The sequence below is a fragment of the Pantherophis guttatus genome, chromosome 1 (genome assembly GCF_059756535.1).
Source record: "Pantherophis guttatus breed Tessera chromosome 1, ASM5975653v1, whole genome shotgun sequence".
NCBI lineage: Eukaryota > Metazoa > Chordata > Lepidosauria > Squamata > Colubridae > Pantherophis > Pantherophis guttatus.
Window position 1 is genome coordinate 198,010,381 of NC_142063.1, and position 288,358 is coordinate 198,298,738.

General features: G+C 39.2%; 3 protein-coding genes, 4 long non-coding RNA genes and 2 pseudogenes across 13 annotated transcripts; 4 read left to right on the plus strand and 5 right to left on the minus strand.

Moving 5' to 3' along the window:
• Window positions 1-20,109: 20,109 nt before the first annotated feature.
• LOC117674510 (small ribosomal subunit protein eS1 pseudogene) lies at window positions 20,110-20,794 on the minus strand (annotated as a pseudogene).
• A 48,062-nt stretch (window positions 20,795-68,856) lies between these two features.
• On the plus strand, window positions 68,857-100,971 carry LOC132711134 (uncharacterized). The gene is made up of 3 exons (XR_009621968.2): window positions 68,857-68,932; window positions 75,915-76,160; window positions 100,777-100,971. It is a non-coding gene; the product is annotated as an uncharacterized LOC132711134 (long non-coding RNA).
• On the minus strand, window positions 78,061-133,726 carry LOC117674398 (uncharacterized). Of its 2 annotated transcripts, XR_004593841.2 has the most exons (7): window positions 133,596-133,726; window positions 132,081-132,147; window positions 130,018-130,116; window positions 87,900-87,976; window positions 85,269-85,355; window positions 78,885-78,947; window positions 78,061-78,428 (listed from the first exon to the last, which is right to left on the minus strand). It is a non-coding gene; the product is annotated as an uncharacterized LOC117674398 (long non-coding RNA). The 2 variants fall into 2 exon arrangements; XR_004593839.2 differs by lacking the exon at window positions 85,269-85,355.
• On the minus strand, window positions 88,767-90,702 carry LOC148116721 (uncharacterized; annotated as a pseudogene).
• A 613-nt stretch (window positions 133,727-134,339) lies between the features above and the next one.
• LOC117674396 (uncharacterized) lies at window positions 134,340-154,926 on the plus strand. The gene is made up of 3 exons (XR_004593837.3): window positions 134,340-134,461; window positions 151,138-151,294; window positions 154,851-154,926. It is a non-coding gene; the product is annotated as an uncharacterized LOC117674396 (long non-coding RNA).
• Window positions 140,289-171,382, minus strand: BTBD3 (BTB domain containing 3). 4 transcript variants are annotated; one of them, XM_087882294.1, is made up of 6 exons: window positions 171,229-171,382; window positions 159,665-159,918; window positions 154,691-156,621; window positions 154,118-154,208; window positions 153,258-153,376; window positions 140,289-147,202 (listed from the first exon to the last, which is right to left on the minus strand). In XM_087882294.1, exons 3-6 carry the CDS (start codon window positions 155,065-155,067, stop codon window positions 146,170-146,172), a joined length of 1,620 nt encoding a protein of 539 aa, XP_087738420.1. In that variant the 5' UTR covers window positions 155,068-156,621; window positions 159,665-159,918; window positions 171,229-171,382; the 3' UTR covers window positions 140,289-146,169. The 4 variants fall into 4 exon arrangements, with proteins under 4 accessions (XP_087738420.1, XP_087738422.1, XP_034288273.1 ...); XM_087882296.1 differs by having other exon boundaries at window positions 154,691-155,009; window positions 171,229-171,366; XM_034432382.3 differs by lacking the exon at window positions 159,665-159,918 and having other exon boundaries at window positions 154,691-155,009; window positions 171,229-171,356.
• On the plus strand, window positions 171,063-171,836 carry LOC148116722 (uncharacterized). Its single transcript, XR_015731262.1, has 2 exons — window positions 171,063-171,169; window positions 171,676-171,836. It is a non-coding gene; the product is annotated as an uncharacterized LOC148116722 (long non-coding RNA).
• Window positions 171,837-223,180: 51,344 nt separating this feature from the next.
• On the minus strand, window positions 223,181-231,728 carry THAP5 (THAP domain containing 5). Of its 2 annotated transcripts, none has more exons than XM_034432380.2 (3): window positions 231,365-231,728; window positions 226,679-226,868; window positions 223,181-224,205 (listed from the first exon to the last, which is right to left on the minus strand). In XM_034432380.2, the coding sequence occupies exons 1-3, from the start codon at window positions 231,445-231,447 to the stop codon at window positions 223,198-223,200; spliced, it is 1,281 nt and encodes a 426-aa protein (XP_034288271.2). In that variant the 5' UTR covers window positions 231,448-231,728; the 3' UTR covers window positions 223,181-223,197. The 2 variants fall into 2 exon arrangements, with proteins under 2 accessions (XP_034288271.2, XP_060545321.2); XM_060689338.2 differs by lacking the exon at window positions 231,365-231,728 and adding an exon at window positions 230,939-231,028.
• Window positions 231,570-240,778, plus strand: DNAJB9 (DnaJ heat shock protein family (Hsp40) member B9). Of its 2 annotated transcripts, none has more exons than XM_034432379.3 (3): window positions 231,570-231,844; window positions 236,999-237,225; window positions 238,363-240,778. In XM_034432379.3, exons 2-3 carry the CDS (start codon window positions 237,009-237,011, stop codon window positions 238,791-238,793), a joined length of 648 nt encoding a protein of 215 aa, XP_034288270.2. In that variant the 5' UTR covers window positions 231,570-231,844; window positions 236,999-237,008; the 3' UTR covers window positions 238,794-240,778. The 2 variants fall into 2 exon arrangements, with proteins under 2 accessions (XP_034288270.2, XP_060545320.2); XM_060689337.2 differs by lacking the exon at window positions 231,570-231,844 and adding an exon at window positions 236,343-236,362.
• Window positions 240,779-288,358: the final 47,580 nt, after the last annotated feature.

Sequence of the window (288,358 nt, forward strand, 5' to 3'; positions counted from 1 at the left end):
CCACATTTATTTATCTCTGGCTTAGGTCCCTCTGTATGTTTTTCTAGAATATTAAAACATAGCTTCAATGGTACAATATTATCTTATATAGCAATGGCACTTAGACTTACATACGATTCACAGTGTGTTACAGCCATCTCTAAGTGGTTTACCAAGTCAGCATATTTTCCCCAAGAATCTGGGTCCACATTTTACTGACCTTGGAAGGATGGAAAGCTGAGTCAACCTTGAGCCACTGTTCTGCCCCAGCTATGGACCCCAAAGAACGCAGCACACACAAAATCTATACAAAGCTTACTTTACTCAAATAACTCAGTCTTTTTCAACGAAAGGCTGTTAATAAACTTTCAAACAGCCTACAAGAATTCTAAGATAAGGTAATCACAGTCTTACTAGGATTGGCAGAAAGTCCAGAAGCAATTTTGCAGAAAATCCAGACGCAAAGGAGAGTGAACTAAAGTTGTTCCCTACAGCTTGCTGCAATCGGCGTTCCTCCTTAAATAGGCTAAGGGAGTGACCAATTAGCTCCAAGCCTTACTCTCAAGGAGACCTCTTCCTGAGGAGCCACTCCTGCCTTTTGGCAGCTCTGCGCGCCCATGCATTGAGAAGAGGCATCTCCTCTTCATCCTCTTCACTTAAAGGAGCTTTTGGCGGTTCTGAAGGCCCTGGCTGAATCCCTGCCTCTGGCACCACATCTTCTCCAGCCTCCTCACTGTCCGACTCGAATGCCAGCTGCACAGGCTGCTGGCACAGCACCACACCAGCCTCCTTGTTGTGTCAGAATCAGCTACAATCTTCACAGGCCACTGACGGGCCACAACAGCCGCTCAGAATCAAACTCCTGGAGTGAGCAGTGAGTTAGTCCTGCAGTACTGCATTCTAACCACTGCACTACCATGTCTCTTAGATAGTGCTACTTTTGTCACATACATGACCAAAACTGAAACTAAAATAAATATGCCATCTGTAACTGAAAGTGCCCATGTTCTTGGTTGTACTATTTGTGTTACTTATTTATTGATTGATTTAGAACATTTATTTGATGCCCATATCATATCCATCTCTGGGTAGCTTACAGCATACTTTTTGCAAACGTATCACTTAGATATTTTAAGAATTGGTGAGGATTTTCAATTATAAATAATTATTTGCATTGAACAGAAACAGAATCATTTCCATGGGCTAATTGATTTTTTTTTCTATCGCAAGGAACTTTCTTTGAAGGTCCCATTGCAAGTGACTGACAACTCCTGTTTGATAGCCTAAGAAACAATTTTACCTTTAAGTTTTTATCATCAGTGTCTGTTTAAGGGGCAGGCAGCAGAAAATGTTAGTTCTTGAGTAACTAAAAGTTTAGGGGGAAAAACAATACATTTGATAGGTTATTGAGTACCATTCTTTTTAAAAAAAGTATTTCCTGAGGAACTAGAAGCCTTAGAGGTCAATGAAGGTCCAGAATTTTAGTGTATAAACCATTTGTTTAAAAAACCCTGATGACTTAAATTAATTACATTTTTACCTCCATGTGCATCATCCCTTAAAGAACCCATAAAACCTAGTAATTGCAAGTGAGGAATTATAAAATGGTAATGTATGACATGTGGGGGAATGGCAAGGCCACCTCTTAGAGGGAGGATGGCGAGATAGCGGCAAGATGTCATAATGCCTTATCTGCAGAAGGGAAAAGGAAAATTCCAGGAGCCAGAAGATAGGACAAGGAGGAAGTCCTACCCTACAGCTTGCCATACAGCTCCAGAGGAAGCCATTTCTTCTAAAGATGCAGCTCATAGTGCTAATGTCTCTGGAAGCCAGATCAGCATAGGCCAGGGGTGTCAAACGGCTCAGCTGGGATTGTCAGAGGCTTCTAAAAGCATTTTTTTCTGCAACCTTTTAAGGTTGTAGAAAAAATGCTTTTAAAAGTTAAAAAAAAGTTGGCCACATTACCCCCCCCCACAAAGCCACACCCACAAAATAAGCCACGCCCACAGAACCGGTAGTAAAAAAATTTAGAACTCACTCCTGCGATACATCATGTGATGCCACTGTGCTAACACGAGTTTGACACCCCTGGAATAACCCACTGATAGGTCCTAATAGACAATGGGCTTCCATAGTTAAGGTAGAGACTTCATTTGGGGTCTTTTATTATTTAATCCCTACGTTTTCTGATCTAGAAATACATCCCAATATTGCTGGCAATTGCAGGATCTATATGACTATACAGCAGTGGTGAAATGTAAAATTTGTTACTACCGGTTCTGTGGGCGTGGCTTGATGGGGGGGTGTAATATGACTGGGTGGGCATGGCCAACTTTTTTTTTTTTTTTTACTTTTAAAACCATTTTTTCTACAACCTCATCGGCCGAAGCGGTTGTAAAAAAAAAATGCTTTTAAAAGCCTCCGAAGATCCCAGCTGAGTTGCCTGATCGTCAGAGGCTTTTTTTTTTTTTTTTTACTTTTAAAAGCATTTTTTCGGCCGAAGAGATTGTAGAAAAAATGCTTTTAAAAAGTAAAAAAAAGCCTCTGATGATTGCACAGCTCAGCTGGGCATGGGGGGGATTTTTGGGATTTTTGCTACTGGTTCTCTGAACCACCCGCCACCATCACTACCGGATCGAGTGATCCGGTCTGAACCGGGAGTATTTCACCCCTGCTATACAGGTAATCCTTGATTTATGACCACAATGGAGCCCAAAATTTCTGTGGCTAACCACAACAGCTGTTAAGTGAATTTTGCCCCATTTTATGACCTTTCCTGCTACAGTTGTTAAGTGAATCACTGCAGTTGTTAAGTTAGTAACATTGTTGTTAAGGGAACCTGGCTTCCCTATTGAATTTGCTTGTCAGAAGATTGCAAAAGCTGATGATCATATGATCCCGGGACCCTGTAACCATCATTAAATACATGCCTGTTGCTAAGTCTCTAAATTTTGATGATGTGACCATGGGGATGCTGCAAAGGTCATAAGTATGAAACAGTCCTAAGCATTTTTTTTTTGGTGCCTTTGCCATTTTGAATGGTCATTAAACAAATGATTGTAAGTCAAGGACCACTTATAGTTATGCTAGATGATGGAGCAGCATAAATAGCAAGAGTAAAGGAAAGGGCAATAATGACTCTTGACTGAGCAGGTCTGGGTTTTCAGATGGAAATTGGAGTCTTCGGAGAAAGGCGGCATACAAGTTGAATAAATAAATAAATAAATAAATAAACTTGCAGTGTTTAATTGATTAAGTGATTAATTGAATGCAAGCCCCCATTTCAAAATTAGTGAATCAGTCAGTCAAATGCTTCTAGCTGGAGAAGAGTTGATCACAGAACAGCATAGCTTTCCTTTTTACACACTTTAAATAAGTTTACTTTATATCATTTCATCTTTCCTCTTCAAATGGGAATTGGATACATTTCCTTATTGGATAAATTTCTCATAAACTTCTGCACAAATTACAGTGGAAACAACCACAGTTAGATCATTTGAGTATTGTCAGTATATTATAATTTAGATGATATAATATCACACCGTTTGAAGTACTATTGCTAGAATTAGTGAATCTGATGGGTAGCAGAGTGTCAAATCTTGCATAGTTTACCAGAAGGAAGTCTTCTTTATGTGCAAAAATGTTGGCTTATTACTGATTCATTTCCTCAAGACATTTCACACTAAAATTGTCATGTCCCTTTTAGTTTAAACTATAATTTATCTATTCTACTAGCTGCCAGAGTCCATGACTGGCACTCAAGTAATCAGAGTGCTATTAAACTCATCTAGCTACAGTAGATAGAGGGGAAAAAATATAGAACCATCATTTTTGTTCTATTATCGACGTGCCTTTTTAATGCATTCTTATTAAAGCAGGTAATATGCCCAATGAATATTTAAATATATTGATTATCTTAAATTACAAACCACATGGGCAGAAAATTTCAGGAAGTATCAGTTACCTTCGTGGATTCATGGACCATGGATAGCTTGCAGTGAAATGCTGAATTCCATTTAACTTTGGATAGATAAAATAGTTACCAAGGTTATATCACTTTATCATGTATTGCATTTGTAAATTAAAACAAGATGAGAGCCCAAATTATTCAGTAGATCATTACCGGTTCTTAGTTTGCTCCTTGTAATGATTACAGTTTTGAGTATCTACAACCTAGCCACACAATAAAAAGAATGGATAATTATCTCAGAACATCAGTTTATGCATATCGCTTTCTCCATTACTGTAGTAAACTGGGCATCTGGCAGAAGATGTTCTCAGAGATAAAATGAGCATGGGTAGAATAAATAAGTCAGTCCTATCAGAAGTTGTCCACTCTGATGGCTGGTGTTAGGAAGTACCAGAAAGGTATTACAAAACAAAACTGGGTTGTATTTGATCCATCCTTTAGTCTAGGGATCTCCAAACTTGGCAACTTTAAGACTTGTGGATTTCAGCTCCCAGAATTCTCCATGCAGGAGCATGGCTGGCTGAGGAATTCTGGGAGCTGAAGTGCACAAGTCTTAAAATTGCCAAATTTGGAGACCCCTGCTGTAGTCAATAAACTGACTTGTTCCTTTGAGATGCAGTGAAGAATATTGTGCCAGGAGCAATTCTGAAAATGCTAATACTTCACTGCTTTTAATATAAAAAATATTCACCAGCAGCTGAGCTTTAATAAGTGGAGTATAAGGGACACCCTTTTGTCTTTTACTTCATTATGTTAAAATATCTTGGGATAAGAACAAATGGATGGAGGAAGAATCCTTGAATTCAAAGTTAAATATGTGATGTTTCAACAACATCCTTACGCACGGTCACTCAGGCACTCGTCACTTCCTGCCTGGACTACTGTAATGCTCTCTACATGGGGCTCCCCTTGAGGAGCAGCCGGAGGCTCCAACTGGTGCAGAATGCGGCCACGCGGGGGATTATGGGAGCGATGGGGCACTCCCATGTGACACCCCTCCTGCGCGAGCTGCATTGGCTTTTAGTGGTCTTCCGGGTACGCTTCAAGGTGTTGGTTACCACCTTTAAAGCGCTCCATGGCTTAGGGCCTGGGTATTTACGGGACCGCTTTCTGCCACCGATAGCCTCCCACTGGCCAGTACACTCCCACAGAGAGGGACTCCTCAGGGTGCCATTGGCCAGACAATGTCATCTGGCGACCCCCCGGGGGAGGGCCTTCTCTGTGGCAGCACCTGCCCTCTGGAACAACCTGCCCCCGGAGATATGTAGGATACCAGATCTCGGTGCTTTTCGCCGTGCCCTTAAAACTTTTTTATTTCATCAAGCTGGGCTGGCGTAATCCCCCCTTAGATATTTTTAGATATTTTTAACTGTAAATTGATTTTAGTTGGGGTGTTTTAAATTTATTGGGCCAAAATTTGTTTAATTCTTTTAAAAATTTTAAATTTTGTATGTGATGTTTTTATTCTTGGCTGTTCACCGCCCTGAGTCCAGGAGGAGAAGGGCGGTATAAAAATGTAATAAAATAAATAAATAAACAAAACCAGATATAGATATCCTGAGAAATGGCTTGTATAGAATTGATGGACTCTCAAAATACACAATGAGTTGTGGGTGTTAGATAAATAGTATTTTCTGCCTAATACTATGATGTTTTGAGAAAGAGACTTGGCAGCATACGACGGCGTATTTCTTACCTTTAATATGAGTGACACAGGTTGTGTGGAGAAGACCAATTGAATGTAAACCATTGGGCACTGTGAGAAGCCTGCACTGATGATATACATTCAATAACTTTAAATAAGAGTTTTATATCGCAAGAAGAAGATTGTTATTGGGTATACAGAAGAGAAAGCACAGGCACAGCATTTGATATGGCTAGATAGGGAGAGTCATTACATCATCCAGTTAAAACTGTAACTAGCAGCCAATTGATTTAGTCCAACCAATTTGCAGAATGTGAAATTAGACAAAATTATCTAAAATGTGCAGCTTGCATGGCTGTAAGTTTTAGGAACAGAAAAAGCTGACAATATGCAAAGAAAGGAAAGAATAAGTTGATAAAAGTTTGAGGAAATCTTAGGATAAAATCAGTAGAAGAGAATATATGTACCAGTATCTCATCATTGAAGTCTTTGGTGCTCTCTAAGCTTGATTGTTTTTTGCAGATATTTCATTATCAAAGTAGATAATATTTTCAGTGCATGAAGTTAGGACAAATAAACAGATCACTAAAAAGTAAACATTGCTTCGATATGTAGTCATTTTAGTTTAAGGTATGCTCTCCCCCACCCCAATTGACAGATGAAAGGCAAAAGATCATATGGGGCAGCCCTTATGCAAGTGTGAAAAAATGAAAAAAAAATGTTTTAAAAAAGGTTTTTTTTTTTAAAAAAAAATTGAGAATAATATTTCAGATGCTGAAGTCTCACTATAGTTCAGTGAGATCAAGCCAAACAAAACAAAATATTTTTTTTAAAAAAAATATATATATATTCAGTATTCAGAAATACTCCCAGGATTCAGAAAAGAAATATTTTAAAACCTATTTGTTTGCTAAAAAAGAGGCCAAGCAATGCATTCTGGAACTGTTTCAAATTATACCATGAGTGGGCAGAAATAGAATATAACAGGCAAGGTATTTAAAATAGGAGGGTAGCTATAAAAATGTGGACTGTGGGAATTTAAACAAGGAAAAAACCCTGAAGCAACTATAAAAATAGAAAAAAAATATTGACAGCAATGCAAGCATTCCAAAAAGTTTATATAATATATTTACTCAGAGATAATAATTGAAAGCTCTAGTAAATCAGAATTACAACAACAATAATAAACTCCTATATCACTAAGGGGGTGTGCAGGAGGGCATATATCGGTAGATGTAATTACCTTCAGACATAGAGCATTTTATATAACTGTATCAAAGATTGTGAGTGCTGAGCTTTAGGCCTGTTCAGTTGGCTGTCCATGGGCAACTTCGAGACTATCTGCTCTCCAGAAAAGACCAGAGCAGGGGTGTTAAACTCAAGGCCCAGGGGCTGGATCTGGCCCGCAGGACCACCCTGGAAACAGCAACAGACTAGCCTGCAGTGCCTCTGCCAGTGAAAACAGAGCTTGGGAGGGCTGCACGTGGCCCTCCCAAGCTCCGTTTTCACTGGCAGGGCGTTGCAGGAGGCCATCACAGTCAAAAACGGAGCTCAAGAGCTCATTTTCTCTGGCAGAGCACTTAGGCTGCCACAGGTGCCCCCAACACAAGTGACATTGAGCTGGCCATGCCCACCTTGGCCACGCCCACTCTGCCCCCCCGAGGTCAAACACAACCCTGATGCAACCCTCAATAAAATCGAGTTTCTTGCTGTCCTTGAGTATTCTTAGTATTTAAATTGGATATGATGGACTGTCCTTCGAAGAAATGGAAGCAGGAGGTTGCAACCAGAGGACTTTATTGTGAAGGAAGTCACATAGCTATTATAATATTTACATCTTTCTCTCCAGAAACCGAAACCACATAAGAAAAGAAATGATACAGAAAACTACTCAATTCAAGGGATAGGTCTGCATGTTGACAGCAAAAGAGATTGAGATATATGTATGGTGAAAACCATAAACGAGGGAAGGTGGAAACTGTGGGCAAGGAAAAAATTCAAATAAATTTGATATTACATTTACCAGCATGCATGTATTATCTTTTAAGATCTATAAATAACTTCACAGGTTTGATGCACTATAAAATGGTGCAAACCACCGTTAGGGGAAAGTTTCATTGGCAAAATTAAAAGAGAGCAAGAGAGGAGAGAGGAGGAGATGAAAGATGTTTATATGCACAACCCTGTCACACATCTTGCTGATTTAGAGCAGGCATTTTGCTTAAAGCAAATAGACTTGAATTATGGGACATTTTTGCCAGAGAAAGGAGCTGAAGGTTGGTTGCTGAATGTGGAAATGGAAATAGAAATACTGGAAATACATGATGGAAGGAAAACAGGCATGAGAATAAAGGGAAGGGTTAGGGAATGTCTCAACATTAAGTGGGGAATAAGAAAGTCACCTTTGATCGTTGAATGTATTGGGTTGCGGGAAATGTCTTCCCATCCGATGTACTTTTGCCTGTGATAGTGCTATAGTGCTTGTTGTGAACCGGCATAATTTGCAGCTAGTATTTGATTGATTATATGATGAATGAGGGACATGGCACTGAGAATGAATGTATCGAAGATCATGATACTGTAGCTATGTTTGACAGGAAAAAATGGAGAGAATCATTCCAGGTTATATATCAGTAATGGAACACTAATGCAAGGGAATACATTTCCATTCACTGGCAGAAACTTTATTCTAGGTGGGGAAATGGATAGAGAAATTTTTAAATCTACCAATGCTGGTAAAATGATCATCAATAGCTTATGATCTGTTGCACAGAATTAACATCAAAAAATAGCAAGCGCCTACTGACTTTATCATAAGAAAGGAGGGTTCAGTGCAATGGGGTTAGGAAACTTAAGTCTGTGTGGTCAAACTTGAAGAGAGAAGGTCAAGAATAAATAACTGAACAGCACATATCTATGGAGATTCTCAGTCATCCAGGTCATGGTTGTCCCAAAAGATACTTTTTCAAGTGGCAACTGGACTTTCTGTTTTTTCTTTGAATACATTTCTCTTCTCATCCAGGAAGCTTCTTCAGAGCTGAAAAAGCTTCTTGGATGAGAAGCGAAATGTCTTCAAAAAAACCCCAGAAAGTCCAGTTGCCTCTTGAAAAAGCATCTTTTGGAGCTGAACAGCAGATTTATAAATGGACTAGAATTCTTCAGAAATTAAAAAGACAGCAGTGATAATATTTATAGATATGGGGAAAGCTTTGGCACTTCTGAATTGACTTTTTATTAGAGGAATTAAACAAAATGAATGTTTTTGGACAAGGATTCGGATCCTTGGTGTAGAGATACATGAACCCAAACAGCAAATATGATAGTGAACAGGACATTCTCTGCAAACTTTTCAGTTAACAAAGGCACAAAGCAAAATTGTCCACTCTCCCTTTACATTTTGTAGTTGCTCTGGAAATTTTAGCTAACAAAGTTATAAAAGATAGATAGATAATTGGGATTAAAATTCAAGAAGAGGAATGCAAGATGAAATGTTACGTAGATGATGAAGAATTAACAATTATCAAATCACAAAAATCCATATGAAAGTTGATGAAAGTAATCAAATTGTTTTCCTGGATACAAAATCAATGGAAAGAAAATAAAGATAACAATGAGGCAAATAATTTCTAAGTAAGAAATGTTGTGGGGAAAAAAAGAAATTGGCTGTAAGATAATAAAAGATTCATGAAATATTCAGGACCTTACATGAAAAGTTGCATTAAAGACATATTTCAAACAAATTATTGAAAAAAATAAAATCAATCTTTGAAAGATGGGAAAGCTTAAAATTTTATTGGCTATGATTTGTGACAATAGAATTGAATGGATTGCCCAAAATAAATTTCTTTCAAATGGCACTAATTCAAATCTCAGGTAAAGAATTGCAGGATTGGCAAAGAACAATTAATAGATTTATATGAAATGGAGAAAAACCAAGAGTAAGATTTAAAACTTTACAAATCTTAAATGAGAATTGTGGACTAGTTTTTCCAGCTTTTCCCAATGATTATATTGTGTTGTGTTGTGTTGTGTTGTGTTGTGTTGTAGTGTAGTGTAGTGTAGTGTAGTGTAGTGTAGTGTAGTGTAGTGTATGTACTGTACTATACTATACTATACTATACTATACTATACTATACTATACTATACTATACTATACTATACTATACTATACTATACTTATATATTATCTAGAGCAGTGGTTCTCAACCTTCCTAAAGCCGCGACCCTTTAATACAGTTCCTCATGTTGTGGTGACCCCCAACCAGGGGTGGGTTCTAATTTTTTTTACTACCGGTTCTGTGGGTGTGGCTTATTTTGTGGGCGTGGCTAGCTGGTCATGTGACCAGGTGGCCATGGCTATGTGTATAGGGACTACTCAGAGGGCTGAAAAAAGTCATTTCTGACAGGTCCTCGCACTTTTGATTGGTCCTCACACTTATGACCATCCTCACATTTATGCCTGTGCAGCATTCTTAACAACCATGTCACTCATTTCACAACTGCTTCTTTTCACCATGGTGATAAGATAGGGCAAAAAACATAAAATGTGAGGATAGTCGTAAATTCGAGATCTGGTCAAAAGTGCGAGGACCAGTCAAAAATAACTTTTTCAGCCCTCTGAGTAGTCCCTGTGCACAAAAGGACTACCCAGAGGGCTGAAAAAAGTGATTTCTGACAGGTCCTTGCACTTTTGACCGGTCTTCGCACTTATGACTGGTCATCATTTATGTCCATTGTAGCATTCTTAACAACCATGTCACTCATTTCACAACTGCTTCTCTTCACCATGGTGACAAGATAGGGCAAAAACGTAAAATGTGAGGACAGTCGTAAGTTCGAGGACTGGTCAAAAGTGCGAGGACCAGTCAGAAATAACTTTTTTAGCCCTCTGAGTAGTCCATATGCATAAAAGGATACAGCAATAGAGAGGGATGAAGGAAGGGAAGGGAAATTAGAGTAGGAGTGAGGGTAAGAGAGGGAGGAAGAGAGGAGGAGAAGGAGAAAGGAAGAGGAAGTAGGGAGGAGAAGAAGAGGGGGAGGAAGAGAAAGTAAGAAGGAAAGAAAAGATAGAGGTGGTAGGTTTGGGGAAAAAGATTGCTGTACAATAAAAAAGATGAAAGGGAAGAAAGCCAACCCCAAACAAATATAAAGATATTAAGATAAAGAATGAATTGTTAAACTTTAAAGAATAAAAGAGAACAAATATGAATAAATAACAATAATTAGAAACACACATACAAACATACAATGTATTTTCTTTTGTAGGAAGTTATCACCCACCCCTTTCCTGGAAGAGTGAAATATTTTAGGAAATATGAAAAAGGCAGAATATTATATTTCCCTGGGATAAGCATGTTTTGAAGCAGCTCCCATCTTCCTGCCCCCACCCTTTGTCAATGGGCCATTAAGGCCTGGGCCAGTCTATTCTACATAACAAAGATCTACCTCCTTCAGGCAGAGCCATAGTAGGAATTGCCAAAGATCCAATAAAGATAGGATTAGCCCTCTACACACAATAGCATCAGAAACTCACTACATGTGACCTGAGAAGCACATGTGACCATCAGCCAGCAAGGCTAGCTAAGATCCCCACCCCCTGGGAGTCTGACAACCAATCAGGATACTCTTTCGGGGGCCTAAGAAATGCAGAGCCAGAGAGAGCATAAAAACCCGAGGATTTACTGTATCTGCCCTTTTCTGTTCAGGAACTCAAGCCATGTGATCCTGTCCACCATTAAACCATCTTTCCAAGCAGTCTCCATGTTTCCAGTGTCTTTTTCCGCACTTGAAGCAGAACCTAGAAGGAGATTTCTTCCAACACTTTGAACAGAGTATTTGGCCGGTTCACAAATTTAAACAGTGTTTAGTCATTTCAATTAAATTTACAATTTCTATATTTCCTTTTTGCCATATTTATTCCTCATCTATTTTTGTAAAAAAACAATATTACCCTTCATCCTCATCTCTAATCTTAATCAAATTCAATTTTTCCCTTCTATTCTATATTATACCCCTTCCCATTGTCATCTATTTTTATATCCATCCTCACATTGGTTAATTATGTAATATTACAGTTGTTTAATATAAATTCAACATTTTAATATAAATCAATTAGTTATATAACTACCTTTTTTGTATATTAATATGAACATGAATATTCCAATTATTTCCATGCAATCCAATTTCTTACAAATCAATTAATTATATTTACCAATAATAATAAACCAAATAATTTCCCCCATATATTCCTCCAAACCACAACTTAACCATTTCTGCTTTCAACACAATATACAATTAACAGTATCTCAATTATTACAATTCCCTAGTTAAATAGAGCTTTTTTTCTTTTGTGTTTTAAAATCTTGAACACTCCTCTTTTGCCCTAAATTTCCCATTGTTTGCACCTACCTTTTTTGGTGAGGAAAAAGAAAAGAAATCTGCCTGCCTAATTTTCCAATGTTGCAGCAACAACAAAACCAACAGTCTGCTTTACTTTCAGTTTTGTTTTTCAGCATAGCTAGGGGAAAAAAAATCTCCAGCAAGCAGCAGAGCCCTGAGCAAAACAGCTGAGAGCAAATCAGCTGAGAGTCGGGAGCCGATTTAATCAAGGACTAATTAGCCTATGCTGAAGCTCCGCAGGCCAATAAAATTATAAAAAAACACTGAACCATTTGTTAAATTGCTGGCTCGTCCGCCCCTCGCCCACCACCATTTATTCGCAATAAATAGTGGTGCGGAGGGGCGGGGTGAGCCAGCAATTTAACAAAGCCCCGCGGCAAGAATTTAAACAGTTTTTTTTCCTCTAGCCATCAGCTGGGACTCCGGAGGCAGCAATAGATTGGGAGTGGGCGGGGTAAGCGAACGGCCAGCGATCCAACAGAGCAGAGAGTGAGGGTGAATGAAGGCGTGGGGTGGTGGTGAGAGAGGGCTTTGGTGACCCCTGTGAAATGGCCGTTCGACCCCCAAAGGGTTCGCGACCCCCAGGTTGAGAACCACTGATCTAGAGAAATATGTCTGTCAAAATGAATAACATTTCCTAACAGAAGAGTTTCAACAATAGAGGAAGCAGAAGTAGCCAATGGTCTTAAAAGATATTTATGGTATAAGAAAGCAAAAGAAGATGCAAATCTGAAGGGATATAAGAGAAAACTTGTTAAAAATTGGAATTCTCTTAAAGCACAGATGAATCCAATGATTTCATCACTAGCATAACCATCAAATGCTTTTTCTTGAATTGATTATATATACCAACATCTGGACTCAAAAAATATACTACTCTACAGAGAGAAGAATTGTTTAATGAAGTAATGAATCTACCACAATAAATGTGTGTGGAAATAACTGAAAAAAATAAAAACTGATCTTAAACAAGAAGAAAAAACCCTGAGAAAGATGACAGGACTTGAAGTACTTGATCATGTACTAGGACATATTTACAAATTGGAATGCCATGGAGAAAGAACAAAAAAAATATGGTACAATAAAATAGTTGCAAAATTTCACAAAGCAATATTTAACAATGGGAAGATTTACAAAAAAAAAAAAAAAACCTTTACACCAAGTTACAATTCGAAATAAACCTGGTACAAAATGTTTTATAAATGGTATGTAACTTCAATGATAGCCAAGATGGAAAAATTATAGAATAATGCATGTTGGAAAAGTCATAACAAAGAAAAAACATTTTATCAGATATGATTATTATGCAAAAAGATTCAAATGTGGTGAAAGGAAATACACCAAGTCATTCTGAAAATAAAGTTCAAATTAAAGGGATGAGCACTTCACTTAATTATGATTGCAGAGACTATAAATGAAAAGCACAATGCTTTATTAAGATGCATAGTGACAGAGGTAACAATCAATTTAGCATAATATTGGACAAGAGAGACCTTACTGTCATTATAGAACTGGGAGATTAAAATTGGTGAATGCCAATTTTATTGGTAGTGGAAAAATTGACTAATTACAACAGGTGTATAACCAAATTCAAATAGGAATGGCTTCCTTATACAAGACATATCACACAGCAAGGCAAGTTAAGGCACCGGAGCATGGCACGAAAGCAACACAACCAGAAAACAGATCTAACTCCCCTTTATTGCTCCAACTGTGCCCCAAATGTTCCCACATTCACTACAAGTCCTGGAGCAAAGCTCTCACGCACACCTTCAGATGCCTCTGGCTGCAAGTAGTCCAGTAAACCAGATTAATCAAATAGCAACCAGGGCCAGCAATCCAATAAACCAGGTTAGCCCAAACATTAACCAGGGCCAGCAGTCCAATAAATCAGGTTAGCTAAACAGTAACCAGAGCAAGAAGTTCAGTGAAGCAGGCAAACTGGGAAGCCCCACAAGACAGAATACAGCAATCTCCAGGCTTTGGCAAGTGCATAAGAGGCTCCACAGATTCAATTCTTGTTCCCAACTAATCAATGGTGGGTTGCTACTGGTTCTCCCTGGTTTGGGCAAACCAGTAGTAGCAGCGGCAGGAGGCTCTGCCCACCCACCCAGACGTCATCAAATACTCTCTGAACATGCGCAGAAGCTTCTGCGAGCGAACCGGTAGCAAAGGTAAGTGAAACTCACTACTGCAACAAATGCCCCTCCCACCGGCACCTCCTTACATCTCAGTCCCAGGTGTGCCTTGTGAAAGGGGGTGGGGCACTCTCGTCCCTCATAGCCGGCTCAATCTGCGTTGATCTCACCATCTCTCTTCCCTCCTTGCTCTTGGATCAGGAGGGGGTAGTCCTTGCTCTTCTCCTGAGCTTTCCCTGTCTGCGGGCCTTACTAATACAGAAAAGCCTTGCTTGGACTGACTCTGCCCTTCCCCAGTTTCCTCCAAGGCCAACGGAACCAACCTCACAGATTCAGACTCCGACAGGGGCATGACAGGCACGTAGAACATGGTCTTTGAAGAAAAACAGATACCGTTTTTTTTAAAAAAAATCAAAATGATCCAAACAGGAATGACCAATAATATCCAAAAGTGAAAATATTCTTCTAAAATTTTCTTCTATCGAAAAATTTTGTCCTATTATGAGGACATTGACTCTAATAATTGATTGTGGGCAGGGATGATATGCTCCCGGTTCGGACCAGATCCCCTGATCCAGTAGCGATGGCGGCGGATGGTTCGGAGAACCGATAGCAAAAATCTCTGCCCCCCCCCTCCATGCCCAGCTGAGCTCACGATCATCAGAGGCTTTTTTTTTTTTTTTACTTTTAAAAGCATTTTTTTCTACAACCTCTTCGGCCGAACAAAAGCTTTTAAAAGTTAAAAAAAAAAAAAGCCTCTGATGATCATGCGGCTCATCTGGGATCGTCAGAGGCTTTTAAAAGCATTTTTTTCTGCAACCTCTTAAGGTTGTAGAAAAAATGCTTTTAAAAGTAAAAAAAAAGTTAGCCACGCCCCCCAGTCACATTACCCCACCACCACCAAGCCACGCCCACAGAACCGGTAGTAAGAAATTTTACATTTCACCCCCGATTGTGGGGCACTTATTTTACTATATTCCAATGTTATGCTTCCTCTGTCCTCTTCCACAGCCTGACCTTATCACAGTTCCTTGCTTTGTTATATTGTATACAGGGTAGTCCTCGACTTACAACATTTCACTTAGTGACTGTTCACAGATATAACGGCATTGAAAAAAGTGACTTATGGCTATTTTTCACAGTTACGACCTTTGCAGCATCCCCAGGGTCATGTGATCCAAATTCAGAGACTTGGCAACTGGTTCATATTTATGACCGTTGCTGTATCCCAAGGTCATGTGTTCCTCTTTTGTGACCTTCTGACCATCAATGGGGAAGCCAATTTCACTTAATCACCGGGTTACTAACCTATCAACCGCAGTGATTCACTTAACAACTGTGAAAGGTCATAAAGTGGAGCAAAACCCACTTAACAACAGAAATTTTTATCTCAATTGCGGTCGTAAGTCAAGGACTACCTGTATTGTCCAGACGCTCAAACTTGGGGCAGTTTATAATCCTGTAAATAAATAAATAAATGACCAAACCGTCATATTTGCTTGCCTTTCCTTATTCCTAGATAATTATCATGAACAAGGTGGTCAGGGAAAGGTAACAGTCTCATTTATTTCTAATATTCTGTATACCAGAACATGTTTTTCTGAACAGAAATTAAATGAGGACTAAAATGTATATCTGTTCTAGGGAAAAAACTGTTTTCTAGCAGGAATCTTGGGTACATATGGGGTGATTTTAGTGAGAAAAGACGCTTTTAGTAGTGGGATGAGTTCAGTGGTGAAATCCATTTTTTTTTACTACCGGTTCTGTGGGCGTGGCTTGGTGGGTGTGGTGTGGCTTGGTGGGCGTGGCAGGGGAAGGATACTGCAAAATCCCCATTCCTTTCCTACTCCTGGGGGAAGGATATTGCAAAATCTCCATTCCCACCCCTCTCTGGGGCCAGCCAGAGGTGGTATTTGCCAGTTCTCCGAACTACTCAAAATTTCCGCTACCGGTTCTCCAGAATTGCCAGAATCTGCTGGATTTCACCCCTGGATGAGGTCCACTCCCGTAGTAAGTTACTGGGAAAGTATGTAACAGAGGAAAGGGGATGGCAGATGCAGCCCCTAGAAAAAGGGGGAACAGCCTGCTTAGACCAAGACGTTAGCCGTGCTAACAATGGTTTTATATCCAGCATTGGCATTTTTGTAACATATTTTTCTAGCCTGCTGCTATTTTGTCGGTGCTTCAGTGCTTCTTTTGAGAAATCAATGATAGCACTATTAAATGCTATTATTTTTCTTTGCTTATTCTAGGACAATGAATGGTTAGGGATAAAGCATTATTGCATCCACTCAAAGTTATTCTGTGGTTGTATTACTTTTGATTATTTTTGGAATCAAACGGGATTGTTAAGAGATGCTGCTGCACTGATATCCGATAACCCACATTGAGTGCCGTCATTATAGGAAAAGGCTATATATACAAACATGACTTGATGGAAAAATTAATAATAATCGGTAATGGAAAATAGGAAAGAGAAAATAACCCAAATTGGGGGTGGGGAATCGATTCTACCACATACAACATTGTATAAATAATACCCCTGATTTGAAATCAGGAAGACTTCAAAAGCAGGTTGCTGGATCACACCCAGCAAAGATACATGAGAGTTTGGGACTGTTTGATCATCTTGGCTCTGCAAAGCTTCAAAGGAAGGCTTCAATATGATGAAGCTTCCATCAAATCTCCCCACTGCAGCAAAGTTATGAATCAAAGGAGAGACCTTCTTTGAAGGAGCAAATCCAATCAGTGGCACTTCACAGATTCAGCAGCATTTCTACTGCTTCTGGGGTTGTTATGGAAAATCTACCCTGTTGTAACTTTAGTTCCTTTTCAGGAAAATGCTGGTGGGGCGGAGAGGAGGAGGAAGTTGAGGGGTGGGATGGTCTGTATGAGATTGACACGGGAAGGCAGTTTATCAGTTTAATGCCTCATTAAACTCTCTATTAAAGTCTTTGCGGATGGCAAGGCTAACAATACCTTGGGTGTCATTCGCTTTTCCAGCTGTCAGTTCTTTAGTGTTCCAATCTCAAGCTTTTCACTCTCTCTCCTTCTCCCTCTCCCTTCTCCCCTCCTCTCTCTTGCTAATGCAATGTTATCCCTACAACTTGGATCTCAGCTTGGCAGATCTCATCACATGGGCTCAAGGCTGCTCTTGCAAATTTTGTTTGATTGAAGTAGGTTGAAGAGTAAATGGGTGAAAAGATAACCCCTTATAGGATAGACCAAACTTTTACTGCTTTAAAAATGGGGTAAGGTGGCAGTGCTACGAATGCTATTTTCTCTGTGCCAACTCTTTCTTGGAGGCACCGTATCTCATTATGCTTCGTGCTCTTGGTGTGTCTACTAAATAATTAACATAGCATATTTCATTGACTGTTAAGGTTGGATTTTACCTATCCTTGCCTCTGTTTTAAATTTTTATATTCAGTTTTTATGTTTTTAACATTGTATTTGTACACCTCCCAGAGTTCCTTTTTGAGGGTGATGGGTGGTTTCTAAATTTGATCAATAAATAAATACTGTAACTAAAAAACAAATATTGCCAGCAAGCTACAATCTTGTCAGAATGGATGTTAGGAATATGACTATTACCTAACTTGTTGGGTTGGCAATATATAAACCATCAATGTATGTTTGTAGTGTATTGTATTGTATTGTATAGCTTTAAGACTGCTGTATTGTATCAAACTGTGTCCTGATTGGTTAGCTCTGTTGCCAATGTCCTTAAGAGGGAGCTAGAAACATGGCTTGCTCTTTTTGTTGTTCTTGCTCTCTGGTATCTCTATCTGGTACTGTTTGTAAGTCCAGAAGAACTGATTACTGTGAATGACTAATATGACTGGTATGAAGACTTTGTTATTGGATTATCCCTGGACTGTTGTTTTGGCTATTTCCTGATTTATATGTGTATGACCTGGACTGTTTATTGGACTATGCTTTATTTTCTCCTGAAAGTAAACTATAACACAACTCAGTGTGTCTGTGTGGTGACTGTGCTTATTCATAACTACTCTCAACCGGTTTTATGTGTACACCCTTGCTACAGAAGGGTTACTCTGCAAACTACTTAATAATGGAGTCATTCCAGTGATGACCAGGTCCTTTCTAAAAGAGACCTACTTTCCAACTTTCTATGTCAGAGCTCCTGAGAGTTCCCCCCAAAACAGTAGGAAACCCACATTATTCCATGAAGAAAGATCATCTTAAGGTTGGATCCTAGAAAGACAAGACCTCAGTTTTTTAAGACAGGTTTTGCAAGTTTGTATTGGAATAGGACACTTCCTATACTGTACCCAAGTACTTTATAGGCCAGATGTGTCTAATTCTAGCAACTTTAAGATCTGTGAACTTTAACTCCCAAATTCCTCAGCCAGCCAATTATGGAAGTCCACAAGTCTTAAAATTGCCAAGGTTGAACATCTCTTCTATGGATTTTTTTGTGAAACATTTTTTTCCTCATAACCACTTTCTCAGACATAAAGGACATAAAGGAGTGGGAATAAAAATATTGTTAAAAACTTGCTAAATTGAATATTTTCTGCAGATTCTATTATCCTCCCTCTTTTCATCCATTCTATTTAACCTGAAGGAACATTAATGTTTATATATTATAGAATATGAACATTTTCCCCCACCATCATATCTCAAACTTCAAAATGTCTTGAATCAACTTGCTCTGGAAAATTTGAACCATCAATGTGATCTGAACATGTTTTTTTCAGTCCTGAATCTCTAGTTTGAATCAATGATGATTGATTTGTATAGGCCTATTTGAATATATATTCAATTGAATATATACTAAGAAATCCTTGGGAAGAGTCAAAGTATTAGAAGTGGGGTGGGTTCCCCCCCCCTCCTTGAAAGCTATTTTAAAACACAATAAAATGAAACTCCTTCCTCCAAAGACTTCCCTGGTGAAGCCAGTAAGTAAAAAGAGGAAAGGAGATGTTTGGTGAGATAAAAATGCTTTAGGGATGAAACAGAAAGAAAGAGAAAATGGCATCATTTCCAAAGACTTGAAGTTGGCTTAGGAAACAACTTGTGATTTTCTGATTGGAAGAGGCGCAGAACATCTGATTAAGTTCAGGCAAGTTGAGAAGAAGTTGCCTTGTGCTTTATAACTTAATGTTTCTTTTTGGAATTCAAGAAAGCTTTCAAGGTTAGGCAATCTGCCATCCAGGCTTTAACCAAACCCTTGTTCTCATGATGTGCTTACCTTTGCACAGGCTAAGCCAAGAGCATGCACCCTCTATTGTAAAGTACTACATTTGCTGGGTGTGTGTGTGTGTGTGTGTGTGTGTGTTAAAAAGTGGGTTAAGATAGGAGAGGGAAATGAATGAGACTAGGACCAAATCTAGATACAATTCATTTTTAATTTAATTTAATTAAAATAATAAATACATGTATTTAATTATTACATTAATAATTATATCCCCATCTATTAAACTATTTTTCCCTTTTGTTATAGTCAATAAAATTCAAAATTTGCCGAGATGGCCATGGATTAATGAACACTTTTTTTAAAAAAAAAAATGTGCCACTTTCACAGTAATGTTTAAATTAGAGCCACTCATGCAGATGATTCATTCTAGTCATGAGAATAACCTCAGCTTGATTTCAGCGAGGACAGCAATAAACAACACAAATTGGGGGGAGGGATTGCTGCCTCTTCAAAAAAGACACTAAGGGGTCAAAAGAAGCTTGATAGACCTGAACGTTGGATCCTTGCCAACAAAATGCAGTTTAATGGTGAGGACTGTAAGGTTCTACACTTAAGTACTAAAGAACAAATGCACAGAAATAAGGTACATGCTAACAGCTTCAGCAAAAGTGCTTGTGAGAAGGATCTGGGTGTCCTGTTAAATGACCGATTAAGCATAAGTCAGCAATGTGCTGCAGCTGTCAGAACAGCCAATGCAATACTGCAATAGAAGTACATTGTTGAGGTCATATAGTTCCATTCTATGATGGACAGGTCAGAACACACTGAAATCATATGTCCAGTTTTTGTTTCCACAGTACTGAGAGGAACTGGAAAGAGTGCAGAGAACAGCAGTAAAAGCACTGAGGGGGATTGGAGATTCAATCTCAGTTTCATCACCAGATGGTTTTCCAGCACCACCACCTTCACAGTGCAGTTCCATCAATTTGCCCAATTCAAACTTGGGCTTCTTGAGCATTTTAACTTTGCGAACATAGACATCATGAAGAAGGGTAGATTGATTGACATGCCTTTTCTATGTCTTTACCAATGCTGTCTGGAATCAGTTTATTGACAACTTCTTTCAAGTCATTTGTTTGTACTTCATGTGTCATGATTTCCACCATTTTTTTGTGGATTTGGCGGACCTGTTGGTGCTGAGCATAGGAAGTCTTACGAATCTGGTTGGTTCTTTTCTTGATGAAACCAACACAGAAAAGGCGTAGAAGATACCCATCTGTTGTTTTGACATCGATGTGGGCTTCAATCATAGTCTGCCATTTCTTAACCATTGAACAACTTTTATCCCTTGTGAGATCCATGCCATGAAAGTTTGTCAGGCAGTTTTTCCCCTGGACATCCTCTGTAATCAGCTTGAATTTACGGAAGGCAACTTCATCATTCTGTAGGTCAGCAAGGCTTACTTCAAATACATGGCCTTTCAGTCCATCAGAGATAATTTGTCAGATGTAAATGCCTTATTCCCTAATGTGTAAATAATGTATATATGGGATATCAGGGGTTAACTTATTCTTTGACTCTTAATGTATTCATAATTCACCACTCCCACTCTTGGCTCCACCCTTTGTATATATAAGGAGCCACCTTCACCATTTTCTTTGCTTCTATCTGTGAATATTCAGTGAATATAGAATGCCTGTTATAATTAAAGAGAAATATATTTAAACTTCTAACTCTTATTATCATTATTGAGTCTGATCCTGAAAATATTGCAACAAGCTGGTAGCAGAGGATGGTTAATTGACTCAATAAATACCTAAAAATGTCTAAGAAAGATAGGCCCAACACCAGGGCCTACAGCAAAGAAATAGAAACTGAACAAGAAATAATCAACGAATCCACAAACGCGATTTCGAGAGAATCCGAAGAATACACCACTGAAGAAGAAGAATTAATAAATGAAAATGATGACCAGGAGGAAATCGAAATAGAAAATAACGAACTCAGGTCAGAGATATTGAAGTTACTAAAAAGCCAGAAGAATGATGAAAGCCTCATCGCGAACCTCCAAGAAATGCTGAAGAACAGCGGAGCAGCGAGAGAGAAAAACATCGCTAAAGAGAAACCCAAAGACCAAAAAACTGTGAGTGATATGACTACAGAGAAAGTCGTTATGAAAAAGAAAAAATGTGATCCCGCGCGAAATTTTGAATGGCAGCCATCTTGGTTTCAACAAGCCTCCAAAGTGAACGAAGCAGAGCCAATCAAAATGCTCAGTTCAAAATTTCTGGCGCGAAAGACGTTATCAGACAACGAAAGTGAAAAGGAGGATTCAAACTCTTCGGAAGAGCCAGAATCAGAAAGTGAAGACGACTTAACAAAATCTCAAGTAAAGTCAGCAATGAAGACGCTTTTTGCTGCATTTGGGCCAAAATTAAAAATTTCCAAAGCGCCAACGAAGAAGCAAGCGAACAAGCCGATACTTCAAGACCTGCACGCTCCCATCCTGATTTCGAGAACGACGACGCCCGAGCCCAGAGAGCCATGTCGATTCCGCCCTACACCGCAGACCGAAGCAAGTGCCAACGCACCCAAAAGAAAGAGAAGAGCAGTCGCCGCCATCAGAACTCCTAAGACCGAGCCAGAGACCGACTCGTCTGAAGAGGAGCGGAGCGAGCGAGCTACAATGGAGAGAACCTTCCACAACGACGCCAAAGAAGAAATGAACAACGCGCATGTGCGAAACTACGTAGACGGTCCGGAAAGACTTGAACTGGCCAGAGAACCGCGCAGACTCGTTGCGAGCATCCCCATGCCGTTTTGCAATTTCCTACACTTGCGAGACCACGGACTACCTCAGGTTGTAAGTAATGGACAAAATAATGTGGGAAACTTACCCAATGACTTTCCAAAACTTAGAGTTGATGGCATTAATTTGCAAGAATGGTATCAACAGCTTCAGGTTGTCTTTATGAAAGAAAATTTACTATTTTTTATCACTAGTCCCCCAAGAAGACCTTGGACTTTAAAAATAGATTGTTTACACCATAGAGCATTTTTCTTAATAATATCTAGCGTGTCTCCTGCAATGTATCATAGCATCAAACCAAATCTAACTGTTTCTGAAATAATTCAATGCATGTTTAATTTGTTTCACAGCGATAGTGTAGCTACCACCACAAGAATGTCTAAGGACTTCTTTTCTTCCAGAGTAAAACCAGGGGTTTCCATAAGTGAGCATTTAATATCTTTAAACAAAATAAGAGCTGAGCTGCATTTGAGGGGGGAAGTGATTTCAGATCAAACAATGAAAAGTGTTATTATCAATTCACTTGATTCATCATGGGATAGTTTTATGTCACACTTAGACACCATCAATCTAGGATATTTATCCATAGAAAGTCTATCTAACAAATTGATAGCAGAAGACAATTCAAGAAAAAATCGTTCTAGCAATCACACAGAACACAAATCTTTTAGGAAGGTAGCTTTCCAAGAAAAATATAATGAAACTTTTAAATGCCACAATTGTGGGTCCAGGGAACACAATAGAAGAGATTGTCCCAAAATTTCAAAGGAAAGACATAGGTCAGAATATAGGAATAAATACAATTATAGACAATCTTCCACAGATAGACATAAATATAGAAGCCCACCAAATTACAGAGAAAGTAGAGGGGGCAGAGAAAATTCAAAAGAGAGAAAATCTGGTTCACTGAATGGACTAAATAAACAAGACAGCACTAAAACGCAACAAAATGAGAACAATAATTGGCTTATTGATTCTGGGGCAACTAATCACACCACTAATAACAAAAATATATTATCTTCATTTACAGAAGATAAGTTTGTAATAAAGGTAGCTAATCAAGAAAAGGTTCAAGTATTAGGCAGAGGGAATGTGACCTTGCCTGGTCTAGGAAAAATAGAGGGGGTATTGTTAATACCAGAAATACCCCATAACATACTAAGTGCCATAAAACTAAGCAGAGATTCTGACATCAATATAGTTTTCTCAAAAGGAAAAGCAACTTTAGAGAAGAATAAAACAAATGTAGGCACTGTGATGATTAAAGGAGGCCTACCCTATCTGATAACAAAAGAAAGATGGTTACATAACATTGATTCAAATATAGAAGATTGTATTGAGGCAGATGATGAAAATATTAGTAACAGTGACAATGATGAATGTAAAATATCTCATGATCACGCAGATACACACAATGAGAAGAAACCAAAAATAGGTAAACCAATTCATGATGAGTGTGCTCACATCTTACATAGGAAGTTAGGACATGCAAGTTTTCCTGTAGTACAAAAAATGACTGAACACGCAGAAGGTGTCAAAATAAAAAATTGTGAAAATTATTTGGAATGCTCAGTATGTAAATCTACTAAACTAAAAACTAGTCCCAGGCCAAAAAAATCCACCAGATCAACTAACAAAATTTTTGACTTAGTACACATGGACTTAGTTGGCCCATTAACTCCATCAATCACTTATAGAAAACGTTACTTCCTAACAATAGTAGACGATTACAGTCGCTATGGTTTTGTTTACACATTAAAACACAAGGATGAAACCTTTCAAAAATTTAAGGAATTTTACAAACGCATAGAAACACAACATAATATCAGAATAAAACAAATTATGACAGATAGGGGATGTGAATTCATGTCTAAAGAATTCTCCCAATGGTTAAAGGATAGAGGAATGCTACATTACACGTCTAGTCCATTTTCTGCGTTCCAGAACGGGATTGCAGAGAGAAAGAATTCCACATTACAAACCATGATTAGGTGCACATTAGAGGATGCTGGTTTAGGCAAACAATTTTGGTCAGAAGCCTTACATTATTCAAATTACACTCAAAATAGAACCTGGTCCAGTATTGTGAATAAGACACCATATGAGGTGATGTATAATAGGAAACCAAAATTAGCACACATGCACATATTTGGGGTCACTGCAGACGTACACATACCTAAACAGTTGAGAAGAAAGGGAGAAAACGTATCCAGAAGACTAAGATTTATGGGATATGAAACTGGCACCAAAGGGTACAGATTCATTGATAATAATAACAAATTTATAGTTTCCAGAACAGCTGTGTTCCATGAACAGGCCAACTGGTCTAAATTACATCTTAATGAAATATTTCCAAATAAATGCAAAGATACAAAATCTCGTGAGGAAGGGACAATAGAAAATCAAAATATCAACAAAAATAAAAACAAAACCAAAACATGGACAAATAGTCAACACAAAATAAAGACAGACACATTAACAAAAAAGGAAGCAAGATATTTGCATGACAACCATAGCAAACCTGAAAGAGCTATTAGGAACAACAGAAATCAAATACCAAATAAATACAGAGATTACATAATGCATATGGATGGTGAACAAATAACACCTAATACATATGAGGAAGTATTAAAACTCCCTCGTGAAGAAAAGGAAAAATGGGAACTAGCTATGAAAAAAGAGATGGAAAGTTTGCAAGGATTAAATGTATTCACACCTGCGATTGCACCTAAAGATAAAACAATTATTGGTACCAGGTGGATTTATAAAATTAAGAACCTAGAAGGAGGCAATACTCTATACAAAGCTAGATTGGTTGCACAAGGTTATGCACAAAAATATCCAGAGGACTATACTGACACGTACTCCCCCACAGTAAGAACAGAGAGTGTTAAAACAGCTCTAGTAGTAGCATCTGCACTCAATCTTGATGTATTTCAATATGACATACAGACTGCGTACCTACACGCAAAACTAGATAAGGAAATATATGTAAGAGCACCTCACAGTCAATACACTAATAAAAATGAAATTTGGCTATTGAACAAGAGTTTATACGGATTAAAGCAATCTGGCAAAAGATGGTACGATTGCTTGGTAAAAGTACTTAAGACCATGGATTTCAACGCTACCACTGCTGATAACTGTTTCTTTGTCAAAAAGAGTGATGATTATATTGAATTTGTATTGATTTATGTAGATGATATTTTATATATAGGAAAACACAAAGAGAGAAGAGAAATCTTTGTAAACAAGCTAAATGAACATTTCTCGTTGAAATCTCTAGGTAAAGTAAACAAATACCTTGGTGTACAAATTAACAAAACTAGAAGGGGATTCAAACTTACTCAGAAAGATAAGATTATTGAACTTCTAAACAAATGCAATTTAAGCAATGCCAAACCCTGTGACACTCCTATGCAAACTGATTTCCTTAGAAATACTGATGAATCTTCCCCTGAATTCAAGGATAATACATTTTATAGATCAGTCATAGGTTCACTTCTTTATATATCTAATTGGACTAGGCCAGATATTGCATTACCACTCAATTTATTATCAAGGCACGTTAGCAAACCAACAATGTATCACTGGGAAGCTGTCAAAAGAATTTTAAGATATCTGAAAAGTACATTAGACTTTTGCCTAGTATTAGAACCTAGTGATAATAAAGAACCAAAGCTTACATGTTACGCAGATGCGGATTGGGCTGGAGATATATCATGCAGAAAAAGTACTTCTGGTTATATTTTTCTATTAAATGACTGTCCAGTTTACTGGTACACTGGTAAACAAGAACTGGTAGCCACTTCAACCACAGAAGCGGAATATGTTTGTTTATCCAAAGCTGCAAATAACCTTGTATGGTTTAATGATTTAATTTCAGATGTTTGGAAAAAACCTGCTTTGCCTTTTGTTATGCATGAAGACAATAAAGCAGCCATTGAAATATCTAGATCCGATGCCATTGGACAAAGATCCAGGCATATAGATATAAAATTTAAGCATGTAAGACAATTGTCTCAAGATGGATTTATCAAAGCAGTGCATTGTGACACCTCTGAACAATTAGCTGACATATTGACGAAGCCTTTACCTTCTAAACAGCACAAATATTTAACTTCTAAATTGTATGTCTTATATTGTCCTGAATCTGAATGTAATTGGTGTTGTATAGCGAACCGGCATTTAGAGGGGGATTTGTCAGATGTAAATGCCTTATTCCCTAATGTGTAAATAATGTATATATGGGATATCAGGGGTTAACTTATTCTTTGACTCTTAATGTATTCATAATTCACCACTCCCACTCTTGGCTCCACCCTTTGTATATATAAGGAGCCACCTTCACCATTTTCTTTGCTTCTATCTGTGAATATTCAGTGAATATAGAATGCCTGTTATAATTAAAGAGAAATATATTTAAACTTCTAACTCTTATTATTATTATTGAGTCTGATCCTGAAAATATTGCAACATAATTTTTGTTTCCTGAGTCCTGGTAACTAACGTCTTTCCAATGTTTCAAATATTGAACATTGCTGGAGCCTTGAATTCATACCAATCTTTCTTTGAGAAGGGGTCCACCACTTTCTTCTTGGCACCTTTCTTGCCTCCTTTGGTGAGGCCTTTGTTCTTCCCTACCGCCATAGCACATTTAAAAGAACTTGGTAAGTTTAGCTTTAAAAAGATTAAAGGGAGATGTGATAGCTATCTTCCAATACCTGAAGGATTGTCAAATGAAAAGAATCAATTCTCTTTCATTAATTAATTCTATGTAATACTTGAAGGTAGGGCAAGAACGGGTTGAAGAGAATATATGTAGCTCAGGATTAAAATGTGAAATTAAAATCCTTAGAACAATGTGAGCTTGGTTGTTTTCATGCAGAGTTTTACCCAGTGGTGAAATCCATTTTTTTTTCCTTCTGGTTCTGTGGGTATGGCTTGGTGGGCATGTCAGGGGAAGGAAACTGCAAAATCTCCATTCCCACCCCACTCCAGGGGAAGGATACTGCAAAATCCCCATTCCCTTCCCACTCCTGGGGGAAGGATATTGCAAAATCTCCATTCCCATCCCACACTGGGGCCAGCCAAAGGTGGTATTTGTTGGTTCTCTGAATTACTCAAAATTTCCGCTACTGGTTCTCCGAACTGCTCAAAATTTCTGCTACCAGTTCTCCAGAACCTGCCAGAACCTGCTGGATTTCACCCCTGGTTTTACCCAGCTAGTGCACTGAAGATGTTAGCACTGAAGGTGTTAACTACCCTGGTAATGAAACATCTGCATGAAAACAACCAAGCTCAACCAAGGACTCCACAAGAACAAATGGATGGAAACTTTACAGAGACAGATCCAGATTCATAAAAAGGAGCAATTTTCTTACAGTGAGAATTACTAAACAGTGGAACAGCTAGCCTTCTGGAATCATGGGTATATCATCATTGGAAGTTTTCAAACGAAGAGCGAACAGCCATTTTTCTGAGGTGGTCTGAGGACTCATATCCTGGGCAAGAAGTTGAACCAAAAGACCTTCTATCCCTGTGATTTATTGAAACTCTCTGCTGGCTCTTTCATAAATGTTGTGACCAGTGGTGGGATTCAAGTAATTTAACAACTGGTTCTCTGCCCTAATGATTTCTTCCAGCAGTATGCCAAACTGCTTAGAAAGTTAACAACCGGTTCTCCCGAAGTGGTGCGAACTGGCTGAATCCCACCACTGGTTGTGACCCTTTGTCATATTCAACACAACAACTGGGTAACAACTTTTAGAAGTATTTCAGGGCAGACCAAGGTTCCAGAGGGCCACATGAGGCCTGTGGCTGTGATTTAGACATCTTTAGGTGAATGCATGTGAGAGGAGATAAACCACGTTAAAAACAAGAGAATGAAATAATAGCAGCTTTTGAGTAAAATATTTATGTTAAAGAGAACCTCAGAGCTTCAAAGAGGACAGCATATGTAGCATGCAATAATGGATGAATACAGCATAAGGTAATTACTCCATCAGTCTTAAGTCCATATGGGATACTTTTGCAAAACAACAACAACAACAACCAGCTAGCAGATCAGAAGCAGTAACTGTCTGTGTTTTCCCATTCAGATTAATATATTCAGCTCAGCCTTGGCTCATCAGCAGTGTATTTCTTTGTCTCTCTTTCCATTATTTATGAGCAAGTATAAAGCTTAGCAAAGCACTTTATTGCTTCTTTGTCATACCCCACAGCTCAGCTTCCCAGCAGAACGGCAGCTCAAAGGAATTTCAGGAAGACGTAGACGTTGAGTTGGCTTCAAGAACGACAACAATAGTAATAATCAACTAGCTCGTCAGCTTCAAACAAATCCAGGTGGAAAACTAAGATTCCATTCTTAATTCACACTCTTATTCGTAGGCCTGTGCTGTCAGCCATAATAACATGTCACAACGCAACACCCCTCTCTCCCCTCTATTTGTATTTGCACTCCAATGTTAGATGCAAGAATGTAAGTCACAGAGTTTGCCTTGTGAGGCCATAAACTAAGCCTCTTCACTTTCTCCTGGAAAACAACTGTTCTTTGCTGCACGACTTTATTCTGCCATCATGCCAGTACATAAGTGAATGAATTAGACTAATGATTTTCTCTCACAATGAATGCTGGGCTAAAGCCTCCATAGAAAAAGATGAATAGAATGCAAAGGATTAGCATGAGTGTTCTTTTGAAGTAAGTCATAGAATCAGAGTTGATATAACTCTATGTCCTAATGAGTAGTATTGCACTCCCCTAAGCCAAATACAAACAAGTCTAATTAAAGGTTATTACATTTCATTTATTCAATTTATGGACATAGACTAAAATACAGAAGGAAAAAAGAAAAAAATGTTTTGTTTTCTTTAAAAGCTGATTAAAAGGAAAGGATTATTATTATTTTTTATTCCGAGGCAGAATAGTTTTCTTACTGCATGGGTGTCAAACTCACGAAGTCACGTTGCCGTCACGTGATGTTTCATGATGTTTTTCCCATTCGCGGAGCTGGGCTGGGCGTGGCCTGAGCATGATGCATCCAGCCCGCAGACCACCAGTTTGACATCCCTGTACTCAGGGCCGGATTTAGATGAAAAGAGGCCCTAGGCTATTCCACTTATGAGGCCCTTTCACCTATAGTGAAAGTGTAATTTTAATTTTGCTAACAATTTGAATGTAGGCCCCTCTTGATCTTGAGGCCCTAGGCTGAAGCCTAGTTAGCCTATAGGAAAATCCGGCCCTGCCTGTACTTACTGGATCAGAATTTGGCTTCTGATCTTAAACGCAGCAAAGCAGAATTTGCTTGAGATATACCGATCAGTCAGTACTATGGAATGTAGAAAAAAAAGTCCCAGGTATATCCCAGGAATTCCACTAAAAAGAGGTACAATATACCTGCCCCTAATATCTCTATAGAAGAGATTTATTCGTCTAATAAAACATGGCTTAGAGATTTCACTGCATTTTATGCAAGGAACATAATCAGTCATCGTAAAGGACTTCTTAGAATGTCCTTTCCACTGGAGCAATAGGTAAAACATCACAATGGGACACCTTCTAAATGTAGGCGGTGTTACATAGTTCAGGTAACATGGCAGAGCCGCTTAAGATGTTTAGATAAGGAGAGGGACTAGTTTGTCATTCTCTGTCCAATATATGTGATATTATCATTTTGGCTGTCCGATTACAAATTAGCACATGAAGGTCTCCCCAAAATAATCCTAATGAATGGATTTCCTTTTCCATTATTACTCTTCGTTGTATGATTGGAATTATTGCTTAGCACACGTGGAATTAGTCCGACTCGACAAAATATATATTTTAGACCAAAAACAGAAAAACAAACAAATACATCTAATTAAGCATTAGTATAATGTATTTACCAGGCCTTTGGTTTAGAGCAGGGGTCAGCAACCTGCGGCTCTGGAGCCATATGGAGCTCTTTCACCCCTTTGCTGCAGCTCCCTGTCACTCAAAATATGCATCACAACCGCCAATGTGCGACACCTGCTGGCACATGATTTATTAAGCTTTTCAACCCCCAGTAGGCCAACCATGGATAAATCCAAGAAAAGAAAAGTTTCAGAAGAAAACAGAATGCTTAATTCAACTACATATGCTAGTTTTGTGGCCACTCAAGAAATAGTCAGGCATGGGAAGGGTTTTGTGGCTCCCGGTGTTTTCTTTTCTGTGGGAAACGGGTCCAAATGGCTCTTTGAGTGTTTAAGGTTGCCGACACCCCTGGTTTAGAGCCATCACATTTGGGTATCTGCATAAGCACTAAATAGGAACAAAGGGAAAAAGACTTCTAACTTTTTGTTGATATCTCATTTTTCCCCACTCTGGACATAGTAGCTACTCCATCACAGTGTCCTGTGCTGGCTAATACAAAACTGAAAACCGGGCAAATGCAAATTTTGAAAGGCTTCATTGGCACGTAAAATTCTGAGCATAGTCAGAAATTGGGTAATTAGCCAAAGAACACTTAAGAGTTAGAAAGCTCAAAATGTCAGTAACCTGCTTTATACCCTGAGTCATCATAATTTGCTAGCAGGAAGAAGGAAGAGCCACTTGAGTCAGTGCCAAGGGAATTTGGTCTGGATGCCAATCCTAAATTCCAAAAAAACAGCAAGGAAAAAAAGCAACAGGAATGCAAGTCAGAAGTTGAAGATTAAGGATATTATTTGTTTTGAGTGTTCTGTGTTTTCTGTTTCAAAATATTGGAAACAGTAGGATTTGCCCTGTCCAATATAGAAGGTTACAACTTTAGACCTATCTGAAGGGAAGCCTGATAGTGTTGTGAATGAAGTGCAAACTACTACTAATTTATAAACCATGCTGACATTTCCTTAAACTTTGCATCTATACCCCTTATGAACTGAATTCACCTTCACACCTTATTTTTCACCGATTACCTGTCCTTCATGCACAGATCGGCATTGGGTAAAAAATCCCTCCTGTGGCATAAGAATCTTCAACTCTCATTAGAATGCTGTTAAAGTTTAATTATAAACATTTACTTGTGGAAATACACTGTATCCTGGGTGATATGCCCAACAAATTAAAAAAAAAAGCTGCTATAATGGCTTGTGGAGGTTAAAGAAATCCACAGGGATTGGGCTTTGGAGAATTGGTGAAAAGCTGGCAGGCTGGCCTGGCTGGCTTTGTCTGTTGGTTATAACCCTTCTATTTCTTTTGGGATGAGTGTTCAGAGCTATTATCCTGGTAGAAAAGAAATGAAAAGGAAAAAAAAATCATAGTTATATGTCCAGGGTGGCTCAAATGTTCCAATCCCCACCTTTCTGGAAATGACAGCTACACAGCAGTAATAAATTTATCTTGATATATTTGAGGTCAATAAAAGAAATTTCTCAAGTGATTGCCATGGCTACTCAGACTAGTAGAAGATAAATTCACCCCTTCGTGCCAATTCTTATTATTCGTTCCCAAATATTTCCCCCCCCCAAGCTGTTCTAAAAAGATACATAATAGGGCCATTTGCTGTACTTTTCCATCTTCATTAACAGATTAGTTCTCGCTGTGAGTAATAGAGAGCATCCTTTCCCTTTTCTGTTTGCTTTGTATTAAACCTCCTGGTAATTTTCGATTTGGGAGGTTAAAAATAAATATTAGGTGGATGTTTGTAAGCATTCTCTCTCTCTCTCTCCTCTTTCTCTTCTATATTATAAAACAGCACAAGCATCTAATATGGATAGTTAGAGACATTAATTTTATATCACCTCAACTTAAGCTAAATGATAAACACTTGAGGTACAGCAGCTTTGTCTTATGTATGTGGCTGTGGTTCTGTTTACCAGTCCATGGGAAGAATTCCTATTGAAAATTGTAGAAAAAAGCTTCTCAGTAGACAGAGAGAGATGACGCAAGATGGGAGACTGCTTAATTGGATTGTAACAATCTGTCGGAAAAACTAAAAACAACACCCTTGCCATATTTTCCTGACTGTATTGAATTGTAGAATTTTCCTCACATTAATATTCATTTGCAGAGATAGATAGCACATAGCAAACTATAGCCTGTGTGCAGTTCACTCACACAGTGATTTAAGTTAAATTGGGGTAGGAATGCAAAGGTCTACTTACTTGTTGTTCTGATTGTTACAAGTGATCTAAGCTCATCACATAAGGCATTCTGAATCTTCAAATAAATCCATGAATATCTACACAATAATTAAGAGGGCAGAGATATCAAGGCACAGACTTAGCAAATGCTTCCCCCCTCACCCCTCCCCATTTTAGTTCCTTTCATGTGTAAGTGAATTACCTCCCTAGGGCTTAACTGTCTAGCTATTTTATAGTTCAGTAGTATTGCTTCTCCAATATCTAATGCCGAGAAACCTGGATCATCAGGAATGGGATGACTAGGACAGAAGGATTATTTTTTATTATAAACCACCTGTTCCTTCAGAAAATGATGAATCCAAGGCTTGTATTAAAGCCTTCTACTTACAAAGCATGTGGGGGCATCACTGATCTGTGGTCTCTTGTTTTGCCCATGGGGAAATTTCTAGCTTCATTTCAAATTTCACTTTAAGTGAAGTCTGATATCAGCCTGGTATTGAGTAGAGTAACCTCATATCATTGTATTCATTGTAGCGGAACCTTCCTCAAAATCCTTAGTTGTGGAATACAAGACTGAAATTTAACTTTACAGAATAGTTCTATGACAGCTCTTGAATATTTCAGTTTTCAGGAAGACAGAGATTGGTTCTTAATCTGTTGATCACCTTTATGTCAGCTTTGGAAGCCATATTAGGCCAGAAGCTTCCATGCTGTCACCTCCTCATGTGTGGGAAAGTAGGAGGTGGGATTTAGTAGAGGGGTCATCTTTAGACATAATAGCATTCTTCCTGTCAGTCAAGGTCAGGCCGATCCATCATCTGGAGAAGGAGTGGTTGGAGTGATGTCTCGAGATGGGACAGATGGTGATTGGAGCATGTAATCGACTGAGGAGTGAGGGGATGGTTTTGGGGGTTTTGATTTCCTGAGGGAAAACCCGGACCTCTCAGATTCGGGTTTTCCCAGATGTGCCAGTTTACCTATTCTAGTAAATAGATCTTTGAAAATACTTGCTTCAGAGTCTTTACTTGGAGCTGGGGGGTTTTCTGAAACGCTGACACTTTATCAATCTATTTTCATCAATTGGGTTGGGGTGTTTGAGAGGAGGAGGGCATTAGTCTGAGTAGCGAAGCGGACAATGGCCTCCCAGACGTCTATATCTTTTCACACCTACTCATACACACACACACACACACAAAGACACACACATATATGCACATCACTATCATCACTCATCCTAGCCTGCTTCTAGCACTACTTTTTTCTCAACCTTAATGTTTTTAATTAACACTAGGGAATTCTCAACAGCATGTTATCGTGTTCATTATAGGTGTTAATTGCAGTCTTGGACAAAGAGGAGGAATAAACCTAGGTAAACATAAAAAAGGAACATAACTCTGCAGGGTGTACAAGGGAACAATTAGCTGAACTGTTGTTTTAGCACATTTTGCATTACAGTTTGTCATTTTTTTTCTTTCTCAGGTATATCTGAGTGTGTGTGTGTTTGTTTGTGCATGTGTGTGTATTTGTAAAAGAAAACTAATTTCTTCTGCATTTGTATTATGAAGAGTTATAGAACTGGCTATCCTGCCTGTTTATTCTGAAATCAAATAGAAATAGCCCCCCTCCCTTTTTATTATTATTATTCAAACACAAAATTGACATGCCTCTTTATTCAGTGAGGGAAACTTCTGATTTTCCCGAACTGACATCTTCATGAGGAACAAATATTCTGTATCATAGAGATATAGAGAGGTGTCCCAGTTAGATCCCCTGCTAACTGGGGAGAGAAATGTTTGACCTCTTTTCAAACTAAAGCAAAAAGGGCACCAAACTTCATGTCATCGGCAACCATTAAAACCATAATCAATATTTGCTTACCTTCTGATACTAATGGAATTTCTTTCCCTTTTCAGGGTAAAACGGGCTGCCTTACAAAGAAATGGGGCATTCCTATAATTGGAGGAGTTCAACTTGGTATAAGTTGAATAGTTTAAAGTGGATTTTCTCAGGGGTGAAATTTACTTACCTTCGTTACTGGTTCGCTACCGCACACGCACAATACCTCTGCATGTGCAGGACCTTTTGCACATACGCAGAGGGTCAAAATTGGGACATGATATCTGGGCAGGTGGGCGGAGCCTCCTGCCACAGGTGCTACTGGTTCACCTGGTCTGGATAGAACCGGCTCAATTTTACCACTGGATTTTCTACTGATAATCTTTCACCAGTGGAAAGACCTGAAATGGAGTCTTCAGCAGGAGGTGGTGTGGTGCTCAAATTGGATACAGACCAGTGGTGGGTTGCCCCTGGTTCGCATCGGTTCTATAGAACCGGTAGTAAAACCAGTAGGAGGCTCCGCCCACCGACCCTGAGGTCATCAAAATGCTTCTGCGCATGCGCAGAAGAGCATGCACGCAAGCAAAGCAAGCATGCACGTGGCCCCATTGCGAACCGGTAGTAAAGGTAAGTAGAACCCACCCCTGATACAGACCTGCTAGATCTGATACATACCCTTCCCTTTCTTTTATTGGTGGTATAGAACATTTATCATTGTGATCCTCAGAAGAGAATATTTTCTCTTAAAACAGCTCTAGGGCTGATGGATTGGGTAGATCTACTTTTTTTCAGGACACAATTGGTATGTCTTAATGAGCCAGGATCAAACCCACATTTCATTTCAATGTTATTCAGTTGAAAGCAAATTAATTAAGTGTAGTTAATATGATTGCTCCTTATGTATTAAAGAATTCTACCCTCGAATAAAGTTAAAAATAATGCAAGATATACGTGAAAGAGGAGGTCTTAAAATGCCTAATTTAAGATTATACTATGAATGAGCTGTCCTATCAATAATCAGTGACTGGACTAATTCAACAGAAGAAAGAATATTGAATATTGAAGGATATGATTTGTTATATGGTTGGCATGCTTATTTATTATATGATAAGAAGATGGATAAGACCTTTAAGAGCCATATATTAAGGAATGCCTTGTTACGAGTTTGGAAAAAGTATCAATATAAGTTAAATTATAAGATACCTATATGGGCAATACCCAGACATGTGATAGAGAATATAAGTGTAGAACAAAAGCAAGAGGTGATTACCTATAAAGAGCTTCTTAAAATGGAAGGGGGTATATTGAGTTAAAGTCCTTAAATGCATTAAAAGAAGAAAGGATAATTCAAACTTGGTTTCAGTATGGACAGCTGCAAGCTAGATGGAAAGAAGATCAGAGAATTGGTATCATGCAGAACGAGGAAAAATTGGTAAAACAAATTAGAGATCAAAGCCAAATGCATATAAAAAGATTATATAATATATTGATAGAAATAGATTCAGAAACGGAATTAGTTAAGGATTGTATGATAAAATAGGCACAAAATATTCAGGAACCAATAATGATGGAAACTTGGGAAAAAATATGGGTTAGAAATGTGAAATTTACGCAAGCGCAAAATTTAAGAGAAAATTTTTATAAAATGTTTTATAGATGGCATTTAGATCCTTAAAAGTTAGCCTGTATGTATCTGAATTTGCAAGCTAAGTGTTGGAGATGCGATTGTGATGATGCCACCGATTATCATATATGGTGGACTTGTAAAAAAGTTAAAGCATTTTGGATTAAAATATGGTGGATTATCCAAAATATTCTTAAAAAGAAGATAAGGTTTACTCCACAGTTGTTGTTGTTGTTGTTGTTGTTTTAAATTTGATTTATATGCCGCCCTTCTCCGAAGACTCAGGGCGGCTTACAATGCGCTAAGCAATAGCCTTCATCCTTTTGTATATTTATACAAAGTCAGCTTATTGCCCCCACAACTGGGTCCTCAATTTACCTACTTTAGAAAGGATTGAAGGCTGAGTCAACCTTGAGCCTGGCGAGATTCGAACCTGTAGTAATTGTTTTTGTTGGGTATAATCACAGATTGTACGGTTATAGAGACTAAATTGATTTTAAATTTAATAACTGCAGCTAGACTCTTGGTGGCGCAATATTGGAAGAAGGAAGATCTGCCTACTATTGAAGAATGGACATTAAAAGTAGCGAATTTAGCAGAAATGGCAAAAATTTCAGCATATTTGAAAGATTATTCACAAGAAAGCTATATATCGGAATAGAGAAGATGGATTGATTATATTCAAAACAAATATTGGACTAAAAAGTATCAAATAGCTTATGAATGAATAGAAAAATTAAGAGTATTCATATTTAGTTGAGTAAAAGGGGAGTTAAAGTGTGAAGCGGGGGATAGGAGTCCATAGATAGTTAGCTTAGTTTAGTATATGATTGTTAATTGTTATACCCTGTATTTTGTTCCGAGAAGTTCGGGGTGGGGGCTGGGAGGGGGGGAGGGGGAAATATTTGTAAAATTTTTTGTAAAACTCTTTAATAAAAAAAAAAGAATTCTAACCTTAACAGCTACTTGCAATATTAAACATAATAATTTGATACCAACATTTTAGGAGCTTCTGGGGAAATATCCAAGGTTTTGAGGATTGTAACCAGTCCTAGATTGTATCTTTTTGCAGCAGAAAAAAAATCACAGCTCTTTCTTATGTTCTCCCTAAATAAATGAATTAGGAAGAGTAGTTAATCTAATCTCACACTTTTGGTTTCCTTTCCTGGATCAGCAGTCCCTTGCAGAGATAAAGTATGCATAGATGTATGTACGCATGGATCCATTCATTTATTTATGCAGATATCCATTTGTCTAAAAATGGAATGAATTCAAAGGATGAGGGCATATTTTGACATAAAAGATGAGATACCAGCCTTCTCCAAACTGCTGCCTTCCATAGGTACAGGCCATTCTGGCTGGGGGATGATGGGAGTTGTAATCCAAGGGAATATCTGGAGATATGGGCTGAATTTCAGAGTAGAACAGAAAAGATGGAGTGTTCTGTTTTCTGGTAATAGCTTCTGGCCTCTTGTTTAAAGCTTTGTTCTTCCTTGAAAACAGTATTTTCAGAGTTGAATACAGTTACAGCTGTGCTCATATATGCCACTCTGCCATAATTTCCTATTTAAATCTATATTCCTTTCCGGCACAGGTGTCTCTTGCTACTGTAAAATATGTTTTCAATAATTAGGCCGCGTGGGCACACACACACTCACAAAATAAATGGCCTCAATAAGGATTCATAAACATGGAAAAGAAAGATAGGGAAAGAATGATATACCTTTGAATGTTTGTTTCTGGCCTGTCACTAACAGTGAAGATAGATATACATTTCAAATGCAATCAAGTAATGTCTGACACACATTTTCTGTGCTATAGAAAATGTTTGAAAATGCAGCAAAGCTTTGTCCAGGTGGTAGGAAACTGCCTTACGTCAATCGTGTCCATAAAGGATGTGTCAAATGTTCTAGGTTGGTGTTATCTGGCTATGGAACATTCCATTTCTTTCTAGAACAGGGTAGTCTGATGAACCAATCTAGGGCCTGGTTCAGGGCAGTTCTAGAAGTGAACTGTCCTAAACCAAAAACAGCTTGTGATATTGTGAATATATTCTTGCCTTTTGTCTATCTTTCTCTCCTTTTATCTATTTCTATTTTTCTAACTGGGCCATTAATACCCACTGCAGTCACACGACTCGTTGATGGTTTGCAGTAGTTATAAGAACTTATAAGAACTATAAGAACAAAGACATCTAAAGGAACATCTAGAGTAGAATCCAAACTATATTATTCAAAAATCATAAAACCATGTGCCTCATAAAATCAATCAATCAAACTGGATATAGCTTGATTCACCATAGGTCCACAGGCACAATATGACAAGAGCTTCTGGAAGGCTATGACAGTGGAAACAATCTAACATCTACAGGGAGGGTGTTTCATATTATCTTCTTTGACAGGAAAAGGTTTCCAGTCCTATATTGAGATATCAGAGGTTGAACTCTTGATTTCTTTTCCTGGCAAATAGTTTTTTTTTTTTTATAGCACTTTGGACAGCCTGTTGAAATCATGATGACAACTAAGTTCAGTTGCATCCACTCTGCTTCATGGGAATGCCATAAAAGCACACAGCTGCAACCAATTTTAGTTGCCAAGTCATCGTACGTATTATACAGTGAAAATTAAGGACTGCCAAGAATCAGTGAAAAAGAATGACATACTGTATGTATTGCAGGAACATGAAGAGAAAAATGCATGGCTGTCCTTATAAAGGCTCTATATGGTGTAACTGGCTTATCTGTATGGATGGCCATTTATTCTCTGAGGCATTCCTTAACTTGGAACCCTGGGTTTCAGAGGACATATGTGGATGTGAAGTTGTCTTTTCTTGGGTCAAAATACTAATCCATCAAGCTCAATGTTGTCTGGTAGGAAATTTCTCGGTTTCTGGAAGGTTTTCTTAGCTTCCCTCGAAATGCTGTCATTTGAATTTGGAATTTCGGTCTAGAAATCATATGCACTGAACAGCAAAGAAAAGTGCAGAGCCTGCAAACAAATATGTAAGTTGAGTTGGATCAAATTTTCCTTGCTTATTCTGAAGTTAAGCATATTTAGGGCTGCACCTAGTGGTATCAAGCACATATTAGAATGCAGAGAGTTATTACTTCTCAGAACTGAGAAATAAAACCTCCCTGTTTTATTTACTACAAAATCCCCATTTTATTTCCTGGGTCTGGTCTCAGTTCAAAACACTGCTATAAATTTTATTGTGGCACTGATGCAAACATACACAAAACAGCTCCTTGCAACATGTCTTGATTTGCATAATCAAACATGGCAGCTTTCCATCCATGCCTTTGAAATTGTGGATAGAGGATGATCATTAATTATTTTTAGATTTCTGTGGGCCAGCAAAAGGAAGAATCAAGTTTTTAATTAGCGCTTTAAAAAAAGGAGAAGAAGAAGAAAAAAATGGAATAAACAGGATAACTACCAGGAGATAAAGTTTCTGCTATCCACCTATCCCCACTTCATAAATATTTCTGTTGGGACCACATTTAAAAAAAGGTTTCATCCAAACAGGATAATAATATCAAACATAGTTGTGATTGCAATGCTATGGCTGTTTAGGCAATATGAATGCATTAACACTCAGAGATGAAAGAAAATTAATTACTTGCCCCACTTGTAGGAAGCAAGGGAACAAATTATGTAGCACTTTGTGCATGCTTTTTAAATTTGCTGGTGATCTCTGAACAGTAGGAAATAAAGGTTATTGGATTTTATATTTTGTAAGAAATAACTTTTAATAGGTTGCTCCATTAACTGGCATTTGGAGAGAAAGCTTCATCTCACAGTTTTCCCCAAATATCAAAAGTTAGAAGCTATGAAAGTCATCCAGTTTTTCAATATGAATTAATTATTCACGGGGGTGGGGTGGAGATGGCCAAGAAATATAATCAATCCATTCAGGTATATTATTTATTTTTTATGCAATGAACTATAAATGATTGAGTGCTGACAGTCATATATAAACTTGCAGCCAGTTCTATTTCCTTAGTTCCAGGCAATGGATTTCTGAAAGAAAAATGGTGATAAATGTTTGCAGTTTGCTTGCTTCTATGTAAATCTGTTTTCTTCTGCTAAGCTAGGATAGTGCATATATGATTTTTATTTTATTTTGCTGTGATAGTTTGTTGCTAACCGAAATACAGCATTTTTAACTCTTGTCCAGAGATAGGCAATCTGTTAGGTCATCCAAAAGTTTTGGATTTCAACTCCCATTACTTCCAGTTGGCATGAGGATGATAAAGAGTAATGACCTATTCTCCAAAATGTCTAAGAGAACCAGTTGGTTATCCTTGAATTAAAAAGATAGGAATAATATATGTAACCCATCAGTATCTTTAAATGGTTTTTAGGGATACATTCCCATTTACTGGGAAAGAAGCTCAATGGCGGTGGTGGGTTGCTCCTGATTCGCCCAGGTTCAGGCGAACCGGTAGTGACGGTGGCAGGAGGCTCCACCCACCCACCCAGAAGTCATAAAAAACACTCTGAGCATGCGCAGAAGTGCCACGCGCGCTACCGATAGCAAACCAATAGCGCCGGGATTTGAAACCAGCTACTCCTCAATGGGATTTTTAAGAGTAGAAATATATACTATTGCCTTTCAAAGGAATTATGTTCACCTGCCTTACGCTATCATATCTCAGAAATGAATGCATGGTTTATTCAAAACGCTGCATATGATGCAGAAAACAAAAATGTATTTATTAATTGTTAGTTCTTTACCTCGTTTACCACATTTTCTTTCACAATGGAACCCAAAATGATGTATAATATTTGAAATTGAGGTATTGTTCCCCAATGAAGAAGTCTTCTCCTACACCCAACCACCCCCTCCCCCAAACAAGTCCAAATGATGAATGAAGTAATGGCCTATCAGTTTGCTAAATATGTTTTCATTGCCATTTTATTGGACAATTTTATTTGTTGCCTCGTTCTTGTAGCAGTGAGGCAAAATTAGGCCACATCATAATTGTTTTATGGTTCATCAGAAATCCTTTTTTAAGGATAGATGGTTGGATCTGCTGAGTTTACTTTGCTCCCCACTTTCAATTTCATTTGGATCTTTCATTTATCTGTCTTTGCAGAAGATAGGGCTCACATATGTAGTGTTGGACTCATTCTTTTAATGTATGCAATTGCATTGCATTGTTTCGTAATGTGCACATTTTTGCAAGCAATTTTTGAAATCTGTTTTATTGCACTTAAACGAAAACATTTTTTGTACAAATTTTCCTCTTAAAAAGGCTAATTTGTGTACACAATTTGACTGGAAAACTTATTTCAAAATACGGGAAAATAAAGAGTTTAAAATTCAGAGCATTCCAATTTATGCATCAGTCCAGGATTTTTGACGTTATGGTATAATACATTCAAGTAAATTTCTCCCTCCCCCCTGACCTTCACCTGCAGTTGTCGGTTTTGGTTTTTAGACCCTAATCTTTTAAGCTTCACATAATGGATTTTTTCGCATTCTTAAGTATCTGTGTGACAATATTTTGAGCAAAGCAAACCAAGGCCTGCAAAGATCTTAACCATTAATACAACAGATGGTGGGATTTTTGATTTGATATTATGTTGCTTGTTTGTTTGTTTATTTGCCTCATCACTCATCCTCTTGCCAACATTTTCAAGGCACGAATGTGTTTGGGATTTCTGCCTCATGCCAGGGTTTTTCACTTGTCTGCTGCCAAAAGACATAAATGCAACATGATTGGGTTTTGAATCAATAATGCTTGATCCGACACCCAATTCTACCAGCACTGGGTTGACCTTGATTGCTTAGGGCCATTTGCATAACTTGAGATAATGATCATTCTATTTTAAATAAATCTATTTTGCTCTTTTTTCCCCATTCATCTTGAACAGTAGGAAGAAAAGAAAATATTGTGACTGGGTCCCAATTGCGGGCAAAAAAAAAATGTTGCTCCTTGTATTTCATCCTTTCTTCAGGAACTGTGGGACAAATAGAAATTCTCAGGATACTACTTTGGGCAGTGGAGGCCCCAAGACGTGAAATGTGAAGAAATATCCCTAGGCATTGCTCCCCCCCCCCCGTTTCTGTGTGAAAATATATTTCTAAACTACAGAAGTATCCCATCACTTATTTTAGTTTCAAACTGAATGTTTTGCTAAAACATATATTGCTGTGGCAAAAAAAAAAGGGGGGGGGAACCATGAATGGTTTGCTATGGCTCATCATTTTTAGTGAGGAAAGCTTGTATAAGCCCATTTATATTTGGGATGCAGTGTAGGAAAGAAATACATTAGAGCCAACTTGCATTTAATTAAAATGTATACGCGGTGAATTGAGCAGGGAAGAAGTGGCTCTTATGGCTGTGTACAAAAAAGTATGTTTTTGAGTATACTTTTCTATACAATAGCAAACATTTAAATTACTTGAAAAATCTGCATGTTACACAAAAGCATACAAAAATATCTTTTGAATGAAAGCTAATATATGTATCCGGGGTGAAATCCAGCAGGTTCTGACAGGTTCTGGAGAACCGGTATCGGAAATTTTGAATAGTTCGGAGAACCGATAGTGGAAATTTTGAGTAGTTTGGAGAACTGGCAAATACCACTTCTGGCTGGCCCCAGAATGGGATGGGAATGGAAATTTTGCAGTATCCTTCCCCCAGGAGTGGGGTGGGAATGGAGATTTTGCAGTATCCTTCCCCTGGAGTGGGGTGGGAATAGGGATTTTGCAGTATCCTTCCCCTGCCATGCCCACCAAGCCATGCCCACAGAACCGGTAGTAAAAAAATTTGGATTTCAACACTGTATGTGTCCCAGGATAATGTTGCAAGATCCAATCAGTCAGTCACAAGGACCAGAGTTTAAGTCTTTGAAGCTTTCGGATTCATGCTGGAGCCCATCCTCAGGAAACCTCTTTCTCTCCAGACACACATTCTGGAAAGAGAGCGAAAAAATCCCTGCGGAAGGGCTCCAGAATGTGACTGAAAGCTTGGAACTAAAATTCTGGTCCTGGTGACCAATTCAGATTGGATCCTCCAAAAATCCTTTTATTGCACTGGTATGTTTTCTGATTTTTTTTTTCAGTGATTCATTGAGAAATGAAATAGAGTAACATAATACATAATATGTTAACCCACTCCAAAGGGCGGCCCTTTGAAGCCCCGCGGCAAGAGTTTAAACAGTTTTTTTCCCTCTAGCCATCATCTGGGACTCAGGAGGCAGCAATAGATTGGGGGTGGGGCCAAATAAAAGGTAAGAATAATGTGGGGGGGCACGGGGCACAGGGGGCGCAGAGAGGGCGCGGGGGGCACAGGGGGGGTGGGGGGCAGAACCGGTTCAGTGATGTCATATCATCACCGCTACCGGCTCGGGACAACCGGGCTGAACCGGGAGGAACCCACCACTGCACCAAGCCATGCCCACCAAACCACACCACACCCACCAAGCCATGCCCACAGAACCGATAGTAAAAAAAAATTGGATTTCACCACTGGCTCAATACCAATGATCCATCTTGATTATGTAAAAGTTCTGGCGAAACCTGTTTTGAAATGGAATAAGGATGATGATTGCATAAATTCAATGCCTCCATCCAAATTGTGGTCAACTTCAAGGAATGCTACATAAAATTTCTCTTACATCTTTACACAGTTTCACTGTTGGTAAAAAAAAAAAAAAACGTGTTGTTTCATGCAAGCCATTGAACAGTCTATTTCTGGTTGAGAGGTAGACAAATATAGATACATATACATTTATTTCATGTTGGCAAGGAATGTAGTGGAGCATGCACATACCAATTGCTAAGAATCAGAATTGCGATCTCCTGGCTAGCTAAGCTAAACTTGAGAACAAATGTGCAAGTTTCTATAGCTTGAAAGCACTGCATTTTTAAACTGGTTTGTCATAGGGGAAAAAAATATTCCCGATTTGTGATTCCAGCTTGACTATTTTGGAAAGCAGAATCATATTTCAATTCCATTCCATTCAAGTTAAACCTTCTTTTCAGTTAGCATAATGGATAGACCGTGGGTGGGACTTTTCTACTACAGTGCCAAGATTCCTTTTATCAAAGGATGGGACAACTCGGATAGGGTCTGCATTTTTGTTTTGTGCCACATAAAAAACTCAGTATTGAAACGTAGTGTTTCAATATTTTCAGGATCAGACTCAATAAAGATAATAGGAGTTAGAGCTTTAAATATATTTCTTTTTAATTATGATAGGCATTCTATATTCACTGAATATTCAAAGTAGAAGCAGTTAGAATGGTGAGGGTGGCTCCTTATATATACAAGGGGTGGAGCTAGGAATGGGAGTGGTAAGTTATGAATACATTAAAGTCCAAAGAATAAGTTAACCTCTGATGTTCCATATATACATTATTTACACATTGGAGAATAAGGCATTTACATCTGACAAATCCCCCTCTAAATGCCGGTTCGTTACACAACACCAATTACATTCTGATTCAGGACAATATAATACATATAATTTAGAAGTTAAATATTTGTGTTGTTTAGAAGGTAAGGGTTTTGTTAATATGTCAGCTAATTGTTCAGAAGTATCGCAATGTATTGCTTTAATGAATCCGTCTTGAGACAGTTGTCTCACATGCTTAAACTTTATATCAATATGCCTGGACCTTTGTCCAATTGCATCGGATCTGGATATTTCAATGGCCGCTTTATTGTCTTCATGCATAATAAATGGTAAAGTGGGTTTCTTCCAAACATCAGTGATCAGATCATTGAACCATACAAGGTTATTTGCAGCCTTGGACAAACAAACATATTCCGCTTCTGTGGTAGAAGTGGCTACTAGTTCCTGTTTACCAGTATACCAGTAAACTGGACAATCATTCAATAGAAAAACATAACCAGAAGTACTCTTTCTGCATGATGTATCACCAGCCCAATCTGCATCAGCATAACAAGTAATTTTTGGTTCTCTGTCATTATTGGGTTCCAACATTAAACAAAAATCTAATGTACCCTTCAGATATCTTAGAATTCTTTTGACAGCTTCCCAATGATACAAGGTTGGTTTACTAACATATCTTGACAATAGATTGAGAGGTAATGCAATATCTGGCCTAGTCCAATTAGATATATAAAGGAGTGAACCTATAACTGATCTGTAAAATGTGTTGTCTTTAAACTCAGGGGAAGATTCATCAGTGTTTCTAAGAAAATCAGTTTGCATAGGGGTGTCACAGGTTTTGGCATTATTTAAGTTACATTTGTTTAGGAGTTCGATGATTTTATCTTTCTGTGTAAGTTTGAATCCCCTTTTTGTTTTGTTAATTTGCACACCAAGGTATTTATTCACTTTACCCAGAGATTTCAGTGAGAAGTGTTCATTTAACTTATTTACAAAGATTTCCCTGCTCTCTTTATGCTTTCCAATGTACAAAATATCGTCCACGTAAATTAATACAAATTCAATATGATCATTACTTTTTTTTACAAAGAAACAGTTATCAGCAGTGGTGGCGTTGAAATCCATGGTCTTAAGTACTTTTACCAAGCAATCGTACCATCTTTTGCCGGATTGCTTTAATCCGTACAGACTCTTATTTAATAACCAAATTTCGTTCTTATTAGTGTATTGACTGTGTGGTGCTCTTACATATATTTCCTTATCTAATTTTGCATGTAAGTATGCGGTCTGTATGTCATATTGGAATACGTCCAGATTGAGTGCAGATGCTATTACAAGGGCTGTTTTGACACTCTCTGTTCTCACTGTGGGTGAATATGTGTCAGTATAGTCTTCTGGGTATTTTTGTGCATAGCCTTGTGCAACTAGTCTAGCCTTATATAAGGTATTGCCTCCTTCTAAGTTCTTAATTTTATAAATCCACCTGGTACCTATAATTGTTTTATCCTTAGGTGCGATCGCAGGTGTGAATACATTTAATCCTTGTAAACTTTCCATCTCCTTTTCCATAGCTAGTTCCCATTTCTCTCTTTCCTCATGTGGAAGTTTCAATACTTCTTCATATGTATTAGGTGTTATTTGTTCTCCATTCATATGCATTATGTAATCTTTGTATTTATTTGGTATTTGGTTTCTATTGTTTCTAATAGTTCTTTCAGGCTTGCTATAATTATCATGCAAATATCTAGCTTCCTTTTTTGTTAATGTGTCTGTCTTTATTTTATGCTGACTATTAGTCCAAGTTTTGGTTTTGTTCTTACTTTTGTTAATATTTTGATTTTCTGTTGTTTCTTCCTCGCAAGATATCGTATCTTTACATTTATTAGGAAATATTTCATTAAGGTGCAATTTTGACCAATTGGCCTGTTCATGGAACACAGCTGTTCTGGATACTATAAATTTGTTATTACTATCAATAAATCTGTACCCTTTGGTTCCAGTTTCGTATCCCATGAATCTTAATCTCCTGGATACGTTTTCTCCCTTTCTCCTCAATTGTTTAGGTATGTGTACGTCTGCAGTGACTCCAAATATGTGCATGTGTGATAATTTGGGTTTTCTATTGTACATCACCTCATATGGTGTCTTATTCACAATACTGGACCAGGTTCTATTTTGAGTGTAATTTGAATAATGTAATGCCTCTGACCAAAATTGTTTGCCTAAACCAGCATCCTCTAATGTGCATCTAATCATGGTTTGTAGTGTGGAATTTTTCCTCTCTGCAACTCCATTTTGAAATGCAGAAAAAGGATTGGACGTGAAGTGTAACATTCCTCTATCCTTTAACCATTGGGAGAATTCTTTGGACATGAACTCACATCCCCTATCTGTCATAATTTGCTTTATTCTGATATTATGTTGTGTTTCTATACGTTTGTAGAATTCTTTAAATTTCTGAAATGTTTCATCCTTGTGCTTTAATGTGTAAACAAAACCATAGCGGCTGTAGTCATCCACTATTGTTAGGAAGTAACGTTTTCTATAGGTAATTGAGGGACTTAATGGACCAACTAAGTCCATATGTACCAAATCAAAAATATTGTTAGTTGATCTGTTAGATTTTTTTGGTCTGGGACTGGTTTTTAGTTTGGTGGATTTACATACTGAGCATTCCAAATAATTTTCACAATTTTTTATTTTGACACCTTCTGCGTGTTCAGTCATTTTTTGTACTACAGGAAAGCTTGCATGTCCTAACTTCCTGTGTAAGATGTGAGCACACTCATCATGAATTGGTTTACCTATTTTTGGTTTCTTTTCTTTGTATGTATTTTTGTGATCATGAGTTATTCTGCACTCATCATTGTCACTGTTACTGACATTTTCATCATCTGCTTCAATACAATCTTCCACATTCGAATCAATGTTATGTAAACATCTTTCTTTAGTTATCAGATAGGGTAGACCTCCTTTTATCATTACAGTACCTACATTTGTTTTGTTCTTTTCTATAGTTGCTTTCCCCTTTGAGAAAACTATATTGATATCAGATTCTCTGCTTAATTTTATGGCACTTAGTATGTTGTGAGGTATTTCTGGGATTAATAATACCCCCTCTATTTTCCCTAGACCAGGCAAGGTCACATTTCCTTTGCCTAGCACTTGAACCTTTTCTTGATTAGCTACCTTTATCACAAACTTATCTTCTATAAATGAAGATAATATACTTTTGTTGTTGGTGGTGTGATTTGTTGCACCAGAGTCAATAAGCCAATTGTTATTCTCATCCTGCTGTGTTCTGGTGCTGTCTTGTTTATTTAGCCCATTCAGTGACCCAGATTTCCTCTCTTTTGAATTTTCTCTACCCCCTCTACCTTCTTTGTAATTTGGTGGGCTTCTATATTTGTGTCTATCTGTGGAAGATTGTCTGTAATTATATTTGCTCCTATATTCTGGCCTATGCCTCTCTCTTGAGACTTTGGGGCAATCTCTTCTACTATGTTCCCTGGATCCACAATTGTAGCATCTAAAGGCCTCATTATGTTTATCTTGAAAGACTACTTTCCTAAAAGGTTTGTGGTCTGTTTGGTTACTGGATCGATTTTTTCTTGAATTGTCTTCTGCTATCAATTTGTTAGATAGACTTTCTATGGATAAATATCCCAAATTAATGGTATCTAAGTGTGACATAAAGCTATCCCATGATGGATCAAGTGAATTGATAATAACACTTTTCATTGTTTGATCTGAAATCACTTCCCCCCTCAATTGTAGCTCAGCTCTTATTTTGTTTAGATTTATCAAATGCTCACTTATAGAAACCCCCGGTTTTACTCTAGAGGAAAAGAAATCCTTAGACATTCTTGTGGTTGTAGCTACGCTATCGCTGTGAAATAGATTAAACATGCATTGAATTATTTCTGATACAGTTAGGTTTGGTTTGATGCTATGATACATTGCAGGAGACACGCTAGATATTATTATGAAAAATGCTCTATGATGTAAACAATCTATTTTTAAAGTCCAAGGTCTTCTTGGAGGGCTAGTTATAAAGAATAGTAAATTTTCTTTCATGAAAATAACCTGAAGCTGTTGATACCACTCTTGTAAATTAATGCCATCAATTCTAAGTTTTGGGAAGTCACTGGGTAAGTTACCTACATTATTCTGTCCATTACTTACAACCTGGGGCAGTCCGTGATCTCTCAAGTGCAGGAAATTACAGAACGGCATTGGGATGCTCGCAATGAGTCTGCGCGGTTCTCTGGCCAGTTCAAGTCCTTCTGGGTCGTCTACGTAGTTTCGCACATGCGCGTTGCTCATTTCTTCTATGGTGGCGTCGTGGAAGGTTCTCTCCCTTTCAGCTCTCTCGATCCGCTCCTCCTCAGATGAGTCGGTCTCTGGCTCGGTTTTTGGGGTTCTGGTGGTGGCGACGGTTCTTTTCTTCCTTTTGTGTGCGTTGGCATTCGATCTTGTCTGTGGTGTAGGGCGAAATCGGCATGGCTCTCTGGGCTCGGGCGTCGTCGCTTTCGAAGTCAGGATGGGAGCGTGCAGGTCTTGAGTCGCCGGTTTGATTTCTTGCTTCTTCGTGGATGTCTTGGTAATTTTCAGTCTTGGCCCAAAAGCAGCAAAAAGCGTTTTCATTGCTGATTTTACTTGAGATTTTGTTAAATCGTCTTCACTTTCTGATTTTGGATCATCTGAAGAGTTTGAGACTTCTTTCTCACTTTCTTCGTCTGATAGTGTTTTTCGCGCTAGAAATTTTGAACTGAGCGTTTTGATTGGCTCTGCTCCATTCTCTTTTGAAGTTCGTTGAAACCAAGATGGCTGCCATTCAAAATTTTGCGCGGGATCACATCTTTTCTTTTTAACAACTATTTTCTCAGTAGTCATCTCACTTACGGTTTTTTGATCTTTGAGTTTTTCTTTAATGACGTTTTTCTCTCTCGCTGCTCCGCTGTTCTTCAGCATCTCCTGGAGGTCCGCGATGAGACTTTCATCATTCTTTTGGCTTTTTAGTATCTTTAATATCTCTGACCTGAGTTCGTTATTTTCTATTTCGATTTCTTCTTGGTCATTATTTTCACTCATTAGTTCTTCTTCTTCAGTGGTGTATTCTTCGGATTCTCTCGAAATCGCATTGGTGGATTCGTTGATCATCTCTTGATCAGTTTCTATTTCTTTGCTGTAGGCCCTGGTGTTGGGCCTATCTTTCTTGGACATTTTTAATTACTTATTGAGTCAATTAACCATCCTCTGCTACCAGCTTGTTTCAATATTTTCAGGATCAGACTCAATAAAGATAATAGGAGTTAGAGCTTTAAATATATTTCTTTTTAATTATGATAGGCATTCTATATTCACTGAATATTCAAAGTAGAAGCAGTTAGAATGGTGAGGGTGGCTCCTTATATATACAAGGGGTGGAGCTAGGAATGGGAGTGGTAAGTTATGAATACATTAAAGTCCAAAGAATAAGTTAACCTCTGATGTTCCATATATACATTATTTACACATTGGAGAATAAGGCATTTACATCTGACACGTAGCTTTAAATGTTGAAGATCTCAGACACATGTTTCAAAGCGTGTTCAATGAAAATGGATCGTATGTGAGCCAAAGTATAAAAACATCTAAATTCCCTCTGTTTAGAACCTTACAGAACCAGTTCAAACAGCAATAACCTCCGCTATTCCTGAGATACCAATGAATTCTAATGGGAAAGAATAAAAAATTACTGATAAAAGAACGCAATACAAGCTTATACTATGCTGCATTTTTTCTACAGTGCATACATTTAAAGGAAGGTCAAGAAGAAATAATATATTAAAATACAGTTTCCTTTCCCATTCTTTCTGCTAGTTCTCCCAACTATAATGATTTTCCCCCTCCTTTTTTTTTTTTTTTTGTTTGATCCTTGGACTGAAGCTGCTTTAACTGTTGTGAAAGATCTACTTTCTGGCTCCCATGCTGATTCAAGGGAGGATTTTATAGAAGAACATTATGCTCAACTCTACTGTTTCAGGATCACTCACTCCTCCACCTTCCTCACTTTTCAAATCCCCATGGGGCTAGACTATCCCAAGATAAAAAGACTGCAGCTGTGTCGGAGAAAGTGAGTCATGCATCAGCAATTTATGGACAATTTCCCATTAATAAGAGATAATGGAGTGTACTTTAGTAGACTTGTGTTGGAAGGCTTGCTCCATTTGCAAAGCCATAAATAAAGCTGACAACAGAAACAGCGCCATATTCACGGACTTAAGTGATTCCCTCACAAGGACCATTTCTATAGAAAAGTATTTTCCACTGGGCAATAGATTAGCAAATCTAAACGTATGTGGTCTTTGAAGCCAAGTCCAATAATTGAATATGTCCAGGATCTAAACCCAAATAGAGTTTAAGCCAGGGGTCCTCAAACTTTTTAAACAGAGGGCCAATTCATGGTCTCTCAGACTATTCAGGGGCCGGACCAGCTGGGTGGGCATGGCTAGGTGGTCATGTGACTGGGTGGGTGTGGCCAATTTAGCAGTCCAAACAATACACACAAATTAAACTTAAAGTAGGCGGGGTGATGTGGGGGGCAGTCTCTACAGTGCATATATTTAAAGGAAGATTAAGAAGAAATAATATATTAAAATACAGTTTCCTTTCCCATTCTTTCTGCTAGTTGTCCCATCTATAATGATTTTCCCCCTCCTTTTTTTTGTTTGATCCTCGGACTGAAGCTGCTTTAACTGTGTGAAAGATCCTGCATAGGTCAGATTAATGGCTTCAGCGGGCCGTATCCGGCCTGCGGGCCATAGTTTGAGGACCCCTGGTTTGAGCTTTTAAGTACAGCTTGTTGCCTATACTTACTGTACCTAGCTAGAAGGCTACTGAAACTAATGAACTGGCTTTCATGTAAACTTGGTTCAAGCGACTACATCCAAGATTTGCATCTGCTGGAAAAGAGTTCACTAATTAAAATAAATAATGCATCCAAGCTTTTCCCAAGGAGAATTATAGAGGGCATAATAAGGAAGAAACAGGATAGAAAATTAATGAAAGTAAAATGTGGCGAAAGTTCAGAGATAATCCCCTTAAATGGCTTAAAATAACTACCATTTCTGTGTTAATTGCTCATTCTCCTCCCTCTTTCTGTAGGTGGTTCAGCTCACAGAAGGTAAGCATAGGCTGTGGGGGAAAACAATAAGGGAATAGACTGGGAGGGATACCAGTGCATTTCAAGGTGAATGTCAACCTGCAAAATGACTTCAGCTGGAGCCGTACTTCTTTCTGCTTCATTTCTTGGTTGCCATTGAAGGGGGAGGGGGAGAGTATGGGGGGAGGGATTCAGGAATGTGGTGCCTCAGCCTGCTAGCTGTAACATCTACCAGCTGGCGTGAGAACCAAAGTCATGTCAACAGACACCTGTTGAAGTTGAGTGGGAACCTACATCTAAACCAGGGATGGGTTCTACTTACCTTTACTACCTGTTCGCAACAGGAGCACATGCGTGTGCTCACTTTGCTCGCGCGTGCATGCACAGATCACCCATGATGACATCGTGGCGGGTGGGTGGAGCCTCCCACTGGTTTTACTACCGGTTCTATAGAATCAGACCGAACCAGGAGCAACCCACCACTGATCTGAACTAATTGGCCCATGTGACCTGAGAGACAAAGGGGGGCTGTCTTATTCTTTTAACTATCCCTAAGGATGAGAATAATTTAGAGTTAGCTTCGCCTTTCTAAGTGCCAATATGATGTACTCAATAAAAGATCTCTTGAACCTGAACGAAGTGTCAGAATTCTGACATTCCATGAGTTCATTACTCGGAACGATGACAGCGAAATGGAGAAAGTGTATCTTGCAAGATGTTATAGCTCCATCCTATTGGCCAAGGCAGGTGAGGAAAGAGACCATTCTGAAGTCTACATGTCTCATTTAAAGTGTCAGGGGAATATCTGAGCTGCATTTGGACAACACATCCGGTAAATGCCTTTCTACTAGGAAGTTCCTACTTTCACATGTAGCAGTGTAAAAGGTATTCTCATTAAAGAACCATGCAATAACCAGACACCCATAAATCAGGGGTGAAATGCTCCCGGTTCGGACCGGATCGGGCAATCCGATAGCGATTGTGGCAGGTGGTTCGGAGAACCGGTAGCAATGGCGACACGAGGCTCCATCCACCTACCCGAGTGTCATTACTTCCCGTTTTTAACCAGGAAGTAATGTGTTTTTTACCCTCTGCACATGCGCAGAAGGTTTTGCGCATGCGCAGAGGGTGTGCGCACATGTGACTTCCTGGTAAGGAAAGTAAGTAGATTTCACCCCTGCCATAAATACCATTATTTCCATTCAGGTGAGAGTGTGCATCAGGTAGAGGAAGCATAAAAACCCACCTGTAGTAAAAACCCACCTGTTTCATCTGTGCACCCCATTCAGGAGAGAAACCATTCTATCATCATCCTGTGCTTATCACTAGGAATGTTCATTCCATCGGTTAATTGCTGCCTCAGTCACAAAAAGAGCACACAGCTGGGTTACTGCTGGATGGCTATGATGAGTCGCTTGTCCTTGAAGGGGTATCAGGATTTAATTGACTATATGCTTTTAGCAAAAGCAATAAAGATGCATAATCAATGGAAAGTTGGAGCTTATTAATAGGATTTCGGAAGATGCTGAAGATAAAACTCTAAAGCCTCATTAACCAGTATCCTTTTGCGGGAGAAGGACACACATATTTGTGCTCCTGGGAAATGAAATATTAGCTTGCAAAACAGGGTGGGGTGGGGTGAAGGGAAAAACACATATCTCAAAGTATTAGGCTTCAGATGAGAATAAATAAATCTCAGCATGCTGGCATAATTGTCTGACTACGTTAACTTAATGCCACTCTGACATTTGTTAGACTATAAGTAACTTGCATGCCATTTACAGCAGCTACTCAATACAGACATCAAGTTTTCTATAGTAGATTCTCGTTTCCATTGCATAGGTATTGTGTAAATTCCAATCTTTGAAGTTATGTTGAATTATGTCATTTCCCAAAGCAAAAGGAATGATTTGACAAAAAAGTCAAATGTAGATATACATATCTTGTTATATAAGGTCCCCTAGCAGAGTTTTGAAAACTCTGAAAAAAGTTCTCTCTGTCTCTTTCTCTCACCCCAGAATTTACACTCTGCACAATCTGCAATCAAGAATAGGAAAAAGAAGGTTAGAAAAGAACAAATTGTTTAGAGATTAGGTACAACACATTGAACAACAAGCTACTCATTGGTATTTTCATTTAGTATGTTGTCTGAACCAAATTATGTATCTTAGTAACCTTTGTGAAACCAGAAAACATTCCCTCCCTAATTATATTTACCAAGAAGTAATGTGTCATATCAAAATAGATTGACTTAGAGAAAATAAAAATGTGGGAGAACGTAAGTATTAATAAATTACCTACAATAATAAAAAAATGATCTTTTAATATGGTCACAATGTCTGAAAATAATTTTTCTACCAATTGAGGAGCACACGGGTATCTCCAAGAGTGGGAAACCAGTGACCTTCTAAATATTGCCAAACAACAACTTTCAACTATAACACAACCAACGTGTCAATGAAATTACCGTATTTTTCAGAATATAAGACACACCTGACTATAAGACGCACCTAGGTTTTAGAGGAGGAAAACAAGGGGAAAAAAATTCTGAACCAAATGGTGTAGTAATATAGTATTTAATAAAATATAGCAGAATAATTTTTACAACCATGTAAAGTCAACAGTAGTATTAAGAACTATCATCGCTGTCATTAACAAATGAGGAAAGACTTTAAGGTTCAAGCACTCTTTTAATTTTCTGGAAACTCCAAGAACTCATCATCGCTAGTGTGAGAACTGAGGAAGCTCAGTTGTTCACAATCACTGATATCACTTTCTTCACTACCTTCATAAATGATACCATCTTCAGTTCCATCTAAGGCATTGCTAAGGCCACATTTTTTGAATGACCGTGTAACAATTTCGTCCTTCACTGAATGCCATGATGTTTTCACCCATTCACAAACTTGAGTGCTAGTGGACCTCCTCATTCGTCCAGTAGGTGTCAGATCATCATTACCAGCAGCCATCCATTTGTTCCACTCCTCTCGCATGTAGACTTTGAATGGTTTGTTGATGGAAACATCAAGAGGTTGCAACTGGCTGGTAAAACCCGCAGGAATTACAGCTAGATGAGTCTTCACTTCTTTGAATCTTTTCTTTGTGGTTTCACTAAGATGTGCTCTAAACTGGTCGAACATTAATAAAGCAGTTTTTTTCAGAAGCCTTCCAGGACGTTTGGACCACACTTTTTCAATCCATACTCTCATTCCATTTTCGTCCATCCATCTTTCTCATGGACATGAACAACAATTCCTTTTGGAATCACTTCTTTTGGGAAGGTTTTCCTTTTGAATATTAACATCGGTGGCAATTTGATGCCATCTCCACAGCAGGACAACACAACCGTGTAATGTGTTTTCTCATGTCCTGAAGTTTTCACGGTTATGCTTTTGGCACCTTTCACATCAACAGTCTTATAAGATGGCACATCAAAGGTTAGCGGGACTTCATCCATATTCCCGATCTGGCCAATTTCAAAATTATTTTATAATCTGAAGGGGAAAATGTAAATATATGAACACCGGATTACTTTATATTGTGTACTTAATAGGTGCAGTTTATCACAAGTCTTGAAGCTTTATATAAGAAAATGGTATCAAATACTACAATCATCAAACATTTTGATTCAAGGTCTGTCTTGGTGAGGAGGAGGAGAATGTTAACTGCAGAATATAAAATTCTACTGACCACCAAATAAAACCCTGAACTGAAATGTTTCACAATAGTGGATGTTATAATTAATCCCATTTTCTTACATAAAGCTTCAAAGCTGGGGAACTATAATTCAGGAATAGTTGAACACTACAATTTCCCCATGTCCTTATTATTCAAACAGCAGATTATTGAAATAGAGTAGGGCTAAATAAGAAAGGGTTAAAAATAACTATCCTTTTGAATGTCCAACCATGTTAAAAAAAGTTCTACAATAAAAGTTATTTTGCAAATAATTAACCTAGCCTATATAGCATGGAGAATATTATGGTTCAGTTTTCTGTTCACAGCTTGACATTACACAGTGTCTCCTCCATCTTACTAACATTCTGTCAAACAAGTTTGAGTAACTCAGAGTCAGTTTTTTTGACTAGTTCAGCTTTCAAGAAGGATTCCTGATTTCTGGATCCCAGCATATATTTAAACTTGCCATATTCAGGCTAAGTTTTACTTAGTCTTCACACTTGATAAGCTTCTAGAAATGACGCAAAGCTTCATACTAAGTTTCATATTCCTAAAATGCCTTCTTTCTTATGATTTTTTTTTTCACCTTCTCTGATTGTTTTCTACAATACCTAGGAATCAAATTATTTGCTCCAGTAAGTGGAAAGAGTTATATTTCTTTTTTGAATCTGTTGTTTGTACAACCATGGGACAATAATATTGTCTGTCTCTCAGCCACATGAGCTCTTCGAGTGCTCACTAAGGACAGGATGATATTTAGTGGCTTGTTTGGAGGCAAACCCCCCGCCTCTCCAAAATAAGCAGATTGAAGATACACTTGAAAGCTACAAAATGTCTGAACAAAAATACTGAGCATAGGCTGTTTTGCAGACCAGAAAATTGCAGTCAAGCATAGACACTTCAGTACTGCAAGATACATTTGGGAGGAAAGAAGGAGGAGTAGAGAATAATTCTATATATTTCTGCATGTGGGTTTATTTCCTGGATTAGCGTGCTTTTATTATCTAATAAGCCTTGCTTTAATGTTTGCATTTTCTTCTCTTTGCATTTGTAAATATTGTTGCCTCCTACTAGGGCACCAAAATGCCTTCTCTCTTTAATCATAAGTCGTGTCATTCATTTCTTTTTTCTTCCTGAAAACCGTATTGCTCATAACATAAAAAAAGAAGGCATTTTAGGAATAAGAAACTTAATATGAAGCCTTGGGTCATTTCTAGAAGCTTAACAAGTATGGAAAAGACTAGGTGAAATTTAGCCCGAATATGGTGAGTTTAAATATATAATATTCTGGGACCCAGAAATTAGGAATCCTCCTTGAAAGCTGAGCTAATCAAGAAACCAACTCTGAGCTAATGCAAACTTCCATTAAATATCCAAAGAACTGTTCAACCAAATGCCATGGTAAAAATCAAAACTCATGCAACATAGGGCTATTATTATTTATTTGGCACACATACACATACACACACACACACACACACACACACACACACACACACACACACCTCATAATGAATTTTGCAGCATTTTGAAATAACTTCTAACCTCTTCTAATGGCTGGGTAATTGAAACAGAACACTGAGTTAACGGCTCAGCTGCAGTTCAGCACAAATGGCAGAGTTATAAGGCTCGGATTCTTGATGCTGCAGTACCAGATCTTTGTCTATTTTTGTATTTGCAGGAACATTTACCTTCACCCCCCCCACCCCAATTCTGATTTCTCAAGTCAATGATGATCAGTGAACTCCATTATAATCCTAGTCAGCTCCTGATCAAGATCATAATCCCTATAAAAACATCTGGGCTTGATTTGATTTGCTTATATGCAGTGGTGGGATTCAGCCAGTTTGGGACAGTTCAGGGAAACCGGTTGTTAAATTGCTAGCTGGCCTCTCCTCTCCCTGCCCCTCCCCTTCCAGGAGTCCTCACGAGCCCCGTTTTGGCTCCCGGGTAAGTGCAGGGAGGCCTACTAGGCTCAAAACAGGGCTTAGGGGGATGCAGCACAGCCCCCCATGCCCTGTCTTTGCTCCCAGGAGGCTGCAGGGAGGCCTACTAGGCCTAAAACGGGGTGCAGGGTGTGTGGTCCCCCCCACATTTTTGTTCCTGGGGGGATGCAGGAAGCCGAGTGCTGCCTGTCACACCCCCTGGCCACACCCACCCAGCCAGTCATTAGGGCAGAGAACTGGCTGTTAAATTATTTGAATCCCACCACTGCTTATATGGCAGAAGCAGTGAATATTCAAGTCTTGAATCCTGTTTCTCTAAAACGCCTGGGTTCAGACAAGTGGTTCCTCTCTCCTTGTTTCTCAACCACAGAAGCTATGTCCTTCAAAGTGGACTCATGACATCACTGCTTGCTTTCAGCACAGGGGTGTCTGCAAGGAAGGAGGAAAAAAATATCAGGATGACAGTCCTGACTGTATGTTCAAAGCCCCATCCCATTTATGTGTGCCCACACAAATGAGAAGGGGCTTTGATCATATAGCTATTACTGCCATATTGATTTTTTTTTTATCTTCCCCTGTGAATGCCTCCTGTTTTAGAGGGAATTTACATAAGGGAAGAATGTTGAATTGATAGACCAACAATTATTATTTTTTAAATTTTCTTTTGAATAAAAAACAGATATGCAAAAGTTGTGTTGAAAACAGAAAAAGAAGAGGAAGCCAGGTATTTTTCCTCTTTTTACATGGAGGAGAATAAGAGCACTGTTGGTATCCAAGCAACTATTACAGTTCACAAGACAAGACCCTGATTCAGTGATAATTTTTGCTTTCTCTTAATGGTCAACTGGAAGAAAATGATGACTGCAAACTTCTTTAGAGGAGTGAAACAGTATTCCTGACTCTTGCAGCCATACCACTTCTTTAACTTCTGGGGTGTGCTCTAGAAACCTCCTGGACAACTGCTATTGTTGACTTCTTCAAAGCTGGGAGAAATGCTTGCTTTCTTCTCCATCTGCTCTAGTGAAACAATAACTAAGCAGCAAAGACTCCAGATGAGATCTTCAGTCTTTCAGGCTCTACTTTGGATGCAAACTAGAATAGAATAGGTTGACAAACTTTTCTAGTGAAATTATTCTTGGCTACCTGGCTAAAATAATGGAGGGAATCTACACTTTCAACCCAATGAAACCCAATAATAGAAGAAGTGTTGTTTCTAAATCCATAAAAGCATCTTAGCCTCAGCAAAGTCTTTGCTGCTTATGTTGCATAGTTATTAAGCACTTAGTTTCTTGTTTGTTGGATTTTTGATGGATGTGTGGGAATTGGAATGAGTGTAATATCTGCACCTTAAATCAGTGTATTTTATTTTCTATTATTATTTTGGAATACACAGCATATAATAGGATATAAAATGTGCTTTTGGTATGCATTTTCTTCATTCAAAAGTAATAAATACAATGGGTTATTGCACTATAAAATGGCCTCCCAATGGTTTACACAGAATGTCATTGTTGTATCATCTGTTATTCTGTAGGAAAGTTTAAAAAAATGTCTTCATTTAAACACTGTTTAGAAATTCTGGACTGTACTGATTTTAAGTGTTCATAACCTTGATATACCAATATTGGTACTGGTTATTATTTCTAATAGCTCATCAGTGATTGTAGAATTAGATGGTTCAATGGCTAAAGACTTGCTTAAGGGAGAACACAATCTGAAATGTAGTGAGGTTTAATGATCCTCCATAATAATATCCATATCGTACAATTTAGTAGGCTGAGATTAATCAGAAATTTCTCTGTAGCTATTGTCACTTGATATGTTCTTCTTGCCTTCCTGAAGCCTCTATATTCAATCTCTCCATACTATAAAATAGACTTAAGCAATACTTTTACTGTCCAGCTTGCAGCTAATTTAAACTTCCACTTAGAAAGCTCCTTTCTTATAGGGATATTTCATTTTTTGCAAAATATTCAATTGCACAGTGTATTATTTTTTTCCATTAATTTTATATAGAATTACTTCCATGTACAAAGTTTGCGTATGAGTGTGTGGGATCAAGAGTAAGAAGTTATTATTTCTGAACATCTTGTCCTCTAAATTTGCCAAGTACAGAATATTTCTGAACATCTATCGAGCTCCCTATGAACAAGTGATTAAATATTACAGATTATATTTGGAATAAGCTTGAAGTTGCCCAACACAGGCAATGGGTCGAATGATGGCTTCCTTGAATTTGGTAGCAAATGTGCCTGTACTAAGTTTGGAAAAGTTTTTTTAAAAAAAAAAACTTTAAAAAAAGCTGAAAAACTGAAGAAGAGCACTGTAGATTAAGGCACAGTGTACCAGCCTATAAGTAAACTCATTAACTCCTTTTGCAGATATATATTCCAGTGTTTTTGATTTGATCTTCTTTATTTGTGTAATATTTATATTCATTCATTTTCCTATTTGCTTTTAAGGGTCTATTATCTGATCAAAGACCAGGTAAGCCTGAAAAATCATTGGGCTGAATACTTTTCCAATGTACTCAATAGGCCATCCACAAAGGGGCTTTCTTTTTTTTCAAGAGACAACTGGATTTTCTTGTTTTTCTTAGAAAAAAATTTGCTTCTCATCCAACAAGCTTCTTCAAGTAAAACAACTTCAAAGAAAAACAAGAAAGTCCAGTTGCCCCTTGAAAAAAAGCATCTTTGGGATAATCATATCCTGGATGCTAAGAATCTCCATAGACATTTAGACCACCCACAGCTGATCATGATAACTAAGAGCAGATGCCTCAGCTGCCAATGTTGGATAGCCTAGACCTCCCTCCCTCCACTGATGAAATCAAAAAATCAATCTCACAGATGAACTCAAATAAAGCAACAGGGCATGATGGCATTCCTGCTGAGGTCTTCAAAGCACTAGACTCAAGTCCCTTGCAGGCATTCCAAGATTTCTTGGAAGACATTTGGTCCACCAAGGAGATGCCTGATGAGTTCCATGAGGTCCTCACAGTAGCTCTCTACAAAAATAAGAAAAGCATACCAGACTGCAGAAATTACAGAAGTATCTCACTACTGTCCATCACAGGGAAGATCTTTGCCCGTGTTCTCCTGAGTACACTTGTCACTGTTTCCAAAAAGGACCTACAAGAAGCCTGTTGTTTGGTCTGGCTGAAAAAAAATGGATGTTGTTAAAAAACAAGATAATTTTACAGTTAGAAATTCATGACCTAAAGTTTGGATGGCATAGGTATTTATAGCATGATAAAATTAAAGTTAATGTGGTTTTCAAATATCATCCAATTAGATATGCCATATAGAGAATATGGAATAGATATAAACCCAGGATATGTCCAAAAACACCTTTATGGATCTCAGTGCAAGAAACATTACAGAAGAGAAATGATAGATAAAGATAAATGATTGATATATTGGAACCAATTGGAAAATTATCAAGAACATCAAATCAAATCAAGAGAATAATTAAAGTAGAATGATATTGTTGTCAATGGTTCTCCAGTTTACAGTTAACTGAAAGATTTAACATGGATAAAAAGATATGACATGGAGCAAAGTAAGTCAGAATTTGAAATACAATTCTGCAAATGGAATTCTAGCTGTACTGACAGAGGTATAGTGTTAAGAGCAAGAAAAGTCATGATAAATTGGTTGTATTCTACTGAGAATTTTCATTCAGTTGTGGACACTGCATTGGAGAAAGAATTAATACTGGAGCATCAAAAGTGCCAAGGAGTGGTGTGGGTGGAAAAAATGGTGACATTTTTGTGAAGAGGCAGGTCAACTTATTTTCCAAAGCACCAGAAGGCAAGACAAGAAACAATGGATGGAAACTAATCAAGGAGAGAAGCAACCTGGAATTAAGGAGAAATTTCCTAACAGTAAGGACAATTAACCAGTGGAACAGCTTGCCCTCAGAAATTGTGAGAGCTCCATTACTGGAGGTTTTTAAGAAGAGACTAGACAGCCACTGTCTGAAATGATATAGGGTCTCCTGCTTGAGCAGAGGGTTGGACTAAAAGATCTCCAAGGTCCCTTTCCAGCTGTATTCTGATTGGTTAGAGGTGGTCAGTATGTTTTGCCTGGTGTTGTGGCCCACCAGCGGCCTGCGCGGATCGTGGCTGATGCCGACGATGAGGAGGCTGGTGTGGGGTTGCGCCAGCAGCCTGCGCAGCTGGCACTCGTGTTGGACAGCGAGGAGGCTGAAGAGGATGTGGTGCCAGAGGCAGAGACTCAGCCTGGGTCTTCAGAACCTCCAGAGGCTCCTTCAAGTGGAGAGAGCGAAGTGGAGGAGCCTCTCCTCAATGCTCGAGCACGCAGGGCTGCCAAAAGGCAGGAGTGGCTACTCAGGAGGAGAAGGTCTCCTCGAAAGTAAGGTTTGAGGATAATTGGCCATTTCCTTAGCCTATTTAAGTCGCACGCAGTTAGTAATTTCTTGCTGGAAACAACTTGTAATTATCATCAGAGCATTTTTGGAAAAGTCTTATCGTATTTTCTTTTCTGGGCTTTGCCGGACTTTGGTTTATTCTTGCTACTTAATAAATTTGATAAGGACCGTTGGTGTGTATCAATATCCTCAGAAATCCAGAGCTGGGGCAGAACACCTGGAGAAGAAAAGCCTGCAGGGAGACATAATAGCTATCAAAGTATCTAAAGGACTACCATATGGAAGATGGAACAGAAATGTTCAGAGTTGTTCCAAAAATTGAACAAGAAACAATGGCCTTAAATTACCTGGTTGGACATCAGGAAAAAAATGCCAGCATTAACAAATGTTCAACAATGAGGCAAACTGCTTCAGGAAGGAGCGCACTCCCTTGCTGAAAATATTTTGACAGAAGCTAGTTAGCCATCTTTCAGAGAGGCAGTTTTAGTGCATTCCTTTGCTGGATTAGATGATCTTCAAGATTTCTTTTCGGCCTTATATTCTATTATTTCATAACTCTACAATCCCTCTACTTAATAGGATATGATATTTCTCCAGATGTCAGTGGTAGGAAGATGGAGAGTTCTGTATCTCATCTAAAGCCATTGAAATATTTCTGCTTTGGTCAGGTAGCAAATGAAGTCAGAGCCTTGGTGTCTCATTGAGAGACCTTCCTCTGTAATATAAAGCTCTAGATTAATCCACTCAAACAGGACTCCCTTGTAAACAGTGATATGTGTGTTTTTCCATTTCCTGATAACTAAAAGCTGACAAGTCTGTGTTGCATTTTATTTAAAATAAATAATGGTTTCTGAATTTCTAAAATTGGACCTGATTTAGTCTAAGGCTAGGCAATCTAATACCCACCAGTTGCTTTGGACCTCAAAGTGGCCAATGATAGGAGGCTGTGATCTAAAGCAGTGATTCTCAACCTTTTCTTCACCACAGTCACCCTTTAAATATCTTTTTTAGCCACAAAACCATGCCAGAAGACTGAACCCAAGAATTAAATCATAACATTTCTTCAAGCCTTTTTAGACCCCCTGTGATGACATTGTGTCCACCCAAGGAATCCGTGGACCACAGGTTGAGAACCATTGATCTAAAATATATCCAGTGGATGTTTCCTAACATTAATTTAGATTTGAGAATTAAAGGGAAGCCTTACTTGTTTCTCAGGCTGCTGGCACACCAGGTTTAAGGAATCACAGGCTATTAAATATATGACAATAATCTTACAATTTAGTATATTGAGGTCAAGAGTTGTTACAAGTCATGCAGATGATGACAGCTCAGCCTCTGGAATACACAACAGAAGCAGTGGTGGGTTCCTCCCGGTTCAGCCCGGTTCCGCCGAACCGGTAGTGGTGACGATATGATGTCATCGAACTGGTTCTGCCCCCTCATCCCCACGCCCCCTTTTATTTGGCCCCACCTCCAATCTATTGCTGCCTCCTGAGTCCCGGCTGATCGGCTAGAAGAAAAAAAATTGTTTAAACTCTTGCCGCGGGGCTTCAAAGGGCCACCCTACAGCTGATCAGTGTTAAAAGGCAGTGTGGTGGTAGACCGGTGCCTCCAAAAACAAATGAGTAGACCAGTGCCTGCAAAAATAAATGGGAAGACCAGTGCCTCCAAAAACAAATGAGTAGACCGGTGTCTGCAAAAACAAATGGGTAGACCGGTGCCTCCAAAAACAAATGAGTAGACCAGTACAGCTCTGCAAACAGTTAAAAGCCTGGTAGATCAGTACCTCTGCTAAATCCTTAAGAATTTTCATATGACCATCAAGCCATGCCCACAAAATAAGCCACGCCCACAGAACCGGTAGTAAAAAAAATTTAGAACCCACCCCTGAACAGAAGTCATGATAAGTTGTTGGCAAGTTGGTGGTGTTGTCTTTGGTAAGAAAGTGATTATACTGGTCTACAAATTTTGGGAAATTATCGACCTCCGAGATAAAATGTGTTAATTTTATATATTTTGATTAGATGAATTATAAAACAGGTGATAAAGATGCCAGTTGGCTAAAGTTTTCAAGAAATTTCACAATAAAGATTTATACACAGGCAAGTATATTTACCTACAAGGGAAGGAGGTGTCTAATGATCATGAGGCCTCGTAACCTCTCGACAAAGTACGGTAGAATGATGAGAATGGTACCACATGGAAGTGTATAAATTTATCTTCACTTTGAGAACAGCAAGGCAGATGACTATGAAAAACACATGGAAAATTTGCTTAGATGCAAATTTGCTTAAAGCGCTTGGTGCAAGCATGTTACTGAAAATTCACTTCTTACACTTGCATTTAGACTATTTCCCTTTGAACAGTGGGGCAATGAGTGATGAGCATGGGCAGTGATTCCACCAGGATATCGCAGACATGGAGAAAAGATACCAAGGGAAATGGAGTCCGTCCATGCTTGCCAATTACTGCTGGAATCTCCCCAGGGATGATCCTACTGCAGTTCACAAGAGAAAAGCCAAAAAGGGCAGTTTAGATACTGAATAAAGATGGAATCTTGTTGTTTAATCTGATGTTAGAGCTTGTCCGTTTTTCATGCAAAAAGCATGAAAATGTTACATGAAAAACCAATAAATGAATGGAAAGTTATTGGTATCAATACGTTGTTATTGGTATCAATAAAAAGTTAAATTTATAATGATTGGTGTACCACCATTCTCATTGCTACCGTGTTTCCCTGAAAATAAGACCTCCCTGGATAATATCCAATCGGGCTTTTGAGTGCATGCGCTAAAATAAGCCCTCCACAAAAATAAGCCCTCCACAAAAATATTTAAATGCATGCGCAGCCAGTCCCCGCCATTTCCTCTCGTTAGGGTTAGGGAGACAGAGCTGGAAATCAAGTAGGATGGCAAGAGGAGCCCCGTCTTGCTCCATGCACCCCAAAATAATAAGACCTCCCCGAAAATAAGGCCAAGCGCTTATTTCAGGGTTCAAAAAAATATAAGACAGGGTCTTATTTTCTGGGAAACACAGTATATCACATTTTGCAGAAACATTACTCAGCATAACTGCACATCCCCCTCATAATTTTTGAATTATTTTGATGCAATTTTGACCTGAAGCTGTATCTTGGAAACTGGAGCCAATTAATACTCAGGACTTAATTTTCCTTTATTAGTGACCCAATTTTGGTAAAATTAAGTTACGTTCATTTACGAGGCTTTCTCCTTGTAAACCAGTGTTACATGTTATGAAATTATGCAGTTTGGCAAAATTGCTCTCAGCTACTTTTTGGAATATCACCAATTCCCACCTGCCTTGTAAAACAGCAATACACCGTGTAACTATAACTACATGGTAGTGGCAGAAATGCTTTTCAGACATACAGGAATCCCCAAGGCAAAAGAGCTGTGCGGAAGCCTTACTGATTTTCAACTAAAATTCTTTCCAACCACACAGATCGTTCAGAGGGTTAAATGGATGTTCAGAGGAGGATTGCAAAGTTGTCATTTCAGGCTGCTGTGCTTCTGTATACGAATAACTGATGCTCTGAAATAGCTTATGTCCTAATTGTCAAGAGAGATGTGAATTTTTAGCAGAAAAATGCTTATATTCTTACATAATGACTTTCTCCACTAAAATGGAAGCAAACTCTCAATAGACAAAAACATTCTATTCAGTGTATTCAAATAATAGTGAAGAGGCCATTGTAAAATATGATTTTTTTTTTCTCCAGCAGATATAAGTACTGGAATTTTCCTCATATTTTACATCTTACCTTTGTTTTTAAATAATATAACTTCCTGATGGATCTGGGGATTTCCTTTCAATATAGCTGGTAATCCTATTGTCCCTTCCTTCCTTCCTTCCTTCCTTCCTTCCTTCCTTCCTTCCTTCCTTCCTTCCTTCCCATATAACAAGTTAATTTTCTAATTCACTCTCTTCTTTAATATGACTACGTCTCTCTTAGTAGTGGGATTCAAATTCTGGCGCTACCATTTTGCTATCAGTAGCACATGGCGCTTCTGCACATGCATAGAGTGTTTTTGATGATGTCTGGGTGGGTGGGCACCTGAACCAGGGCAAACCAGAAGCAACCCACCACTGATCTCTCTGTCTTTATAATGTTTCCAACCAATGAAAAATTTCAAAAGTTGCAGTGCTTTCCTAGACAACCTGATGATATACAGTTCTCCTATAACACATGTTCTGCCCCAGCTCCGCATTCCCAAGGATTGTGATACACACCAATGGTCCTTATCAAAGTTATAATGTACCAAGAATAAACAAAGTCCGGCAAAGGTTGGCAACCAGCCCAGAAAACAAGATACGATAAAACACTCATTCTCCAAAATGCTCTGTAATAATTACATGTTGTTTTCAGCAAGAAATTACTAACTGCCTGTGACTTAAATAGGCTAAGGGAGTGGCCAATTATCCTCAAACCTTACTCTCAAGGAGACCTCCTCCTCCTGAGTAGCCACTCCTGCCTTTTGGTAGCCCTACGTGCTCGAGCATTGAGGAGAGGCTCCTCCACTTCGCTCTCTCCACTTGAAGGAGCCTCTGGAGGTTCTGAAGGCCCTGGCTGAGTCTCTGCCTCTGGCACCACATCCTCTTCAGCCTCCTCGCTGTCTGACGCAAGTGCTGGCTGCACCGGCTGCTGGCGCGACCCCACACCAACTCCTCGTCGTCGGGATCAGCCACGATCCACGCAGGCTGCTGGCAGGCCACAACAACACAAGACATACAGATAAAAACACAGAGTGAGAGAGAGAGGGAGGGAGGGAGAGGGAGAGGGGAACATAAGATGATGATTGGCAGCAAAACTATCCAACAGTCTTCTGTTTTCATTTTGATCTTCTAAGTTAGTGGTCTCCAACCTTTCTGGCTTTGTGGACTGGAATGGGGGAGAGGGGATAGTTCCTTGTGAGTGGCAAACACAAATGGATTGGCTTGTGCACGCTTGCCCACCTGCCCGCTGCATAAGTGGAGCTGTGCATGCAAACGTGTTCACCTGCCACTTCCACAGGCCAGTTCCAAATGCAGCCCTGTAGTGGGCCATGGCCCAGGGGTTGGGGACCCCTGTTCTAAGTGAACACAGAACTACAGAACCTGCCACAGAAAACAAATCTAGCTCTCAACATCTTTTCCGATTCCAGAATTCACTTACTGTATTATCTGTGATAGACACAACATACTTGACTCCCTGACCTGAGTAGTGTTGAGAGAAGGACATCCTCATTTCCCATGAAATACTGTTAGAAACTTTCAGAAGATCCCAAATTCAAGCTCTTTTATTTTTGTTCAATTGGTTGGGAAATAATTAACTGAAGCTAATTTGGAAAGACAATGAGTTCATCTCCATATCCTAGTTGCTATAATGCAAATATGTGACTCTTAACTATTTTGTCCCAAGACATGTCCTCACCATGAAGCCTCCATTCCAGGGGTGAAATCCAGCAGGTTCTGGAGAACCGGTAGCGGAAATTTTGAGTAGTTCAGAGAACCGGCAAATGCCACCTCTAGCTGACCCCATTTGGCTGATGTGCTTTGCAGCTCCACCATTACTATGGTTTCCAAAGGAACCAGACATCTCACTTGCCCAGCTTGTTTCTTCTCTTGTTTTGTTGCTCAACTTCTACGATAACAACTTCATGGAATGAGAAAAAGTTTTGCATCACTGACAGATGGAAAAAGCCTATAGAGAAAGACACTGGTGGGACACCTCTTCCTCATCATGCACAAGCATTTACTTTCATCCCAACAATTCTCTTCTTTTGGAAACCGAAATCATTTTATTAAAGGGCTTTTATTTTAGACCTCGCAAGGAAATGGAATTATTCCAGTAACAGAACCTCCCAGTTTGGATTTGGGGTTTGGAAATGGTCAGCAGAACTCTGAATAATGGGGCTGTCAGAACTCTGAATAATGGAACTGTCATTAAATCCAACTCAGATTTAAAAGGAAGAACTTGCTAGTCTGAAAGAAATCCATGGTGCTTTATGAAAGGGTAGTATCACTACCTACCTTGTTCAGTGATGGGTTGCCCCCGGTTCGGACCAGTTCGCAAGAACCAGTGGTAAAACCGGTGGGAGGCTCTGCCCATCTACCTTGATGTCATCATCAGCAATATGCGCATGCACAGAAGCAAGGCGAGCGAGTGAAGCAAGTGCGCACACACATCCCGTTGCGAACCGGTAGTAAAGGTAAGTAGAACCCAGTCCTGACCTTGTTGCTATGCTAGGGTGATGATACAGTGTTTCTTCTACCAGCCTGCTTTTCCCCATCCCAAGCACAGGATGAATAGAAATATTCTCTCTCTCTCTCTTTCTCCCTCTCTCTCTCTCTCCCTCCCCCCCTCTCCTCCCTCCCTCCCTTCCTCCCTCCCTCCTTCTCTCTCTCTCTCTCTCCTTTTAGATGCTTAAGTGGGTGTAGAAACATTTTTTTTTTTGCATTAGGAAGAAAAGCTTTGAATAAATCTTGACTTGATTAGGTTTGCATCCAAAGATAATTTTGGATATCTTACTGTTATTGTGGCATAGCTATAAGATAAACGAATGGCCCAATAATTATCCTATTTAATCTGAATAAATTGTATTTTTCTGTCCGAAGGGTTACAAGTCATTATATCATGGAGCATATAGTTACACTCAAAAGTTGAATGCATTTATAAAAATGTGCACAATTTATTCCACTATATGCTGTCTGTTTCTATACTCATTGTAATTGCTTGCATGTTTCAGGCAAGAGGTATTGATGGAACATGGGCGGAAATCTGAAATATAAATAAATGTGTATATCGCATACTGCAAATTATTTAAAAAAGTTATACAGATAACTTCATAGTTTGGAGATAGGGAATAGAAATCTAATCTTTAGTACTACTATAACATTCCCAAACCAAGCGGAATGGAGGAGCTGCTTGTTAAATAACTAGGTTACAAAATAAGTAGCTGCTTGTTAAAATAACTAAGTTACAAAATAAGTAGCTACTTGTTAAAATAACTAGGTTACAAATAAAAGTAGCCATAGATAACATTCATAATATCACCTCCAACATTAGTTTTGTTGGTCATCTATAGTTTATTTTTTTTAGCATGAACATCTGCCCAAACATGTACAGGATCACTTTAAAGAGATAGAAATGTAACACACAGCTATGAAACAACCAAAAATAATCAATGTCACAGGATTTTATTTGATCCACAGTTAGAGCTTCCCAAGGTATTTTCATGCAGCCTCAGAGCATTAATAAACAGTGGCAGTATTCCTCATCCATTGATAGCCACCATATTGCTTTCAGCAGCAAGCAAAATTAAACTTTAAGCATTACTCTCATGTGGATGGACTATAAAGTGAATTTAAATTAAAGTACTACATTACCTAGAAAGTAATGTAGTACTGGATGAGACTTTGCTACCTATTAAAGTGTGTTCTACATTTACAACACTTTCTGACACACAGTCTGTTATTTGGTGTGGGTGGGTGGGTGGAGGAGAGAAGATTTTCGAAACCTTATATACAAGTTTGGATTATAGGAGAATGGACTTGTAGTTGCTCTTTAATATTGGTCCAAAAATTTGGAATGTTGGGTAGAGGGAAGTCTCAGCTACTGGTGCTAGGAGACAGTTGCTAGGGAAACCGTGCAGTTAGAGAAGGCAAATTGGGGAAGGAAAAGGAGGGGAGGGAAGAGGAGGAAGAGAAAACAGTTTGGAAAGGATAGCAGGTGGCCTTTCTAGAATAGGAGGTGAGAATTCATTTGAACTAAAAAGACTCAGCCATTTGTAGGACTGAACAGACATGGGAAGTAGGAAGGATTGGAAGACGAGCTATATTAAGAACTGCAAACACCAGGCATTGGCTGGTGTTGGCAAGCTACTACTATTCCTTTAATATTTACTCCTGTCAAGATCTGTTGGTCCTTGGTCTATTGAGAGCTAGTGCCTTAATATGACAATAGAAGTTCAATATAGTTTCTCATGACGATCAAGGTAACTTACAAAAGTAGGGTCTAAACAGGAAATCCTTCACGTTTCAGCAAGTTATGTATAAATAGTCTGTCCAGCTCCATAAAGTTTTCTCTTTGGCCTGCTTTGGTACTTTGTCTTCCATAATATTGGAAGAAATATAGCCTGTTTGCTATTGTTATATCTTTACCCTTATGACTTATCCTTACCCTTATAACTTAGAGCAGGGGTGGATTCTACTTAACCTTTACTATCAGTTTGCAATGGGGCCGCACGTGCATGTGCAGAAGCATTTTGATGACGTCAGGGTGGGTGGGCAGAGCCTCCCGCTGGTTTTACTATCGGTTCTATAGAACCAGTGCAAACCGGGGGCAACCCACCACTGACTTAGAGGAATCTGACTCTAACTCACGTGCTCCTTTAATATTTTTTCTATAGCAATGCATTTCCTACCTTCATAGCTCCACTTATCATCAGAGGTTCTACCTATTTGGAGGATAATTTTATTTGTTTTAGACTACAAGACTGGAACCTGAATATAATCAGAAGTCTTCCAAAATATTTTACAGTTGCCATAGCTATATATAGGGAAATAGCATCTTCATTCTAGAATTTATAACTGTGTCTAAAAAGTTATAATTTGATGTTGTTAATGTCATTTTGTCCCATGCGAATGGTTACTTACTCCCAAAAGGATGTATATCTTGCTTAGAAGTGTGTGTGTGTGTGTGTTTATTTGTGTGTATGAGTTTATGAGAAGTGTATGAGAAGTCAGCTGGTGCCTTTGGACCAATCATTCTCTCTCAGTCCTAAACCAGTGGTGGGTTTCAAAAATTTTTACTACCGGTTCTGTGGGTGTGGCTTGGTGGGCGTGGCATGGCTTGGTGGGAATGGCTTGGTGGGCATGGCAGGGGAAGGATACTGTAAAATCTCCATTCCCTTCCCACTCCAGGGGAAGGATACTGTAAAATCTCCATTCTTTCCCCACTCCTGAGGGAAGGATATTGCAAAATCTCCATTCCTACCCACTCTGGGGCCAACCAAAACCAGTTCTCCAAACTATTCAAAATTTCCACTACCGGTTCTCCAGAACTGGTCAGAACCTGCTGAAACCCACCTCTGTCCTAAACCCAGCAACCTATATAGGACAAGCTTGGTAGATTATGGTTCATAACTTTAATGAAGAAGTCTCCATCCTGTATATACTGTATATACTGTATATACAATACATACATACTGTGGAGGTTTAATTACACATATGATGTTGGATGTGACTTAAGCATGATTAAAATTGTAACAGTACACACAAACACAGATATATACACATCACTGCAAGTTAAGAAGAGCCTGTAGTACAGTGGACTAAAACACTGTTATTAACATCTGCTGCTTGCAATTACTGCAAGTTCAAATCTCACCAGGCTCAAGGTTGACTCAGCCTTCCATCCTTTCAAAGGTAAGTGAAATGAGGACCCAGATTGTGGGGGCAATAAGCTGACTTTGTATAAATATACAAAAGTATGAAGGCTATTGCTTAACGCATTGTAAGCCCCTCTGAGTCTCCGGAGAAGGGCGACATATAAATTAAAGCCAAAAAAAAAAAAAAAAAGTACTCCTGCAAACAAAGAGGGAAATATTCTTGATGAAAAATGGCAGAAAACATGTGCTTATCTTAGAGTTTCAGTGAATAGAAACCTAATTGGTTGCTTTCCATTTTTATATCAGGAGTAGGCAGCTTCACAATACAGATGCCTTAAATCTATAAAGATCTTAAAACATGATATTTGCAACCCTTTCACATACCAACAAAATCTCTTCTTCTAGTTATAACATCCTTAGCCAGGCACTTGACACAGTCAAAGGATCAATAGCCTCTGGGCTGAAAAGGTTTTCCCCCTCCTCCTGTTTCAGTTATCTGACAGCTTCAGATAAATCAATATCTTTTTCAAATCTTTATTTAAACTTATGCCTGACATGTACTATGTATTTACGGTACTTTACTACAATAAATTATATATTGTATTGTATAATGTAATATCCCACTAGAAAGCATCTGGAGATTTTTTTTAACAGGAATGGTTATCTAAATGCTTTAAATAAATAAAGCATGACAATGAGACAAAAGGCTGGTATTCTGAAGCCAAACCCTCCCAAGTTTTTTTCCTCCTTCTTTAGAAAATCTGATACAAATAAGAAAGGGCAAAACATCAGGACATTCTTGAACCTTTCAGGATGAAATGTCCCCAAACAGTAGCCTTTGTTATAGAAGGGGTGGGGGGGGTCTCAGATGTAATTCCCCCACTCTCCGGCCATTTTGTATTAAGGTGTCATATCCACAAGTTTTGCTCTGCTTGTGAGGTTGTTGTATCAGATGCCATCTGTTGCAATAAATGGCAAATGAAATAAGCCATGATTATCCAAAGGATCTTGCAGCTGGTTGTTCTAATTTGAGGGCAGAAAGTCAAGATAGGAGAGTTATGATTCCTAACAGATTTCTGGCTACAAAATCATGTCCATATAGTTAATTGTTGTTGTTCGACTTAATATGATGCCGTGGACATTTATGTTTATAGTAATTTCACTGAAGGGCCTGGAAATGCTGCTTTTTTTTCATATGGTAATTTCTACAGCACAAAAAAAAGGACTGATGGGATTTACAACTCTCCTCGCTTGGAAAAAATACAAGGCTGAATGTTCATTCAATCAAGAACAATCTTTGGCAACATGATATTCATTGGTACCTCTTAGCAGGTCTTTTGGTGAGCAGTGCCCCCCCCCCCATTTCAATTTAAGGATAAAATTTTAATGGACGGGATTAAGTTTTAAAAAATGAGAAGCCACGTATTTCGTTCTCTTTATTGATAAGAATGTTTTTAGGCTCCACATAGGGCTCAGAAAATGAAATGGTGGTTGTTTGAAGGTAATGGTTGTCCAGTTAAGCTGGCATTTGGGAAAGTTAGAATAATTTCATCCATTTTTCTTCTAATAAAGGGGTGTTTCATGACTAATCTTTCTCAGCAGGACAGTTACTTTCTAAATAAGCAACACTATGGCATCTATTAAGTTTCCCTCAATATGAGTTTAAAAGACCAGGTGCACCTACTGGACTAAAAGGGTGCTTTTACCTGAGCTACATTCTATCTAGAATCTAGGGCAAAACTTAATATTTCCTTTTTCAGTGGATATAGAGTGAACCAGATCAAATTCTAGCAAAGACTAATTTCTGGCTCATTCCTATCCTTCCCCATAAATAATCTGCAGTGGGATTTCGTGGGGTCCTTACTTAATATTTAAATAATGAGATTCAGTCTGTCTCTTAAACATATTGTGATTATAAAACAGGGTGAATTTAGAGTGTTTCAGTAACCCCTCCTTGGATTAAGAATATGTGACTTTTGAAGGGCACTCTCCTGAATGTACTTTCAGATTGAAAAACAAATACCGTGTTATCTTATTCTTCCTCTTATCTCTCTGATGTTATCTTTTAGGCCTGATTTAACAGACAGTTGAAAAGTGCCAGCTGTATCACTGAGCTTTGGTTATGTGCATTATTAGTAATTCCTATTTTGGTAACCTTGTTTATGTTATATATTCTGAACATGCTGGGCTTCTTTAAATATTTGAATTATCAAATGCCAGAGAACAGACAGTCCAAGAGAAGGCTCAGTAAGGTTTTGTTGGGATGTTTACCTAATTGTTCTAAGTAGCTTGACAGAATTGAAATAAGTATTTAAATATCACTGCTTCCCCAGACCTTCTGCATTAAGCATAGTATAGTATGTCCTCCATATTGTCTCTGAAGTAAGAGAAAAGAACAAGCATTGCTGTCTGCTGAATATTAGTCTGTTTTATGATTCCTGGTGACTACATGGACTAGTCACTGCAGTTTTCTTGGCAAAATTTTGGAACTGCTTTGCCATTGCCTGCTTCCTAGAGCTGAGAGAGAACAACCGGTCCAAGGTCACCCATCTAGCTTTCTGCCTAAAGTGGGACTTGAACTTACAGCCTCCCAGTTTCTAGGCTAGTGCCTTAGCCAGCACACTGAAGTGGCTCTGTGATTATATATTAAAGGTAATACAGGTAATCCTCAACTTACAACAGTTCATTTAGTGACTGTTCAAAGTTACAATGGCATTGAAAAAGGAACTTATGGCCATTTTTCACAGTTACAACTTTTGTAGCATCCCCATCAGAGGTGGGTTTCAGCAGGTTCTGACCAGTACTGGAGAATCGGTAGTGGAAATTTTGAATAGTTCGGAGAACCGATAGTAAAAATGCCTCACCCCCATCTATTCTCTGCCTCCCAAGTCCCAGCTGATCGGGAGGAAATGGAAATTTTGCAGTAACCTTCCCCTGCCACTCCCACAAAGCCACGCCCACCAAGCCACACCACACCCACCAAGCCACACCCACAGAACCAGTAGTAAAATATTTTGAAACCCACCACTGATCCCCATGATCATGTGATGAACATTCAGATGCTTGGCAACTGGTTCATATTTTTCACCACTGCTATGTCCCAAGATCACATGATCACCTTTTGCAACCTTCTGACAAGTAAAGTCAATGGGGAAGCCAGATTCACTTAACAACTGTCTTATCAGCTGCAGTGATTCACTTAACAACTGAGGCAAGGAAAGTAGTAAAATGGGGCAAAAGTCACTTAACAAATGGTTCACTTAGCAAAGAGAAATGCTGGGCTCAGTTGTGGTCGTATGTTGTATTTAATTTGGGTTCAGACAAGAGTCAGTTTGTGGCTTTCATTGTCCGGGGGGGGGGAGCAGGGGAGAATTTAAACCTGGATCTGCTCTGCTCGAACTCTGCATTGCCTCTTACATAAGCAAAGGCAATCCTGGTGCTCTTACAAGCTTTCCATATTAATGTGGTGAACTATTCATGTTTTAAACCAAAATGTCAATTTGGATTGCCTCCCAACATTAGACCGCCTGAAACTGGGGCTATTGAAAAGAATTCAGTACTTCATTATTGCTCTATGCTGAGTACACTTGGCAATAAACACACTTCCTCCGAAGCATCTGCTTCTAGCTACTATTGGGGACAGGATAATAATAAGCCTAGCAGAGAAAGCAATTTTCGATGGACTAGAGCACTGCGTAGAATGAGTTAGCACTGATAAGAGCACTCTGTTCCACTGAAAGGAGGTACTGAAACCAGCCCTTTAAAGATATCGCAAGGCTCTCTTAAGGGTGATATTTAATACTGCAATCCTATATATACCTAGTAGGATGTAAATCCCAGAATTTAATGGGAAGCCTGTTCAGGATAGGTTACCCTGAAGAACTGCTACTGTTATTTTTAATCTCTACTAGGAAATGGACTGCGGCATTCTAGCTTCTGCTACTTACACTCTAGTGGTTAGATTAAGAGCAAGCTGATTTAATACACTTGGGAACAATCCAGTGTCAGGTCAATAGCTATGCGCTGTCAGACAAAGACGCTAAAAGTGCTGAAGCAATTGCTCAGCAGTCATCCAACAATCCACTTCTGCGAGGAGAAAAAAAATATTCAGAGATGTAAATTGATATGAAAGTTGGGTCAAGTCATAGGCAGGATGGAACTGGGAAGAAATGCAACGTTCTAAATAAGAAGAGGCAGAATGACCACAAAGCCAGTTCCTAGTAGGAGAGAGATGGTTTTCCACCTCCTGGCAGAAGATACAGACTCCCTGACAGGTAACACTGTCCAATAGGAAGTCAAGACTGAGAGAAGTAGCAAAGAAACTGAGAGCCATATAACTGTGTTACTGGAGCAGGCATGTAAGTCAGTAGATTCTGGAAGATATAGATATGCAAACAAGGTAGGAACAGAGGAATAATGATAGCAGTGAACCATAAGAGGACAGGTCTGTTGCAGTGACATAGGATGCACCAATGGTGGGTTGTCTATTGTTCTATAGAACTGGTAGTAAAACCGGCGGGAGGCTCCACCCACTGACCCTGACATTATTAGAAGCGATCTGTGCATGTGATCCCATTGCGAACCGGTAGTAAAGGTAAGTAGAACCTACCCCTGGGAGGCATCTATGGGATTTCTGTAAAAAGTCCCAGTTCCTTCCAAGTATCTTAAATGCCACACTAGCCTCAAAAATCCTGAGGAATGTGGTTCTGCAGAATCTCCAGTTTCTTGGTTGAGACATAAAAACATCATGGAAAACACATTATGGAAATCAGATATTCAGGCTTTGTCATTCTTTTAGTGATTGAGAGTGAAATCTGTAGGAAGAGTTCAGAGGTTTTGTTTGTGTCATTTTGTTTTTACTCTTTGGGGGAAATGAATATACTTTTCTGAGTCTGTTCTGAATTGAGCCAAGAAATCTTTTGACACAAGGGAGGCAGGTATTTCTGAATGAAGAGAAGCCATTTTGTATCCTTATGTAGGAAATATAAGCCTGCTATATCCAAGAGACTTTTTATGTAGCTCAGTCAGAGGTGGGTTTCAGCAGGTTCTGACCAGTTCTGGAGAACTGGTAGTGGAAATTTTGAGTAGTTCGGAGAACCGGTAGTAAAAATTCTGACTGGCCCCGCCCCCATCTATTCTCTGCCTCCCAAATCCCAGCTGATTGGGAGGAAATGGGGATTTTGCAGTAACCTTCCCTGCAGTGGGGTGGGAATGGAGATTTTATAGTATCCTTCTCCTGCCACGCCCACCAAGCCATTCCAGATCCAAGCCACACCCACAGAACCGGTAGTAAAAAAATTTGAAACCCACCACTGAGCTCAGTATTTTCAACTCTGATTCTAGGATCTCAGGACCAGGCTGAGCCTTTCACTTGGAGATGCTGTTGACTGAACCTGACACCTCTGAATACACAACAGAAACTGTTCCATTAAATTGTGGCCTCGCAAGCCCTGCTCATAGTCGGGACAAGCAAAAAAGCACTTATGATCTAAAGGAGAATCAAGTATCGGTTGCTATCCTACTAAAATAATTCACCTAAGAGGAATCTAGCCAAGGTTATATACAAAACTGATCAAGTTATATATGAAGGTAAGAGTTATTCTCTATGGGAATAGAGAACCAGAATTGCTGGCAGAGCTGAAAATAAGATGCAGGTTTAAATACTGCTGTGCACGTGTGGGTGGGTGTAGGTGTTCCTAGAAACCCAGGTGCTACTAATTGCCTGAATTAATTAGTACTAATTGCCTGATAGTGTGAGGAATCTCTTCATCCTGCAACACAACTGTCTTGGATGCTCACATCACCTTGCTTTCTGTACTATCATTCTTCTGTGTTTGCTAAGACCTAGAAAAGAAAGATGGGAAGAGCCTCCCCCCCCAATTCTTTTTCATCTGTTTTCATTCTGGGGTTTGTTTGTGGGGTTTTTTTTTGTTTTTTGTTTTTGTTTTTTTTTTGACAAAATTGCTTGGTCCAGCCTCATTTCTGTTTACAAGTTGCATAGTGAAGCTCTATAGTAAATTATGGCTAGAAGCTTAACCCTAAAGTCATCTCTCAAAGGTTTCCAGAAAAAGAATCTTTATTGCAGATGAGAATGAAGCTTTAAACACAACAATTGATTGCTTACTGCAATGCCAAGAGATCAGAGACATTATATTGTATGTGCTTCACTAGTAGTCCTACATTTATAGCCTTGCTCGGAAACTACAGGTCATTATCCTTTAACTGGGCTAAGTGCCAAAACGGAGATGTCCATCTGAATGTCAAGGAGATTTAGTAACCATGGAATTTTCCAAGACTAGAATTAAGTTTAATAACAAAGAAAGAGGTGCTGAGCCTGTAAGACACAGGCCTTGTTTCAAAAGTGATAGAAGATCTGGGACCTTGTCATAAATGCAGTTTTGTGGCAAAAGGTTTCAATAGTAATATTAGAATGGAACAGAATAGATTTTTTTTATTGGCCAAGTGTGATTGGACACACAAGGAATTTGTCTTGGTGCATAAGCTCTCAGTGTACATAAAAAGAAAAGATTCATTTGTCAAGAATCATAAGGTACAACATTTAATGATAGTCGTAGGGTACAAATAAGCAATCGGGAAACAATGTCAATATAAATCATAAGGATACAAGCAACAAAATTACAGTCATACAGTCATAAGTGGAAGGAGATGGGTGGTGGGAATGATGAGAAGATTAATAGGAGTGCAGACAGTAAATAGTTTGACAGTGTTGTGGGAATTATTTGTTTAGCAGAGTGATGGCATTCAAGGAAAAAAACTCTTCTTGTGTCTAGTTGTTCTGGTGTGCAGTGCTCTATAGCGTCGTTTTGAGGGTAGGAGTGGAAACAGTTTATGTCCAGGATGCGAGGGGTCTGTAAATATTTTCACAGCCCTCTTTTAAATTAAAACGATTGAGTGATGGATTAACTGATTATGTGACTCTAAGCACCCCCATAGATTTTCCCCATGACGATCTCTTAAAATAACAGTGACATATTACATTATACTGTTTATACAGTGCAAGATAAAATACCTTAAACATATCCTTCCATTTTAAAATAATATTAAATTGGAAGGAATGATCAAAGGCAGTCAAGGGACACAAAAATCACATTTAAAACTAACAGTAAAAAGTAATGGGAAAAAAAGGTTGTTGAGAGAAGTTTCCATTAAATCATTCATAATGCAGATCAAATTCTGAAAAAAAAATAAAAATCCAAGAGTTTTCTAGCTTTCACTCCCTAAGTAGGTCTCCAAATTATCATTATATAATTACCATTACATAGTAAATCCCAAAAGGATAGGAGCAGCCTAGAAAAGTAAAAGGAACAGGGTTGCTGAATGAATTAGGCTGCTAATGCGCCAGGGAGCTTTCTCTGGGAAGAAAATAGGGTTCCTCTGTTACTTTCCTTCCTCGCCCTGGAGTATTTTTGCCCAAACCAATTTATCTGGAAAGTTGGGGAGGAGAAGGATGGAGATCGATACAATGAAATACTAGACACAGTAGATACAATTTTATTTCCTCACTTTGTTGCAAAAATTAATCCACATGATTCAGTAAACCTGTTCTGACCATCAGCCATTCTACAGAATATCAATCACAATTTTTTTTCTTGATTCTTCTCTTCAGGTTCCTTTACCAGTCACTGTCAGGGACTAAAGTTGCGATTTCTATCCTTCCCAGCGTTATTCTTTTAAGAATGCATTTCATTCACTTTCGATTCAACACAAAAAAATGTCTTAGAATTGTGGTATATTTTGAGTGTTGGCACACTTTCATCCTGGTATATAATAAGCTCTCAGCTGCGAAACCACCTGTTGTTATTTATCAAATCTCTCTGCTGTCTCTCAAATGCAATTCTATAAAAAACATCACAGCATTTATCAATACTATTGCATGTTAAATATTATTGCATGCCAATTGTAGATATGGTCATAAATGATGCACTGATGGCTTCTCATATTTTTTCAAGTTATTTTCTGACCAGTATTATAGACTGAAGGATGACTGTGTTGTACTTAAGGATATCTTTATAATTCATAACCATATAAAGTGAAGTCTAACATCGCCTTGTGGGGATATTCCATAATGCAGAAGGTTCTCTGGAAGACTTACAAAAATTCTTGGCAGACATCAAGACCGACAGTGAAGATTAACATTTAAAAATTACTTTGACATTGCATGGAATACCAGGCATCAGTACATCTAGCAATGAATATCACTGGTTAGTAACTATCAAATAAAATGAAATAGAAACTTTTTAATAGCAAATATTAAACATTAAATATGGTTAGGTACCAAATTGAACCACATACGGATTTTAATATTAAAACTGTCAAGCCTGCAGATGATTCCTACAGAATCCGGAACGCCAACATCTGCAAGAGATAATTTTTTAAAAAAATTAAAAATCCACAGCTCAAACTAGGTGATTCCAGCTTCCGAATTATCTTCAAGGGACAAACAGACATTTTTAGAAGATTAATTACCAAAGCATGAAACTTTGTGAAGGTTCATCAGTTACAATCTGAAACTCAAAATGAAATATTCCCATATTTCCAAAGTGCAAGGCTTTGTTAGATGTACCGTACTTTGCTACAATGATAAAGACTGGGGAAATGTGCAGGGGAAATATGTTGTACATTATATCCAATTACTCCAACACATGTAACAAAGCACTCTGACTGCAGGATGCTGGTGAACTGAATTAGGGGATTTATCATTTCACTATTTTTTTCACGTTCAGATCATTCTTTGTTGAACCTTCTTTATTCTGCAGTGATAGGAGACTTTATTAAATTGGTCCACACACCATAATGGACTTATGCCAGGGGAGAAATCCAACAGGTTCTGACAGGTTCTGGAGAACCGGTAGCAGAAATTTTGAGTAGTTCGGAGAACCAGCAAATACCACCTCTGGCTGGCCCCAGAGTGGGGTGGGAATGGAGATTTTGCAACATCCTTCCCCTGGAGTGGGGTGGGAATGGAGATTTTACAGTATCCTTCCCCTGCCACACCCACCAAGCCATGCCCACCAAGCTACACCACACCCACCAAGCCACGCCCACAGAAGCAGTAGTAAAAAAAGTTGGATATCACCACTGACTTATGCTAATGGAGGGCTGTGGAGAATTCTCTCTTTTTTTATTATTATTGAAAAGTTTTACAAAAAAGAAAAAAAAATTCAAATATTTTCCCTTCCCCCAAAGGGCTGTGGAGAATTCACTTGTTGGTACGATTATTGCTCCTATCAAAGCCCTGGCCACTGTTTGGAATACAATATCTTGCTTATATGCCCTCTCGCATAGTTGTAGTTATATTCTAGAACAGAGGTGTCAGATGTGCATCATCATCATGTGACGTATCAGGACTTTTCCACCCTTCGCTAAACTGGGCGTGGGCATGGCCAGCGAGTGAGGCATCTAGCTTGTGGGCCGTGCGTTTGACAGCCCTGCTCTAGAACCATGAAGTGGGATGATACTTCAAGTGGAGAACACTAATTCCAAGTCTGATCGAATCCAGATAGGAGTTTATTCTTGAGCCTCTTTTGTGATTCTGAGGATGGCAAAGAAATCTCCTTCCTGTCTCCTTGGCACCTTGTTCAGCAGGGTTATTCTAATGGGGAGACAGTCAAGAGAAAGAAATGGGTATACCCGTGCAGAGACTTTTGACTCATTTGGAAGTCATTTTGATATTAATCATTTTGACAGTCATGAGTTAGAGTCTGTGGTTAATATAATACTGATAATGGAACTGCCATCAACCACCTTCTCTGCATGGATGACATCAAGGTGTATGCAATGAATGAGCAAGATTTCAACTCGCTGATCCACCTGACAAAGATTTACAGTGAGGACATCAGGATGTCACTGTTGGACTAAAGAAATGTATGTAGATGGTAGTCAAGAGAGGCAAAGCAGTAAAGACTGATGGGATGTGTTGAGTCCTCGCGGCCACGTCATCAAGTCAGCGGGGTTGTTGCTAGTCCACGCGGATTGGCTAAGACGCGAGCAAGGAACTAGCGGGAGATTCCTGCTCGCGTATTGGTTAATCCCGTTCCTCAGGTTCCTTTTTAAGCAGCTGTCAGTTCGCCTTCAGCTGAGATTGTTGTTGTTGAATTCTCGTTTGCTCAATAAAGTTGGTGTTACTGCAGCCGAGCCTCTGATCATTATTACCCTTCCGAGAATTCAATACTGGCGACGAGGATGGGATCTTTCTGAGGCGCCAGCCACCAACTTCGTTCTCACCATTACCGTCACGTACAATGGCCACCGCACTGCCAACTTTTGCTTCCTTTGATCCACTGACTGAGACGTGGGATGACTATTTGGACAGATTCGAATGTTTTCTTCAGGCTAATGATCTCTCTGACTTGCCCAGCGCCAGGAAGCGAGGATATTTCCTCAGTTCGTGCGGACGAGATGTTTTCGGCACTGCGAGAGCCCTCACGGCTCCACAGCCTGTGTTTTCTGTGCCGTGGGAGGTTCTACTGGCTAAATTAAAAAATCACTACTCCCCAGCTCCTTCCCGAATCGCTAGACGGCACGCGTTCCATCTACGGGCTCAAAAAGAAGGAGAATCCATGAACGACTACATGGCCTCCCTGCGCACAGCAGCGCGTCATTGTGAATTCCCTGACTTGGATGACGCCCTGCTTGATCAACTCGTGTGTGGAATCAGGGATCTGAAACTTCAAAGGCGATTACTGGCCCGCTCTGAACTGTCTTTGTCGGTGGCCATGGACGAGGCGAGGGCGTCTGAGATGTCTGACAGATCATCTGCTGAAATTCAACGGGCCCTACCGGTGGCGGGCTCCTCGACCAAGCCTCAGACCATACATCATGAGGAGACCGAACCGGCTAGTTCATCAGATGATGACGAGGAGGTCAGCCGCCTCAAGGCAACAAAAAAGAAAAAGTGGCCACCGCCGGCAAGAAAGCCTCCAACCGGTTGTTTGGGCTGTGGTGGCGATCACAGCAGGGCCGACTGTCGTTTCAAAACTGCTGTCTGCCGCCGTTGCGGCAAAAGGGGCCACCTTTCCCGCGTCTGCCGGGCGGCTCACCCGGCTGCTGAGGGAGTTGGCGAACCAGGCACAAAGCGCAGAAAAACACCCGGCCGCAGGGAGGACTGTTTTGCTAATGACTCCCAACCGCTGCTCATTAACCATGCTTCCGTGACCGCTCCAGCGGGTAAAATCTACCTCACGGTCTCGGTGGAGGGCATTCCATGCAAGATGGAGCTTGATACGGGGTCTTCTAAGACTCTGATGGCCTGGGATACGCTGAAGAGGTTGTTGCCAAAAATCAAGAAGCAGCAGTTACAGCCTTGTTCTATCAAGCTCAAAGATTACCAGGGAAAGCCCATTCCGACTGTGGGATGCGGGACTTTCCTCATTTCCTATGGCAATTTTTCTGGCCGTCTGCCTATGATCGTGGTTCGTGACAATCTACCCAGTCTACTTGGCCTCGATTGGTTTGCCGCTTTACACCTCGGCGTGTCAGGCATCCACACTACTAGCTCCGATGCCTCCTCCTTGCTGTTTCACGAATTTGCTGATGTTTTTGACAGCAGCCTCGGTAAATATACCGGTCACCCCGTTTCATTCAATTTGGATCCCCAGGTGACGCCCATCAGGCTGAAACCTAGAAGGGTGCCGTTAGCACTTAGACCCAAAGTGGATAGGGAGTTAGATAAGCTTATACAGCAGGGGGTGCTCGAGCCAGTGGACCATTCCAAGTGGGAAACGCCAATTGTCATCCCCTTAAAAAAAGATGGATCTATAAGAATTTGCGCTGATTTTAAGTGCACAATTAACCGGGCGTTGCAAGCAAATCCATATCCGGTGCCCGTGGTGCAGCATCTCCTCCACTCTTTAGGCCGGGGACGCATATTTGCAAAGCTGGACTTAGCGCAAGCTTACCAGCAACTCCCGGTGGATGAAGCAACTGCATTAGCCCAAACAATAGTTACCCACCGTGGAGCGTTTAAATGTAATAGATTACAGTTCGGAGTCAGTGTCGCCCCTGGAATTTTTCAGAGCCTCATGGAGCGATTGCTCCATGGCCTCCCTGGCGTAGTACCTTATTTTGATGACATCCTGGTCGCAGCCACGGACCAGGATGATCTCATTGCCAAAATAAGGGCTGTGCTCACACGTTTCAGACTGGCAGGGTTGAAACTTAAAAAAGATAAATGCAGGGTGGGCGTTCCCCAAGTAGAGTTTCTGGGGTTTTTGATTGACGCCCAGGGTATCCACCCCACGCCTGCCAAAGTGGAGGCCATCAAACACGCCCCCACGCCATCTTCTAAAGCCGAACTACAGGCTTTTCTGGGGCTTCTGAATTTCTATGCTATATTCTTACCACACAAGGCGTCGTTGGCAGAGCCCCTTCATCGGCTTTTAGATGAAAAAATGCCATGGCGTTGGGACCGTAAGGCAGCTGCTGCATTCCGAGCTGTCAAAGACGCCCTCACTTCTGACGCTGTTCTCGTCCAGTATGATGAGAACCTGCCTCTCTCTCTGACATGCGATGCTTCTCCGTACGGGGTGGGAGCTGTTTTGAGCCATGTTTTACCAAACGGCACGGAGGCTCCCATCGCGTATTATTCTAGAACACTGTCAGCAACGGAAAGAAATTATAGTCAGATCGATAGAGAGGCATTGGCGGCCGTAGCAGGAGTCAAACGATTCCATGACTACGTATATGGCCGAGCCTTCTATCTCATCACTGACCATAAACCGTTGCTAGGGTTACTGGCAGGGGACCGTCAAACACCCCACATTCTCTCACCGCGCATGTCCCGATGGGCGGAATTTTTGGCGGCTTACTCATATCAGATTTTGTACAAACCCGGCAAGGCCATCGCTCATGCGGATGCCCTAAGCCGTTGCCCACTACCAGAAGCCGTCCAAGATCCTGCTGTGGCGGCCTCTGTATTCTTAATTGACGATCTAAATTTGCCGATTACCGCTGCCGACATAAAAAACCTTTCGGCATCCGACCCCGTTATCTCCAGGGTCCTAGATTGGGTCCGCCGGGGGTGGCCGCGCAAGCCGCAGGCCGACTGTTTCCTGCCTTACCATCATAGACAGCTTGAGTTGTCTGCCCACAGGGGATGTTTACTATGGGGCAACAGAGTGGTCGTTCCCCCCAGCCTTAGAACCCAAGTCCTGGAGTGCCTTCATGAGGCCCATCCAGGCATCGTCCGTATGAAGGCTCTCGGCCGTAGCTATGTGTGGTGGCCGTTAATAGATAGAGAGATAGAGGATTGGGTAGCGAAGTGTCAGCATTGCCAGTTAACAAGACCGGTCGCACCTGCGGCTCCTGTAAGGGATTGGGAAAAACCTAAAACTCCGTGGGCCCGGGTCCATGTAGACCTCGCTGGCCCCTTCTTTGGTCAGACCTTTATCATAGCGGTAGATGCATTTTCCAAATGGGTCGAACTTGCCCTCTTGTCCTCCTCCAACACGGAGGCCGTAGTCAGGGTACTAGAGGGTTGGTTCGCCACTCATGGACTCCCCGATGTCCTGGTGACCGATAACGGACCACAGTTTACATCGGCATCCTTCCAGTGGTTCCTAGCCCGATTGGGCATCCGTCACGCTCAAACTGCCCCGTTTAATCCGGCCGCTAATGGATTGGCGGAAAGGGCCGTCCGATCCGCTAAAGAGGCGCTTCGCCGCTTTGGCCCATCAAATTGGCAGCATAACATCAACCGGTATCTTTTAGCTCAACATACCACCCCTTGCGCTGTCACTAAACACAGCCCTGCCGAACTACTCATGGGACGGCGCCTCCGGATCACTCTTGATAGGCTGCATCCTGACTACATAGCTGACCCTCACTACGAATCCAGTGCGCACGCCAGGGCTTTCCTGGTCGGGGATCCGGTCTATGCCCAGAGTTTTGGGTCAGACGTAAAATGGGTTCCCGGGCATGTCACTCATCTAACAGGACCCTATTCCTATAGGATCCTACTCAACGATGGACGCACGTGGAGGCGGCATATAAATCAGCTCCGGTACAGGGCCGCCCGTCCGTTGGACCAGACCCCACCAGTTGTTGACGGCGCACCACCCACTGACGGGCCCGCACCACGGCTTGATGCACCAAGTCTTGTTCCAACCGAATCGTTCTCTTCGGCTGACTTACCTGAGGTTCCTGGCAGGGATTTACCCTTGAAACCATCATCGGCGAACACAGCGCAACCGCCGGCGATTCCGCTTCCAGTTGAAGTGACTCCGCCTTCCGCAGGTCCATCTCCACCCCAGACTCCTTCTGCATCTCCACCCCAGACTCCTTCTGTTCCGCTATTACGCAGGTCTGGGCGGAGCCGACGCCGACCAGCGTATTTGAATGACTACGCATGCGCCATCCGGATGGAGAGGGGTGTTGAGTCCTCGCGGCCACGTCATCAAGTCAGCGGGGTTGTTGCTAGTCCACGCGGATTGGCTAAGACGCGAGCAAGGAACTAGCGGGAGATTCCTGCTCGCGTATTGGTTAATCCCGTTCCTCAGGTTCCTTTTTAAGCAGCTGTCAGTTCGCCTTCAGCTGAGATTGTTGTTGTTGAATTCTCGTTTGCTCAATAAAGTTGGTGTTACTGCAGCCGAGCCTCTGATCATTATTACCCTTCCGAGAATTCAATAGGATGGAACTACCGAGGGTCACATAGTGGACATACAGACCAGTTACAAGTACCTTGGTATTCCACAGTCACATCGGAACCATGAGGAGGAGGCAAAGAAAACAGCAACATCCAAGTACCACCAAAGGATTTGACAGGTCCTGAAGAGCCAAGTCAATAGATCAAGATCCATGTCATCAACATGTTTGCTCTGCCAGTCATCAGATGCCCTGCTGAACTAGTGAGTTGGCCAAAGACGGACATGAAATCTGCCAATGTGAAGACCCTGAATAAGTCCTCACAATGTATGGAGGTTTCCACCCCAAGCCCTGAGACTGTACACCAGCTGGAAAGAGGGCTGTTGGGGTCATCCAAGTACTCCTGGATGCTCTGGGTTTCATCCAGTAGCTTTGATGTGGATGAAATCCAGAGCATCCAGGAGTACTTCAGTAATATGGCATCCAAAGATGAGCTGCTGAGAGAATACCTGAGGCAGCAGCAGAAGTGGGAGAAAGATCAAGCAGAAGAAGTGCCATGACAAGACATTGAGAAATTCTACCAGTGGTTGGAAAGGGCTTACTGACTAAAATGTCAGCAATGAGGCACTGGTTGTAGCAGCACAAGAGCAAGCACTAAGCACCAGATTCATAAAAGCAGGGGTCTACCATACTAGACAGAACCTGAAGTGCATACCATGCAGAGAAGCCTCAGAGATAGTCCAATACACAGTGGTAGAATAAGAGTGAAAATGAGTTTTTTATTTCATTTTATACATATATCCTGAAGATATATGCTGAATTAATTGTGTGTTTGATCCCTGCTCTTCATGGTTAATTACTTATAGGAATGAGATATCTGCTCAGAAAGTTACAAAGTCCTCCTTTAAAAAGGGGTGAAATCAGCCTTTTTAAGAAGGACATAATTGACCCATTCCTGAAAAAATCCTAACCAATATTTGGAAGGTGAAACAACACTGTAAATCAATTATTAACATTCCCCTTATTAAACAAGGCAAATGATCATGTGGTTTTCTTTCCTTGGTCAATTTCAATTCATTTTATAGGTATGCCTTTGGAAACATCTTATGGGATGAGCTATTGCAGGAGATGGATGGGTGATGGGACTATCTTCTCTTCTCTTCTCTTCTCTTCTCTTCTCTTCTCTTCTCTTCTCTTCTCTTCTCTTCTCTTCTCCTCCCCTCCTCCACTCCCCTCCCTTCCCCTCCCCTCCCCTCCTCTTCTCTTCTCCTCCCCCCTCCCCTCCCCTCCCTTCCTCTCCTCCCTTCCCCTCCCCTGCCTTCCCCTCCCCTCCCCTCCCCTCCTCCCCTCCCCTCCCCTCCCCTCTCCTCTCCTCTCCTCTCCTCTCCTCTCCTCTTCTCCTGAAACTCTCAGGGACTTTCATATTCCAGATGGATCAGTGCACATTTCTTAAGTCTGTTTGTCTTGAAATACTGGGGTATATAACTTTAGCAGCTTGTCTTTTACACAGCTGATCCCAGAGGGTGGCACTGGCATTTTTTTTCTTTTCCGCTCCATCATAGTTGTGCTGTGGAGTTCTTCAGGGCTCTATGTATTTCATTAAGCACATGAAATCACTGGGGGATAGTATCAGGTGAGATGGGGCTGAGATGCCACAAAATGCAGATGACAGCCGGCTTTATCTGCCTTTTGATATAAGATTGAAATTCTGTGGATAGAAAGAGCTGTGCATACCTATGCTGACTGGAAAGAATGATAAGTTATCAAAGAAATAAATAAAATGAAAACAGATTTCTAAGCTTCTCTGTTACCGCTCTCCTGGCTGCATCTGGAGCTCACAAACAGCATACGCAAGAAGTGAAAGCTTTATTCCCTGATATTAGCCTTTTCCCCTTAGTGCTTCTAGGTGGAATGTAGAACACTTAGGCGTGTTTGAAATTCTGACTTTAATTATAGTGCAATCTTGCTGTGATGGGGAAAAGAACTAGACAGTGATGCCCTGATCTTTCTCCTCTTTTTGAAGGCTGCCTACCTAAGTTTGGAATGTAATGTCACTGCTGACAATACCTCTGCATTTCTAAGTTCCTTTTTTTTCTGATAGCTTCAAAATACCAACAAAAGAAACTTGCCTGTCATGAAATGTGAATGTTCTGCAAGATGCAGAAGACACAGGCGTAATAGAAGAAGGCACGCCAGATTTATTTCTGCCGTGTCACTTCTGTGGATTCCGTTCAGGCAATTTCTTGTAGGTTGCTTTGTCCTTCTTTCCTACTCTTCATTATATTGTTTCTCTTCTGTATACTTTCTCCCCCACCCCCTCCTCCCTCGAGTCTCTTCTTGCACTTTGCTAAAATGAAATCTTCTTTGTCATTCTTATGGCACTCTCTGTCCCCAATGTGTTTGCTGAAATTTTCACTGAAATTGCAGCTGAGGATGAAAAAAAAACACCCTTCCACCCCTCTTTTAGATGGAGACTATATGTGCATGTACAATACGTATGTACAAACATTTGGGAGACAAATCTGTAATATCCTGATTATTCTTTTCCTGTTCCCATCTTCCTTCATTCACCTGTGGAAAAGTTAGGGAGGCACTGTCTCCCTCTCAATGAAGATGCAAAAAAACCCAACAAATTGTCTTCTGTTACTCTGCAGAGCATCCTTTGGATAAAGATTGAAAGATAGATGTATGAGGGAAATTAACTTCAAAACTAAAAGACCAACTGACCCGATTCCATATTCTTATGATTCAAGACTTCCATTCATCTATAAATGTTGCTTGACTTGGAAATCATTTCGCACACCCTGTAGAAACATAATGGGGAATATGAATAGTTTGGAATGACTAAAAAAAAAACTTCATTAGAGAGCATCTCATTCAAACATAAACTTTCAGTCTCTTTCACCCTCTTTGTAATTTTTACAAAGGACTCCAGAGAAGCTGAGTTTTGGATTAACAGTACAGTATTTGAGTTATGGACTAACCTGGGAGAAGGAGTGTCCATTAAGCCCGAATCGCTGTTAAATCTGAATAGGATTTTATATGTGTATCAAATACTCAATTAAAACATATAAAATGCAGATGCATATAAACCTATTCACCATTTTACAAAGGTATAATGGTGAATAGGATTGCATGCATCTGCATTTTATATATTTTACACAAGTATTTTATTCACATATAAATGGTGAATAGGATAAAACTCGGACCACACATTTTCTGAATAGTTTTTATCCCAGAGCTATAATTGCACTCAACAATGAATTAAAGGGCCACCATCAGTGAGATGTTGGACAGCATTACTTGGTGTGTTGTGTGGATGTTTGGGTGGTTTAGGTGTGGGGAATTTGTGGTGGGTGGGAGTGTGTTTCAGGATTGTTATGTGTGTTGGACCTGGTCTTTGGGTGTTAAGTGAATTTCGTTGTATGGGTATACTGTGTATACACGTACAATGAAAATAAAGTTGTTGTTGTTGTTGTTGTTGTTGTTGTTGTTGTTGTTGTTATTTACACAAAAATGACAGTATACATAGCAAACGAGATAACCATGCCGGGTTTCGTATCACAAATCACTAGTTGAACACTTCCCAAGGGTTTAGGACTGTGTGATGTATCGGTGGATTATGTGAGCAGATCCCAGTAAGGTGGCCTTCTGCAGCTGACCAATGGTGATCTTGTCAGCGGCAATTGTTTTTAAGTGTTTGCCTAAGTCTTTAGGCACAGCACCCAGTGTGCTGAGTACCACTGGGACCACCTGCACTGGTTTATGTCAGTCTCTGCAGTTCTATTCTCAAGTCCTGATATCTGGTGACTTTTTCAAGTTGTTTCTTGTCGATTCTGCTGTCACCAGGTATGGCAATGTCGATGATCCACACTTTTTTCTTCTCCACAATTGTGATATCTGGGATATTGTGTTCTAAAACTTTGTTGGTCTGTAATCGGAAGTCCCACAGCAGTTTTGCATGCTCATTTTTTATCACTTTTTCAGGCTTATGATCCCACCAGTTCTTTGCTATAGGCAGATGGTAGTTGTGATACAAGTTCCAGTGGGCCATCTGAGCAACTGTGTTGTGACGTTGTTTGTAATCAGTCTGAGCTATTGTCTTGCAACAACTCAGTATGTGGTCAATGGTTTCATCCGCTTCTTTGTAGAGTCTGCATTTGGGGTCATCAGCAGATTCTTCTATTCTGGCTTTGATTACATTTGTTCTGATGGCTTGCTCTTGGGCTGCAAGAATCAGGCCTTCTGTCTCTTTCTTCAGTGTTCCGTTGGTCAGCCATAACCAGGTCTTTTCCTTATCTACTTTTCCTTGGATCTTTTCAAGGAACTGTCCATGCAGTGCTTTATTACACCAGCTGTCAGCCTGAGTTTGCATCACTGTTTTCCTATATTGATTCTTGGTTTGCTGCACTTTGAGCAGCTTCCTCTTGTTGACCTTCATCAAAGCTGGTTCAACACTGTCTTTCACATAATCTGCCAGAGCATGCTTCTCTTCTTTGACTGTCTGCTTCACTTGCAGAAGTCCTCTGCCGCCTGCTTTTCTGGGCAAATATAGCCTGTCAACATCACTACATGGGTGCAACGCATAGTGTATAGTCATCACTTTTCTTGTTTTCCTATCCAGGCTGTTCAGCTCTGCCTGTGTCCAGTTCACTATCCCAGCAGTATATCTGATTACGGGTATCGCTCAAGTATTTATAGCCTTGATGGTGTTACCACCATTCAGTTTGCTTTTTAGAAGTTTCCTGATCCTTTGTGTGTATTCTTTGCTGACCACATTTTTCACTTGCCCGTGCTTGATGTTGTCCAGCTGCAGTATGCCCAGGAATTTGTAGGCTTCAGGTTGCTGGCATTTGATGGTTTGTCCATTGGGCATTTCAATTCCATCACTGTCTATGATCTTCCCTTTCTTCAGTGCCACTGTGGCGCATTTGTTCAGGCCGAACTCCATGCTGATGTCAGTGCTGAAAATTTGAACTGTATTGGTCAGTGACTGGATCTCAATTTCCGATTTTCCATATAGTTTCAGGTCATCCATGTACAGCAGGTGAGAGATTTTCTGTGAGTTTTTAGCAGTTTGATAACCCAGGTTAGTTTTCTGTAAAATTGTTGACAGGGGGGTCATGGCGAGGATGAACAACATAGGTGACAAAGAATCACGCTGGAAAATTCCTCTTTTGATGTTGACCAGTCCGTAGCTTTTACTTCCAATAAACAGTTCTGTTTTCCAGGACTTCATCACATTTGCAATGAAAGTACCAATGCACTTGCATATTCCGATGACGTCCAGGCACTTGATGATCCAGCTGTGCGGTAGTGAATCAAATGCTTTCTTGTAATCAATCCAAGTTGTATGCAGATTTGTTTTTTGGCTTTTGCAGTTCTCTAGAATCAGTTTGTCAATCAGGAGCTGATCCTTTGTGCCTCTGCTTCCTCGTTTGTTTCCTTTCTGCTCTACTGGCAAGATCTTATTCACTTCTAGGTAGTCCTGGATCCTGTCAACTATAATGCCGGTTAGCAGCTTGAACATGGTTGGCAGACACGTTATTGGCCTGTAGTTTGCAGGTGTTGTCCCTTTTGCTGGATCCTTCTGTATCAAATAGGTTTTTCCAGCTGTTAACCATTCACTGATGTTTCCTGTCTGCAACATCTCATTGAATTGTTCGGCCATTTTTCCATGCAGGCTGGTCAGATATTTGAGCCAAAAGCCATGCAGTTGATCATTGCCAGGCGATGTCCAGTTCTTGACTTTTTTCACTCTGTTGCTTATCATTTCAGTAGTTATTTTCAGTTGGTCCATTTTGTTCTTGGAGAATTTTGTCTCAAAATCTCTGATCCACCCAGCATTTTTGTTGTAACATTTCTCAGTCTCCCACAGGTCTTTCCAAAACTGAGTAGTGGCCGTTTTCTCAGGTTTTTCAATTTTCGTATCCCCTGTTTGATTCAGACTCTGATAGAACCGTCTTTGGTCTGATTGGAACAATTGATTTTGTTTGTACTGGATGACTCTGGCTTCGTATCTTTCAATTTTTCTTGCTGTCTCTGTTATCTGCTGCTTCACAATTTCCAATGCTTCAACAATTTTTCTTGTGCTGAGTCCGTATTTTTTTATCAGATGTTTCCTGATCTTGCAGTTCTTCAGCTTTTTCTCCTGCAAATTCTTCAAGTTGCTTGCATCTTCTCGCAGACTCTTGATTTTCAGTTCCAACCTAATTTTCCACTGCGGTTTTCCAGTCAATTTTCTAGGGGGCTGTGGCTGTTGAATCCCCAGTTCTTCTGTTACTATGACTGCTGTACTGTAGGCAAGCTGATTTGTTTGTTCAATTGATGTTATCTGGACTACTGCAAGTGCATAGTTCACATCTATCATCAATGGCACCAAATGTTTTCTAGGCACAGTCTTCAATGTTGGAAGCCTTCTTCTTTCCGCATTTGTTGCAGCATGTGCCAAGATTTTAGCTTTCAGTTCTTGCTGCCTCGCATTGAGTACTCCTGGTGTGTCAATGATGACTTCAAACCCTTGCTTATCCTGATCTTGCAAAATATCCGCATTTTCTTCAAATTCAGACTGTTCAGTTGCTCCAGATGTTGTTGGAGTATTTTCTGCTGCCAATTCAGCAGACTGCTGTGTTCCCGATTCACAATTTTTCCGTTGTGGTTGTTGTTGTTGTTGTTGTGGTTGTTGTTGTTGTTGTTGTTATTGTTATTATTATTATTATTATTATTATTATTATTATTATTATTATTATTATTATTATTTATAGAAGCATGTGATATTCAGACAGATTTTTATCCTTTGCTCCAGAGACCATTAAATAATCTTTCATTAAATCAAAAGTAAATAGCAGTGGACCTCTAAAATTATGTAATGTAACATGTTCCAGTTTTTCTTCTTGGAAATCTGGTGACCTTGCATTATCATAATGTTATCAAAGCATAATGTTACATCCCTACTTCACTGGCCTGGGAGTTAAGTGAAGCTATTATTCTGACAGGTTCTATTTATCTTTCCCATTGAACACCAAAAACTGGGTGGTTCCAAAAGCTAATGCACAGAACATAGTCAACTAAAATGCAAAGATCCATGAGGTCAATTTCCAGTAGATGATTTGAACCTATAGAATAGCATTGGACTACCTATGTCTGACGAATCCCAAATAAAGTGAAGCCAATCATGCAGCATCTGCCTTCTGTGGGTTTATGTAAGTCCACTTAATAAGTCATGGGGACATGCTAGGGGCAAGAATGAGTCTGAAATGATATTTTACCTGAAAGCATCTGGATTTCCTAAACAACAGTCCCAGTGCTTTTGAGCCCACGCAAGAAGTTTGTTACTAAAATAGGTTTGAGACAAATTCACAGATATACCATGTCATAATAACTTGCTTGTCCATCTCTGACATTTCTCCATCTTTTCCTGTGCCTTAAAATCTCAAACTTAATTTGATAGTTGATGGAAGCCCTTGGAAGAATTCATTCTTATGATGACTTATTAGTTCTTACTGTCACTGATTATTACATTGCTTATTTCTTCTTCTTGCTGCCAAATATGGCTGGTTTCTCAGAAATGCCACCAATTTGCCTCAGGTCATGGGATGTTTCGCTAATGACTATGCCCAGCAGCTATTTCTGAAACTGAGTGTGACATGCTTTTGAAATTCCAGATGTGCTCATAGGGCTTTTGGACACTGCTTGCCCAGCAGTTCAGTGTTCAAAACGTTTGGAACTGGGATCACCAAACAGATTCTGTTTACTCTATTTTCTGTTGATTCCATATACATTTATTCAATGGCCCTGGAAGATATAAATTCCATGGATTAATTTTTAAAGTTGTGTTTTAATCTCCTTTGAAAAATGTATGGATGCATTATTTAGTAGGCTGCAACAAGCAGCTGTGCCAGGTGCAAGCATCATAGATTACAACAGAACTACTCTTCTGTGTACACTTTCAAGAACTTTTCCCAAATAAGTATTTCTTTACAACTTGGAGCCAACATTAGTGTAAGCAGCATTTCAATGTAATTAAATTCAAGAGATGATTGTTGCATTGCTTGCTTTTTGCAGGTTTGCCTTTTAAGTACGGTTTATAACAGGGGATCTACTCTTGACTAAAGAGAGATTTATGTCTATTGAGATTTAATAGGAGAATGCTGCTTTTTGGACCAAGAGTTACATTTCGCTGGCGTGCTGGAGACTAGGTTCCAAAATATATCCAGGAACAGGAACAAAACGTGAATGGAACCAATACAAAAAAACCCTAAATTGGATTTAATGAAAAGCAGAGCTGTTAGTGGACCTAACAAACCTTGGCTGATCTCAAAAAAAGCAAACAGGGTTGATCCTGTTAATACAGTACTTGGCTAGGAACCACTAGATATTCCAGGGTATCCTAGGCTAGACAAGGAATACAATAATAAAATAGAATGATAGGGCTGGAAGAGAGTTTAGTAAGGTAAAGGTTCCCCTCGTACATATGAGCTAGTCATTCCTGACTCTAGGGGCTCATCTCCGTTTCAAAGCTGAAGAGCTAGCGCTGTCCGAAGACGTCTCCGTGGTCATGTGGCCAGCATGACTAAACTCCAAAGGCGCACAGAACACTGTTACCTTCCCATCAAAGGTGGTCCCAATTTTTCTACTTGCATTTTTTATGTGCTTTCGAACTGCTAGGTTGGCAGAAGCTGGGACAAGTAATGGGAGTGTCACTGCGTTATTTTATTTACCAGCTGAGCTCATTATTTCTGGACTGTCAGACTCTCCGTAGCTTTGCCAACTTCTTATCAGTAAGCTACGTGTTTCCGCATCCACCCACATTCCTTCACACACTCTTTTCTTTGTTCTCTTTCCAGCAAGGTCCGGCTGACATAGCCGGCAAGAATTATTTTCAAAAATGTAGCAATTAACTTTTCTTAGTTAGTGAGGTGTTTTATTTTCTTTATAACAAATAAATGAGTTTTATTAGAAACCTTTCTCGCGTTTCTTTTCGGAATATTGCAAACAAGGATAAGCCTCGATTCATCTCCTCCTCTAAACCAGGGTAATTAGTCCCAGAGCCAAACATGGGATTAATAAATGCCCTGACATCTGGCAGCTCGGATGGTTTGATTTATGGTTTTTTTCCTTGTTTTGTTATTTCTGATAAGAGCGCATAGGCAATTAGTTTTTAGCTACTGAGGTACGCTAATTATATTGCTGAGATGCCGAAACAGAAGTAAAACAAATACAAAATGTATTTTGCTGAGAAGGTGGCAGAAAGGAGGTTTCCAGATTTCCAGCCCCTTACTACAGCCACACGCCTGGAACAAGAAAAAGCCGTGGGAACAGAAATGGAGACAGATAAGACAGAAGCTGTTTTTGAAGATGATGATTTACGACTGAGGTCAGTAACATTTTCTTCTGATCTTCCAAGCTCTGAAAAAGTCTTCCCAGAACCTTCTGAATTTGTAACGCTCAATGCAAGGCCAAAGCACACTGCTGAGCAAAATTCCTCCCACACAGAGAGAGAAACAATTCATTATTCTCCTCGAAGCTCTAAGCTCACTCAGCGTGAGATGGCTATGAAAGCTTTTCGTGACCGTATAAAACTCTATGAACAGCAGCTATCCCAGGCAAAAATGGCTATATCTATGCTTGAGCAAGATATGGGAGATAACTTAAATTTTTCAAAAAGCGCCATATTGTCTTCTTGCTCAGAGCCAAAGACACTCCCCCTGGTGGATTCTGTGTCAGGCCACTTAAGGCAAAGAGCACTGCATACGTCACATGAAAGTCTCCCTGATCAAGTTACACATGTCTTACATAACCACTCCTACTCTAAAGCATACAATGCCCCGTATGCAAAGCTGCCCGAAGCTAAAGGTGCAGCACCATCTGCTGGCAAAAGTAATTTACTACAGGAAGCTGAAATGCCACAAGTGTTTCCACAGGCCCAAACTCAAACACCCCCTGGCGGTGTTGGTATCTTTTTAGATGGAACACAGCAAAGGCAAATGACTACATCTCCAGCAGGTCATGCCAATATTGCAGCTCAAGCACAAATGGCAACTGGATTACAGCAGATTCCAGTGCATCAGCCACAGCAGCTACAAATGCCTGCATATGTGCCCCAGCCACAAGTGCAAATAGGGCCACCTCCTGGCCCACCTCCAATGGCATAACCAAGACCATTTTTAGGTCCACAACAGGCACAGCAAATACCATAGGCATTTCTGCCAGCACAGCCAGCGTACCAAGTGCAGGCTCCTCACCAGGCATTTTCTGTCTCTCCACTAACTGGTGAGTCAAAACTAAAAATGTCAGGACACAATTACAAAGCCTGGGTCAGTGAGATTACACTATTGCTTCTTAGAGAAGGCAGTCACTGTATGGTATTTAACCCACCTGCTCAACCATGGGACTTTGCAATAAGAGATTTAGAGATAAGGGCTCGCACAACATTATTGATGTCCATGGATACTGAACTGCAGGTCACTTTTCCACCAAATACAACAGCCCGACAAATTTGGGCTGAATTGGAAAATTGCTACAGGCCTATCTCAATTGAATCTTCATGTTTACTCATGTCTGAACTCCACGGTTCGAGATTGAAACCCGGTGAACAAATTGGAGGACATTTGACCAAACTGAAAGGTCTGAGAACAGAATTGAGAGAAAGAGGCCATAACATTGAAGATATTCAAATGATCAGCATCATTATTAACTCTTTGAATTATGAATGGAAAGATGCTGTTACAAAGATTAACCAAGTCCCTATTGCTCAACGCACAGTGGACAATGTCTGTAGACTTTTAATTGAAGAAGAGGCATTCATGCTGGCCACACCACACTTGAGAGGACCACCCGCATCAAGAGCTCCAGCTAGGCGCCCCTTCCGAGGAAGGACCTACGCTCCAAGGATGCCAAGATGCTACACCTGCAATCGTGTGGGACATGCCACCCGGGATTGTCCCCAACGAGTTCCAGCTCCTGTCACATACCAGCCCAGAGGAACAGATTCCAGAGGCAGAGGCAGAGGTGGAAGACAAGGTCGTAGTGGTTTCCGGCGTGATCCACAAACTCCACTCGCCACATTGGCTTTAACCAATGATCCACAACCTCAACCAGAGTACGACAGACGACTCCTGTGGACTTTGGACAGTGGTGCAGCATTGCATGTTACCTACAGAAAGGAACTTTTCACAGAGATGCACGAGCCAGAACCAGAACTACGTGAACTTTATTCTTTTTCCAATCATCCTTGTCAGGTCAAAGGAAAAGGAACTGTTTATGTTGAAGAGCTCGATGCATTCATTCCTGATGTTTATTACATACCAACAGCAACCAGTAATTTGCTTAGTCAGAGTCACTTGTCTAGAACATTAAAATTTCAGGTTCACCACCTTGAAAAAGCAAGTTACATAGTTAAAGATGGAGATATTGTTGCTGAAACCATATTAATTGGTGGTGTTTATTACTTAAAGCCAAAGCCTAAACCACAAACACAGGCAAGTATGCAAACTCCCAAAAGGGAAGGCACAGGCCCAGAGAGAGATGCTCCAGTGAGAGATCCTGTTGCTATTCCAAAGGCTCCTAAAGCCAACAAAAATAGAATTGGTAAACAGGTTGCTCAGAGCAAGCCTGAGGTTCCGCATAAAAATGTTAATGTTGAGAATTCACTAACTGGTAAACCTTTGCATTCCAGGTGTATCCACAAATGGCATAGAAGATTGGGGCATGCCAGTTTCCGTGTTCTTAGGAAGATGCCGGAGTTCGCAAAAGGTTTGAATCTAAAGGGGTGTAAGGTGTTTTTGGATTGTGCTGTATGCAAGAAGGCCAAATCCAAAGCAGCAGCCATTCCCAAACACGCTACACGCCTGTCAACACGCATTTTTGATTTGGTTCACATTGACATAGTTGGTCCATTCCCACCATCATTTGGTGGTAGAAAATATTTTCTAACAATTGTTGATAATTACTCTAGATATGGATATGTATATCCTATGAAAGAAAAATCAGAGACTTTTCAGATCTTTAAAGACTTTGCAACCCTTGTTTCTACCCAACACCAAGTTCGCATCGCCAGAATCCAGAGTGATCGTGGTGCCGAATTCATGTCTCAGCGTTTCCAGGACTGGATGCGTAAGAATGGAATTATTCATCAGACGTCGGCGCCTTACACACCGGCTCATAATGGAGTCGTAGAACGAAGACAAGGGGTACTGCAAACCATGATGCGTTGTCTCCTAGAAGACGCCAACCTTGGTAAGATATACTGGGGTGAAGCTATCAAGTACGCAAATTACATTGTCAACCGTACTTGGAGCAGTGTAACAAATCAGACTCCTTTCTTCATGTTGTATGGCTACAAGCCCGATCTTAAAAACATTCATATTTTTGGTTCATATGCTATGGTGAACATTCCCTTAGCTCAAAGAAGAAAAGGAGGTCCAGCAGCAAAGAGACTGAGATTTATGGGTATTGATGATAACTCAAAGTGGAGCAAATTTATTGACTCTAAACATGTAATTGTGATTTCCCAATCTGCTAATTTTGAAGAAGATATTGACTGGTCCAGGATTCATTCCAATGATCCTGGAGTTTATTTTCCCAGAGATGATACTGCTGATACCACGCAGATTGATGATCAAGATTCCACTGATTCTTCTCAACCCAATGTTCCGTCTTCGCAAGCCGCGGATGCTGACGCTAGCGACGAAAGTGAGGACGAGGACGAAGCAGAAGAAGACTGGACAGTTGTTCCGAGACGTTCCAAGAGGGCCACAAAAGGAATTCCTCCGCAACGATATTCTTGGCAACTGACAAAAGCACCCTTGCCTTTGATTTGCAATGTTACACTTCCACCTGATAATTTCACACAAATCAAGCAGCTCCCTGATTCAGAGCAAGACAAATGGTATGAGGCAATGCAGGCTGAAATGGACAGTCTAAAGAAACTTAAAGTATTTACACCTGCAAAACCTCCAGCAAACAAAAAGGTCATTGGCACTCGATGGGTCTACAGAATCAAAAAGAAACCAAATGGTGAGTCACTGTACAAGGCCAGACTTGTAGCTCAGGGTTTCGCTCAACGTTATCCTGAGGACTACACAAATACTTACTCACCGACAGTCAGAACTGAGAGTGTAAAAATTGCTTTAGCAACTGCAACTATCCTTGGTTTAGAAGTTTTCCAGTTTGATGTTGACACGGCTTATCTACATGCAGACCTAGACGAAGAGATCTACGTGAGAAGTCCTCCAGGATTCCGACAGCAAGAAGGGGATACCTGGTTCCTAAACAAAAGTCTCTATGGTCTGAAACAATCTGGTTTAATGTGGTATTTATGTCTTACTGACAAACTAAATTCAATGGGCTTTATTAAGTCCGAAACTGATGAGTGCGTGTTCACAAAAAGATCTAACAATGCATATGAGATAGTTCTTGTTTATGTTGATGATATTGTTTATATTGGTCCAAATAAGCAAATGAGTGAAATTTTTGCCAAAGCTTTGCAGAGATACTTCACATTGAAATCATTAGGTCACATTAGCACTTATTTAGGTGTTCAGATTGAAAAGACACAGAAGGGGTTTAGTCTTTCACAAGAAGATAAAATTGAACAAGTTTTGCATCATTGCAACATGAAAGATGCTAACACAACAAAGACACCCATGCAAACAGATTTTCACAACTTGACACAAGAAGAAAGTCCTGAGTTCCAGGATCAAACACTTTATCATTCAGTCATTGGGTCACTATTGTACATTAGTAGTTGGACCAGACCCGACATTGCACTTAGTGTTAATCTCTTATCACGACACGTAGGTAAGGCAAAACAGTTTCATTGGACATGTATTAAGAAATTATTGAGATACCTAAAATATACCAAACATTTGAAGTTATTGTTAGAACCAACACATACTGATTATGCAGAATTATGTTGTTATGCAGATTCTGATTGGGCAAGTGATAAGAAATCACGTAAAAGTACTTCAGGTTATATGATGTTCTTAAATGGATGTCCTGTTTATTGGCAAGTACGTAAACAGAATTTTGTTTCTTGTTCATCTACTGAAGCTGAATATGCTTGTGTTTCAGATGCATGTAATTCCCTAACTTGGTTTGATGCTTTAGTCACAGATATCTGGACACACCCGATCCGACCGATCACCGTGATGGAAGACAATGAATCGGTGGTTTATATTTCTGAATCTCATTTCACAGGTTCTAGGTCCAGACACATTGACATCCGTTATCAAAACATAAAACATTTAGTGAAAAAAGGTTTTGTCAAAATGCAATATGTATCTACACATGATCAAATTGCTGATATGCTCAACAAACCACTTCCAGCAGCTCAACATGAGTATCTACGCAAGAAGATGTGCCTTATTTGATGATGTACTGATATTCGCTCAACTGGCAAAGAAGGGGAATGTCACTGCGTTATTTTATTTACCAGCTGAGCTCATTATTTCTGGACTGTCAGACTCTCCGTAGCTTTGCCAACTTCTTATCAGTAAGCTACGTGTTTCCGCATCCACCCACATTCCTTCACACACTCTTTTCTTTGTTCTCTTTCCAGCAAGGTCCGGCTGACATAGCCAGCAAGAATTATTTTCAAAAATGTAGCAATTAACTTTTCTTAGTTAGTGAGGTGTTTTATTTTCTTTATAACAAATAAATGAGTTTTATTAGAAACCTTTCTCGCGTTTCTTTTCGGAATATTGCAAACAAGGATAAGCCTTGATTCATCTCCTCCTCTAAACCAGGGTAATTAGTCCCAGAGCCAAACATGGGATTAATAAATGCCCTGACAGGGAGCTCACCCTGTTACCCGGCACTAGGGATTCGAATCGCTGAACTGCTGACCTTTTGATCAACAAGCTCAGCATCTTAACCACTGAGCCACCATGTCCCTGGAAGAGAGTTTAGAGATCTTTTAATTCAACTGCCTGGCCATAGTAGGAATCCACACACCAGCCCAAAGAAATGGGTCTCCAGTCCTTCCTTAAAAATCTTTAGAAATGGAGTGCTCACAACTCTAGGAGGCAGGCTGAGCCACTTTTTAACAGCTCTCACCATCATGAAATTCTTGGGAGCTATGGAGAATCAACTCACGGATGACATCCGGGAAGGCAAAGGCATTCTACTTCCATGTTATTGCCAAGAAACTAGCACAAATATGAACATGTTACCAGGAATTGAATATAGTGCTATATATTTAATATTACTCTGAGTGTATGTAATAATTAATTTTTACTATGATAAATGTTGACCACTTTTGGAGGCCAAGGCATTCAAAATCACTTTTGGTGATTACATCAGGCATTGGAAATTGCAAATGGTAATTCCTCTTGTTTTGTTTATTTATTTTGTTTGTGCCTTTTAGGCAGTCTTGATTCCTGGAGACTCCCTGGACAAGTCTCAGTTTTCTAGCCAAGATTTCAGAAGTGGTTTGCCATTGCCTCCTTTCTATGGCTGAGAGAGTGCAACTGCCCCAAGATCACAGAGCTGGCATTATGCCTCAGATAGGACAAGAACTCAGAGTCTCCCAGCTTTTAGCTTGGCGCCTTAACCATTACTGGCTCTCTTCTGATTATAATTTTATGTTTATGTGTATCTACAGGAATGAGCAGGAGAGTTCCTGCGAGTGGAAGAAAAGGCAGCATAGTCCAGAGTTGGAGGCTCTGGGAAGGAAGGAAGAAAACATTTCAAAGAGATTCTGCCTTAATTGGTTTGCTATAAGTCTGCCTAAAACTTAATTTACAGATTTCAAGATTATGGTATTATTCTGACTCGCATTAAAGATCCCTTTCTGAAATCTGTCTGGTTCTTACTTCTTGCTAGATGGGGCTTGGAAATGTTAGAGGAAGACAGTTCATCAAATTATGATAACAGAAAATAAGAAGCAATTATACCATTATCCGTTGTGCAGTGATGGAGGATTTATACCAAAGGGCAGCACAAATATTCTGCAGATCACTAGCTAACTAAAGAACAAGAAGCAGAGGACAGGAATAAATGTGCAGCTTTCAGAATGCGAAGAAGGGAATACGTTGCCACTAGCAGGATCCTGCTGTTATGTGAAATATCCAGCATCTTGAAAATCCTCTTTGGTGCTCTCATGACATTTTAAAATGCTACTTTAAATCTTCACTATAATTTATATTTGGGTATCGGTTGGCATTTGTGGAATTTAGAGATAAATGTGACTTTTCACAATGCAACTTTCTTTCTTTTTTAAAACATTCTGAATAAGCTGCTGTCTATTAAAGCCTGCTTCACTCACAAGAAGGACAAGGTATAAACAAAACCAAACTCATCATAATGTAAGAGTCCCGACGATCCCTTCTAAATCCAGTTAATACAGTTGCACATAAATGATGGTGTTAAGAGGAGAGATTGGTGCAATTCCATTTCCCAAATTCTGGTTTTTGTTTTAGTTGTTGAGGGTTGAGTTAACTGCTAGTGATTCTATAAAGAGATCTCCCTATGACCTCTGGGAATGAAGAGGTTTGCACCAGTTCAGCTCTGGCATCACCTTTAGTACTTTGGTTAAGTAAGTGGAATTCTACTAAGCAAAATGCCAGCTAAATACCATTAAGAGAAGCGCATTACCAGGAAATGTATTAGTGTGATTGAAATACCCTTCCACAACTGTGTAGAAGATTCTTATTTTCTGCCTAGTCATATTAGAAATCCATCTCAAGCGTTAGAATCAAAGGTGGGTTTCAGAAGGTTCTGACCAGTTCTGGAGAACCGGTAGCAGAAATTTTGAGTAGTTCAGAGAACTGGTAAATACCACCTCTGACTGGCCCCACCCCCATCTATTCTCTGCTTCCCGAGTCTCAGCTGATCTGGAGGAAATGGGGATTTTGCAGTAACCTTCCCCTGGAGTGAGGAGGGAATGGAGATTTTACAGTAGCCTTCCCCTGCCACGCACACCAAGCCACACCCACAGAACCGGTAGTAAAAAAATTTGAAACCCACCACTGGTTGGAATCATCATTGTACTTCACTGGAGATTGGTGGCCAATAAATTTGAATGAATGAATGAATGAATGAATGCCCTTCTTTTTCCAGAATGCTAAAACAGCATTTCTCAAACTTTTGGCAACTGTAGGTTGCCAAATAAGTGTACAGAAAGTGCAGAGTCCATTGAGTTAAATATCTCCAATGTTTCATCCATTAGAGGATGGAATTTCACATGTTGAGTAAATAAGAAAGTTATATTGTATTTGTACATGCCTCTCCTTCATCCCCACTTCCATTTTAAAAGAAGTTCAGAACTAAATTTTATATCCCAAAAAATTAATCCAGAATTATTTATTGAATTTTGTATGTGTCCTGTACCATAAGGTAGCATAAATTTACAATTCTACAAAGTTCTTCAGCAGAAATATCTGAGTCCTAAGGGTAGGACAATCTCTAGCCCACATGTTCAGATACTCATCACTGTATTTCCTGTTCATATTTTTTCTTTCTCAGTTGCTTGGACAAGAATAGAATTTGCTTATTCATATCTGCTAGGTGAAATTTTCAGTAGATTGATATATTCTTTTTTCCTACACTAAGATTCCTTGCTTTCCTACTCACTACCATCTCAAGACCCATTACAGCATATACAAAATTGGGATTTATTGTCCCAGTATTTACCAGTTTGTTTAATTTCATCCATGTACTTCATAATGGTGGAAATATTCATGTATATTTTTTTGCTATTTATTTTGACTAAATAAATATTTTTCTTAACATTCAGTATCATAAGTACTTTGATCTTGAGTTAGAGGCTCACCTCTAACTCCAGGTGACTTATAGACAAATTTAAGGGCACACTTTATAGATCCTTAGATGAATCTGTTATTTATTTCTTCATTGTGGGATTTTTCTCAGTTGGTTCAATAGTCTTTCAATTTTCTCAAAGCATAAATTAAGGTAAGTGTAATTTTGGAAATGACTTTCTAAAAATCTATTTTACACTGGCTGCCTTCCAGTCCTCTGGCACAGATGCAAAATTTAGGAATATATGTTGTACATTTTTGGTTGGAAATTAGCCATTGAACATGTGAATAACTTAAGAACTTTTGGATAGATGTTCTTTCACTTCTGATTTCTCTGCAAACAAAATCTAGACCTTCACCTCTTTTTACCACTATTTGATTAATTCCTTTCAATTCTGAATCTACCATATGTCTTCTTTAGTGAGGACAGATGCAAATAATTAATTATGCTTCATTGCAGTTTTCTAATCTTGCACACTTTTAACTTCCATAGTCAATAGTTCAGCTATATCCCTATAATGAAATGATACTTAACACATACCACTAAAGCAAATAAAGGATTAAGTACCCTGTTTCCCCCAAAATAAGACATCCTCTGATAATAAGCCCAATTGGGCTTTTGAGCACATGGCAATAAGACCAAACACTTATTTCAGGGTTCAAAAAAATATAAGACAGGGTCTTAGTTTTGGGGAAACACGATAGATATTTACAAGGATAATAGAAAGGTAGGGGAACATGCAGAGATAGTGTAAGCACCTAGAGCCGTGATGGCAAACCTATGGCACGCGTGCCACAGGTGGCACGCGGAGCCATATTAGTGGGCACGCCAGCTCAGCTCTGAGGCGCATGTGCGCACCGGCCAGCTAATTTTCAGGCCTTCTGGGCCCACCAGAAGCAGGGAAACAGGCTGTTTCCTGCCTCTGGAGGGCCTGGGGGAGTGGGGAAGGCTCGCTTTTCTTTCTTACCTGGCTCCAGATCCTCTCTATGCATCTGGGAAGGGCGAAAACAGCCTTTCCCACTCCCTTGGAGGCCCTACGGAGGCTGAAAGGGCCCATTTCCTGACTCCCGGTGGGACAGGAAGTGACATTTTTTCCTGTCCCCAGCCTCCAGAGACTTCTAGAGAGGCTCCTAGAGATTTCTAGAGAGGCTCCTAGAGACTCCTAGAGAGGTTCTGGAGGCTGGGGACAGCAAAAAATGTCACTTCCTGTCCCAGCGAGAGTTGGGAAATGGGCCCTTTCAGCCTCCGTAGGGCCTCCAAGGGAGTGGGAAAAGCTGTTTTCGCCCTTCCCAGATGCATAGAGAGGATCTGGAACCAGGTAAGAAAGAAAAACGGTCCTACGAGGCCTGGCTCATGTGCCAGGAGCGGGGGTGGGTGGGGTTGCGTGTGCATGAGCGTGGGCACATGCGCGCATGAACCTCCCCGCCCCCCCTCTCCTGGCACACAATGGTAAAAAGGTTAGCCATCACTGACCTAGAGTCATGGTGGCACAGTGATTAGAATGCAGTATTGCAAGCCAACTCTGGCAGTTCGATCCTGACTGGCTCAAGATTGACTCAGCCTTTCATCCTTCCAAGGTCAGTTAATTGAGGATCCAAATTGTTGGGGGAAATATGCCAACTATGTAAACTGCTTAGAGAGGGTTGTAAAGCACTGTGAAGCGGTATATAAATCTAAGTGCTATTGCTATCTGATATCACTATGAATTCAACTTCTGTTCACATTTTATTTATTTACTCTTATATTTCTATCCTGATTTTATTTGTACAATTAAAAATGGCCAACATTACCCAGTTGGCATTGATGCTAGGGAGGACTAGAACTCATGATGTCCTAGTTTCTAGTACAGTGGTTTAACCACTACACAAAACTGGAAATGTTACTTACCTATACCACATACTCAAGTGGAGGGATGGGAGAATTAAAACATCAGAAGCAAGAATACATGGTTAAAGAAAAGGAAATGGATGGATGGATGGATGGATGGATGGATGGATGGATGGGTGAGTGAGTGGATGGATGAGTGAGTGGATGGATGGATGGATGGATGGATAATAGCTAAACCTATAACAAGAAAATAAATAAGTTTAAAAGAGAGGAGTTAACATCAATAGAAGAATTTGGGGGGTTTACATTTATCATTAGTATAGTGGCAATGAACATTTAAACAGTATTTATTTATCTCAATATAATTTCAGAAGGAATTATGCACTCCTGACCAAATAAACCTCTCCAGGTTCTTGTTTCTGGTTTGGTGAACCAGGGTTTTGGGTTGTTGTTGTTTTTTGCCTCTCTTGGGGCACTTGTACTTGAATCTTTGTGGTGTTTGTTCCTTATTTTGCCATCTTTCTAATAGTTCCTTGATGTTGCTTATTAGCTGCAGGTTTTACAGCTTTGATTTGATGGTACTTTTGCTGACAAATGATTTTTTAAAAATCAGTTTCTAAAATTGGTGTATTGAGTGACCCCCAATCTCAACTTTAGAAGAGATTTGACAGTTCAGTTATGCAGTGCCTAGGAATGCCAAACTGATCTGATGATAGCAGAGAAACATTTTAATTTGATTTTGATATGACATGTTTGGTTCCTAAACTATACGTACATAAAATCAAACTAGTGTATAGCTTTCACAGATCTTAATTTAAATGGGAAAGGAACATCTGAAAAAAGGTGATGTATGTTTTCTCCTTTTTTTTTTCACACACACACAAAAAGATTTGGCTTCACATTGGTATAATTGGAGAGCGTTGAAATTTTATATTTACTCATTTTGGCAGCTTCTTTTAAAAATGAATCCCGCTTCATGATCTAACCAGTGACAAATGGCACAGAAGTTTCACTTGCAATGCTAAAGCAAAATTATCTCGCTTCCTAGGGTGTGATGGCAAAGAACTGTTTCTCTCTCTCTCCCTCTCTCCCCTCCTCTCTCTCTCTCTCACACACACACAATGATTTTTTTCACAAGAGCAATGAGGACTGATAGGGGCTCTACCAGCTGAGCTTTTGACCTAAATAGTTTCAGCAGCATAACACTTACTGAATTTTCCATTCGTGGTTGCACATTGGAAGCCAATTAAATTAGATGGCGATCTGTTTCAGAATATTTGTCTCGGAGCTGCTTAAACAGAAATGCAAACAATTGCTATTTGGAGAGTTCTCTGCACAGAGAAATGGATACTATCCTGCTGGTTTGCAGAAACCCCCGCCAAAGGCCAATTTGTTATAATTTAGAGGATGCATCATTTCCTCACCAATTTCCCCTCTAAAAAAAACAACAACCACAACCTATTATTCCCCAATTTCTCTGCTGTCAGCTTCTCTGAATTTGGCATATACTAAGTAGTGTATTTTGCAGTATTTGCTTTCCTATCACAAAGAGTATATTTCTATTATTAGTAATATTATATTATATAACAGTATGTTATACAACAGTAATAAATGTTTGTCACTACTTAATATCTTGTACAAATTGCTCATGCATAGTTATCATCTCCCTAAATTATCCCTGCTCCAACTGAATAGCAGAGATTAACATTGCACTCTTATATTTTCATGGCACTTTCTCCATCTTCTCCTTGCCATCCTTCCAGTTCAGGCAACAATTCACCAGGCCAAGAACTCGTCAAGGTATCCACAGACCTGTTGTGGCCCGCCAGTGGCCTGCGCGGATCGTGGCTGATCCCGACGACGAGGAGGCTGATGTGGTGTCGCGCCAGCAGCTTGCATAGCTGGTGCTCGCGTCGGACAGCGAGGAGGCCGAAGAGGAAGTGGTGCCAGAGGCAGAGACTCAGCCAGGGCCTTCAGAACCTCGAGATCCTTCCAGTGGAGAGAGCGAAGTGGAGGAGCCTCTCCTCAATGCTCAGGCACGCAGTGCTGCCAAAAGGCAGGAGTGGCTACTCAGGAGGAGGAGGTCTACTCGAGAGTAGGGCTTGAGGATAATTGATCACTCTCTTAGCCTATTTAAGTTGCATGCAGCTAGTGCTTTCTTGCTAGAAACAACGTCTCATTACTACAGAGCATCTTGGAGAGCGAGTGACTTTTCATATCTGGTTTTCTGGGCTGGTTGGCAACCTTTGCCGGACTTTGTTTTTAATAACTTTGATAAGGACCCTTTGCATGGGAAGCCTGCATTCTTGAAAGGGGTTTGTTCGGAATTAAACAGTGTTTGCGAAGCTTGGTCTGTGTCACATTCTCTGGGAATCCGAAGCTGGGACAGAACAAGACCTATGAGAATGGTTGTTCACACAGCTCCCTCCCTGTGCTTCATATACAAATGTGGTTAACACAGAAATGCAAAAGTGGGCTTAGCATCACTGTGCTACATGTGTATGAGCCACATTTTGCAAGTGAAATTAAGTGCAAAATGGACCAATACTACATGTTAGGTTGAATGTACAGTATGAAAGAAAACTGATGCATATCCATTGTTTCATTATGCATATTTAATATTTAACCAGGATAATGTATATTGTCTTGACTTTAAAGCAAATCCTAGCTATTTCTTCTCCTAGCCCAGGGGTGTCAAACTCAAGACCCATGGTCGGATCCGGCCTGCTGGGCCATCCTGGTCTACCCAATGCAGAGAGGAAAGATCAGGCTAGCATGGCTTCGGCCCAGTTTACCCAATGCAAAGAGAAACATGTCAGCAGTTTGGGGAGTGGTGTCAAGCTGGCCATGCCCACCCAGTTGGCCACGCCCTCACGGCCCTCCCAAGGTCCACCACAGCCCTAATGAGACCCTCAATGAAATTGAGTTTGACACCCCTGTCCTAGCCCTTCCTTTATTTGGCAGAGTGGTGAGGCAAGGAGTAAATATTGCCAATCAGATGCTGAATTTTGTCCCTTGCCTTTGGGGCTGAAGATAGACATCTGGAGAACAGATCAAGATTTGGGGAGAGAGGGACAAGTGGGACTTTGAAAAGAAGGAAACATATTCCTAAGGGTTTGAGGCCTGCATTGGCCCTTTTTGAGGGGTGGGTTCAGCCTGTGATCTGTGCTTTGCAGATCTCCCTTAGATAGCAGATTTTCCACTGTTGCCTTGAAAAACAAGGGATTGAAAGTATCCCAAACTAAAAACGGCCCTACTGTTTGAGTCTTTTATCCATCTGTCAAAAAAAAGAGAGAGAGGGTTATGTTTTTAATATACAGGGAAGAATTATTTGCTGCTTAGATATACATCCACGTCCAGTGATTATGGATGGAAACATGCAGCTTTTGAAATCAAATGGAAGCAGATCTATAACTCTATATCTTTACTCTAGTTGGACTGAGCGTAGTGTTTTGTACAGAGATAAATGAAATGCTTTGCCAAATGACAAGTGTCTGAATAAATGCTCCAAAATTCCAGGGGTTATTTGTTATATTTCAGTGTTGCTCTTTAAAGTTTAATTTCTGCTTCAAGGGAATGACCTTCATACTGGTCCTCTAAGTCGGGGGGAAAGGGAGAAGGCTTATGATGTGCCTTTTGGAGATCAGTTCTGCTGCCTGGCAAGCACAAATTAAAGTCTTCTGTCATCAGTGGTGGATCAAGTTTTAAGGCTGTCCATAATGGTCATGCTTTTGAAAGGTTGTTGCTAGAGAAGATGAGGTTTAGAATAGCGGAAGCCACCTTCATTACCGTTTATCTGGACATAGCTGGCAGGATGTAATAAACTGAATGAGACAGAAATGACAAGTCTCTGGGCTAGAGATTTCCAGACAAAAAAAATGGCATTTTAGACAAAATTGATATACACAACTCTATTTTCAGCAGGGGGTAGGGAAGCACTGCAGAGTAAGAATCAGGTTGAAGTGGTTGAATTTCATTTCTCATTTCCAGGGCAGTTCCCCAATAATGAAACGTAATGGTTATTTGTAAGCCACTGAGAGAATTAGCAGTGATAAAGATTTAAAATCTATTTATGTGTCTGTTGTGCTTTTGAAATGCTTAAAGAAACACACCTGTTTCTGCTTCAGAGCTCCATAAATGCGGGTTGCTATCTACATGGATGCCTCCGAATTTATTTTAATGCATTGTGATGACTCTATTTCTGTATGGCTGTGTTAAAGAAAACTTCAGAAGTAAATTTAAAGTAATTGAAAAACAAATATGAGACAGTACATTAAAATTACTTTGGGAATGGGTTGAAAGTGTAATAGTATATAAGTTTGCTGAAACCAAGCACATTTCAGTAATGGGATGAGACGGTGCCTGAGAATCATACATAATATCACTACTTTGAATCTGATTATGTCAAATAAACCAGTGATGAAATCCATTTTTTTTACTACCGGTTCTGTGGGGGTGGCTTGGTAGGTGTGTGGCTTGGTGGGCGTGGCTTGGTGGGCGTGGCAGGGGAAGGATACTGCAAAATCTCCATTCCCATCCCACTCTGGGGCCAGCCAGAGGTGGTATTTGCTGGTTTTCTGAACTACTCAAAATTTCCGCTACCAGTTCTCTGAACTCATCAAAATTTCTGCTACCGGTTTTCCAGAGCCTGTCAGAACCTGCTGGATTTCACTCCTGCAAATAAACATATTCAATTAGAGGATGACAATATCAAATACTAACACCCAAATTCACCTGTTTCTGCTGTCTGATTCATTAAAGCAGTTATGCTTAACGCATTGTACAATGCTTAATGCATTGTAAGCCGCCCTGAGTCTCTGGAAAAGGGTGGCATATAAATTGAACCAATAAATAAAATAAATATGGCTGAGGCCAGAGATGGCCTTCACATAATTTAACAACCAGTTCACCTAGTGCAGAACCGAAAATGTGAGCTTGTGTGCAGCTTCAAACACACGGCGATTTCATGCGAGTGGCTTCCAGCACACCTTCTCGAGCAGCCACGGTGAGTAGAGCAGGTGAGTCACAGCAATCAGCTGGGCTGTGTGGGTGGGGCGAGTGAGCCAGAGAATTAGATATATAGGATAGGATAGCGCCGGGGTGGGTGGGTGGGTGGGGCCCAGCCAGTGGTTGGGAACTACCGGTTCGCCAGAATCGGTCCGAACCGGCAGCAGCCCGCCTCTGGCTGTAGCACAAACCGGGAAAGACACAAATGCTTTAATGAGTCACAGATAGATGTTGGGTTTGCATTCATAAGCATTCAGAAGTTAAGCGAATTAATTTCCTATTTTTGATTTTCTTTGTATTTTATACATTGATAAAACAATAAAAGAGTATATATATCTCATTCTGAAGTACCGCTTCTAAATCACATTTTAAACATTGCACAGCCCTTTTATATTCTTATAAAATTCCATCTGACAGTGTGTTATGATAATGTACTGAATATAATTGAGGAATCAAATGAAAAAAGGGGCACACTTTGTAAACATCTCTGTTACAATACTAATAAATTTATCAGGAGAAATTAGAATGACCAATCTGTTGGAGCGGAAAATTGTTTTTAATCACTTAATCATTGTATTAAGCCACAATGCAGATTCAATTTTATTCACACAAGTTTCCAACCAGTGAACAACCTTTGGGATACATCATAAGACCTAAAAAGTGTTTCTCAGTAATTTAAATAGTATTAAGGACTCTATCAATGACATGTTTTTAAAGAGTTCTCTCAGTCACTAAACATCAATTGTTCTCGGTCTTTAGTATTACATCATTTAATTGCTGCTGCCTCCAATATATAAAAGGCTTGAGTAGACAACATTGATCTCTCTACATTCTGGAGGGCATGCTTCAAATGTGCATTCTTGTAGTTTGGAAAACTATTTCCAAATCTATAGATGGAAGCTAAACAGAGCAGGAGCCAAAGTAGGTCCAATTGTTAAATAGCAATAGCACTTAGACTCATATACCGCTTCACAGTGCTTTACAGCCCTCTCTAAGCGATTTATAGAGTCAGCCTATTGCCCCTCAACAATCTGGATCCTCATTTTACCCACCTCAGAAGGATGGAAGGCTGAGTCAATCTTGAGCCTGATGAGATTCGAACTGCCAAATTGCAGGCAGCCGGCACTCAGCAGAAGTAGCCTGTAGTAATCACTCTAACCACTACGCCACCGTGGCATCAATCATGCCAGCCACATGACCGTAGAAGATCTTCAGATAATGCTGGGTCTTTGGCTGTGAATTAGGGGTGAGTACCGCCCTCTAGAATCAGACATTCTAGAAGGGAAACCTTTCCCTTTCCATTTTTAGTAATTCTCAGGTATGATTCAACCTGGGTTTTGCCTTGATAGGGCAAAGGGTATTACTGGTACCCCTTTTGTTCTGTAATCTAAATCAAACCATGATTTGGTGTTGCCTTTCTTCCTGAACTTGTGCCAGTTTACCTTACCACAACCAGCTTAACATTGGTTGTGAGGGGAGGTGGAATCTGATTCATTCTGATGCATTCCTCCCCCTTCTCCAGCTTAAAGGAGAGAGGTGCTGTACATTATCGCCAAGTTTAATTAAGGCACATAAGCAGAAAATAGTAAAGGCTCCTTATGTTATCTAAGTCAGAGTTATTTATTACAACAGAAGATAGATAAACCAGCTGTAGGACTGAACAACAGCAGTATTTCTGTTCTGTTTCAGGTTTTATGGTATTTATCTTTGGGCAGAAAAAGAGAGAATAAACACGAAGGAAATCTTCTAAAAAGAGGAGACTCTAGTGGTGCAGAAGCATAAGAGTAAATATAAACTGACACCGCTGAAGGTTAAGCACTGTTAAGATGAATCCCGTATTTTTAAAGGCGACATGGAATGTTCAACTAGCTCGTATTTCTGCATTTCTCCAATCATCCTCTTGATCTGTCCCCGTCCACACACACACACAAACACAGCCAGCTGAGGGTTAAGGAAACACTTTGGCACACACCCAGGTCTTTATCTCCAACTTGGCAGCGATTTACACACTGTCTGCCAAGTGCATTTATTTCCACAAAACAGAAAGATAAGATACTTAGTGTACAAAAGTCCAATCAGAATAATATTTCTCTCAGCAGTTTCCGGACGAGGCTTTAGTGACTATCCAAGGTTTACTTTTGTTCGTCACAGGGATCGCTGGCCACCACCCTCTATTATATAGTCTCTGGGGTGTGGTCCAGTGACTCAGTTCTAATCCCTAGCACGCCTCCTGAGCTGCTGCAATTGTTTATCACACCTTCGGAGGTGTGCGTCCAGGAATGATGTCTCTCCCTCGCTCTCATCCGAGCCACCTGTCTCCCTGCTAATCTCCTCCCCCTCTGAGACAGTGCCAGAGGGGAGGGGCCTGGAGAGGGAGGCCTGGCTGACTCCTCTTCCTCATGCTCAGAGCTTTCTTCCTCCGATGGGACAGGCTCAGAGGGCGGGGCCACAACACCTCTCTCGAATAAACAATCACATGATGCCTTTTATGATTTATAACCATTAAAAGTATTTAATGCACAAAGTGAAGATCATAATAAGGGGAACCAGGTCAAGGATTGTAGTGGCATATGTTGTGGGCTTTCAAGGAAAAGCATGTCTAGTTAAATTCAAAGACATACATAGTATGTATACGGTATGGGCTGAGAACCTGCCACCCTATCTTTAAATCAGTGTTTCTCAACTTTAAGATATGCAAACTCCAACTCCCAGAATTCCCCAGGCAGCATGATGTGGCAGGTGAAGTCCACACACTGTTTGTAAAGTTAAGAAACACTGCTTTAAATTAATGCAGCCTGCATGAGTGGCTGTACGTGCTCTCACATACATGTGTGGATGGGCACTCAGACAGAGTTATAGAAATAGAATACAATAACAGACTTGGAAGGGACTTTGGAGGTCTTCTACCCTACATCACTTCAGACAAATGGTTATCCAACATCTTAAAAACTTCCATTGTTGGAGCATTCGCAACTTCTGGAGGCAAGTTGTTCCACTGATCAATTGTTCTAACTGTCAGGAAATTTCTCCTTAGTTCTAGGCTGCTTCTCTCTTTGATTAGTTTCCACCCATTGCTTCTTGTCCTGCCCTCAGGTACTTTGGAGAATAGCTTGACTCCTTCTTCTTTGTGGCAACCCCTGAGATATTGGAACACTGCTAAGTCATCTTCGGCCTTTCAGATTCTCATAGAAAAAATCCCCATGCCTGCGTACATGAATTGATTATGGCCCTTTGTGAGGCATTAAAGACCTGGATGTTCTCCCAGGCAAGGCACCAGGAGATTACAGTACATCAGCCCTATTAGTGAGTTTATTATTTGGTCCCTATGGATTAAGATTGAATGTTTAAATTGAGGTTCTGTTATGGATGATTATTATTATCTTTAAATTAGGTTTTTCCTTTCTTATTTTATGTTTTGTGGATTTTAATCCTTTGTGGCTGCCCAGAATCAATACCATGAGGTGGGTGGCTATATAAATTGCTTATATAAATAAAAATAAATCTTTGTTGCCTGTCTTGGAAAAATTATGACTTTGTTCTGTAAGTGTCCTGAAACTATCTTGCAGGACCAATTTGCTTGCACAAAGCCTTGCAGTTTATACCAAACAACTGCAATGATTGTTGTCTTTTGGTCTGCTTTATTATTTTGCCAGGTGAATTGTTCCTCTACCACAGCTTTAACTCAAGTTTGTTAGAGAATCATCAAACCTAAATTGCTGTGTATCTTATTTTTGGATTATATTCTTTTGTTAGGAGGGCACCGAGTAAAAGAAAAGTTAAAAATTATGAACTTAATTTAAATTGCATCTCTGTCACTAATCACAGATTGGTTTCCTTTGAGAATTAACATAATCCCAAAGAAAGGCACATAGCTTAGTTTACAAGTTATTTGAGAGAGCCATATTTAATCATGTAAAATTAATGTAATTTATCTAAGAACATAGATTAAACCATCAGGCAAATGTATAAAGAAGCAATCATGTACTATAGCTAGCGAGTAGATCAAGAAATGGGGACTTTAATTTTCAAAGACCAATTGTCAAATGAATTCATCTTTAAAAAAAAAAAACTTCACTGCTTGTAATTTAAATGATATTTGCAATCATTCAAAAAGCAACACAAACTATCTTACAATCAGAAAACGGGGAGTTTAAACCATGGCCCTCCTGTCGCAGGCTTCTCAACATAAACTTAGGACTATATCCTGTAAGACTTTATCTTTGGTTGTAATTATTGCTTCATTATTTCTCATTTATGGTCTTGAAACAAGCCTTGCCACTGTTACTAGTTTTCAAATAAAAGAGACATGTAGTTGGATTTCATACCATTCAAAGAGGATCACACTTTTTTAGTAACATTATGGAATAGACGTATATGTGATATGTGTGTATATAAATATATGTACTGTATACATGAGTGTATACATATACATGTAATCACATACATACAGACACATATTCACACAAACAAGTTAAGATATTGAGATTTTGGAAAGAGCGCAGAGAAGAGCAGCAAAGATGATTAGGGAGCTGGAGGCTAAAACGTATGATGAACAGTTGCAGGAACTGGCTATGTCCAGTCTAACGAAGAGAAGAAGTAATGAAGAGGGGTGACATGATACCAATCTTCCAATATCTGAGAGGATGTCGAAGAGAAGAGGGGTTAACCTATTCTCCAAAGCATATAAAGGCAGGACAGGAAGTAACAGATAGAAACTTATCAAGAAGAAATCCAATCTAAAATTTCCTCACAGTGAGAACAATTAATTTATTTTATTTATTTATTTATTTTATTTTATTAAATTTCTATACCGCCCTTCTCCCGAAGGACTCAGGGCGGTGTACAGCCAGAAATAAAACCATGACAGTATAAAAATTAAAAACAATTTAAAACAATTAAGTCAATTGGCCGAAAATTCTAATAAAACAACCCATTAAAATAGTAAAAATGTTATTATTATTGTTGTTGTTGTTGTTGTTGTTGTTGTTGTTGTTGTTGTTATTATTATTATTATTATTATTATTATTATTATTATTATTATTATTATTATTATTATTATTGAACAGTGCTAGGAAGATTAGTTAGGGTTACTGCATCTGGGCTGCTAAACTCCAGACTGCGAAAATCCAGATCACTACATGTCGGAATAGCTGCTACCTAAGGGTCAACTAGGGACTCAGAGGCTCAGTGGCTAAGACGCTGAGCTTGTTGATCGAAAGGTCGGCAGTTCAGCGGTTCGAATCCCTAGTGCCGCATAATGGGGTGAGCGCCTGTTACTTGTCCCAGCTTCTGCCAACCTAGCAGTTTGAAAGCACATAAAAAATGCAAGTAGAAAAATAGGGACCACCTTTGGTGGGAAGGTAACAATGTTCCATGCACTTTTGGCATTTAGTCATGATGGCCGCATGACCACGGAGACGTCTTCAGACCGCGCTGGCTCTTCGGCTTTGAAACGGAGATGAGCACTGCCCCCTAGAGTTGGGAACAACTAGCATATATGTGCGAAGGGAACCTTTACCTTTACCTTTCGGGGTCAACTCAATTTTTGTAGCTCAAATATAGTAGCCCAATTAAACGACAAAACTAGAAGATTCTTCATTTCTGGGGTTAGGCTAGAGGAATTTCCAGTTGTTGAGAAATGAAACCATGCAATAATTTTAAGGCTTTTCAACTCTCCTTCAGTAATCAAAGCTTTCATGTGGCTGACAAGAAAAAACAATGGATGATTCTCCCTCTCCTGCCCGGTATCTAATGAAGAGCCATTCTTGAGGGTGACAAATGCTGGAGATAAGAGTTGGGGGATCTAATAATAATAAGTCAGAGATTTTTTGGGGAGGGGCTGGAATTTAGCAGCTTTCACTGAATATGTGTATAAAATAATGTGCATATGGGGGAAACCATATGTCCTTCCTCTGTATGGGTTATTAAATGAGTTGATTAAATATGCTTAAAAATCTTTCCTATATTGGACCTTCTGTATAAGCTGATTTCTTTGGGAAAAGGTTTGGGACTCTCTGGAGTTACCTGCAAGTTGCCCTTCTGGTCATCAGTTTTGGCAGTATGAATTCCAAAGATCTGTTGCATTTTGAGTTCATGTTCTCTAGAACAGGGGTCTCCAACCTCCAGTTCGTGGATCGACACCAGTCCCTGGGTTGCAGGAACTGGGTCACGCAAACAAGCAAAGCCCGTTCCACGGGATGCAGGCAGTACAGAAAACCATGTCCCCTCAGGTCCGTGGAAAAACCTCTCCCCCTGGTCCCTGGTGCCCAACAGGTTGGGGGCCACTGCTCTAAAATCTATTACACTGATGGTGTAGAGACTACATTCCCCACCTCAATATAAATCTCTTAGAATTTCTATAACTGTTCTGTGATGATTCATAGATGATGTGAAGATTTCAACCCTGGTTGAAATACTTCAGTCTTGTTTTATATCGTTTCTTCTACACAAAATTACTTTTCACCATTCATTCTTATCAAGCCACCCATAGTTTGGCCCTGCAAAAATGAAGCAAGACACCCTTTGTTAGTCACCAGTGACAGTGTAGTGATAACATACCATATTATCTCAAGGTTGCTGCTTTACAGCATCCATCATTTTCTCCACAACTATCAAAAGAAAGGACTTAGAGTTGCATATTTGCAAACAATACCAGTTCCTATTACAGTATATCCATATATTTTTAATGTTGTGACAAAGAAACAAGACAGAAAGACAGAACCTTACAATGCATTGGCATGGAGTATCTCGTTCCATAATCTGGGGAGAAAATCACAATAGCAGCAGCAACAACAACAACAACAAAAAAAAACCCTATTATGTCAAGTTATCCGAAGATGGCTGAATATAAATCTATTCTTTCTTTAAAGGATTTGGCAAGCAGGCTTCTTAAAACGGTCCAATGGAGAGCCAATTCAGCACTTGGAATCTTAGAACTGCATCGGAAATGTTGCTGTATAGCCTTAATGTGAATTCTGAGGCTGAGCAAACTGTTTTAAGGTGATAAATGCAGAAATTGTGCTTTCTAACCATAAAGAAGCAACCATATCTCTGTAATCAGACTTCTTGGCTGATCATCATTTTTCAACATTATTTCTATCATAAAAAACCCTGCTAGTAGCTTAACAGTAGCTCCTGGAACTCAAGGCTTTAATATTCTGGCAAATAGTTTTGCTTTCCTCTCTGAAAAGAACTCTGTAAATCACTTCCCAAGAAGTCTTGGTGAGGAGGATATTGGTTAGCAAGACGGGTGAGCAGAAGTCAGGGGAGATTTTAAAAACTATTTAAAAGGGAATTTTACATTTCCACGTTCCAAACTGTAGGTGATTCCTCAGGGAAATTGCAAGTAATATGCACAAAATGGAAAGTGAGCTTTTCTTTGGAAAGGGAAAGCAAATTGAACTCTGGAAGTTTCATGTAACCATTTGAGATTACTCACAGTACAGCAGAATCAAAACTCAATACAATCAGAATGTTTCATATTTTGGCAGAAACCAAATCCCAGCTAGTTTTAGGTGCGTGGCCTAGGGAACCACCTCTTGCACTGCAAAAATCTGAACACCACTATATAGCAGCATAGAAGTCCTGAAGATGACGATGACTGCTCCAAGGTGATGGTCAGTTGGATTTTTGCAACCCAAATCAGATCACCTTAGTCTGCCCCTTCCTTTAGAGCCATCATTTATCCTAGAGGGTCTTAAGTATGTTAATTGATGGAAAAGAAAGTAGAGAGAGATTTTTTTTCATCTCTCACATAAGACATAAGCGTTTATCATAGCCTGGTACCCTTATACAAAATAAAATTTATTTCCTTGCTTGGTTGCCAGAATTTATTTAGCAAATATAATTTGGAATTAGTAGTGCAGTGGCTCACATGGTTAGGATGCTGGTTTGATGATTGGTTGGCTCGCATTTGAGACCTGGTTGCTGTCATGTGGCAGGATGAGCTCCTGCCACTTGCTCCAGCTCTGCCAACCTAGCAGTTTGAAAGCAGGCCACTGTGAGTAAATAGATGGGTACCACTTTGGTGGGCAACTTAACAGGGACACAAAGGGAACTCCCAACTGGTTTTCCCCTGGGCAACAGTGATATCATTACTTGATCCTTTCACCACGCAAGGGCTTTAGTGCTTCTGACACAGATGCAGTAGTACTTGGAAGTGGAAATTGCACCCAAATTACACATCTCAGGCTGAGGTGGATGCTGCTTTCTGATGATTCACTCAAAAAGCTGATGAAGTGTGTGTGGCCATGAACGATGAATTTCTGGAAGGCAACTCTCAGTCTATGTCTTCATAGTCTGGATAGTAGACCCAGCATGCAAAGGGCCACTTGTCAAGTGCCATTGGCATCAGTTGCTCACAAACTGCATCCGATTATGTGAGATAATCTTGGCCTGGAGAAGGCCAGCATCAGGAACATTCAAGTTGGCATCAAGGTTGCCATCTCTCATCTTACTGACAAATGATCACTGGTTATTTCCACCAAAGAGTCTAGAGGAGGCAAAAGATAGACCAACTCCAAGTTCCAACTTACCCAACCATCCCCATCCCATTCACTGGCATTCCCTCTGTCTGTTTTTAAATAATTGGTTGAATGATAGAGGTCACACTGAACAATGAGTGAACATGGCAAGACATTTAACTGCATCATCAATTCCCTGGTCTAGATACCTATGACTGAACCCGTTTCTTTCCTCCCCCTCCTCCTCCTCCAAACAAGGTTTACCCTTGATTCTTAGAAAAGTCCATGGGTGACCTTCAAGAGAAGCTCGGCTGTGAGGAGTCAACAGACCAAATAGCGCAGTATAGCAGTTGAAGGCCTTATGTTCCAAACAAGATTATTGTTGGCAGCCTGCATGAGTTAATGGTGAGAGGCAAATTGTCCATACTGATGATCTCCCCACACTGAGAGAATTCCTATTTGTGAGAGTAGAGGAGAGAAAACGTGAGGAAGAGTTTGAATGCATCTGCATGAAATTATATGGCATGTTATTCCCACAAACTGCTGTTTTAGTTGTGCTATTTCGCAGGGCTTTTATAACACTGAACAAGATTAATCAAGGAACAAGGACAAATTACAATTTTAAATTCCTTTGGTCCTGAGAAATTCAGAGAGAATACATTTAAACTTTTCTTCAGTTATGAATCCAGTTCAGGTCATTGAAACATTCATACTGTATAGTGAGTGATGTTAGATTTATTTCCTTACCTTGATTATTAAATTCATTTCTTCAATTGAGGTACACAGGAATCCTTGGTATGCATTTATTTTGCTCTCTTGTGTCTGTTTCTAGATCATTGGTTATACGGACCATTGTCAACACACCGGTTGTGAACCAAGCAGGATGGTGGCAACAATGGCAAATACTACATATTCTTCCCTATCAGGCATTGTCAGCAGGAATGAAAGCTTGTAGAGATTCCTTGAAGACCAGTGAGGATAATCCATAAGGAAAGAAATATAGCTCATATTTTGTTCATGAAAAAAACATAAGCTATCTGCTTTTAGATGATAAATATTTTTACTTCATAGATTGTAATTTTTTTTAAAGTGGACCCTGCCATAGTGCCGGAATAACATTAGGAAGAAGAAGATTGTAATATTTTAGATTTATACTTACGTAAGTAATTAACACACCATCATGGTTACATGTTACATTTTTATATGCCAATATTTTGCCTCATCCATTTGATTTCACTTTTATGCTATACATTTTCAAATCTTTCTGGTCTTTGACCAAATAAAAGCATTTCATTTCATTTCAAAAAAGCAGGGGAAATTTTCTCATTGTGTTTAACTTTGTAGACATTTTATTTGGGTAAGGCACTTGGGATCAAGAGATGAAAAGTGATACAGTATACAATTATAATAAATACATGAATAAATAATAAGAGAAAGATGTATAACTCCTATTTGCATTTTGGATCAAAGAGAGCAATGTGAAAATCCTGCCTTGCTGAAACAGATGGAGAATAGCTGCCAAATCTGCATTTTTTCCCCCACTATTGAAGACTTTTAACTGATTATGAAAATTGCTCAAGTACGAATTCCTTCCCTTGGCCGTTGTGGGCCAGAAGGAGTAGAATTGATGTGCCATATCCAATCTACAAAATGGTCAAATATGCATAGATGAAATATGCACTCTTTTGAAAATTTACTCTGTTTTATTTATTTGTTTAACAGGGACATGGTGGCTCAGTGGCTAAGATGCTGAGCTTGTTGATAGAAAGGTCGACAGTTCAGCGGTTCGAATCCCTAGTGCCGCGTAACAGGGTGAGCTACTGTTACATGTCCCAGCTTCTGCCAACCTAGCAGTTCAAAAGCACATAAAAATGCAAGTAGAAAATAGGGACCACCTTTGGTGGGAAGGTAACAGCGTTCCATGCGCCTCTGGCATTTAGTCATGCTGGCCACATGACCACAGAGACATCTTCGGACAGCGCTGGCTCTTCGGCTTTGAAATGGAGATGAGCACTGCCCCCTAGAGTCGGGAACGACTAGCACATATGTGCGAGGGGAGCCTTTACCTTTACTTTTATTTTTATTTGTCAAGCATATATAAGATAATAGGTAAAAGTATAAATATAATTTGCATACATGAAAAGAGTAAGAGTAAAAAGGAATATTAGGACAGGGACGGTAGGCACGCTAGCCAGAACATCAAGTAACTCTAAGAAATTCTTTAATTTCAGTCTCATATCTGGTTAAGCAGAAATCCTTTAGTATGAGACACATAGGTGCAACTTAATTTGTGAGGTTATACTTAATTTAACAGAACATAGAATAATAGAGCTGGAAGGGACCTTGGAGATCTTCTAGTCCAACCCTGTGCTCAAGCAGGAGACCCTATACCATGTCAGACAAATGGTTGTCCAGTCTCTCTTTGAAAGCCTCCAGTGATGGCCCACCCAAATGTTTAAGGCAAGCTGTTCCACTGGTTGATTGCTCTCAAATCACCCATTTGGTGAGATGGGGTGCTTCCTGTTGAAACAGGGTCCAAAAGTTGGTTATGGATGCTTGTATAATGGCGTTTGGAATTATTGACTTAAATCTGAATACAGGCCATCATATTTCTGTATAGCTTACTTTTCTGAAAATAATCAAGGCCATAGGCCTATCATCCTCAAGTTAGAAAGAAATGTCATTTAACAGACAATTAAATCCTAACACTAAAAGAAACTTCTCTTTCCTTTTCTTTTTGCCTGTTTTTTTTTCCAGACTAGCATCCTATTGATTCATTTCTGTATCTTACTATAAAATTGGGTCTCTATTCAAATATTTTACTGGTGTGACAGGCCAATGCATTTTGTTTGATTTCTGCAGGCTTCCCATGCCCCCCCGTTACCATAGCAACAGTGTCTCAATGTGTAATTCATCTTCAACATATACCCCGATGAAGGAGAAATGAGCTTTGGTTTTAATTATCTCCTTTCGGAATACAAAGAGAAACTAAAAGTGCCTATCTCTAGGTTATAAGAAAAGATAAGAATGAATGAACGCTAATGACCTACAGTCAGGCAGAGAAGTTAGCATAAGACAAAGTTTAAAAAAAATGTCCTTGACTGTTTTAAAAAGATAGGAAGGCATCTAATGTCACTGACCCATAAATGGTAATGAAATTTATCCTAATATCAACCCTTAGTTGTCATTTGCTTTAAGGGCAGGACTACAGTCAAGCTCTGTCTATAGGTACTCCTTGACTTACAATCAGTGGTGGGTTCCTCCCGGTTCAGCCCGGTTCGGCCGAGCCAGTAGTGGTGACGATATGATGTCACCGAACCGGTTCTCTTTGTTCGGGAGCTGCCCACCCCCGCGTTATTTTTACCTTTTATTTGGCCCCGCCACCAATCTATTCGCTGCCTCCTGAGTCCCAACTGATCGGCTAGAAGGAAAAAAAGCTGTTTAAACTCTTGCCGTGGGGCTTCAAAGGGCCGCCCTACAGCTGATCAGTGTTAAAAGGCAATGTGGTGGTAGACCGGTGCCTCCAAAAACAAATGGGTAGACCAGAACACTCCAAGAACAAATGGGTAGACCGGTACAGCTCTGCAAGCAGTTAAAAACCTGGTAGACCAGTACCTCTGCTAAATCCTAAAGAATTGTCACATGATCATCAAACCATGCCCACAAAATAAGCCATGCCCACAGAACCATGGTAGTAAAAATTGTAACCCCTGCTTACAATCATTCATTTAACAAAGTGAAAATGGCACTGAAAAAACAGACTTGCGACCAGTCCTCACAGTTATGACCTTTGTGGCATCCCCCTGGTCATATGATCAAATTTCAGGGACTTGGCAATGAGAATGTGTTTATGACAGTTGCAGTGTCCTGGGGCCACGTAATTGCCATCTGTGACCTTCCCAGCCTGGCTTATGACAAGCAAAATCAATCAGGGGAAGCCAGATTCACATAATAACCTCATCATTCACTTAACAACTGCCGTGATTTTCAGTTTGTGGTTCCTTGTCCTGATCTTATGGAGGTTGAACCAAGAGCCAATATGAATTCAACAGATCTCAAGGAGATATACAAGGGCTGTTAAATGCCTATCAATGACTAGTTCTGAGGATCTTAAAGACCTTGTTCTTCTCCCAGGATTTGGTCTAGGATGCTCTTCTTGGGTGTAAGCAGTGGTGGGATTCAGCCAGTTCGGGCCAGTTTGGGTGAACCGGTTGTAAAATTGCTGGCTGGCCCCTCCACTCCCCACCCCTTCCAGGAGTCCCCATGTACCCCGTTTTGGCTCCCAGGTAAGTGCAGGGAGGCCTACTAGGCCCAAAATGGGGCACAGGGGTGTGTGGGTGGGGCGGCCCCCTGTGGCCCATTTTTGCTCCCAGAAGGCTGCAGGAAGGCCTACTAGGTCCAAAATGGGGCACGGGGGGCAGTGTGCCCCCCCACAGCCCATTTTTGCTCCCAGGGAGGTGCAGGAGGCCGAGTCACACCCCCTGACCATGCCCATCATAGCCACCCCCACCCAGCCAGTCATTAGGGCAGAGAACCAGTTGTTAAATTATTTGAATCCCACCACTGGGTGTAGGGCATGTTTGCTGTTGCTATTGACCAAATTCATCATCCTATTACTGTTATATGTTCTACTTATTATTATTTATATATATTAACCAGGGTGGATAAAAATTAATGATTTTTTTTATTTAAATCGGATTTTTTTATTTAATTCAGATTTTTTTTATTTTTATCGAATTTATTTTAATAAAAAACTTTTGGGGTAAAAATCTATTGTAAGATAGTTTTTTATTTAAGATACATACATAATTTAGTTTATTCAGCATGAAATGGAGCTTAGTTATGTAGCACAAGGCTGTATGGTAGAATGCAGAAGAGAGCAACGTGGGTTGCATGGCTTACAAAGAAGAAGAGGGCCCTGATTCCCCTCACAAGGCACACCTGGGGATGGAGTTTAAAGGAGATAGAGTTGGGAGGGGCATTTGTCTGGAACAAACACTGAATTCATCTAGTGTTGAGAGTTGTGGCCTGCATTCCTGGAATTCCTCATGTTTGAATTATTGCAGTGCTTCTATGTGCTTATCTTGTCTTGCTGGAATTATTCTTTGCTTCTGGGACTCATTATCTTGCCCTGCTGGAGTGATTGATTGCAGTCATTCTGCTTACAGTGTTTGGATTGGAGTATCTGCAGCCAGAAACTGCTGCAGGTTTGTGGGGGAGTTTTTCTCCAGGCTGGAGAGTAAACGGGATATTGGGGGCAAAGTTGGTGCCAATAAAGGGACTCATACCAGTTCTCTGGCTGTGTTGCCTTTGTGCCACACCCAGGGTCATCACATGCACATTGCCCATGTGACACATGTAAAACTACTATCTTTTTAAATACCCTTCCTCCCCTCACTTCTGTGGACTGTCCTTGACTGATTAAAGCTTATTAGTAGGAAAATAGTTCAGCTAGGCATGTACTTGAAATGGATTAAGTTTGGTTTCAAGCTTAGAACAAAATAGTTACACTCAAACAATTCTATTGAAAAAAGTAATTGGCTCCCACTGGAAATACATTTAACATAGTGTAGATGTTTTATTTCAATCCAGAAACAACATTCTTGCAACACGAGAGCTGGAAAGGCTCAAATAACCTGTTGGGATATTTTATTTCAAGGTTCTAGGAGAAGAGTAACCAAAACAGACAAGGTTCTGAGTTTAGACAAGCATTTGTCTAAGGATGAAACTTTTTGAATTTGATTTTTCCCAAAATCATTCCATATAGCCCTCATGACTAGTAATCTTAATCTTATTTTCAATTAAGCTATCAAATAAATCTTTAAATTACTTTCACTCACTACAGAAGATCCCTATCTACAGACCACCCATCTTTTTGGGTTTGGGTTTTTTTTTAAAAGCTTTTTTGTATTTAATTTCCTTAATTTTCATTGACTTGTAGGACTTTTTTCTTCTTTTTATGCTATTGCCAGCCACTCTAAGTCTATGTATCAGTGAGATGGTCAGCATAAAAATTTAATAAATAAACAACATTTTGTGGCAATGAGTTCTGAGAAAAAGTGCTTTCTTTAGTTTATTCTGCATTTCCTGATAAACCATCTTATTGGACCATTTATTGATTTGATTTATTTATTGGTTCGATTTATATGCCACCCTTCTCCGGAGACTCAGGGTGGCTTACCATGCGTTAAGCAATAGCCTTCATACTTTTTGTATATACCTGCTTAGTAGGGCTTTCGGCCTCCCCTAAGTGGTGTTCTTTTTTATACAAAATCAGCTTATTGCCCCCACAATCCGGGTCCTCATTTTACCTACCTCAGAAGGATGGAAGGCTGAATCAACCTTGAGCCTGGTGAGATTTGAACTTGCAATAATTGCAGGCAGCTGGCAGCTAAGTGCTACTTAACAGCACTTTAGTCTGCTGTGCCACCAAGGCTTTCCTTTCTATAGTATCTAGTATAATTCAGGAGGAGGAAGGAAACCTAATCTCTCTTTCTTACTGTCACACAATATTTCTTAGCAATGATTCAGAGATGATTTGTTACTGAGTGCTTCCTATAGAAAGCTGAAATACAATTACAATCTTTAAAAGTGAAGCGGAATGAGAAGTGTGTACAAATGGACTCTTAGCATGGATGAGGGAAAAATGTAAATGCACTCTCTTTTTTCCTTTTCAGGTCTTCTTTGAGCAAACCTTTCTAGTTAAGTAATTTGGCAAATGAGTGACATTTTTACTTGCAATTATAAAGTGGCTGCAAGGCATTCCTGTCAGCAGGAATGCCAGCCAGAAGTCTTGTGGCTGTAAAAATGCACAAACAGCAAACTTTCTTCTAACAAACGTCATTTTACCAAGCTTGTAGACTTTAACATTTTTATTTATCAGAGTGAAGAGCAGTAGAAAACATTAGATCTGCTAAAGTTCTTAAGCTTTTAGCATGTTCTGTTCTCATACTTGATCTCAAAGGCAGGAAACTGGTCAATTGTACATTCAGAAAGTCTTAGAGATTGGTAGACACTTACTTGGTCTTTCCTAAAGAACTCTTTTAATTTACTTTAAACAAACATTCAGCATAAAAATAAATTGTCCTTTTTTGTACCTTCCATACATTTTCTGGGTTTTTTTTTTCTGATGACTGTCCTTTTGTAGAATACAATAGGAGTCAGAAGCTTAAATTATTTTGCTGTTGAGTGACTAGTTGTATGTATACATACCCATCATGTTAGTCCCTTTTTGGAATAAGCAATCATATGTAAAGCATGGGAAAGGAGTAAGAAAGAGGGAGGGAAGGAGGGAGGGAGGGAGGGAGGGAAGGAAGGAAGGAAGGAAGGAAGAGTAGTTTTCACACACCATTTAATGTACAGGTAGTACTTATTTACAAACTGCCTTGTTTAGCATTTAGGACTTTTGCAGATCTGTAAAGCAAAGAAAAGCTGAAACAAGCTCATACGTACAGTTATTGTTTCACTTAGCAACCGCTTCACTTAACCGAGTTGCAGGTCCCAAATGTGGTTGCTAAACAAGGACTACATGTCTTTCCTCCATATCTTTCTGCTTTATCTGCTTCATCAATTGATTTTTAACTGTATTGGTGCTTTTACTTTTATTGTTTTTATGAACCTTTTCTCACTCGCGCCTATTGTAACACAGATATATCCCAGTAATGTTTTTGCTGTGCTCCAGATTATTTGGCCCCTGACCCACACCAAAGGCAGACTTCAATTATCCTTAGCTGTTTCAGTTCTAAAGTAATGTATTTTTTACATTGTCCCTTTTGTTCTGGCCAGTGTTCTCTATATATTGATCAATTTTCCCATAGATATTATTTATCTTACAGTGATACCTTGGTACTTGTCATTAATTGGTTCTGGGAGGCACAAGAGTACTAAAAATGAAGAGCGCCAAACAAATCAGCTGATTTACCACATGATTCTTTGTTTTGGCCAGGAAGGACTTTCTATGTCAGTGACCTTCCCAGCATGGCCAACTTCCTGTCCATTCTCTGAGGCCATCCCCCTCTTCCTATCACAGCACGTCAAGTACTGAACAAATAATGAGTATCAGGACAACATGTTCACATCAAAAATGCATCGAGTACCCGAATTAGACAAATTTTGAAGTCATTGAGTACCAAGGTACCACTGTACTTTATCAACTATTCTGCCAATTATGAAGTCAGATGACTTCTTGGGATAAACAAAACTCATACTGGCCACTTTAAATTAGTGCAATATGTCTCCTCTCCTTTGTTCTTTGGGTACTGTCCTCCATGGGCAATCTGTTTTGAGCAACAAGACAAGTCTGGTTCTTTCTAAATCTCCAACTTGGAGATCTGGATCAGATTGAACAGCAGCTCAAGAGCAGCAGTGGAAGTATGGGAAGGGAAAGCATGAGGTGATGCAGGTGGAAATAAGAGATGGAAATCTGGCTATCATTCTGCCATTTCATAGAACCTTGCTAAATCTTGCCAAATCTGCCAACTGTTCTTTGAGCTGATTTGGAACATGGGCTTTAGGGCTCTTCTGGAGTAGTGCTAAGCACATGTTCAGCTTTTTAGTTCTCTTGTGGAAGAGTACTCAATGTTTTTCCCCAAAATCCTTATCATCAGCTGATACATTAATTTTGACAAGGGGCTAAGCCTGTGAATACTTCCATCTATTAAGATGTCCTCCTCCCCTGCCCTATTCCATTGTAAGGCAAGTGATTGGTACACATTTTCTTTGTCACTGATGGTGTTTTATGAGAAGGAAACAAAGTAATCCTTGTCCTTAACACACCCTGTACACCATAAAGAAGAGTGACACCATTTGTGGGCATTATGTGGAGCACCATGGTGTCATCATATTTTATATACCAACATTGTTATCTGCTGGCTCAAAGACAAATGGTTTAATTTAATCATAAAGAAGGCCTCTAAATCAGTGATTTACTTGTATGCTGATTTACTTCACTACAAATGCTATCATAAAATGCCAGTAATTATAAACACAAGCCTCTCAAAATCAGTGGCAGATGGAACGGCATAAAAGTCTAATAAAATAATGAAAAAAGATATCCTAAGAATAAATAATTCTTAAAATAATCTCCAGTTTTATTGCTATAAATGCTGCACCATGTCTCTATCTCCATTTTTCAGCTATTAAAGGCACAGTAGTACTAAGTGTTAATGTTTTAACCATTGGCCTAACAAAATTAAAATAAACTTAACTTCAAGTAACTTTCAGGCAGTTTTTTCAACATTTTTTCAGAAGTGGCTTCCTACAGCCTCCTGCTAAGCTATATTTCATTTCTCAATCTATGTTACAGTACTGGACCTGTGACCCAGCTAACAGATTTATAAGTGACCAGAAAAAGAATCAAATACAAAACATTAAATATAATGATTAAATCGCTGAGTTTACTAAGCCAATCCAGAAAGCATAACAATCATTTTTATTAGTCTACTTTCCTCACCTCACACACCCACCAACTCAATTCTTGACAATAACCTTGACAATAAGTTGGCAATAAATACAATTTTTTGAGCAAATCTAACCAAAGAAGCAGGCAGAAAATGTATTGGTTGGATGGATCAACCTTGTTTGCCTTTTAGGATAAAGGGTAAATATTTTATACCGGCTCTTGAAAGCATTGGACAATATTTATTTCCAAAAAGAGAGAAAGACATATAGTCTATATTTCTCTTAGTTTGTGGCACAAGCAAAACATATAAGGAATTTCCAGTAATAGCACTCAAGTACTGCTATCAAGGCATGTGCTATTGGGGTCTGATTGAAGGTATTAGTTATCAACTTTAAATCCCTTCACCTAATGGGACCAGGTTATCTATGGAACCATGTCACTCCAATGGGATTGTCGTCGTCATCCCCTTGCAGCAGCAGAAGAGCCCTGCAGTGGACCCATTGGTCAAAGAGTTTTGGCTGTTGGAGTCTAGGAAGAGAACCTTTTCTGCCATTGGCCCTTGTCTCTGGAATATCTTGCTGCCTGAGGTGAGGTCTGCTCCCAGACTTCAGGCCTTCCAGACGGGTGTTAAAGCTTCACTCTGCAAGATGGCTTGGGATCCTGACAAGGGTAGTCTATGTTGAGGGTGTTTGGTGGACTATGTAATACTGAAGATGTCACCTTCCATCCTTGCCTTTAGTTTTTTAGTTTTGTATTTATTGTTGCTAATATTTTAATATTTATGATTTTAATTTTAAGCCACTCAGAGTTGCTTTGCAGAGTGAGGTGGGCAGCCTATACATTTAATAAATAAATAAATGTGCTATATCTTTAACTGTATCATGAGATGGTTGCTGAAAAACAAAGTAGTCTGCTTCAAATAATTTTCAGATTCAAAAGCATTTATCATAATAGAGTACTATGGAGCTGTATTTTTATTGGACACCATAACAGGTCAAGATGGATGGCTACATTATACACATTAGTTTCTATTTGTCTTGACATAAAACCTTTTAAAATGGACAAAAACTTTAATTTTAAAAAAAAACTAATGGAATAATCCAAAAGTAGGTATAAAGTAATACTTCTCATTTTACATATTTTAATTGAAAATAAGGATGTGTGTGGAAGCTAGAAATAAGGAGTTGAATAAAAACAATATAATTTACCCCCCAAAAAAGTAGCGACTATAATGGTATAGCCTTGTTTAACTTCAAGTGGCATTAAAATTTCATTAGCATGTAATAATTTGCATATAACATTTTTATCCAAAACAGATCAAAAGAAGCCAGTCAGTATTGAAGATGGCGAACTTAATCCAAAGCCTAGTCCTAGCCAACAAGTTAAATGCAGGGAAGAAGGAGAGGTCAGCTAAAGCAATTGTGTAATATTTCATATCCTGTTCTAAAACCATCTTGTTCTCTCCAAATATTGTTTGAGGCACCTAGCCAACTTTTTCTGGGCTTGAAAGGTGAACTGAGTCAATCCTGGTTATTACTTGGCTAGGACACCAGTAGAGAATTCCAGCTAGCCGGCTAAACTATAAAGCAAAAAGGCATCCTAAAACAAGGAAATGGCCAGCCACTTCTACACTGTTGCCATGAAAATAATATGTTGTTCAAGGAGTGACTAAGATTTAACACATTGTTTAATTCTCCAATTTATTCAATTAATACTTTTATTTATTTTATTTTATTATTAAATGTATGCTGCCCATTTCGCCACAGGTGACTGTTTTGAGGCCAATTTAGTAAATATATTTACAAAACTGTAATTAGGTTGACAAATATAATCTTTCTTGAAAACAGGGGCAATGGTATTTAGGAAGTGAATTGTGTGTGTTGATAATTGTTAAGGTAGCTAGTGTTTCAGTGTGTTAGGGACAGATGTTGCATCTGGATTTTACAAGTTTTAAAATGCGGGTACAACATGAATGTTTGTGGATTCCTATTTTCCTTCTTAATATTCTGATCATGTTGATTTCAGGACTTTGGAGAGCTATAAAGGCATTTCTTTGTACTTTTCTCTGTAGCTTTCACTTGATGAAGGAGATCTGCAGAGGCTGCATATTGCTGATCTTTGAACGTGCTCAAGAAAGTTTGACTGCATTTCCTTTTTAGGCAATATCAGATAATTTATTGTACCTATTCTAAGGTATAATATTCTATGGCTTCTTGGTATTATAATAAACCAGGGAGGGAGGGAGGGAGGGAGGGAGGGAGGGAGGGAGGGAGGGAGGGAAGGAAGGAAGGAAGGAAGGAAGGAAGGAAGGAAGGAAGGAAGGAAGGAAGGAAGGAAGGAAGGAAGGAAGGAAGACTTTTGGCCAATTCTGATTTATCTCATAGGGTACCTCAATATTAGAAGTTCCAAATTGTCCTCTTCTTCCTGGCAATGAATGGAAAAGCAACAATGGAAGTGGAATTTCCACACTCTTCAGAATCTACATTTGCTGTTAAAAGTGTTGAAAAACATGCAAAAGAATAAGTTTACAAATAAAATCTGTTATTTATATACTGAATTTAATTTCCTAATAAATTGCATGACCAAAACTTTGGGAGAAACTGATTAGTGAACTTTCTCTTTCAAAAACATTAGCTGGTAAGTGTCATTGATGGCCAAGAAACCCCTACCCAAGTGACACAGCAGCATCTTGGCTTTTTTGCAAATTAATTTTCCTCCAATCCCAATGGCAAAATTGGAAAAGAATGGTCTACTGATCACATTTTGTGGGGTGATTCAGACAATGGAAAGAGTATTTGGGGACAGTCTGTAAAACCAATCAAACAAAAAATTCAACAGCTACATTAGTCAGACAGTTTTGTGAATTGTTTGCCATTTGAAGTTAAGAGATTGAAATGACCTTGCAATCTTCAGTTGACACACGGGGGTCTCCCTTTGAGCTTTTATCTCTGGCAGCAACAATGATAACTGAAAAGTAAACCTGAAGATGTCTAAAATATTTCTCTCTCTCTCTTTCGTTCTCTCTCTCTCTCTCTCTCTCTCTCTCTCACACACACACACACACACACACACACACAAATTAACTATAGCGTGTCTAGTATATCATCTTTGCTTGACAGAAGATAGAAATGTACATTAGATGATTTTAAAACAATTGGTTGGAATTAGTTAATAAACTCTGGTGTTGGGGTACAATAAAGGAAGGACCTCGGTTTACTCTGATTCACTAAAATGTTACCGATTCCTTCTCTTTTCTGATAACAGTCTGGTGCTATTAGCAACTGATTCAGTGTTGAAGGATATCTGGGAATGTGCTTATATGTGGCCTGTCTGCTGACTAGGGAAATCACATTGCCAGAACTGTAAATAATGCAGAAGTCTCACTAATAGTTAGCAATAAGATAAGCTTCACCCTGACATTTCCCCCTCCCCTCCTCCCAAAACTAAATGGGATTCTTGGTGAGACAGAAGTCTCTGGGTTTTCAAAGGTTCCTGGCTTAGTTAAAATGAAACAAATTGCTTTTCCAGTTACTTCTCTCCAGAGGATGAAAGAGGCTGAAACTGAAGAAATATGAGTCTAAGGAGATTGTATGCTCAAATATCTATCTACCGATCTATCTAAATGTATGTCATTTAAATGGATGGCCTTTTAAAACAGAATCTTACATGCTAAAGAGATTCATTCATGTATATGTGAATATATTGATATACTGCATATCTGTATCAAGACATTTATGAGTTCATTACAGACACAGAAGGAAAATAATAGAGTTGTTTTGACAGATGTCCCATGAGATGTCCTTTCATTCTGATTTTTCTTAACTGCCAGTATGTTCCACTGAGGGTGTCCTTGTATAATGAAGATCTGAGGGATAGAATATTTGATGGTTTGCTACTGTAGTGACAGATATGACAGAAGAGTGACTGAACAGCATCATTGGTTGCTCTATCAACATCCTCAAACAACTTTCCTCACGTAACCATTGTTGAGTTACCAGTTCTCCAGAATATCAGGATGAAGGAAAGAGAAATTAAGAGATAGAAGAAATCAAATAGATCCTAGTAATACAGGCATAATTTATAGACTTCTGATTTCATTTAAATCCAGACTACAGAAATAATCTTCTCAGCCAGCCAGCCAGCCACTATGAAAGAACCAGTAGAAAACAGACAGATTTAAATATTTCTATTATTTTTTTCTCCCTGGCCTTTCTGTCCACCTCATCTACTTCCCAGCTCATGAAAATAAAGTTTTCTCAAAGATGATGCTGGTCACACATGAGTGATTATGACCTTCCAACTTTCCAAGGTCCCTCCCAGTTCTGTTATTCTCACCTAGTGGTTAAATTTATTAGATTTACCTAGAGGAGATTTGCGTTCAAGACTCTTACAACCATGGAAATTCACTTGGTGTCTTTGACCAATCAATTGTGTTTTCTCATTCCAACCTACCTCACAAATGAAAGGAATTCTCTGTGGAATCCATCTTGAGCTCCTGGAAAAGAGCCAGCATATAAGCCTAAAATGAGGAGGAAGAAGGACAGAAGCTGTGGCTATTTTGTGTTTATTATGTATTTGTTTATTAAATTTGTATGCTGTCCATCTTGCCAAGTGACAACTCTAGGCTGCCTACAACCATTTCTATTTCTAGTGCCACTGAAATTATAGTCATAATAGGAGCAATTATCACAAGTGGGTTTTGGGAGGGGGAAAACAATTATAAAGCATAACAAGCAGAATGCCATTAGTTTTTATAATCCACTATTATTTGGGCAAACCTATTCTTTTCCATAAGTATGAATGCTACTTATGACCTCTTGCTTAGCAACCCCTGTTCCTTCTCTAACACTTTGCTATCAGTACCTGTATTAATTGATTATATTTCTCTTTGCTCCTTGGGACCTGTACAGACCAGGATGTCCTTCTTCCTTCCCAACTTTCTAGTAAAATGATACTGCATAATTAAAAGTGAAACCCTACAAGCAATCCTAGGAACTGACAATCTACAATTAAATTACTTTGGTGAATTAAAATGGATATTCACCCCAAGTGGACAGAAGCTCATCATAGTATATATTATTATGAACAAAGTTAATCTGAAGAAGTGTACATCCAACCAATCGCTACCCTGCTCAGCTTCTGAGTGAAGCTGGCCTCAGCCAGTTTGTCATCTGCTGAATTGTGTAAAGCTCTGCTCTATTCCAAAATAACATGATCTGAAACCATGATCAAATTATAGTCAAAATACAGTAATTTTAAAACACCAACAGCTACAGCGAATGTTGTATGGAATAAGGAAGACTATTAATCAACATTCCAGAGTAAAATTTAAGATCACAAAATTAAAGGTCTGTTCCAGAGATCTATGTACTACAGATATCAGGTAACATTAGATACTACATACTCCATATTTGGCATTCAAAATATTGTAGAACCTTCAGGTAATTTAAAAAAAAGTTTCCGGGAAAGAAACAGGAAATGTTTACAGTAGAATTTCCTTTACTATCATTCTCAAATACCTGGTTAAGTAGCCCTGTTAGAAGATGCTCCATAGATGTACCCATATTCCACAGGTGAACCCATAGATGTTACCCATATACTTTCTCACAAAATTCTGAGCTGTCAGTCCTGAAGCTTGCCCAGCTAACACATCCTATCCAGACAGGCATCATCTGTCTCCTTCAGCCTTCGCTAGTATTAAAGATAAAGCAGATTCATCCTGCCTTCAGTGGGGGATAAATCAAAGTGACTTCTGAGATGAGCCATAGAAAAATGGTTAGGGAAGGAGTTTGAGAATATGCTTCATAAACTTGTTTTGTAGCATCTCTAAATCTTGTTTTATCTCATCCTCCATATTTCTGCAGCACAGAGCATTTGAGTGTGATACCTTGTGGTGAAAGCTTTAGTAAGATTTATTAACTAGCCTCCCCTAAAATAAAAGAACTGTGAGATGCCTCTACCACTTACAAAGCTGAGGCTTAATAGGATCCAAACTATTGCTCATTCCAAGTATCTTTTCCCCAGCATCAACTGTTTGGCTAGTAAAGATGCCTTTCTGAAGACCTATGAAATTCAGATAGATAAGTATGGACTCAAAGAACCAAAAACCTGATTCACTATAAGGTAATTTTGCCACTGGTCTGCATGGACACAGCATCTCTCACCCATTCATCCTGAAAGAGAAAGAAATAAGAGCATACCTCTTGCTTAGTGTCTGGCACTAAGATAATTAAGAAAAAGATTTAGATACCATCCCCTGTTCTACTTTGGCTTCACAACAGGATCATATTATAAAATCTGCTTCATTCTGCCACCACAAAAGCTCAGAGTTGACTTTAATGGCCAAGGCAGGATGCCAGCATTTGTAAGAAGCCTACTAATCTAAAGGGGAGCATCAGCAAGTGGTTTTGTATGAATTTTTTGGTCTCATACACTACCTGTGGTTTCTATGGTTTCATCCCCAAACCCCCATAACTTTAACCTTAGGCTGTCTACTGTTGACCTCACCCATTCCTAAGAGGTCTGTAAGGAGTGTGCATAAGCGCACCAATGTGCCTACCGTCCCTGTCCTACTGTCCCCATTTATTTGTATCCATTTCCTGTATTTTATGTTTATATCTTTCCTTTACTCAGGAGCTATTCTGTAATCTGCTTAACAGTTTTTGCCAAGTTGGTACATTCTCAATGGAATTTCCACTGCCCACTCAGCATAAAAAGAACAATGGACTTTAAACAAAGAACAATGGAATCAGATCTGGGAGAATAGAGAAGCCGTTGCTCTACAGATATTGCTGAAATACAGCTTTGCACAGCCCTAGACAGTATGATCAATGGTATGTAATGCCGGAGTATAGAAATCGATGTACTGGGGATAAAATCTCTTCACCTACTCTAAGGATCAGATTTTCTGCCTATGTTCATTATACGGTTCCATGTTGAAAATGTAGCATCACATGAAAAGTTATAGATCCCTCCCACATCTGTGTTTGTTAAGATTGCTAGAAATATTAATATATCAGAAGGAACCATGGCTGCCTAAAATATTATAAATAGCTTGAAAGAAAAGAAACTTGGCCCAGAGTAGCTTTCAGATGAACCGTTCACATTTAGAGTAATACCTCTGCTATCTATGAGAGACAAACAGGTTTTCCCATTCCCCACCCTCCCTTTTAATGCTGGTTTGAAAGTGAGTGATTTGTTAGAAACGTGACACATTTAATGCATCCACTTGGGACTAGGCCCAAATGACAAAACAGCAAGAAGCAGTTAAAAGCTTCCCGTCTGTTGTCAAAGCCCTGTAATTTGCTGCCTTTCTCCAATCAAGGACTTCATTGACAAGGCCGGTTCCACTAATGACCTCGGAAAGAGCTTTTCATTCTGCCCCTTCCTTGGCTAATCTGCTTGGGTCTTAGCAGGAGCTTCCAAAGAGCAGGTGTCACCTGCCCACTTTTTCCAGAAGGAGGGCAAACAGATCTGTTTTGTTACCTCACACAGAGGCTTTGTTGGGCTGGCTAATTTCTCTTTTTTATTTATGCACATGTCCTTATCAGCCAGTGAGCATGTTCTTCTCCCTACCCTGCAAATGTTTATCTTCTCTCATCCAGTCTATTGGAACACCGAAATTAGAGGTGTAGAAAAGCTATTAATCCATCATTTCTACCCCATTTCAACATTGTTCCCCCAGGTATCTTTTTCTAATAGATTTCACTTTTAGTTCTCTGGGTGCAATTACTACTAGCTCCTTTCCCAGATCAAATTACTCTCTTTCTCTCTCATACTCTCTCACACACACACACCCGTTCATTTGATGCTTCATTTCAGTAAATTTGATTCCAAAAGGTGTGCTGGAAACAAGGCTGAAGCTGGTTAGCAATTTTGTTACTCTATATAATTTCTTTTCCACCTCACTGACATACAGTGCTAGATGGAAGAGATTGTTCCTAGCAGGAAGCATTACTCTCTTCCTTCTCTAGCATGATTGCCCTTGCTTTCCAACACCAAGGTGCCTTGTATAAAGGTGAAATTTGTTTCCTTTAGCAAGTACTTCCCTACCTGAGCCTAAGCTGAAATAAATCAAAACAGGGGACCTGATTGGTATAGCAACTTTCTCCTGCCTGTGAAATAAAGCATGATATACAGCCTCTCTGTTATCCTCTTCTTCTATGGCCTCTTTCTCAATAGTAGGTCAGTGATATCATTCGTCCAAGGGCTGAGGTGTCTAAAATTTATGTCAACATAAATGGCTCTGTTCTGACATCAGATCTCCAGTCAGTGATAAGGCTGGGAACGATCTCTAGCAGTGATGAAGTGTCAGTGATAAGGCCGGTGACTGGTCCAGTCCTTTCACTTTTAATCTGGGATACAGTAAGGGTAATAATCAGAGGTGGGTTTCAGCAGGTTCTGACCAGTTTTGGAGAACCGGTAGCAGAAATTTTGAGTAGTTCAGAGAACCGGTAGTAAAAATTCTGACTGGCCCCGCCCCCATCTATTCTCTGACTCCCAAGTCTCAGCTGATTGGGAGGAAATGGGGATTTTGCAGTAACTTTCCCCTGGATTGGGGAGGAAATGGAGATTTTACAGTATCCTTCCCCTGCCACGCCCACCAAGCCATGCCCACCAAGCCATGCCACACCCACCAAGCCACACCCACAGAACCGGTAGTAAAAAAATTTGAAACCCACCACTGGTAATAATGTGTGTAGATTCCCTTGGCTGTGTTTCCCTCCCCATCAAGCATCACCCCGATATGGAAACAAAATAGCTTTACTTGGTGAAATGGGTTGGAATTGCTATGGTAGCATTGCTTAGCTGATGTGGTGGAATATAGTCTGGCTTCCTAGGAAAGAGAGGCTGCTTTCCAGAGGGCCAAAAGATAGTGGAGCTTGGAAAGTTTGGCCAGCAGAAAGAGGGTAAAATGGCTCCTTCCTAGCTTTTTCCAAAATGTATCTGCAGTTATTCAAACAGTTGCTTTAGTCAGGCAAGATTCTGTCTATAGTGAAAAAACAACAAAAGGAAACTACTCGTAAGTCACTCCACTGTCGTTCTTAGTCCTGACATCCTTAGTCCTGACATCCTTAGTCCTGAAAGGAGGTTTTAACCACCTTTCAAATTTCCTGAGTAGCTGGCATTAGCATGGATTCTGCTTCCCGCTGCACACTTTCTCCACTCCATTAGCCTGTCAGCTGGGCTATTTTAGGACATAATCTTTCAAATGATCACCATACCTCCCCCCACAATCACTAGCATGGTAGAAAGGCTGTGGTGTGAAACAGCAGGTGAACTTTCTTCTGTTTCATCCCGTGTCTCTCCACTAGGATGTTCCAATATCCTTGCCTACCAAAAATTCTCCTCTTGGGGAGGCTTCTTGTAATGAAAGATTTGATCACTAAAAAAATTGGTTTGGACAGGTATGTAGACTTTATGGCAACAGCTTGTCTGTCTGGTGCAAAGGCTATGGACATCACAAGTCATCTAGGTATGTTTGTAGTGTAGAGTACTGGGGGAGGACAATTGTGGTGCACATTGGCACCACTGATATTAAGTCTAAGATTTCTCAAGTAGTATTCTCAAAAATGCTTTTCTGTTTATCAGAAAAGTCAGGTATGGGAGAAACAGGGTTGTCAATTCTTGGATGAAATGGTGGTACCAGCAGAGATGGGTTTCAGCAGGTTCTGATCAGTTCTGGAGAACCGGTAGTGGAAATTTTGAGTAGTTCGGAGAACCGGTAGTAAAGATTTTCACTGGCCCCACCCCTATCTATTCTCTACCTCCCAAGTCCCAGCTGATCGGGAGGAAATGGGGATTTTGCAGTAACCTTCCCCTGGATTGGGGAGGGAATGGAGATTTTACAGTATCCTTCTCCTGGAGTGGGAATGGAGATGTTACAGTATCCTTCTCCTGCCACGCCCATCAAACCACGCCCACCAAGCCATGCCATGCCCACCAAGCCACACCCACAGAACCAGTAGTAAAAAATGTTGAAACCCACCACTGGGTACCAGGATGGGGGTTCAAGTTTATTAGAAAAACATTCCAGGGCATGCCAGCTCTGTAGGCCTCTGGTGCTTAACAATAAAAAGGTTACAAAGCAGCTTTTATACTGAACTTGGTGGGACAGTCAATCAGAAGTTTCAACTAGTACTTCCTATATGAATATTCCTCTGGTTTGGGAATACTCATCCCTTAAGGATAAATGGAAAAGATTTGGGAGAGTGGGTCCTAAAGGAAATAAATATATCCATAATGACCAGTGCATGGTAGGAAAGTAATACTGGACTAAGGGAATAACAGATGGGTTAGCAGAAGGAACCGTAGGAACAGAATTATATACTAGTACCTGTATGTTAATGATAGAAATCTGAGTAAAAATGAGAATATTTATTAAGAATAGTGAAAGTTTTCTAGATACAAGCTACAGAAAGAATAGGGATGAGTCCACGGGGTAGCATTATGTTACAGAGGAGATCCAATCAAATGGAAGGTATGGAAAAACAAGGCAACTGATAAGATTGGAAGACAGAATGCAATAGTTGAGTTTATTTAGATGAAAGATGTTTAGGAAGCAACTTGAATTTATAAGTATGCATAGTAAAGAAAGTGGTAGTTTTCTCCATCTCCCCTAATAATAGAACACCCAAGGATTAAATAATTGGCCACCCAATGAAATTAACTAGTAGAAGATTTAAGGAAATATTTTTTTCATATGGCAAATAATCAACCTGTGGCATATAATGCCCAAAAAACAAGTTCCAAGAGAATTTTATCAATGACTGAGGTTGATGACTCAGAGTTAGGGGGGTCTCTATAATAGGAATACTGATGCCACAATGTAACAGCTGCTTTGATGTCTTATTTGTGGGTTTCCTACATGCAACTGGTAAACTACTGTAGCCTCAGCCTGTTTGAATGGGGCTGTTCTCATGGTTTTGTCACAGGTATTGTGGTTCATTCATATAAGTGTTGTGTCAAGAATAATATTCTTTTAAAACAATCCATATAAAGGTAAACTTAAATTGGTCCCAGAGCAGGTTGGTGATGGGACAAAGGAAACATCAGCAGGACATGTCTGTTAAAAAAGTTAGTATGAAACTTTTGGGTTGTCAGTTAGCAGTGTCAGGATGAAACACCCTCCCCTTTTTTCCCCGTTTGAGGACATTTTCCATAATGAAACTTTGTTATTTGTCCTAGTGCCTCAATAAAACTTCCTCTGAAGAGATCTTAATGCATTTCTGTTATTCCCTTGAGTATCTTATAAAAGCACTTCTAGTCCCCAATTTTGACAATTTTGTAAACCGTATTCTTCATTGCTTTGATTAGAAGAGCTACTTTCTGCACCATCGTTGGAAACAAGCAAATAAAGCAGCAATAAACCATGTCGTGTCTAATATCCCCAAATCACTGATATTTTAGCAACAAAGTAGTAGAATTTTTGGTAATGTGATGTTTGTGTCAAGATAGAAAAATGGAAATGTGAAACATCTGGACTGTGAAATACTTCAGCTTCCATCTTTAAATCCTATGATTCTTTCACGTTCATCAAGTGGCCAAAATGTGGCGGTGCCAGTTTCCAGAAATGCTACCAAATAAATGGAAGTTGTTCAGTGATCTGCTAATAGTCAGGAGACTAAGTCACAAATCCCAACTTTTATAGTAAAGGGTGAACAATAGCGGGTAGATCTATTAGGCTTGTGATGGGCAAAAATACCGGTAGTAAATTATTTTGGCAGGAAAGCAAGGACTGCAGTCAGTTTTGTGATGATGCAAAATGGATTGAAAATTGTGTTTCTGGGCAGCACTTGGAATTTCTGGGGCTTGGTAAGAATGTCTTCTTTAAAAAATAAAAACACCATTCCTACCCCAATCCCCATATTATCACCAGTTTTCAGTTTCATGCTTGCTTCCTGTCTCAATATGATAGGAAAGCGACATTCAGTGGAGTAGTTATAAAATGGGCCAGGGTTTGCAAATTGCTCATTTCTACTGTGATATGTTGAATTTAAAATGTCCCCAAGCATTTTCTCAGAAAGGGATTACATGCAAACCTGAAAATTTCAAAAAAAAAAAAAAAAAAAACCCTTAAGATCTGGTGCATATTCAATGCCAAATATAATATGGATGAAAATACCTTGAAAAAATTAAAGATACTGAAGCTTTTTTCTATGATACAAATATTGAAAGTGACATTATTGTAAATTAAAACAGCCCAAAGATGCATCCCAAAGATATGCAAGTGGGAGCTGCTAAGGTGTGCATGTGTTGAAGGTTGACTCTGCCTTCCATCCTTCTGAGGTCGGTAAAATGAGGGCCCAGATTGTTGGGGGCAAAATGTTGACTCTGTAAACTGCTTAGAGAGGGCTGTAAAACACTGTGAAGCGGTATATAAGTCTAAGTGCTATTGCTATTATCATCCTCTCCTCCTACATACAAGTTTTTCTTTCCTTGGGCTGTTCATCAAATGGATCTTGTGTAGAAAATTTGTAACCTACCACATCAGTAAGCGTTTTAGCGTTTCTTGAACCTGAAATGTCCCCTTGTGTACCCCTCATAAAGAAGGAATTCAAAACCAAACCAAAAGAAAAACTGGAGGGTGGGGGGGGGTTTTCCCTATTCAAAATTCCATTTATTCATTTAAGAAGGTTCAGAAGCATGCTGAAAACAGTGTAAGAACCAGTTTCATTTTTATTTTTCTCTCAAATGTGATTATACACATTCATGTGTCTACTAAAATTCTGCACTGTTACATTAAAGATACAGTACGGTAACATTCGATTTGAGGTACTTAGAATTTATAAATGTCCTTCATAAATAATGCCATCAGTTGCTATAGACAAGCACTGTTCCAAACACAAGTAGAACCAATCGTATCTGAAATAACGGAGTTTAAATTTTTCATTTTTAGAAAATAAACAACGGTGCAATAGGTACTGTAGAAATTAGAATTATTAGTTTAAATTATATGCAGATCAGCTCAAAATATATTACATTAGAAATCCAGTAATAACTTTCTTTCCCCGTTCAGTTCAGCTCTGCAAGATGATATTCAGAATAATTTCAATATTGTCTATATTTTTTCTAGATCTCTGGCTCTTTATAGATAAATATATTGGATGGCTCCAGAAGACTAAAGCAATATACAGGTAGTCCATGACTTACAACCATTTAATGATTATTTTAAGTTACGACAGCACTGAAAAAAGTGACTTATAATCGGTCCCGGTACTTATGACCGTGGTAGCATCCCTGCAGTCACATGACCAGAATTCAGGCACTTGTTAACCAGCATGTCTTTTAAGTGTGTCCCAGGATCATATGATCCCCATTTGTGGCCTTACCAGGGGCATCCAACAAGCAAAATCAATGGGGAAAGCCAAATTCACATAATGGTTTTGCAATTCACTTAATAATTGTGATTCGCTTAACAACCATGGCAAAAGAGATCATAAAATTGGCATGGCTGACCTAACAACCACTTTGCTTAAGGACAGAGTTCCATCCCCGATTCTGATTGTAAGTTGAAGACTACCTGTATTATAAATATATTATCCTAACAATTTAGGATATGAACTTTCTGTTAAGAGGCAAAGCCCTAATTTGGGGACAATTCTGTAAATCTATGGAGTTATTTCTGCTTTACAGTTTGATGCTGCAAATCTTCTCATTCTGTCCACAATCTACATAAGGTAACATAAATTGAGTTTACTGAATGCAATTTAGCTTGGATATTAACAGAGTAGAGGGTCAAAGTTAATATGCCTGATCCATTGCTGCTAGCAAAAACCAGATGATGGAAACATATTAAAGACCATACAGTTCAATAATAATGAAAAAAGACCTCTCTAGTTCAGAAACATATCCTGCATTCAAAAGAATACTAAATTGAGTGAAGTACAGGTAACTATATTTGTTTTATTCTATTTGGCAAGGAAAATGTAAGTACTCAAAGCTCTTTCCAAGTTGCTCCCTGGAAGGGAACAACAGACCAAAGGCTAGATAAATACAGTCCTAAAAGTCATATATCACCTTCATAATAACATTGCTATTTAAATAATTGAATCGTCTTTTAAATTTCACTGTATAACTACAGAACAAAATTTGAAAGTTTCTTCATTTGTAACATGCAAAGAAAATGTTGGCTTCCATCTGCTTTTTATGTGTTCAAGAGCCAACACACACACACACAGAGACACACAGAGCTCATTCCAGGTAGCTTTTTCCTGATCAATATATTAGTACTCAGACTCTTCGTTCTGATTTGACAGATACTTCAAGTAGTCATTTATCTTAACAGCCTCCCAAAGGAGATCTTCTCGGCCCTATTATGCCTTGCTATTAGACTGGTAGTGAAGTCAATTTTTATTCCAAGCTTTTACAAAATACCTCTTTAAAGCTGTTATTAACTGCAGCTACTACCTTTTAGTTTTTTAATTCTGATTTTCTCAATATTTTCTAATATTTAATATGTGCTCTTTTAGAATTTAGAAAGACAGGTTATGTATGCTGAAAATAATGAGCTAACATTAGGAGTTATAACTGCAAAAACAACCCTCATGCAATACACACTATATAGTTGACTGCTTAAAGTTGCAGCTCAGCACACTTACCAAGGAATGATTCCTAGGGAAGCCAGAAAAATTGATGCCTGAACAGACATATATAGTATTGCATACAGGGGCACTGAACATCAGGAAAAAAATGCAAATATTTGGTGGTATAGATATGGTCACACACTACTGCAGAGATTTCTTCTCTTATTCAAGGATCTTGTGAAATTCATTGTTTTTAGTTTTCATAGTTGTAGAGAAAAAGTATAAATACCTTTCCAGTATTCATCCTTGAAAATAAGTCATTTCAAGACAAAAAGCAACGTGAGAATTGGAAATCAAATTCAATACATTTAAAATTCTGAACCCATATCATTTCCCCCAAATTTGGGAAATCTTACTTGGAGATCTGCCCACTGTTCCATCTATTTCTCAGGAGTAATTATTTGATTTTACTGTGAAGTAGGACATGCATGTGGCTACCATTTTTGACACCCAGTGATACATTTTGGTTTCACTGGCATTGCGTTTGTGGAAAAGAGAAAACAATACATTGAAATGTAGGGAAGAACTTAAAGATAATTTAGGATCACACTATTATATGAGAACTATTTATAAAGGTAAGTTAGATATTTACCCATATTTATTCTGGCAAACTGTCTACTTGTGGAAAAAAAAAACAAAGAAGGAAAAATTCAATACATGGGTCTGTGGCCCTAAAAAAAGGAAGCTGAGCAATCTGGTGCCAGAGACAATTCATTTCTCTCTTCAGGAATGATTGTGATTATACTAATTCCAGTTTCATTGTTCATCATCTACAAATATTTACCATCAATACATATTTTCCAGAATATAACTGAGACCTTTGAAACACCATGTGCTTCAGAGGGGTAAAGCTAAAAGTAGCAGTGTACATCTGCCATCTAGAGGCTGAAAGGGCACAGGGCAACTGATGTGACCTATGTCTGGAAACTGGATTCATTTCACCTTAAGGTAATGCCATCAGTCTTCCTTAAATAAATGTCATTCATGGTGTTTTTATTTGGCATATCTGAAACATGTAAAATTAATCGGGTTAGGGAAAAAAAAATAACTTAAGAGAGGAGCATTTTCTCCCAAACAAATTATCCAGATGCTTTTATCTAGTACTTCCTACAAGGACCTCGGGCAATATGTATGGTTTACCCAACTATAGCCTCATGTTGATGTTATGATGAGAGTTAGATTGAGACTAGCTTTTTCCATAAGAAATCAGGAATATGGAGCAAATTTTATAACTGAAAAGAGCTTTGACCTCTGCTCACTCTAGTCTAAATCCAGTGCTTGATTCATACTTAAAAGTTGTGAGAATGTAATCCTTTACATTTCTTTGAAAAGCAACTCCATACCCTCTGAGAAATGTAAATAAGTATTTTTTTAAATACTATTATTTGTGATGGTAAAAATGTAGGAGACACAGGAGTAGCATTTGCTCTTAAGGACAGCTTCTGTTTTGTGGGTATATTTTTAATATACTGCATTGCTGAGAAACTGTTACTGCTAAATGTTCTCGTGTTCAAGTATTATTTGGGGCACCACAGATATTTAACGAAACCAGGAATCAGGATTTCAAGTCCCAAAATGTTTTAGGACTCCCAATGGTTGTGCTGGCCAGAGAATTTTGGACATTGTGGTTTGAATTCAATAAGAAACCACAAATTAGGAAAAGCTGTTGGAGACTGGAGGCATCCACAAAGATATTTGGTGGCATGGGACACGGGGGCAGAATGATGAAAGCAGTGTTGAATCATCATGATGGAAGCCCCACATGTTGTTATCTATACAAAAGCAGGAAAACTTGCAATGGGATCGTGTTTTTGTTATTTTACTGAAAACTTCAGATTCTCTGGATGCCTCAGAGTTAAAGCCACTATTCTAATAACTAGGACAATAAAATGTTGTGCTAAGGAGCTACACTGTAGCGAGATGCACTTATATTTACTTGTAAACAGAAAACTGGGACAAATCTATTTCAGACTAATACTTAAGTTATTTTCTAGACTGAAACACATAGGGGTTGCTTTTTTGAGGCAGTGTCTCCTATTTCACAAACATGGTATTCACCTATACTTTTATCATCTCTCTTTTTTTTAAAGCTACCTGCCAACCTGAACCTTTTCTTGTTAGAAATGCAGATATTCCAACCAATTTTTTAAAAAATCTGGAAAAGGAAAGCTTTGACTGACAATTGAGAAATCTCCAAAAGTTAGGCAAGGAATATTTGTCACAAATATTCCAGATTCTGCAGGGTTCCCAGTTCCAGGTTGCAAAAATCTCACTTGGTATTTTTGTTTGCTGCATTTGCATGGCATTTTGCAGCCCAAATTTGATAGTCTTATTGTGATCTGTATATAACAAAGCAGTAATTTATACTTGTGCTAAAAAGTATACTTCTGTAGTCAAAGAGAAAACTACAAACAGATTCACAAGCAATCTTAATGGTCACATTTACACTTAATGATAAGCTAAAAAAAATTAGTTTGTTGAAGTCATAGGGTCTGATAAGTTAAACAAATATTATTTTGTATGAGCCTGGCAAATTTCAAATCCCTTCAATAATTCTGCTGCAACCTGTGTTAAATTACAAATACCAGGAATCCCTGGCTGGAGACAGTGAAAACTATAGGATGTGGAGGAAATCAGATGAGAAAAAAAATTAACATCTAGAAATTTGGGATATGTTTCAAAATTTATAATTGGGTGAATATTCATATTCTAACCAAACTGCATAATGTCCAGTCTACTTGCTCATTCAAAAACAGAGCTTTCAAACCTACTTGCTTCTACTGTTTAAATGCCCCACTAGTTAGTTTAATATGTGAAGCATTAAATAATATCTGTATTTTTACTACTTGGAAAAAAACCACGTATCTTTAAAATGGTATGTGGGCAAATAAAATTCACAAAACTCATTATTTGCTTTTTTGCTACACATTTTCTGACACTGGAAATCTAATAGACTTTATTAAATAAAATGTAGTTACTTTCCCTTGAAAAGAAAAGTAACTATCAGAGAGATTTTGTAATAGTGTAAATGCCATTATATAATACTTCAGAGTAGGTTCCCCTTGTATGAAAGGCTTTAGTTGCCATCATTCCTGTCCTGAATGTACTCTGACGATAGTAGGAACTTCACTAATACATCTGGAAGGCTACCAACTAGGGAAGGCTTCCCAGAAGTAATCCTTGGCAATCAAAAATGCATGAATGTATTTTAAATATCAACAGTTTCCTTGAAAAAGAGCTTTCTAAAAAAAAAAAAAAAAGGTTAAGGTTAATTAAAAAGCAACTGTCCCCAAAAACCTGAGTTTTTGCTGTTGTCTTCCATAACATAAGCTAAATACGAAATGCCAGTATTTGCAAAGCAATTCAGGGCAAATCACATTTTATATATTTTCCAATCAGTTGCTATGGCCTTCAAATGGTTGGCATTTGAAGACCTCCTATGTTCCCTCTAGAAAACCTCAGCCCAGGCGTGGTGATGCTGCAGCTAAACCAGCCTCAATTCTAAGTTTGAGTCGCATCCAAATGGCAAAAGACTAAAGACACTTTTAATTCTGAGGTGTTGAAGAAGCCTACTGTATGGAGGAGCAAAAATAAATAAATCATAAATCAAAATGACAGGAAATAGCAGCAAAGTAGAGACCAGACAAGTTATGTCCCTTGACACACACTGCATGGGAAAAAAATGACAACTTTCTTCACTAATAAGGCATTCCATCTGTGCTAAAGCCGAAAATCTTTAACACTTAATTTGTTAGTTTGATCTTGGGAGCATGTAGTAGAAGAAATACATGTAGACAATAAAAAGTACAGCAAGAGTTAAAACTGTTCACTGCATTTAGGAGTGTCCTAATTGAACTGACCATATATATCTGCGGACAACAAGCTAAGCATGAAATTGGCCTGAACCAGACACAATACATCATAAAATCAGAGTGTTCTGCGAACCCACCTTTCCTTCAAGCATAAAAAATAAGTTCTGGAATTTGCCCTCCCTGAACCCCAGTGCCATTGGTGCTGTCTGAAGAACACTGGAATTGCACAGTCACTTTGCCACATTGGACTTCTGTCATTCCTTCTTGCCCAAAATAGCTGAGTTCATTACCATCCAAAATCACACTAGCCGTATAAAAGGTATCTGGTTCGATTTGCACTGGATACTCAAACCACACGGGGAAAGTATTGCTAGATCCATCTGAGAAATACTTGCTTAAGTTTTGTCCAAGGATAACGCCTTGCCGCTTGAGTTCAATCTTAGCACTGTATTCTGCTGATCCACAGCTGGAGCCATAGAGTCCAAACCCAGCAATGAAAACTCTCTTGTCAACAGCAAACTGGATGCTGTCGCACCGGCCCCTGTAGCGCCACTGGTTGCTGCGGTAGGCACATGACTGGAAGCGATGACAGCGCTGAGGGACCAGGCCTTTGCGGGCATTGCTCACAAACTGCAGCTCTGGTTTCTTGGCAGCTGTGTACCAAAGGAAGATATCGTTTGTTTCACTGAGGGTCAGAAGACCAGATTGAGCAGCCCCATTGGCGAAGTCATCTAGGGCCATGGTGGGTATGCGAATGAGATAGAGCGCCTTCCCAAGTACTTTGCGCTTATTTTCAATGCTAGGAGGTAACTCTTGCCGTTGACACTCCATTTCAGCCCAATTGAGGGCAGCTTCAAAAACCACAATCTCTTTGGCATTCAGGGTCTCCCTTTGGAGAATGCTTTCAAGGGTTTGGAAGTCAATGTCACAGAAGCCTTCCGATTTCAGAGCCAGCTCGGCCTGTGCATCGATCACCTCCCAGCAACGCTCAGTCAAGTCTGGTTCCTCAAATAAGCAGCTCTGGGAAAGCAACACACAAGCGTTTTTTGCACTCAGGCTTGTCTCTAGGAAATTCACACAGGCCCGGGCGAGATGAGGAACAATGTACTTCTTGGCGGCATAAAGAGTTGCTAGAACCGTATCAGCAGCCAGGTCAATTTCATCACAATATATGTATCTGTAATAAATAAATATACACGTCATTCTAATATTTTAGCAGATGGGAGGGGGGATAACATTTTCCTACAATACTGAAAATAGAACACTAATGTATTCTGGGAAACACTTCCCTCAATCGCAACTTGTACACAACAATTTAGGTTGCTGACCAAATAACATCCATATTTAACAAATTCTTTATCCTCAAAACTTGTATGTAAGTGTAGGATAATTTACAATCTATTTTACAAATCACCAGTAGAAGGCAAACTTTAAACTTTTCTTTTTTTCTTCCACAATACTGTCATACATTGTTGGCTTGCATACATTTGAGTGATGATTCTTTTTTATGATTAAACTCATTTAGGCAGCAGCCATGACTTGCTTTAAAAAATGACATAATGAATTTAAATTATGATGTCGTTTCACAAATCGAAGTGTGAGTTAACAGGAGCTTCTAATTACATCCTTAGCCACAATCTGATCCTGCTTTCTTTGCACCTCACCCTCGCATTGTGCTTAGGCACAGAGGAATGAAACAAATGCAGTTGGAAAACGAAACTAATCTCCTGTTTAATTCTGACTGAGCTAACCAAGTTTATTTAACAAGCCCATCTCCCTAGCGTCAAATGGTGGAAAATTTAAAGGGAACACCTAATTGGTCTATTTACTGCATATATATAACTTGATCCACCATAGCAGCTATTATTTTTGGTGAAATAGTTTGGCAGTGTCCACAATGTTAAATTGTCATTGTGGCCAGTTATATCATATACAGCAGATTTTGCAGAGCATATTTTATATGCCTTACAAATGAGCATATAATTCTCAGGATAGTTAAGAACCTGTCAGATTTAAAAAACAGAAACAAAAAACCCACATGCGTTTATAGTGTTGCACGCCTACATGGATGCACTAGCTAATAGTAAAAAAGAGAGGATTTATGGTGATTTAGGTGGGATGGTTTTTTTTTTTTAATAACATGTAAGATTTATAAATTCTGATAGGAACAACATGTTTTAAGATGTTGTTCACAAATCTCCCCATGCACAGCTTCTTTTGTATGTCAGCCAATAAAGGTGGTTGTGAGCCAACCATTTGAAGACCATAGCAACTGACTAGAAAAAAGGATTCTCCCATTTAATATTACAAATCTTTTGTATCAATTTGGTGAACAATGCCATGGTTCTGTAACTTGCTCTGTGTAAATCTCTATATAATAGTTCATGGTTATAGTAATACACTATTTGACCCCCCAAAAATGACAATATGGGTTTAAGAAAATCCCCTACCTATCTAACAATAAACAACTATTTAGATGGTTTTAAAAAAAGAACTTTTTCAGTGCTGAATTTCTCCCTTTGTTAACCTTAGTTGCCAATTCCAGTTGAAACCAATCCCTCTGCCATAAGTCTGTGCACGTGATACTCTTATATACACATATGTATGTATGAAAGTATACGTGCCCAAATCCACATAACCTAAATAGGATAAAAAAATAAAATTGTATTAAATGAACTACAGGTGGGTTTGGGATTGCCATCACTAAGAAATGTGGATATAAAGCACATCAAGTGACTGCATCACTTAGTGACAATCCCAGTAGTCCCAGTTGCTATCTCAAGTCCAAGATGCGTGGGGGTTCATTCAGTGGGAAGCAGTGCTACAGGGAGTGGAGAAGCCCTGGAAAGCCCAGTAGGGGGAGGAGGAGGAGGATGTTGTGGCACCCTGCAAGTGCAGGAAGAAAATAGGTTAGAGGGCGCAGCACAAGTGCAGAAAGGCCACGGGATGGAAGGCATAGTGCAGCAGAGTGCAGGAGGTAGGATGTGCAAGTATAAAAAGGCCATGGGGTGGAGGGCATGATGTAGCATGAATGCAGGAAAACCCAGAGAAACTTACCAGAATGACTTGGGACTTTTCCTACCAGCTTCCCCATTGACTTTGCTTGTGGGGAAGCCAGCAGGGAAGGTTGCAAATGGCGATAACCATGATTCCTGCAAGGTTGTAATTGTGAGCCAGGCAGCCAAGTGCCCAGATTGCAATCATGTGACTGCAAGAGTGCAGAAAACCCCAGAGAATTCAGAGGAACAGTCATACATCATTTTTTCCCAGTACCGCTGTAATTTTGAATAATCTAATGGATGTTAGCCAAGGACTACTTGTAAAAACTAATTAAGCTCAAATAAGACGCGCCATTTCCAAAATCTACCTATATGAACTTGTCTCACGCAAACTGTTCTCACAAAAGGACATACACAAATTCCTCCAAAGAGGAAAATTCAGGATGGAGATCGGGTGAGAAGAAAAAGTCATTCTAGTGAAAAGGGATGGAGAAAGAAAGCAACAAAACTGGATGGAAAGAAGAAATGTGGGAAGAGGCATTTAATCAGGAAAGGAAGGAACCCTTGTCTAATTGTTCCAAAATGGCTAAATTCACTAAGGAAACAATCTTTCCAAAGCAGCACCTCCAGGTGATGTCTTGGATTACTTGTACCTCATACTAATTATTTTGTTTTCAGTATATTTTTATATTCTTAATATGTATCCCAATTCACAGATTTAATTATTTGAAAGGGAAAAAAAATATGACAAATCTGCTTGGATGGTACAAAGTCCATCAGAGAAACATTCCACTGCCTTTTCACTTCTCAATTAAGTTGCCGCTGGACATCCCAAGGAGGAGAAGAAGAGGAGAAAAAGATTTTGTTTTTACTTGCCACCAAAACCTCTGAGGACAGCACACTGATACACAGACCCATCTTTGCAATTTGCTAGTGGTAAAAGAGCTAAACAGCAAATGGTAATACAGCAAAATTATGCCAGTCCGGGTTATAAGGATCAATCCTGTCAAAGGACAATACAAATCAAGATTGGACTTGGTTTTGCTCTTGACAAAGACTGATTTGGCTTCTTCGGTGGATCACAGTTAATAGAAACACAGAGTTAACTTTCTTATGAATGCAGCCACCATGACAGAAACAACCTAATAAAAACTGCAGCTTTAATTCCCTGCTCAACCAATTAATAAACTAAAGCTCTGGCAGCTCCATAAATTTTCCACTATGGTAAATTACTGTGAAAGTTACACTGGGGGAAGGTGGTGGTGAAGGGAATTGATAACAATGTTCACCACCAACAAAAGATACTTCAGCCACTCAGTCATATGGATTGTTCTGCCACAAGACAATGCAAAGACCTCTGGCTTAGGTGGCTTTAAAAAGAGTAAACAGGTATTCAATACCTTTCTGTATTCTTAGTTGATTTAGTGGAAGCTTATTCGATTAATATTTCTGAATTCCAGGAGGAGTGGGAAGACAACAATAATTTCCTGAGTGACTGTCAAAATTGGCAAGACACTCAATTAATTTCTTCTCCTCCCCCATTAGATGTTTAATCTAGTAGAGTTCTTATAGCCCTTATTTTAGAACACTCAAGGAACAGTGTTGGGCTATCTCTGTCTTAACTGGCTTTTCTTCCTTGTAAATAAGTGCTTCAGAGACCTTGTTCTATCACTGTCTACATGCACATTTATGAGAAATGCTCCAATTTGCCCCCTCAGGGGGAAGTAGCTAGACTTGAAGAGATGGGGGGGGGGAGTGTATTCCCTAGTGAGCTGTGCTTCAAAGTACTTTGCTGTAAAGTACACTTTTTCTGGTGCTTGTCATTTTCTGACTTCCAAATCCAGCCATGGAGCTAAAAGGAACATGGCAATTTATTTGGAAGATATGAACAGACAGGGGATTCTTCTCTTTGCTATAGTTTTGATCTTAGCTTCGCACAATCTTCGCACAACGCAATCCATCGTTGAAGTGAAACATGGCCAGGCTGCGTATGTTTAAAATTGGCATTCAATAGACGTTCTGCCGATTAGAATGGATAAATTCCTTGTGTGTCCAATCATACTTGGCCAATAAAGAATTCTGTTCTATTTCTATTTCTATTCTATTCTAATAGTTACAGAAAAAGATGGGAGAATCTGGTGTTGAAATTTGCTTGAGCACTACTGATTTCCTAGTGGGAGAAAATGAAGACAACTATGCAACCTTTTAAACATTACTTGCTATCTGGAAGTGGGAAAAGTTTCAAAGTGCAGAGGAAATGCCAATTTCAGGTACGCTCTTATTAAAAAGAGTTCCACTCTTTTTTTTCCTGCTACTGGGCACTGATTGTTTATTCCTAGGGCAGTCCTAAACTCCATTGAATACTGATGCTGCTGTAACCTATACCACCAACCTAAGACTTTTCCAGAACACAAAGTCAATGAAGTAAAAGCCTGTTAAGGAAAGAGATTCACCTGAGTAGAAAGTGGAGCTTTCAGTTGAACATTCTTAAACATGGATTGTTATCTGCTAAAGATAATTAGAATGTGGTGAAGATGCCTCTTTGCTAGCTTTTGTTGATGGGGAGAGCTCTGCTGCTGGGAAGTCTCCCATTGCATCTGCAGAAAGAACCCACTGTAGCAAGCATAACACCATGAAATGAGGCATTCAGCATCTCTTTCTCCAAGACAGACTTGATTCAGGCCCCTCAGTTATGCCTGTAAAGAGCTGAGATTCCCTCTCTGTTACCCCCAATGACTGGGAAAATAGTAATAGTAATAATAATAATAATAAAAAGCCTGCCAAGCTGAAGCCTAGCAAAACTGCTCCTATACAAAATCAGTCTCATGATGGCTAGGAATTTTGAAAGTTGTAGTTCCCTAATGTATTTGCAGGGGCCCTGGTTTGGAAAAGCTGTTAACGTGCAATTCCGACTCGTGGAATTGTGTTTTATTGGACGAAAAAATGTATAAACCGTAGGTTTTTAGTACAGTACACATAAGAAATATAATCAAGAGCACCGTTGAAGATTCCTGAACAATCCTGAAATCTGCTATAGAAGTACAGTACACTAGGCACATATTAATGGTATTTCACCAAATACATTTCCTAATACTTGCAACATAGAGCATTATGGGGTTTTTGAAGTCAATCAAGCAGTACTCCAGTTTTACTGAAAACATAACTATCAAAAAGTTTACCTAAAGATATTTAGCTAAAGTTCATGCTTAATATCTAAATATATGGTAATGCTGGCAATCTTAGTAATTAAAATCTAACACTTATATTTAAATATTACAATCACAATCAACTTTGAGAATTCTCAATGTCGAGCCACATGTCATGACACAATGACATCTTATTGCTGGATATCCTGTTTTGTATAACTTCCTTTCATATTCCTCACACACTGTGTGGTAATGTTTTATTATCATCCAGACAATTTAATTAAGACAGTAACAGTTAAGAGATAGCTATCCAAAGTTGGGGGGCAGGGGGAATCCAACTCCCACATTATTAAGATGTAATATGGTTTTTTAAAAAATGAACCATAGCACAAATCAATAAATGTTTCTAAATAATAATAAATCTTTTCAGATACACCTTCTACTTGAATTTATGGAAAGCACAGTAAGAAAGCAACTTGTTTTTCTTTACATCCCACTCATTGCACAAGAGAAGCAAGCCAGATGGAGTGAAGAATCGCTAAAAAAAGAAAAATGCATGTTCTATCTTCAGTTCCATATTAAAATGCCTCAAATATATTTGGAGAAACCAATTGTTGTTAACATTTTAGATTTTATGCAGCCGTTAGGAAAAAATGCTATCATGATGAATTCATTTGACAGATTTATGAAATGACAATTGCACTGAAGAGGAATGGGAAAACACTGTGGGCTTTACTTAAAGTCGTAATGCAAACATTTTTATCAGGATATATATGAAATGATTGATTTGGATTTTCTTTTCATGTTTTTAAACTTATCATATATCTTCTTTTGTGTATAATGTATTAATAGTTTGCCCCAAAGTTGTAAGTGACATGCAAAATGTAGTGGGAGAAAGTGGGGGAGGCAGGGAAAATATAAATTTTGCATATTAAAAGTTTTAAAACTAACACAGGGACCATTTTTGGAGCGAAGATGGAGATATTTCTTTTTATAATGATACACAACTTTTTAACACTGACATTTCTAGAGCAAACTAATTCATTTCTAATTCATTTCCAGCAACTGAAGGAAGATGCTTGCTTACTTTAGCATAGCGAGGAAAGCAGGAGGCTCCACATCTGGGATACGGATTTCATCTTTATCCTCAGCAAGCTCTCCGTAAAACATTGCGTGGAACACAGAGCTTCCAACGGCTAAGACATACTGGTTTTTTTTTTCAACAAAAAGAAAATATCAGTTCAGGCTATTAAAAAAAAAGATATACTAGAGTGACATGTGTATTAAAAAAAGAAGGCCTAGTTGAAGGCAATTAAGGTTTTCACCATTCAAAACTAAGTAGGGGAATGCTGGGTTTTTCTTTTCATCTTAAGAAATAGTTCTTCAATATATCTATTGCTTTCCTAAAAGAGCTTAAGAAATTCATGCTGAGAGCCAAGCAGCTGTAGCATTTTGGAACAGGCTTCCGCATCTTGTGCCCTCCTTATCCGATGGGCTATGATTTCACTCACCTCTAGCTCCCATTATGAATTACTATTATTAGAATTGAAGTCCATTTTACAGCACTTAGAAGGTGCTTGGGCAAAGTAGGCTTATCAAACCCCACTCTTGCAGCAACCTTGGGTAAGACTATATCTCAGACTTTATCATAGGATTTTTGTAAGAATTAGAACTAGTTGTGGGGGAAAAGATGGTAGCAATCTGGAAGAACATCGGGATAGTGTCACAAATCACACATAAAATTCTGCAACAGATCTTCTACCAGTATTGCAAAAATGTGTTAACTAGAAAGGAAATTATTAGAACATTTCACAGGCAAAGTTATTTAACAGTATTTCTAAGTATACCAGTTCCAGGATTCAAGCCATTTATATGAATTTAAAGTAGGAATTGTAGATATTCCCCTCACACTCCCATGTCAGACCTGCTACTGCAGTTCTTGCTTACTTTGTGTCCTGGTAATCGCTGGGTCCCACCTGGTGGCCCAACCACAAAATGAACATCTGCCATCAAGTCGTTGTTGAACATCACTGCATTTCTATAAACAGAAGCAATATATTAATTGGGAGTGTTTAGCATCAAGCTTTATCTCCCAACACACGCAATTCATTTTGTTGGAAGCTCTTTAAAGGATTTCATTAAAAATCAAACTGAGAAAATTAAAAACAGAAAGCAATGATAATTAAATATTCCAAGGTTTAGTGTTTTTAAAATAAGGATTCCATTACAAAAAACTTTGGAAAAAACTTTCCTCAAAGTGAAAGTGCCAAGCTGTGCAAACATCTGAAAGTTAATACATAAAAAATACATTTTTTATGAGCACAAACAATTATGAGGTTAAAATGGCTTGCATGAGAATGTAATTTTCATTATCAAAAGACAAGAACTACACTGTTGGAAAGGAGAAACATTTCCCCTTTTCTCAGTTTTAATGAACGATCCTGTGCTAATAAAACATTTCATTGCATGCTGCTCCAGGACTTGTAAACTCAAGAAAGAAACAGAGCCAAACTTCCTTACCTTTCTCGGATGGTGGGATACAGCCCTTGCCAGTTGGGAGCTGGAATAATATTGTTGTTATTGATATTTTGCTGGTGATACTGCTGGACAGTAGTTGTGTTACTGTTAGCCGGTTTCTTTCGGGGGAAAATATCAGCAGCCATCTTTTTCTTCTTTTTAGTCTTCAAGGTAATGATTTCATAGCACACTGGAGGTAATTTGCTGTTGCTGCTGCTGCTGCCGCTGCCTCCGCCGCCACTGCTGCTGCTGCTACTGCTGCTGCTGCTGCTACTACTGTTTACCTTCTTCGAGCTTTTCTTGGACCTGTTCTTAACTGTCTCTGGAAGCATCAAGAAGAAGGTGAGACATTTCATGTTCTTTCCCTTGTCATCTACCATGAGTATCTCTGTCTGTGTAAGCAGAGAGCCTTACTTGGTAAACAGAGGGAGCAGAAGGTACAAATAAAAGAGCAGCAAAGCTGAGTGTGTGCTTCTTCTTCTTTTTTTTTTCCCCTCAGCAAAGACAAGGTGACCTTTTCCAGGGTGCTGAATAAGAGATCGGCTTTTAAGTTTGATCCAGGGCTTGACTGGTTAAACGTCTCCCCATTGTGATTCCCTTTTTCATTTGCTCGCCAGAGCTTTCTTTTTCCCCCCTTCTCTCTCTCTCTCCCCCCTCCTCCAAAGGTCTGGAGGCAGAATCACCTGAAACCGCTAGGCTGTGGCAAAGCAAGTAGAAGAGCAAAGATGTGTGCTGCCTGCTCGTCAGCTGCCTCAACTTGTGTGCTGAAGGGATCTGCACACAGGAGGCATTAGAGCCCTGCAGATGGAGCCAGACGAGCAGCATCCTAGCCCAATCGCTGAAGTCACCAATAACAATTGGACTAGCAGCACAGTGACACCTATTGTAGACGTACAGTGCCCAAATATTAAAGAGCCAGCTATCACAGTCGCACTTCGCATCGTTTTGAAAAGTAAGAAGCGACAGCACATGCAAATGCATGTGCGGTTTTATGTAATTGCTAAGCTAATGAATGTGACTTAATGCCTCGCGTGTGAGCAGGGAGGAAAATAATTTCAGAGAACAGCAGGATTCCGTGGTTTTTTTTTTTTTAAAAAAACCAAACACCAGAAAAATATTTTCAAGTAGATGCGATAAGCCAAATAATGCAGTGCTGATCCCCCCCGCGTTTCCCCCATAATTAAAATGGTTAAATGAAATTGGTATCCATGTGAAAGCCAATTAATTTGCAGCATAAAATGGACTGATACAATTTCAACGCTCTTTCTTCAAACGTAGTTTGTATTCCAGAGCTTTACCGAACAGAGATGAGGTCATCACATTAGTTTTTAACTCACTATGTTTTCTGCTAACAGTCTTTGACAGACATCTCAAATCACTAAGTACAGGCTAATTAGACAAAACTATGCCAAAGATAATTGCAAAGCTTCCATTGAAAAGTATCTACAAGTGTAGACCGAATACAAATAAATCAAATTATTTATATACAAATTGTTTAGAGAAAAAAAAATATTTCGTATACATGCAAACAGACCATATTTTTGAACTAATATAATTACACTTCCATTGGAATGTAATTGCTAAAGTGGTCCAGAACACAGAGAGTAGTAAGGAAATTATATAACCACTGAACAAATTACAGGATCTGCACAGATGGCCCACACTTTTAATCATTTCGCTTCCCTCAAATAACAGCAGCTTAACACTGTAAGATTTGGACTGCAGGAAGAGCTACTGTGCGTATTCAAGCCGAGGCAGAAGGACAGCATCTCCACATATAACAGGATGTCACGCAATCAGACCAAAGGAAGCCGCCATGTGGCTAAGTTAAGGACAGGTTCTGTTCCTGCAGTCAATGAGTCCTAGACACAGGAGATGGATTCTCATTGCAGCATATGCTTCATTGTATTTTAATTTCTCTCTGTAATGTATCACTGAATGGAGGAAGCATACAAAGAGATAAAACGCTATTGTTAAATAATCAGCTTTGCTGTATGGAATTAAAACTAGAAGAGGGGAAAAACTAGATGGAGGAATGGCGTTTGAACAAACAGCCCCTTGGTTTCCATTAAGGGCTAGCTGTTTTACTTTTAGCATCTTAATGCTACAGTATTTATTTACATAAATACAATATCTTACATTTCAAGTATGAACCTGTACAGGTAGTCCTCGACTTACAACAGTTCGTTTAGTGACCATCCAAAGTTACAACGGCAGTGAAAAAAGTGACTTCTGACTGTTTTTCATACCTAGCACCATTGCAGCATCTCCATGATCATGTGGTCAAACTTCAGACGCTTGGCAACTGACTCTTATTTCTGATAGTTGCAGTGTCCCGAGGTCATGCGATAACTTTTTGCGACCTTCTGACCAAACAAAGTCAGTGGGGAAGTCAGATTCATTTAACAATTGTGTTACGAACTTAACAACTCCAATGATTCACTTAACATCCGTGGCAAGTATAGACATAAAATGGGGCAAAACTCACTTAACAACTGTCTCACTTAGTAACAAATTTTGGGCTCAGTTGTGGTCATAAGTCGAGGACTACCTGCATTATGTGCTTGGACAATCCTATAAGCCATCTTGGCCATGAGCTGTAACTACCTAGTTAATGTAATGATCTACTTGGATACATGATGGTCAACTCAATATCAAAATATCATACAAATTAAATGGAAAAAGTACCTTTTGTTTGCTACTTATAATGTCAAGCAACAAGAAAAAATGTTTTGCCTATTACTGCTGTAGTGTTTTTTTTAATATGTATTTCATTAATCACTTCAATAATTTAAATTAGAGAACAAAAGCAAGGACATAATGCATCACTACATATAGATTGCAAATACAATTATCCATAATCCTACAGATCTACATAATATTAGAATGAAAATCTACCTTCCTGCTATAGCAGAAAAGTGCAGAATATACTAAGCAATGGGTAATAGGATGTCTGTTTTCATTAACAGACTACTCTTAACTATAGAGTTCAAGATTTTGGACAATGTCCTTATATTCTTAAAAGATCAGTTATATTATGAGAGTGAGCAATGATGATATTCACAGTCCTGTACATACTGGTTGCCAAGTGCCTGAATTCTGATCACATGACAAGGATGTGAAAAATGATCGTAAGTCACTTTTTTCAGTGCTGTTGTAACTTCAAATGGTCAATAAACAAATAGTTGTTAGTTGAAGACTACCTGTACCACATTTAGAAGAGAATATAGATTGGACATATTTTGTTAGCAATTGATATCACTATCCATTCCATAAATATAAAATGTTAATTTATTAAATTAAATCCTTTTTAGGGTGATAGATGCAATATTAAGAAAATGTACATCTGTTGTGTTTATAATATTGTTGTTGTGGGGAAAATAGGAGGAGGAAGGGTACATTCACCACCTTGAGTTATTTGTAAAGTAAAAAAGGTGGGATAAAACTCTAATAAATAAATAAGATTACAAACAGTGAATGGAATCACAACAGTGTCTCTCTTCTAAACTGAAATTTAATCCTACTAAGATAAGAAATTCTTTCAGTTAGCAGAGTAACCAATCTAGAAATAGTAAGAGGATATTCCCCTTGAGAACATGGATTTTTCACTTGGAATACTCTTGGATTCAGCTTTGACACCCAATGTCAAAAACACTTCAGTCATTACAGATATAGGGCAGATCTTGCTATGGTAGAACATACACAAGCTACATGTCAACGTTGTACACACTACATTGATTTACTCTAAAATTCAGTTCAATGTGTTTTATTGATTGGCGTGGGGTCTCAGGAACATGTCAGTAACATGTTCCCAGGCCCAATTCAAAGTGCTAGTTATGACCTTTGAAACCTCATATGTTTTAAGATGAAGGATCTTGAAGTATCATTTTTCGTAAATGATTCTGCCAAATATTAAGAGGATTTCATGTTACAACAAAAAAAGTGCTTTTTGTTTGTACTGTCAAAACTCTACAATTCCGTATCTGAAAGTCTGTCCTTCCTTTTTTGAATTTCTGCCATCATAGCCTATGATCTTTTCGTTCAGAATTTATTTTCTTTTGGAAGCAGGGAGTGAATATTTTTAAAATAAATTTGTTTTCCCATTAGTACTAGATTTAAGATTCACTAAATGTGTTTTATTGATCCCCTATTTTTTCAATCATTTAACTTCAACTACTTTCAAAACTTTCATCTTATATTCTTCTACATTAAAAAGATGATGTATTTCTAAAAGGCTTTGCATACTAAGTGTAAAATAACTACCTACTGATTTCTCTAATCAATATCTTTTGATGTGTTTCTACTCTTTATAAGTTTCCAGCCAGTATGGATGCTTTTTTTCTTCATTCTCCCAAAGGTGCTTTTTCCAGAGGCAACTGGACTTCCTTCTTTTTCTTAGAAGATGTTCTGCTTCTCATCCAAGAAGCTTCTTCAGCTCTGACTGGATGGTGGAGAATGGAAGGATTTATATTCTTTGCAGACAGCTGGTCATTTGCATCAGCTGTTGCAAGGTATATAAATCCTTCCATTCTCCACCATTCAGTCAGAGCTGAAGAAGCTTCTTGGATGGGAAGCAAAATGCCTTCTAAGAAAAAGAAAGTCCAGTTGCCTCTGGAAAAAGCACCTTTGGGACAACCATGACCTGAATAACTGAGAATCTCCATCAACATTTTTCTTAATTCTGTATTTCAGTCTGACATCTAAAATAATCTGAGTTTATATGATAGGTTAGAATTTCCTCTATTCATCCTGACTATTCATCTAGTGTTGTTCTGTATTAGTTCCCATACTGTTCCCTTTTTTTTCTGAACAGGTCCATTCCTCTCTCTCTTTTTTTTTAAAAATTTGATTTATATGCCGCCCTTCTCCGGAGACTCAGGGCGGTTTACAACGCGTTAAGCAATAGCCTTCATACTTTTGTATATTTATACAAAGTCATCTTATTGCCCCCACAAACTGGGTCCTCAATTTACCTACCTTAGAAAGGATGGAAGGCTGAGTCAACCTTGAGCCTGGTGAGATTCGAACTTACAGTAATTGCAGACAGCTGGTGTTAATCACAATGCTATCAGTCTGCTGAGCCACCATTAGTAATTGTCTGGGGTGCCTCCTTTAGAAATATCCATGTCACACTTGGAAAACTTGAGTGGCACAAATATGAAACTTTCAGAATTGAAACTGCTCATGGACTAATTAGCTTGCAATCATCCTGTTCCACAAGACAGCGCCAACTGGAATAGAATAATATTTTTAAGTCTCATTATTATGCTGCATGATTCTACCAGAATAAGAATGTACTTATCTTTCCATTGTGTATTTGACAAAATTGCCAGAAAACACTTATAGTGCTAGTTATGCATAATTTGTTTCCTGACAATACAATTAAGGGGAAAGACAAGTATTAATTTCAGAAACAAATACTGGAACAAAACAAATTTAGCACTATATAACTCAAGAATTATTTTCATTAAAGTCCATAGACATTTTAAAGCAGCCGCAGTCATCTCCCTCAATTCAGGTATGTTAAGATACAACAAATTCCATGGAATTAGCTTCTCAGTAGGTGTACATAGGATTGCACCATTAGATAAAAGAGTCATTTTTCAAGCCACAAACCATTACACTACATTACAATCAATTGAATTTATCATATTCAAAATATCCATGTATTGTTTTAGGAAAAGACTGTTCAGAAATGCTACTTTTACATCTTAACTGGTGCAAAATATCAATTAAATTTGAAAGTATCCTTATGACACTAAAGATACCTAAAATCCTTGATCTATGACCATTTATTTAGCAACTGTTCAAAATTATGATAGCCGTGAAAAAAGCGACTAACATCAGTTTTAAGTCCTGACTTAAGATGTGCCTTAAGCCCTTGCATTTATGACCGTTGCAACATCATATGACTGCAATCTGGGTACTTTTCAATTGGCTGACACTTATGAACAACTGCAGCATTCTGCAGCAATGTGATCACCATTTGCAACCTTTCCAGCCAATTTCCAACATGCAAAGCTGGCAAGTGGTCACAAGTTGCAGTCGCACGATGTTTCGTTTAACAATTAAGACTTAGAGCTAGAATAACTTTATTGTCACTTTGAATGTATACTAAACATCAAAATGAAATTTCATTGCATACAGCTCTCAATGGGTCTCCACCTCTAATATAAACATAAACATGACAAGATAAATAGATAAATAAATAAATACAAAATTATGCATGTATATATTCTATACATATATTCTATGACACAGACAAACAACACAGTCTAGTTCGGATGTATACATGTACATGGCAAGAAAAACAAATCTTGCAAGTTTACCAGATTGATGGCATAGGAAACAAAGCTGTTACAGAATCAGGTAGCCCTGCTAGAAATACTTCGAAACCTCCTCCCACAGGGGAGCAACAGAAACAGAAACAGACAGTAAAGTGTGTGTGTGGGTTCTCTAACAGTGCTTTGAGCTCTAAGCACATGTGGGTGATTCACTTAACGATGATGGCAAAAAGATTGTAAAATCTTTTTTTGCTTCACTTAATGACTGCTTAACAATGAATTTTTTGATCCCTATCAGAAGTTGAGGACCATTTGATTAAATGTAATACAATGCACAGTATTGAAATTAAGTGTGGGAGGTCTTATTCTGTTGTGAGCCTAAGTTCAGTGAGGGTAGTGGTAGTAAAGAACTGCATATAGCTCAAGCTAGTGAGAGCAATGAGTGGATAATCTTCCCAAAATCCTCAAAATATTATCCTTTTTGCCTTTATAGCTAGCTTTCATACATAGCCCCTGTCATTATTATTTTGATCAATAACATCAAAATGTTATGGTCATTTCCAACAGAATACTGCAATGTAACAGAATCCAGATCTGGATGAGAAAAAGGAATTGTATATTTATTAAGCCATAAATTTATACAGAAACGTTTAGAAATTAATCACAAAATTGCCAGTGCTAATTTTAAGTTTCAGACAATGCTTAGCTGGCATGCATAATACACAACTAACCAGATTACTAAAGGGATATTATCAGGTATTACCATGCTAAAATTAGGTGTACTATTTCAGAACTAAACATTGGCTGAAAGCTTCTAACTATGACTCTTATTGTGCCCTGTCGTATTTTTAACTCCTTTGGATAAGCAAATATACCAATACTTCTAATGAGAAATCCCTGTGATAAGATGGATGTAGTCCCCTTGTTAGAATTGTTTTCTATGTTTAATGCATTACCTATATGGATGTTTACTTTTTTGTATACATTATACTTTTTAAAATTGTGAACCACGCAGTCATTTTGGAGTCTGAATGAATGGCAACTGTTCTTCCTTCAGGCTCCAGCAGAGGGAGGAGAAATGCACTATTCTATTAGTTCTGCTGAAATACTAATCAATTCTGTCTGGTTTTTCTTTTTCTGAACTCAGTTCCCTCTGGGTTTGTATTTTTGATTATAAAGAAGAGAGAGTTGTTTTGGAAGCCATTTTGGGAGCTTTTCGGATGGAGAATGGGTTCACGATGCTATTGGCTTGTAACTGCACAAACATTAGGATTTCTTCTTTTGCATCACCCTAGCTGTTATCCCTAGCAAAATTAAGGTCGCACTAAAACTAAGATCACAGCACTAGATTCAGTTTACACTTTTATCTAAACTTTCAAATAATGATGGCATGTTAAAAAAAGGCTTATGAGAAAATATCAGTAGGGAAACAAAGTTCATCCTGAAATTCATGGGAAAAATGAAAGAGTCCAGAGTTAAGACACTTAGGTAAAAGTTTGCACCAAAAAACAGCAGGATAACATATATCCTCTGTGCTAGATATAAACTAGGCAACTACTATACACATAAGGCATTTCTATACAAATCTATATTTGTGTTTCTTTAGTTAAAGAAAATAGACAATCTGAGAAATTCTAAATGTCTTTTGTAGTCATAGAAAACTTTAGCCTGCCTGATCTTGAATTTTAATCATGAAAATTCTCACAAAACTAGCTTTAAAATGCCATACTGCAACATAAAGGAATCAATTTGCCATCTATGAAATGCACTTAAATTGTTTGTTTAATATTAATTTCCTAATTTCAGGAAATTATCAAGATTCCAATTTGCATAAATCTTCTCTATTCATACTTTGTTCTCACTGAATACTTCCAAGCAACACAGAATACTGTATCAAACAGAATTTTAACCTGAAATGGAAAAAATTAGCCTATTATTGTACATGTTAATGTTTTAGTCACAATCTTTTCTATTAATGCACTTATTATCCAACATTTTTATTACAATATCTCTTCGCATCATAGAACTGTTCACTCCTTATTCACAACTTACCAAAGATAAGTACAGTTTTCTTAACACAATGTTTCAAAGTATGTGAACATTGCTGTAGAAGTAATAAAGCCCTTATAAATACAGTCTTTACAGAAAATCAACACATGACAGTTTATAAAAAAAACAAATTTCAGAGATGGATGGGAAGATTATATTTTGCATAGTGACCAGGTTCCTATAGCTATCTAATGACCAACAAAAATAGGTTCACAAGATTCCTAAATGATACAACAGCTTTATCTTACTAACTGCCTTATTGATGTAGTAAATTGTAAATTTCCCAATACAGTACATAATATTTTAAAACTCTCTTTTTCATGGGAATTCTGAAAGCTGCACTCCAGGGTAATGGTTAATCACCAATTTGGGGAAGTTGTTTTAGGGGAAGCAGGACAATATTAAATGATCAAAGGTTCTCTTACATTCAATAAATCATTCCTTGACACAAAACCCACTTAAAGAACCTGCCATACACATGGGGACTCCACTCTTTCTCATTATGCAAGGAAATAATATCTCTGAGGAAGATAGAAACTCCACTTTTATTTAAGATTTCAGTCCTAGTATACATTTACTTCCAACCCACTGGACCTTATAGTATGTCCAGTACTGTAGATTTTAATTTACATAAATTAGAGGACTGTTCATTCCCTGCACTACTATTCTTATTAGCATTGCAATAGATGCAAAAAAAAATGCTAATATTTTTCAGGAGGCATTTAGAACACAGTAAAATATAGTGTATTTAGTATTTTCAACCAAATAAGGGTGTGTAGTCAAATTAACCGAGCCAGTTTGGTGTGGTACTTAAAGCTTCAGTCTAGAAAATGGGAGACTATGAACTTAATCTTGCCTGAGGCCCAAAGTTGAGTAATTTTGGGCAAATCACTCTTTCCCAGCATTAAGAAGAGAAGGACAAACCACTGTTGAAATCTATCATAAAAACTGCAGGCAGTCTTGGTAGTCACTAGGAGTCAACACTAACTCGAAGGCATAAACACAAAAGTGTTTTCAAACTATCCCAAGACTGTTGTGCTGCTATTTTAATTAAAGCTTTGTACAGTGGAATTCTTTTACTTTCTGATGCTGTAGATCTTTATGCAATCCTAAATCTAGGAGTAAATCATTGAGCTCGATGTAATTTCTTCTGATTAGACAAGCCTACAATGCATCATTATTAGAGAAATATTTGTTGTTTTTCTTGGTGTGTTTTGAAGGTGATACAGCAAATTTGTCTTCCCTGTATACTAATGTGACTGCCCCTTTATTCTCATAATTCTTAATATTTTGTTGAATATCATTATCTTGATATGTGTCTTGAGCTCTAATATGCACTAAAAATACAAAGACTGATAGCTTGGGCTGGTTTGTTGAATTCTACTGTATGCATATTGTTATATGCATGTATATGTTGTTGTGTCTTATTATTGTAATGTTAAAATTCAAGACTAAGTCATCCCCTCCCTTTTTGCAGCTCTGCACCTGTAGGTTAGAACTGCAAATAAATCCCAAAGGGAAATACACTTGTGTCTGTTTACAAGCTTAAAAAAAAGTATTGCTTGTTGTTGCTAGACAAGGTAGTGGCAATTCCTAGAGAAAAAATAAAGAAATTTGAACAACAAAGATAACCGCATAGAAATGGAAGATAGTACATCATGAACCCAATTGTTTTGTTTATCTTCAGGTTTGGGAGAGGTGTTAATTGAAAGGGATGTGAATGAGATTGCCACCTGCTCTGTTAATTTACTGGATCAACACCTCAAAAGTATTTTTTAAAAGCGCCGAAGATATGTTTCCAATGACACATTCTAATTTAAATTGACTAATTTTAGTAGGTGACAGCAGAGTTGGTTTCCCATTGTTTCTTATTATAATTTCTTTAATGTTTTAAAAATAAACATTGTTGCCCATTTTTATGCAAGTCAGTGTGTAGTTGTAGTAAATGTAGACTATCAATCTACACATTCTTATGATATTCAAGAAAAAACAAGGAAACAACGGGCACAGGGTATCTATGGGATTCTCTGCTTTCATCAGAACGCCAAAAAAGGCATTGCAATGCAAATTCCACCCCTTGTGTAACTTGCATGCAGTAATGTATGACAATGCACATACAAAACAGTAGAAACTATGGTACTGTGTAATACTGCTTTCATCATTTGTCCCCTTTTTTGGACCTCTCCGATATTTCCAGCAATGGGTTGCTTTCAAGATCTCTTTTTTTCTGCTTCAATCACATGTGTTGATGTTTTCTTCAATGCTTGAGTTATTTCAAGTTTGGTTGTTTTGGAATACTGCTAACTCAAAAGCTCTACAAAAAGTTGTTTTTCACTGTGTATCCACCCCAAGATTAAATATTACTTGTGTCTCTTCTGGTTAGTCACTTTATTAACTTCAAATTTTATGGGATATTTTTTTCTTAACTAGCATACAGAATCATAATTTCAGTATAAGCATTTGTATCTTTTCTATAATTTTAAAATCCTAAGTATATTTAATATAAAATTAATTTTATTTCTTTGATTCTGCCATTATTGTTTTTATAAATAATTCAAGGCAGCGAACATGCCTAATATTCTTTCCTCATAGACACAGAGAAGCCAACATTATGACTTAACGTATAGTGGAACCTGGAAAGAAAGTGAGCATGTAGTATAGAGGAATTAAGGACGACTAGAGGTGACATGACAGCAGTATTCCAGTATCTCAGGGGTTGCCACAAAGAAGAGAGAGTCAAGCTATTTTCTAAAGCATCTGAAGGCAGGACAAGAAGTAATGGATGGAAACTAATCAAGGAGAGAAGCAACCTAGAATTAAGGAGAAATTTCTTGACAGTTAGAATCAGTGGAACAACTTGCTTCCAGAAGTTGTGGGTGTTCCAACACTGGAAGTTTTTAAGAAGAGATTGGACAATAATTTGTCTGAAATGGTATAGGGCGGTGATGGCGAACATATGGTACATGTACCACAGATGGCACACAGAGCCCTCTCTGCAGGCACGCGAACCGTCACCCCAGCTCATTTCCACTGTGCATGCTGCACACTTCCTGCCGGCCAGCTGGTTTTCGGGTTTCTGCCGTGCATGCGCAGGGGGCAGGGGGCACACGGGGTCGCATGTGCATGTCAGGGGGCAGGGCAGGCGGGGGGGTGTCACACGCACATTGCATTATGGGTGGGTGGGTGGGTGCTTGCGATTTGGGCATTCAGTGCAAAAAAGGTTAGCCATCATTGGTATAGGGCAGTGATGGCTAACCTTTTTGCCATCATGTGCCAAAAGCGGGGGTCATGCATGCGTGACCCCCCTGCACAACCTCTGCTTTTGGCACGCAATGACCCGGTGGGCCTGTTTTTCGCCCTCCCCAGGCTCCAGAGGCTTCCTTAGAGCCTGGGGAGGATGAAAACTGCCTTCCCCACCCACCCAGACGCAACCCGGAGGCCAGAAACGGCTTGTTTCCCAACTCCCGGTGGGACTGGAAGGCCCGAAAATCAGCTGGCTGGCGCACACATGCGTGCTGGAGCTGAGCTAGGGCAATGCTCGCATGCCCACAGATATGGCTCTGCATGCCACTTGTGGCACATGTGCCATAGGTTCACCATCACGGGTATAGGGTTTCCTGCCTGAGCAGGGGGTTGGACTAGACAACCTTGAAGGTCCCTTCCAACTCTTCCTTATTCTGCAATCTTTTCTTTAAAAACCTCTAGTGATACAGCACCCACATCTTTGGTTATTTGTTCTCATTGTCAGGAAATTTCTCCTTAGTTCTGGGCTGCATCTCTCCTTGATAAGTTTCCATCCATTACTTCCTGTTCTGTCCTTAGGTATTTTGAAGATTAGGTTGACCCTCTCTTCTCTGGGACAGACCCTCAAATATTGGAAGACCTTCTCTCTCTCAGACTAAATATACCCAGTTGAAGTCCACAGCCCCTTAATAATCTTTTTTGCACTTTTCTTCATCCTTTCTAGAGCTCCAACATCTTTTTTGTAGTGTGGTAACCAAAACTAGATGCAGTATTCCAAGTGTGGTCTTACCAAAACAGTATAAAGAGGTATTAACACTTCACATGACCTTAATATTATCCCTCTGTTGATGCAGCTAGAGAAGCATTGGCTTTTTTTGGCAGTTACAGCACACTGCTGTATATTTCAGCATTCGCCATTAGGACTCCTAGATCCCTCTCACAGTTACTGCTGTTGAGCCATGTATCACCTATTCTACACCTCTGCATTTGGTTGTTGTTGTTTTTTTGTCTTTTTGAATTACCTTTTAATATGACAATTATTCAAGTTTGTTGTTTAGCCTCTAATGCAGAAGAAGAGAAAGTTGCTGAATCTTATGATACAGTTCAATTTGAAACCAACAAAACATGCAAATAAGATGTGCTTCTTGTGGCTGGAAATCAAAATACAAAGTTGGAAGTAATATGGAAGAAAAACTGTTAGATTGCATGGCTAGGAAATTGAAATGAAGTAGGAGAATGACTTCTCAATTTTTGACAGTCCAATGATGGATTTCAAAGTCTTTCAAAAACTAAATGATATCTAATATGCATGGACATCACCAGATACAGTACAAAGAAATCAAGGTGACTGTAATTATCTGTACAAAGAAATGGGAAAGCTCACTTATAACAATTGTAGACCAATCATGCCCTGGTCATAGGCAAGTTCCAATTCAAGCTAAAGCAGCAGAAGAAAGCCAGCCAATTTCCATGACATTCAACTATTTTCAGGGAAAACATCAGGAATCACATTGGAAGTACTGAACTTAATTGACAGGGAACCAGAGAAATTGTGAAATGAAATCAATGAAATAAAGATGAACGTGAAGAGAGACGGCCAAAGACCAAAAAACAAAAGAATGCAAACTGGATTTCAAAACTGCCAAGAAGAAAAGCCAAAGTCAAGAAATATAAAGATCTCTGGAACAAATATAACAAAGAGCTTCAAAAAGTTGTTAAAAAAAGACAAAAAAATGGTATTACAATATCTGAAGAGATACCAAAGATGCAAACAAGACATGAAAAAAAGGGGGAAAACAATCTTCAAACTGATATATTGAAAGATGCCAATGGACAGATAATAACTGATTGATTCTAAAAAGTTGTCAGTGGTATGTTGAGATTCTGTACGTAAGAGATGTCAGCGCCCGAGATATCTCAAAAGATATTCCTTGCTTACAATAAACTTTAGTATGGGAAGATACACCTCATTATCCTCATCTTAAATCTATACATAGGCCAGGAGGTCACAGTTCAGAGGAAACATTATAAAATGTAGGTTGGCAAAGGAGGGAGACAAGACTATATACTCTTTCTGGTGACATATAATCAATGTATGTATGTATGTATGTATGTATGTATGTATGTATGTATGTATATAAATATTACAGAAAGGAGAAAACATTGACCCTACAACAGTTGCTGAATTACAATGCCCAGTACATGTGACAATGCCAATATAATTCCATTCTGATTAGTGCTGCCAGATCTGGATTACCCAACGCTGGAAAAAATACCACATGCCAGAAAAGAGATTTAGAAAACTCATAACCCTTAGTGATCCACCTGGGTTTTTGCAGCCCAATGCTAGTAGAATTGACCTAGCTTTTCCCTAACATATTAATTTTCATGGCCTAGCCTTCACGAATATGTTCAACCTATACTGGAGCTGAAAATGATAAATCAATTACTACTGATCCTAATAATTATATCTACATACCAAATAACCAAATACCAATATGAGAAAAGGATTTTATGGTATCTTTTTCCTTAATATGCTGGCTTTTATGTGCAGGAAAGGTGAAAGTAAGTCACTACTGATACATAAATTTTCCTTGCTTCATGTGAAAAAACAGATCCTAGTATGACATTTGTGCTGTCATACTGCAGTTAATTTGCATCAAAGGTCTGGAAACATGCTAAGGTTTCTTCCATAAGTGTTTGAAAATTTTCTGGTCAACCTCCTTTATGCTCTCATAATTACTGTACAGTTTGTACAGTTATTCTAGTTGTGCATCCTACCTTCCACTTATTACTGTACTTGCAATAGCCATTACTCTTGGTCAAAGTTGTCATCAACTATTGCCCAGTCCCCTTACCCAAAATAAATAGGAATAAAGTTGGGCATATAAAACTGCACTAAAAGTGGTGAACAATCCTCATCCCTAGGGCAAGGTTTAAATTTGGGTGTATCTATTGTGGCCAATATCATAAAAATGCTAGTATATAAATGGTAGCCATTTCCTGGACTAGTCCCTGCAGGTTTTTTGGCAAGGTTTTGGAAGTGGTTTGCAATACACTCCTTCCTAGGGCTAAAAAAGAATGACAGGTCCAAGGTCACCAAAGGTAGGACAAGAACTCACAGTCTCCCAGTTTCTGGCTCAGTGCTTTAAGCACTATATCAAACAGGCTTTCATACTAGAAATACAACTGTGAAAAAGATTGAGAAACTGCTTTTAATGAAAACAGAAAACGAGGCGAAGAAAACATGTTTATCAGACTAGTGCTTAAAATAAGGCTCTAAAAATTTACGAACACATGTCAATGCACTTGAATAACAAATGACGCCACACCTTGTAACATCATTTTTTCCACTAGTTTTGTGTCTCGCTTTATGAAAAGTTATGGGAGAAATGTATATATACCTCGATGGTATTATTGGTTATACAGGTAGTCCTCATTGAACACACCATTCATTCAGCAACCATTCAGTTACGATAGAGCTAAACTGAGATGGTCTTATAACTGGTCATCATAACTGCAGCAGATGCAGCATCCCCACAGTTGCCAGCTTGTAACTGCAACAGTTGAGGCAACCCATGGTCACGTGATCACCATTTGCCATCTTCATTGCCAACTTCTGAAAAGCAAAATCAATGGGGAAGCCAGCGGGAGGTCGCAAATAGCGACAGTGTGACTGGGGGATGCTGGGCTGCGCAGGACTCACTTAATGATGGCCGCTGGAATGGCTGCAGCTGCCACTATACACTGGCAGGGTCACATGATGTTGTGCTTTACAATAGACTTACAATAGCCCCAATCACCACTGTTAATAGCAAAAGCATTTAGACTCATATACCGCTTCACAGTGTTTTACAGCCCTCTCTAAGCGGTTTTTGGGGACGCAATTAGTGGCTAAGATGCTGAGCTTGTCGATCGAAAGATCGACAGTTCAGCGGTTCAAATCCCTAGTGCCACATAACAGGGTGAGCTCCCGTTACTTGTCCCAGCTTCTGCCAACCTAGCAGTTCGAAAGCGTGTAAAAAATGCAAGTAGAAAAATAGGGACCACCTTTGGTGGAAAGATAACAGCGTTTCTTGCGCCTTTGGCATTTAGTCATGCCGGCCACATGACCACAGAGCCCTCTTCAGACAGTTCTGGCTCTTCAGCTTTGAAACGGAGATGAGCACCGCCACCTAGACTTGGGAACGACTAGCACATATGTGCGAGGGGAACCTTTACCTTTACTAAGCAGCTTTAGAGAGACAGCCTATTGCCCCCCCAACTATCTGGGTCGGAAGGACAGAAGGCTGAGTCAACTTTGAGCAGGTGAGGATCGAATTGCTGACAGTCGGGCGGAATTAGTCTGCAACACTGCATTCCAACCACTGTGCCACCAGAGCTCCAGGGTTAAGCCAGGGCTACCTGCAATGCCCAGAAAGCATAGCCAGGGGCAGTGCATACTGGGAGCTGCAGGTTATATCCATCAGTATTTCAGGCTACTTCCCACGCATTTATTTTTATTTTTATTTTTTTTTAAATCTGGTCTCATTCAGACTCCCACAACTGATGTGCACACACACAACCGCAGCAGCTTTTGCTTGCCCTCTTGTCCCTCTTGGGTAAGACCTGCAGCCTTGCAGACTTCCCACCTGCAGCCTCACCAAAGAGGAGTCTAGGCCCTTTGTGGGGGGGACAAAAAAAAAAAAATCCCCGAAGGGAAAGCAGCGAGGCCTCCTGCTCCACAGAGGAGCTGTCCTTCAAGCCTTCACTCCCCTTTACTCCGTCTTGTCCGGATCGATCTGCCTCCACTCCGCCGAGGCATCCCAGGACCCGCCATTTTCCGGCCGAGCCAAGGCCTCGCCTCCTCGCTCTTCTCCACACGCTACTGCAGCCGCCGCCGCCCGACACTTCCCCGAAGCCAACGGTGAGCAAGGGGGGGGGGAGAGAAACCGCGGCGCACGCCTGCCCGCCTCCGCAACCTACCATCTCGCTGCCCCGCCGTCCTCCTCCTCCTCCTCCTCCTCCTCTTTTCCCGCAGACGGCGGCGGGTCCCTTCCCCGGGAGGGGGTGGGGGTGGGGAAGGGCTGGCTGGCTTCGGCCGCGGGAGCGCGCCCGCCATCTGCACGTGCCCGCTCCCGTTGCTGGAAGTGTGTGGGGAAGGAAAGCGGGACGGAGCGAGGGAGAGTTTTTTACGAGGCGATTTAGGACGAGGAGAACCTTGCGAAGCCAGGGCGGGTTTGGGATTTTTTTTTGCCGTGGCCGCTGACCTAATCTGAGGGTTGGTGGTGGTGGGGGAAACACTAATGCACATGCCATCCCCGCCTTTCCTTTGCTCTCCAGCGGCAGAGCAAACGCTCTCGGTCCTTCAAGGTGCCTGCGGGTGTCTTGTCCCGCAGACGCGATTTCGCTTCATTTTTATTTTTTTTTTAGGTTAATGTTTCGCGCTGCCGCTTCTTTTCGAGCACGTTCCGGTTCTTATCAGCCCTAGGCGATTCCCTTTGGCAAAGAGGCCCGCTGACTGTATGGACGCGCCGCCTGCGGTTCTGTAACGTTGTTCCCTGAATAAAGGTGGCCCTTGGCTTACAACAGTTCATTTAATGACCGCTCAAAGTTACAACGACACTGGGGGGGAAAAAAGGACACTCATGGCCGTTTTTCACTCTTAACGGCCGTTGAGTCATTTTTCCCCCCTGGTCACATGATCCAAACTTGGGCAACTGGATCGTATTTAGGATGGTTACAGTCTCCTGGGATCAGGTGATCGCCTTTGACAAGCAAAATCAATGGGGAAGTCAGATTCCCTTTACAACATTTAAGGAATGCAGTGATTCACTTAACAATGGTGTCAGAGTGTTACAGTGTGGCTACTATTTTGAGACCATCAGGAGCACTCTGACAAATGGTGACAAGAAAGGTCGTAAAATGGGGCAAAATCCTTAACAAATGTCTCATTGATCAGCAGAAATGTTGGGCTCAGTTATGGCCGTAAATCAAGGACTACCTGCATGCCAGTGTGGTTTATAAGGCAACTAAACTCGTAGATGAAACCATCATAATTAGGTATGAAAGATGTTTTAAAGGAAAAAGTGCAAAATGCATGTTCATAAATCAGGCTGTCTAAAAATCAGCCCGAGTTTGACGTTAATCCTACACAATTTCTAGAACAAAAAAAACGCTACCTAAGAAATGGTGGTGAAATCATCAGTGGAAATTTAATAAAGTAAATCTTTAAAGTGTAATACAAAAAGAGGCATGTGCAATAGGAATAGAAAATGTGCATCAACAAGAAAATGTTGCAGGTAACGCTCCTCACAGTTCCAGTCAACAATCCTCTTTCTTCTTCAACTTGAGCTCCTGGCTTCCCACAATCACTTTTCTGAGTTCAGGATGAAATATACTTGTTGCTTCCAAAGATTTAGCCTCTGGCACATTATAGGACTCTCTGTGCTTGCTGGCACTTGTATACATGCACCTGAGTCTCCGGAGAGGGGCGGCATATACATTTAATAAATAATAATAATAATGGTATTAGTTGGGATACAAAAGCATCAGCACTCATGTCTAAGCAATAAGAGTTATTATTAATGTGTGAAGTTTGCAAAGCTTTCAAATTGCCATAATGATTATTTCAACCTAAGTTTTGACAGTTACTGTTACAGTGTAATAGAAGTAGGATTGGGGAGACCCAGGATCATATCCCCACAGTTATGCACTGGAGGATTTGCGATCTCTCAGTACATCATAACCTATTTATTTCACCTGTTTATAGTGGAGGTAATACAGAACAGGTCAGATAGGAAAAAGAGAACCTTGTGAATTATGAACTCAAAAGTAAGAGTTGCTGAGATTGATCTGGAAATTGTACATCCACATGATTAAACCACTCCAGATGTTCCAGCTGTAGTAGTAAAGACAAATCTTCATTAGCAATCTCTCAGTGGAGAGTGTGATATAGATTAGATCCATTTATCCACTGATGGATTAGCATCTGGTAGTACTGTAATATGGTTTCTCTTTACCCCTCTTTACTTGCAACTCCCCCAAAAGCTGTGGTATTTCCAGAAAGACTCAATTTGGGGCATACGTAGGGAAGAGCTGAAAAACACAGAAGAGAATAAGAAAAAAATCCCATCGTAAGTGAAGGCTTGCTTACATAATGGTGAATGCAACTGTGTATTAAAAATACCATACAGGTAGTCAGGTTTGGAAATAGGCATTTTTAAAGAATGAAATATCCATTATTTACCCAAAGGTGCTGTTCAAAAGACAACTGGACTTTCTTGGGTTTTTTTTCCCTTGAAAATGTTTCATTTGTCATCCAAGAAACTTCTTCAGTTGTACCTGAAGAAGCTTCTTGGATGACAAGCTAAAAATTTTCAAGGGAAAAAAAAATCAGTTGCCTTTTGAATGCACTTTTGCGACAACCATGACCTGGATGACTGGGAATATCCGTAGGCATCCATTATTTACAGACCACAGTTAAGATTACAATTGAAATCAAAGCAACATCAATTCCTATGCTGTATGCGTATGATATAAACACTAGAATAATATAAGTTTCCCCTTTGCACCAGAATGTCAGGGACTTTTTAAAAATAAAGCACTATTTTTTTCTTGAAAATATGTTGTCTTCAATTTCAGTATATATGCTGTTACCAAACAAAACTATTTATTTATTTATTTATTTTATTTCGGGAAATTAGATATAGTAAAAAAAAAAAAAATCAAGAGTAGCTTTTCACCTACTGAAATATCAAAACCCATTTTCAGCCTACTAAAATATCAAGACCCATTTTTCAATAACCAGGATTCAGTTCCTGGTTTATTCACTTTTTTAAAAAAAACTCCAATTTTTAAAATTGCTGATGCTGTCTAAACACAAGGGAAATTAAAACATTCTGTTGGCAACTTATGTTGAAACACATGGCAAAATGATTGGCTTGTGGATTCATTTTGGAGAAGCATTTATTTCTACAATGAATAGCCCTCTTAATTTAAATTACAATTGGCAGTCATTCACCCATATTACACATAAAATATTAGTGGATAGTTTTACTATTGTAGAATCATACCGTACTGTGTTGAATTAATAGGTTGGGGTTTTTTTGTTTTATCTTGTCAGTTTTATTTAGAATCAAGTTACGTTAAACAGAAACCATCAAAACTATACCACCACACACTCAAATTTTATAGCTAACCTGTTTCCCCCAAAATAAGACATCCCCTGATAATAAGCCCAATCGAGCTTTTGAGTGCATGGCAATAAGGCCAAGTGCTTATTTCAGGGTTCAAAAAAATATAAGACATGGTCTTATTTTTGGGGAAACACGGTATTAAGCCTCCTTACAAGACAAGTACATGTTTTGAATTGCAGAGTGAAAATGATAGTTTAATTGAAGGCTAGCTAGCCAACAAAATATTCATTGAAGTGAATTTAAACTGCTTGTTTAAGATAACTACTGCAATTTTGTCTTATTTTCTTATTGAAATTTAAAGCATTATTTTAAAAGCTGAAATCACAGCAGGAGTGTCTTGTTAATAGTAGATGCCAGATGAATTTCTTATTAAATCATAGGATATACATCCATCTGAAATATTAAATGCTTACTTTTTTATTAGGCTATATCATGGACATAATTTTAACAGGATTGCTTCTTGAGCCTTTAATTGCTTCTCTCAGCTATCCCACAGCCATATGCACAGAATATGTTCCAGGTGGGTCTCCAGATTTTGGGGAAGTGGGGAGGCACTGGAGAGGAGAGGGAAACCACATATATGCCGTTTTGTCAACAGCTGAACAAATTGATTTTCAAGCCTATGAACTACAGGATACCTACACATGAGGTACTGTATGTTTAGCTGTATTCTAAGCATTTGTAATCATCTTATTCTTACTTATCTTCCTGCAGCATTAACTCTGCACTGCTGATTTGTATTCCAGTGAAGATCTGATGATTGTGTGGGAGGAATCGGAGAATGTAGAATAGCAAGTGAAATAGCTTAGTATTTCTTCTGCCATTTCAATATAAGTGTAAAAGTCCAAGTTGGGTAATATCATTATAGGTGTTTGGATTGCCTTTGTCAAGGCCTGTAGGAACCCAGCCAGGTGGGAAATACACTCAAGGAACCCAGTGGGGTGGAATGGTGAGGAAAGATGGCTGGGGAGAGTTGCAATATCCCTACAGTCAATCATAAGGGTGGGCAGTTGTGATCACCTGACCATGGAGGTGATACAGGGCACAGAACATAGGTTCCTTGCGGAACAAATGGTCATAAGTCAAGGACTACCTATAGCAATAGCACTTAGACTTGTATACTGCTTCACAATGCTTTACAGCCCTCTCTAAGCAGTTTACAGAATCAGTATATTGCCCCCAACAATCTGGGTCCTCATTTTACTGACCTCGAAAGGATGGAAGCAGTGGTGGGATTCAAATAATTTAACAATCGGTTCTCTGGCTGTATAGGCATGGCCAGGTGGTCATGTGACTGGGTGGTCATGGCCAAATTGACGTCACACCCAGCCCTGCCTCCCAGCCAGAGGTGAGATTCAGCTGGTTCAAACCCCTTCAGGCTAATCCCACCACTGGCTGGCTCCACCCCCATCCATTTTTTGGCCCATTTTAAAGTCCATAAGTCTTAAAGTTGCCAGGGTTGGATACCCCTGAGCAAGAGCCAAGGTGGCGCAGTGGTTAGAGTGCAGTACTGCAGCTACTTCAGCTGACTGCTAGTTCAGCAGATCAGCGGATCAAATCTCAGCAGCTCAAGGTTGACTCAGCCTTCCATCCTTCCGAGGTGGGTAAAAGGAGGACCCAGATTGTTAGGGGGCAATATGCTATTTAGTATACTGTCTTTGGTGTAAGCCGCCCAGAGTCCTCGGAGAGTGGGCGGCATAGAAATATGACTAATAAATAAATAAATAGTTGTTCTGATAGATCAGTGTTTTTCAAATTTGGCAACTTGTAAGATTTGTAGATTTCAACTTCCAGAATGCTGTCTGGGCAATTCTGGAACTCCACTCATTTTAGGATTGCAAGTTTGAAAAACCCTGTCAAAAATGTGCAAATTAAGATCCTTTTTAGGGATCTGTGCTTTGGTCTCCTTTAAAAAAAAAAACATATTACAGATTATCCTGAGCAGCATATCTATGAAGTAAGGCTCTAATAGAAACATGCTTTATGCATAAAAATATAGAACGACATCTAAGGATCACTAATCTCCCCACCTTCATGGACCATAATTTATGAAAAGAAGTTCACAATGATCTCAACAGAAGTTTTCCTCAGCTCTGCTTTGCCTGAATATGCAATATCTATGCTCTGTCATTGAGCATTGATTCTTGATGAACCTATCTTTTATTTTATGTACATTGAGACCATATGCACCAAAGACAAATTCCTTATGTGTCCAATCACACTTGGCCAATAAAAATTCTATTTTGTTCTGTTCCGTTCCATTCCATTCCATTCCATTCCATCCCATCCCATCCCATCCCATCCCATCCCATCCCATCCCATCCCATCCCATCCCATCCCATCCCATCCCATCCCATTCCATTCTATTCTATTCTATTCTATTCTATTCTATTCTATTCTATTCTATTCTATTCAACAATCACAATACTCCCTTTTAGGAAAGTGAATGCCAGCATTTTAGAATCCCCTGGGCTTTGTATTTTTTTCTGTGTGAAAGAAGCTGTGTGTCTGATTTATTCCTGCAACATAAAGACACATCCTCATTAGTATTTCAAAGCCTACAAATGAGAGTTGCGGATAACCTGCACAGATCAATTCAGGATTGCCTTGTCTCTGTCAGGCTGTAATCCTAAACTACTTATTAGGCAGAGGCTGCAAGCGTAACTGAACTAATTAGGATACATTTCCCAATAAACATGTTTAAAACTGAGCTGTAACGTCTGAAGATAACCATAGAATGTGAATGCTCAATGGTTTCTCTGACACTCCATCCATTTATGTTCAACAGCCTGAAGATCATTCTTATTGTAGTGCCTACCAGAGCTTAATTTCTTAAGATATAGAATAGAGTGATATACCTCCAGCTTTCTCTTGGTTTTCTTATACTTCTAGTCCTTTTCCAAACTCAGTGCCAATCAAGACTGTTGTCCTTCAAAGTGGTACAACAGCATCCATAGCAGTGGTGGGATTCAAATTTTTTTACTACCGGTTCTGTGGGCGTGGCTTGGTGGACATGGCTTGGCTTAGTGGGCAGGGCTTGGTGGGCGTGGCAGGGGAAGGATATTGTAAAATCTCCATTCCCACCCCAATCCAAGGGAAGGATACTGTAAAATCCCCATTTCCTCCCGATTAGCTGGGATTCGGGAGTCAGAGAATAGATGGGGGCGGGGCCAGTCAGAGGTGATATTTACCGGTTCTCTGAACTACTCAAAATTTCCTTTACCGGTTCTCCAGAACTGATCAGAATCTGCTGAATACCACCTCTGATCCATAGAGCCTTGCAGTGTGATACAGCAAGCCACCTTTTTGAGTATGCAGGTGATGACACAATTTCCATAGAAAAAGGGTGCGGGATTGTATTGTGACACTGCAATATTATTTACATCTTTTGGGTAGCCCCTTAACACCGCCATCACCCACAGAAAATGCGAATAGGTTGCCACCATCAGGGAAATATTCTCTAAATAAAAGTTCTTCCAGGAATGACCTGAGCTATAGTAATCGATAGAGGAAGGAAGTAGAGACAAAATGCTGGAGATTATGCTTACTAGAACAGAGGGTCTTCTTGCTTAAATGAGGTCAGGTCTAAGGATCAAAGGATAAAGTTTAAGAGTTGTGTCATCAGTGGCTTTATTCTTAAACAACAGAGAGCATTGGAAATTGAAAACATTTTTGTAAGATTTCACTTAACTATAAAGGCTTTACATTCAGAGATATATCTCTAGACATTAACGCTCAGCAAGGACTGTATTTCATAATCATAATCATAAGTTTATTTGTCAAGCATATATAAGATAACAGGTAACAGTATAAACATAATTTGAATACATGAAAAGAGTAAGTAAAAAGGAATATTAGGACAGGGACGGTAGGCACGCTGGTGCACTTATGCACGCCCCTTACAGACCTCTTAGGAATGGGGTGAGGTCAATAGTAGACAGTTTAAGGTTAAAGTTTTGGGGGTTTGGGGAAGAAACTACAGAGTCAGGTAGTACATTCTAGGCACTGACCACTCTGTTACAGAAGTCATCTTTTCTGCAATCGAGTTTGGAATGGTTTACCTTGCGTTTGTATCTATTATTTGCTTGTGTATTGTTGTGGTTGAAGCTGAAGTAGTCATTGACAGGAAGGACATTGTGGCAGATAATTTTATGTACTATGCTTAGGTCAGACTGAAGTCGGTGTACTTCTAAGTTGTCTAAGCCTAAAATTTGGAGTCTGGTGGCATAAGGTATTTTATTGCGGTTAGAGGAATGGAGTACTCTTCTCGTAAAATATCTCTGGACTCTCTCGATTGTATTTATGTCCGATACACAGTGCGGCAGGGGTGGGTTCTAACCAGCTTTACTACCGGTTCTCTTTGTCGCGCGCTTTGCACGCGATTGCCTCTTCGGTCATGCGCTTTGCACGTGATCACCGTGCGCATGCTCGGTTTGCTTGCCTGCATGCCAAATGTGCACTTTGCGCAAGCGCATTGCAAATCTGCCCAGCTGAGATGCGGCAATCCGCTCTGCCGCACCTCTCAGCTGGGCGAAAAAAGAAGAAATATAAGGTCGGCATAACGCTGGGGCGGGCGGGAGGGCCCAGCTCCCGAAGACAGAGAACCGGTTCGGTGACATCATATTGTCACCACTACCGGCTCTCGCGAACCGGGAGGAACCCACCACTGCAGTGCGGGTTCCAGACAGATGAGCTGTATTCAAGAATTGGCAAATGTTTTGTATGCTCTAGTTAGTAGTACATTACCAGAGAAGAAGTTACGCAAGATTAGGTTAACAACTCTTAATGCCTTTTTGGCAATGTTGTTACAGTGGGCTCTGGCACTTAGATCTTTAGAAATGAGTACTCCAAGGTCCTTGACCTTTATTTACCCCCAATTTACCCCCAATTGCAGTTGACCTTTCCCCTCAAAAAGATTAAGACAGATTTGTCTAAGCTGAGAGAGTCTTTCTTAGCTGGACTTTTCCCTCAAGCACCCCGGGCGTTTATGATCATACTATAATAATTAATAAATACTGTAATAGTAATGCTCTGTGAAAAGAATCCTAGAATATTGTTTAAAAATAACATTGTGAACATTAAATCATTACTTGTACAGGTACTCCTTGACTTGTGATAGTTCATTTAAGTGACTGTTCAAAGTTATAACGGCACCGAAAAAAATGACTTATGACCATTTTTCAACTTATGACCATTGAAGCATCCCTATGATCACATGATCAAAATTCAGCAGCTTGGCAACTGGCTCGTGTTTATGATGGTTACAGTGTTCCGGCGTCATGTGATCTCCTTTTGCAACCTTCATGTTGTGACCTAGGCAAGTAAGTAGTAGGAAAATCAGTCAGTGAAAAAACAAACAAACTTTATTCAAACAGCTGAGAATTACTTAATTCCCAGCGTTGTTCAAATAAATTAAAGCAAATTCCTCCCAACACAAATTCCTCAGTCTTATCGCAAACCTTGGTCCAATTAGACAAACTGCCAAAGGCCTTTCTTGGCAAACGTTCAGAAGTCGCAGATACAAAAATAAATACAAGATGTAGACAAAGAAGAAGATGAAGTTACCAACATTGTTTTCCTGCAAAGCCCAAACACCATTGCTGGTCTGTTTTAAGCCTTATGGGAGGGGTCAATCATCACTTGGCTCTACTCCCGAGTTGTCATCTTTGCTTGAGCTGCTCTTGCCTTCTGGCAACTCTTCTCATGGGTGCATTAAGAACAGGCTCCTCCTGTTCCTCTGCCTCACTCCTATCAGGCTCTGGAGGCTCTGGAGTCTATACCTCACTCCCCAATGGCCCTGGCTCCCATCTCTGCCTTTGACGCAGAGCCCTCATCCGGGCCTTCCCCAGCCTCCAGGACTGGCCCATGTTCTTCCTCAGCCTCATCGCTGTGCGACTCCGCTGCCAGCTCCTCAGGCTGCTGGCGGACCACAACACTTCAGGCATGCAAAGTTTTTTTTTAAAAAAGAAGTTTTTTATTTTTAAACAAAAACAACATAAAAAACATCATATTTCCATATACTTACAGACAGTGATTCGATCGGTTAAAATCATTTCGTGCTCTCAACATTTTCAAAATTTCAGTTGTGACAAATGTTCTTTCATCTAACTAAAAACAAATGTTTACACATTTTATCCAAATTTCATATCATATGTAATATTTCATCTCTATTCTTTATTATCTACCCATTGATAAAATAGCTCCCATATCAAATAATATTGTTTATCTTCCTGTTCTCTTATTTCAAATGTCAATCTACTCATTTCAGCACAGTCCAATATTTTTTTAATAATTTCTTCATCAATTGTCTTCTCTCCTTTCCAGTTTTTTGCAAATATAATTCTAGCCGCTGTTAAAATATTCACAATTAAATATTGCAGTTCTTTATTAAATGTCTCTGGTAAGATCCCTAATAAAAATATCTCTGGTTTAAAGTCAATATGTCTCTTTGTCATTTTTTCCAACCACGTGTGTATCTTAGTCCAAAATCTCCTTGCTTCTATGCATGTCCACCACATATGGTAATAGGATAGACATGCAAAGTTGATGGGAGAGATTCACTTAAAAACCCCATTACTATTCACTTAAAAACCCCATTACTAACTTAATAATTGCAATGATTCACTTAACAACCATGGCAAGAAAGGTTGTAAAATGGAGCAAACTTCACTTAGCAAATCTCACACTTAGCAACAGGAATTTGGGGATTGATTGTGATCATACATTAAGGACTACCTGTGCTGTTTTTTGAAAGGTGAGGTATAAATATACATATAGTGGTGGCCAACATGCCACAATGAGAAAAGGGGACATGGCTTGTTCAATTTTTTTTTAATTTTTTATTCTGAATATTACACACAACTGATCCGTTCAGTCTCTCACGCTCATATATATTTCTGGTAGATAAAATAAAACAGCATGCATCCTAATTTTTGCCAATATTTTCTTCTGTTTGCTAACCATTATTGAGGCATTGTCTGAGGCAAAACATACAATTATTTAAGATGAGTCCTGAAGCTGACAGACGTTTCTAAATGCATTTGCAATATTATCATCATCTGCGTAGTTTTCTGTGGAATACAATAGGAGTTTCTATGACATTGCCCTGGAAATCAAAGGTTTTCTTTCTTTATTTTTAAATAATCACTTTGGATATAGCCTGCCTGGCAAACCAAAGTAGCATGCTCTGATAATCATACGTATCCCCACAATTTTCTGTTTTTTTTGTCACATACACAGTCAGATTACTGCAGCCCATATGGGGGAAAAAATAAAGGGCCACATTAAAGCGAAATACAGAAATTCATAGACAAAAGCTGAGTGTGATTTATTATCTCCCCAGCAGCCTTTAATTAAAGTGGAATCTTCCTCCCTAGCTGGCAGAAGCCCAGATATATGAAGCACACACAAAACAACTGTTTCAGAAGGTTTTGTATTTCTGTAGACAAAAGCCAAATGTTCAGCCAGGTATTTCCACCAGTCTCATTTTCTGTATCTCTCTGTAAATGTTAAAGAAACGGGTGTTTAATATTCAACTTTCATCCATCCTCTGGGCTATTTCATTAAATTATTATTTCTGTATTATCTTCCAAAATCTGAAATATCAATTTGAAACTTATCCAGTATCTTTTCACAGATTCCATCAGATAAATCTTCATTTGCATCAGACCACTGCCGTCTTGTACTGTAGTCTATCCGAGGCTTTATGTTTTCTTTTGGTTTCATTTAACTAATTTGCAACTTCTGTATGCTATGATTTGAGCAGCTCTGTAATTCATCTCCCTCAAGATTAAATTTTCGCTTTTTAATAATTAAAATATAATTTGCATTTCCTTTTCTAACATTAATTATTTATTTTGTTTCTTTCTTGTAAGATTGGTCTATCTCTTAAGAAGAAGAAGGTCTGAATCATCTAGAGGGCCTTGCTTCAATGTTTACCATTACAGTATTTCACTGTTTGATATTTAATCAGCAGAAAGACAGCACATGGTACAAGAGTCTCATCTCTCTCACACAGCGGAGTTAGGATGTAGAATAGATGCAGAGTTGGAAGGGACCTTGGAGGTCTTCTAGTCCAACCCCCAGCTCAGGCAGAAAACCTATACCCTTTCAGAAAATAGTTGTCCAATTTCTTTTTAAAGACTTCCAATGTTGGAGCACCCACAACTTCTGGAGGCAAGTCGTTCCACTGATTAATTGTTCTAACTCTCAGGAAATTTCTCCTTAGTTCTAGGTTGCTTCTCTCCTTGATTAGTTTCTATACATTGTTTCTTGTCTTGTCTTCAGGTGCTTTGGAGAATAGCTTGACTCCCTCTTCTTTATGACAATCCCTTAGATATTGGAACACTGCTATTATGTTACCCCTAGTCCTTCTTGTTATTAAATTAGACATACTCAATTCCAGCAACTGCTCTTCATAAGTTTTAGCCTACAGTCCCCTAACCATCTTTGTTGCTCTTCTCTGTGCTCTTTCTAGAGTCTCAACATCTTTTTTACATTGTGGCAACCAAAACTGGATGCAGTATTCCAAGTGTGGCCTTACCAAAGCATTATAAAGTGGTATTAACACTTCACATGATCCAGGGGTGGGTTCTATTTTACTACTGGTTTGCAACGGGGCTGTGTGCACACACGCTCTTCTGCGCATGCGCAGAAGCATTTTGATGACGTCAGGGTCAGTGGGCGGAGCCTCCCGCTGGTTTTACTACCAGTTCTATAGAACCAGTGTGAACCGGGGGCAACCCACCACTGACATGATCCTGATTCTATCCCTCTGTTAATGCAGCCTAGAATTGTGTCGGCTTTTTTGGCGGCTGCAGCACACTGCTAGTTAATAATTGGTTACCAAGCCCCAAGCTCAGGAAAAAAAAAAAAAAACAGGTCAGGGAATGAAGACCCAGGGGGTTTCCAAGAGAAGAAATTATATTCCTCCATCTTTCTACCTATAGGCTCAGATATCCTATATATCTGTATACCTGCATAACTACTAACTAAATTTATTACATAATTTTAAAGATGGTAAGAGAATATAGTTAAGATAAGACTGAATCTTTTTTGTGGATTTCCTTTGAGATCTTCAATGAAAGTTGATGTGGAAGGCTTTTCAACTGCCAAAAGGCCTTGACTTTTTAAGTATATGAAAAAACAAAGCACACAGAAGACCAACTGATAACCAGTTTCTAGTATCAAGGTATGTCTTAGCTCTTCCAGGTAAGCCAGACAGGAAACAGACTAAATGAGTTAATTCTACTTTATTGTTAGACTATAAGCCTCAAGATACAAACTTCCTACCGTCACTTTTAACCATTGGAAAAATTAGGACATGTTCTGCCTACACTTCTTGCTCTGGCTATTAATCCATTGGGGGCTCCTGCCTCACTTGTCTGATAGTTCCTAATCAACATTTTCTCCCCTCTTCCACCCAAGATTACCCACTCATTTCATTACAGTATGAAACCAATGATAGAAGGAACATATAAAAGAATAGCACTGTACTTTTTGTGATGTTGGACCTGTGTACTGAGATAATATGAATGTAAATTAATCAAAACAAACCTTAAATTTAAAAATAGAAGATACCTTTTTCACCTCATTTTTACAAACCAGCAGATACAGTCTTTGATTTCACGAGGATTAAAAATGGAAAACAGCCCCAGTGTAGTTGGTGATTTCAAAAGCAGTAGTCATAAACAGAATTACGATTTCCCAAATATGGATGGTGACTTGGAATATAACTTCCCAAATGTAAATGGTGACAACTTGGGACAAAAATGAACTAGCAGAATTTGATCCATGGCCATAAATTTCTTTAATTAAGGGCAATAAAAAAAACGTGTCATGATTTTGTCAGCAATAGTATATCATCAAACAGTAAAGCGGTTTTAGCACAATGCCATTCTCCTTGCATCACCTTTTGCATTTCAAATTTATTCAGTGATTATACCTTTGTGATGTTTGTTCATTTTAAGCCAGCTAGCAAAATTTCATGGCTTATCTCAATGCAGAGGGAATGGATGTGAAAGTAAGCCATACAACTATGAAAATATTTTCTTTTTTTTTTTTTAATAAAAAAGTTTTTATTTTCTAATCAGACAAGTATACAATATAAACAGTCATTCAAACTATTATCAAGAAAAAGAAAAAAAAATCAATCCTTGGTAATCTCAATCTTCAACCCCTCCTCACCACCCCCCCACCCCCGACTTCCCAGAACAGAAAACAGGGCATAGATTTCACCAAACATTCGCTAAAATAAACTACCGTATTTTCCGGCGTATAAGACGACTGGGCGTATAAGACGACCCCCAAATTTTCCTGTTAAAATATAGGGTTTGGGCTATACTCGCCGTATAAGACTACCCCTCTTCCAACGCACACCAAATAAAAATTAAAAAAACATCAACTGGCTCACCCACAATGTAAAAGCAGCTGTGCTAGACCCAAAATGGCCCCTGAAACAAGCAGGAACCTCACACAGCCACAAAAAGCCACAAAAAACAACTTTCACACTTTACACACACACAACACAACACAACACAACTGGCTCATCCACAATGTAAAAGCAGCTGTGCTAGACCCAAAATGGCCCCTGCAACAAGCAGGAACCTCACACAGCCACAAAAAGCCCAAAAACCCAACTTTCACACTTTACACACACAAAATTCCACATACAGCTTTGTGAGATTTTGTGTGTTTGTGTAGTTAGAGTGAAACACTACAGAAACACACTAAATCTCACAAAGCTGCACAAATATTATTTTATTTTATTTTATTTTTATTTTTATATGAAAGCTAAATTTAAAACTTCCTAAACTTTAAATGGCTAGGTCTAAAAAAGAACAACTAAAAAAAACCCCAATTAACTATTTTTTTTTAAAGATCCCAAAGGGGAAAAAAACTTACCCAATAGAACAGGGGTCTCCAACCTTGGCAACTTTAAGACTTGTAGACTTCAACTCCCAGAATTCCTCAGCCAGCTTTGTTTTGCTGGCTGAGGAATTCTGGGAGTTGAAGTCCACAACTCCCTGCCTGCTTGATTGCAGGCAGGGAGTTGCTTGCTGATGGAATGGATTCAGGCAAGCGAAGCAAGGCAAGCAGCTAAGGCAGTGGTTCTCAACCTTCCTAATGCCGCGACCCTTTAATACAGTTCCTCATGTTGTGGTGATCCCCAACAATAAAGTTATTCCTAAAACCATCAAAAATATGTGTTTTCCGATGGTCTTAGGCCAGGGGTCCCCAACCTTTTGGACCTCAGGGACCACCAACTTCATAATTTTAAATTTTGCGGACCACTAATACGAATCCAGTGCACCGCTTGCTGAAGCACCTGGACTCCCAGTACGGGATGGGGTCCTTCAGGCACTCTCCCTCCTGTCTGTCTCTCTCTCTCTGTCTCCCACTCTTTCTCTCTCATTCTCTCTTTCTCTCTCTCTCATTTTCGCGCTCTCTCTCTCCCTCTCTTTCTTTCTCTCCCACTTTTTCTCATTCTCTCTTTCTCTCTCCCCCTCTCTCATTCTCTTTCTCTCTCCCCCTCTCTCATTCTTTCTTTCCCCCACTCTTTCTCTCTCCCCCCTCATTCTCTTTCTCCCCCCTTTCTCATTTTCTCTCTCTCTCTCTCATTCTCTGATTCTTTGATTCTCTTTGATTCTCTGTCTCTTTCTCTGTCTCTCATTCTCTCTCTCTCTCTCTCTCTGATTCTCTCTGTCTCTTTCTCTCATTCTCTTTCATTCTGTCTTTTTCTCTCTTTCTCTCTCTGTCTCACTCTGATTCTCTCTCTCTCATTCTCTCTCTGATTCTTTGATTCTCTTTGATTCTCTGTCTCTTTCTCTGTCTCTCATTCTCTCTCTCTCACTCTCTCTGATTCTCTCTGTCTCTTTCTCTCATTCTCTTTCATTCTGTCTTTCTCTCTCTTTCTCTCTCTGTCTCACTCTGATTCTCTCTCTCTCATTCTCCCTTTCATTCTTTGTCTCTTTCTCTCTCTGTCTCATTCTGATTCTCTCTCTTTCTCTCTCATTCTCTCTCTCTCTCATCTCATGGGCCAGCCAGTGTCTTGGGGCTGAGAGGAAGTCAAGCATCTCCCTGAGAGACTGAGGGCCGGAAGAAGTGTGGGAGCGAAGCACTACTTGAACTTGTGCGGCATGAGCATTCGCCTTGGTATATTTGCGCCAGCCGATGGCCAAGGCAGCCCTCATCTGTCTGCTGAAAGTGCAGCATCAGGATTCTGCCTTGCTATATTTGCGGCGCAAGGCAGCCTTTGTTTCCTGCTGCTTGGGACTCAGAGCGGTAAATAGCGTCTGATCCGGAGAGCAGCTGGATTTTGCTCTCTAATCCGGATGCCAAATCGGCCCCCTGCAAACTCTCGTCTCTCGAGGAGCGCTCCCTGAAGCGGGGCTGGAAACTTTGGTTGGACTGCTTGAGAGAGGAGAGCTTGCAGGGGGGCGATTTGGTGTCTGCAATGGAGAGCGGCATCCGGCTTTTTCTCTCCGCTGTAAGAGCGCTGTAAGAGTGGCAGCCCTCATCTCCTAATGCTTGGGACTCGGAGCGGTAAATAGTGACTGGTCCGGGAAGCAGCTGGATTTTGCAGTCCCAAGCATTAGGAGATGAGGGCTGCCACTCTTACAGCGCTCTTAAAGCGGAGAGAAAAAGCCGGATGCCGCTCTCCATTGCAGACATCAGATCGCCCCCCCGCAAGCTTTCCTCTCTCAAGCAGTCCAACCAAAGTTTCCAGCCCCGCTTCAGGGAGCGCTCCTCGAGAGACGAGAGTTTGCAGGGGGCCGATTTGGCATCTGGATTAGAGAGCAAAATCCAGCTGCTCTCCGGATCAGGAGCCATTTACCACTCCGAGTCCCAAGCATTAGGAGATGAGGGCTGCCACTCTTACAGCGCTCTTAAAGCGGAGAGAAAAAGCCGGATGCCGCTCTCCATTGCAGACATCAGATCGCGCCCCCTGCAAGCTCTCCTCTCTCAAGCAGTCCAACCAAAGTTTCCAGCCCCGCTTCAGGGAGCGCTCCTCGAGAGACGAGAGTTTGCAGGGGGCCGATTTGGCATCTGGATTAGAGAGCAAAATCCAGCTGCTCTCCGGACCAGTCACCATTTTCCACTCCGAGTCCCAAGCATTAGGAGATGAGGGCTGCCACTCTTACAGCGCTCTTAAAGCGGAGAGAAAAAGCCGGATGCCGCTCTCCATTGCAGACATCAGATCGCCCCCCCTGCAAGCTCTCCTCTCTCAAGCAGTCCAACCAAAGTTTCCAGCCCCGCTTCAGGGAGCGCTCCTCGAGAGACGAGAGTTTGCAGGGGGCTGATTTGGCATCTGGATTAGAGAGCAAAATCCAGCTGCTCTCCGGATCAGGAGCCATTTACCACTCCGAGTCCCAAGCATTAGGAGATGAGGGCTGCCACTCTTACAGCGCTCTTAAAGCGGAGAGAAAAAGCCGGATGCTGCTCTCCATTGCAGACATCAGATCGCCCCCCCTGCAAGCTCTCCTCTCTCAAGCAGTCCAACCAAAGTTTCCAGCCCCGCTTCAGGGAGCGCTCCTCGAGAGACGAGAGTTTGCAGGGGGCTGATTTGGCATCTGGATTAGAGAGCAAAATCCAGCTGCTCTCCGGATCAGGAGCCATTTACCACTCTGAGTCCCAGGCAACAGAAGAGGAGGGCTGCCTTGCGCCACTCCTGACACAAATATACCAAGGCGGAATGCTGTTGCCGTACAAATGAAAGTAGTGCTTCACTCCCACAGCTTCCAGCCATCGCAAACGCCGCTTCTTCCCGCTTCTGCCGCCCCCTCCCCCACCGCCACAACAGCACCATTCATTCCGGATGGCGAGGGCTGCGCTCGTTTTTCTGTATTGCACCACCTGCAAAACCCCTGTGAAAGGGTTGTTTGACCCCCAACCACTGAGCTAAGGTAAGCAAGCCGGAGGGGGAAAAGTTTTTCCCTTCTCCGTGGCTCTGGCGGTCCCAGCTGAATTGCCTGATTAGCAGGCAAAGCTGGGATCGTCAGAGCTTAGATCGCCAGAGCCATTTAAGGCTCGTCAGAGTCTTTCGGGCTGGTCTGCCTGGTTACAGGAGAACGACACCCGGCGTATAAGACGACCCCCGACTTTTGAGAAGATTTTCATGTGTTAAAAAGTCGTCTTATACGCCGGAAAATACGGTAACTAACTACAAGATTTAATAACTCCCAAGACCCCTTAACTCCCCTTTTACAATTTCATCAACCTCCCTTTTTATAAACTCACAATAGTGTATAATCCAATAACTCTAAGAGTTTTAAAACCATTAACAAATATTAAACATTCAAACCTTGAAAATTCTCTTAATATATCAGTAAAGTATTCAATTGATTTACAAAAACATTTTTCCCCCTCCTACTTTTCTCAAAGTTCAGATATTTTAAAATCTCATAACAAAAAATAAACCTTAGATATTAGTAGTTAAATTTCTTCATTTTTTAAGTTCCTAAATTTTCCTCTTTCATTATTCCTCCCTCATCAACATAATTAACCATTAATACATACCCCTCAGTAATTATAACACCTAAAACATAATCATTTTTTACCATGAGTAGAACAACTCTAAGAATTTTAAAGCCATTAACAAATATTAAACATTCAAACCTTAAAAATTCTCTTAATATATCAGTATAATATTCAATTCATTTGCAAAAACATTTTTCCCCTCCTATTTCTCAAAGTTCAGATATTTTAAAATCTCATAACCAAAAATAAACCTTAGATATTCAGTAGTTAAATTTCTACATTTTTTAAAGTTCCTAAATTTTCCCCCTTCATTATTCCTCCCTCCAGCTTTTAGAATTTTGAAGGGTAATCATCAACATAATTAACCATTGATACATCAACTAGAAAACCAAAAAGGGTTAATCTTACATTCAACCATTAATGCATCATATTTTAAAATCAATATTTAACTTTATACTTTTTCCCCCTCAGTAGTTATAACACCTAAAACATAATCATTTTTAACCATGAGTAGAACAACTGCAAAGCCAAAAGAAAAGGTTAGTCTTCTATTGCTTTCTTTTTATATTTTTTCCAGTCTTTCTGCAACCCTCCTACTTCTATTTTGAGGAGGCTTTTCATTTTGATCTGAGGTTGATGTAGCTGCAAAGATTGTCTCCTTTTTAAGAAAATTTCCTCTGATTTAGAGCCCCCAAATCGCCTCTTCTTGCTTATATAAATCAGTTCATTCCTTCGTCTATAGGACCAGAGTTTGTCAAGAGTTTGTGAAAAAAAGTTCAGTTGTTTCTTTTCAATTAAATGTATAAATGCCACTGGCAAATCTCCTTCATCTTCTGAAACTTCGAAAGTCTGGTCATTTACTACTTTTTTCCAAACCAAGTCATAATTTTGAAAGATTCTATCAATTTTTTCAAAAAGAGCAGAGAATAAACTCGAAAATTCTTGAGAAGATTCTTCCACCTTCTCTGCTACAATCAGAATATCTCCTGAATTGTCATCATGCTCCATTCTTGTTTTTGTCTCCTCGGTCATTTCTGTTGTTATCCCTTTAAGAATTGCTATTTGATTACTTATAGCTGCAGTGTGATTATTCATGGCTTCTTTTATAAATTCTGTAAATTCTGCATCAAAATCCTTATAGCTCTGTAAATCAGACAACTGTTCCATTTCTGACACCTCCGAATAGCTTCCAGCACTTTCAGGATCTTCTTTCTTAGAAGCCATTTTATTTTAAAAAGATTTCCTTTCTTCCCACAACCATAAAATCATAAAGTCAGAGCCATCTTTTTAAGCAGCTTTCAGCAATTTCTTTATAAATCACCAAACGAAATAGTCTTTTCCCAAACAGCTCTTCAAAATCTGTTCCAGCAACTTAAAGCCAGTCTCTGAGCACTTAACAAAGACTTTCCTTTCTAAGTTTCACTTTTAAAATCGCAACAAAGAAACGCCATCTTTACTTCCAGCTCAGCAAGTTCAATTAGAAACATTGTATCCCCGGAGTTAAGTATTATACTTGCAAAAAGCTTGTCCTCCTGCTTCTGTTCCGCCTGCTTTTTGAAATCATTTAATCTTCTGTTTGACAGCAGAAATTGGACGCAACACCTAGCTCTGTAAAAAACAGAGTCCCCCCGGATCCGGAGCTTCAGTGGGCTGAACGGGGAGCTCTCACCCTCCTAACCCCTGGAGTTAATCCAGGGGTTTCCGGGGAGCTCTACCCTCACCCACCTGCTCTCCTCCCCTTCTTTTCCCGAAGGGGAGATTTTCAAGCCGTTTGACAGCTGATTAACGCTGTCAGGACGGCTCAACGGGATCGCGGGGGCGGCGGTCTAAAAAGACCGTCAATGGTGCTGCGGAGCCAACCCGGAAGTCCTATGAAAATATTTTCAAAGGTATGCGATGTTCTGTTAGGCTACATACATGAAGAAGTTATCTCCCTAGTCATACACTGTAATAATTTTTCCTGGTAGTATTCAGTACTGTATCATCAGTACTTTTATTTATTTATTTTGTCTCTATAGGCAAAGAGTTTAATCTTTGCTGGTTAAAGAACAACATAAAATATGTGTTGTGGTCCACCAGCAGCCTGCGGAGCTGGCAGCGGAGTCAACAGCAATGAGGCTGAGGAAGAACAGGGGCCAGTCCTGGAGGCTGGAGTAAGCCCAGAGGAGGGCTCTGCGTCGGAGGCAGAGATGGGGCCAGGGCCATCAGGAGTGATGTGCGGACTCCGGAGCCTCCAGAGGCTGACAGTAGAGAGGCAGAGGAACAGGAGAAGCCTGTTCCTAGTGCACGTATGAGAAACCAGAAGGCAAAAGCAGCTAAAGCAAAGAGGATGACTCAGGAGTACGGCTAAGTAGTGATTGGCCCCTCCCATAAGGCTTAAAAGACCAGCAACGGCTCTTGGGCTCTTTGTCGGAAAACAACGTTGATAGACTTGTTCTTGTCTTGCTGCACTTATCTGTGGTCGGCGTCTTTTGCTTCTGAACTTTTGCCAAGAGAAGCCTTTGGCAGTTTGCCTAATTATACCAAGGTTGGTGATTAGACTGAAGAATTTGTGTTATGAAGAGTTTGTTTTAATTTAGTCTGGACTACACTGAGAATGAGTTAATTCTCAGCTGTTCTAATAAAGTCTGTTTGTTTGCGTCTGTTGCAGAACTGTTTGTGTCTAAAACTACCTACTTGGGCCTGGGTCACAACAATATGATGGGAATTGATTGAGAGAATGGAACCATAACAACCCAGCACATCTCCTTCAAGCTGTCAGAGTCAGGTTGTCAGCCCTGGAGGCCATCTTTTTCTTTGGATCTCAGGGCTGCCACACTTAGTGTTGTGGGAAACTGGAGGGGGGGGATTGCAGGGAGTTGTAGAGATATCTAGCCATAATAACATTCTTTTCTCTGGGAGTCAAGGACATTCAGCCTGCACCTGGAGTGGCATGACTAGGAGACATCTCCAGTTGGGATGGTGCATTGATTGGACCATGTGATGGGCATGTGGGTGCAGGGGAAGGGACTTGGACTTTCTTTTAGGTGGGAAAAATCTGGAAGCTTTCAGATTCAGTTTTCCCAGATGTGCCAATATGACATCTCTAATAAAATGGAACTTTGAGGAACTTTTAGCCTCAGAGTCTTCTTTCATTGGGGGTGTACTTGGAACCCTGACACAGGTCTGCCCTAACATCTCAACAGCTGAGCAGAATCCAGGCCATATCTGAATCCCAGGAGGAAGGTGATAGAGACTGCAAATCCGATCACTGAACCATGTGGTTGGTCAAATGGAAGTCACAGGACACAGGTTGGCCATTCATTTAGTGACCATTTAAGGTTACAACAGTGCTGAAAAAAAGCAATTTTCAGTTAATCCTCACTCTTATGACTGTCATACTATCCCTGTGGTCATGAGATCAAAATTCAAGTGCTTCGCAATCGGCATATTTTTACAATGGTTGCAATGTCATGGGGTCACGTGATTGTCATTTGCAACTTTCTCAATTGGTTTCCAACAAGCAAAGTTGCCACAATCCATTTCTGTGACACCCAACATGCTTCGTTAATAGCTACAGCAAAAAAGGTCTTTAAATCAAGTGTGATTCACTTAGCAACTACTTTGCTTAGTGATGGAAGTTCTAGGAGCAATTGTAGTTGTTAACTTGTACACATCTTCTCACTAGACTATCCCCTCCAGGCATCTAGACAACTGTAGCCAATCAGAATGAGGGAAGAAAATTGACGAACGCTAGATACATCTATGTAAGTATATCATTTGAGACATTTGAAATTATACAGAAGTTTTTTCACGGCTACAAAAGAATCAACTGCAAGACTTGATTTTTTTTTTCCCAAGAAAATATTCTACCATACATGACTAAAAAAGCCTACAGAGGATGACATTGGCATTGATGGAAAAGAGCAGTTTTCTATTGAAATAGATTTTGATAATTGGAAGTCTCTAAATAGATTTCAAAGCAATGTCACTGAGTCTAGAATCAAAAAGGTTACATCGGATCAGTGGTGGGTTGCCCCCAGTTCGCACCGGTTCTATAGAACCAGTAGTAAAACTGGCGGGAGGCTCCGCCCACTGATCCCGATGTCATCAAAATGTTTCTGCGCATGCGCAGAAGAGCGCACACCCACAAAGCAAGCACACACCTGCGTCCCCACTGCAAACTGGTAGTAAAGGTAAGTAGAACCCACCCCTGCATTGGACCAGAGACCTGTCATTGTATCATCAAAGTATCCTCTTGTACTTTGTCTTTCATTAATAAATAAACATTAGAAGAAGAATGTAGACTTTGCTGAATTCTAATTGAACCTAAGAAAGTTCAAAGATAATAAGCTGTTACCAAAACTGCCAACTTTTTCTCAGAGAAAAGGTTCTAGGATTTTGTGAAATTTTAGAATGTGTTTTGCTATTCCTTCCAAAACGATGACTGTTTCTTGTGTCTCACCATCCATTTTTCCTAGCTATTATCTGACACATACTACATAGCTCATTGAGTTAAAAAGAACATAAAAATTACATTTTGCCATCTTGTATTGGATCCTTCTTCCAAAAGAATCCAATCTGAAATAAGAGTATTGGGTCTTTCATTTCATTTCCACTATCCAAGCATCCTGGAATAAAACAGAATGCATGTTTAATTTGATTGATATTTTGCCTTTTTTGCTCAGGAGCTGACAACAAGCATACATAATGCTCCCACTATCTATTTTCTCCAATAACAACAAAGTAGGTTCAGTGTAAGAGTGGGATTTGCCCAAAGTCACTTCAGTGAGATTCTGTGGCTAAGGATGGACTAAATTCTGCCTTTTGCTGATTTCCAACACCTTAACCCCTACTCCACACTGGCTATATTAAAAGGGAGACAGGTTTGCCAGTCTTTACAAAATCAGCAAACAACTTCATAGAATCTTAAAAAGATTAATGCACATAATGCAAAGTTCCTTGGCTCAAGACACCCTCCAGTGGGCAAACTGACACCCTGGATATGCTGGTTGCCAGCCTAGGAAAATAAAATTCTTGAGGCCACTGATTCAGTCAGACATATGAACTTTGAAATCCTGCATGCTTCCAATAGGAAGGCATGTGCTTTAAATCCAGTGGTGGGATTCAGCCAGTTCGCACCAATTCGGGAGAACCGGTTGTTAACTTTCTGAGCAGTTTGGTGAACTGGTTGTTGGAAGAAATCATTAGGGCAGAGAACCAGTTGTTAAATTATTTGAATCCCACCACTGTTCAAATCCATTGGTATCTCAAGAAGATATTTTGATTATCATTGAAATAGTTAATGAACCTTAAAAAAACAAACAAACTAGATTTGGTAGGCTGAAATTCAACGTGGCACAATCTCATAAATGCTTAGAGTGCTGACTCAAAAATAGTAACTTTCCTTTGAAAATGAATTGTAGGTGTACTAACCTTAAGTGATCCTTTAATGAGTTTTTCCCCCAGGGCAAAATTTCCAATTGGAAAAGAACTAGTGATGAGAGAAAAAAAGGGGGGGGGATTCACTCCATATGGAACATTATTTTAGGCTTCCAATGCTGCTACTAAATTAGAGGAAGGATCAAAGACGTGAATGTTCTATTTGGCTCATAAAGTGATGGGAAATTACTCTTGTTGACATGAAAAGAAACAAAAGTTTCCTCTGCCTGAAGCTTAATAGCTGTAAGTGAAGGCTGGATGAACCATTTAGTGCCAAGTCAATCAGCAGGGGTTGTCTTGTCAGTAAATGGCATTTTCTGAAGATTTGCACAACAATGGTTGCATCTTTACACATGGAGCAAGCTCCACAGGTGGAGAACATGTGTAAATATATTGCCTGTCCCTTGGAAACCCAGCACAGGTGAACTGCAGACAGGCTATGCCTGACTGAACTGATTGGTGAGGATTGCTGATGAGAGGAACTTCAACTTTTTAGCCACAGTCAACCAAGTGGGAGATTGAAAGAGGGCTGGTGGCTAGGAATGACTTCCTTCTCTCCTTTCACTTCTCCAAGGCATGTTGAAGGAAAGGAAAGGAAAGGAAAGAAGGAAAGGAAAGGAAAGGAAAGGAAAGGAAAGGAAAGGAAAGGAAAGGAAAGGAAAGGAAAGGAAAGGAAAGAAGGAAAGGAAAAAGAACAGGACAGGACAAGGGAAGGGAAGGGAAGGGAAGGGAAGGGAAGGGAAGGGAAGGGAAGGGAAGGGAAGCCTACTCTTGTTTTCTAGCAAATACAAGATGTCACTTGATGGAGATAATGTCTACAGTAGGATTTATCACATTTTTAAAAATATGACTGCCTAACTTTTTAGTTAGATGATTCATGTTTTAGTGTAGTAAACATTTTTTTCCCCATTTCTATATATTTAAAAAATTTAAAGTATTCTTGATCTTTTTGACTGGACTTTCAACATTGTACTTAGGCCTGCCTTCTTCAACATAGTGCCTTCCCAAGGTGTTGGGACTATAACTGCCAGAATTTTCAGTCAGCATTTTCAACTGTATTTCTGAGAATTTTAAATTTTCAGAAAATTTTGAAGACCATCATATTAAGGTAGACTACCTGTTGACCATAAACTACCATATTTTTCGGTGTATAAGACGCATGGGAATATAAAACGCACCTTAATTTTGGGGGAGGAAAACAAGGAAAAAAGTATTTTACCTCTGCCTACCAGCATTTAAGGTGGCGCTGCCCTCCTCCTCCTCCTGCAAGCGAGAGGTGCAGGGACTACTCGCTTTCCCCCAAAGAGACCTCTCGCATGCTCTGGGGGAAAGGGACAAACCTCCCTGAGGAAGAAACCTCTTCGGGACAGTCGGGGGGGGGGAAATCTGCCCAGCAGCTTCGGGGAACAAGGCGGGTGCCACGATTTGTGGCTGGTCACCCCTCTGGCCACACTGACTTCACTCCCCAGCAATGTGAGGAGCCACTGCCGCCACTGCCTAAGCCCTCTCTGTGCCCAGGAGCCAAGCCGAGCTGAATGGGAGCCCCTAAAGAGAAACATTCCTCCTTTCCAGCCATCGCTGCCCGGATTCCCCAATGCAATTCTCAAGAGTCGCGCTTCAGGTAGCGGCCAGTTCCCCTGCAATGCGTTGGTTTGGGAAGCAGACCCGCGATCCCCTTCCTGATTCCAAACATGGGGTGTGCAGAGACAAAAAAAAGTGCACCGTGTTTCAGGCGGCGGATCTGGCCAGGAGGAAAGAGAAGTTGAGTCTGCTGAGAAGGAGGATGGGGGCGCACAGCTCTGAAATGTGCAGAAAAACACTTTCAGGTGGCAGTGCTACAATCTCCTCCCCGAATCCAAAGCACTTCCCAGTTCCCCACTACACATTGCAGGGGAACTGGCCGCCATCTGAAGCGTGACTCTTGAGAATTGCATTGGGGAATCCGGGCAGCGATGGCTAGAAAGAAGGAACGTTTCCCTTTAGGGGCTCCCATTCAGCTCGGCTTGGCTCCTGGGCGCAGAGAGGGCTTAGGCAGTGGCGGCGGCGGCTCCTCACATTGCTGGGGAGTGAAGTCAGTGTGGCCAGAGGGGTGACCAGCCACAAATCGTGGCACCTGTCTTGTTCCCTGAAGCTGCTGGGCAAATTACCCCCCACCCAACTATCCCGAAGAGTGAGGGTTGTTCCTCAGGCTATGCCCCGACCCAGATCCCTGCCACCTGGAACTGGCCGAAAATGGCCGAAGGGTGAGGGCCGGTGGGTGGGCAGGGCTACATTCGGCGTACAAGACGCACCCAGATTTTCACCCCCTTTTTGGGGGTAAAAAGATGCGTCTTATACACCGAAAAATACGGTACATTGTTCTCTATCCTGAAAAAGTTTTGAAAAAGTTTGTTTTATGCAAGAGTTTCCATTGCTTTACTTCATTATACCTCCATATATATGCAGTTTAGTTTTACTAACACTTTTTTTGAGAATTTTAATTTTTATCTTGATGTTTTTGTGTAGTCTACAAAGTCAATAGATAAGCAATAGCAGAGCTAGAGATTATCAGGCTTTAGAAATTCTATTTTAATTACTTCTTTGTTTGTGATGCAGTGTGCATACTTGTGAAGTTCATTATTTCAGAATAATATTAACTGCATCTCTTTTTTCACTTGGAACTCGCTATATTTTTTTAAAAAAAAAACCAAAACTTTGGTTGATGATAATGTTGGCATCCTAGAAAGGTTATTGACCTTATAATGTCCTAAGCCTAATAGGAGGAAAAGACACCACAAAGCTTTATTGTAAAATACTGCTATTACAAGAACAGTTACTAAATAGAAATAACTATCTTCCAAAGAATGTAAGGATTATCTGTCTGAGTCAAATGTCTGACCTGTGACTCTGTTTTATATAGCTACTGTTCTTTCTCTTTCTGTGTTGTTGAGGCATTGCAAATGCAACTTGCTGCCATGTCGAATTCATTCCCAAACACATACATACCTTAAGTGGAGAAGCAAACATTGGATTCTTTCCCACAGGCTAAAGATGCTAGCAATTTGCATCAAATTGAGCAGACTGCAATAATGGCAAAGCAGGAATCAATGAAAAATTGTTAGGATATACATCTACAACCAGACATATTGTGACATCCAGCAATCTAACACTGACATCTCTTCCAGCGATAATGGCAGTTCTTCTAGCACCATTAAATCCAGCAATAGCAGTGGTCTATTTTATAAATGATGGGTAGGTTTCAGCTGATATGCAGCTGATGGGATAATGTCCATCAATTTGCATGATGGCATAGACAGCCAGAATTAATTGTGCATGTTTTGTGAACTAAGTAGCTGAGGATAGTTCAGCAGTTGAGCTAAGTAACTTGATTTCATGATTTTTTTAAAAAAGCTTTTGTTCCTGGGGAAATAAATTGTGACAAGCAATCCAGGCTCAAAGTAAATTTTGAGTGTGGATTGATCAAATGGAAGCAAAAAGAGGCAAGCACTTCAGAGTATGTTTGGAAAAGACCAAAGTTAGAATACTACATATTTTTAAAAAAACAACTCAAATTATGGGAGATATGAATTTAAGCAGATTTGACCTTAAGGAAATTTTGATTTGCTCAAAATTTGCAGTTTTGTTATAGAAAAATGTTAGATTAGTTCATTTCTCATGGTAATTAATACTTCCCACTTTATTAATGGGGTCAAATCCTTCCATTTGTAGCCATCTGTTTTTTACTCTTTGTTTTGTCTATATCTTCTAACAAGTAGAAAAAATATTTTTTTCCCAAATGACCAGTTGGAGTGTTTAATCCGCAGATTGCACTTTTCGAAAAGTTCAGGAAACTATATGCCACCTGCAAAGTTCAAGGTTTTTTTAAATTTGCTATTAAAAGAATTCAACACCTAGTTATATTGTCAGCTGTTCACTGCAGAATTCAGAATGGTTAAAATGTTAAGACAGGAGAAAAATCAACTTTGGGATTTGAAGATTAGATTGAAATGGACTAGAGAAATATGATAGCTTTTTAAATATAAGGTTATCAACATCAGATAGTTTACTATATCTTAGATAAAATTTTAAGCAGGCCTTCAATTCAATATCCAGGAACACCCTATGGGAGAAATTAAAATGCACCACAATTGATAAATGCCTCCTTTTCCTCATACAAAAATTGTATACTAATTCCACCTTGAAAGTGAGGAGTAATCCTCAAGGGACTTTAACTGACCCAGTAAGGGTTCAAAAAGGTTGCATCCTGTCCCCCCTCCCTTTTTAACTTCTATATTAACCCCCTGATCGATCTCTTACAGAACCCTGATCTACATCCTCCTAACCTAGTACAACGCAAAATTCTGATTCTCCTATATGCTGACAATGTTGCTATTATTTCACAAACTCCCATAGGACTGAAGAGAACAATTAGGGCAACACTTGGCTGTTGTAGACAGAACAAATTGGTCCTTAACTTTGATAAATCAAAAATTTTAGTTTTTGTTAAAAGACCCAGCCAATACTCCTGGAAAATTGAAGGACATAGATTGGAACAGGTTAGTACATTTAGATACCTTGGGGTGGTCTTCCACTCGCAAGGGACATGGAAGGCACACCTGGAGCAGACATTGCAAGCAGCCAATAGGTCCTCAAATGCAGTTAAACATTTCTTTTACACAGGCGGAGGTCAATTAGTACCTGATCCCTTAAAACTTTTTGAGGCCAAAACATTGGCGCAAATTCTTTATGGGGCACAAACAGGAATCCTTGCAAAGAAAGACTTACAAGAAATCATACAAACCAAATTCCTGTAAGCCATCTTAGCTGCACCCAAAAGAACTTCAAATGCCCAGTTAAGAATCGAGACAGGTATGCCTCAAATTCAGGTAAGAGCCTGGAAGATGATGATCATTTATTGGCTAAAAATGAATTTCTTTCCAGAGGAACTGTCCCCGATAGTGTTGACTGACAACTTCCTCTCCTCCTGGAAACAGGAGATAGTTTACAAGCTGGGCTCTTATGGGCTCTCACCAATATTCTTAATGTCCCTAGGCTTTGACAAAGCAAAGCAAGTAGTAATTGAATGAAGGACATGGAGTTCCAAGAAGAACTAAATAGGTTTCCTCTCCACAGTAGGGACAGACTCAAAAAGGGTCTGTGGGAATCGGCAAGATATGTCAATGATCTGATCTTCCCAAAATAAAGAATAGCTTTATTCAGAGCCAGATTTAATATTCTCCCCTCAGCACTTCTCCAGGATAGGTATAAGAGAACACGAATAGCAGAATGGGTATGTATATGTGGTAAAGGAGAAGTTGAAGATATCTCACATGTTTTATTGTACTGTGAGTTATATAGAGTTTATAGCTCAGGAATTATTCTCCCCTTATTAGAGAGATTGCCAGGGAGGGCAGACGACTTTTATGTAGGCTTTCTTCTCCAGGACTCAAACCTGGCTACCACGTGTGCAGTGGCAAAATTCTGTGTGGCTGCAATGTCCACAAGAAAAAAATTGGTTACAGAATTATAGCTGTCAACTTGTGCCAATTTTGATGAAGGGAGGAGAACTTGTGGCTCAGAGGTTAATACAACTGCCCAACGTGCAGGCAACCCAAGTTTGAATCCAAGTAAGGCTAGTTGATAAGAGCTAAATAGCTTGAAATAGATCTATACTAGTTTCCCTTTATTTCTTTATAAACAAAATATAAATTTGAGATATATATATCTCAAATTATCTTTAATGATAATTATATATATATATATGATATATGTATATATTCACATATTTATCAGCTCTCCACTCATGTAAATTAGTGAGTGACCCTAACGGTGTGAGATCATGTATTTTCTTAACAGCGATGTTATTATCCACTATTAATGTCAGTATTATTTTTTTAATATATTGTATGTCTATTGCTGGTCGATGACCGTAATAAAGTTATATTCTAGTCAACACCTAGTTATATTGTCAGCTGTTTACTGCAGAATTCAGAATGGTTAAAATGTTAAGACAGGAGAAAAATCAATTTTGGGATTTGAAGATTAGACTGAAATGGACTAGAGAAATATTGTAGCTTTTTAAATGTAAGGTTATCAACATCAGATAATTTACTATATCTTAGATAAAATTAAGAGAAGAATATTTTATGAATATGGGTTTTAGTATGTTGATTATTAATTTTTTATGTTATTGTAAATTGATAATATTTGTACAAATTTAGAGGTGATTTTGTTATTATCCCTGTATTAAAAAAAGTTGGTCATTTTTGTTATAAATTTGTGTGATGTATAATTTTTTTGTCACTTTTAATTTGTTTTAATAAAGGTGTTATTTTTAAAATGTGTTAATTTTTTAAAAGGACTTACTAGAATTACTGGAATTACTAGATATGATGAAAACATTTCATGGAAATGATTAAGTCCTGCACATAAACTACAGGTTTTGCATCATCTCTATATTATGTTTGTTTACTATAACACCTTTCTCCTAGATATAGCACTCAATGTCATGCTAAACTCACTTTAATTAATAAAATTAATAAATATGTTTAAGATTAAATTATTAGTTCTCTGCCTTTTTAGGTTGTCAGTTCACTTGCAACCATAAATTTTCAATTGCATTCTGAATCAAAGGAAAAATGCTAGTAAAGTAAATCCCAGTAAAATACCCAAACAGCGTATGAGATTTATCACACATAAAATTTAATGCTCCTTGAGACCCCAAACTAACAAAATTTTGTAGCTTTGTAAATACTAACAAAAAATGATTATGGCTGATGAACTAGGCTGTGATTTATGAAATGTATGCTAGAATAACTCTATTAGTCACAAGAATATGTCATTCTTCAAAGACTGACTTGGCTAAGACAATGGGATTCTCATTTTCTCTATTAAATCAGATGTGTCATTGTCTAAAGTATGTATGTCTACACATGAGAGAGCACAGCATCACCTCCACTCCTCTTAGGGATTATGGAATAATTTTAGAAAAGCACAACTTTAAAATGCACACAAAAATTAGGACAATGTGTTAAAATTTAGTGGCAAAAATAGTTTGGTATTTTACACAGAAAATTAGAAAGGAAAATTATTCCATTATAATACACCTCTGTCCACCCAGCCTAGAACAAGCATTAAACATTTAATGAAATTAAACTGGCAGTAAGAAAGGGCAAGATGTTAATAGTAGCAGAATTTTCATAATTTACAGTAGAATGACTGCACACTATTCTCAAATGTCAGTTTACATATCTCAGAAGCAAGAATGATTAGGTGCATTTTTAGGTGCAATATAATTAAAAAACAAATCAATGAAAGACTGATATCAGGTATTAGTTAATATCATCCAGCTGCATGAGAGTGAAAGCTAAGCATAAAACATGAATTTTCTAGATTTGTTTACTTATTATATAATTTTCCAGTTATTCTTTTTTCTTTCCAGAAGTTTGCTATCATATCATAATATTAATACTAAATATTGACAGTCTTTTTGTTAGCTTGATGTGTATTTAAACATATTCAGTAGGCCCTTAACCAAAAATATAACCTAATGTGATTTCTATCTCGTCCTTTCTTTACAATTATTTTTATGAATATTTTTATGGTTTTTTTCTATTAAACCTCTCACAAGGCAGAACTATCTGCTCTGCTTTTAACTTTCACCACTCATTCTCCTCTTGGACTATTTCTCTATCCCAGTGGTGAAATCCGAACCGGTTTGCTACTGGTTCGCTGGCCACACATGCGCACTGCGCCCAAACGTGTGCCATGTGCACATGCGCAGTGCACATCAAATGTGTGCTCTGCATGCGTGCATACGCAGTGCATACCAAATGCACATGCACAGTATGCGCCAAAAGGAAGCTTGGGAAGGTAACTGGAAGCGAGGGGGGATCAGCTGTGGCGCGCAGTTTAGCTTCGCTTGAAAGCAGGATTTCCTGCTTTCTAGCAAAGCTGAACCCCGCTGCACAGCTGATCGTCGGAAATACCGGTTCAGAGGAACCAGTAACTTTTTTTAACTACCAGTTCACCCAAACCGATAACTAACTACCGGTTCATCTGAACTAGTAGCGTTTTTTTTACTACTGGTTCGCCTGAACTGGTAGTTTTTATCACTACCGGTTTGCCCAAACCGGAGCGAACTGGTAGCATTTCACCCCTGCTCTTTCCCCTTCTTGCTAAAGTGAAAGGTGAAACTTTTGGCCACTGCAGACTTGTCAAAAGTACCTAAGAATATATATGGAGTGACAATAATTGGAGTATTTTGTTACAATTTTGTAAGTAAGTTTTCACTGCTTTTTGTAAGACTTATGTTTTTAATATCATGCAAAGATTATTGCAATTTCCAAATTCTCTATTCCTCCATAAATGTTGGACAATAGTTGCCAATACTTCTTAACTAGACATTGGGTATTCTTGTTCAATACATATAGAAGACAGTTTTTAAAAAATTATACATGAAAGAGAGACTATTTTAATTAAAATGTGTAGAGAGATATTAATGTGGAATTCTTTTTCTTTGATGTACTAAAATCCATACTTGAAAACTAAAACTACCATGCCCTGGTAGTGATTGCTTTAAAAAACTGAATCTTATTAACATCTTGAAAGCAGTATCACAAATCCTGAAAACAATCAAATGACTCTGTTAACTATTAAAATCTGCTGATCCTGTTTAATTATTGGGTTGATAATCTTAAAATTAAATATGTGGGGCTAAACACCGGAGAAGAAAACAGGAAAAAAGGACATTTTTTTCAAGTCTGTAGCCCTATCAGAGGGATTATTACAGCAGAAAGCACACATTCTGAAAACACGTCACTGATACACTATTTTATAGACTAGAATCTTGAGTTTGTGTACCTAACTAAACAGGATTATTTCAACTGTGTTCACTAAATTAGCCATCAGAATAAAAAATATCACATTGATTATGATGAGCCACCCTAACCCCAGCCTTTCTTCATCTGCCTTCCTATTTGCTTTGCCCTCCCCTCCCCCCATGCTGCCACCTGCTCCTAAAGCAGGAGTTGTGAGTAGGAAGATCCCCATATTGGATATGTTCCCAAATATATCAAAGTTCTTTGGCTGTTTCTCTCTTCTTCTCCTCCTTTACACTTCCCATCATGTTAGTTTTATGTTGTCTCTCTTTTTTTTTTCTACTTGGAAAAAAAATTTCTGCTGGTCTGAGTCTGGTTCTGTGTTTCCAAAAATCAACAATGTCTGGCTACTTCCAAATAAACTCGCTCTCATCTAACCCATTCTTTTTCTTCTTCTTTGGCATTAATTGGAACATTAAGGTCTGAAAGAATCTGTTTTCTGCCACTGCATAAGAATTAATACAGTTTGTGTTATCTAAAGGAACAGGACTGTCAAATGCATAGAAATTAAGGAACATGAATATATAATATTTAAAAACAGCATTAATGTGAAAAGTGCTAGGCAAAATCAGGAACAAGAAAGTAAGGCGGTATAAATTAAACTAAAATTTAGTTGCATCTAATGAAATGAATTTGATTTTAATTTTTAAAGCTTAATTTTACTAATACTATTTGGTCTTAGTCTATATTCATTCACGGCACAGTAGCCCATCTCCTAATTTCCAGAGGAAACCATTTATTTAAAATTGTAGAAAAACAACCATAAAAAGGAGGCATATTTTTTTATTCACTAAAGCATAAATTGGAAGTACTCCCAGCGTACGGTCTTCCCTAACATAAATGTTAATATAATTTGCACTTAGAACATTTTCATTTTTTCAGTCATTTCTGAAATGCTGTCATCAGCAGACTACTCATAGATTTGCTATGTTAAACAGTCACGTGCAGCTCATTTAGCATATTTCTTCAAGCTGCACTTTTCTGTCAGATACACATTTTTGTACAAGGCACTTTTTCTACAAAGTTGTTATTTTAGGACATTTGAAAATGACCCTTGCTTTCTGAAATGTGGAAACTGATGCCAAAGCATGTATGTCAAGCTTCAAAAGACTTCTTCGGTTGTAACTATTATCATATCTCAGCTTGCCAATGAACTATGAGGGGAGGGAGAGGGAGATAAAACATGGCACAGACATCAAGATGTTGGTGTGAGAACCAAGGACATTTCGGCAGGTGTTTACCAAAGCCACAAAAGACTTTCCCATAACAATACCCAGAGACTGCATTGGACAATGACCTGAGCTAATTGGAGGGTGGTAGAATATGAACGTTATCCAAGATGGCGCCGCCAACGGCTGCCTCAGTGAAATGCTCTCTAATGATTTCTTTATTTTTTTATTAGTCTCTGCGATTCTTTAAGTGTTGTACCTATGATTCTTGACGAATGTATCCTGTCTTTTTATGTACACTGATGTACATAATGATGTACTCAATAAAGTTTTGCATAAAGAGATTGGAGCATCTCGATCATGCTTGCTTTGGTTGGGTTCGTCTGTCAGAACCTTGACAATGTACTTATTTAATGAATAAATCTTGTTATGATTAAAAACAATGGGCTGTCAAACAATTGCTAATGATTAATTTATAATCATTAACTCATAATATAAAAGAAAAATGGTATTGGGCACAGATGAAATGGAGATAGAAACATTGAGATGAAGGGACATTCTTCCCTATGTAACTTCGACATCTGGATTCCTGGGTAACCTGAGTAAACCAGCACTTTTCATGTATTGCAGTTCATTGACATATTTACTTAACATGAAATATTATGTTGGTAGGCAGGTAATCCTCCATCTCTTAATTAGTTGAGCCGATACACCCATTCAGCTCCACAGAGTTGGTGAAACAGATCAGACAGTTATCTGACCATATATATGCCCGTGCTTTAGAGCTCTAATGTTAGAGTCCAGTTTAAGACAACCTGGTCTCCATTCTTGTTATTTTACAGACTACAAGGAAGGAAGCTTTGTCCCCATGAATCATTTTCATATGCACCACCACAGAATTAGAGCATATATTCAATCTGAAATGTCTTCCTCATTGACATGTATTTGAAATCACTCCCTCTTGGGAGCTGCTTTGTCTGTATAAGAGATTCATAGCATAACAGCTTCTACTCAGGTTATTCCAGAGAAATTTAAGAGGATGGTAGTTCCATTATAACAAACAGTTAGAAACCAATTATACTTTTGGTTTCTCTGTTACCCTGTTGGTAACAGGACATGTCAACTTTTAGATACAGAGTGAAAAGATCTGAATACGATGCTGCAGAATGTACTTGTGAAACAACAGAATCCATGTCTTCCCATCACCTTTGTTGGTTAAGTTCCTTGTTTGCAATTCTGTGTAGTGAAGATGTTCCTGTTTTATTGTTGTGCCTGCTACAGTACCTCCACTCAACTTTTTGCTCCACTGATCTGGATTAAAAATACTGCCATCAGGGTTGTTATGTTCATTTCATGGGTCTGGTAGAGGATGTTTTATTTGTGTAGGGTATTTTGTAAGTTGCCTTCTGAAAAAAACATGCTGCTTTATAATATTTTGTTCTGTTTAGAATAGCTCCAGATATTGGCCAGGAGTTCCTTTTGGATCATCAGGGACAATGTGTACAGGGGACTTTGTAGTACTGTAACTCTATTCCTTTCTCTTACTAATTTGTATCTCAAAGCTTGTAACTGTATCACCTGTTGTTCTGCTCTTTGAAACAGGTGGCATTGTATATTGTTTCTCAGGCCTCAGTCTGGTCTCTGGTGCTTTCTAATAACTATCTGAAGCCACTGGGGGAAATCATCAGGAGACCTGGAAAGAAATCTGATAACAATATGCTGATGACATCCAAATCTGTTTCTCTGTAATATCACCACGTAATAGGCTGACTCTCTTACATGCCTGCCAGGAGTCACAGTGAGTTGGATGAGAGATAATGAATTGAATATAAACCCAAAATGAAAATACTTGTGAGTGTGTATATATGTGCCTGTCAGTTCACAATGGAAGCAGTTGATTCAGAGCATGGGGTTATATCAGAGGTGTCAAACTTGCATCACCACAACAGTGTCATGTGACGTATAAGGACTTTCCCCCCCTTCGCTAAACTGGGCAAGGGCATGGCCAGCGCGTGACGCATCTGGCCCATGGATGCGTGGGTGGGCCAGATGCGTCAGTTTGACAGACCTAGGTTATATTCTCCACCATACAAGGAGCCTGATTCTCAAGAGCCCCCATTCAGTGAAGAGGAGGTTTTCTCTTGTAGATTCTCATCCTTGAGAGCAGAGGTATCCAACTTTGGCAACTTTAAGGTTTGTGGACTTCAACTGCCAGAATTCTTCAGTTGGTCCACAAGTCTTAAAGTTAACAAGGTTGAACACCCCAGCTCCAGACTTAGAAAATGAAAAAGGAGGGCAGGTCCTTTTTTAGCAGTTTACTTTTAAGGTTCCCTCCTCTGTCAATTTACTTGCTTTCAACACCAGCTTCTTTGAAGCCTGTATTCTCAGGGAATGCATGACAATTCTCTCTTCCTTCACTCCTATCACTCTTGGGAATGAATAAGGGAGTTCAGAAATGAGAGGCAAGGCTGAATCTCTGGAAGAACTAATAGAGACCATAGAGACACCTGCACTGAAGATTTTATATTGGCTGCCATTTTGTTTCCAGATGAGATGTGAAGTCATAGATGTGAGACACTAGGAGAGATCAAATAATTTATCATTGTGGAATGCTGAAATGGAAGTAATTGAAACAAACCTGGTACTTAACTTAACTTAAATATTCTATGCAATGAACTCTAGTGGTCTTCTTACCAAAGCTTTTAATAATTTATTATAAATTTGCATAGATTTCTTTTCATTTTCTGTTTTCAAAAATACCTTGTACACACATATCTTGGGAATCCTTTAAAAGTAATCTCACCCCATTCCCAACCTCTTAAGAAATCATTAATTGTCTGATGCAAGGGTTCCCAACCCCCAGTCCATGTACTGGCACCAGTCCGTGGCAAGCTGGAAACTAGGCCACACAAACAAGTGAAGCCGTTTCTGAGGGATGCATGCAGCATACAAAACCCTGCCTCCTCTGGTCCACAGAAAAACCTCTCTCCACAGAACTGGTCACTGGTGCCCAAAAGGTTGGGGGCAGTGGTGGGATTCAAAAATTTCTACTATTGGTTCTGTGGGTGTGGCTTGGTGGGCATGGCATGGCTTGGTGGGCGTGGCTTGGTGGGTGTGGCAGGGGAAGGATACTGTAAAATCTCCATTCCCTCCTCACTCTAGGGGAAGGTTACTGCAAAATCCCCATTTCCTCCCGATCAGCTGAGACTCAGGAGGCAGAGAATAGATGGGGGTGGGGCCAGTCAGAGGTGGTATTTACTGGCTTTCCGAACTACTCAAAATTTCCACTTCTCCAGAACTGGTCAGAATCTGCTGAATACCACCTCTAGTTGGGGGCCACTGGTCCAATGAGCTGGTTGGGAGAAGAGCTATGGGGAACCTTATGAGGGTTGCTCACTTCAAGTGAGCCTTGGTGGTGCAGCGGATTAAGTGCTGTTATGTAGCACTTAGCTGCCAGCTGCCTGCAATTAGTGTGAGTTCAAATCTCACCAGGCTCAACGTTGACTCAGCCTTCCATCCTTCCGAGGTAGGTAAATTGAGGACCCAGATTGTGGGGGCAATAAGCTGACTTTGTAGAAACACTGCTTATGGGGGGCCAAAAGCCCTAATAAGCAGGTATATAGAAAAAAGAATGAAGGCTGTTGCTGTAAGTGCATTGTAAACTGCCCTGAGTCTACGGAGAAGGGTGGCATATAAATTGAACTAATAAATAAATAAATAAATAAATAAATAAATAAATAAATAAATAAATAAATAAATAAATAAATAAATCCTTGTTCTTTTTTTCGGTATGACTTTCTTGGTGGGCTAAATTAGTTCTGATCACAGTAACACCGTGCAGCCCTTTCAAAATCGGGTCAATAGCTTCATGACTTTTGCTTTTTTTTTTCCCCTTAGAGAACATTCAGTATCTCTAATTATTCCTGTGCAGTTAAACTTTCTAGCTTGTTATGTCTGCACCATCTTTTCCTAGCTAATTTAGTTATTATTTTTCTGAGGCACAGGACAAATAATTTGTATGCTGAAAATAAGGAAATTTGAGAGAATTGTTTGGTTCAAAAACCCAACTTCTTGGCTAGGCAATAAGCACGAAACAGTTTGCCATTATAAATTCATGATAACTATTTTGGAATAAGTGGGGATTTTTTTTTCCTCAGCAAAGCAGCATTGTTTTTCCTCAAGCCATTGCTAGTAAATAATACATAGTTTAGCCTAATTAGTGTAGGGTTTATTCAGAATATCTGCCAAATTATAGCTTTAATAGCACAAATGTTAAATTCTTTTTAATTTTATTCTTTAATTTTATAGAGATTAGCTACAAAGTAATCAATATAATTGTTGCAGGGGTGTGTGTGGGGGAAGTGCTATGAGCAATTGGTACTTTTGGGAAATTCCTTTTAAAATGCGTGTAGAAACTTTTATAACTTTAAAATATGCAGTTTTTCCCTACTCTTTCACTTCCCATACTAAAAAAGAGGTAGGATGGGGTTGGGATTGTGTGTGTGTGTGTGTGTGTGTGTGTGTGTGTGTGTGTGTCAAAATTGTTAACCATGATGGAATAAGCTTAATCTTTTACAATTGCTGTAAATATGAGAAAATGTTGGGATGGGAGAACTTTAGCATAGTATTTACAGAAACTTCCCTATTTCTAATCTGTGGTTTGGGATAATTAGCCAAATATTGTTTATACAGTTGAAGTTGCCAAATCAGGGGAAAAACAGGTTATATATAGTATTGCCAGTACTCTATATAACATATGTGAAGGATCCAAACATTTTTATCATCTTAAAATGAACAATTTGAATACAATTTGACAGTAAACCAACTTTCCCAAATGTGCTGGTTTTCTTCCCAATTTTTTGGCTTTCACAACTTTGAAGAGATTTGAATGAATGTCATATAAAATATTTATATTTGATTTCATTTCATTTATTATCTCAATCTCTTTTTCCATGAATATTCTTAATGCTGAGTTTTATAACTAAAGGATGTAGAATCCTAGAGATGAAAGGGGCCCTGGAGGTCTTCTAGTAGACCCCTCCTACCATCCAGGGCTGAATCTTCATTACCGTCTCAGACAAATGGCTATTCTGCTTTTGTTTGAAAAGCAACAATGATGATGTATCCACAATTCCAGGAAGCAGATAGTTCCATTGTTAGAGCAACAAAGATGATTAGGTGATTGGAGGCTAAAACATATAAAAATGGTTACTGGAATTGGGTATGTTTAGTCTAGTGAAAAGAAGGAGTAGGGGAGACATGATAGCAGTGTTCCAATATTTGAGGGGCTGCTACAAAGAAGAGGAAGTCAACCTATTCTCCAAAGCACCTGAAGGCAGAATAAGAAGCAATGGATGGAAACTAATCAAGGAGAGAAGCAACCTGGAATTAAGGAGAAATTTCCTGACAGTGAGAACAATTAATCAGTGGAATGTCTTGTCTCCAGAAGTTGTGGATGCTCCATTAGTGAAGGGTTTTAAGAAAAGATTGGATAGCCATTTGTCCAGAATGGTTTAGGCACGGGTATCAAACTCACCATATAACGTTGCTGTCACGTGACATTTTGCAATGTTTTTCCCATTCACAGAGCTGGGGTAGGCATGACCACCAGTTTGACCCCCCTGGTATAGGGTCTCCTTTTTGAGCAGGGAATTGAACTAGAAGACCTCCAAGGTCCCTTCCAAACTCTTTTATTCTGTATTTTGAGTTCCTATTTGTTTGCATCAGAAAACACATAAAAGACATTTCTCATTTGTATGTATTTCTCTCTAACCCAATAGCAGCAAAGAAACAACCTCTTACAAAGAACCAAAGGGAAAGAGAGAAGATACTTTAAATTCCAGCCAGAAGTGCCATATAGCATATTACTGTTTTCAAAGGAAGATGATGCAAATACAAAAGGTTTTCCTATCAAATCTGGAATCTTTTTCTTTTCTCTTTTTTGCCTACGCCCAGTTGTAAAACTTTATTTTTGAAAAGCTTTTATCCCCCCTGCAAACATAACTGATTGGTGTAATATCCTCGTGGCTACAGCACAGATATATATATAAATAATCAGAAGTAACTGTCAACCCACAGTTGATAATCCTAACACTAACCTGGGAGATGGGAGGGATTGCAAGACAGCAGAAATAAGTGGTATGCAAAGCTGTCAGTCTCCTAAGTAACCAGACAGGAAACACAAAAGAATGAACTAATTCTACTTTATTACAAGGCTACCTTAATACAATCTTGCAAATCTGAAAGAACAAATGTCCCACTGTTTCTTTTTACTGACTTATAATCACTGATGGATCCTTTCTAAGGTTCCTTCTCTGCCCTTTACTCAGGTTCAGGCTCTTTCCCCTTTTATCTGAATCCTTCCTAGGAAGCATCTCTTCCCTCACTTCCCCTTCCAAAAATCTTCCTCACATTCCATCAACTCAATTACAAGATGGGGGGAAAACCAACCCAGGATCCTAGAAAATGTTCTAGAAGAGGGTTTTTTTTTTTTTTTTGAAATTGGGTTTCACAGAATCCTAGGGTTCTGTGAAAATTTGATAAGGGTCTTTTAGAGACCAGGTGCCACAACAAACAAACAAACCTTCATTTGAATGCAGCCAATTGTCTATTACAAGAGTTTGGTCGTTTGATCAGAGTTTCTGGGATTCTTTTTTTTTTTTTTACTAAGAAATTTCAAGGCATGAAAGAGTTGGAAAACCCCTGATCAAAGAAGATTCAGAAGTATTCAACAAACAGCACTCTTCTAATATTGTTTGCTGCATTCTGGGGGCATGCAAATTTTAATAATTTGAACATATAAATTTTAAATTTAAGCCACTATCTATATTTGTAAGAGCTAGCTTCTTTGTATAGTAGTTAAAGGATCAGGCTATGTTAGGCACAAAGCCAACTCTCTCTCTCTCTCTCTCTCTCTCTCTCTCTCTCGCGCGCGCGCCTAGGAAGCAGGCAATAGCAAACCACTTCTGAAATCTTGCTACGAAAATGAAGAGACTTGTCCAGGCAATCATCAGGAGGCAGCAATGATTCAAACACACAAACATACATACAGTGTTTATAGAGAATTTTTTTTTACTAGCAGTTGCATAGCATTTTGTTATATCCTTATTCTTCATCCTTGACTAATTTTACTGCCTCTAAAAGATTCCAGAGGGACCCAATGCAGCCAATTATGGAAGCAGCAATTTTTTTCCCAAGACTTATATGAAAGACTGAAAAATGTAGGGCTGTTTTAATAACTAGCTGCGAGATGTTGTGCTCGCATCTGCATTGGTCCAGAGATGCTCTTCGGGAGCATTTTTATATTTTATACGTTTATATTTTATTAAATTTCTATACCGCCCTTCTCCCGAAGGACTCAGGGCGGTGAACAGCCACAAGATAAAACACAAAAATACAAAAAAAATTAAAATGAATTAAAAACGAATTAAATAATTTGGCTGAATAATTTTTGACGGATGCATAGTCCTAATACATGATGCTATGTGGCTGAATGCTTAGATATGTTCAATGTTAATTTTAGACCATGCTGTGAGTTTAGGACTACAGAGTTCACAGACTCCATGTTTATAATCAATTCTACAACTTCCACGACTTTATGCAGAAATGGATTGCGGGAATCTGTCAGCATCCTCTGAGGAAATGCTATTAGGAGGATACAGTCAACAGCTGTTAAGACAGGAAGCTGTTGTTTCATCACACATGATTGCATTGTTCTCATCTCAGATTACCTTAGAACATAACCAAGTGAGACCAAGAGACATTGTTGAATAGTACAGATCATCCAGTGATCTAATAATAGACATCCTCTTCCACAACCAAATGCCAGTATATTCTGAGAGCTACAGAATCTCCTCTCCAAATACTGCAGTATATAAAGGCTGGGCTAAGAAACATCATGGATTGTCTTTGCTCTTGGACTGTCATCTACAGAATTTGATCAAGTTCAGTGTGACAATTGCTACTTGACACTAAATTATAGATATGGAAGGAGTTATTTATGCCACTGAATCCAACCCTTAGATCGGGAATTGGAATCCAGAAGGACAAATTCCTGACAAATAGTCATTCACTGCTTCAACACATTCAGTCTTTGCAAGGGAAGGGCTCAAAAAAAATCAAGATGTTGGTTGCAGCAGTACATTCAAAGCCTCACCCTTTGAGTATGTGATATCTAAGATTAAGACACATGAAAGTGCCCAGAATTATTCAGGCCAAAAGAATGCTTGAAGAGGATTTAAAGTTATCATTTAAAAAACAGATTAGGCTAACAAAAATCATTTTTTCAGGTCTACTAGGCCAGGGCTCTTCAACCTTGGCAACTTTAAGACTTGTGGACTTCAACTCCCAGAGTTCCTCAGCCAGCAACTGGGAGTTGAAGTCCACAAGTCTTAAAGTTGCCAAGGTTGGAGAGCCCTGTACTAGACTATTCCACAAATGTTTTTAAAAGACCGGTTTTTGTCCTATTAATGCTGGAGATGTAATAATGGAGCCAAGTATGTCTTCAGGGGGAAAGTGTTTCATAGCAGGGTGATTGAGAATTTCTGCTGCCTAGCCTGCTTCTCATGTAGTTCATGAGGAAGCCTTCACTAGATGTTTGGATTGGGTGGGCAGATTTATCCCCCAGGTGCTTTTCTCCAAACAACTGGACTTTCTTGATTTTCTTGAATCTGTTTCACTTCACATCCAAGAACTTCTTCAGTTCTAATTAAGTGGTGGGGAAAGGAAAGGATGTATACTCTTTTCAGTTTGTAGTCATTAACACTCAGAGTTGTTGAAACCACCTGGGGGTTAATCTGTGTCCTCAGATCACCTGAATCAGAGTGCAAATGAGTGTGGAACCTCATTGGGACTGCTAAAAATAAAAGAAAGTCCAGTTGATGTTTGGAGACAAATACCTTTGGGACAACCATGACATGGATGACTGAGAATCTTCATAGACAGAGGCAGATTTAGTTTTGACAAGGCAATGCCTAACATGCCCTGGAACTGTACCACATAAGGCTTTAAAAGAAATGACCAAATCTTTCAACTGGACATGGAAACCTACCAGAACCCATGCAATAATTAAAAAAAAGCAATGTCATTGTAATTTGGCAAAGTTGTATCAGCAATAATCTGACCATATTCCGAGGTCAGTCTGATGTAGAGTGTGCTACAGTAGTCTAGGGAAGGGGCAATCAGAGCATAAGTTATTTTTGTCAGAATAATTTAGTACAGGTAGGGTTGTTACTCAGACAGCAATCTGAATGAGGGCAAAAGTCCATGCTAGCTATGCCTTCCTTCTTCTGCTTAAGCAGGAGCCTATAAGTCTTCAGGGATTCCCAAATTATGAGAGTCATATCTTTTAGGGGGAGTCTAATCCTGTCCAGGTTAACCACTGGGATCAATGTTATTGTATGCTTACCAATGAATAGCAACTCAAAGATGACACTTACTAACTGGCGGTCTGTTAAATGCGATGTTGAAATCAAGGTGTATTGTCTCAAGCATTTGCACAATTTCCTAAAGAAAATTACTTAAATAAAAAAAAGTATCCAAGGCTTGTCTGGCAAGACTTGTTCTTGACAAATCCCCACTGATCTCTACTAATTGCTACAGAAAGTCCTCGACTTATGACCATAATTGAGCCCAAAACGTCGGTTGTTACGAGAGATATTTGTTAAGTGTGTTTTGCTCCATTGTACACGCTTTCTTGCCTCAGTTGTTAAGTGAATCAGTGCAGTTGATAAATTAATAACCCGATTGTTAAGTGAATTTGTTTTCCCCCATTGACTTTGCTTGTCAGAAGGTTGCAAAATGGGATCAGATGACCTTGGGACACTGCAACCGTCATAAATATGAACCATCTGCCAAGCATCCAAATGTTGATCCCATGATCATGGAGATGCTGCAAAGGTCGTAACTGTGAAAAATGGTCATAAATCACTTTTTTCAGTGCGATTGTAACTTTGGTGACTAAATGAACTGTTGTAAGTCGAAGGCTAACTGTATATTGTTTTCAAGGTGCTTACAGATCAATTGCCTTACGATCTGCTTGATAATAGTTCTTGATGCCTATCTCAGGCAGATTGCAGTTTCCTACTTTCCCCCCTTTTAGAAGATAGGAACAACATTTATGCTCCTCTGGTAGCCCAGCCTTTACCATTCTTCAGTATTCCTCAAAGTTAATATACAAGGTTTAGCCAGTTCATTAAGTTTCGTGACCCCCCTAGGATAGAAGCAAATAAATGACAAGTCTTCCGAACTCTCCCATCCTTTTGAGTTTATAATAACACTGCTATTTCCATGTATATTCCACATTTTCACCCGTATGTAATTGTGCATTAGACCCAGTTTCTATTGGAACGTGGTGGGAAAATATGAAATGTGCAGATGTCCAAACCTTTTTCAGCACTGAGCGCTGCTTTGGAGATTCAAGGTTATTTGAAGCGCCAGCATCATCTTGACAGAAATGGAAGTTGTCAAGAAGCATTAAGAGTAGGGAAGTTGAGGATAAGCACTTTCTTTAATAACAGCATTAGGTTGTCATTCAGACCACAGTAGGAATGCAGAACTCTTGCTTTTGAATTACCAGGATGTCAGTAGCTTGCTTACCACATGCTGCTTTGAGTGAAGGAGAAGGGGAAAAAAATCACTAATCGAAGCATGTCTTTCTGTTAAAAGTGAAGAGCCCTTTTAAAGGCAATAGACATCTGAGAAAGTCATTTGTGCAGCCAATTCTGGCACTTCTTCTGTTTTGGTGCTATCTATGTTAATAAGAGCATCAATGTATCTTACATGGATGGAAGTATTTGCTCTTCCTACCAAACAATCTGATTTATCTGCCTGACTTGTGACAGGTGTTTTATTTTTGAATAAATCTCAATTCCCTCAATTCTTCAAACTGGGGAAGTTTGAAAGTTTTGTGATTTTTTTTTTCAAAATATGCTGAGCCAACAAGATTTTTCTTTTTTAACTTTCAACTTGGAAGCTCCCTTAGATGGCCATGTATTACTTCTTTGTGTAGCACATCACTATCCTGGAAGCCGCCCTGAGTCTTCGGAGTGGGGTGGCATATAAATTGAATTAAATTGAAATTGAAATTGAAGTCAGCCACATTTGTAGAAAGTTTACTGGGGCACAATCATTTGTGGTCATGTACATGTGAGCCAGCCAAACGGAAGTATAAAAAAATATTTCAAGAATAAGAAAGAAAAATGCTGCAGTAACCAAGACTGGACTCCGTAATCTGCTGTAATGTGTTTCCTGCTGACACATTATCTACCATTCTCTGTTCACCCATGGTTTCTTTGAATTGTGAAGCTGTAGACGTTACATCTGAAGTGCACTGCTAATATTCTGTGGTGTCAAATAATTCTGAGGGAAGCCACTGGTTCTTGTTGCAAATTCCACATATAAGACCTTGTGCACCAACAAAGGCAATTTTTCTTATCTTTATTTTTATAGCGACAAAGCCCTCTGATTTATAACTCCATATTAGTCCTTGAAGGCTTCCTGGAACAAACAAGGCTCAATTGCCTTCCTGAGGGTTGGATTTGCCTTAATCACAGGGTCAGTAGCGTATATTGGGGTAGCATCATTTAAGAGTTAAACAGTCCAAACTTTTGGGGGACCTTTGAAGGCCATGGGCATCTTCAAACAAGGTGTCACTAGTCAATCACCTAATTTCTGACAGCACTTTTGATTTGTGATTGAGGATGGATCCTCTTTTTATCATTGATGATGACAGAATGCTCATTGCCAATGTAAGTCTGCATTGTTTATCACACACACACACACCAGTAGTGGGTTCTACTTACCTTTGCTACCAGTTCGGAATTGTGAGCGTGCACGTGCGTGCGCTCACTTTGCTCATGCATGGCACTTCTGTGCATGCGCAGAACCTTGAAATCAGTGGAGCATCCATGATGACATCTGGGTGGATGGGCGGAGCCTCCCACCACCACAACTACAGGTTCGCCCGAACCGGGGTGAACCGGTAGAAATCCACCATTGACACACACACACACACACACATAAACTTTCGCGTCTTTAAAATCTGTGCAAGTCACAGTTATAGTTAGTCAATCCACAAGGCTGTTGATGGGATCTTATAATGAAGTATCAAACACCGGGGATATATCAAAATTATGATATGTGAACCTTCAGTGTACGTTTGATTCGCCCCTACAAATTTTGCCTGAATCTAGTTGGTTCTTTATAAAGTAATTCATTTGCAGCGATGCACATGGTACTTTAGGGAAGAAAAAAATTCTATATGATTTGGCCAAACATACCTACGAGATTCTTTTCTTCCTTCTTTTGAATAAATGCAGTACATAATTTTCAAATTTCAAAATACTATTAATCACTATAAATGTTTAAACCAAAATATCACTGTGAAAAAATTTTTATGAGCCTCTAGTTGTTTTGTATTCTTACCTTTGGCTTTATTTTGTGATATATTCATTTCTGTTTAAAAGCTTAGAATTCTCAGTAAGAATTTAACTCATATCATATTTAGAGGAGTTAATTTATTTTGCAGATTTTTCCTTGCACTATATCTAAGACGAAGTGACTTTTCTTGCCACTTCATATATGTACTGGAATAAATTACCTGTAGCTAACCCCAAACTTTTCTGTACTCCTGACTCAAATCTAGGAATGCATATGCCACCAAAGTTACACTATTTTGTAAATTTAATCCCTTTTCCGTAACCCTCAAAGAAATGTGCTGAGATGTGACATGCATTTTCTACTGTTTCCCCCAAAATAAGATATCCCCTGATAATAAGCCCAATCAGGCTTTTGAGCACATGTGCTAAAATAAGCCCACCCCGAAAATATTTAATGGCGGTCCCCACCATTTCCTCTGGTTAGGGTTAGGAAGACAGAGCTGGAAATCAGGTAAGACAGCAAGAGGAGCCCCATCTTGCTCCACGTGTCACAAAATAATAAGACCTACCCAAAAATAAGGCCAAGCACTTATTTCGGGGTTCAAAAAATATAAGACAGGGTCTTATTTTCAGGGAAACGCAGTACTTCTGTTAAAATGCTCAGGTCCTCCATATGAGCGATCACTCTTGAAATGTGTTTCCTTTGATTGGAGTTTATGTATTTCTGTTACTGTTACTTTTTGTTATTGTTATAGTTCAAAAAGCTTATAACTTATAACCTCCTCAAAAATAGCCATTGCTTTCAATCCATGCATCACACACTTTATCTCCTGTAGACAATACCTCCTACAAGACAGTACTTTGCCTCTGAGCTAGCAAACCCTTGGTTACTGAAAATTTTTAAAACACATCGACACTGCATTATTATTACAATTATTGCAATAATGTTGTCTATTGCAATAATGGTGCAGTCTAACTATTGCAATAATGGTGCAGTCTAACTGAACCTGATAATTCCAAGTAATGTCAACCTACCTGACTTTAAATGCTTGAGCTTGTTTGTCCTGCATTTAATTTCTTCAGCATTATGTGTATTTCTTATATTATAGAAGCGAATTTTAAATTGAAGTCAAAGTGAAAGTACTTTTGCTCCAATAAGTCTACAGAGTACATACAGAACAACGGGGAAAAGTTAAACTGTAATCAAGTTCACTTTCCCTTTCTTGAATCAATAAAATATAATTACCTTTGATTGATCTAAATTAGTACTTTGTAGAGTAAGCAAATTCTAGTATTTTGTTTATTTTTACCATTCCTATACATCCTGAATCTTTAAAAAGTCCAAAAGTTTGTGATTTTCATTAACAGATGAACACCTATATACTGTACATCTATAGATATATATACACATCTTTATAGCAGAAGTATACTTCTATAAAGTGCCATAATATTTTTTTTAACTTCTTGAAAAATTCTGAAGGCATGATTCATAGAAAAGGTCTTTGTTCTTAGAAGAATGTAACTGATTAGAATATTTTATTTTTTGATAGCTAGCTGGCATAAAAGCTCAAGATCTACTTAATTCAATAGCTCAGCAGAATAAGTTTTTAGAGGACACCAGTTGCTAATTAAGGGATACGCCAGAATCATTTGTCACATAAGTATTTGTTCAAATAATCAGAAGCAGCATTTATTTGTCAGTCTATAATGTAGTTGTAATAAGGGAGCAATTGTTAGTAATTTAAACCAATTGGTGTGACTGCATTTAACCTTCATATCTGCTGCAATTCTTTAGCTAATACAGAATGATAATGAGAGAAAATAAGCATTTCAACTCTCAGTAAGGGTGTGTGTAGAGCTTCAGAACTCTAGAAAGGGGTGTCAAACTCGTGGCATCATGGTGGCATGACGTATCGGGACTTTTCCCCCTTTCACTAAGCTGGGCGTGGGCGTGGCCAGCGCGTGAAGCATCTGGCCCGCAGGCCACAAGTATGACAGTCCGGCTCTAGAACAATGGCCCCCAATCTTTTGGGTACCAGGGATTGGTTCAGTAGAGAGGTTTTTCTGGGGGCTGGAAGGGGTGTGGTTTCATGTGCTGCCTGCATCCCACGGATGGAGCGTCACTTGTTTACACAGCCTGGTTTTTGGCATATCACAGCCTAGTGCCGGTTCATGGACCAGGGGTTGGGGACCACTGCTCTAGAGGTTCCTGTGAAAGTGGGCGGTGCCCATGATGGGGAAGGGGAAGGAATTCCAAGGATGTCAATATTATGACTGGGAGGAGGTGGAGGAGGAAGAGAAGGAGACATTTTTATTATCTTCTGCTTTTAACAATAGAAACTACAGATAGTAGAACTCAAACCTGAAAATGTAGGAGGAGGGAACCAGCTGGTAGGAAAAAGGAAAGAGGGAACATCTCTCTCTGAGCTGATTTTTGAAATATCATGTGAATTATTATAAGCTTAAATTACATTTAATTTCTTTCCGCAAACGTGTCATGTATTTGAGATGGGTAGCCAAAGAAACCTACAAAATCAATCAAATAACTAAATAAATTGTGTTAAATATAACTGCAACATAAGTAGGCAAGGCTGATTATCTGGATATGAATGAAGCATGTTGTGATATTCAGTCTCTCATTATAAAAATAATAGATAACGTGTCTTATTGATTACACTAAAGGACATTCTTACATGACCTAAAATTCTTGAAAAGATATGTATTTCTTTTAAAAATAGAAGATTCACAAATGGTGCATTCACTTTTCCAATTGTATCTCTTTCACACAAGTCTATTAAAATATATTTTAGTCATGGATCATAATATATAAATTGGCAACATCTGCTAGCAATTAGAAATGAAATTGTACCCCAAAATAGAAAAAGTAGTAAATTGTATAATTTGAATTCCTGTCAATCTGACAACTAATAAAATAGTGCACTATGTAAGTCAGAACAGGGAACCAAGAAAAAATTTGAGTGTGAAGATAGTTATTACAAAAAAAATTTGTGAGCAAATGAAGTATCTTGCAGGAGTTCTTAATTCATTAAAGAACATACATTTTCTTATTTTCTTGCTTGGAACTGATGCAATGTTATTGTCACAAGTTTATTTTGTTTTCCTTATTCTTAAATGTTGGCCTGAGGGCAACAGAAATTAATATGCATGGCACAAAAACAAAACTGGTGACTAGGAAAAAAAAAGCAGTACATTTTAGTCCCTACAGAGCTCCTTATTTATTTATACAAATATTGGGATAGCTTTATTTGGACCAACTTATTTAAAAGAGTCTTGCACAAAACCAAATTATTTTTTGATTGTTAATTATTTTAAGTGCTGATTTTCATTTTGATTTAAATTATTTTAATTTTCTGTTATACTTAATGTTTTTATTGTTGCATATCATTGCTAGTGTGGGGACAGAAAGACGAGAAGTATAAAAATAAATAAATAAAGCCATTTTTATTTCATTATTCAATTAGTATATACAATTACAGACAGAGATACATATAGAAAGCATTCAAAACTCATATTTTAAAATGCATATACTGTAAATAAGAGATGAACAGATGTGGATACTTTTTGTCAACTCACCAAAACTAATTTATATTTTAATTTGTCAACTCACTGAAACTAATTTATACTTTAATTTTTATTTGATTACACAGATCTTTCATTAATCAGTCATCAGCCTTTCAAAAAGTCAATTATTTTTCACACAAAATTTCCCCTTAATTATGGAAATTTTCACAGCAAATGAAACCAACCAACCAGGAAGAGAAAGCTTGCAGTGCTACTAATCAGTCCTGGCAGGAGTGCATACATACAGTATGTGCTTGGGTCTACGCAAGTTATTAAGCTATAATTAAAAGTTTGTTTGTTAGTTTTGTTTGTTGTATCCATAAATCATAACTGAGTAGGCCAAAGTTTAGTGCAGTGTAGTGCATATCCAGTCAGTATGGAGAAGTATGAGGAACAGGGGAAATACAAATGCCCTCTTGCTGTATTATGTCCATTATGATCTTTAAGCTGCAAACCTGAGCATTTATTGCAATAGAGAATACGGAACAATGATGAAGGCTGGTAAAACTCTAAGTATGGACCTAATATGTAGCAGCTTGCCACTTCTCGTACATCCAGTTCCTTTAGGTAATTTTGACAAAATTGCTCATGGCATTCTATTAAGCTCCCACATTCTTAACTGGCAGGTAAGTACTTACTTGTAGCCTTTGATAAAGGATATTCTCAAAAACCTTTGAAATTCAACTACCATATAAAATGCTGACATTCACCTAAGTCGCAAGGGTATTCTAAATCAAGAAACTGCCAATTTCTGAACTGCAGAGAATGGGGTTGGTAGAATCCATGACAGCTTCCTGAAGGGGGTCGGGTAGCCTCTGCTCCCATTTGAATCTTTGGGTGATGGTGCCCGGGCTTTTGAATTATTTCTGCTGCTTCTGGGTTAGCATTACAAAGCACCTTCAGCAGGGCCATTTCACTGATTTTTCTAACAACATAAAAACCAAATGCAGAACTACCATATCTTTGCACAGCACCAGTGGTGGGATTCAGCCAGTTCGCACCACTTCGGGAGAACCGGTTGTTAACTTTCTGAGCAGTTTGGCACACTGGTTGTTGGAAGAAATCATTAGGGCAGAGAACCGGTTGTTAAATTACTTGAATCCCACCACTGTGCAGCACCCAGTTCTGGGCCTAGCCAGTTTCTGCTTGTAGGCATTGAAAAATAGTGGTTCATTGCCATCTTCAATAGAGTACTTGTGGGGAAAGAGCAACAACCGGTTCACAAGAATTGGATCCGAGCATCTAGAAAGCATTCCTTTCAAAGTGGAATGCTTTTACGGGCAAAATTAGTCTGAGAAAATAAACTGTACCCTCCCCCCACAATGAAAGATATAAAATGTGACTTGACCAATTTCAGTCTCTTCTCTAACTATTGTCACAGTCCTTTCTCTTAGTGGGAATGAATGGGCAGGTCTCTGCGTTGGGAAGGTATGTCCCTACTCCTATGTTTTTCTTCTCCCTTCAGCCATCACCACCTTCAGCAGCTCTTAACTCCCTTTGCTTCAAATGCTTCTCTTGTCCTGCCAGGAAGAAAGTTAAATCCTTAATTACTGTTTCTGACTCCAAGAACACACTCCTGACATTAATGCCAATGCATTTTTCCAAATTATTTCCAGGGAAGAGGTTCTTGGGTGCTCTCTGAGCTTGGTTGTTTTCTTGCAGAAATTTCATTATCAAACTAGGTAACATCAGCAGTGCTAGACTAGTTCTGATGATGTTACCCATTCTGGGTAATGAAACGGCTGCAAGAAAATAACCAAGCTCAGAGAGCACCAAGGACCCCTGATTTCAACCCTGAGCTACATATGTTCTCCTTTATTAGAGTGCATTCTGTCCCATCCCGTCCTGTCCCATCCATCCATCCGTCCCATCCCATTGCATCTTCCATTGTTCCATTAACTCCTAAGAGGTATGGGCTATACTTTTAAGGCAGAAAATTAGAAAATAAACCCTATACACATCAATGGAACCTCCTATGCATGCTTAGAATTGCATTATTCATGAATAACATTAGCTTGGCAAGTGAGGTAGACCTTGAAGGCAATGGCTCAAAGTGAAAGCACTGCAGCTGTAAAGTGCCCTTGTGGGAGTAAGCTTTCATGAATACATTTTAGTTACCGGCACAGTTATAGACTTCAATGCTGCATTCCCATACAAACTTACTTGAGAATAGTTTGGGCTTATCTTATTTTTTTCTTCTTCTGTTCAATTGGGTCTAATTCTCAGTCACAAGTTCCTATAGTTTTTTTGGTAAGGTTTTTCAGAAGTGGTTTGCCAAAAGCCTCATTCCGAAGGCTATGAAAAAGTGACTGGCCCAAGGACATCCAGCTGACTTCATGATCAAGGTGGGACTAGAACTGTTTCCCAGTTTCTGGCCTGATGCCTTAACCAGTACACCAAACTGCCTCTGTACCTTAGAATAAACATGTTTTAAAATTGGTTTATGTTTTGTTCCCCTCAAGTAGTCAGTCTGTTGTACAGTTGTAATATACCAGGATGTTTTTGTTATGGCTTTGGATTGATGGACCTTATGGCGCTAGAATAGTTTCTGAAGTGATTTGAGACTCAATGAAGGTTTTTGACATTTAAGCTGTATGTATGGTATATGTACTACTAATTTCTTCTTCCTTCCTATATCCCCCAATGCCAGCTCCCATGCAGTTCCACAAGATATCCCTATTCCCAATATTCCATAAAAGAATTTGGGAAGATACTGAGAGCAGAGGAGAGGGAGGAAAGTAATGGACCTGTTTTTATTCCATTTCTACTTATAAATAAACAAACACAACACCCTCTCTCTCAAACCAACAAACAAAAAAGACACCCCAGAAAATAATTTGCAGAACAAGTTGCAATCCCTTCTTTTAAGCTTTTATTGTATCATGGTAACTTCAAACGTTGTAAAACAGTTTTCTACGATCTTAAGTTTCTCCTCCGAAAGGAGATTGTCTTGCTTTAGTTTTGCAATAAGTGTTTCTATAGCTTTAAGTCTGCTTAGGGTTTTTCTCTCCTGGACTTCTAAAAGGGCTATTTTTGAGTGCAGCTTTGTAATTTTTTGCCAGAGTTGTTCCCGGTCTGTGTCTTGCCTACAGTATGAATGTTCAGTTTGTAGCATTTCAAGGCTGCTGCAGCTGCCGATGACAACAGAGTTTTCTGCTTCGAGATGGGTTAATACCTCTTCTGCTGATATAAAGGAGCCCTCTAATAGCAAGGGAATTCTTGAGTCTTCTGAAGGAACGATAATGGTGATGACAGACTCCTTATTTCCACTGAGCTGTTCCAAAACTTGTGACATGGACTGAAGCAATACAGAACTTTCATCCGTTTGTACTTCTATTGAGCAGTTTGCAATGTGCCAATCAAACTGATCAGATTTAAGTTCGCTCATGGGTATGGGGACCTTAGTGAATTCCAGAGACGAATCTCCATGTTCCGGATGTGTGGCCTGCAAAATTGTGGCTTTAGAATCTGAGCCATGCTCAAAACATGACTGGAGGTCACAAACTGAAACTTGTAAATCTGTAGCAGCAGCATTAAAAATGTTTTTGATGGCCCGACTATTTCCTGGAATATTGGAATGGATGGCCCCTGTGTTTTCCGTATCAGATGTTGTTATTATTTGGTTTCCTTGCTGCTTATTTTGTTTGACACAGTTACCTGAATATGCAGTGCCATCTTTCACAATATTCTGTGTGAGTCCTTCCGCTTTTGCTGAGCAGTCTGGATTTGTTTCAAGAGTTTTTCGATATAGGCCTCCTTCAGGTAAGATATTTCTCTTTGGTGAACAAGATTTAAGAGACGATGTTGTTATGCATGTGCTCATTTCTTTGATACCTTCTATTTTTTCCACTTGCGTTTTCTTCTGGGATATTCCTTTTTCCTTAAGAAGAAAAAACATCCCTCTTGATTCAGTTGTTATTGATTATGAAATACCACACAATGATTCCTTTTCTTATGGTTCTTTATAGTGTCATGCTGGGCCTATTCATTAAGAAGCAAGTCCTACCATGACCAGTGGCCTTATTCCCTAACAAAAGAACACAGGATTTCAGTCCTATACAGGCAGTCCTCGACTTACAACCCAACTGAGCCCAAAAATTCTGTTGCTAAGCGAGACAGTAGTTAAGGGAGTTTTACCCCATTTTACGAACTTCCTTGCCACAGCTGTTAAGCGGATCACTGCAGTTGTTAAGTTAGTAACACAGTTGTTAAGTGAATCTGGCTTTCCCATTGACTTTGCTCATGAGGTCGCAAAAGGGGACAACATGCCAGCGAGATACTGCAACTGTCATAAATACGAATCAGCTGCTAAGCATCTGAATTTTGACCACATGACCATGAGGATGCTGCAACAATCGTAAGTGTGAAAAATGGTCATAAGTCACTTTTTTCAGTGCTGTTGTAACGTCCATCAGTCACTAAACAAACTATTGTAAGTCAAGGACTACCTGTATTTATTCTTTTTAATATTGGTCTTCAAAAAGAGTGCAAATAATGCCAATAAACAGCCTCTTCTCTGCCATGATTTACTAAAGAAATTAGATACCGGTCTTGAATTATTTTATTAAAACTGTTAATGAATACACATTGCAATAAAAAAGGAAATGCAAACGAGATTAGCTCAAATGTAGCCTGGATTCACATAGCTTTAACATTTTTGAAAGCTCACTTTAGAATTAACAACTGTTACAATACACAAAGACTGAGGGCCATTCCTGATAGAGCTGATCAAATTACTGCTTCATGTTAATGACCCCTTTCCTGGACTGTGATTTCCAAGCAAAGAAGTTTCTTAAAGAACAGGACATTTTGTCTAGATATGCTTTCTATGATAGGCAGACTCTGGGTGATGAGGGTATTTCAGTGCTATCTGATCTCTAGGAAAACATGAGCAACTCCTTAAAAAAAATAGACCTTAAGTCCAGGTAAGTGGATGAAAAATTGTAGCCCTAGCTTCGAAAAGAGTTTTTTTTTTCTCAGTTAACACACACTATCACAATAGAGAAGTCACAACAAGCACGGTTACTCTTTCCTACACAAAGATTCATGGGACAAAGGCAGTAATGCAATGATTGTCATCAGTTATGTTAACATGTGTCTTTCCTGAGTGGTGACTACAGATAAGATGCTGTGTATAAGCATGTTTGAAAACGATATTGTGAATGTCAGAGGAATTGAACCGTTGCTATGAGGGTATGTGAATGTGTCACGCTTTAAACTTTGTACCATGAAGGAGAAGGTCAGCTAACTGAGTGTGAGATCCAGATGGTTTTTGCAAACAATGCTGCATGATAGAAAAGTTTCCAAGATGCTTTTTTTTTTTTTATTCACAACAAAATTTGCCAGTTCTGCCGCATGGTTTTTTTCCCATATCATTGAGCATCATGCAAAATAGATCTGGATGGCAAAAAGTATGAAGACTTTTAAAGAGGCGTTTTGCTTCAATGAAGTCTGGACTAAAACTTCTCTTTGAAGTGTCACAGATCTGGGCAGTTGCACCTAGACCAGGGGTGGACAAATGTGGCTCTTTTACAACCTGTGGACTTCAACTCCCAGAATTTCTGAGACAGCTTGGCCACCCCTGACCCAGACCAATCAGATACTTTTGTGAATTGTAAGTTGTCCCTCTACCATAGGAAATGAAGCATCAAGTGAGCAACTCAGCACATCGGTAACATATTATCAATCAAATTTGAAATTGTAATTTAGTTTTCCAGACGCCAATGTACAAAGGGCCCATTTGTTTAGCCACCTCTACTGGTATGCTAAGATTAGCACATAAATAGCTTTCATTTCAGTGAACTATATGCTATTTTTTAGTAGTCATGTCTTAATGGTTAGATATATTCTAAAGAAAATGATGTTTAAATTAAATTTTGAATGTAAAAATAGCAACATTTTAAACCAGGCTAGGTATTTTTATTGATTTTTCTCTTATTCAGATCAACTAATAGAAAAACTGGGTTTTTGTACAACATACTATACAATTTGTTTGTCTAATGGAAATGAAGCATATTATGGTTTATGTTCCATAAACTTATAGTGGAGGGTTTTTTTTTTAACCCATGGTTGATCAGTAGAAAACTAAATTTAATTGCATGAGTAGACTGTAGAGGTTTCAAACAATCATAATGGCATGCCATAACTCCTTCTTCTTAATAGTAAACAGAAAAACTACAAGCAAATTAAGAATCTGGACAATATTAAAATAGAAGATGTATTCTAATTGCCACTGACACAAGTTATGTTCTGCTTTCCTTTTTGGTTTAGCACTGTTTATTTTACTTACAACTCAAACTAACTGCGTTTACTCATCCTTTGTCTTATTTTTCACACGTAACTTAACATTTTACCTGGTTTTCAGAGGATGAAAAAATAGTTGGCACTGCAGTTGTCTTCAAGTATCGAATACCCCATCGCACATCTAGAGAATCTGACGTAAAGTGGTCACTGCAGAGGACCTGATGCTTACTAGGAGTCCAAGTGTCACGTTTCATATTCCGTAACCATTTCTCTAATCTTTCTTTATCATGAAGAGGAAATCTGCTTCAAAGAATATGCAAGAGAGAGAGAGAGAGAGAGAGAGAGAGAGAGAGAGAGAGAAAATGCTTCAATTAAGTGATATCTTTTATTGAAGCTCTTAAAAAGCCTGTCATACTTAGCAATAAAGCCCTGGGAAAGAGCACATGACAAACGTGGTTCAAAACAAAGCAGCCCTTAAAACAGCCATGTCCTCTGGAAGGCTTCATGCTTGGTTTGAAGGCTTGGTTTGAAGACTTTCCCCATTGTCAATTATGAACACATACAGCTGCTTCATTGCCACTATCACCTGAAAACGATTCCTATAACAGTTATGTTTTGATGAACAAAAGAATCACTTAAAATTTCAATCTTATATACATTGAGATTATTACCAGAACTCAAAGGCATCAAATCTGATTCATTCCAATTTACAGAAGATTAGAGAAAACAAACTTATGTATTCAAAATGCAAGAACATTCTCCTCTGAAATTCACAGGTTAGCCATTCTAACTAAAAAAAATATTGCGGCCACTCAAGCCTTTATATCTTTTTCTAGGCTATATACTCATTGTGGGGAAATCAATCAAAATCTATAAAGCCTCAGTTTTTTTATACACACACACATGTAGATCTACCTACCAACCTACCAACATATATAGTTAAATCAGAAAATTCCATTCCTTATTTCATTTCACTATATGACAGAGTAGCATCCTGCCTGGTTGCTCATAAATTGGAATAAGTCAGATGCCACTGGGCCTCATCAATATTTTTAACATATTTAGTGACTGGGGGTCAATCCCAAAGGCATTTTTTTTCAAGAGGCATCTCTCTCTCTCTCTCTCTCTTTTCTGAAGTATGATACAGCTCAAGGGTTTTTTTTGCTCATAATAAACTACTCTGTTAGCTTTCTTAACTAATTTTAACCTGTCTTAGCTAGTTCATTTTTTCCCCACAAGAAATTAATTTCAATGACACAGCTATGAATTAATGTGCCTTGTTTGTTTACTGAACAAAATAAATATGTTAAATAGATATATCTATGGTAATTATTGGTTACAGTTATTATTTGATTTATATACAATTAAGTTTATATAATCTATGACAGTAATTTACAAGCTTCTATCTGCTGATATAAATATATTTAATATTATCTTACAATTGACTGCTTATTGCACTTAATTATTGTGATGGGGAGGACTCTTTCAGACTGCCAGCCCTTGCAACTGCTTCTCTATATCCTCTTGCTCCACTACCTGCTAAGCATGTTACATAAGCAGACATATCTGTCATATGATGCAATTAAGGCACTGTTTTCATGAATAGGCTCTTGTGCAAGAAATGCATTGCTAGAATTTATTTTGCATTCTTATTGTAAGCAGAACAAATATAAATAAGTCTGGAAGCAAGTATTCCAAGTAGAGGCATCTATAGGATCCAATGCTGTTTCAAAGTGGAAACAACATTGTACCATAAACTCCACTTCTTTTGATTGGCATACGGTGTCAAGTACACATGTATGAAATCCAGAAAGTGGATCCTGTGAGGTTGCAAAGCTGCTTTTGTATTCCCCTCTCCCCCATCCCAATGGATGGCTCTGGTTCAAGTAACGGGTGATAGCTCTTTTAATATTTCTAGAGTTGTGATTACATATTTCTTCTACATTAGATGAGCTGTCCCAATTAAGAATACTTAGTTGAGTGTTTTCTCAGTTTGTATTTGCTTTACCAAGTAGAACAGATTCTTTTCCTGTTTTATACACAATAAATAAGCTTATGACTCTTCCAATCATTTATGTGAAAATTCTGCAACATCAGATAGTGAGCTGCATCTGAAAACATCTTATTTCAACTCATCCTAATTCATTCCTAATTCAACTGTGATAACAGCCTTGTCTTCCCATCTGTAGCCTAACACTGATACTGGATATAGTGGAACACAAAAGGATATATTACATTATACTATTTTAAACCATAGTTCTTTTAAAGAGTGCAAAACATGTTTGCTTTTCACTAGAAAAGATAACATCTACAGATAACCAGAGCACGAGCAGGGAAATTAAGTATGCCAAATTTCATAATGCAGTTTTGAAGTCTTATGGTTATCTGACTAGCTGTTATTGTAGTTCTGACTGTAACTGTTAGACACTTCCAATATCTTTAAAAAGCTTGTAGGAATTCTTCATAAGCGCAATTTGGCTGAGATCCTGTTTGTTCATGCTCAATCTATGACATTAGCAAACAGTAACAAAATCTATCAAAATAAATCTTGGACAATGGGGAGACAAATAAAGGGAGACAAATAAGGCTTGCCAAGATAAAAGAGAGACCTGCACAACTACATCAGTTACAATTATCTGATGCAATAAACCAAATGAATGATTTGTAGCAGGGATAAATAAACAAGGGAGGAAGGCTAAGTAATTAACTAGTCCAACTGAAAAATGGTTTTTATATAAACTGAAAGATTTTGTGAAAGGAAGGGAAGGGACAAAGAAGCAGAATGAAAAGTTGGTTAAACAAATAATAAGAGGATGCTGCCATGCAAAAAAACAAAAAACAAAAACCCAAATGTGAAGCTGCAACAACAAAATCATAGTGGAAAGATGGAAAATAAGAAACAAAACATGGGAAATCTCAGCTGAAGGATGAAATGAATCAATTACAGGTAGTCCTCGACTTACAACTGTTGATTTAGTGACTATTCAAAGTTACAACAGCACTGAAAAAAGTGACTTATGACCATTTTTTACACTCATAACCATTGCAGCATCCCCATGGTCACATGATCAAAATTTGAAAGCTTGGCAACTGATTCATATTTATGACTGTTGCAGTATCCTTGGGTCTTGTGATCATTTTTGCAACCTTCTGACAAGCAAAGTCAATGGGGAAACCAAATTCACTCAACAACTGTGATACTAACTTAAAAACCGCAGTGATTCACTTAACAACTGTGGCAACAAAGGTTGTAAAATGGGGTATAATTCACTTAACAAATGTTTCAGTTAGTAACAGAAATTTTGGGCTCAATTGTGACCATAAGTCAAGGACTACTTGTACACACGGATATCTAAGACACTGTTGAATTGAAATGGGTGGAATTGGACATTAGCATTTTGGAGAGCAGCAATGGCAGCCTTGGAAAAAATATTCATTTGCCATGTCTATACCTACAAATAATTGTACAGCGAATGGTTCTCCCTGTGAAAAGAAAGTTAGCCAATGAAGAAGCGAGAAACAGTAATGACACATTTTAATGTTGGTTGTGGATAAGACTGCTGACACTATCGTGGATAGTTAAGAAAACCAACAAATGGATGATCCCAGAGTTCTCATTCAAGCTCAGCGTCTTAGCCACTGAGCCACCGCGTCCCTAGATGAATTTGGATAATTACATGAATATGAGCTCTTTGGAAAAGGCTCCAACCCTGGAAAAGATGGAAAGAAAGAAAAAAGGAAGATGACCAGCAGCAAAGTGGAGGGATTCAGAGGCAATGGAGAAACTATTGGAAGATCTTGAAGGACAGGCTGGGGACAGATTCTCCTACAGAAAATTTACATGGTCACTAACCAGTCAGCACCAATTTGATGGCACATAATCAAGCTCCCAAATTAAATATCAGAGGTGGAACTTTGTAGGGGATTTTGAATTAGAAACAGGGTGAATTAGAAAAGTTCTGCCCTCCTTCAGTTAGTCGATGCTTCAATTGAATACTCTTGCCCCATATCCCAAAGAACGTAAGTTTGCTAATTCAGTGTATATTTTGAACATGTCTGCTAGGGAGTTACAGAAATTATAAGGCATTTGGAAGCCATCAGATGGGTATAAAGATAAAGGTTCCCCTCGCACATATGTGCTAGTCGTTCCCGACTCTAGGGGGCGGTGCTCATCTCCGTTTCAAAGCCGAAGAGCCAGCGCTGTGCGAAGACGTCTCCGTGGTCATGTGGCCGGCATAACTAAACGCCAAAGATGCACGGAACGCTGTTACCTTCCCACCAAAGGCGGTCCCTATTTTTTCTACTTGCATTTTTTACGTGCTTTCGAACTGCTAGGTTGGCAGAAGCTGGGACAAATAACGGAAGCTCACCCTATTATGCGGCACTAGGGATTTGAACCGATGAACTGCCAACCTTTCGATCAACAAGCTCAGTGTCTTAGCCACTTAGTCATCGTGTCCCTAGATGGGTATAGGAAATAATAATTAAAAAACCAAATATAACCTTACTGGCGCTATGGGTAGATGTTGACAGTAACTATTTTAAGGAACTATTAAAGGAATTTGCCTTTTGGCAAATTTCTATCAAGTTGCACACGCTGTACTGCTGTGTCTTCCCGCCAACAATTGCTACGATGCCACCCACACTCCCTAAATTAATAAGCGTTACTTCCAAGGAAACAACATTGAAAAACGGCCCTCCATCTTATTCGTGGAACCTATTTCCATGCCAACATGGGAGTATTTATGTCGGGGATGCGAGAGATTCCCTCTATTCTCCCTGGACGCGGCACTCACGGGTAAAAGCTGAGCTTTCGCTGATCTCGGGCGCTCTGTCCCGCTCGGTTCCTGCAACAAGTGGCCGCACAGTACCGAGGCATGGCAATGACTCCGCGGCGGCCACCAATTCCCCGTCCCAGACGGTCCCCGCTGACGGTGCCTCCTGCGATTGCTCACTCTCTCTTAGAGAGTGCCAGTCTCTTGCACTTCCGCTTCCGGGAATTTTTATGGCCCTCCTCCTTCCATTTTGTGTCCCTTTCTCTTTCCAGCCGGAAAGGGCGAGCGTTCCGCAAGGGGTGGGGTGGGGGGGAGAAATCCGTCAGTTGCGCGAGGCCACAACAGCCTTCCACGTGCACCAAAGCGGGCGGACCACGTGACGGGCGGCGGCCAATCGGGAAGCGCTTCGTGTAGGACTGTCGTTCTTGGCTTGGCGCGCCGAGGTTATAAGGCAGCCCGGACGGGTTTGACTCAGGGATTGCAGGGCGAGACCGGCGGCCGGTGAGTTGAAGGGATGACTGGGCAGTCGGGAGTGGGGGGGGGGGAGGGCAACTTGCTGGGGTTACCGTCCCAGAGAGCAAGCGGTGGGTTTGGGGGCTTCTTCATCTTTCGCCCCTCGCAGCGGGCCAAACAGCGGAAAGCCGCTTGCTAAATGGGGATTTGAACCCGAGTTTTCCCACCTCTGGGCTCATTTCGGCAGCCTTCGCGTCCCAGTACCTCTTCTTGATGTGTCCTTTGTCTTTCTCATTATAAATGCGCGAGGATGGGAGACGCCGCCAGTGCTTAGGGGTTGAGGTAAAGGAACTCAGTATGTGCTCAGAGTCCACTGCCTATATTGCTAGTCATACTCCAGCCATCAGTCCTATCTATCTATCTATCTATCTATCTATCTATCTATCTATCTATCTATCTATCTATCTATCTATCTATCTATCTACCTACCTACCTACCTACCTACCTAACTAACTAACTAACTAACTAACTAACTAACTAACCTATCAATCTATCATCTATCCTCTATCTCCTACCTACTTCGGGACTGATGGCTGGAGTTAAGTATATATAATTAAATATATATATAAGCTTCTCTTGGTCGGGTATGGAGTTTTAGTCTAGGTCTCGAGATAACATTTTTCCTTTTTATTCCTTATTAAGGCACTAAGGTTAAAGGGAAAAATGATGTTACCAAGAGAGCTAGGCTAAAACTCCATACCCGACCAAGAGAAGCTATCGAAACTAGCTTTCTCTCTGGCAGAAAATGCTTTGTGTTTCAGTCTCGGTTTCGGTTTCTTTTCTTTTTGGTGGGGAGGAAAAAATAGTGTTTTGGTCTCTCAAATCAAGCTTTCCCACATATTCTATCTATGGGGACAGATGATGGCTAACTAGTTAAAGCTAGTTAAAGGTAAGAGGAAAATGCTTTCTTTTAAAATATTACTTTAAAAGTTCACAGGTAATGTAATGCATCACATCAAATAAATGTAATTAATCAGTAGTTTGTTTAAGCCACAGGTTGAGCCAGTAGTAAAAATAATAATAATGAGATCAGTGATTTGGAATGTAGAAGGTTTTCAGCTTGTATAACATGCCACATGTATTTTCATCTATTACATGATGTATATACATTGTCCTTTGAATTTTTCTGTTCATTATGAGCCTTTATGACCTAGGAAGGCTGGAGTGATAGCACTCCAGCCTTCCTACTCATTTGTCTGCCAGCTCCAAATTATATATGGATTTCTGGAAGTTCATAGATACACTAAACTGTCCAGTGAGTTCCTGTTTCTGTTATAAATAAGACTGGGAAAGCTTTCCTGCAACTTCAGTTGCTCTAATATTCTGTTTTTTAAAAAATAAAATGCTGTATAGGTTTTAAATTTGAACTATGGTATGAAACACCCTTTTCAGGATAGTGTATGATCTTTATTTGATTCAATGAAAAATTTTGATAGTTTGAGTTTTATAGATAACACAATTACAATAGTGATTCAGTTTATGTATATCCTGTGAATTTTGCATTATATTTAAAATATTGAAGTCTATGTTCTGATTCTTGCTTGCTCTGTCAGTCCTCAAAGATATCTAGTTCCATTATGCTTTCACTGATTAAACTGTTTTTAGATGAATCACACTATCCTAGTCTTCCATTGGTGGAAGTGAATGGATGCTGTGTATTTTGCCTAGATTACTAAAGTGTAATGTGCAACAGCATTGTACCGTAGGCCCTGCCCCTTTGGGGCATGTATTCAGTGTTGTGATGTGAAAAAAAAGGTAGGACATGTGTTACAACACTGCTTGCATCATTCAGCCCTCCCCTGGCTTCTCTCTGCAGATGCCAGTTTCCATATGTGTATGTATACTATATTTGTTAACATTCCCACGATTTGAAACTTTAAAAAGTTCTTGAATCTGCTTGTTTTTTTCTCTTTCCTTGTGATCCTCTTTTTCTTTGGTAACAAAGATACTTTTTCAAGAGGCAACTGGACTTTCTGGTTTTTCTTTGAAGATGTTTTGCTTCAGAGCTGAAGAAGCTTCTTGAATGAGAAGCAAAACGTATTCAAAGAAAAACCAGAAAGTCCAGTTGCCTCTTGAAATAACACCTTTGGGACAACTATGACCTGGATGACTGAGAATCTCCATAGACACAAAGCTTTAGGTTGTTTTAGAACATTTTAAGAATCTCATGTCTAACAAATAATTGCAGACAAAAATGCATAAATATGTCCCCACAAATCCTTTGATAGAAAGATGCTGTATAGAAGCAGTATAGAAGCTCCTCCATAAAGTGTATAAAATTAGAATGCTTGATCTTTTGAAATAAAAAACATGCAGGGTTTTACTTATGTATGTTTTAATGTTTTAAAATCAGACCTTTAATATTCTTGCTTTGAAAGTGCTCTTTTTTGTGATTTGCTTCAAATATGACCTTGTTGTATCTGAAAACAATTTTATAGCATCTTTTAGCTTTATTGAAAACTATTAGTTCCTTATGATTTGCTCCCAACGTGGCATTGTTGTATCTGATAATATCATTATAGCATCTTTTTTTGAAAACCATTAAGAGCAATTATAATTGCAAAATGTTTGATACAAAATGTATTAAGTGGATAAAACACAATTTTTAACAAGCAAGACTTAAACTTACTAAAACCTGATTGAATAAAAAGCAAATTTGACTTATACCCCTGGGGGGGACCCAAAATTTATGAGGGATGTTACATTCAAGTAGCAAGTGTCAAATATTACATGTCTGGAACTATCCAACTAAGTGGGAATAGAACAATGATACCTTAGGTAAAGGTTCCCCTCACACATATGTGCTAGTCGTTCCCGACTCTAGGGGGCTGTATTCATCTCTGTTTCAAAGCTGAAAAACCAGCGCTGTCCGAAGACGTCTCCATGGTCATGTGGCCGGCATGACTAAATGCCAAAGGCGCACGGAACGCTATTACCTTCCCACCAAAGGCAGTCCCTATTTTTCTACTTGCATTTTTTATGTGCTTTCAAATTGCTAGGTTGGCAGAAGCTGGGACAAATAACAGGAGGTTACCCCGTTATGCGGCACTAGGGATTCAAACCGCTGAACTGTCGACCTTTCGATCAACAAGTTCAGTGTTTTAGCCATTGACCCACCGCGTCCCCGAATGATACTTTACCAAGCCCCTTATTAGTTGAAGTACTTAATGGCTGAGAGCATTAACAATTGCTTAGAAATATGGCAGAGCTGTGATAGGCTCCAACATGAAATTCAGAAGTGGATGAACACAGACTGTATGCAGTTTCTGATCTCTTCAAACTTGTATCATCAAATAGAACAGTTTGGGGGTTTTCTTTGTATGTTTGCTTGCTTTTTAAAGGGCTGCAGTGGGTTCTTTAAATCTTTGGTTAGTTCAACACACACATTTTGTTTTAAACCTCTCAAAGGAAGAGCAGAAAATTGCAGCCCTTCCTTAGACATAATGTCAATGCCATTGTATTGCTGTAGGGTATAGATGACCAACAAAAGTTATCTCTCATCACAAACAATCCCCAACCCTAACTTTGCTGTAATGATAATCATTACTCAAAACCATTGCAACCTCAACATTTGATTGAACCTGATTGGAATATTAAGACAATCTACAACTGAGCTGTTATCACTCATTTCTAAATCCAAGCAGATTTTTTGTTATATTTAACTGAAACAGGTTGCCTGCTTTCATTATTACTCAGTGTAAAGTAATCACATGGATACTTAAGGAAATCACAGTCTAAATTCATGTTTTATATGAATAAGATCTTCAGTAGTTCTGTCTACTATTAGGTTGGCATCATCCGTTCACATTAAATGGTAGAACATTAACAATGGAAAAGTGTGAACAGAGTTTCAGTAGGCATGGTATCTTTATAACTAGAATTCTTCTCTAGTTTGTTGCGTTCAGTACTTTGTCTCAAGAGGGCCCTGGTAGAAAGGAGGAGGGAAACATTGATAAAGAGGCAACTTGTTTGCTTCAATCTTGCCAACTGAGGTCTCCTTACTGGCAACAAAATAAAAAAACAGACATGTGTAGGCATATGCAGTAATTTGCATGTATTGTAAATAAGCAAGATATGTGCCTGTGTACAGATTAAAGTTGTAATTAACCAGTCTTTACCTCAAAGCATGTTGACGATTCTAAAGAACAAAACAGTTAAAATGGCTTCGTTTTTATTATCAGTGATTTATTTCATTGTTCTGCTTTATTCTATAAACTCGGATTAGTTGTATGGCAATTCAAAAATATGCTGCTTTGATAAGGGAGTCAAGATATTTCCTCTATTTCGATAAGAAAGCAAAACATAATACTTGGAGGAAAAAAACTATTTTTTTTCTTAAAATTAAGTTCAATTTAGCAGTATTTGAGAACTTCTAATCTGTAGATTAGAAATAAATGACTAAAAAGCAAAATTCTAGAATTTCCCCTTTAAACTTTTACAAGTTTAATTCTGTTAATTTAAGGAAAAAGATGCTGCTGGAATATCATAGAGTGAATATAGAGAGAGGTAAAGATAATTGTAAAAGTAGTTAACTCACTTTTCTATTGGAGTAGCAGCATTTCTTCTTACAACAAAGCCAGAAGATTGATAATAACTTTTATCAGCATTTTTGTCTCTGATTTTGTATGTATAATCAAAGTAGTGTTACAGGTTCTATGCTGAAGTCATATGATATTTCTTTGACTCTGCTTCTTATGTGAAAATACTTTTAAGATAATTGTTTTTAGTAGGAATGGAAAAATTATAGGAAATATGGAATTTTAGTTATTGAGAAACTATTATAGACATTAAAAAAGGTAAAATATGTTCATTCCAATGTGTTTAGACTATAAATAAAATAATCCTCTCAAAGTGAAAGTTGACTTATTTTAATGGCAATGTTTGGGAAATAATTATTTTTTAATTATTAAATACAATTTTTAAAAATCATTCTGAAATTTGAATTTGAGTTTATGAGAAGTAAGTATGATGATGAAAAGACTTTCCTGTATTTGCGAAAACAAATATGTCATCCTTTGAACTCTGTAATGTCTAAGATATTAGCAGAAAATAAGGAATGAATTCCTTCCAACACATGATAGAGAAATAGCTGGATAAAAAGTTAAAACAGAAGAATCATTCTGATATTTTCTTTTTCTTTAGGAGTCCTACAATGGCTACTACACAATCGATGTTCTTATTTGCACTCTGCATTTTAATGATAACAGAAATAATACTGGCTGTGGAGAGTTATTATGACATTCTAGGAGTTCCGAAAAGTGCATCTGAGCGCCAGATTAAAAAAGCATTTCATAAACTAGCAATGAAATACCATCCAGACAAAAATAAAAGTCCTGGAGCAGAAGCAAAATTCCGAGAAATTGCAGAAGGTAAGTTAAGTTCTGCTAAAAATTAACTATCATTTTCTTCTATGGAGTAGAAGAATAGGATTAGATATATTTATTCCATTTTATTTGTAGAAATTCCCTGGTTTAGATAGTGTTGCTACTTATGCAGGATCTGCATCCTTTTCCAATTCAAAGGTAGTGATAGATGAATATAAATCTTAATTTCCTCTTTTAGGAATAAAGGTACTTCACACCATCATTATCACTAATTATCGTTGGAATATACTTTGCATATGTTTTTATCGTGGATATTCTTTTTAGAAATATTTCCACAAATTGTGATAACCATAGATAAAAACCATTGCAATAAAAATATGTATGTAAAATGAGAATTGTCACAGAGAGAGTTAAACATAAACATTTAGAGAAGCTTTGAATATTTTGAAAACTCAAGAGTAGTATTAGCATTATTTTATTGTTTGCTTAGACACAAATGCAGTACAAGGCCTATTTTTTCCCATAGCAACAATCCTCTGAAGTAGATTGGATTGGGAGAATATGACGGTGTAAACTAAAGTTGTGTTTGAACCTAGCTGTCACCACTCCTAATACCTTAACCACTAAGGTTACAAGAAGAGTTTAGCCATTCCAGTTTTATTTCATAGAAAAATTCTGCAAGTAGTATGGAAAAAATATATTCTGTAATATTCCTTGCTAGCTAATAGAAATTACTGAAAAGGTAGACCAATTGATCTGATTCTGGCTCTTTGATAATTCTGACATTATTGATGAGCATGCAGTATAGCAACTATCCAATCCATCCTTTCTTATTCTTTTTTTACCCTGGAGGAACCCTGGAAATAAAGCCTCAGATCTCAGAAAATGTCTGCATAAGAAGATTATATCTATAGTTCATAGAAATAGGGCAGCTAAGTTTCAGCACATAAGAATTCCCACCGCTGCAAGGGTTAGCATCCCGCAGCAAAAGAAGCTAAAAAGAAATTTCAGTCATGATCTGTCACATATTTCAAATTGATTTATTCTTTCAAATTCTAAGCGCTGCCTCTTTTACCTGAGAATTTTTAAAGTTGAATTGACCAAGGCACCATTATGTATGTAAAAACCTGTCATGTATGTCTTTACATGATTTTAAAATAACTTCTTGCTTTATTTTTATAGCATATGAAGTTTTATCTGATGAAAATAAACGCAGAGAATATGACCAGTTTGGAAATACAGATGGACGACGGATGAATGGAAACCCCTTTCAGCACTCATTTAACTTTGACTTTGATCGCTTCCTTAAAGACTTTGATTTCTTTGGTGAAAGCTCCAATGCAAAGAAAGATTTTGAAAATCATTTTCATAGTCAACAGGAGGCTGAGAGCAGACAAAGACATGCTTTTCCAGAATTTAATTTTGGAGGGGGACTGTTTGATGACATGTTTGAAGATATGGAAAAGATGTTTTCATTTAATGGGTTTGATAATACACAGCGGCAAACAATGCAGACTGGAAACCAATTCCATGGCTCTAGTAAGCACTGCAGAACTGTGACACAGCGTCGAGGAAACATGGTGACCACATTCACAGATTGTTCTGGACAATAGTTACTTTGCAGTTCCTTTTGCTGTATGCTGTCCTTAATTTCCTTTTGGCTCTATTCTTTGCTGCTGAAGCACAGAGGTTCTGCAAACCATGAATTGTAGCTTAATCACTTTAAGTGCTGAAAATATGTTGTAGCTAAACTGATAAATATTACAAGTGCAACCAAACAAGATGGAATGACTACCTTATTCCTTCAGCTGCATAGAATGTGCATGTGGAGAAAATTTCCATATGACAGTGTTAGATTGTAATAACAGAAGCAAGGTAACCGAATTACCTCACTGTTCACTTTATATTTTACACTCAGCAAAGTGTTGTATACTAGATAATATTGTCAGCCTTCTATTTCTAGAAGTGTTAACTGGTGAGTGCTGGTGTGATTCTGTTCTTTATCGGCACAGAATTTACTATGTAATTCTGTGTTGCATTGACAGTAATGACTTACAAATACAGTAATATATTTAAATATGGTATATTTTGAATGGCATTTGATTTAGCAAAACTGACATTTCAGGTGTAAAAGAGCTTTGAATTGTACAGGTTTGTATACAAACATGTATTTAAAATGTGTATATAAATACTCCTGAAACACCTTTAACCTTCAGATTGTTTGAAAGTTCAGATATTGGGGTGAGTGGGAGGTTGAATTTTTGGTAATAAATGTGCCTTGTGAACAAGGTACTGTTCTATTTATTGCATTCAATTGCACAAAATGCTACAATACTGAAGAATGAAACTATCCCATGCTGGATTAGAGACAGTACTATGTAATCGTACAAAATATTTCAAATTTACAATAGTTTCTTCGCAAGAAGTATTCTGGTATTGTTTCTATCATACACTACTGGAAATATTTCAAGCTTAACACAAATTGAGACCAAAATGGTGGCTTTTAGTTTGGAACACTTTTGGAGTAACCAGAACACCATCAAAAATAGTTCCTGTAATGTTGAAACAGCTCATTTCAAATTTGAAGTAGCTATTTTAAACTTAAAATGAGATGTTTCACATTTGAAGAAGTTTAAATTCATAATGTTTTGTAAACTTTTGCAATCTAGGTATCTAGCTGAAGTGATTATATTGACGTAGTGAAAGTTGAATTATCTCTTTTAATCATGGCACTAGAGAGGTGCGTTTGCTCAGTGGCTTAATGATACTGGAGAAGGTCTGCAGTCCGATGGTTCGAGTTCTAGCTCTGCATGGCAGAGTGAGCTCCTGTTACTTGCCTCAACTTCTGCCAACCCAACAGTTTGAAAGCGTGCTACATGCAAGTAGATAAATAGGTATCTTCGGTGGGAAAAAATGGCACTTCAAGTAGCAGTATGAGTTCAACTGGTACTGGACCTGCCGGAATGCGATGCCCAAATGTGAAGTGACATTGGTGGTGGAAAAGCCCCAGATGACGCTGCAGAATGCCATCACGTCTTATGAATGTGGAGCTAGTCTGCCCCCTATGGTGCACTCTGGATAGCGCTTGAGCTTGAACAGAACGAACTGGCAATTGGCAGCCAAACAACTACTTTGTAATAGCACTGTAGTCTCCTGGCTAATGTAACATTGCCATATGCTAAATAAATAAATATGCCACTTGATTAAAAATGCCACCTGCTCCAAATTTTGAGCCTTCTGCATGACTGCATATTATAGAAATCTAAAGAAAAATAAATTACTTGACCACAAGCTAAATTTTTAAAAGAGGTGAGAAAATGGTCCTCTCATATAAGAAAGCTGCTCTATTAATATGGATGCTAGGAAAAGCCTTCATGGATTAGTGCTTCATTCTTGGCTGGTAGTTGAGTTTTCTGCAATATGCTGTAAAAATCTAGTAAGACTTCAAAAATCATTTTTGGATTATCTTTGCTATATATATAAAAAATATTTTTCCTTGAGAATAATGGATAACTCCAGTTTCCTTCTCCACCTTGGTAAATGATGAGTATGCTATTATAAATAGTAAAGCACCATTGATATAAAAGGTTATCTTTTACTGTTGTAAGTCAATCCTTTCATAATGTTCTTATTGGAGAAAAGAGATGCTGAACATAAATTTCGATGTTTCTTTATTCTGTAGAGTTTCAACATTTTTCTGTTGCAATTGCTTAATTAGTCCAGTTTTAAGAACTCAGTAAGATTCTGCAGCTAATTATAGAATTATAAACAGTCTATTTGGGATAGGAAATTAGAATGCTTCACATCTAAGGTTCAGCCAACGACAAAGCAGGCACTTTAATTGCAGCCAATACATTTTTAATGAAGTTTTGTACTGCCATGTTGTTGACTTTGGAACTAATTGTAGTGATCTTTCTTTTCAAAACAAAATTACAGAAGGCGAATTGACAATAGTTGTATTCCAAGTATTTGGTACAACAAAAACTACTAGATCTTTAGAAAAGTTCAGTATGAATAAATGAATTCTAGCTTGTGTTCCATATTAAGAGCACTTAATTCCCCCCTTTTATGTATTTATTTAATGCCTTGCTCTATACAGGTAGACCTCAACTTCCAACAATTCGTTTAGCCACTGTATGAAGTTATAGTAACACTGAAGTATAGTATATAGTAGTATATAGTAACACACAGGTGCTGGGGGAGCTGTTGCGCAACCACACTCAACAACCTTCACCACAAAGTGAAGGTTGGAGACCGGACGATAATTAACCAACATTGCCGGGTCCAGGGAAGGCTTCTTGAGGAGAGGCCTCACCACCGCCTCTTTCAAGGTGGTGGGAAAGTCACCCTCACCCAACAAAGCATTTATAATCCCCTGGAGCCAGCCTCGTGTCACCTCCCGGGAAGCCAGCACTAACAAGGAGGGACACGGGTCCAATAAACAAGTGGTCGCGTTCAGTCTGCCCAGAATCCTGTCCATGTCCTCAGGGGTCACAGGATCAAAATCATCCCAGATAACATTCTCAAGACCTGCCCCAGTCCCTCCCCCTGAGACTACCCAGTCGGAGTCCATATATTCCTCCAAACCACAACTTAACCATTTCTGCTTTCAACACAATACACAATTAATAGTATCTCAATTATTACAATTCCCTAGTTAAATAGAGCTTTTTTTCTTTTGTGTTTTAAAATCTTGAACTCTCCTCTTTTCCCCTAAATTTCCCATTGTTTGTACCTACCTTTTTTGGTGAGGAAAAAAAAAAAATCTCTCTCTGCCTCATTTTGTCACGTTGCAGCAGAGCCTGCTTTACTTTCAGTTTTGTTTTTTCAGCATAGCTAGGGGAAAAAAAATCTGCTCCAGCACTATTTTCAGCAAGCAGGAGAGCCCTGCGCAAAACAGCTGAGAGCAAATCAGCTGAGAGTCAGGAGGCCGATCTAATCAATTTGTGCTGAAGCTGAAAGAGGCTGTTTTTTCTTGCTGTTTGCTTGCAAGGAGGTAAGTGCTGCGAGGCACAGGCCAAAGGGTGGGGGCCAGTGGGTGGGCAGGGCTACATTCGGTGTATAAAACACACCTAAATTTTCACCCCCTTTTGGGGGGTAAAAAGGTGTGTCTTATACTCCAAAAAATATGGTATGTGCTTAAGAGTTTATGCTATCAAATTCCCTCTTGTAATTTATTTTTTATACTGTATTGGTAATAACAATTTTACATGTTTTTCTTGGAATGGTGAAGACATGGTTGCTTCTTGAAACTACTAGAACACTACAGGCCAAAGAATAGTATATTACAAAAGTGATATGACCATAATGTGCAATTCTGTCACCAGCTCTTCTCTTGATTTAATTTTGTATTGCCCTTGACAGAATTCCAATATCCCACGATAAATTAGCCATTTGCATTTGCCTAGTATTTCTCATCTATAAAATGCTTCTTTGGCTGAGAGCCATAAAGGTGTTTTCAGGCACAAGCTGGATTTGTATCACTTCCATATTCTTCATAAGTCATGCCGAACATAATGATTTGTAAAATCTTTTTTAACTTTGACTTCGTCATACCACAAATATCCATGCCATCCACATCTCAGGTCATGTTCTTACTGCAAAAGCCTATTTCTCAGCAGCCTCCACTTTTTCATGCAAGCTGCAAAATACAATTTCAAATCAGATAAACCCAATTCTGTTACTTTGTCCTCCTATAACAATGAAGTAAGAATTTTGGTAGTTCTTGCTGTACTTATTTCCTGAGCTGGTTTACCTCAAAGGGCTGGGTAACTCCCAAGCCACTACATGAAGTAGTGATTCCTTCATGTAGATGGGATCCAAACTGCCTAGGGATTGATTATGGAATAATAACCACCATGAATTTGGAGACAATGCTGTTCAGACAAAATGGGTGTTGCTGACAGCCAAAGGCTTGATCAGCCCACTTAAAAAAGAAAAAAAAATGCTTCTGTGCCATGGCAAGCATCACTTCTCAAACTGATCACTCACCTCTGGATACAATCTATAAGGGGAAAAAAAATCAGCTTTTCCCTCTGATGTGTAACAAATCCCATTATTTTACACTTGAAAAAAAATTGATGCCTCTGACTTTGCTTCTGGCACACAATCAGCAGGGATGTTCTAAAATACAATCTGTTCAGAACCAGATGAAAATAGACTGAATGCTGAGCTGATATACTAGTTCAATTCATTTGTTCTGATTTAATAGTTTAGGCCGAGACCAAAAAGACAGCTAAGGGAAATGTGGCCTGGACTTCTCCTTCAGTGCTGTTTATTTGGAATTGAGCAAAACATGCCTTGTATTTTTCCATTATATTTATGAAGAGAAATTGAACTCCGAACATGCAGTAGTTTCTTAGACCATATTCAGTCATTCTTGGACAGCTAGTAGTGCCCAGCAGTAATTTTATTCTAGGAGAGACTATCTTACAAAATGGCAGTTGATGACACAAAGCTGCCATTGATGTAACAGATATAGAGTAGCGCTGATGGGAAATCTACTGAATCTGATGAAAATCACATTGCTGAAGAACTGTGAAAGGTTAGAGCTTTATTGCAATACTTCGGTTATACTTCAGATGAAGTCAGTTATAAATATGATTTTTAACAATTTAGATGGATTTAACATGGATATTAATTATCAGGATATCAGTTATCAACCTTAAAACTTGTGGTAGTTTGTTATTTAAAATATGAAATAACCCACCATAACTCAGATGCTGTATGCATATATCCTGTTTCCCCGAAAATAAGACCTCCCTGGATAATAAGCCCAATCGGGCTTTTGAGCGCATTCGCTAAAAAAAGCCACCCTTGAAAATAAGCCCTCCCCAAAAATATTTACATGCATGCGCAGCCAAAGAAGAGGGAGTCAAGCTATTCCCCAAAGCACCTGAGGGTAGAACAAAAAGCAATGGGTGGAAACTAATCAAGGAGAGAAGCCACTTAGAACTAAGGAGAAATTTCCTGACAGTTAGAACAATTAATCAGTGGAACAACTTGCCTGCAGAAGTTATGAATGCTCCAACACTGGAAATTTTTAAGAAGATGTTGGATAACCATTTGTCTGAAGTGGTGTAGGGTTTCCTGCCTGGGCAGGGGGTTGGACTAGAAGACCTCAAAGGTCCCTTCCAACTCTGTTATTCTATTCTATTTCCTCTGGTTAGAGTTAGGGAGACAGAGCTAGAAATCAGGTAAAATGGCAAGAGGAGCCCTGTCTTGCTCCACGCACCCCAAAATAATAAGACCTTCTCAAAATTAAGGCCAAGAGCTTATTTCAGGGTTCAAAAAATATAAGACAGGGTCTTATTTTTGGGGAAACACGGTATATCAGAACTGGGACAGCCAGGAGTGTTGGTGTTGGTGTTGGTGACAGATCATTAAAAATCTTCAGTTTATGCTTTCTTATCCTACTGTTGCATTTTGTTGTATAATTGCCCTTAGTATGCCACTGAAATCATTTTTTTAAAAAAAATTGAAATCCTCCCAATTTCACTATTAACATCTCCCTTAATTCTCTAACCCCATAGAAAAATAGGGTAGAAGGAATCTTGGGTTCAGCCATCCTGTGAGCTGACACTTATTTACAGCTCTAGACTAAAAAGGTTGCCAATTCCTGATATATGGTTTGCAGCTTTGGTTTATTCGGTATAATGGAGTTAACCATGGTTTCATGTGCTTCCAGTTGCCCTTTCTCTGGTTAGCCCACCTTACAGAACGGTTATTGTGAAGAGAAGTCATCCTTACCAACAACTATCTTGAATTCCTAAAGAAAGATAGGATGTAAATAGAAGTAAATAAATATTTCCATCCTTTTTTTAGCACTAAAGCAATTAGAGGAAAAGTGCGAATTTACTCTGCTTTTCTCATTTACTAATTTACAACAGAAGATATATTCCCTGGAAAAATTCCAAAAATTGTTGGAGATTGAGATGACTCTGCTATCACGGACAATTCTGATCTACTTCACATCTTTCCACTTTATAAATATCTTTTTATAAAGATATTCATATCTTTGTTCTGTACATTCTGGTTCCCAACCTGTGTTGTGAGCATCTTGCAGATCTGTTTCTGCTGCAATGAATTTTGACCGCAGAAATCCCTGGTGTGATTTTTTTTGGGGTGCTTTTAATGAGGTATTTCCAAAATATATAGAATAAAACCCAAATGCACTGAGATGCTATAGTCTCCAATAGCTTTGCAATTGAAAAGCAATCAATAAAGATGTCTATCTGGACATCGCAAGAGGAGCAGCATGTCTATTGATAGCGGGGAGGGAGGGAGGGAGGGAGGGAGAGAGAGAGAGAGAGAGAGAGAGAAAGATAAGAAGTCTGCTACTTTTTCCACCTTAAAAAGCATAATCTTTTGTGAACTGCAGTTCACTTCATAGGATGCCTGGAGCGGGCTATACTAACCTAGGACTTAAATTAGGGTTAATGAAGAGGGAAGAGAGGTGGCTATGAACATATAGGTTACATGCATATTTTATCAGATTACAAGTATGTTATCAGTTCACAATTGCAATGTCATATAGTGTCCTGTCTTGATAGGCTACTTAACAATAAAAATTAAAAAGAAAAAAAAAGGCTACTGTAGTAATATTACAGATTGGAAGGTATTTATTTAGCGCTTCAATGTAAATTATAACCCTTATCTCTTAACAGACATCCATCCATCCATCCACATAAGAATATGCCTTTATTGCTATATTTCTTCTGGGGGAAAAGGTGATGTATCACTGTACTTACATCCAAATGAGAGAATGACCAGTTCATGGATCAGCAGATTCTGTAAAGCTGATTTAAAAACAAAAGAAGAGCAGTGCCAGCAAAAGATGGGGAGATAACAATCTTTATTGCACTAAGGTGATGTTTAAATAGTTGAATATGCTCTGCCAATATTTCTTACATATTTATATAAACTTACATTTCTTTTATTGGTCTTTCCCACAGCTTATCAGAAGCTTTGTTTTGAGCACCAAATGGCAGGTACTTGTTGATTCCTGATTTGGGAAATTCCAGCTTTCAATAGAATCCTTTGCTTTGTAGGAGGAGAAATGTATTACCTGATGGGGGCAAAAAAAATCAGAAGGTGTCTTGCAGCTCCTTTTCTGACTAACACATTTTTATTAAAAAGCATAATTTTTCATAAGCTGCAGCTGACTTCATTGGATTTTTGGAGTGAAAGATGTAATTTGCCCAAATATATTGACAAGTGGGTCCACTTTGTTTTTCCAAATCAATGAAGTGTTGCTTCATGGGATGTGACAGGATTTGATCCAAGCCTGACATGCCTGGTTGAGAGAGAGGGTCTGGCCCAAAGTCACCCAGCCAGCTTTTATGACTAAAGTGGAATTACAATTCACAATCTCCAGGTTTCAGCCTAGTGCCTAGTACAGTGATGGCTAACCTTTAATGGACCGAATGTGCATACGCCCAAATCCCCCAAATGCAATGTACATGCAGCCCCATGCATGCCCTGTGGCCCTGTGCATGCCCCGTGGCCCTGTGCATGCCCTGCAGCCCCGCACATGTGCACGTGCCCCCGAATGTGCCGCACCCCCCACGCATGCATGCATGCACCCTGCATGCACCCCATCCCCAAGCATGCTTCCCCCCACCCCGCACGCATACGTGGCAGAGACCCAAAGACCAGCTGGCCAGCAGGAGGCACGTGTACATGCGTGGTGGAGCTGAACTTGGGTGACGGTTTGCATGCCATCAGAGAGGGTGCTGCATGCCATCTCTGGCACGTGTGCCATAGGTTTGTTATCATAGGCCTAGGATAAACTGGCTGTCAACCTTTCTGGATTTATATTGCCTTCAAACAGGTCATCCAATGACATTGTACACCCTCTGACCTTTTGATCAGTCAATATTAATAAGCTCTTTCCCTTTTATTCATACTGTTGAGCTGGTCATTCAGTAATTCCATGTGTACATGGCATTTGATTTTCCTTTCCCTTTCCAATAGCTCTGAATCTTGAAAAAAAAAATTTCTTCAAACTTTATTGTTGTAACTCCTTTTCATTTAAATTGAATGTGCATATGGCACAAAACATACTCTGTACAAAATGAGCTGTATTCTTGCAGCAAAAACATTCTATGTCTTGTTTACAAACAAACAGGTATATTTTTAAAGTTTAACGAATATTTTCTTTGAACAGTTGTTAATTTTAGAGTAAGGAGCACTATGGTATCTTTCCTCCAAACTGTAATAATGGAGCAAAAAATGTTAATTTCTTATACACACAGAGGCATAATAAAAACAAATCAATTCTTTGTGCCACTCATTTGGGTGATTTACAATAAAAAGCAGTCATTCCCATTGAAATCCTTGAATTCATACTGTATGTTAGATTAAGTGGCCTGTTTTTAATTCTGAACTAACAGATATCCACTCTCCACCTGGTGGTAGAGCGTTAGAACTGCAACAGGTGCCTGCTCAAATTGTTCCCTAATTCCTGAATGTTATTTTAAACATTTCATCACAAGCCAACATTCTGTAGGCTAAAACTTGAGCTTCCTCCCATCTGTAGGGGCATCTTTTTCATCAGAGACTTCTGGCAGCTTTTCTCTTCTTCCATTATAAATGGAATATTTGGGTAGATATTATGCAATATATACCGGAGACAAATTCCTTGTGTGTCCAATCACACTTGGCCAATAAAAAAATCTATTCTATTCTATTCTATTCTATTCTATTCTATTCTATTCTATTCTATTCTATTCTATTCTATTCTATTCTATTCTATTCTATTCTATTCTATTCTATTCTATTCTACTCTACTCTACTCTACCCTACCCTACCCTACCCTACCCTACCCTACCCTACCCACCCTACCCTACCCTACCCTACCCTACCCTACCCTACCCTACCCTACCCTACCCTACCCTACCCTACCCTACCCTACCCTACCCTACTCTATTCTATTCTATTCTATTCTATTCTATTCTATTCTATTCTATTCTATTCTATTCTATTCTATTCTATTCTATTCACTTAGTTTATTGAGTTCTTTTTACACAAACCAAGTAGATGCTTTAAGGAAACAGTGTGCAGTGGACAGCATTGGCTGGTATATATTGGAACCACAAATCAAACATTACCCAAGTGATCACCTCACATGCAATCCTCTCATACATGATCTTTCCAAGGAATACATGGGTTGTTAAGTGGAGCATTCTGTACTTAACTCCCCACCTCCCGAGTCCCCTCATGTCTTGGGCCTGCTTCCCGCTCCACACCCTGCTCCTCACCCTGCATCACCCATTACACACCTTTCAAATATTTCCTAAGCTCCAGAGCTTGGGCTAGGGAAGCAAAGCATACTACTTTGTTGTTGGGCTGTGTGGTGTGAATCTGGAAGTGGCCATCATTTCTCTGAGCAGCCACAATTCAATGAAGCCACTTGGAAAATGGCAACCACTTCCAGAATAATGCTGCACAGCTTTGGTTCCCTAAGCTGAGCTTTGGATCTCTAGATATCTTCAAAGGGTAAGTGTACGATGAGTGACATGGGGTGAGGAGGAGGGGGTGGGGCATGGTGAGGTGGGAAGCAAGCTCCAAATCCTGTAGCGACTGAGGGGGAGGGATGGGGGGGGATAGGCAGGGGGTGGGTGGGTGTTGCAGCACCTCTGCAGTCAGTTGTAAGGGCAAACATCCATGGGGATGTTGCAGCAGTCATAATTTTGGGACTGCACAGTAAGTACCCATATTTTCCTGAAAATAAGACCGAGTCTTATATTAATTTTTGCTCTAAAAGATGCATTAGGGCTTATTTTCTGATTAGGTCTTATTTTCAGGGAAATACGGTACTAAATGCGTCCATCTGGCTGACAATCTTAACTGGGGCTTATTTTTGGGATAGGGTTTATATTACGAACTTCCTGAAAAATCATGCTAGGGCTTATTTTCCGGTTGGGTCTTATTTTTGGGGAAACAGGGTAGATTTAGGAATAGGGCCTCTCTATCTTTGAAGAGTTGCTATGTAACCGGTTGTAAGTTGAGGACTACCTGTAAACTATACAAATGTTGCTAGAGAGGCTGCATAACAAGAATTGCAAATATTTTTCCAGGATGCTTTAGGATTAAAATATGAAATTTGTTGATCCCCTCATTGTTGTCAGCTCCCTCTCTCCATTAGATGGGAAAATATGATATTTTGATTCATATGATTTTGACATTGGACTAAAGCAGAAAAATTAATCATTTGGCAAGTGGTTAATGCAATTTAATTAATTTGTTTTAATACTATGACTGCAGTTCATTGCGTGTAGAATGCCCACTTGTGATTAATAACCAAGCAACTGGAAATAAGCTGCTTTATTTGCAATATGTTTATAGAAGCTACACAAAGATCTGCTTGTGGGTTATTTGAAACTATTGTGAGGTTTCCAGCAGAGGGCAACAGCAGATCACATTTCTTTGAGACTTTATGCGGATTAGCCCTTTGTATACATCTTCTTCTGTACTATTTTGTGACTTGAATATCCCCTTTCTATTCATTTATCTATCCATTGAATATCCCCTATCAAAATCATTGAGATGAATGAAACAACTATTTCAGGTAACTATTCTGGATCTGGATGAAATGTTCTTGGTGACTAATCATCAGCTATTTAACAGGAATTCCAAGTAGAATTTAATTGCTTGCTTTTATTTTTTTTTGCACATTTTCAACAGCCATATTTTTCCTAAATAAAAATGTTTTCATCAATGGAAGTATAGTTAGGAGAGCTTATTTATTGGCTCCAAACGAATAAAACTCTATTCAGAGACAGACTTGGGGCCAGTCATTCTCCCACAGCCCAACCCACCTCACAGGATTGAGATTGTGAGGGAAACAGGAAAAGGAAGGAGTATTAGATATGTTCACCACTTAGAGTTGTTTTATTGTTTTTATAAAGGTGGAATATTAAATAATAATAAATATCTAAGGGGAAAGCTAGTAAATTCTCATAAGTTGCACTCAGAAAGTCTAGGTAAACAGAGATCTTAGAATTTGTTACTTAAGGTGATGCTAACAGTGACCTGTTCATTAGAAGAGTGGGGACTTATTTCATCTCTGGAGGTAACATGTTCCAAAGGAAAGGGGCAACAGCAGAGAAGGCCTTCCTAGATCCTACCACTTGAAAACTTTTAACTAATGGAATCTACAGCATGCCCTCCCTCTCCAATCGGGGGGGGGGGGTTGGGTCAGTGTAATGAGTCACTTCCTTAAGCAACCTAGTCCTATGCCATGAAGGCTTTAAAAGTAATAATCCAAAGCTTGAATAGGACCCAGAAGCAAACTAGCACCCAGTGCCAGTTACTTAGCAGAGGTGTTACATGCACCATCCTAGTGGCAACTAAGACTGCTTGTGCCACTGTATTCTGCACCAGTTTCTGCTTCCAGAAAGCTCTCTTCAAAGATAGTGTCATTCGAGAGATGATTACAGCATGAGTGACTGAAAGGAGGGCTTCTTAATCCAGGAAGGGGCTTAACTGGCACACAACCCAAAGTTGAGCAAAAGCCCTCCTGGCAACATCTGCCACCTGCTCCTCAAGCAGGAGTTGTGAGTCTGGGAGGACGCCCAAATTATGCACCACCCTATCCAGGACCAAATATGGTAAATCCTCAGATGCAGATGAGCTTCCTGCCCACAGCCACTCCATTTTAACATAGTTCAGTTGAAGCTTGTTGCCCCCCATCTAGTCCTCCACAGCCTCAAAGCACTGAAAGAGGACATCCATAGCATCCCTTACTTCACCCAGGATGGAGATATACCCCTGGTTATCATGTGCATACTGATGATACCTCATTCCGTAGTGATGGATGATTCCACTCAGTGGCTTCATGTAGATGTTAAAAAGAATTGGAGAGAGAACCAAGCATTGTGGCATCTCCCAGTCAATGCCAATTGCACCAGTCCTAGAGGAAGATGAAGCAGCATAAGACTGTGCTACCATTCCCAGCTCCTGGAACCATCCCCCAAATATACCATGATTGATGATATTGAAAGCTGCTGAGAAGTCAAGAAGAGCCAGGATGGGTACATTATTCCCATTCTGCTCCCACCAGAGGTAATCCAGGTCTATGAGCCTGGGGAACTCCATAGCCAACCCTGAAATGGCCTTCAGCATCTTAGGCAGGGAGGTTCCTACCCAGCAGGGAGCATAGAGCTAGGAGCAGGAACACAACAGTGGTATTAAACACTTGGGTGTTTTCCCAGAAATGGTCTGCTCTCTATCTCCCATTGAAATGTCCCATGCCCATCACCACCTGAATATACTGACCTGGCCTAAGCCCACTAATATGCATCCTCCCCAACTCTGGCCTCCTGGGTCCCCTGACTAGGGACCCTTCCATCCTTTTGTATCACTTAGCCACCCTCCTACCAACCCCAAGGATAGCAGCAAGCCCACAGTACTTTAACTTCTTCTTCCAGCACCATCAGGAAGTCCTAAGTTGCTAACCCTGTACCACCTTAAACTGGCCTCTCTCACTAACTGGCCAGAGAGGCCCAACCCATTTTTCCCAAATTCCCAACATTCACTCAAGAAGTAGAACCCAGTCAAACACAGTCACTCCACATACACATCCAATAATCACAAAACTCACAAAACACAGTCACACAGCAATACACACCCTCCAGGACTGACACCCCTCTCGCCTCTCACCCTTGGGAAGACACCAAGGGTGAAATCTACTTATCTTCCCAACTGGTTTGGAAGTGCACGCAGCGCGTGCACGCAGACCGTCTGTACATGCACAAACCCTTCTGTGCATGCGCAGAGGGTAAAAAACAGGTTACTTCCTGGTTAAAACCAGGTTAAAACCAGGAAGTAATGATGACCGGGTGGGTGGGCAGAGCCTCGTGCCACTATCGCTATCAGTTCTCCGAACCACCAGCCACCATCGCTACCAGTTCAGCCGAACCAGTCTGAACCGGAAGCATTTCACCCCTGGAAGACACAGTCCCTCTTGTCTTCTTGGGGTTCCCCAGGATACTTTCATTTGGATGTGGGGTTCTCTACTTAACCAGTCTCAGAGGGTTAAGAGAAAGTCTCTGCTGCTCACTTGTCTGGGCCTACTCACCACTTGCCTGCTCACCAATCGGCACCCACTGCTACTGCTGGCTTACTCGCTGCACAGCTATCTGCTATTGCAGGTTTTTTTTTGTTTGCTTGCCAGTGACCGGCTTGCATTCCCATGTTATTCTGCTTGATCTAAGGCATCCTCAATGTAGAACTTTTGAGAGATGGGTTTTTCTATTAGTAGTTCTGATGATGCTACATATTATTTTACCTTAACAGGTAACAGAAAATGTACTGAGTTATTTTCAACTGCAATTCTTTGGTAACAAGAAAAACTTTCAAATTAGGAAATAATTAAGAAAAATCCCACAGTTTCATCAATTCATAAATAAAACTTTGTCATTAAGTAACAGTCTTATGTGAAGTTGAAGAAAGAACAAAATCAAATACATTACTTGGCTATGGAGATTTATAACAGTCTAATTTATAACAGCTATTAGATATAACTATAGAAAGTTTCAGTTTTAAACAAAGGTTTACTTCACAGAAATAGAGAAATGTTTTGACTGATTACTGATTGATTATAGGTCATCAAATTGGTGTCAGCTCTTAGTGATCACATAGGTTTGTCTACAATCTGGCCTTCAGGTCTTCACAATCTGATGGCAACAAACTGATTGTTGCCATCTTGCTTGCCACCAGTCACACATCTTCTGTTTTGTCCCACTTTTCCAGCATTAGTAACTTATGATGGGCCCAAACTGTGCGTACATACAGGTTTGGTGTTGAGCAGTGTTGTATGTATAATATCCATTCACTTAGCATAACTAATGGCTAGGCTTCCCCTCATCCCCATCCCATGAAGAAGTACTGCATAGCAATAGAATATGCATCTTTACTAAATAGTTAAGATAGTAAATAAATTAACTAGAAGAGTTGTTAGATTTCATTTATTAAGTTCAAAAACTTTTCTTGATACCTTCAGGCTGATTCTAGAAACAGCTCCTAACTTTACCAGTTAAAGGAAAAAAGGGTAGAGGTCCACTTGTTTTATTTTTTCTCACTTAATGGATTACACATGGAATGCAATGTCCATACCCTAGCATAAAATACTGTGAGTAAGATAAGAAAATGTATACAACAAATCTTCATCTATGAATTTTTATATATGCTGTCAGATTTCTTAACGAATGCTTGGAAATTTTACTACCATAAACCATAATACTAACTAGTTATTATTATTTTTAATTAATTAGTTTGGACTGTGTAGTGAAATGCATCTCATTAGACTTTCTTTTTCAACTGCTTTGAATGTGCTATATAACAATTCATTGTATCATTTCTGATGGGAGCTTGTCTTGACATATGCCTCCTTCTTTCTGAATATAGATTACACTCTGATCTTTGCTCCTTTAAAATTAAATTTGTGAGTGTTTAGATTGGATAGGTTGTGCAGTGGGGAAAGAATATAAAGACATCAATTAATGAATAACAGATATCAGGGTTTAGGGAAAACGTATACTTAATTATCCTGGAGACCTTCTGCTTTAATTACCATTTTTCTTTGCCTTTGCTTATATTCAAGGAGGTTGTGCCATCTAACAATTATCCAGATAATTTTAGCACGGCAATGTATCTCAAATTATTTGTTGCATCACTCACAGTACCCCATGCTTATAGGTTTTCTGGTGCTCTCTCTCTCTCTCTCTCTCTCTGTGTGTGTGTGTGTGTGTGTGTGTGTGAGAGAGAGAGAGAGAGAGAGAGAGAGAGAGAGAGAGAGAGAGAGAGAGAGAGAGAGAGAGAGAGAGAGAGAGAGAGAGAGAGAGAAATGGTGATTGTCATCAAAAAGGAAAAGAAATTGTGGCCTTTATTTTTTAGGACTGTTGAGAGAAACAACATTCTATGAATTCATCTAAAAAAAATAATCTTATAAGAAATTTTACCACATTTTTCTTAACTGTGGTAAGAAAATACCTGTGATTTCATTAATTAATGATACCTGTGATATCATTAATGCTTCAGGCAACATTACTAGAGGAGTATGGAACAGTGGTGAAATCCACATTTTTTTTAACTACCGGTTCTGTGGGCGTGGCTTGGTGGGTGTGGTGTGGCTTGGTGGGTGTGGCAGGGGATACTGCAAAATCCCCATTCCTCTCCCACTCCAGGGGAAGGATACTGCAAAATCCCCATTCCCTCCCACACGGTGGTATTTGCCGGTTCTCCAAACTGCTCAAAATGTCTGCTACCAGTTCTCCAGAACCTGTCAGAACCTGCTGGATTTCACCCCTGGTATGAAGATAGCCTTGAAGAAAGAATGTGATTTTTTAAAAAAATTAACCCAGAAATAGAAGAGAAGGTGAGGAAGAAATTAAAGAACTCCCTACCTTTATTCTCTTTGTATAGGGAGAGAGGAAATGTCAGGCTTTCAAGATTCTGTTATTATATCCTAAAGGAGAATTATAGTAATTTTTATATTATCTGTTTCCTAGCTAGTCTACCTCAAAGGACTGACAGTTACAGAATGCTTTTAGATACTATTATAAACCCATAAAAACAGGAATTGGATTTTTCATGAGAGTATTTCAAGAAATATGCCATCCTTCGAAGAATGGATTTCACTATATATATATTTTGCATGAAATTCTTTGCGAACTGTGGATTTTCTCATTAACATATTAACTTTCCTAAGGATTGTATTTGAGCCTACTTGAGAGTTTCATTTCTTAGTCCTGCAATGAAATTGGAAGGTCTTTCTACTGCAGGCACACTACTACTTGCAGCAAGCATCCCAGTGTTGGAAGAAATATCCATCTGGTTCAGTTCCAAGCTGGGAGAAAGACACTGGAAACAACATGGAGGCTGATTGGTAAGAAAGTTTAATGATGAACAGAACCAACAGCAGTCCTGGGTCAGCTGAACAATTGGTTTGATGAGTACATGGGTTTTTATAAGTTTCAGAGATGCTGCTAGGGAGATTGTGCAATGTCTGAAATTTCTTTAGGAGATTGTGCAATGTAGTAAACTCTGTGTCTTCTGCTAAATGGTAGTGGGTTAATCCTATTATGTCCTGAAGTGTCATGTCCTGTTCTTCTTAATCCCATCACCCTGGAGCTGAAGGTCTTTTGTTTTGTAGATAGGCTGGCCCAATCTTTCTCAATGGGCACAAAATATCTGCTGGGGGCTATTAAGAAAGACTGAGTCTGCTCCCTGCCGCTTAAAAAAACATGTTTCTCCATTTCTCATTTAGGGTAATATAATATTTTGCCTTTTTAAAAAATGTTCCTCAAAATATTTCATTCTTCTAGGAGGGAAGGGGGCCTTCCCATACCAGGTTTGTGTGTTTTATGTAGGATCTATTGCTGGAATAACTATTGTGTCAAAAATGAATTGTAGATCACTGCCATCTATCTTAACGTTATACAAGGGTATGTCTTGCAAAGCCTTTCAGATTATGCTGGCAACTGAATACAGAACAGGGGGGAAATAATGTCCTGTTAATCTGTGATAGATGATTTCTGCTTTCCTTCCAATATCAGCAAGACAAATGGCTTTTTGATTGAAACCATGTTTCCAACCTTGTAAATCTAAGGAAATGGCAACATCATGATTTCCACTTTCATCATTTCTAACCTCTATCCCCACCCTTTATATGGGCATAGGAATCCCCTTCAGATTTCTTTCCAAGAGAAAAATACATACTTTCCCCTCCCAACAATGCATTCTGCTCCTTCTATATGAACACCTTTTTTTAGGGGGGGGGATCTTCCTTAACATTTTACATTCCTTTTTTTTGGTAATGCCTTTACATGTGTAATGGATTTTTTAAAAAAAAAAAAAATTAGAACATGGGCCACAAAATTCAGAATATGTTGAATCCATTTCAGATCATGCATTATTCTGGGAGATGTTGGCTAATATTAAGATGTTAAAAGAATTTTGTCTCCATTTCTATTCTTGCTATCCTGGTTATTTTGAAATGGTCATTGACTGTAACAAAGGATTGACTGACTATCTTGGCTTCAGTATTCTTTCCAACATTCCTTTTTCTTCAGAATGCCAGAACTTCAGGTGCAGATTTGTTTTTAATTCATTTTGGACAATGTCAAGAGACAACATAATATTCATTATCACATATGTCCAGCCGCTTGGGCACAAAGTGGATGTTACATACAGATTAATGAGGACCTAAACTCATACATTTATTGAATAGGGGGAAAAATAACATTAACTGTAAAGAGCTTAAGTGATGATTGTCACTTTCTTATCTCCAACAAAGGAGTTTGCAAATCAAAAGTACAAGAGGTAGACTTCTCCTATGAAACCTATATCGGAGAGTGAGACTAAAAACATCATTCAAGAAGAAATAAATCTGCTGCAGTTTGAATTTAGTGGGAAATATTCTCCATATATGTAAGTATTCAGTGTAAAGTTGTACCTTATATTTATTTATTTATTTATTTATTTATTTATTTATTTATTTATTTATTTATTTATTTATTTATTTATTTATAATGCAATTTATATGCCGCCCTATCTCCAAGGACTCAGGGCGGCTCACAACAGTAAAGATGCATAGTTCCTCATTAAAAGACAATATAAAATTAAAATTCCAATTTAAAACAATTTAAAATTCATTAAGAACCCCACCCCCATCAGTCCAGGCTGCGGAACAACCAGGTCTTCAAATCGCGGCGGAACGAGTGAAGGTCAGGGGCCATCCGGAGCTCCAAAGGAAGTTGGTTCCAGAGGGTGGGTGTGACCACAGAGAAAGCTCTCCCTCTGGGGGTCGCCAGCCGACACTATCTGGCCGACGGCACCCTGAGGAGGCCGTCTGTGGGAACGCACCGGGTGATTGGGAATTATCGCTGGCTGCAGGGGGTCTGACAAATATCCCGGGCCTAGGCCATGAAGGGTTTAGGCTTATATAAGGTAGATGAAACCTTTTAAAGGTTTTCCTGAGACTGTTGATCTGATATATATTATATAAGTTCAAATCCAAGTAAGGGTATGGCTAGCTGATGAGAGCTAAACAGCTTGGAATAGATCTATACTAGTCTCCCTTTATTTCTTTATCAGCAAAATATAATTTTTTCTATATAATTTTTGCATATAAATATAAAATGGTTTGTCGTGAATGTGCGACTGCTTGAGGGCTCCTGGATTGGAGCTGAAAGGCGAAAGGGAGCAGAATGTCCCCTCCCACATATTGGGGTAGACCAGGTGTCTCGATAGAAAAACACTTAATCTTTCCCCTGGCTCAAGCTGATGAAGGGAGGAGAACTTGTGGCTCAGAGGTTAATTCAACTGCCTAACATGCAGGAAGCCCAAGTTTGAATCTGAGTAAGGGTATGGCTAGCTGATGAGAGCCAAATAGATCTATACTAGTCTCCCTTTATTTCTTTATCAGCAAAATATAAATTTGGTATATATATACATAGAGAGAGAGAGTACAGTACATTATCTGTGGTATCTCTGATTTAATATTATTATTTTGTTGTTGATCTTTACTCATATCCTACATTGCCTCTGAAAGATTTTGTCTTGACATCTAGTTTACAAGTGAATAAAATAAGATGGTGAAATCTAAGTCACATGGCATGCTAAAACATAGTTAATTTAATCACAGTTTATGAAACTGTTCCATTTTTCTCGGTTTCTGTAGCCTATCCAGAAGTACTGGAACCTTGGACTTATGATCTTGGTTGCTCAGCTATAAATATGGTTTATTTGTCAATTAGTGTGAACCCCCCCCCCCCAAAAAAAAACCAACCAAAAGTTAAGGAGCCTAGGACAAATAGTTGACTAAAGAGCAGGATGCAAGGAAGTATTGGAGATGACATCCTGCAATACTGTACAGAAGAGAGAATAAACTATCATGACTCAGGACTGTCCCCCAATATTTTGTTGGCCAGAGAGAAAAGAAATCATACTATGAGGGGATCCTTGGTGCTCTCTGAGCTTGTTTTCTTGCAGATGTTTCATTACACATCTGCAAGAAAAAAACCAAGCTCAGAGTACACTAAAGACCACTCATTTCAACCCTGAACTACAAATATGCTCCTTTATCGAAATCATATTATCCCTGTTAAATGGCTGGTGTGCATTTAGAGTGCATTCTTCTCTATGTTTTTATTGTTATTGTTTTTTTTAACAAAATATATTTTCAATTTGTTTTATGGATAAATTATGTGGAATGTGTAGTTTTTGTTTTAATTATGTATGTCACTCAGAGTTATATTCAAATGAGATGGGCAGCTTTATAAAGTCAAGGAAGGAAGGAAGGAAGGAAGGAAGGAAGGAAGGAAGGAAGGAAGGAAGGAAGGAAGGAAGGAGTAGTCTGTCATTCTGGCTAAAGATACTTCATAAACAGTAGCCAAGAACAAGATATCCATATTCTCGCTGCGTGACAGCTTTGGGAATGGCAATTGCATATCTGAAAGTGAAAATTCTGATAAACAAAAGCAGAACGTCTTAGTGGAAGTGAAACAATAAGTGTCAGGATTATAAAATGATCAGTCCGGCTTTAAGTTACTGCAGTAGCTGTGGGAGGCACCATGTTGAATAGTAAATATGCCCCGCTACTTACTATTGTCTTCAAAGTTTTCCTTTGGATTGTATTTAGAGGGCTATGCACTCTGTCAGCGGTCATTGGAATTAAAAACAGAGTGGATTATTTCAGCAGTAAAGATGAAGGCAAAAGGTATTTCCTAAGAATTAATGACCAGCTGGGAAACTTGAAGGTTTAAAATTAAAAGCAATTTGTGCATCAAGGTCTGTATTTTGACCATTTTATTTGAGGTTATAATCGAGGCACACTTCCCAGGGCCCTCCAGAGAGATCTTTCATTTAGAGTTTATTAGGCAAACAGTCACTGATTTGATTCATTCCCCGTATTCCCTTTTCAAGGACTTTTATGGCCTGCTGAACTTGCATTGGCCCAGAATTCAAATATGTGCTATCCCTTGGGTAGCTAAGGACATTCCTAATACTATTTTTGTTTTTCAAGCTGTTCCTTTTATGCCAGTCTCCTGAGTGCTCATAGATAAAGATAGAAATCTTCCTCCTTTTCTTCCTCCTTTAAGCCAAAAGGAAAAAAAAAAAAAAACCCGAGGGGAGTTGGGAATGGAGGTGAAAATGAGCACTAGGTTCCAGCAAATAGACGGCACTTATTTTGAATTGCTTCAGTGAAAATAATGTGTGGGCAAGCAGGCTGAGATTAAGTCACTAAATTAAGAAAATTGATGGACCCAATCCTAAAGCCTCTTTGGGAACCATGAAACTTTGAATCCAACAATCCAAGATCTCTTATGCTTAGAACACACTCCATTTGGAGGATTACCACCAACAGAAACGTCATTGGCTAATAAATGTCCAGGCTTCAGCAAACTCTTTTGGCACGGTAGGACTGCACTGAGAAACATAAAAATATACTTTTTTATTGGTGAAGAACAGAGAAACAATAATGATTGCATAAACCATGGTTGACATTCCATCTTTTTCAACAAAGAACTGCATTAATCGCCCTGTAGTTTTTGTATGATCTTTCTTTTCTTAAAAGGAAGCAATATTTTTTCCAATCATCAGTCACAAATCCAGTTTTTAGACTCATGTTAATAAACAGTCACCCTGTAAGCAGACCTCTGCCATTGTCCCATTGTTCCATCTATACCTGTTATTCTGTCCTCACTACACGTCAGTCTGTGTGTAACTCGACATGCAGCTAAACCCACCTATCCTCCAATAAAACAGACCATGTGGGTAGATCTGGATACTTTATTGAAAGAACAGGATATGGTGAAACTGGAGAAAGTAGGAATACATACAATGAGAACCAAATACAAGATAGACAGTACTGAGTTACTGCTGAACATAACAATTAATAAATACAAGCAATTTAAATCTCACCAGCAATGCTCTGTGTGTGGGATGTGGGTTTGTCCTTGAATGACTATGTGCCACAGATTAAGATGGATTCTTCTTGTGCTTCTGCCTTTTCCCAATGCTAAAGCAAATGGAGCCTGGCTTCCCAGCGTGCACTTGGTTTGAGAGTGCGGGCTGATGGTAAAATGAGATGGTAAAATGAGTTCAAACAATATACTTGGTATTTTGTCTCTCTGGCCACTAGATGGGGTTAGAGTGGAACAACAGTATATAAAAATAGTATGTTGGGGCATATTTGTCCCTCCGGCCACGAGATGGGGCTAGAGAGCAAAAACAGTATATAAAAGTTATATGCTGGGGCATGACACCTTACTGTTGTTAAATAATCTCACGTTTGTTATTTTCCATCATTTTTCTCTTGAACATTAACGTTTTATAGCATTTGTTTCAATTTCAATCGTTGCCATATCCCCACACAAATCTCTACAATACCCTCATGATTAGAAGTCATTAGAAGTGTTTATGGTACCTGTTCCCATCACATTCTTATTTTGGCATTATTATTCTCCTGGTTCCTTTTAGATTGGGGAAAAATACACAATCTCTCTTCCTTTCAATACTACATGAAGCCTGCTAATTCTATACAACACAACATTCAATAGAAGAGCAGGCTGTGAGCTGCAAGTTTCAATAACTAGATGGCACAGTGGTGGGTTGCTCCTGGTTCTGTCCGGTTCTATAGAATCGGTAGTAAAACCGGCAGGAGGCTCCACCCACCTGCCACGACATCATCATGGCTGATTTGTGCACGCGCAGAAGCTTTGTGCTCCCACTGCGAACCGGTAGTAAAAGTATGTAGAACCCACCCCTGAGATGGCAGAAAGATATTTATAAATTTCTTTCCTCTCTCTCCCCCATGATCCTTAGTGGTCATGTTGATTGTTTTCAGTCCCATCTGACATATCTACTATACATATGATTGAATAGGAGATTCTGAATAGAAAATGTTAGCTTGAGCAAGAAATATCAATTCAAAGTGGGAAACTCATGTGTAATTATTGTGATGCATGTACCTAGCATATAATGTAAATATATATCTAACATTCCTGCTTTGTAATCAACTAGGTCCTATCAGGCATGATCAGGTATTCTAAATTAAAATTTAAGTTTCTCTAATGGCTCTCATTTTAAAAAGCTAGCAAGAATGATGCATATGTTGTGCCAATACGAGTAAGGTAGATAATCTAGTCTTTTATCTTCCTCCATCTTATTTAAAACCCTGACATGAAAGCCTCACTTAGCCATTATGGGGAGTAGAGGTCAATAGCCACCAAGAGACGTATGAATCAGAAGATGTATGATAGGCCTGTGTAAATCAGCCCCCAACTAAATAAAATAGAAGATAGGAGAGTATCTGATTCAATTTGAACTTGCAGTTCTAGATTTGCAAATTGATGTGGGAAGTGGTCTGGGGTTCACAGTTCTGTGATAAAACTAAGTCACATCGGAGACTCATTGCTCTCTGAAGCTGCCGCATACTGAGGTTAGCAGGTCAGGTTGGGGCATAGAAACATGGGGGTGCCTGCAAGCTAGCAATTCAAATGCTACTTAAGAATTCCACTTCTATTGGAGCCATACATAACTACTAAGTTCTAACTTCTGGCAGGAAGCAGGTCATTGTTGTCTCTGTACAAGCTGGAATGTACATGACAGGCAATATGTATTCATGGCAGGATGAAGAATAGGTAATTCACTAGTACCTTTTTGTTTTTTGCATTAAAATCAATAAGAGTTTTGCTAAATTATATAAAGGATATTTGAAAATGTTTTTAGAATTTGGAGGAAGGACAGAGTGCGAAAACTAAGTTTGAGAAATGTAGCACATCATTATTTTAATCAGTATATATTAGAAAAATTAAAGTTTTACATATTTCAATTGATAGATTGATTATATGCCATCATGTTGGTTTAATCTCTTAGCAACAAACAGATTTTGTCTAGGAGGATATGCTCCTAGCTTAACATTTCAGCTCTTCCAACTGTGCACACATCAGAACTGTAATGTGTGTACTGTAAGTCATATTTCAGTATCAATATTTTAAACCAACATTTTAGCACCAATTAAAATACTTAAAAAAAACCAAATATGATCTTCAGCCTGATCATACCTAGATACAATAGCCTGAGGTAGAATGAATGCCCTGGATGAGAAAAAAAACATTTGTTTTTCTAGTTCATGTATCAATATACTTTAGCAGTGTGATTTATTTATTTATTTATTTATTTATTTATTTATTTATTTATTTATTTATTTATTTATTTATTTATTGGTTCGATTTATATGCCACCCTTCTCTGGAGACTCAGGGTGGCTTACAATGCGTTAAGCAATAGCCTTCATACTTTTGGATATACCCGCTTAGTAGGGCTTTTCGGCCCCCCCTAAGCGGTGTTCTTTTTTTATACAAAGTCATCTTATTGCCCCCACAATCCGGGTCCTCATTTTACCTACCTCGAAAGGATGGAAGGCTGAGTCAACCTTGAGCCTGGTGAGATTCGAACTTGCAGTAATTGCAGGCAGCTGGTGCTATTTAACAGCACTTTAGTCTGCTGTGCCACCAAGATTATTATACATCAAAAGTTACAAACTGAAATGGCTGAAAGGGCGTATCAGGAATAATTCATTAGCCTGAGGGTTGCAATGCTGAAGTCTTTTCATTACATTGATATATCAGTTTCTAGTGAGTGAAATTTGAAGAAAACAAAGAATAGCACAGGATGCCATTAGATATAAATGTATTAAATGTCTCTCTCCCTCTCCCTCTACCCCCCTCTCTCCTGTGATAGTGGTACCTTCCATGACCTTTTTATGGAAGAATGAAGTACCAGTAATGCACCATTTGTTTAGTTATTCCTTTCCATAGAATGACCTACAGAAGTGAATCACAACCTGTTCTCTCAGTATCCTAGGAAATAATGTTAAATTTCCAGGTTAAGATCAAATGGTAATTTCTTATAAGAGTATTGTTGAGGACAAAGTTAGTGAGAGTATGCAATGATGTACCTTGGGGGGAAATGATAGTGAAGACAATTAACTAATAGAATGGCTTGCCTTCAGATCATCACTGGAAGTTTTTAAGAAGAGACTGGACAGTCACTTATCTGAAATGGTATAGGGTCTCCTGCTTGAGCAGGTAGTTGGTCTAGAAGACCTCCAAGATCCCTTCCATCTTCTATTCTGTTCTGTTCTGTTCCATTTTGTTCCATTCCGTTCCGTTCCGTTCCGTTCCGTCCCGTCCCGTCCCATCCCATCCCATCCCATCCCATCCCATCCCATCCCATCCCATCCCATCCCATCCCATCCCATCCCATCCCATTCCATTCCATTCCATTCCAGAAAGTATCTGCAGTTTTCTTGGCTAGATTTCAGAAGTGAGTTGCTATTACCTTCTTCCCAAGCTTGATAGAGTGTAACTGGCTAAAGGTGACCCAGCTGGCTTTGTGTCTAAGGCAGGGCTAAAATATAGAGTCTCTTAGCTTGTAGCATACTTTAATCATGACACCAAACTGGCTCTCTAGCCAAATACTCTGTGAATGAAATCTAAATTTAAACTAGCTAGTTCCCCCACCACTACCTCTCCGCCATTCATTTAAATTTTGCATACTGACAAATGTTCACATTCAAAAACATATTTATTTACACTATATCTTTATTTAATGCACTATGCAATGCAACATTTCTGTGACTAAATGAACAAAAAAGGGATTAGGGAAGGTACAATCCTATCTTAGCCTAAACATGAATGGATTTTGCTACACACTTTTGCATTTCATTCATTTTTTTTTCTTACTGATTTAAAATAGGATTGTTTGGAAGGATTATCCTTTATTTTTGAGAGGTTTTGAAAGGGGAGAAACAAACCCTTTTCTCAACCAATTTCTTTTGCCCAAACGATTATTATTTAAAATAGAATAGAACTGTCAAACTAGGTCCTAAATCTGCATTACTATTAATCTTCTCATCGTTCCTATCACCCATCTCCTCCCACTTATGACTGTATAACTGTAACCTTGCTTCTGGTATCCTTAGGATTTATATTGACTGTTTCCCTATGACTATCATTAAGTGTTGTACCTTAATGATTCTTGACGAGTGTATCTTTTCTTTTATGTACTCCAAGAGCGTATGCACCAAGACAAATTCCTTGAGTGTCCAATCACACTTGGCCAATAAAGAATTCTATTCCATTCTATAAAGAATTCTATGATTATTATTTATTTGTGTTCCATGCTTAAATGTATTATCTCCATCATAATCTATTCTTCCTGAAAAATAATTAAGCGTAGTAAGTCCGGGAGATGAACTTGAAGCAAATAGTTAGAAGCTGTTTTGTAAATAAAAAGAGAAATGTCTTAAGTTCTGGGAAGTGAGATAGTATTAAGAAATGTCAGCCCTTTGAAGTAGTCCAGACAAAATAGCACAAAACCTGAATACTAACACTATTGTAAAGTTACAGTAACAGAATCTTGCAAGTCTGAAAACACCTTTCTCCTATCTTACTTTTACTCTCCCTAAAACTAGGGAAGGTTCCTTCTGAGACACTTCTCATACCCTTTTCCTTCTGTGGGCTGAGATACCTTTTACATGATGGTTATCTAGGCTGTTTTTCCTACTATTTCCTAAGGTTACTTCCACAGACTATTGCAAGAAGAATTAGCTCAGGGAGACCAGGTAAAGCATAATCAGATTTGCAAGATTCTATTCTTATATTCTAACTCAGGGGTGTCAAACTGGATTTCTTAAAGGGCTGGATCAGCATTGTAGTTCTCTTCCGCGGGCCAGCCGGGAGGGAGGGAGGTAGATGGGACGGACGCTTCCTACAGCACCCTGCCAGCCAAAATGGGTTCAGGGGCCCCCATGTGTGACCCCCCCTGTGGCCCGATGCAACCCCCCCCGTGGCCCATTTTTGGCATGGATGGCCTCCTGCAGCACTTTGCTGGCCAAAACAGATGGCATAAATCTATGTAGAAAGCTCACCATTCTTCACCACCATCATTTTAGCCATGGTTTATCCACTGCAGGATGAAGGCCTCTTCTGCATGTTTCCAACCAATATGGTCCTGAGCTTTCTTTTGCCAAATGTCATCAATCCATCTTGTTTTAGGTCTCTTTCGTGGATGCTTTTTATCAAGTGGGATCCATTCTATGGCTGCCTTGGTCCACCTGCCATCAGTTCTTGCTATGTGACCAGCCCATTTCCATTTCAATTCTTTTACTCTCTTGGTGATAATGTATACTTTTGTTTGTTCTCTAATCCATGTGCAGGTCTTTCTATCTTGTCTTGTGATGCCAAGCATGTATCTTTTCATGGCTCTTTGCTCCACTCTTAGCTTTTGTATCGATTGTGTGGTTAGTATCCATATTTCACCGGCATATGTTAGAATGTTGTGGCCCGTACACGGCCTATGCAGCTAGTAACTGATTCAGACAGCGAGGAGGCTGGTGTGGTGCTGCGCCAGCAGCCTGTGCAGCTGGCACTCGAGTCAGACAATGAGGAGGCTGGAGAAGATGTGGTGCCAGAGGCAGAGATTCAGCCAGGGCCTTCAGAACCTCCAGAAGCTCCCTTAAATGAAGAGGATGAAGAGGAGGAGCCTCTTCTCAATGCATGGGCACGCAGAGTTGCCAAAAGGCAGGAGTGGCTCCTCAGGAGGAGGTCTCCTCGAGAGTAAGGCTTGGGGCTAATTGGCCACTCCCTTAGCCTATTTAAGGAGGAATGCCAACTGAAGCAATTTGCAGGGAACAACTTAGTTCACATACCTTCGTGTCTTGTCTTGCTTATCTTATCAGCTTCCTGCAAATTGTTTCTCAGCATTCTGCCAACCATAGTAAGCTTTCAATTATTATTTTTTGAATTCTTGGCGGCTGTTAATGCAATTAATTAGCAGCCATTGTTGTAAAAGACTGGTTTATTTAGTAAACTAAGGTTTGAACGGACTTTGTGTGTGCTGTGTTCTTTGGGGTCCATAGCTGGGGCAGAACATAGAGCAGGTAACACACACGGATTGAAAACTTTTCTCTTCAGGCATAGGGGGAGGTTGTTCTTGAAAATTATGCTTAGCTTGCCAAATGCCTGCCAACTACATTTAACATGCCATTCAATTTCATTTATTGTATTACCTTCCATTGAGATCCATTGGCCAAGATATATGTAGTGGTCTACTACATCTAGTTTTTCTCCAGATATTTTTTTTTCCTTTGGTGAATTTATTAAACATAACCTGGCTCTTTTAAATCTATCTATATAGAAATAGGTTTCCTTCCTTCCTTCCTCCTTCCTTCCTTCCTTCCTTCCTTCCTTCCTTCCTTCCTTCCTTCCTTCCTTCCTTCCTTCCTTCGACAGAAAGCTTAAAGGAAAAAGGAATAAATTCAAGAAGCAAACATATTCTTCCTGACATTCGCTTACTGTGAAAAAGGCATAACAACTGGATTGGTTTTTTTTTTTTCAGTTGGAGAGATTTCATACATTTTAAATATCAGTGATCCAAACTATTTACTTTTTCAGTGTTTTGCAGGAACAAATTAAATCCATTTCTCATTTGCATTGATCTTAGAAAGAAAAAAAAAAGCATGTAAACCAATTGTAGAGTTTATTGTCAAAGGTTGTTGGGTGATTTCATTGATTTCTTCCAAAACTTTGACAACGGTGAATGATTGATTGGGCATTGCTAGAAATGATGATAATGTTACAGATTTGCAGATAATGGCACCAACACAGCCTAGGAAGATTACAACTCATACAATGTCATTTTAGCAGTGTAGAGATATATTATGGATGATGTTTATGGTTGACTTTTGAAGGCTCGCTAAAATGTACTTAAAAGAAATTCTATATTTCATGTTCAAAATTATCTTATGTTTAAGAAAGCCTGTTGCATTTGATAGAAGAAAAGTATGTAATGTTGATCGACTAAGATTAGTTGAAAAAGCACAACAACTGTCAGAGCTGACTCACTTTCTTCATTGCCTGCATCAATTTTCAGCTCGCAGTTTGCTAAACAGAAACGGGAGAGGTTTGGTAAATTCCTAGTGGGGAGGCTAAGGAATGCATGAGAGCCTTTTGCTGCCAAAGATACCCACCAAGGCCAAGTTCTCAGAGCTACCATCTGGCGCAGAATGTTTTCCCAAAACAAAAGTATTGAGTGTAATTGGTGAACAATGAACTGTGGGTAGCCCGGGGTGAAAAGGGGGTTTTACCTATGTGGGTTTTCACAGGTAAACCTCAGAGCCGACTTTGCTTCTTCTGTGTCTAAATCAGTAGTGGGTGCCACTTACCTTCGCTACTGGTTCGGAACTGGGAACTTCACTTGCATGCGGTGCTTCTGCACATCTGCAGAACCTGAACGTGCGCAGAGGGTCCATGATGATGTCCGGGGAATGGGTGGGCGGAACCTCCTGCCGCTGCCACTACTGGTTCACCCGAACCGGGGTGAACCAGTAGAAACCCACCACTGGTCTAAATGGATCTTTCAATAAAGTTTTATTCTTGCTAACTCCTACATGCCAGGAATTTCTTTTTTTTGGGGGGGGGACGTGCCAAATGGGACTGTTGACAACTACTCTGTCTTATTCTAGGCAATTAAGCCATAATCCATGGTTTACAAAATACAAAATCATGATGTGGTTTGTTTGATTTGCCTTAGTGTGGTCTATGAATGCTGTTTTCATTTCCTGCCCTTGTCTTTTCCTCCCTTCCTAAACTTATAAAAATGGCAAATTATTTTTGTGAAAATATTCAGAATAAGGTTTAGTATCTTATTTTCTGTGTGTAAATTGATTTGCCTTGTTTTGCAGGAGTCTTTGAGAGAAACAAATTCTGTGTCTTTTTCTTAGGATCCCTACACAGGACCCCTCTCTTAGCCACACCCCAAATATCTGGACAGCATGAAATTAAATTGAGCCAGTCTAATTCCACCCTAAACTGCAAGGCGGAATTAAACACTCTTATGGCAAAATAAGAAATACAGTATATCCCTGAAATACCCTTCATTAACACTAATAGTAAATATCCATTGAGTCAAACATAGTACATCTTCATTCAAACTGATAACATGTGGAATATATCAACAAGATTTCCATTACAGTAGATTCAATTAGAACGACACACAATTATACTTACCTTTGTTTCTGAATGCTTTAGTATTTAAATAATAAATATGGGCAATAAATGGACCGTACAATTTTAGCATTTTATTGGGGTTATCTTCTTCTTTCTTTTGATACTACCTTAATAAGGATGGGGAAGAAAGTAAACACATATTCTCTTCCAAGAATTCACGAAAAGAAAAATAAATCACCTCCAGATGTTTCTTTAGAACCCAACAGTTTAAAGAGTGCTTTGGGGATCTGTTAAATATTTTAATCACTTGTCAGAAAGTATGTAATAGAAATCTTAAGAGACTTTATAGAAAAAGTTACATAAATGTCTTATAGGGGTATAAAACTAAAAGAGGTAAAACACCTTGATTTATATATTAAACATCCTTCTAGCTCTCTGCAATCAAAACTTACTCTTGGTGACTTACATAGGCCTAAATCAATGTTTTTCATCTTTGACAATTTAAGGATATGTGGACTTCCACTCCCAGAATTGGGGAGTCTGGAAGTTGGAGTCCACACATCTTAAAGTTGCCAAGCTTGAAAAAAAAACCAGGGAAAACTTTTTAGCTCTTAAAGCAACTAGGCAAAGCAACTCTTTTGCCCTGACATGTGAAATCTTGCTTTGTCATTTTCTCTGTAGTATTTAATCAGTCTAAACAAACCTGTTAAACATTCACCTTAACTGTACCAGTGGTGGGTTGCTCCCGGTTCAGACCAGTTCGAAAGAACCGGTAGTAAAACCAGCAGGAGGCCCCACCCACCACCCTGGATGTCATCATCAGTGATCTGCGCATGCACAGAAGCGATCCCATTGCAAACCAGTAGTAAAGGTAAGTATAACCCACCCCTGAACTGTACCCTATATCCGTTGGATTTGATAGTGAAAAAAAACCACAGTGTGGCACCTGAGAGAGACAACACATCTATTATTGTGTAAAAAAAAAAAAGGGGGGGGAGGAATAATGAAAGAAACAGAACTACTTTAGAAGTTACAAAACATCAAAGAGGAGTTAGGTGTGGCATAGGCATTCTTGCCTTTTATACACCATTAGCCTGTGCGATGTGATAAAACCTGATCTTTATTTATTCCATGAAAAATGATGTTACATCTTCTCCTAAATTCCTGCTCGGTGTTTTGCAATGACCTCAATAATTTTATTTGAAGTAAAGGCCAAACACCTTAAAACAGCAGTGCTCCTGCTTATGCAAGCCAAAAACTGGAATTGTCACTGGATGTCATTTTCATCATATAGTAATAAAAAAAGAACTGCAATAATTAACAACACCTTTCATGGAATCAAACTGACAAAAGGTGAAGAGAATAATAAAAAATTATCCTTCTTGAGTGTCCACATCAGCAGAGAAAACAATGGCCAACTGCAAATCCAAGTGCATCATAAAACAGCCCACCAAGCCCACTAACCAAGTACTCAAACTACTATAACAATCCCAAAACATATAAACTAAGCTGCATAGGAATACAACTAAAGACACAGCAGTATTCCTGAAACCAGGAAAAAAAAACTATAATTTTTTCCAATGCAACAGATAACTATAATCTAAATTAAAAAAAAAGAAATTCTACCAATCAATCAATCAATCAATCAATCAATCAATCAATCACAGCACAAGAATCACAACTCACAAAAAAGACAACTGTTCCATACAGGAAAAGTATATCTGAAACTACAACAGGTCACTCTAACAGCTTGGCATCTCCATAGCACATTAAGCAACAATAGAAGAGAATATACAAGAGTTGAACTGTGGAGTTCTGAGCTTGGATGTTTGCTTGCAGGCACCTCATTATCCAACTAGGTAAAATTAAGCAACAAAATGTCTTTAAGAGATCCTGAGCAAACCCAAAGACCCAGTAGTCAAAGAAACCAAACAGGACTTATTTGTAGTATATAAGGACTCTGAAATATTTCTTATCCTTACATTACCTATTGTAAATGATTTCTGTGGGGTCCTTTTTTTGGGTTTTCTTAGGGAAAATATTGGTAGATGCCATCCATGAACATCTATTTCTAGTCAGAAGACATCCTGAAAATTCTTTACTTTCATAAACATCTAAGTTCAAATACAACTTCACCTGGGAAACTATGTATTTTAGATCAGGGGTCCCCAAACTTGGCAACTTTAAGACTTGTGGACTTCAACTCCCAGAATTCTCCAGCTGGCTGGAGAATTCTGGGAGTTGAAGTCCACAAATCTTAAAGTTGTCAAGTTTGAAGACCTCTGATTTAGACCAAGCCAGGTCTAAAGAGTAGAAGCAAATTACATTGATTCTTTGACAAAGATTCTTTGACAATTAGCCATCTACAGGCATACAGAACTAAGCCACATTTATAAACCACTCAAAAAGATCAACTAAGGGTCAAAGGAAGAGGCAAACAGCTGAGCACATCCTGCTTACATCACATCAGTTAATCAGCAATAAGCAAGAACAATCTTAACGGGGAAAAAAGATTCTTGCCAAGGCTGTTAAGGCAAAATGTGATAAACAAACAGCCACCCAACCCTATTTCCCACATGAGAGCACTACTGGTGTTACAGGTAGTCCTTGACTTACAACCACAATTCAGCCCCAAATTTCGGTTGCCAAGCAAGATAAGTTGTTAAGAGACTTTTACCCCCATTTTATGACTTTCCTTGCCACAATTGTTAGATGAATCATTGCAGTTGTTAAGTTAGTAATGGGTGTTAAGTGAATCTGACTTCCCCACTGACTTTGCTTGTCTGAAAATCACAGCAGTGGTCACAGGACACTGCAACTAAATAATTGCTAAGCGTCCAAATTTTGATTACATGACCATGGGGATGTTGCCACAATTGTAGGTGTGAAAAACAATCATGTCACTTTTTTCAATGCTGTTGTAACTTCAAACAGTCACTAAATGAATGGTTGTAAGTTGAGAACCACCGGCACTGAGTATGGTAATGAAATGGTTGCAAAAAGGAAGCCAAGAATTCAACATTTCTACATTATACTATTTCCAAGTTCCCACCTAGTTTGAAGATGACCTGATGCCGTTTGCCAATCATACGTGTTTTCAAATCATAACTCATGAGCTTGTCTAGTATTTTGCAAAAAACCTTTAAAAAGCAAAATCAGAGTAATTGCTATAAGGAAGGCCTTCAAAACCACAAAATCACCATTCCACATTAGTATTAAAAGATGCTTGGCATTTTTGATGGTGAAAAGACAATATGCTGGTTATTTTGAAAGGGGACTCTATTCCCTATTGCTGTAACCAAAGGATATGGAGAATTACTTTCTAAACAATACTTACAGATAGGCAGTAAGAATAGGTTGCTTTGTGGGTGGGGAAGACAATCTTGGAGCAAGACAGCCTTCTCAGTCTCACTCAAACAGAGAAGCACTTTGCAATCAGATGGAAGAAAAAGAGAAAACAGAACTCTTGTCAATTTCAGCACCATTTGCCTGGACCACTGTGCTGGTGAGAAAAATTGCATTCTATAATTAGAACAGCCCTGATCCATCAAAAGTATGTTTTATGATTCAGCATGATATTTGTCTGAACATCTGAAAAACAAACAAACAAACAAACAAACAAACAAACAAACAAACAAACAAACAAACAAACAAAGAAGTTACCATCAGGAGAGCCAAAAATCTGTCAAACCATCTTATAATTCCAAGTCTTATGAGAAAAATGTTAATGCAGCTCAAGCAAGGAAGTGAGGTAAGGCCATAGCCTACAGATTCTACAAGGCTTTAGCACTACAAGCTGGATGATGGATGATGATGGATGTTGATGATGATGATGATGATGATGATGATGATGATGATGATGATGATGATGTTTTTCCACTTGGGTTATATCTTGATTGAGCCAGAAATAAATCTGTTCAGCTTCTTCAGGTTTGGTACAAAATTGATTTAAAATGACCAAGTTAATAATGTAGACATCCCAATAATAAACTTAACAAATTCAATTCAATACATGACACAGTGACATATAGCGCAAAAAAAAAAAAAACCTTCAGGCTCTAAACACAAAGAGTCATTGTAGAGATTAAACACAAGTTCACTTCTGCAGGGCTAAAATAACAAACTGAAGGAGATCTGATTTTCTTCCCTTGTTTTTAATTTAAAGTCTCCTTCACAAAAAGTCAGTAAGTCTGCATAAATCAAACCAAGTTTGTGTGACTATCATTTTTCTTCTTGGGCTGACAACCATAAAACAGTTGTGGGAAGTTAATCTTGGTCTATATCTATTCCAAACCTTCAGTGACTTTGAGAAACAGGAAGTTATTGGAGTTGGAAGGGCATGATTTGAGATTTGGGTGGCATGGCATGCCCATCTTTGGCATGACAAACTTAAGGTTAATAGAGATTTGAGGAAACCTAATGGAATAGTGTTTATCCATCACCAAAGGGCAACAATATGCATTCCTGTCATGAGAACAAAAACATATATACCAGCAGCTGACTTTTTGGAGTGGTAGGGGATATTATGATACCCAGACAATCCTTACCCATTCTATTTTTTAATAAAAACAACCCAAGGGATGGACAAAGATGGTGAATCATACAAGAAATATCAATTCTCACTTCAGAATCTCATGCAAGATCTTAGCAAGAGACATGTCAAATTTTTCAACTTTCGATTTCCAAACATTAGGGGTGCTCAAAAGTTGTGACATGCCTTGGGGATTTTAAAGATATTTTGGTTACTTTAATATAATTTAAATGTGCTTGGTAAGTAACTACATAAATATCATAATTTTTTAACATTTTGTTCTTTCATTTGAACAGGTAGTCCTCGATTTATCGCAATTGAGCCTAAAATGTCTGTTTCTACGTGAGATATTTGAGTTCTGCCCCATTTTACAACCTTTCTTGCCACAGCTGTTAAGTGAATCACTGCCATTGTTTAGTTAGGAACATGGTTGTTAAGTGAATTTATTTATTTATTGGTTCGATGTATATGCCGCTCTTCTCCGGAGACTCAGGGCAGCTTACAATGCATTAAGCAATAGCCTTCATACTTTTGTATATACCTGCTTAGTAGGGCTTTCGGGCCACCCCCTAAATGGTGTTCTTTTTTTATACAAAGTCAGCTTATTGCCCCCACAATCTGGGTCCTCATTTTACCTACCTCAGAAGGATGGAAGGCTGAGTCAACCTTGAGCCTGGTGAGATTTGAACTTGCAGTAATTGCAGGCAGCTGACAGCTAAGTGTTACTTAACAGCACTTTAGTCCGCTGCGCCACCAAGGCTCCTAATGGGGAATTTGACTTTGCTTGTCAAAAGGTTGCAAAACATGAACATATAAGCCTGGGACACTGCAACCATCATAAGTACATGCCAGTTGCCAAGCATCCAAAGTTCAATCACGTGACCATGGGCATTCTGGAACAGTCGTTAAGTGTGAAAAATGGTCATAAGTCACTTTCTTCAGTGCCGTTGTAGCTTTGAACGGCCACTAAATGAATTGTTGTAAATTGAGGACGATCTGTATTTAACATATGATTTAATGTGTTTAACAGTAAGAGAGTTGGAAGGGACCTTGGAGGTCATCTAGTCCAACCCCCTGCTCATGCAGTACTAGGGATTTGAACCGTCGAACTGCCAACCTTCCTCTATCGACAGACTCAGTGTCTTAGCCACTAAGGGTGATCTGCAGACATTTTGGGGAACTCACAGAAGCATTGGCATGTGGGGAGGATGTGTTGCCAATTCCCGATACATATCATATTCTGAGGGAAAAGATGTCTGAAAGGAGACTGATGTAGTTTAAGAGTTGTTACATAGCCTACTGCAGATCCTTTCCTTCCTTGTAACCTTTGCTCAGTCAAGCAAAAGCAAGGAGGGAAAAGTTGCACTCTTATCTTCAGAGTTAAGAAGAGATTAACCGAGTTCAGTTATCAGCTCTGTTTGCTCTGCTTTATGGGCGGATATGATAAATGCTGAGTGTTTGTAAGATCTATTTACAGGCTGATCAGAAAGATAAATGGGTTGAGGAGTAAGCTGTTAAAATCTGGGATCCTTCACTGCACTACATGAAGCATGAACTCTATTATATGAAAAAGATGAACAGAGCAAAGGTCTTAAGCTGTTCCTCTCCTAAAAAGGAGCTGTAATGTTTATATATATATATTTCCCATTAGGAGTTTAGTACAGTTAACTCTCGCTGAAAAGCGAAGCACCATGTTGAGCCATAAAACAGCTTACCAAATCAGGATGGCTCAGTTTTAATAACTAAAAAATTGGAACTGACTCCCCAACGTACCCCCAACCTGTAGGAGAAATGGGCTGGTAATTTCCACCCACTGGGCAAAGTTATGAAAGCTGTAAATAGATCAGTCTGGCAAACTCATAATAAGAGGATGTTTCCTTACAATTTAAAGTCTCAAAACAATTTTAACATATTTGGAGGCATTTAAAAGTGGGGGAAGCAGCTTCTGTGGAATCTCCAAAAGCAAAAATCACTTTCCCTTTTAAATACAACACTCTCCCTTCAAAAATGCCTGTCTCCTCAAGCCATTTTTATCAATAAGTCTTTGCTGGTTAAAATTCCTGCCTACTGGAGAAATAAACATCTTCCTCAGATTACTAAAATTAAAGTTCTGTTTTCCACACTTCATCAATGATTGCTTGCCCATTTTAATTTTTCCAGCACTGAAGAAGCATTTTAAATGATTGCTGCAATCTTTCTGAAGTGCCTCTGTTTTAGAGGGATAAGCAAAGCATTTTTATCTCTTTCCTTCATATAATGCAAAGTTTCCCTTTGCTATACTGAATGAATGTTCAGTAAAATGATCCTAATGAATCTAGCCCATGCACCATCTGGCCACCTCATCTGAATCACCTCATGACATAAATGAGGATCATAATTCTTTTATTGCTATACATCCAGGGGTGCCCACAAAGCAGTCCACAGAATCAAGGTGGCAACCAAAAACATGCAAAATCCTGACACTTTTTTTTTTACAATGTGTGTAAAAATGGGGCCTTGATACCTATGCTGTGACTACTATCTTGACACCCTCATTGCTCTTGTTAATATACCTGCAGAAACCATAGCAGATGCCCTTGCTGTTGAAATAGCAGTGCTCTAAGTGTCTGCAGTAATGCCACAAAAATTTATATCCTTTCCAGCACTGACATTACCAAAGCTCTCTCATTTTTTAATTTAAATTTAGATGGAAATTCCCAGGATTGGCTAGCTAAAAAATATACCCAGAGATGCATATACACAGTCACAGAAGAAAAACATGCAGAAAGAAAGCAATGAGAAATAATTAGAGGAAAATATTTGTATGCTCAGGGCTGAAATGAGGTTCCTCTCTATCCCCTTGTCTAAATCATTGATAAAGATATTGAAGAGTACTGTGCCTAAGACAAAGTCTTGAGGTACCTCACTGCCTACTTCCCGCCATGTAGATGCAGTTCTATTAAGGCCTAAGGTTGAGTGTGGTTGGTCAGTCAATTTCAAATCCATCTGGTGGTGATGCTGTCTAACCCACATTTTTCTATCTTATCAAGTAGTAGATTGTGATCTACTTTATCAAATGCTTAACTGAAGTCCAAGTAAATTATATTCACAGCGTTTCGCTTGTCCACTAATTTTGTCACTTTGTCAAAGAATGCAATAACATTTGTCTGGCATGATCACCCAAAGTAGCATCATCGGTGCTGGTAGGGAGTGAGGTTTTGCTCTTAATTTGTATTCCAGTGGCTTGTCAGTGTTGTTGGGAATGATCTTGGTGATTCTTTGGCTGGATTGTTTACTCTTAGCTTGTTTGACAGTTCCTTGATTGGGGTATTATTTACTTCTTGATTGTTGGTCTGATGCAGAGGTGGGTTTCAGCAGGTTCTGAGCAGTTCTGGAGAACTGGTAGAGGAAATTTTGAGTAGTTTGGAGAACCGGTAAATACCACCTCTGACTGGCCCCGCCCCCATCTATTCTCTGCCTCCCGAGTCCCAGCTGCTCGGGAGGAAATGGGGATTTTGCAGTATCCTTCCCCTGCCACGCCCACCAAGCCATGCCATGCCATGCCACACCACTAAGCCACACCCACAGAACCAGTAGTAAAAAATTTTGAATCCTACCATTGGTCGGATGTTAATCTTAGTGTTAACCTCTGCTCCTCTGGGTGTTGATTTCTGGTGGGGAGGTGTTTGGGGGTTTTTGTTCCCTTTTTGGCTTGTTGACTGTTTCTTTTGAATGGTATGTAGATGTTGTTTATGTCTATACATGTTGTCCAAAGTGAGGACAAAGCTTAAAAATGAGCGTCCTGTGTGAGACTTAAACAACAGGACTAGTTCCTTCACTGGGTCCTCACCTCAATCAACATTCCATAGTTGGCTACAATGGCTACCATAGCAGTGTTCCAAATACCATCATGCAGCTCTCTCTAACTACTTTTTTCTTTCCCTTAATACCAATGCAAAGTGGGGAAATTAAAATGGCGGCTTGCTTCAGCTGCCTAATGATAACAAGAACAGCAATAATAGAAGGTGCAGGTAGCATCATTAATGGACTCTACAAAGGTTAAGAAGCCTTTTCAATTTTGTGTAAAGAAAGTAACTGTTTAGGAATTGGATTTTCTTTCAGCTTTGGTGTTGGGTTTGCATCCTCTCCTCTACTTTAGGTAGTAGACTAGTTGAGGGGAAGTGACATATACAACTCTGTGCTCCAAGATATGGACCAGCAGAGTTGTATAGCATGAACAGCAAGGATGCTGCCACTGTGGAATGAACAGTTTCATTGCCAATGAATCAATCCCTTTCTATTTAATAAGTAGAAGACAGCAGAGAACATCTTCCGATGTCCTTAGGGCTATCCCTAGGATAAGGAATAAAGTAACTTTATCATGGAGAGAAGACACTAATGCATACCAGTAAAACAGTGAGAATGTTATTAAACAGCATATAAACTGTTCCACTTATTTGTGTACATACACTAATAAACAGTTTTCATACTCCATAGTTTGTCACTAAGGACACTGATTTTATTTCTTCATGGATATTAAATTTGTTATTACAGTATGATATCTGAGAACAAGAATTGCACTGCTTATGGGAAATATGGATGGAAGAAAATTATGTTGCTTTTAAGTTTATAATTATTTAGTTTGTGGTTTCTGAAGCAAATCGTCCTCTCTCTTTCTTTCTTTCTCTCTCTCTCCCTTCCTTCCTTCCTTCCTTCCTTCCTTCCTTCCTTCCTTCCTTCCTTCCTTCCTTTCTCACTCTCTCTCTTTCCATTCATCCACCCATGCATCCGTCCACCCATCCATAACTATATACAAATGAAGCACGGTTAGCTTCCAAAGATACTTTTCCAAATTTGGCAAGGTAGTTCTCCAATCAGAAATGTTAAAATGGTCAGAACATGGAGAGGAATATTCATGAAAATAAAGATGCAGTATATTACATTAGATAATTTCTGATGCCATAATATACATATATTATACATATACATATCATCATCATCATCATCATCATCATCATCATCATCATCATCGTCATCATCATCATCATCTAAGCCTAATCTAATCTTCTGCATGTTTCCAACCAATAAAGTTCTGAACTTTCTTTTGCCAATTGGGCCCACAATACTTGCTGATGTCATCAGTCCATCTTGTTTTAGGTCTCTCTTGTGGATGGTTTTTATCAAGTGGGATCCATTCTGGGACTGCCTTGGTCCACCTGCCATCAGTTCTTCTTGCTATGTCACTCTTTTACTGTCTTGATAATATCATATACTTTTGTTTGCTCTCTAATCCATGTGCAGGTCTTTCTATCTTGTCTTGTAATACCAAGCATGTATCTTTCCATGGCTTTTTGTGCCACTCGTAGTTTTTGTATTGATTGTGAGGTTAGTATCCATGTTTCACGGGCATATGTTAGAGCAGGTAGCATACACTGATGGAAAACTTTGCTATTCAAGCATAGGGGAAAGTTGTTCTTGAAAATTATGCTTAGCTTGCCGAATGCCTGCCTGGTTACACTTAACACATATATATATACATATACATATACATATACATATACATATACATATACATATACATATACATACACATACACATACACATACACATACACATACACATACACATACACATACACATATACAAATCTATCCCATTTATCAAAGCCTATCTTTTTTCAGAAACACATCGCTTATTTATTTACTGGGCGGGAACTTTTGCAAACAGATGCTGAAAGTGGATAAACTAATTTCAGGCTAGAAAACTGAGATAAATCAAAACTTGATGGATTCATCCAGGCCTTATGGGAATCCTGCAAGGACTGCTACTATGGAGTGCAGCTGCCTTGGCGAGGACGGAGGAAATGCTTCTGGAAGCCTTCTTTGGCAGGAGCTCCTTCCTTGTTTGCACACATGGGTGTAACCTTTGGCTCCAAGATGACTAGTTAATTTTGTAATAAGGCTTAAAATATACATGCTTAAAACAATAGAAAACTTCTTTCTTATTGGCATGTCACACATACACCCAAGCACACACACACTCAAACGCTTAGTGAAAGAAAGCCTTCTTTGATAATTTCCAGAAGAAAAATAATTGGCTTATAATGTTGGAGGGGTTGGTAGATCTTTGGTCTTTTTTCTTTTCATAGACATAGGAAGGTACAATGTCGACTGATGTCTGCAAATTTGGCTTTGAGCCAACTTGGAATAAGATAATTCCAAGATAATAAGATGTGTCTTCCAGAAATATTTTTCGTGGCTTCTAGTTCCTACTTGTTCTTCCATACAGGAACATTATTCTTCTCTGAAAGCAGTGACATTTGAAAAGGAAAAAAAAATGTGGACAAAATAGGATGTTAGTGTTCTTGTCAAAGAATTTAAAGTTCTTATCCCTAATGTCTTGCTAATTGTTGACAACCAATTTTAAGCAATGAGGTGGAAAAAGCTTTTGAAAGTTACTAGCAACTCAAGAGAGATGCAGAGGGCATCTTTCTCTCTCTCCCTCCCTCCCTCCTCCTCTCTCTCCCTCCCTCTCACCCTCTCTCCCTCCCTCCCTTCCTCTCTCTGTCTGTCTGTCTGTCTCTCTCTCACACACATACACACACACAATAGAGAAAATATCCAAAAGTTCCTGAAGCCATATTTTAAACATATCCTAAGCTAGGCAAGGAGACCACTCATGTGTAACTGACAGTAAAGAGATATCCCAGAGGAAGGAGGTAGGCCTAATCTCTATTAGATCTGTATTCAGTTGATATAATTTGAGGTGTATTAACTTCCATGTTATGCAGAATTGTCCTTGACAGTTTGTTTGTTTTTAAATTGAAAGCAGCCTGGGGATATTGTAAAAGGAGAGAGGGAAGAATATAGAGAGAGGAGCTGTGGAATTTTATTTTATTTTTACTTCTGCACCCTTTTCAGGGTCAGTTCAGCTTCTTGTCCCTAAGGTGTGTTTTCACCCACAGAAAAAAACCTCTCCATTCTGCTATTAAGAGAAGAGATTTGCAGTTGAAAAAAGTTTTTTTCCCTTTTTCCTTAGATGCAAGTGGCCAAGGCATGTTGTTGTTTTTGTTTGTTGTTGCCATCTTCCTCTTTCTTCATTTCCATTGGATGACTCAGCCAGTTCGTGCAAATGAAACAAACAAGAAACAAATCTAGCATCAAGATTTTATTGTATTCCATCTTCTATGAGAGGGCCAGCCAGATAAATTCGATTGATAAATAAATAAGTAAATATCAAATATATGTTTGAATTTCAATAGATGATGGATGGTGGGGAGGGAAGTTAATAAACTGAGGCTCTTGTCTTATATGTAGCCTCTGCAAACAGTATAGATTGTGTTTTGCAGTGGGTCATTGTTTTATTTATGGGAAATGGTCATATTAATCCAATGTAATCAATTTAAAATAAATTTACATGTAACCAGAATTATTTTGTCTTGACCCGGCTTTCTTTTTGCAGAATTGCTCCTCGGATCTCTTTCTCAGACGAGATGCTGTCCTCAGTCCAGAACACATGCCCTCTGAACTATAGAGTGAATCTATTTACTATCTTGGCTTTTGTAGGTAGTAAAGTACAAACAAATTACTCATAGCATTTTCTATGGTGTGAATAAAAAGGAACAGAAAGCAGGGATTATAACAGAAGACCAGGACATACATTTTTTGTTAAAAAAACAAACAAACCCAAAATGATATGTATGAGTGTGGTGAGAAGCATCCATGCTTAATCAATGAGATGCGTAGATGAAGAAAGCAATTTTAGATATATAATTAGGTAGGCTGTTTTTTTTCCCCTTAAGAACATGTGCCATGACTGACATTTCCTCATGGCAATGATACAGCCGTGCTGGGAAATTGTAGAGATTCTTGTCAAGTTTGAGAATGTCAGCACTCAAAAAGGGAAACAGATATTTTTATAGTCTATATTCAGATCTGCAAATTTATACCACAGCAGGATACTACATGGGAATAGGTGAGGTTATAACTGTGTTTAAATACTGTATCTTGCCTTGATTTCTTCAGAGACTAAGCTTATTGCTTCTTTGGCAGTAACTCTCTTTGACTTCAATGCACCTGAGAAAAGTTGAGTAGGATTGAATACTGGACAATGTTTCAGTGACAAGGACTGAAAATCATAAACATCAAGATGACGTCCACAACCACACAAGCAAAATCCTGTCTTTCTTTTAATATATACCCATACATATGACATATGTAAAAAAAGGGGATAGAATTTTGATCGCTCATTTGTAATCACCCTTTAACGTTTTGGACACTTCTGCCAAGGCTGCAGTTAAAATTGAGAAGGTGGAAGATTTTCTCAGAAGGTAGAAGAAGGTTGCTGAATAGGGTAGAAAATGCCATGCAGATCAATAGGAACTAAAATTTTCAATTTTTTAAAATTAGACTTGGGATGCCTCTTTTTGTTGTTAACCTTTTTACCATTTCTATTTATTTCCTTCCTCAAAAAATCATACTGCTGATCAGTGGTGAAATCCAATTTTTTTTACTACCGGTTCTGTGGGCGTGACTTGGTGGGCATGGTGTGGCTTGGTGGGCGTGGCAGGGGAAGAATATTGCAAAATCTCCATTCCCACCCCACTCTGGGGCCAGCCAGAGGTGGTATTTGCCGGTTCTCCAGACTACTCAAAATTTCCGCTACCGGTTCTCCAGAACCTGTCAGAACCTGCTGGATTTCACCCCTGCTGCTGATCATAGTAGAATTCATGAACCAGAGAAACAGAACTTGGAAGCCCCAAATGAGTCTATGATGGCAAATTGCTGAATTTACCATTATGTATTAGCTAGGTTTATATCCGTCCTTTCCTTCAGGAGGTCAAGGCAGCGTGGCACATCATTCTCCAATTTTTGTCACACAGCAATAACCCAAAAATCACCCAGTCACCCACTGACTTTAGCAAATCAGCAAACGTGGGTTACCTCACTCCTTATCCAACACCCTAACTGTTTTGTTATATCACACAGGGTATAACAACAGTGGGGGAGGGTAGTGGGGTCTATTAAACCTTTATTTCTTTGACATATTTGGTTTTTTTATTGTTAAATTCTGCAGCAACATTTCTTCTTTTTAAAAAACATTTCTTGATTTATATTCTGAAGACTTTTTTTGCTGTTCCCTAACACTAGAATCGAAAGTTTCAGCTATTTAAGTAGAAGTTATTGCACTAAAAGTGAGTTACTTTTTTCTGGGTACCTGAATAAGTAACATTGTAAATCATTCTGAGCATACTGCACTGAATAAATCTTTGTCCTAGAACACTCTGCATGTTGTTATCCTTGTAGTGGGTATATTAGGTTAAGAAGCCTCTGTGTACTGTGTGTAAATCAGCCAAAGGTAGACACTTATTTGAATTTCATTTGAATGAAATGAATTTCAGAGAATTAATACACGGGCTGTTTGCTCCTTACTATATTTGCTATGGATTGAATATGAGACTGAGTCATAAAGAACATTTTAATAGAAATGGTCTTGGGTTAATAACCCCTTGTTCATGGACCATTCAAAATTACAACAATGGTAAAGGAGTGATAGTTCTAACTAGTTCTGGCCATTGCAGCACTTCATGGTCACATGATCACAATCCAGGCATTTGGCAACTGGCTCACATTTCTTACTGTCGCGACTTCTTACTGTCATGTGATCATGATTTCAACCTTCCCTGCCAGCTTTCCACAAATAATGAGTAAGCCAGAAATCAGAATCACACGAAGTCTTCATCTGGGTGTAGCTGTTCCCTGTTGAGAAAATTCCATCTGGGGGAGACCACGTAGTTGCTAGTGCTTGTTGTTAAACATGGAGATGCCTCGATTCGTTTTAAATCTGAATGGAGCGGAGCAGAACATTCTCCTTTCCCAGGAATAAGCATTTAAATAAATGCCTCCACTTTTCCCTTATTTTAATTACCCAGTGCTGGAGTAACATCACATGCAGGATTTTTATCTCAAGAAGTTTAACCATACTTGGGAAATAAGACACTTGATTCAAATAATCTGAGGCTAGATCTACACATAAGAGGTATTCAGGCAACCATATGAGTCATCATGATGTCCTGTGCACAACTGACATAATTTGTACAGGTAGTTCTTGACTTATAACCACAGTTGGGACTAGAACCTCTACTGCTAAGCATTAGTCATTAAGTGAGTTGCACCTGCTTTTTCAATGTTTTTGCTGTGGCTTTCAATTGAATTATGTGGTTGTTAAGGGAATCCAGTTTTCCCCACTGATTTTGCTTGTCAGAAGAAAGTTAGGAAGGTCGCAAATGTGCAATGTCACTAAAATGTCACAAATGTGAACAGAGGTCACACATCACAAATGACATGATCCCTGGACACTGCAATTATTTTAAATACATGCCAGTTGCCATTCACCTGAATTTTCCTCATGTGACTCTGTAGTCATAAGTGCAAGGACTGGTTATAAACCACTTTTTTCAGTGTTGTCATAACTTCGAACAGTCACTAAAAGAATGGTCATAGCTCGAGGATTGCCATTTGTCTTCCTTGGTTCTTGCCTCCATTGGCTGGCAATCATTAGAGTAAAAATAAAAATAAATAAAAAAATTCAACCCCACAGGAAGTATGAACTAGCTGAGTTAAGAACCTCTAAATCCACTGCCCTGAAATACATTTCTTAGCTTTAAAAAATTTCTGGAACTAGTGTGATTCTCCTTTTCTTTTATGTTTCCGTGTTTGTGAAAATATATCTAACAATATAGAGTTGTGTGGAGGGCTTTTTAAAGTAATCAGCTGCCCTTTCATATGTTAATTCTCTGATGATTGCATCCATATGATGTAAGTTCAAACAGCTTCTGCAATATTGGAGGAAACCATTGCTTGGGGCATAATTTATATGATGTCTTTTTTTTTTCTTCACACAAAAACTGCCCATTCTCAGTGTCACATTACAAGATAAGCATTCCATACCAGAACTGCAAAACACAGATGTCCATTAGATGGCAGCAGAGAGCTAGAATGGTATGATTTTGCTTCCAAAATGGTCCCGAGGTCTTGCAACCCAAATATGACAACAATTGTTAGAGAAGACACATGTATCTCATCCATACTCTTGCCTTATTAATTAATCCCTATTATATATCATAAGGAAGTGGCTCATGGAGTCTTGCATCATTGCTTTATTTATTTTATCTATTTTTTAATCTTTTCGTTTGAATATTGCAGGATGGCATAGACACGTTTCCCAGGAGAGGGAGGGACCCGTTCATTCCAAGAACATACATGCTATCAAGAATGTGATCTTATTTATTTATTTATTTATTAGTCATATTTCTATGCTGCCCACTCTCTGAGGACTCTGGGCAGCTTACACCAAAGACAGTATACTAAATAGCATATTGCCCCCAACAATCTGGGTCCTCATTTTACCCACCTTGGAAGGATGGAAGGCTGAGTCAACCTTGAGCCGGTGAGATTTGATCCGCTGATCTGCTGAACTAGCAGTCAGCTGAAGTAGCTGCAGTACTGCACTCTAACCACTGTGCCACCTCGGCTCTTATCACATATCCTGTGTTCTTATCTTAGAACAAGGATATGATAAATTGAGACCTGTCCATGTTCAATACGGTTGCTGCATCATACATCTTCACAATGTGCTCTTGGCATCTAGCCCAAACTACTGACCATTGATCCATCTTGTGAGAATGAATTCCATATGACAGGTGCAGACTGCATGATTTAAACATTCCCTCATTTGGTTTTGAAGCTGTCTGATCAATTTTGAGATTAACGCAAACTTCTAATTACATGTGAGACAGAGAGAAAGTTCTCTTTCCGAAGACCATCTGGTGCAGAGAAAATCTTTAAGTTTTTAATGAGAGAGAAAAAAAACACCGTTAAATGGAATCACCATAAATATATTTTCCCAGCCTAATTATAAACAGTAGAGAATGCTGCACACAGAATTGGCTGTAAAAACTCTGTCCACATTTTATTAGGTAGTAATGGATTGTTTAACCATTCTTGTGAGACTTCTGCTTTCCAGCATGGTTTCCAATGTTTTTCAGTATTTTCTTAAAACAATGAAGTCAATACATTTCATTAAAATTACTCACTTCTACCCCTACTCTCCACGTCCATTAACAGTAACATTGTACACATCATAATTTCTCAAAAAAAGTCCCATCTTTCGTCACCTACCTAAATCAGAGTTCTCCAACCTTTCCAGGTTGGCAGCCCGGAGTAGGGCCGACGAGAAAAAAGAGGGGATGATTTTGTGTGAGGGGCAGGCACAAGTGTGTGGGCGCATGTGTGAGCCCCTGTGTTGTTCACAACGACATTTGCGCAAGTGGGGCTGCAAATGCCCGCAACAAGGCTCATACGAGTGGGACTCAAGCACCTGCAAGGAGGCTTGCATGAGTTGGACTGAAAATGCCTGCGATGATGCTCCAGTGAGTGGGGCTGTGACCGCACACGATGACACTCAGCTTGTGGTGACACTTATCAGTGGTGGGATTCAAATTTTTTACTACCGGTTCTGTGGGTGTGGCTTCGTGGGTGTGGCAGGGGAAGGATACTGTAAAATCTCCATTCCCTCCCCATTCCAGGAGAAGGTTATTGCAAAATCCCCATTTCCTCCCGATCAGCTGGGACTCGGGAGGTAGAAAATAGATGGGGGCAGGGTCAGTCAGAGGTGGTATTTACTGGTTCTCCAAACTACTCAAAATTTCCTCTATCGGTTCTCCAGAACTGGTCAGAACCTGCTGAATACCACCTCTGACACTCATGCAAGTGGAGCTATGGCTGCCCGTTATTAAATACCTGGATCCTTAGCAGATTGACTGAGGCGAGCTTAATGTTCAACTCAACGTTTATTCAGAACACAATACACGAACGACATTCCCGCGTTTGACAGCTCCTTATATACCGGCTGTCAAAACCCTGGTAACCAATCAGAACAGTTTCAACTTTCCTGCTTGTCGCTAGGGGGAGCCGGCTAGCGACTATGCTCAGTATGTAACACCCCTTCCCATCAAGCTTGCGCATGCGTAATCATTTAAATACGCAGGCCGACGCCTAATCCGCCCCGATCGTCGGGGTACCGATGACAGCGCTATGTCCCCTAAGGGGAGAGAACATGCCTCATCTTCCCTAGCTGTGGGTGACTCTGGGCCATTTCCATCTGTCAATACCCCGGCCTCCCTGGTGTCCGGTAAGTGTGGAGCGTTGTGTTCGTCAGGAGTGGGAACGGGATGTGGCTGGGTGGGCTCTTCGGCGGGCTGCTCTATTTGCACTTCGGGTGGTTGGTCTGGATTTGGGACTCTTGTTCGCAGTTGGTCCCTATGGCGCCGCCAGGTCCTACCCTGACCCATATCAACACGGTACGAGCAAGGGCCAGCAATGGCCCCGATCTTCCCTGGGAGCCATAATGGTTGTCCAGCGTAATTCCGGGCATATACTGGATCACCTATTTGGAAGGCCTTATGCCAACTTCTGGACTCAATGGGCTTGGTTGGGTAATGTTGGGGGTGTATACGGTCTAGCGCTGTGCGCAATCTCCGTCCCATGAGTAGCTCCGCCGGGGTCTTATTAGTGGTTTGGCATGGCGTGGTGTGTTGAGCGAACAGGTAGTTGTCCACTCGTTCCTGCCACCCCCCAGGACCCAACCGCAGTAATGCTTCTTTGGCTGATCTTACAGCCCTCTCAGCACATCCGTTACTAGACGGATGGAACGGAGCTATCAAGCAGTGCCGGATACCATGCGCTGCTAGGAATGTTTCGAAAGGAGCGGCCGTAAATTGGGGCCCGTTGTCTGACACCATTAAGTCGGGCAACCCGTGCGTAGCGAACAGCCGTCGGAGGGCCTTAATTACAGCTTCGGCTGTGATGGAATGCATCAAGACCACTTCGACCCATTTAGAAAATGCATCCACCAAAATTAGGAATGACTGGCCGTGGAGTGGGCCTGCAATATCAATGTGCAAACGGGACCAGGGGGCCCTCGGCTCATCCCACTCCCTTGGAGGCTCTCTAGGTGGCATTGGGCGACTATCCTGGCACTGAGGACACTTGGCAACCCACGCTGAAATATCCTTATCTAGATGTGGCCACCCAGGGCCGGATTTAGATTGAAAGAGGCCCTAGGCTATTCCACTTATGAGGCCCTTTCACAAGTGGTGGGATTCAATATTTAACAACAGGTTCTGTGGGCGTGGCTTAGTTGGGGGTGTGGCTTGGCAATCATGTGACTGGGTGGGCGTGGCTAGCTGGTCACGTGACTGTGTAGGCGTGGGTAGCTCGTCATGTGGCCAGGTGGGCGTGGCTATGTGCATAGACTTTTTTCAGAGGGCTGAAAAAAGTCATTTCTGACAGGTCCTCGCACTTTTGACCGGTCCTCACACTTATGACCATCCTCACATTTATGCCCGTGCAGCTTTCTTAACAACCATGTCACTCATTTCACAACTGCTTCTCTTCGCCATGGTGACAAGATAGGGCAAAAACGTAAAATGTGAGGACAGTCGTAAGTTCGAGGACTGGTCAAAAGTGCGAGGACCAGTCAGAAATAACTTTTTCAGCTCTCTGAGTAGTCCATATGCACAAAAGGACTACCCAGAGGGCTGAAAAAAGTCATTTCTGACTGGGCCTCGCACTTTTGACCGGTCCTCACACTTATGACCATCCTCACATTTATGCCCGTGCAGCTTTCTTAACAACCATGTCACTCATTTCACAACTGCTTTTCTTCACCATGGTGACAAGATAGGGCAAAAACGTAAAATGTGAGGACAGTCGTAAGTTCGAGGACTGGTCAAAAGTGCAAGGACCAGTCAGAAATAACTTTTTCAGCCCTCTGAGTAGTCCATATGCATAAAAGGATACAGCAATAGAGAGGGATGAAGGAAGGGAAGGGAAATTAGAGTAGGAGAGAGAGGGAGGAAGAGAGAAGGAGAAGGAGAAGGAGAAAGGAAGAGGAAGTAGGGAGGAGAAGAAGAGGGGGAGGAAGAGAAAGTAAGAAGGAAAGAAAAGAAAGGTGGTAGGTTTGAGGAGAAAGATTGCTATACAATAAAAAAGATGAAAGGGAAGAAAGCCAACCCCAAACAAATATAAAGATATTAAGATAAAGAATGAATTGTTAAACTTTAAAGAATAAAAGAGAACAAATATGAATAAATAACAATAATTAGAAACACACATACAAACATACAATGTATTTTCTTTGAACAGAGTATTTGGCCGGTTCACAAATTTAAACAGTGTTAGTCATTTCAATTAAATTTACAATTTCTATATTTCCTTTTTGCCATATTTATTCCTCATCTATTTTTGTAAAAAACCAATATTACCCTCATCCTCATCTCTAATCTTAATCAAATTCAATTTTTCCCTTCTATTCTATATTATACCCCTTCCCATTGTCTGCTATTTTTATATCCATCCTCACATTGGTTAATTATGTAATATTAGTTGTTTAATATAAATTCAACATTTTAATATAAATCAATTAGTTATATAACTACCTTTTTTGTATATTAATCAATATGAACATGAATATTCCAATTATTTCCATGCAATCCAATTTCTTACAAATCCATTAATTATATTTACCAATAATAATAAACCAAATAATTTCCCCCATATATTTCTCCAAACCACAACTTAACCAT

What these genes read in the sequence shown, in the direction of transcription:
- DNAJB9 (XM_034432379.3), top strand. Translation starts at nt 237,009, where the DNA reads ATGGCTACTACACAATCGATGTTCTTATTTGCACTCTGCATTTTAATG. An exon ending in ATTCCGAGAAATTGCAGAAG is followed by an intron (nt 237,226 to 238,362) that starts GTAAGTTAAGTT and finishes TTATTTTTATAG; the next exon opens with CATATGAAGTTTTATCTGAT.
- BTBD3 (XM_087882294.1), bottom strand. Translation starts at nt 155,067, where the DNA reads ATGGTAGATGACAAGGGAAAGAACATGAAATGTCTCACCTTCTTCTTG. An exon ending in TATCCCACCATCCGAGAAAG is followed by an intron (nt 154,209 to 154,690) that starts GTAAGGAAGTTT and finishes TTCTGTTTATAG; the next exon opens with AAATGCAGTGATGTTCAACA. An exon ending in AGCGATTACCAGGACACAAA is followed by an intron (nt 153,377 to 154,117) that starts GTAAGCAAGAAC and finishes AAAAAAAACCAG; the next exon opens with TATGTCTTAGCCGTTGGAAG.
- THAP5 (XM_034432380.2), bottom strand. Translation starts at nt 231,447, where the DNA reads ATGCCTCGGTACTGTGCGGCCACTTGTTGCAGGAACCGAGCGGGACAG. An exon ending in CGAAAGCTCAGCTTTTACCC is followed by an intron (nt 226,869 to 231,364) that starts GTGAGTGCCGCG and finishes TCTTTGAAGCAG; the next exon opens with ATTTCCTCTTCATGATAAAG. An exon ending in TTTCATCCTCTGAAAACCAG is followed by an intron (nt 224,206 to 226,678) that starts GTAAAATGTTAA and finishes TTTCTTCTTAAG; the next exon opens with GAAAAAGGAATATCCCAGAA.